At 41.6% G+C, this 215264-nt stretch overlaps 11 protein-coding genes across 37 annotated transcripts; 6 read left to right on the top strand and 5 right to left on the bottom strand.

Moving 5' to 3' along the window:
* Nucleotides 1-2905: 2905 nt before the first annotated feature.
* On the bottom strand, nt 2906-7946 carry tgif1 (TGFB-induced factor homeobox 1). The gene is made up of 3 exons (XM_058631774.1): nt 7589-7946; nt 5475-5704; nt 2906-4702 (listed from the first exon to the last, which is right to left on the bottom strand). The coding sequence occupies exons 1-3, from the start codon at nt 7602-7604 to the stop codon at nt 4034-4036; spliced, it is 915 nt and encodes a 304-aa protein (XP_058487757.1). The 5' UTR covers nt 7605-7946; the 3' UTR covers nt 2906-4033.
* A 3215-nt stretch (nt 7947-11161) lies between these two features.
* Nucleotides 11162-13674, top strand: LOC131460876 (OTU domain-containing protein 1). The gene has a single exon (XM_058631749.1). The coding sequence runs from the start codon at nt 11522-11524 to the stop codon at nt 12872-12874; it is 1353 nt and encodes a 450-aa protein (XP_058487732.1). The 5' UTR covers nt 11162-11521; the 3' UTR covers nt 12875-13674.
* A 2910-nt stretch (nt 13675-16584) lies between these two features.
* On the top strand, nt 16585-121835 carry si:ch211-285f17.1 (sickle tail protein homolog). 16 transcript variants are annotated; one of them, XM_058631652.1, is made up of 23 exons: nt 35840-36597; nt 74785-75071; nt 93368-93448; nt 95163-95358; nt 98252-98450; nt 99342-99435; nt 104348-105135; nt 106482-106586; nt 107116-107165; nt 109194-109333; nt 109451-109626; nt 112336-112466; nt 112749-112896; nt 113516-113969; nt 114256-114454; nt 114535-114824; nt 114939-115094; nt 115346-115468; nt 116637-116717; nt 116829-118466; nt 118991-119122; nt 120171-120489; nt 120613-121835. In XM_058631652.1, exons 1-23 carry the CDS (start codon nt 36255-36257, stop codon nt 120726-120728), a joined length of 6246 nt encoding a protein of 2081 aa, XP_058487635.1. In that variant the 5' UTR covers nt 35840-36254; the 3' UTR covers nt 120729-121835. The 16 variants fall into 16 exon arrangements, with proteins under 16 accessions (XP_058487667.1, XP_058487604.1, XP_058487635.1 ...); XM_058631684.1 differs by lacking the exon at nt 35840-36597 and adding an exon at nt 16585-16793 and having other exon boundaries at nt 120171-121835; XM_058631621.1 differs by having other exon boundaries at nt 35839-36597; nt 114538-114824; nt 120171-121835.
* si:dkey-96n2.3 (uracil nucleotide/cysteinyl leukotriene receptor) lies at nt 120675-123855 on the top strand. The gene is made up of 2 exons (XM_058631762.1): nt 120675-120764; nt 122769-123855. The coding sequence occupies exon 2, from the start codon at nt 122777-122779 to the stop codon at nt 123707-123709; it is 933 nt and encodes a 310-aa protein (XP_058487745.1). The 5' UTR covers nt 120675-120764; nt 122769-122776; the 3' UTR covers nt 123710-123855.
* A 491-nt stretch (nt 123856-124346) lies between these two features.
* nphp3 (nephronophthisis 3) lies at nt 124347-158022 on the top strand. 6 transcript variants are annotated; one of them, XM_058623911.1, is made up of 48 exons: nt 124366-124397; nt 125316-125368; nt 125460-125857; nt 125945-126070; nt 126163-126313; nt 126425-126577; nt 126732-126865; nt 127038-127198; nt 127312-127468; nt 127587-127661; nt 127762-127932; nt 128017-128120; nt 128211-128325; nt 128427-128570; nt 128674-128771; nt 130035-130137; nt 130271-130353; nt 130594-130729; nt 130868-131032; nt 131149-131243; nt 131338-131460; nt 131544-131733; nt 131851-132092; nt 132303-132378; nt 132465-132592; nt 132687-132927; nt 133050-133175; nt 133265-133380; nt 133487-133651; nt 138557-138656; nt 141536-141661; nt 141923-142084; nt 142171-142335; nt 142414-142555; nt 142639-142760; nt 142917-143023; nt 143212-143323; nt 143713-143790; nt 144119-144257; nt 144665-144772; nt 145754-145852; nt 154411-154480; nt 155846-155931; nt 156064-156135; nt 156845-156999; nt 157129-157245; nt 157594-157703; nt 157780-158022. In XM_058623911.1, the coding sequence occupies exons 3-48, from the start codon at nt 125534-125536 to the stop codon at nt 157892-157894; spliced, it is 6087 nt and encodes a 2028-aa protein (XP_058479894.1). In that variant the 5' UTR covers nt 124366-124397; nt 125316-125368; nt 125460-125533; the 3' UTR covers nt 157895-158022. The 6 variants fall into 6 exon arrangements, with proteins under 6 accessions (XP_058479875.1, XP_058479843.1, XP_058479894.1 ...); XM_058623892.1 differs by lacking the exons at nt 138557-138656; nt 141536-141661; nt 141923-142084; ... (14 more) ...; nt 157594-157703; nt 157780-158022 and having other exon boundaries at nt 124347-124397; nt 125314-125368; nt 133487-134630; XM_058623860.1 differs by lacking the exons at nt 138557-138656; nt 141536-141661; nt 141923-142084; ... (14 more) ...; nt 157594-157703; nt 157780-158022 and having other exon boundaries at nt 124347-124397; nt 125314-125368; nt 130591-130729; nt 133487-134630.
* On the bottom strand, nt 134592-137998 carry uba5 (ubiquitin-like modifier activating enzyme 5). The gene is made up of 12 exons (XM_058623922.1): nt 137706-137998; nt 137500-137545; nt 137092-137181; nt 136857-136966; nt 136677-136763; nt 136508-136592; nt 136309-136413; nt 135957-136084; nt 135741-135876; nt 135576-135651; nt 135374-135480; nt 134592-135105 (listed from the first exon to the last, which is right to left on the bottom strand). The coding sequence occupies exons 1-12, from the start codon at nt 137855-137857 to the stop codon at nt 135028-135030; spliced, it is 1200 nt and encodes a 399-aa protein (XP_058479905.1). The 5' UTR covers nt 137858-137998; the 3' UTR covers nt 134592-135027.
* Nucleotides 148920-152348, bottom strand: ackr4b (atypical chemokine receptor 4b). The gene is made up of 2 exons (XM_058623934.1): nt 152243-152348; nt 148920-150590 (listed from the first exon to the last, which is right to left on the bottom strand). Exon 2 carries the CDS (start codon nt 150586-150588, stop codon nt 149473-149475), a length of 1116 nt encoding a protein of 371 aa, XP_058479917.1. The 5' UTR covers nt 150589-150590; nt 152243-152348; the 3' UTR covers nt 148920-149472.
* Nucleotides 158023-172920: 14898 nt separating the features above from the next.
* On the bottom strand, nt 172921-182653 carry u2surp (U2 snRNP-associated SURP domain containing). Of its 6 annotated transcripts, none has more exons than XM_058635694.1 (26): nt 182538-182653; nt 181737-181835; nt 181515-181629; nt 181277-181404; nt 181113-181186; nt 180161-180249; nt 179997-180032; nt 179802-179884; nt 179390-179555; nt 179089-179300; nt 178668-178711; nt 177010-177114; nt 176841-176907; nt 176565-176728; nt 176314-176476; nt 176119-176198; nt 175947-176034; nt 175409-175546; nt 175130-175319; nt 174961-175041; nt 174812-174863; nt 174570-174711; nt 173991-174101; nt 173768-173895; nt 173478-173678; nt 172921-173397 (listed from the first exon to the last, which is right to left on the bottom strand). In XM_058635694.1, the coding sequence occupies exons 1-26, from the start codon at nt 182580-182582 to the stop codon at nt 173241-173243; spliced, it is 2958 nt and encodes a 985-aa protein (XP_058491677.1). In that variant the 5' UTR covers nt 182583-182653; the 3' UTR covers nt 172921-173240. The 6 variants fall into 6 exon arrangements, with proteins under 6 accessions (XP_058491677.1, XP_058491695.1, XP_058491706.1 ...); XM_058635712.1 differs by having other exon boundaries at nt 172921-173379; XM_058635723.1 differs by having other exon boundaries at nt 173478-173654.
* An 890-nt stretch (nt 182654-183543) lies between these two features.
* pcolce2b (procollagen C-endopeptidase enhancer 2b) lies at nt 183544-190998 on the top strand. 2 transcript variants are annotated; one of them, XM_058622717.1, is made up of 9 exons: nt 183544-183805; nt 184028-184136; nt 184498-184753; nt 185768-185892; nt 186771-186907; nt 187019-187182; nt 187760-187843; nt 189524-189691; nt 190064-190998. In XM_058622717.1, the coding sequence occupies exons 1-9, from the start codon at nt 183672-183674 to the stop codon at nt 190192-190194; spliced, it is 1308 nt and encodes a 435-aa protein (XP_058478700.1). In that variant the 5' UTR covers nt 183544-183671; the 3' UTR covers nt 190195-190998. The 2 variants fall into 2 exon arrangements, with proteins under 2 accessions (XP_058478700.1, XP_058478693.1); XM_058622710.1 differs by having other exon boundaries at nt 183545-183805; nt 184025-184136.
* A 236-nt stretch (nt 190999-191234) lies between these two features.
* trpc1 (transient receptor potential cation channel, subfamily C, member 1) lies at nt 191235-207090 on the bottom strand. Its single transcript, XM_058622683.1, has 13 exons — nt 206102-207090; nt 204908-205062; nt 203902-204003; nt 203600-203802; nt 202582-202713; nt 202192-202387; nt 201040-201376; nt 198774-198913; nt 197986-198135; nt 192702-192886; nt 192388-192589; nt 191881-192075; nt 191235-191770 (listed from the first exon to the last, which is right to left on the bottom strand). Exons 1-13 carry the CDS (start codon nt 206265-206267, stop codon nt 191543-191545), a joined length of 2391 nt encoding a protein of 796 aa, XP_058478666.1. The 5' UTR covers nt 206268-207090; the 3' UTR covers nt 191235-191542.
* Nucleotides 207091-209877: 2787 nt separating this feature from the next.
* Nucleotides 209878-212738, top strand: chst2b (carbohydrate (N-acetylglucosamine-6-O) sulfotransferase 2b). The gene has a single exon (XM_058622698.1). The coding sequence runs from the start codon at nt 210446-210448 to the stop codon at nt 211841-211843; it is 1398 nt and encodes a 465-aa protein (XP_058478681.1). The 5' UTR covers nt 209878-210445; the 3' UTR covers nt 211844-212738.
* The last annotated feature ends 2526 nt before the right edge of the window (nt 212739-215264 follow it).

Raw genomic sequence — 215264 nt, 5'->3', positions numbered from 1 at the left:
AGTATTGAGACTAAAAGGACTGAACAGTTCCTCCTCACTGTGTGTGTGTGTGTGTGTGCGCGTGCACTCTGCCTCCACTTAGGCATACAACATCAACAACAACAGCAAATGTCTAATTTCTAATATTTTGTATTCACGTTTAATTTAATTTACGGATTAGGAAAAAACAATGACTGTTTATTGACATTGTGATTTTTATTATGCACTGACGACGAGGCCCTTATACTGTGTTTATGTTCACTTGCGTCGGTTCTTTGGTTCTTCTTTTCCGTTTCAGTGATCAGCCTTAATTTCTTACACGATAGTCGAGCACAACACCAGTCTCAGGGGAAGAAGTGTGTGTGTGTGTGTGTGAGTGAGTGTGAGAGACTGAGGAAGAGAGAATGAATGACTGACTTCATGTGGTCTCCCCCCCCCCCCCCCCCCTTACTGTACATAACCCCCCCCCCCACCCCATGTTCTTAAACGAAAGGAAACAGTTTCCTGCCATTGCTTGACTGATGTTCCTGTAGAACATCTCGGTCGGACCGACTTCTATCAGTGTGACAGGGTATTTTCTGTCCGTTGCTTGAATATGGAGACAATCCTGAGCTGATTAGCCATCACAATATCAACGTTCTATGGTCAGAATAGCAGGACTTTGGGGCGAGTTTGTGCGCCTGATTGATTTGTGCCATTGGATAAATGTAGACTCCTGCAACCCTGAAGATTTAAACCGAGACGTGAGGATTTGTGTGTGGTTGATATCACTTTTAGAAAGAGAGAGAGAGAGAGGGAGGGGGTGCATAAAAGTAACAATAGCTCAAACTTCTTGCCATTTTAGGTAGACGAAAGTTTTTTTTCCATTTCTGTTGATTATATTAACATATCAATATAACACTCCTGGTATAGCAGGGAGTTGGATCGAGGTTGTTAGCCACACTCCAGCGATTTCCTGGCTGCTCTGAAGCTTGTGATGTAGTTATTATATAATATGAGGTAAAAATGGAAAAAAATAAAAATAAAACATTTGTACATAAATGAATGTTTCCACATGTAAATGTAAGCTAAAAACAAAACCCGGGTCGAATAACATATTAAGCAGAATTCCTTTTGTATTTAAATGTTATTACACAATGTTGATGTTATGGCACGTGTATGAGCTCTTATCAGCATTAAAACTATATAAATATGAATATATATATATATATATATATACATATATATATATATATATATATATATATATCATTGCCATAATTCTGTTGTGTTCATTTCTTCATGCCTCCACATGTGTTTTCAATTGGAATATAATTAAACAGATTACAAGGCCTGTATGGTGTGTTCTAAGGGCATTTCCCTTCCGCAGGGGCGGGTCCCCATAATTAGACAGCACTTTTGGCCTCGGCTTAGCCTCAACGCTCCTGTACATGCAGCTTCTGGTGATTTGTCATTCACACATCAGTCATGCTGAGGCGAGGCATACTGACCTCAGTGGCCAGAGTTTAGGGGTGGGTAAAAGAGAGTGGGGAAGCAAAATGTGGGTTGGGTCAGACCCGGGGGGGGTCATGTTCATCCTCCACACGGCTGGTGGGTTACTCAACGAGCCCACCGAGCGCCCACCCGCCCGGAGGTCTGTTGAAGCCGTTTGTTGGACGATCACGTCGCCCTGATTGGACCCCAGCCTCCGCCACATGGGTCGCCCCCCCATCTGACAAAAGGGAAGCAAAACACAACATGCATTCTGAGCATTTGGTCGTGGCCAGCAGGGGCCGCACCTTCAGGGACACAGTAGTGCTGCTCCAGCCACTGAAATCTGATATTGCCTTTTTTTTTTTTTAAGTATAAACCAACTGTCCCCACCAGTGGTGGAAGAAGTATCCAGGACTCTTTCTTTTTTGTAGCGATGATAACAACAGAATGTAAATACGACAAAGTAGAAGCTAAAAAAAAAAAACATTACTGTGCAAAACTTACCCATGTGATTGTGATATGTTTGGTCCAGTGCTTTAATGACAAAGTAGTCTGACTGTATTTATTTAATCTGTACAAAATGTGGCACAGTATTTTATTTTCCTATCATCTGTGAAACAACTAGTATTGGAGAAAGAAAAAACAACAACAATATTTCCCCCTCAAAATGTATCCGCAAACACTTTCAAATTTCAAATACCTCTGTAAATAAACTCTGGTGAACTATTTCATTTCTCCAGTCCCTGATACATTTTTGATTTTTTTATATTGTGTTGCCTTTTACAGTAATTGTATTCCCCTTAACTTAATTTGCCTTAAATATTGTGTTGACTGATCCTGATACTTCATTAATCTCATCTCCATGTTCTGTTGTGTTGTCCTGCACCAAAACACCAAAGCAAATTCCCTGTATGTTCAAAACCTTCTTGGCAATAAACCGGTTTCTGATTCTGAATTTGCATATTAACTGTTGGGTGTCATTTTAATAAAAGAAAATACGTTTTAGTCCTTCCTCATCAAATATGCGACACATACACCGTCCTGTAAATCTAAAACAAACCATATTTAGCCGGAACAGCGAGGCTATACTCGGCTGCAAGGTGCCTTAACATCGATTCCTCCGAGACGCAGACACACATCGAACCCTGTTGGCAAGAAACCGTTGACGTCTGCCGTTTGCCCGTGTTAATTTATGCAGGATTATGTTAATCAGACGGAGCTGTTGTAAACCTCTCACACACAGGAATGTCTCTAATGCCCCAACGGTAGCCTGTAGAAGGAGACAAACGTCAACCTATTTCTGTCCTCCCACACTCCCTCTCCTTTTCCCTGATCCTCGAGGGATACATTTGTAATCCTCGCTTAATTTGGCAGGATTTAAGAGAACACAGCCTGTGTAAATGTGTATTAGGTTTGGACGCTTTAATGAAAACGATCGGTATCAATTCAGAGATGTAGAAAAACAAAACTTTATTTGAATCCCATGTGACCCCTATTTGCCACAAACATTGCACAGTATGAAAAGAAATCACATCATTGGGCATCGTGTCACATTAACTATACACATGGTCCTATAATACATGAAATTTCTTTCTTTTTTTCTTTTTTGGTGATTTCAAAAAAATGCTGTCTTTCGTCAGGATCGGAGGAAAAAAAAACCAGCAAATGCAGAAAAAGACATCTGTAGTGTTTTAAGTTTGTTTTTTTTCCAGTCCACTGGCCGTCGTTTTTCGCTGAGTGGTGGGATGAAGGCTCAGACTAAGAACCTGCTACATTGGTCATCTGAAAAATATCCCAAATGGTGGGAACACAAGTACAAAAAAACAACAACAAACAAACAAACGAACAAAAAAACATTGTGAAGGTTTTTCTTCTCTCGCTCTCTTTTAAAATAGCTAAAAGTAAAAAGTACAAAATCAAAACTATAACTCATGAAAACACTTGACATGTACTACAGTAGTGAATAAGTTTTGTCATAGATGCCAAGAGCAAAGAATGTTTTAAGACACTGAGATGACCTTCCTCTGCCTTTTAGTGTGCAAACAAATGAGGCAGACCAATCATGAACCGATCTCTGAAATGTGAAAACAGTCGGCGTGTGTGGACCTGACCAATGCACCTGATTGGTCATGGTGTGTGTGTGTGTTTGGGGGGAGGGAAGGAGGGAGCGAGGGAGGGGGGGTTGTGTGTTATGACTCCAGCTTTCTCTAAAATGATATACAGTATCATGGACATAAGACAGGCAGCATTTCTCTGCTAACATTTTTGGTCCCTGTGTGCAAATAAGATACACATGTAGAATACATACGCATGTATATGAAATGAATAAACAACTTACAGCCAAGGCACCTCAATACAGTTTTCTTTCTCGATAAAAAAAACATCCTCATCAATTTGATTGGTATACCAAAAATAGAAATGATCAGGCTTTTCGTGTGGATTTTGTTCTGTGTTTGCGTGCAGACAAGTCACTGGACTCGAGAGGAGTTCCATAGTCGAGACACAAAGTCAAGTCTCTATTGCCGCCTCCTCCTCCTCCTCTTCTTCTTCTTCTCCTCCATCTCCTTCTTGTCGTCTCGCTTTAGGAGACCAGCTGTTTGGCTTGCAGCTCCATCTCTGCGGCCCGTTTCAGGGCCACGTCCACCAGGAGCTGGAAGCCGCTGAAGTCTTGTGTGAGGTCTGGTGGGGTGGGGGGCGGGGTGTTGAAGAGCCCGCTGCGGGGGCTCAGGTTGCCCTCCATGCCGGTGCTGCCGAGGATAGTGGTGGTGGTGGCGGTGGGGAGCGGCTGGCCGCCCGGGCCCTCGTCCTGGCACCTGAGCAGCGCCTGCGCCGACTGCAACAGCTCAGCTGCCCTGTCGCAGTTCATTCCGGGCACAGATGGGTGGGAGGCGGTCGGGCTGGCCTGCATCGCTGCAGTGACAGTGGTGTGACAGATGACAGAGGGCCGAGTGGGAAGGAGCCCCGGGGAGGGGGACGAGGAGGTCGGTGGCGGCGTGGAGGGGGAGGCGGCCTTCCTCAAGACGCCGGGCATGGCGGCTTCGAAGCTGGATGGGTGGAGGACGCGTTTGTCGTAGCTTTCGTCCGTACCGGCTGTGAGGCTGCTGTGTTTCGGGGACTGGGAGCTGTCGGAGAAGCTGTCGCCGGCCTTGCTGCCTTTCCTGGATATGGTGAACTGGTTGGGGTCTTTGCCGTCTTTCCTCAGCATCTCCGGGAGAAGTCGCCGCCGTGCGTTAATGAACCAGTTGCACACCTGGAATAGAAGATAAAAAAAAAACATCATTGGTGTGAGACAAAAAAAAAAAAAAAGGAGGGATCACATGGCTCACTTGAACTTTAAAGAAAGAAAAAATCTGCTGGTGCACTTATCCCCAGGTGCAGTTTGCACCTGTGTTTTAAAAGCACCGATCACACGCTGAGATTTTAGCATTAACAAATCCTGTTTATAGTTTCAGCTCCGACTGCAGGAATGAAAACCCAGAGCAGAGAAACTCATCACGACTCACACTGAGCGGAGCCAAACATTCACTTTCAACAGAGAGTCTCGTTTTGACATCGTAATCCTTTATTGAAAATGGCTTTCAATGAAAAATAATCTCTTTTGTCACTGCTGTAATCATGGTCATCTTTCTTCTTCCCCCCCCCCTCAGTCCACCAGGCTAGTCACAACTGGCTCACAGAGGCTTGTAGCTCTAACTATGTAAATGACTCTGCATTGTTCCCAGACAGCTGGGATGGAAAGGGGCTGGAGGGAGGGAAATTCCTGTCCAAGTGCCTCAGCCAAGCCCTCGACACACAGGGAGTGAGTTTACTCACGTTAAGTCTCACAGACTCTTAATGTTGCAACACCAAGCTGCTTTGGATGACCTTCAATGCACTGTGTGTGTCATGTTTTTGTTTGCCATCAACACAGGAAATGATTCAATCAAGCTGACACTTGCTTCCTTTCAGCTTCTACACTGATCCATTTTAAAAAGGCTTTACCGGCCGTGAGCTCACGTGGGGTTTTAAATCTCGGTCCATACCTGCAGTGTGGACAGTTGAGTCTGCTTGGAGAGGAGGGCTTTCTCCTGTTCGGAGGGGTAAGCGTTATATCGGTGCTCGTACAACCAGTCCCTGAGGATCTGCACTGACTCCTTGGGGAGATTCCCTCGCCGTTTCCTCTTCCCGCTTCCGCCCGAGCTGGACGACAGATCCAGAGGGGCGTCCACGCTGTCCTCGTCATCCGTCTCGCTCCCCGACAGCATCACCAAACCTGCACAGGCAGGCACACGAGAGAGAGAGAGAGGGAGGGGGAGAGAAAACAACAAGAGAGTGTGAGAGCGGGACAAAAGACGAAATAGGTTATCACTGTATGTCAGCCCCCACCCCACCCCACCCCCCAGTTGTCAAAGTCTTCAAGCAAATCCGCCGCAGCCATTTACCAAATGCAAGCTGTCTGGGAGGCAGCTGATGTGTCAGAAGCGAGCTGTCAAGTTCAGCCATGTGATTCATATAAGGAGCGAAGGAGGAGGAGGAGGAGGAGGCAAGGGAAGGGAGGGAGGGGGTGAGGGAGGGATGGAGAGCGAGACGTCACAAAGGCTGGTCTGATGCTGTGTCAGTTATAAAACCTGCCTCAACAAATACAATCCAGGTCTGCTGCACAGGCTGCGAGCACACCTTCTGTGTTTGGAGCGAGTGGAGCTGACCAGAGGTTTTTGTTTTGAAGAATGTGTGTGTGTGTGTGTGTGTGTGTAGGCTGTCACTTTATATTTCACATTTCAACACAGGTCCAATTAGCATCCGTCATGACCAGACTGGATTATTTTATCATGAGAGAGGATAAACCTGCTTACGACAACTGTTTTGTTTTGTATTTTTTGCTTTGATGTGATTTTTCTGCCCGTTTTCAGCCAATTATGATCTCAAATGTCACACACAATGGAGTCTAACTGACACCAGACGTGGATATCTGATCTCCCACTGGAGAATGAAACAACACAGATGCTCATATGATGATATTTAGGTCACTTACACCAGCTATGCCCTGCACCACGAGGAAAATACACACACAATACAACTACTGGGCGATTTGTGCATCAAAACCCTGGAGCTGTCTTCCTCTGCTCTGGGGGGGCAAACTCGAGTGGGAAAAGAATAAGAAAGTTCCCAAGTGTGAGCAGCCAACAGGATGAGGTAATTACGTAGGCTGGAGAGGAGAGAAAAGGAGAGGAGGAGGGGGAGGGGAGACCTGTTGCAAATCAGCGTCTCCAGACTAAACAAAAGAAGCCAGTGCTGCGTGCTTCTTTGTATGCGATTCAAAAGTTTCTCCACGCAAACTGCGCCTCCGCCATTAAACTAAGTCCTCCAGAAACACCAGCGCTCAGCAGACTGGCCTCAAAAAGTGTTTTAAGCAGACGGAGACGCTGGTTTTGTAAGTTTACACAACTTGTGACGGGGTTTCTATTGTGTGTGTGTGTGTGTGTGTGTGTGTGCTGCACCACGAGGTCCACGAAATGTAACAAGGCAACTTCCCACAATGAGGTCAGGATGGACATTAGCCCACATTTGGACGTAGACGCCTTCTTAAAAAGCGGTTTAAGGGGTTTCTACCAATGCGTACAAGAGGTGAGGGTTTTTTGTCGAAACGTGTAGTTTTAAAAAACAACAACAGTGGCGACATTTCACGCTCAGCGTCGTCGCTTTAACTTATGTTGCCACTTTTTTCCCTCCTCCTGAAACTTCGACACAACTGTAGCCTCGTTTTTTAAAAAAGATAAAAAACCAAAAACCCCTCTTTCTGTCAAAGGAAGCGGCGTTTAATGAAACTACGACGAGCTTTAAAGTTAACCTAATTACAACCGCGACACAAAAACAACACATGGCGACGCAGCCGTGTGTGTTGTGTTGTCACGGCTTCGAAATAAAGACACAAATGTTGGGACAAAATACATTTTTAAAACGGTTCAAAACGAGACAATGTCGACTTTTGACATCGCGCCAGCACATGGCAGAAAACCCCCCCTGTCACGTCTGGAAGGAAACAATAGACTGCATGGTTTGCATGTGAGGGGAACTCGCTCTGTTCGCCTCTACATAAAAAACACCATGTCTCCTCTCAAACGGGCTGATTTTGACGTTTTCTTTTTCTGCCACTTACCCTTTTTTGTCTTCATTTCCGTGCGTTAATGTGTCCCCTCGTCAAGCGCTGAAGAAAAATTGTCTCCCGTGTTGCTGCAGTGTAGTGTTTTTCTTTCTGTGCTCCACAAAATCCCCCAGCGTGTATCCGAATATTCAAAAGGGGAAAAAAAAAAAATCCTTATTCATCAAAAATTGTTCCCCCTTTCTCGCCTTCTTGTTTCTGTCTCTTCTCGTCCTTGTTTGGGGACTGGATGAGGAGGGAGAGAGAACAGGAGGGCAGGTTCTTTTCTTTCTTTCTTTCTTTTTTTTTTACCTGAGATCTCCGCGTCCTTTCGTCTCAGAGCCGTTCTCTCATTGACTGTGTTTGATCCTGAAACTGGGTGACAGCTATCTTTGACAGCTGCGTGACTCAACGCACAGAGATCCTCCCACTGTGGAGGGCAGAGGGAAAAAGCTCTGACATCAGCATGGCTTGTTCCACTGACATGGATATACAGTCGTGCTAATCTTACCTCTCTGCCGCAGCAGACCCGCGCCACCAACACCTTTTCTATGAACAAAAGACAAAACACCTCAACAGCTGCACGTATGTGATGTATTATTAATTAATTATTATGGCGTGGATTTAGGCGGGAAGACTAGAAAGAATGACGACAACAACAACAACACCACCAGGGCTGGCGGAGAGGCACTGCGGACCTCGTGGTGGTGACATACTCCACAAAATACAGTGCCAAATCACAACAATATTGCAGAATATACCTTTATTTGTGCCGATTAACTCACTGACATTTTAAAAACCCAAATTAATTGAAGTTAATTTGACTTTTTCGGTGTGATATTTTATTTTCTTACATGTGCAGACTACTCTATTCAAAATAAATAAATAATATATATATATATATTTAATGTACTATATGTGTCAATTTGACCCACGATATGCTAATACCTGCTGCATCTGTTCCCCCCCTCCCACACTCATTCACTCGCTCACTGCTGCACATTTATACTATAGCCGAATTTTTCCTTGGGTGTATGTGTGCTCATTTTCGGTCTAATTGTTTTTATTCAAAGCACATTTCCCTCTAATTAATTGCAGGGAAGAAGAAATGCGCGAGATATTGAATGGACGCTGGTGTGACGGGCGGTGGTGGTGGGGGGGGCAGCCTCCAGCCTCCCTCCGTACCAGCTGGAGGTTAGTGCAGCAGCTCAGGTTAGTGAAGACAACAGCACAGCGAAGGAAACGATCAATGTCCTCATTTGTATGCCGTACACAACCTTGCGACAGCTGCTCTAGCAACGTTTTCTCTTTTTTTTTCTTTCGTTTTTTTGAATGCGTTTGCTCCAGCAACTGTTTGTTTCGCCCTCTCTGAGGCGAAATGTCGCCTCCGTGTGTTTACACGTGGTAATGCTCCTGAATGCAACAAAGCACTTTAAAATATAATGGCAGTCTGATTCCCCCTGGTGGTAGTTTTATTTTACTGCAGTGTCACACATTTCACTGACTGAAAATGTCATCTTTAGTCTGGAGCTGAAGTTTAACATTTAGACATAATGTTTTTTGGGTTTTTATTCATCACACACTTATACAATAAATACAATATTTCAGAGTAGGCGAGTGACATCATTAATGTGTATATGTATGTGTATATATATATGTGTGTGTGTATATATATATATATATATATTTATATATATATATAAATATATACGTTTATGTATGTGTATATGTATATATGTATGTGTGTGTATGTATGTATGTATATATATATATATACATGTATACATATATATACTATGCATTTATGAAATTTAAGAACATTTGGATATATCATATTTTTACACATTACTTTTACTTATAAGTGCTGGGAATAACTTTTCATAGTACTAAAACATTTTTGCCGGTTTTGATTTCAGGTTTACAATATCACATTTGACGTATAGACAAAGGATGTGACACATATTTTAGTGGACCAAATATAAAAACACTTTTAGTTATCACATTGATCTTTAAATAAGAGGTGTTTCTTTCAAAGAGAAAAATGAAATAATGTAAAAATAGACATGACAGGGAGCCACTGCAGAGGTGATGAACAGCTACATGTGGCTCCAGAGCCGCAGGTTGCAGACCCTGATCTATACACTAATAAACATAATACATATTATTATTGAAATAATGCTATAATCCCCAGACTAAAATCCATGCAGTATTAACTATAAATTAACACACCAAAAGTAGAGCAACAATAGAATACATTTAAAATAGTTTTCTCAAAAAAGTTACATTGCAGTTATGTATCAGAAGAGGCAAAAATCATTAAAGGAAGAAGTTTAGTAAAGAATGCAACGGGTTTCATGGCATTTTTTGCCCAACATGCATTGAAAGGATTTAGCATTTCTCTTTAGTTTATTAGGTAGGCCTTTCCTTTTGTTGCCTGATTTAAATCCCTCCTAACACACTTCTTTTCCTTGTTTTTTTTTTAACACAGTGTGATATAGTTCTTATTTTACTGGCGTTTGATAACTTTTTATACGTGTTTTACTGTCTTTTATGTGTTATCTTATGTTTCTTTACCTTTTATGGATTTTAGTGTTTATGGTGCAGCACTTTTGCACGCTGTTTTGTTTGTTTCTATAAGTGCTTTATACATAAGATTGGATTGTATTCTTTGACACCTCACTGTGTGTGTGTGTGTGTGTGTGTGTGTGTGTCAGTCAGAGAAATGTCCAAGTTGTCCAAGTTTCCCAGCAGCAAAATTGCATGAAAATAACCCGATCTTACTGACAAGCCTGATCCGTGTTTTTGTAAGCGACTCGTCTGATGTCATGTCTATTTCAAGTGCTCACGTTCATAGCAAACACTAGTCATCTGACCTTTTCACTCTGAACAAGCTGAAACTGTCAGACAAATGTGTTAAAAATAGAGACCGCAGTAAGTTTGGCATCCGTGATTGGCAGAAATTTAACCACCTGGTTCCAGTCTGAGAAAGTACAGTATATCTCATACTATTACTGCCATTAAATAAAAATAATAATAATAAAAATAAGCATAATAATACGCTTGAAAACTTGTCGTCCAAATGCAGTGCACTGATTTAAATCTGTGCTATATTAAAACAGTGTAGTGTTTTATAATTATTAAGAAATGTACAGTTGACAAGAAGGCTTTGTGGAATTACTCATACAATAAATAAAGTAAGTAAGTCCATTTAATTATTTGATTTTAAAAAAGAGGGAAATCCACAATTAAACACACTGAATGATGAGTAAATCAACATTCAATTAAAAAACTTCAACCGTATTCAACAATGCTTTTACTTTGAAAGCCCTTAAACGGAAGCTGCGATACTTCTACTATTGCTACCACTAATAATAATATTACTATTATAATTATAAGTATAGTGTTTAATATGTTATTGAATGATGAGTAAACATGAATAAAAGAAAAAACATACATGAGACTAAAATATTACAAGTCGAGGGAAAGAAAGACATTTATCATAAATTATTTATAGAGTAAGTAGTACATTGCATCATGTTTATCATCTTTGCTATAATCAAAGAGAAAAAAACATCAAATTCAATACATTATTTCAACTTTGAACACGCGTAGCTGTCAAAATGCTTTTATTCTGAAAATAGTGAGCCGGAAGCTGTTGTAGCTTCCATCAGCGTTGACTTGACGGAGTGACGAAGTGAAGACAGGCTGGGTCTTGTTACAGTTTGAAGTCTAAAATTAGGGACGTACCCCAAACTGCTAATGACGCAGGAGGACTAAAGTGGACACGGGTGTCTCCGTCTCTGCGTGTGAATGGTGACAGGACCCCGGGACCATGGGAACGTCCCCTACAACTTTGCTGTTGTCGATGACATGCGGTGTATTTTTAGTTGTTGTTGTCATTCTGTCGTAAGTGCGCGGCTGCGCCGTTCAGTATAAAGGGACTCCTTGAAAATGCAGCTGTACAACAGTGCGCTCACACACTACCCGAGGTCGTCGCGCAAACTTGCGATAACTTTATCCGCCGCTTCCGAGCGACTCACTGGGACAAGCTCGACTGCTCCCTCCGACGCCGACGAACCGGGATTTACTGACCCAGACACAGACGCAACTTCAGCGGCCAACAGGGATCCAGTGAGGGAGACGTCTTCTTCCGCAAACATGCCTGCCTTTTCCTGCTACGAAGCTTCATCCCTGAGGCCGATTTACTTCACGTCCACTGCTGAGATATTGATCCGCAGACCGGATGGATCGGAAAGGTCTGTGCCTGTCCATGTCATGCGGGAGTCAAAGACCAAATCCGCCTCCACTAACTCTCATAATGGAGACAGCATCATGTGTGATGACTGTGACAGTGACGTGATTGTGGACTTGCTAGATCAGCTGAGGAATGGCACAGAGGAGATTTTCCCTGACTGTTCAGAGCTGACAGGAAACCAGTTCTTCACCAGTAACATTCGTGGACCCAGAAGAGAAGAGTTTAACGAAAGGGTGGATGATGATGTGGTTTCAGTGACTAATGTCAGGAGTAATGGATGGGCCTCAGTGCATGAACCAGAGCCTGTCACGTGCTCAGCAGCTCAGCCTGGAGTTCTGGAGGATCTGGAGGATCTTCAGGACATGAGCGAAGCTGCTCCAGCATCGGATGAGAAACGGGACTTTGAGCTCAGCGTCCTGCAGGACTCTCCTTCACAGGGATCCAAAGAGAGGGGGGAGGTCAACGACAAAGTCACCAGGTACCTGGCGGAAGTGGAGAGGCAGAACAAGTACCTGCAGGAGAGGAGCAAGTACAGGTACCACATCATTCCAGACGGCAACTGTCTGTACAGAGCCGTGTGCAAGGCCACGTTTGGGGACCAGGCGAGACACGGCGAGCTAAGAGAGCAGACGGTGCACCACATCGCCGACCACCTGGACGAGTTCAACCCCATCATTGAAGGGGACGTCGGAGAGTTCCTGATCAGTGCGGCGCAGGACGGGGCCTGGGCCGGGTACCCCGAGCTGCTGGCCATGAGTCAGATGTTGAGCGTCAACGTCTACCTGACCACGGGGGGCAGCTTGGAGAGTCCAACCGTCTCCACCATGGTGCACTACCTCGGGGAGGAGGACGCCTCCAAGCCTGCCGTGTGGCTGAGTTGGCTCAGCAACGGTCACTATGACGTGCTCTTGGACAGGTGTCTCGCCAACCCCGAGTACGAGGACTGGTGCAGACACTCGCAGATGCAGCGGAAAAGAGACGAGGAGCTGGCAAAGTCCATGGCTGCCTCCTTGTCCAAAATGTACATTGAGCAGAACGGATGTGTGTGAAAGACACGTTTGATTCTTGCTTGGTTTCTATGTCCATTTTTTGTGTCCGATGCCAATATCACAATCTTGAATTGATACCAATATCAATCTGATGCAGTTTTTATACTTCTTTGAAGCAACTTAGCTGGTTATTAGACATTTGTGCAGATGCATAAGCAGCTTTTCCCGTGTCCTTGTTACATTACGGTGATGGGTGACATCTCTTTTTTACAGCATGTTGCTTTTGCTTAATGAAGTATTTACGTCATACGTAGGGTGCAGGTTCATATCATAGGATTTTTTTTATATATCCAGTCCAGTGATTTTTGGTGATCAGTATCGGTCCAATACCGATACTGAATCCCGTATCGGCTCATCTCTGCCTTATTAAAGAACGTGTATGTTGTGTGAGAAAGGAAGTGCAGTGCACATACTTTGGATTTTGTCTGTGCCAACGTTGACAGAGTGGTGACAGCTCTTATGAAAGTGTGTTTCTTGGTTGTGGGTGAAATTCTGTTACTGTACATGCAAGTGCTATTGAGTCTGGAGTATTTATTTGCCTTTTTTGTGTGGGGGGCAGACCAGTGATTTTTCTATGCATTTTATGTCAACCTTTTCAAATACAGAGTTGTTTTGCATCTTTGTCACTAATAGTTGAATGTCTGTTTACTCTCGTTTGCACAAAGGTCCTATCAGACTAGTCCAGAGAGTTTGATTTTTTTCCAGGTCGAGGGTTGTTTTTGTGTTTTTCTATTGTTACTTTTCTTTCTAGGAATTTGACAAATATGGTGTTTTCAGAATAAAGTTTTGAAGAATCTTGATTTGCAGTGGTTTCACTTAACCCTCTCAAAAAAATGTTGGCTGACGTGCTGGTGTATCTTGTCTGTGATTGTACAGTCGTTCCGTATGCAAAATCACAATAGGGTTAACGCTTAGTGTGAGCACCCTTGGTAAATTGCTGTGGGAATAATACACAACTCCTTATATGGACTTCCTGGGTGTGTGTGTGTTTATAGGTCACATATTCAGGCTTTACAAAAAAATGACTCGTTGAGTCAAAGTTATGATTCATTTTATGTCACCAAATAGACTGTTTTTTTCTATCATTTGGTTCATAAAAACAAACCAAACATAATAATGGAAAAAATCAGGCGAAATGCTAAGGGTTAAATCACTTGTTGCTTGTAGGGTTGAAGAAATTAATCGAATTGTTATCAAAATCGCAATACTGCAATATTTCTTTCAGCCAAAATGTGTGGAAAATAAATTTTTAGATTAAATATTGTCCTGGTCTGTACACGTCACAAGACTGAATAAAACGTCTTTGTTTCTCACAGATAAATGTTGTTCAAATGAAAGTGAGAGTTGTTATGTAAAAAGTGCCACTCCCTCTCATATCACAATCACAATTTCACTCAGAATAACCACAATTAGACAGGATTAACCGCCACCAAAACCAGGAATCAGTGTATTAAACGGCATCAAAGAAGAGCAGGTATGATGTAATGTGTGCGGTCCTCATCCTCCACCGTCCCAACCCCCCCTCTGCTGTCCTAAAGTGATGTTAGGATGTTAGGAATGTATTCCATGTGCATTGCAGTGACCCTGGAGCCTGCAGCCTCCCCTCACGTCAGACTGCAGAGCTGACTGTGGTACTGGGACACAGATAAAAGGGAACCTGTCACTGTGTGGTAGAAAGAGACCTGACCTGTGCACTAGAGCAATACTGCTCTGGAGTTTAGTGCATTTGTTTTGTTTCATTCATTTACTAAGTGGAGATTGAAACAAAACACATGTGATGATGAGGTTTACTCATAAATGTTAGGCAGCTGCATCGAGAGTGACTTTTGTTTGACAAGGACATAGACACACTTTTTATTTATACAGCCTCTCCTCGTGCTGTTATATTTTCAATGACATTTAAACACACATGAAACACTCTTTAAAAACTATAGTGTATAACTTGTACGGCAACATTTCCGCAGTTTTACGACAGGACTAGTGATGGCAAGTCTGGCTCTTTTCAAAGATTTGAGCCTAATTTTGCATGAAATGAATGGTGTATGTGTTTACGTTACAAAAAAAACAACAGTTTTTAAACATTTTAATCAAACCTCTTAAAGAACAACTGAACCCAGAGTCTGCACCTAACCTAAACAACCCACTTCGGTCTGATAGTTGTGCTTGACAGAGTCCATTTTCACCACATATAAAACATGTGACAAACAAAAATCATGTTTAAGTGTGTGTATATCACCAGGATTCAGTCAGAAATCAACTTTGAATACCGTAAATATCTAATTGTGATTGCGATATGATTCACGATATCAGACGGAATGGTCATTTGTTTTTACATCATTAAAAAAATGTGATATTAAACAAAGATGTTCCCTTCAGTCTGTAGAATAAGGTCAAGACAATGATTCATCTAAAATGATATTTTTTGAGAAATATTGTGGCCTCCTGCAATTTGAAAATTGTAGTAGGCTGTGTTGTGATTTTGATGAAATTTCAATTCATTGTTTAGCCCTACATTAAACCATGAAAAGTAACTTTTCTGTTCAGGCATGCAAGTTAATAATTATATATATATATATATATATATATATATATATATATTGTGCAACAGTAAATTTGAAAATTCATGGAAACCAATAATAAAAATGAATAAATGATTTTGAGAATTCAATTTAGGGCAGCTGTGGCATAAACTTTGACACAAACAACAAAACAAAATGGGCCTATAGATAATGTGATATATGCACACACATCAGCGGTATAATTAAAACACAATTGTTTGAATGTTAATATTAGCTGTGCGGCAGTTATGGTGACTTTTATTGATGTAGTCTGTGTTGTTGTTGTTGATGTTGTTAGTAGTAGTATTATAAATGCAGGGTTAGGGTTTGGTTTTCCTGATGCTGCTCAAGATTCCAGAAGGTAACGTTACTCTGCTACTCCATCAGGGGGCGTCACAGACCCCTATATACTTTTTTTGGCAAAGTTACTGAAGAAATGTATACATATACATATTTGTTTTCTGTCCTATAATAGTGCTGATTTATACAACCCACTGCACTGAGTTAAACTGACTGCACAGTCCTCAGGTGAAGAAAGAAAAAGAAAAAAGAAGAAGAAAGAAACAGATGCAGTAAAAACACTTTAAATAAAGTTTTAATTTAATTATTTAGCCACATATTTTAATGCTCCCGGTGTTTGTAGCTGTGTGTTATGAAAGTGGACTAATTTTTTAATATGACACGAGTGTATTTTTCTACTTATTGTTCCATTATTTTTGAACGTATTCTTATTCTGATTATTAGGATTATTAGGATTATTCAGCTCTTCTCCTTGACGCTGCACAGTGGTGACGTCACCCTGCAGTCACGTGGGTGTCGGTTGAGGAAAAAAACAGAAAGTTTGTAGGGGTATTTATTTTTTTATTTTTTTATTTATTTATTTATTTATTGGCTGAGGTGGAGGGAGGGAATTGGCTGCTCCAGTGCGTCTCGTGTGGAGTGGATCAGGATCAGGTGAGAGTGGACTGAGTGGGCTGCTTCGCTGCAGTAGACTCACACTCACTCTCACACACACACACACACACACAGAGTCAGCATTATCAACAGGGACACAGCAGGAGGACAGTGAAAGTCACTGACAGACCTCCTCCTCCTCCGCCTCCTCACACACACCGGTGCGCGCGCGTGTTGTACTGGGACTGGTCCGTGTCTGTGATTTGAGCTGACGATCCACGCGCGCCACTGCCTCGGCGCCTCGGAAGTTACCGGATACTTTGTAACAGAGCCCGGGAGAAGAACGTGGGGGACGCAGCCGGTGGTCGCGCTTTGCCTGAGCTGAGAAGTGTCGGACATGTCGGGACACCGGGTGCAGTTCGCAGATCTTCCTCCGAGTGATCACAAAGGAAGTCCCAAATTTCACAGTAAGAAGAAGTAACACAAATCCCGAACCTTAAAAGTACCTAACTGTTCATGAGACCATGTAGTTGTAGTTGTTGCTTCTCTTTAGCTATGAATAATATCTGTATAGTCTTGTTATAAAGTGGTGAATATTTTTTGTTTGTCATGCAGCCAAAATAGTTTCTTCTAGAAACCTCAGCTGTCATCAGTGTTTCTCTATGATTTACAATTTCTCCAGTATCAGTATAACAAAGGTGCATTTGCAACCACAAATAAGTGGATTCTTTAACTTAACCCCTGTTACTAAAGTTAAAAATTCATTATTTGATATTGTTTTTTAACGCTATAATTATTGATATTGGTCACATGGTGGAACAGTGGCCAGCACTGTTGCCTTACAGCAAAAAGACCCAGGTTTGCAACCGAGAGCACTTTCTGTGTGGAGTTTGTTTTCAGAATTCAGAAAACTTTATTGGTCCCAGAAGGAGGCAATTCACGTGTAGCTTCCCTTACATACACAAGCATCTGTTCTCACATGCACACATTTATCCTTTATTTATTTAGAGATACAAGATCTCTTCTTCCAGAGAGACCTGGTCAAGATAGCAGCATAGGTAGACATCATTTTAGATATAAAACTTACAACAGAATATGAAAGTTAGAAGGAGGTAATTCAAGTAGAGTAAAAAAGAGAGTCTAATAAATAAAGTGCAGAAATATACAGGCCAATGTCAAGGATGTCAAGGATGTCAAGGATGTCAAGGCAGTGGGCGTCAGACAACAGAGACGTAGGAAAGAGAAGTCAAATCAACCCTGACCTGAGTTTTGTTGTCTGATAGTTGAGGCAACAAAACATGTAGACGATGTAAATTGCATGTTCTCTTCTCCTGGACACTCTGGTTTCCTCCCACAGAGGTTAACTGGACACTCAGGTGTGAATGTGAGAGTGAATGATTGTTTGTCTCCGTATGTCCCTGCGATGGACAGGTGACCTGTCCACACCTTTCACCCTATGTCAGCTGGGATTAGCGCCAGTGCCCCTGTGACCTTCATGTGGAGGATAAAGTGGTAAACTGTGACTATGTCTTATTATATGTTGTTATTTACACCTTTTTTTACCCCTCAGAAGCTTTATGTCAACATCATTGTTATTCAACTAAAAGTTCATTTCTTTAGTATTTTGTTGATACATCATTTACAATATGTGAGTGCACTGCAGTGTTGACACAAAATGCAGGTTGTACATTGTGTTCAGGACCCATTTATTTATGCGGTGCACTTTTTGTGTTTAATTTGTAATAAAACTGCTGTTTGTCGTCGCACTTTATATCGACCATAGGCTGCACTGATTTTTAAAGATCTTCCTCATCGTCTGCTCTCTTTAAGAAAACTCTTGTTTACTGTAATGCTGCATGTGTCCTGTATGTTGCTGCATGTTAATCTTCCTCATGCACACACAGTCTGTGCTGAATACGACCCTTTAACCCGAGATCCACGATCCCATTCACTCCCCGCTCAGCTGAGGTGGCAGTCGCCCTTTAGGTGCCCACTTTTCCCCTCGGGTGTCACGTGTAACACTTTCTTTCTCACGTCAGGTGCTGCTCACCTTGAAATGTCAATTTTTCACCGCGTCTCTTACGACAGTGGCTATTAAAACAACGCACCCCGTGAGTGTCTGTGCTTTTCAAGCCTAAGTGGGTTGTTTCTGAAGACGTGGGCCTCTGATCGCCTTTTTCGAAAAGGTGTGACAGTGCCTCTGCTGCGACATGCTGCAGTCTGTGCATCACAGCGTGACACACGGGGGAAGCTGAGTGCGTCTCCATGGCGACGGGAGTTGAGTGACAGCACGTGTGAGCCAGGGGCGCAGATGGAAAATTGCCAGTTTGCGGCAAAGTCCTCCCGGCAGGGGTGGGGGGGTTCGCATCTACAGTACACTGTGGTTTTCTGACAGCACATTCATTTGTACATCTCTGTCTGTGACGGGAGCAGTTCTCTGGTGGGACGTTTGATCACGCTGGATGTGTGCGTTTGTTTTCCGTGGCATGTATACACACGGCAGGGTGACAAGTGCTGACGCGCGCAGGTGAAAAGCTCGGGTTCTGTGGACGCAGCGCATGTCGTGGAAGAGCAGGAAGGCAACTTCAGCAGCAAACCACACATTCTGAGTCAGCCCGTTGGCTTCTCCTGTGGGGTCGAGTTTCAGTCTTATCTCTTTCTTTCTTTCTCTCACAGACAGACACTCGCATGTCCAGCCTCAGTCCCAGCTGTTCCTGCCCGCCCAGCTTCTAGTGCTGCATATCCAAGATGGAATAAACTGTTATTAATAAGAGTAGCTCATCCTTGAATCCTGAATGATCTTGGCATCTGTGAGATGGAACAATATGGCAGATATGGCAGAGTTGTCAGTGTTGATTGTAGGTCAGGAGATTAAAAGGACACGTATTGTTTTCATGTTTATCAGAATGAGTGGTTGTGTCACAAAGTCCACTTGATTATTCTGGCTGTAACACGGACGATATCAAAGTGCTTGGTTTTTGAGACTCAAGTCGGAGACACGTGACTGTGCTCTGGATTATCTGAAGAAAGGTACTCTATGTTTTCCCCCCCTTGTTCCCGATTTTCCATTTTGACCTGATCTGTTAATCCACCTCTCACGACTCTCGCACAGTGGGAGTTTGAGAGTCAAGGAGCCAAGAACTCTCTGTTCAAGTTGTCATCTGTGATGTCCTGGACTCAAACGTGGACATTAGATAAAGACGCTGTAATCAGTCTTTGGTCCTTGAAAACCTGGTCTTTGTTTTGAGTCTGGGAGCAAAGCTGCGCATTGAATGAGTAAAACAGTGATATGAAGTGATTCTCTTCCTGGGCAGCTGCTCTTTTCGGCCACAATGCTCATCATCAGCTCAGGTTCCCGTCGGTATTTGCAGATTATATGTCAACAGTGTCTGGAGAAGCATATGTGGTCTTGATTGGATTGCTGAATGAGCGATATTGCCTCCTCGCTGTTCCCATCAGTCTGGTAACAGTTCTTATGAAGAGAGAGAGCGGGGCGGAGCAATTTAGAATCCAACTTCGGTCACTGACTCTCATCTTCACAAAGAGCAGCTTCAATTTGTTTGACTTTTCTGCCAAGAATCTTTGTTAAGTGGTGTTATTATAGCAGCTTATTCCGCCGATCTTTTCTCTTCGTAAACTCAGCCCGTGTCGTCGTGTGCCTTTGTCTTCCCAGCCAAGTTAATTAAGCGGTTTTGATGTGGATCCAAATTTTCTGCCATTCCGTGGCTGACTCTCTGTCAACAGCCATATGCTTCCAGTTTGTGGAATAAAAGTGGGACGAAACTTCCATACACACGCATTTTTCAGTATATGAGGCTGGTATTACTTAAAGAACATCTAATTCAAAAGCTGCATGGCTTTCTTTTCTTTTTTTTTTTTTTGTTCTTTCATTTAAAACAGTATATTCTTCAGATTTCAATAAGACATTTTCTGAATGGCTTTAGGTTGCTACTACTAGACTCTTGATTGCATTATGGCATTTTATTAGTGGGAAGTAGACAATAACCAAGAGTAGATTAGATTAGGAAGTTTTTATTGTCCTTTGGGGCCAATAAATACAACCATTAATGCCTTTACTTACATACAGCAGTGTCACTCAATGTCTGTCCTCACATCACATATCACATCACATACATATACTATACATATAATGGCCAAAATGGTGCCGTCCAACTTGCATAATCGCCATAATCAAGGCCTCAAAACTCACAGAGTGACATCGCGAGTTTGATTCCACTTGTACATGTACATGTTTTGCCCATTTAGCACAATTAACCATGTACGGAAATAACTTTTTTGTCTCAGTAGCTGAGAAGGTCACAGAATTGAACAGGTAAGAAAACAAACGACAAACCAATCGACAAGTGTGAACACTTCTGTTCCTACTGTTAGCGTGACTGTTAGCAAAGATAGCGGACACTGTTTACATGCTTGTAATGACGCCCCGCCCCCCTACGAGTGGGTCTAAAAAGTGTGGAAATTAGCGTTGAATGAATGTAGAATGTAAACAGTGTCCGCCATCTTTGCTAACAGTTACGCTAACAGGACCAAGTGTCACTGGTGGGCACGTAACAAAGAAAAGAATGAAGATATTTCTCAACTCAGGGGAATCTGAGGTTGGGAAGCACAATTTTTCAAAAATACTACCCCAATTCCAGTAATACAAAGCTTTAATAAGTTCAAGAATTAGATGTTGACATGCAATAGGCAAAGAATGGAAAAACAGATTATATAATGTTTTCATGTGACAAAACAGTAACCCTCACACATAATTGGGCTGTGCACCAAACACAAAGTCGTGTGAGCTGTTGACTGGGCGTGTTGTGTCACACCTGAGCGGTTTCACAAAGCCTTACCTCATCACTGCATTTAAATAAGGTAATTGTGTGTATGTGTGTGTGTGTGTGTTTACCGCATACCGACGGCAACCACATTAAACAGCTTGTTCAGCGAGTGCTCCTGCTCTGCCGTGTCGCCACTGCGAACGTGTGAAAGGTCACAGATGGTCCTGTATTTACATTAAAACAGTCGGGTGTATTTAAATTTCACATCCGTATGCAACACCTTGCCTGGTCTCACTTTTAACGAGACGATATTAAAGCTATAGACGGAAAACAAAGCACACATTTGCGGCCAAGAATTTGCCTTGCGACATATATTAAGTGCCGACCAATAAAAGGTCAGAACAAACTAATCAATGAGCAGTCTGTCACCATAAACCGGAGACAGTGTCGCGCCGCAGACTGACTCCCATTAGCCTATTAGCACTCGACGTGGACCAGTTTCCACTTTGCCCTTGTTTAAAATGACACTGTTGTTGTCACGTAGTTATCAGTGTTTCTCTGCCAGTCTGTCTGAGACAATTGCTGAACATGTGCCGTGTGTGCTATCGCGCTCCCTCTGAGAGTCACACAGTGTTCTTCTGTTAGCAGCTCAGGAATGCAGACGCTGTCGGACTTAAGCAACGAAAAGAGGTGGACGCCGTCAATTGTCACAGGAGGCAAATCGAATCGATGTGAGGGCAAAGGAAAAGGGATTGGCCTTAATTTCCTGAGGCGCGTCTTCTATATATATAACCCACTCGCGACTGTTAATGTTATATCTACTGACGCGCTGTCCTTTTTAGAGAAGGTGTCAAGTGCCATGTCTCGTGGGCCCGCTCTGTCCCACTGAAGATGCTGATCACACTGGAGAGGCACTTGAGATGATCACTCTGGAAATATCCAAGCCCCTGAGATGCTTAACAGCTGTTTTCACAGTGGATTAAAAGCTCTCTCTCCCCCTGAGGGGCTTGTAAGTTTTCCTCAAAGTGTAAAGTACATCAATTCAAGGCCTGAGCGTGAACTGGGCATGTTGCTCTCTGATTAAAAAAAAAAATAACAGTAACCGTGAGCTGATTTTGATTTGTTGCTGCTCAAATCCTGTTGAATCACAGAGCCTTTGTGTGCGTGCCTTAGGTTTAATTACAAATGTATTTTTAGCTTCAATATTTATACTGTTAAATGCATATTAATTGAAGCCGGCACTGACGTGTTTTATTTGATGATGTTCATTTAGCTGAAAAGGGAGATTTATGATGATGAAAATCTTAATCAGAGGCACTTAAGAGTAAGAGGAGCCTTAATATGCGCCGGGACCGTCTATTTAAAATATGAGTGTGCATTTAATCTGCAGCACTTTCACATCTCGTCTACTTTGTGCTGACTTTTTCATATCCTCCCGGTCCGGAGTGTTCAATCTGGCTCTAGAGTTTAAAAAAAACTTAAGAAAGTGAGAGCACTTTGGTCCCAAAAAAGGTTTATTGGTTTAAGCCAACCAGGAAGTCAAATTATTCCAAATAACCATCAGAGGGCGACTCAATGGGTTGCAAATAATGTTTATAGAAAAATCACTTGATTTATAACATCAGTAAACGAAATGGTCTCAATGAGTAGATTCAGGTTTTCAAATTTGTAAATGATCAACATTATAACAGTTTGGCTGCAGTTTATGTTAATTTCCAGTGATTAAACCTCAACAGGCTTCAAAACCAGGGGTCAGATTTGACCGTTTACCACTCGCTCTTTTATGTTTATATCAATAAATATGGAGTATTTTATAACGCTTGACGTTTTTGTCATGTCCTCCAGCGTTTGTGAGAAATGAGAGCGAAACATAAAAGTGGTGCTTGGGAAATGAAGGCAAAGTGAGACCGTATTTTACAACGAGGATGAAATAGTGCAGTTGTGTAAAACTGTGCAACACTCTGTATCATATACTGTAGTAGACGCTATCTCCTCTCATGTGGTTTGAATTTCTCCCCGGTTGAGTCATCGCTTCTGACTCTCGGGTTCCCAAAAAACTTTTTGCACGGTAATGAATTATCCATCCTCTCCTCTCCTGACGTTTCAGCAGTGGGACGTCGGAGGCATCATGTGTAGACAAAAACAGATGTTTTACGTCCTTATTCCCCCCCCCCCCCCGATTCATTCATTCCCCATCGCATGTTTTCTTCCCGAGAGGACGCGACGAAGAGTTTTTCTCAAATATCCCGCGTGATGACGGCGCTCAGATGTCATCACTACTCCGAGATAATGGCGTTCACCTGTTCGGCTGCAACAAGTGACACATGGACCTCTCAGCACCAGGCACTTCTGAGGTGGATTCTTCCTCACGTTCCCCACTGTGTGCTCTGTTTTAGTCGCCTGTGGAATCAGCAGTGGCGTAAACAGACACGTCGGTCTTTCTTTCTTTTTTTCTTCTTTTTATTGTCATGTCAAGTCTGGGAAGATATAATGCTCCGATAACAAACAGATGGGAGCCAAACGCCATTATAATGACGACTCTCGCGGGGTGCCGCAGCTCTCTGCACAGTCGCCACTCTGGAAATTTCTGTGCTTCTTTATTGGTGATTAGAGACAATTACGGCCGCATCCGTACTGTTGGGTGTGATAAAGTTCCCCGCGTGCGTTCCCTCGCGCGCTAATGATGCGCGAAGGCAGCCGTGATGACACTGTAGCAGGAAATAAGATCTATTTGGACACAGAGGAGATGTCAAACAGCCTCTTTGATGTTGCGGCGAGGGTCACTGTCAGAGGAGAAATCAAACAGGTAGAAAGAGACGGTGTTTATGAGAGTACGTTTGCACGCTGAGGCTTGATGTCGTGTGTTGGTACCTGGTAATTAGGCTCATTTTAGACTCGTCTTCAGACTCGGTGCTGACACACAGAATCTGTGTCTTTAACATTAACAATAATAACTGCAGACTAAAAGTAATAGTACAAATATTGAGGAAATACACTGATTCACTTACTTCACTGATAGATTTCGCCGAGCTTAGCAGTAGGCGCACGACAATTAACCGATTAGCAATCAACCACTAAATGAATTGCCATCCATTTTGATAATCGATGAATCAGTTTTAATAGACGTCTAAATATCTTGAATATTTTGAGGTCAATATGTATAGCTGCAACGAACGGTTATATTCATTCATCGAGTAAATTGTCTCGTTTTTGTCCACAAACCAAAATGATTCACTCTTAATGATTTCTTTGTCATATAGAACAAAGAAATGAAGAAATGTTCACTTTTAAGACGCTAAAACAATCAGAAATCTTGTTTTAATCATGGAAAAAAAGCTTCAAAGTAGTTGAGGATTCATTTAGTAATCGATTAATAATCGAGTAATTGTTTCAGCGTTGTTGTTGACAATGTATGGATCGAACAACTGACTAACTGATCTATCTTCAGGTTAGTCCCTAATGAAACTACTGAGTGACTGGAAACTGGAAATGTGACAAACACTTTTAAGGCTCACACGTCTTATTTTCAATCTGTGTATTAAAATAACAGTTTGTGGTCTCACTTCTGTGTTTCGGTGCTGAAGTTTAGGGAGGTGAGACTTCCTGATGTTGTCGCTGTGGTTGCCTGGTAACCCAGTTCTCAGTAGCTCATTTTACTTAAAAGGCATTTTTCACTTTCATTAGTTTTACAATTATGTATTTTTCCTGTTGATTTCCGTCTCGGAGACATTAGTATTTTTAGTCTCCGGCGTTTCCTCGTGTGTCGGCGTCTCCTCGGCTTCTGCTACATTGTTTTGTATGAAAAGTGCCGCTTTGATATCGTCTGATTCATGGAATCATAACCTCACCGTGACCAGCAGACATTCACGGGGATATGTGTGCATTACAACTGCAACAGCTGCCCTGGTTGTGTTTGTGTGTTTGGGCCTTGTCCATATGTTGCTGCATCATTAGGTTAATTCTCCTGTGGGAACCATCTGTTGCTTAGATAGTCGATCTATACAATGGTGTCGACGCCTCGGGCAGACATTTCATACCGAGAGATATTTCACACAAACACATGTCTGAACATATCCTAGCGGCAGTGTTGTGTCGCCGCCGCCGAGCCGCTCGTCGTTACAAAATAACTCGAGTTCACTTCGCTCAAAAACAAGCCTTCTGACACCACTCATTTAAACATGCCAAACATTTTGCTCCGCTGTTTAATTTGATAACCGAGCTTGTGGATGGGGGAAAAAAAAAAAGATTCCACTCCCAGTCAATAACCACAAGCCACTTCTGTCAGGGTGATAAATGGGAGGTTTTAGCACCGGGTGTTTATAAGTGAATGGGACGCCACTGATTGGGTGCGGTCACAGCGAGGGCCAGTGGGAGGAGGCCTTTACTTCCAGAAGTGATGAAAAACACCATCCTGTCGCTCTCATGCTGCACTTATCCCTTTTTTCTACCGATAAGAGAGACAAATGGTGATTTTTTTTTTTTTTTTTTTTTTTAATCAGCAAATGATTTATAGAAGAAAACTGAATCAGCAACGGCCGGTACGTGAGAATGAGGAAATAAATATAGATGCAACTGTGTGTACTTAATTATTTGGCACAGTCTGAGAGTTCCCTTTCAGGCCAAGTTGGGCTAATCCACTTTTCTGGGAGGTCTATAAAAATAAAACGCTGTTTGCCAACAAGTGAAGTGGTGGCATCAGCAATCTGAACTGATCTGAACTGTGATTACACTGAGCCACTGGTGACTTTTAAAGATACAGTATGTGACATTTCTGCACTTAAATAGCTCAGAATAAGGAGACTTTTGCTGTATATTTAGCTGAGAAGTGGACTAACATTAGCGACACTGTGTACAACACTCTTTTAAATTTATATCTGCTTTACTGTCCAAACATCTTTGTTTCATTTTATTTTGTATCATTTTTATTATTCAAATCACAACAAGACAAACATGCTCTTTAGTTCTTGCTTTGATTGAGAGCCCCCTAGTGGCAGTAATTGCACACTGTGCATTTGAGTCACTCTGTCCTTGTCATGGTCCACCTTGTTGATTTTTGTGCTTATAGACACATTAAAGAGTCACTTCTAATTAACCATATTGTTATTGAATAATTGAGTAATTGAAGCCCCTCAGGCTTAAAAAAAAAAAAAAAAAATTATATTAATACTTATATGATGACCGCGTGTGAAGCTAAATGCTACGATGACGCCGTCTTGGCTGTCAGGAACCACTGCAAAGGCCAGCAGTTGTGTAAAAAGAATAAACGGGAGCCTAAAGAGGACCTCAGCAGCGGGTTTCTCCCTTTCAATCACAAATAAAAAATTAATTAGAAGCGATCCGACCTCCAGATGGCGCACTATAAGTTTGTGGTTCATAGAAAAAATGGTGTTATTGATCTTCCGTGTTGATTCATAGTGTAAATGTTATGCTATGTCGCGTGACTGAAAGGACGGGTTTGTCTGCTGGCCTCTGTCTGAACTGTTACCCACTGTATTTCCTTTCACTAAATCACTGGCAAAGTGTGTTTCATTAAGACCTATGGGATTCATAACCGCAGCATATCTGCTTGTAAACACGGATAATGATAAACAGATGCGTCTGTGCATCTTTGTGCGCGGATATCTGTGGTTTCTTGCTTCGACATACAAACTCTTATGGGTGCTTATGGGTAACCCAGTTGAAATGGAAGACGATTTGACAGTGTTCAGTGAATGCCTGTTGTATTTATGACAGAATAAGCCCACCCCCTCCTCTCCTTTCTCCTTCCGCTCAGTCATTCCATGTTGTTGTCACTTGATTCTGCCCAGCTGCACATTCTGGACCACCAGGGTGGAGTGTGTGTTCAACGTTCGGGGAAAAAAAAGGATCCCAGCGGTGTGCTCTTCTCGTCGTTTTCTTACATACACACACACACACACACACGCCTCTCTCTTGAGAAAAGGTTCAGATTCCATTTGTACAAGGTGTCGACAGTCTCGGCTAATCAGCTCCAGAGTGTAACAGCGAGACGACATCTGTGTGGTGTCAGTGCAGAAAACTCAGAGGTGATTATTATAATTACAGGGTGGTTGTTTTTTTTTATACTCTTCTGTTCTGTGTTTTTTTTTTTTTTAAATCAAAAAGATCAAATCGTGTTGTTGGACTTTAACCCTTTAATAACACCTAAGCCAAAATGTCCGTAAGGACTTTTTTGCCAATTTTTCCAGAAAAACTTTCAATATCTGGCAGTTATTAACAATTTACTGCAGGTTAAAATAGGGTATTAACAATTTAGAATAAAGAAAAACAAGTGTATTATTTAAAAAAACACTCTAGCAGACAAAGACGCTAATACGCCGGCTTCCTGCAACAGCGCAAGTGAAATTTTACCGTAATAACCACACGTTGGCTTTGACTTGCAACTTCTCAGAAACCGTTGGAATTTTTCCAATAGCACAAACCGTCGAGTAATTACGGTAATCAGTTTTGAATTGAAGTAAATGAACAAAATTGCTTAGTTAAGTTAAAATAGTTTGCAGTCTACTCCCATCCGTTGGTTACCATTAACCCACAGCTGCTAGTTTTATACCCTCCTTTTTTCCCCCACTTTCAGAAGAAAGCTTATTAAACAGTGGCCAATCAGTTGAGTTGAGGAGTTTGCCCAACTTTTTCCATTGGCCCACATGACCTTAAAGTCCCCCAGCCCCTGAATCACCCCGACCCCTGTCCCTGCCTCAGAACCTGATACTTAAAGGCAGCTGGGAGTTTAATATCACAGGGATTGTGGGTGCTCCTGACTGATAGTGGTTTGGGGATGTTCTTTGAAGTCCTTTGTGCTTCTTAATGAGGATCAGACTTCAGGGTTTTTTGGCCGGCGCTGTCCCCCACCTTCTTCCCACTCAGAGCAGAGGGGCAGCAGAGATTGAAGGACCAGTCTTACCTCAAGAGAGGAGGATTTTCTCTCCCCCTTCCTCCTCCTCCTCCTCCTCCCATTCTCTACTATACATTTCGTGCTCCCTTTCTTTCCACTTCCTCTGTATCTGTCTCTCTAATCAGCCTCTCTGGCACCCAGAGCATGTCTGCGTCTCTGAGTGAGTTAATCAGTTCATTAAGGAGACCTTGGCCCAAATGAATCCGGCCTGTGAAGTCTTTTCATCGGCACCTCAGGGACACTGGAGGTGTGGTGAGGGAGATCGATGGTACAGCAAACGCACAGAAAACACACCCGAGGGGCGGCACAGCTCACTCTGGACTCTCACCATGAACACTGGAACATTTGTGTACACAGACCTGTGACAAGGCAAAGGGGTCAGGGCAGATGTCAGGCGAGGGGTGGGCTTGACTAACCCCTGACCCCAGTCCTGAAATTGAAGGCCAATCAAAACCATGTGTGCTCCAGTTGGCTTGAGTTTGATGGATTAACACGGGACGGGGGGGGGGAGAAACAAAGAACCACTGTAGCATCATTACACTCCATGTTTGCACAGTCTGAGAGAAAGTGACGGGAGTCTTCTCAAGGAGGACATTGTAATCTTGTCACTCAGTGGTTGAGAAACATTTCATTTCTAAGTGACACTTACAGAAAGTCTGTCAGAGGAGGCTGGAGATTGAGAAGATAAATGCCAGATGTTGTCGTCCCACAGTGAACCCTCCGTTTCCCATAGGCCGGACTGTCAACATTCATCCGCAGCTATTTCTCGTTGCAATTTATTACAATCAGCCTCTAGTCATTGCTATTTCCAGATGAGGAACTGGACTGTTAATTCAGATTATTGTCACAGCGGAAAGCCATAAAAATCAGACCTTGTTGTTCCCGTGTAAGCCATAAGATAGTAGAGTTTTTTTTTTGTTTTTTAGACCTTGAAAGAAGTGTCCGCGTCTCACGCGACTGATCCCTCACACGTGTCCTTCATTTATTCAATCCTGCATCGTTTCCTCGGTGATTAATTACACTTTTATTCCTGATTTATTTGTCCACCTTCTCTCTCCCGGGCGTCACGGTGCATTGTGCCCTTCCCTGTGTCTTTGTCGCTTTGCATCAGATGCTTATCTCTGTTCTCTTTTTGTCCAGGACCAGGCCCAGTCCTGTGGGCTCAGCACATCTCTGCTGCTGACTGAAGCCCTGTGTATTTGTGCGGTGGTTGTTCCATGTGTTCATGTGCGCCTGCCCACTTATGTGTATGGGTATGGTCGAAGGACTTCCTGTTGCAGCATGGATGCTGTCTCTGCAGTTGTTGCACTTTGACACTGATGTAATGACTGATATTAAAGCGGCTGTCAGCAGTGGTTCCGTGTGTGCTAACCTCCCAGCCGTCGCTCATCACCCATTGATAATCCGCTCCTTCCTCCCTTTTGTCACTTCATAAACATATTTCTTTTTAAACAAAGATGGTGGCGTGGCTCTTAGACTACGTAATACTACTCTGTTTTTGTTTAAATACAGGAATTATGCTGTGGACATGCCCGTTGTCTATAATATCCTGGTTTTTCAGAGGAAACACACTTTATGTTTAACTTGGTTGCTGAAAAAAGAAATCTTTTGTTCTTCGTAATACAACCGCTGAGGAGAGACTTGACTTCCTGTTTACACTGGTTTGTGCGTGTACCTGGGGTATTAGTTTGGACACAGATTACTTCTGAAATGGAGCTAAAACAAGTTTTCTCAAGCTGAAATGGGCAGGGTCGCTAGAAAGTCTCATCTTAAGTTAAGTAAATATTGTTTTGAGATGGAATCTGTCTGCAGCACAAACATATAAAGCATGTGTGTACATGCTTTATATGTGACAGACGACCTGAAGCAACCTCTCCATCTCTGAATCACTGACTCCCTTTTTAGGTTTCTTTGCAGAGTAGGCAGTTGTTGCTCGGATAGGGACCTTTCTAGTGCAGGACCGCATTTACATGCTGTTATAAATGAATTAAGGGATTATTGCCCAACTATCCTACTTTTCATGTTGTCATATTTTGGTATTCCTCATCTTTCTGGTTTCCATTCTACGTAGCGTTGCCTCCTTGTGGCCCAAATGACAGGCCAGTTGTACTCACTCAACATAATTCCTATCCCGACTGTCATGTTTATGTCAAATTGACTTGAATGAGGATCATTTTTTCACTCGAGTGCATGTCGGTCTTCGCGCTGCACATGACACATGTTTTTGAGAACAGCTCCACTTCTTCTTGAAATGATCTGAGAGCAGAAGAAAAACCGATGTTGCAGCTGTCCCGGCACAGAAAATCCAATCATTGCTCCTCCATAATATATGAGTCACTAAAAAAAATCTCACAGGTCTGTGTGGCGTGGATGTGTGTGTCTGCTTGGTTGTGTGCCTGAATGTGTGAGCGGCAGATTAACAGGTGAGGGATAAAATTACATTATTTTTATTATTTTTTTGCCATGCATGGAAATCAGTGTTTATTTAAATGCATTCACCCTTTTTTCTTTCTTGATTTGATGTTAATGTGTTAGTCATGCATTTTATCAAAAAAGCAGCCTTTTCATGTGACAGCTGAATTAGAAGCACCTCAAGAAACCGCATCTCCTTAATTCCTCCTCTGTAAGGCTAGACGACTCGACCCGTGGCATGTGCATGTGTTGAAACCACATTTTGTTTCAGTGGTTTTTGAGACCAAAACAGAAGATGATGTCTTTTCAAACACACTTTTCAGAATGGATTTTCATGTATTTATATATAAAAGAAAGTGTTTTTTTCTCATGAGCTTTATCGTGTGCCATTTTCACCAAAAAGATGCTGCTGTTTCAGAATTTGGTTGCGACTCCTCTCCATCTTTCTTTCTATCTCTCCTCCTCTGTTTGCAGCCAGCCACTGGACTAAAAATCAATAAGCCATAAAGACAATGGAGAAGTCTTTTATTTATATCGTCCGAATGAGGTGATAGTTTGTCTCTCCTCATATCCTCTTTAAGAACCTTAAGGCAGGGGCATTCAGTTTGCCTCCAATAACACACTTGACAGGCTGTTCAGACAAGAAGCTAAACTCTCCTAAAATGCTGAGGCGTTCAGAGGACGGGACGGGGGCCGGGAGCTTGATGTGCAGCAGCCGCTGGATGAAAACACGAGTACAGACGTATGTGTTTCCAAACCGTGTGTGTGTGTGTGTGTGTGTGTGTGTGTGTGTGTGTGTGTGTCTGTGAATGCTGAAATGCATGTTGAGAGTAAAGCGCGGGAGTGATTCATAACGCCACAGGGGGGCCCCAGAGACAGGACATGAAGAGGAAGAATTCATGATGACGGTAGCACAACTCAATATTGACTCTCTATTCCTCGTGTTCTGTTCTGGTTTTTGTTACCTTTTGATTTTTCTGTTTTAGCATCATTGAACAATAATCTTCTTAAAGACACACGTTCCCAAGGACCTCTGCAGAACCAATCTGTCTGTCTTACATGGAAACAAAATGTATTGATCGATGAAGATCCATATTCAGATTAAACGTGTTTAAACCATTCCTTTAGTTGAGCCGTCACAATTCAGAGAGCCCCGCAGCCTTGGCAGAGACGAGCACTCACTGTGAGCTACTGCTGGAGTTGATTTGTTGTGTAATGCCTCTTGGCAGCTGATTATCAGTTCTTGTGCTTAAGACCGTCATTCAAGTCTTCACACGCAGATTCCCCCCCCCCCCCGTGATATAAAAAGAGTGAACATGGCAGCGTCGACTTTAACTCTCGTGTTTTGATTTGCTGGATTTGTGTGCGGTGAATGTTCAACATCAAGACGTCTATCAGTTCTGTTGCTGTAAAGTTTAAGTGTGACTGATGATATGGAAATGGAACGGGGCCATCTTTCACGTCAGCCGTTCTGACTGCTTTACTGACACTTGATGATAGTGGTGCAGGCAGCGGCTCTCCTGACCTCTGCGATTATTAGTGCTTTTAGTGAGTTTCCACAGGGAGTGGCGCAGTGTTGAGACCCATCGCTCCCGACTGTCATCGCGTCTCATCCTCTCACAGATGTCCTCTCTGCGTTTGAGTCACTTCTCTGCAGCTGTGAGTTCGCCGCAGTCACCAGCTGGAGCTAAAAGAATCCAGAGGGGAAAGAACAAAGGCTGCTTGGTTGCTCGTTGTTGACCAGCATAAGAAAACGTGCGTGTCCCAGATAGAGACACTGATTCGGATCCTCATCTAATCAGCGTGTGAACTACTGAGAATCCTGTGATTAAATATTGATCGTTTGCCAGGGAAGAAAAAAAATTGTTATGCTGAAAAACATTTGAGCTTTACTGTAAGGCCTCCAAGTATGTCAGTCATGTCAGATGTGTTAAAGGCAGGAAACATGGGAGGTTCCTGGATCCTCCCTACTCCCATGTTTCTGTAGCCCACATCTCTGTAGAGCTCGTAGTAACCGATTGAGCAGCTGATACTGAGCAAATGTTACTGTCAGTAATGAGTCATGATTTGGTTGGGAGGGAGCTCTGGGGTGGAATGTAGGAAAAGAAACAACCAGACCCCGAGGGCTTGGAAACACACTCGGCTTTAATCCTCGGCAGAGAGTCTCACACATATCCCCCCCGTCCCACAATCCACCTCCAGTCTAGTCCTGTGTAAACTTGGCCGATATACTCTCGTCACATTTGTTCAAATGTGGTGTTATCACGTTCACTTTCACAGTTGTAACATTCTGATCTGTAACTGTATCGTTTTGATAAAGACGACAGAATATAAATGTGTGTGAGGAACAGTTTTCACAGTAAAGTGTTAATGAACACTGTCCATTGATGGAAAATGAATCAGGCTTAACACATTTAAGCAGATACACAGATGTAATAGCCTGGTTTTATCTACCTGGAAAACTTTTTATATTGTGAAATATTTGGCTTTTTTCCTCATCAGGGATCACCATCGAGCTGCTTTGACACTCAGCACTGAGCAGGTGGGGTGAACTTGAAACGTAGAGCCTAGTGATAATTCTCTGTGAGGGACTCCTTTTGAGAACTTTTTCACCTTTTGAATTTCACGGAGATTCGAAGCTGCAGTGCGTCGCCTTAAAGTAATTCCTGTTGACGTTATTATTCTGCCTCTGTTTGGTCTCCGTTAGCACGTACGATGCAACATTATGCTCTGTAAACTGGCCTCCGTCGATCAAAACGATCAGACCTGACTGAGGGAGCATCATGTATGTATACACCAGCAGCAGTATGTCCACATTAAGTATGAAACTATTGACCAATCTTGGTGTTTTCAGCCGTCTTGCTTCACTGCCTTGTGGGATGAAAGCAGTCGGAGCTTTGCCTTCTCGTCTCCGCTAGGTTGATGTGGGGGTTCATTTGTAACCTTTGCCCCTAGTTTAATAAAAAAAAAACCTCAGCCATAGTCGTCTGCTAATTAGAAAAATACCACAGTGGCAGTCAGTCAGACAGCCCTCGCTAAATGTGTCCGACATCACATTTATGGGCCATAAGCAGCTACACCAGAACTTGTGGGAGGTTTTTCTTCCATCACCACCCGTCCACAACGGCAACATTACAATCCCCAGCCTGCCGTGCACTTGAAAGTGAAAGTGTAGTCGGCTCGTTGGCGTGAGTCTGTGGGCGGCGGGTTTGTCATCCGGGGTCTTTATAGTCGGAGCCAAAACTCAACTCATCGGATAATCATCTTTCACGAGTTTGGCCTTTGAAGTTGCAGTCCTCGCTGTGGGTTGCTCTTGAAATCGCTGCCCGATACACGATACGGAGGAGCGCTTTATGATCTATCGCGTCGCACAAAATCACAGGCCTAATTGGGGAAACTCAAATTATATCCGTCCATAAATGCTATGTTATTTAAAGCCTTTGAACCCGAGTTCCTGCCGTTTGTCTACTGTACAGTCTGAGCTGGCTCAGAGCCTGGGAAGCATCCGATCCACACAGAGGGCTTTCATTTACTCCCAGCCTTTACTCACACACACACACACACATATGCACACACCCACTAAAGTATGAGGGAAAGAACCATTTCGCTCACTCTCTGAAACCTATATGGAGTCTGTGTTTTTCTTTTTTAGGTTTGACGTCATCCTACCTTCTACAATACTCTGCCAAACCGGTCATGTATAATCTGATATATTCTAATATTCTCTCTGATGTGAGAGTGTCTCTATCTTCTTCACGCAGTTGTTCACCGTGAGGTTCATAATCGTCTGATTTTGGTCAACAAACTATTCGTGGGGGGGGGGTGTAGTGTATGTGGGTCAATCTGCTTTGCTCTTTATCTCAAGCCACAGAGATATGTGGCGGTGTGATTAATATTTCAGATCTATACAATCACTGATGGCTGTCCTCATGTTCAATGGATTACCTAAAAGGCAATCATGGGGTGGATTAAGGGGAGGTTCGGTGTTCAGAGTGTTCTTTACAAAGAGTGCACCCCCCCCCAAATCTCCATGTAACATGCCAAAAGCAGCACATGTAAAGCACCAAATATGGATTTTTGAAAGTAATTCAGAAGATGGAGGATGGAGATGTTGTGGCGTCAAACTTAGTCAGGGGTTTCTGCGTCGTCCACGTGGATTGTTGCTCTTTTCTGACACGCTGCCTGATCGCGGCTCATCCTTTCGCTCACTGTAATCCATTTTCTGCCGCGTCGCCGCTAAGCGCGCGGTGACGTTTACTGTGTGTTTGTTGGATCACGTGGCCGCTTCATATGAGGCAAAAAATATTATGCATATTATGTCACAGAGCTCAGTGCTCAAAATAGACGGGGTCACCTGTCTTTGGGAGTTATTGAATTAGAGAAGTTGTGGAAAAGAGATGGATTCACTTGCTTTTAAAAATATTGGCTATGAAATCTTTCTCTTATGGTTTAAGAGTTGTTGTTATTGTGCTGGTCTGTAATGTAGTGGACGTTTCTGTGCGTGAAACAATGGAATGGCATTTTTGAGACTGAAGTTTTCAAGACAGAGGGGAAAACGGGTAGAGAAATGTCAGAAAAGCTCTGATCTTCTTCTCCTCGTTGTTTCTCCCCCAGCAAATGTGTGTTCCCTCTTTTTTTTTTTTTTTACTTGTCACAGCTGATGTCTTCAGAGCAGCAGATCAGGACGGCTCTGTGCGTCTCAGATTCCCGCTCCCCGCCTCTCTGCTCTTTAAGTCTCTGTGAATTCCACCACTGAGTGTGTTGTATTTTGTGTGTGTGTGTGTGTGTGTGTGTGCATTCCTGTCTGTGGTAGCCTGAACATCTCATCACACGGGAGCAGCACAGGCTGTCTGAACTCGAGGAACTAGGGACGGACAGGGGAAAAAGGAAGGAGAGATGATCACAGAGGAGAGTGAAAATAAGAAGGAGGTGAAGCCACTGGATGTAACAGTGTGGCTCTGAGCGGTCGCCGATGACGTGAAGCGCTGCACACACACACATCTGGAACAGCTTGAGCAGCTGCACCTGAAGGAGAAGAGCTCCTCCGCAAAGCCTCTGCCGGCACTTTTTCTCCCTCTCCCTTTTTTTTTTTTTTCCCCCTCCTCTTTATTTTCTGTTGCAGTCTCTAAATCTTTTCCTCTCTGGTCTCTGCCTGCCGGAGTGCTGGAGTAGTTACCCGCTGAGCATCAGCAAAGAAGAGCGAGTGAACCGGAGCGAAAGAGAAACGGGGGAAAGAAAGCGACAAGAAGAGGACAGTTACACAGGAAGGAATTATTAGGAATGAGGCTGGAGGAGAAGTTGACAACCGCTTTATGAGTGTAAGTGGCGGGGGGGTGGGGGGGTGGGCAGACGGAATTTAGAAAAAAAAGAGGGGGAGAGAGAGTGAAAGAGAGGCAGATAGGGGATTAAAAGGCTGGAATGCGCTGACTCTGGGGACCCAAGTTTCTGTTTGCATTTGGCACAGCGAGTCCTGCCACTCCACAGGTTTATCCACATATATACCAGCACACACACACACACTCGTCCACTATTTGCTTTGGAGAATGAGCGCAGGAGGCCACGCCAGGAGGGCAGAACACCTTCCAAGGAGCTGTTGACCCCACCTCCACCCCCTCACAGCTTCCCAAAAGTGCCCTCCCTCCCACTCTCCCACCCTCTGGCCCTCTCAGTCTACCTGCGCCAGTCACAACACGCTGGAGCCGGAGAGTCATCGAGTCACTCTCAGTGAGAGCTCTGAAGCCCTGGATTGCCCAAGGGACGCAGCTGCAGTCACACTGGCTGAGAAAGAGCGAGGAGCCGCACCGATCCGCTGACCCCGCAGGATGTCCAAAGCCTCCAGGCTGGCCCGACCCCCTTCGGCGGGGGCCGGGTCCAAGCTGCCCTCTTCCAGAAAGGAATGCCTTGGCACGGGTTGCGCGGCCAGTCGAGTCCAGGTGCTGAGCGTGGGGGAGAAGCTGATGAGAGCAGGAAGCGATGGCGTCCTGCACAGACAGAAGTCTCTAACAGTTGCCGTGGCGCCGGACAAAGCACAGAGTGAGAACCGGCCTGAGACTCGGAAGTCCAGCCAAAGTCCAGGTGAGAGGGGGGGAAACATGGAGACGGTCCCTCCCAAGAGCAGGATCAGCCCACCTAAAGGCTCGACTCAACACCCAGGCTCTGTCCACAGTAAGTCAAACTTACATCAAATGAACACTGAAGTTTCCTGTTATGTTCATGTGTTCTACAATTTATTTGGTTTGGGAAATGCTGAATTGCTAATCCAATTTTCTCAAAGTGGGAAGTATGATAAAAATCTAACCCACTTCCCGTCACCTTTTCTTATATTTCTTGGAAATTCTTTGTGTTTGTAATCTTTGGCCACTTCAGGATAAATGAGATTAGTGTTGTGTTTTTGTCCTGCGGGTCATGGTTCTCCTCTAACGCTCTAAACCTTTTTGTGTTGTAAGGATCTGGTTCTCCTTCCCTGTGGCAAAGGATGGAATGTATTTGCGAAGCATTTTAGCAGTGGACCAAAAAATAGCTCGATTAGAAAGCAAAACAAAACAACGCAAGGGTCTTTCTTGGTGGGAGGATGTCTGTTACTTCAGGTACGGGAGAGAGACATGAAATATGATGCATATATATGTTTCTCCATTTCAACAATTAAGAGAATGCCTTTTCTGAGAACGCCTGTGATAATTTACACAGCTCATTTGACATGATGCTCTAACAGGAACGGACTTGTAACTCTTTTTGATTAGCTGTCATGTTTAATTCACTGTGGCAAAGTCAAACTTATTTTTTTGTTGCACGCCTCGTGCACCCAAGAACCCGCAGCAAGGTTTCTTTGAGACGAACGAGGGACGCTTGATGTTTCGACACAGTGTTGTTGTCATTCTTTAAAAAAAAACAGCCTTGGTGGAGAAAAATGTACTCATGGGATCTGGCGTTGCTGTCCCACTGCCTCGGTCTCTGTGGGGTGCAGATTAAGAAGTGGGCGCCAGGAGGATGAGGGAGAGTGGCCTTATCATTCCCTTTTGGCCTTCTCACCAGATTCCCAACTCTGCAGGGTGCCGGTTTTCATGGATTTGTCAGGACCCTAGTCCTCTCAAAGGCAGCTTGACCAAGACTGAGGATGAATGTCTGTTCACCGTGACAGTTTTTCTTCTCGTTGCTGTTGAAATGTTTCCTGTCACTCACTCCTGAATCACTCTTGACTCCTCAGCTCGCACTTAAACACAAACATTTAGAGAGTGTATGGCGGTGGGGGTGATGTGGTAGGCAATAAGGGGGGCGAGTCAAGTGAAGGAGTGACAGAAGGAGGTCAGGAATGTGAGCAAGGCATGCTGGGAAATCAGCAAGTTCTTGTGCTGTGTCTGTGCCTGAGTCGCTGCCTGCAGTAAAGACAGGTTATGGGTTATGAGAGGGCAAGTTTGTACTGGAAACCAGATGTTCTTGTCGTTGCAGCTTCCAGTCTCTTGTCTACAAAAATAAATGGTCTTCCTGCAGTGATGATTCACTCCGTAAAAAGGTCGGGGTCAGTTTACTCTTAGGTCATTTAGCCCTTAAAGCAGGTGGAAACAACACGGATAGAGTCAACTAAACACTCCCTCAACAATTTGGTGACCTACTTTTTTGTAGGACCCCTATTTTCTCACAATCGCTTCCCTCATCACGCTCATCATGTTCACTCCTCCCTCGTCCACTTGTGTTTGCTCACTTCCGTCCTTGCGTGCCTTTGTCTTTCTTCACTTTTATAACACCTTTGTTTTCCTCGGCGTCGTCCTCCTCTTCGCGCCTTTCTCTCCCCGTCGCCGTGTTTTGACAGCGGATGAGTCGGCTGAGCAGTTGACAGATGTCACCGTCGCCCACACACACACACACACGCGCACAAACCCACAGAAGACTATCAAAAGGAATAAGTGAACTGTGTAGGTTCCCTGCATTTGGCTCAGTCCTGGTGTGCTTTTTTCCAAGTGTCTTTGTAGACAGCGACATCTCTGTTCATTTCTTCTTATGGACGCCGACTTTGAAGTTTCACGTTGAAAAGGCAGAGCTCCAGCAGTCTAGTCTGTGTAGAAAGTAGCTCTCCAGCGGACTGATTCCACAGCACGTTCATTTTGCATTTAACTTTATATTTACATGCTATGCCAGTTCTTTGCTTTGGCCACTGGCTGTTGCCTTTATGACGCCATATGCTGCTTTAAGTATTTGGGTTTTAAATTGCTCAGCACTATTAAATACCATTTCACTACAGGCTAATGGGCAACTGCTTGTATTCTTTACCCACTTATGGCTCGTGTTTAAACAAGCCTGGTTATTATGGAGGGCTCAGACCAATGCCAGGGCTCCGTCTCCCAAGCCATTGGTTAGTTACAGGGCATGACGGCAGCTAAAGCGCGGGCCCCGCGAGGTCAGACAGAGCCGGTGCCCACAGCACTGGCGGACAATAAGTGGGTGTGACAGGTGACATTTCCACCGTGTGAAAGCTCCAGAGCCGAAATTGGGTCCTGAGAGTGGCAGACTCCACTGAAAGCCAAATCTGTTTGACATTTTCAGTCCAGAGAGGATATAATACGAGTCTCAAGTACAGGTTTCGGGTTCAGCTTTACCTCTGTTACTGTACGACATGGCATCAAACCAACGGTTCAGGAACATTTTGGCCTAAATCTTTCGTGCTTTGCTCATCCTGGTCATTGATATGTGTACATTTTATCATTATGAATTATGGTCAGCTGGAATTGGCTGCAGTTCCCCGAGCTATTTCCAAGAAAATCAAGTTTGAACTTATATTACCTCACGTGCTGTTTCTTTGAAGATATTGAGATACTTCTCTTGCCTGCACATGTATACAAACATGATGACATTCAGTACATTTCCATGCACCATTAATATTCAGTTGGACGACTACACGTGTTCCAGAATGCAAGCACTACGTGTGGAACTGATTTATATCATGAAGTGTGTCTCAGCTTGTTAGTATTCGGCTGTTTGTGATTTGTTAGCATGTTGAGCACCATTTGGAGTCTTCCTACATCTGTGAACTCAAACATATCCAATTCTTTAAGTCATCCATCTTAATCTTCTGTGTAGAGGTGTCTTCTATTACTCTATTATGATGTTAGCCAGGGCAGGGAAATGTGTCCTCAGCTTGAGTCTGACTCCGATTGAAGGTGTGGAGTAGCTGTTTGACTCCCAGTCGCATCATCTGGGTGTGTTTATATGTTTTAGTATGATTTCAGTTTGCACTTACTTTGCCATCTACAGCGTGGAACCCGAAATATTTTCACATGCCGCTTTTCAGATGATTTGCTGCAGTGATCGTCAGCTCAGAGGAGGGTTTAACTTGCTTGTGTCCTTCATTTTCTCAGCAAAATAACATAAGATTGGGCCAAGATGGCATTCAAAGTGAATTTAAGGCCAAGCTGCACTCATGGTAATTACTTCAGATGGTCTGCTGCACTTCTAGGCTTTATATTATGAACTTGGAACAGGATTTTAAGGGTGGAGCTTGAACTTTCCCCCAACTTTGAGAGGATGTGGGAATTTTGGATAAAAAGTGATGTATAGATTATTGTCACGGAATTGCCTAAACGAGGGATAAGACATTCCATTGCAAAATCTGAGAATGCTTTTAATCAGGCTTGGAATGTGAATGTGAATGTATTGAGTATAAGTGAAAGTCAGTGCTAAATTCTTTCTAAAGTTGTTGAATGGAATCCAGGTCAAGGTTTTGCATCAACTCTTTATATATGTGTATATGTATATACATATATATGTATATATATGTATATATATGTGTGTGTGTAGGTAAGAGAAGATCATCATTTGTCAACACTGAATGTGCCATTTCTTCATTTTCTTGTCTTTAAACACCAGCATATTCTATTGTTCCAAAGTAATTGGACAAATCCAACCAGTGGATGAAAACATCTGGAAAGATTAAGGAGTGGAAAGACTTTGGCTGCTAACGACTCGACCTCTCTCGTCTCTCTTATCAGCCGTTGCTATCTGCTATTCTCTCCCAGACTCTTTTCTGTCTTTATGTCTAGATCAGCTTGAACGTGTGTCACCTCTTGTATAACCTCCTTTTGATCCTTTGCTCCATCGAGCAGGGATTTGTTTTCGAGATGCTCTTGAGATAAAGTCAGTGCTCAGATTTTTTTTTTTTTTTTTTTGGAACGACCTCACCTTTTGGTGATTGAGGAGGTGAGTCAATAGAAGCAGCAGAGGACGAGTTGAGTTTGAGGTGGGGGAAGGGTGTTTGTAATGGCGTCTCTAACCCTTTCTTCCTTACTCATCCGGACATGAGCTCTTGTGTTTTTACAACATTTCTGAGCACACACACACACATGCCTCTCTGTAGCTTTAACATGCTCACCATTCAGCACACTTGTCTGTTTCCTCACGCACCCACTGTTAATAATCTATTAGTGGCTTGTTTTACTGACTCCACAGATGTTGCCTTACATTTTTAAAAGAAAAAAAAAACAGTTGTACACGATGGCTGAGTGTAATGGGGGATTGACTTTTTAGGATTGGGACGTGATCACCCGTTCCTTTGACATGGAAGCCAAGAGTGAAGGATTACATTAATTGGAGCCTCTCGTGACTCTCTAAACCCGCCAGCTGTCTCTGTGGGATTTTTTTTTTGTCTTTGACGACTATCAGGAAGGCTGCAAGTGTTATTGAGATTACCAAATCCTCTCCCTCCGCCACATCAGTTGGGCCGCTGTAATGGATATGTAACTCAAATACACCAAAAATAAAAATCCATTTTAATGACTGTGAAAAGTGTCGTCATGAAACTACTTTCTCTTCAGCCTGAGGGAAGTTTGAATGAGAGCTGAGCTGAGAATTTCATTCAAAAGTAGGCGGTTGATGTGAAACTAACCTTGTAACGTTGGCTTTGAATGAAGCAACACATATATTTTTTATCTATGAATGTACTCGAGTCCAAAATGTCTCGCAGTGACCTGTCTCTGTCATAAAAAAGACAAAGCATCTATTATGTCTTTATGTCAGCTTTCCCTCCACCGACTGAAGTGAATTAGAAAGACTTTTAAAACGTTTATCAAGAATCTTTCTGTCAAATTCCTCCGAGGGAGGACGCGACAATGCCTTGGATGTTTTCCTCCGCTGTGGCAGACAACTCACCTTTGTCCTTGGCTTGTCAATAAGTCCTCTGAGTCGCTAAGAGTGTAGGTGAGGTAGCGGAGCGTGTTCGCGGACCTCGCATCGTCTCTGTTGAGGAAATGATTGGATGTGACTCATCCCTCAAACAGAAACAGACAATTATCGGGCCAGTGAGCAAGAAGAATGAGCTTTGGTTATGTGACCACTCATGAGTGTGTGTGTTGTAAATCCCCCTGTTTTGGGTCTGGTGTCTGTTTTGCCTTTTTTTGGGGGGGGGGGTGCTGCTTGGGGCAGTGTTGCCACTTCCTGGTTCTTGGAGCTGAGCAGTTCCTAAAGAGAACACAAATCAGATTAATGATTGATGCCCACCTCAGACGTCAAGTGAGGTTTTTTTCTCATGACTTTTTTTGCATCTTTTTCTGGAGTTGGTGGAGTCTGGTATAGCTTTGGCTCGCTTGCACAGAGAGGTCTTCAAAGCTTATGCTGCAAATGTGCCATGAAATTCCTTTAAACCAGACATCTCTCTACCCGATTGTTTGTTTTCTTTCAATTTAATTTAATGTAATGTGTGTGTGTGTGTGTGTGTTCTGGCCCAAGGCATAAATGTGGTTAATTTACCCAACTCAGGTGTGTAAACGGATACAAGGCTTCCCTCAGGGTTTCCTCTCCATGAGTCGACAGATTAATCAATAAACGGGGGGCTTACACCCTTTTGGCCCTCAGGCAAATGATGTTGTAAGAGCATATGCACGCCTGTGTGTGTGTGTGTGTGTGTGGGTACAAGTTGCTTAATATACAAACTACTAAATATTCCGCCGCTTCTTTTTTTTTGTTTTTTATCTCCACAGTTCAGAGGGATCCTCAAATTTAGGCTCCTGTTGTGGTTATTTCAACATCAACATGTTGTTTCAAGGGACGGGACTTTTCATTAATATCCTTTATTAATAATACATGTATTTAGTGTTGCTGGCGGTACACGTTTAAGATCAGTGTTTGGTCGAGGTCATTAAAATAGTTTGGCGTCCGTGTTGCATACGGATGAGGGGAGTAGTTCAGGTGAAAGTTGAAATGAAGGGGATAGTTTGAGATTTTGAGATACTAAATTATGGAACCAGGAAATGACTCATTTAGGATCGGAAGTGGGAAATTGACCTGCAAGTCGCTCACGAAATCAAACACATCGTGTTCCCTTTAAGTGTTTCTAGAGCAACAAGAAGATGAATGTACTTAATCTTGGAAATGTTTGTCAAAATAGTTACAACACACCTGGCCTTTTTATGACCTTTTATTCTAATTTATCTCTGTGTTATGAATAAAAAAAAAAAAAAAAAAGCTAGATATTTATCACGCTTATCATCAGTCTTTGGATGTTTTTACACAGAAAATGCAGAATAAACAACATCAGTTTTAATGTGAAACAGCTCCCACTCTTACTGTGTGTGTGTTTGAGGCTGATTAATGAATATTCTGTGTGTGACATGTGTTCGGAGTTTCAGGTTAGGAATCACTTACAGATGATGGAGAAATGGACTGATTGTTTTGGATGCTGGAAGCACAAGGACATGCTTTAATGTTGTCAACCAATGCCATTTGTTTTGGTGCTCCTACATTTGATTTAAGACGTTTAACCTGTATTGTCGACGTAATTTTTCTGGAGCTAAACTGTGAAACATCCCTCGCGTAGCATCGTCACTGCTACTCAAGGCCGCCTCCTCCTGGAATTGCGTGTCACGCTAATTGCCAGTGTTGTACATAAAAGGTTGCACGCGGTGGAAAAGAGGTGAGCAACCTCCAGCTCCCTCTCTCTTCACGGCTCACCAGCAGCTGCTGTGTTTTTCGCGTCGTGAAAATGATGAGCTGTCGTGACATGTGGGAAATGTGTTGATTGCAAAGAGTCAAATTCAAACACACTCTTGGCACCCAATAAAAATGTGTGTCTGCACTGTTGAGGACTCTGTAGAGAACATGAGGGTGAAACGACCGTCTGCTGTTAGAAATACAGTGCAAACAAAGTACAGGTTATATTGTAATATTACTCTCAGTGATACCTCGATTCCGGGACCTCAATATGTAGTGAATGTGCTTCTCATGACTGAAATAACCACCGCTTCTGTTGTACCGTTGCTATGTCCATGGCTCTAAAACCCGGAGCCAAACCATTTTGCCATACAATCCCACCAAATTGCCTCCCTTACATTTTTAGAGAGACCGGAGGAGTGTTTTCATTTCTTCAAGCGGTGGCAGTCGTGAAACAGAAGCTCTCAAAATCCAGGGTTAAAAAAGCACACCAGGACCTTCTGACCTTCTGTCCCTCATGTGCCAGTGTCCCTTTTCCCTGTGGTCGGAGAAGCACAATCCCAGAGCATAAAATGTAGCTTTGACGGGGGAAAAAAAAGAAAGCATAGCATAGCTGTGGAAAACATAAAACACTCGTGTCTGTATTTATTGTCGAGGACAGAAAGGGCAGTCGGTGTGTTAAACTCTTGGTTTGACCCCTGAACTACAAAGGGAGATAGACAGGTCAAGTTAAAAGAAGGATAAATCTACACTGGAGCAGAAATTCCTACAGGTTTGCTCATAAAATGCTGTCTGTAGAGTCAAGAGTAGAAGCTTCATGCGCGTCTGAAGCCCCCTGGGTTTACATCTTCACTCTGAAATGCCTGCGACTGCATGAAAACGGTCCCCATTTGTCCCAGTTTGCGGCACCGAGAGTGCGGCGACAGACGGCGAACATACGGCCCGCCGGCTGACAGCTCAGCAAATGACCACTGCAAAGGGAAAGCGTTTATTCTCTTCCAGTGCTGTCTGTTGATTTATACGAGCCAAACATCCTGTGTTTTAATATCACATTTCCACCGGAGAACGGTTCTGCTCCACTCTCTGAGGCTCTTTTAATGTTGTGATGCAATTAGATGCAGAAAATAAAAATTGAAAAGAAGTCCCAAAATGCCCGCGTTGGGAATTTGTCTTTCCAATTGAAAGCAACACATCGCCTGCGTGTGTGTGTGTGTGTGTGTGTGTGTGTGTGTGTGTGTGTGTTCGCCCAGGCAGTGGCTCGTAAAAGGTTATTGATGATGTACACCATGTGATGTGAGCGCTGAGCAGGATGAGGCGGCATTAAATCTCACTGATGTATAGGTCCTTTTTTCACTCTCTCTTGTCCCCCCCCCCCCTCTCTGTCCTGCGAGAGACAGAGACAGAAAGAGGAGGATGAACGACGAAGAGAGAAATTAAAAAGTTGCACAAAGGGGGGAAAAAGTGCAGATAAAGCTGATTCAAACTTGGCCTTTGTTTATCAGATATCGCCTCTCTTTGCCACGCTCCATCTCTGTGGTGTCTCTCTGCTGCAGGTGCAGGTGCATGTATCGGCGTGTATTTGTGGAATGCGATATGAAATAATGTGTTTACCAGCAGCTATTGTCGTTACCTGTCTGGTCGTTGCGAAGGTTTTTCATCAAACCCTCTTTTAACAGAACGTTCTGTCAGCTTTCGCCCAGCAGCGGTTACACGATGTGTTGCAATGCGTAGGTAATAAATAACGGGGGCTGCTTCAGGTGTGCGAGAGAGACGTTATGTCAGTGGAAACAACTGTTGCTGTGTTTCTTCTGTGTTTTCCTCCCCGATATGAAAATGATAACTCTGGCATCGCTCCCTTCTTCTTTTTTTTCTTTTTTTTTGCAGAAATTTGTCTGCACATAAAATCTAGACTGTGTTTATTTGCAAAGGCAAACTGCTCCAATTTCTCCATGGGCTCAGAAGCTTGTGTGTGGTTTTGCTTTTAGTAATGGATACCAGGAATGGAGAGGGTTTTTTGTGTGTGTGTGTGTGTGTGTAGTCTGACAATGAGCTGTGCTGCTTCAGGCTCTCGGCAGTGAGTATAATGAGGAGATTGTTCTTAACTTTCAAGTCAAAAAAAAAAATTGATTGCCAGTGTCGTTAATTATATGGATACTGCTGGATTGTATATAAATAATTTGTTGACTGAAGTCTGAACAAGTCTTCACTGTACTTATCTCAGCCCTCAGCCAGGGCTTAAAGCTGTAGTGTGAAATATTTAAATGTAAACGAATGTCGCTGACATCACAAACCGCTGTCAAACGAGGTCACACAATGCTGATTAAGGCTCAGTAGAGTTTAGACCTCATGTGACCTCGCCCTGCGCACAGGAAGTCATTAGTTTAACCCTTAGTGCTCACGTGGCACGGGTCTGTGCCGCAGGTGCACCCTATAAATCCTTATATGGACATGCTGGGGGGGTGTGTTTATAGGTCACATATTCAGGCTTTAAAAAATGCGGGTTTTCTTATGTGTTGTTGAGTGAAAGTCATGATTCATTTCATATTTTGCATTTTTAGCAGCGATATAAAGTAGCAATAATTCTGCAGACGTCACAAATTAGACCAAAGTGAACTTTGAACGGCGACATATTTCCAAATCCCACAAATTAAATCCAATTTTAAACATTTTCAGTACTTTTTGCTCAGGTGTGTTCATAGAGTTGGTGAAAATACACTTTTTTTTTTCCACCACATTGTCGAGGTTGTGCTTTAAAAAAAAAAAAGCATATAAGACACTCTATATTGCACATTCTTATAGCCTCTGTATATAAAGCCAAGGGTCAACGACGAGAGAAATGGAATACGCCTGAAAACACAGGAATAGCTTAGAACACAATCAACAACAAAGTTACACACTGCAGCTTTAACATCAAAGTAACCGCACTCATTATAATTTAAGACGGGGCTTTACCTTGATGCTCCGAAATGGCGAGTTTGCAGAAGCAAAGTTGGTCTCGAAATCAGCAGCACTAATGTATACTTTTATATTAATTGCATACTTTTATATTAAATGTATACTTTTTGAACAAACCCACCTAAGCACCAGGAGACGATTTGAAATATTCAGCGTGTCTCTTCTTCAGGCCAGTGTGTCTGCATGATATGTGGACGAGCAGAATTCTAAAACGTGCTCAGATGTATTCCCCCGCTGCACATCATCCATTTGTACTTTTTTTTAGCCGCTAGAAATAAAACTGACCTCCCGGCGACGTACGGAACCCTCATCCTCCAGCTTTTGATAGTGAGCAGGTTTTATACACCTCACAACACTTCACATCAGTAAAAATGAGGCAAGCTTCTTTTATTTCCCCCCATCAGAAGCTCCTGGCATGCAGCGCCCCCAGCTGTACAGTTAGTAGAATTTCAGGAGGAGCAAGTAACAACCATTTCACATGAACTTATTTAACCCGTGTTTGTTTTATTCAAGCTAAAAAAGTTTCTTTCCCCTTTAATACGACACGCTGACACGGGGTTCTGACAGCCGCCTCTTGCCTCTGAGCGTCTTTGGTGCATTCCTTCAGTATTAAACTGAATCAGGGATGAGAATGTTCTCCTCTCTTCACCCTCGCTTCAATCGGGGGACTTCTCAGAATACAGTTTGGCGATGCGAGGATGGAGTCTTTGCTAAGACGTGCGCCGCCGCAGCTATCGTGAGAGAGAGGCTGACACAGCATTTTACTCTGAGCTTCAGGGAGAGAATTAGTTGTGTTTTTTTTTTTTTTTTTCTCTCCTTAGCTGAACAGCTGCAGGTTTTATAATAATAAAAAGAAAAAAACACAGTTAAGTGGGATGCGCTCCGGAATTCTGACAGTTGACACTGTTGTTGTATTTTTATCTCCAGTCGTGCCACAATTAGGATAATTAATCTTGAGAATTAAGGTGGGTGTGTCTTGTGTTTTTGAAGCAGTGTGAAGTGCAGGGCGTTTTAAATGTTACTGACAACTCAATAAAGTGACAGAATAAAAAAAGAGAGATTTAATCATTTTTTTTATCACTGATGCTTAAACAGTTTATTTAAAGGATTATTTTTGCCATGAAAACCTCAACTGTTTGCAACCATTACTGGTATTGTTTCCTGGAATTATATCAAGTAGCGCTGCAGCAATTATTAATTGAATGATTACTAAATGAATTGTCATCTTGATAATTGATTTATAGTTTTGAATGTTCATCCAAACAAGTTTTCTGATATTTCAGCTTCTTAAATGTGAATCTTTGCTGGTCTCTTTGCTCCATAACACAGAGAAATCATCACAACTGAATCGTTTTTGGTCTGTGGACAAACATCCTAACCCCTAAACCCATTTGTTCGGTAGTTCACGGAGCAAATAACCGACGGGTTAATCGTTGCAGCACTAATACCAAACCAAACAACCATTCGTCATCATCCTTCCCCGTAGAAGAATGAAGATGCGTTGTGAAAGGCATACGAAGCGCTTACCTAACGTCGCTGGTTATGTAATGTTTGATTTCTTATGGCTAGAGACACTGGAGAAATGACAACGTAAAGCAGAACAGACAGGAGTCTTTCCGCTGTTAAACAAGGATAGAAGTCAGATTTGATTTGGTTATTGTACGTACGTATGTATGAATGTATGGAGTGCTCCAACGTGCTGGTGACGTTCACACTGTGTGAATGTGCCATAAAGCAGATGCAGTGCTGCTGGACTATGGCACTGACCTGTGCAACCTCCTTTTTTCTTTTTCTTTTTCCTTCTCTGCACTCTGACGCCGTAACTGCAGCTCCTTCTGTCTCTGACTCTCTCTCTCTCCCCCTGTTGCCAACTAGAGGCTGACTCAGACTTTATTTATTTCTTTTCCTCGCATACTTTCATGATGAGAAACCACGCGATGATTGATTCCGTGTTTCTGTGCAGAACCTGACAAACACGAGAGTTACAGTTTTTGCTTGTGCGGTGACATTTTTGTCTTCTCGTGCTGCATGGTTAAATAGTTGTGAAGTCATCTTAAAGCTGCAGGGCGTAACTTTTGCTGTTGTTCACTGATTGTTGATTGTATGAGACCTGACTGAGGGAGCGTTTATGCGTATACAACAGCGCTGCAGGGGCGGGCGGGGGCAAGATGTATTTATCCCGTCAAACTGCTGAAAGACTGCATGTTTTTTAAATGTGACACTTTGGTGTTTTAAGTCACACTGTAACTCCAGCCAGGGCCACACGGGTGGTGTAGTGGTTAGCGCTCTTACCTTTGCAGCTGGAAGGCCTGACACATAAAGTTACACGCTATATGTGAGTCAATGTAAATCCACCAGCCATAAAAACACAGCACATGCAGTCAAAACTACATTTTCTTTCAACTCGCTCCTCTCTTGCTCTCCTCTTGATTTGTGAAACAGAATATTAATTTTGAATGTTGCTGCATATTTCATAGCACTCTGGTTTGTTGTGGTGGTTGTTGTTGTTGTTGTTGTTATGTGTTCCCTGGAATCCTTGGACAGGCAGCCAGGGAGCGTCTTTCACACCAATGGGAAGTCAACAAGGGTTTGCTAAGTTGCTAATTGAGGCTCAGAGTTTACAATGCAACAGCTGGTAGTTAATGTGTTGTGTAATCGTTATTTATTCATTGTTGAAAAATGTGTGGTTTTTTTTGATAAGCAACTAAGACATGATCAGCAGCCCGTGTCTGAGCGGAAAGGCAACTTGGCTTCTAACCACAGGATTGCTGGTTCAAGTCCCGGTCAGATTTAGAGCTGAGGTAGACCTGGTCCCTAATGCTTAATGTTAAGTGGACATTCTGAATTGACCCCGGCCTTGTGGGGCCACAAGGGGACTTTTAGACTTAAAGGGGCCAGAAAATGTTCTGTGAGTAAGTGTTTTTGCACCATTTTTCCAGAATTGCAATATCTGGCAGTTATTTACAATTCACTGCATGTTAAAATGAAGAAAAACACTGTAGTTGTAGACGAACACCAGAAGTTTGAACAGTATAAAACAGATAACATTTGTTTGAGTTTTTGTCCAATGTCTAAAAACAGGCCAAAAAATGGAAACTATGTAAAGGCGTGTTTTTCCAACTCTCTCCTTCTCTGGCGACAAAGACGCTGATTCCCCGGCTTCCTGCAACAGCGCAAGTGAAATTACCGTAATAACCACACGTTGGTTTTGACGTGCAACTTCTCAGCTTTCAGAAACCGCTGGCAATTTTCCCTATAGCACAAACCGTCACGTAATTACGCTAATGCAAAGTGGGCTTGCGTAAACGTGTCCGTCTCCGGATAAATCTGAGTGTTAATCTCAAATGTGCCAAATCAAATACGCCAATCTTCCGCTATGAAAAAAACACAAGACATACGGTGAGCTCTAAAGCCCAATGCTTATGTGGAGAGTATGTTTGATAATTTCTCTGTTTACATTCCATAAAACATTAGAAATGTATGTTAGTCCAAATGTTCATGCAATTTTAAACACTAATAATTCTTGTGTTCCCGCTGAAAGCCCTGGAGTGCACTTATGGTCTGGACACAGTCGAGCTAAATGACTTCTATTACTCCCTGAACCGGTTTTCTATGACAACAAAAACATGTATTTGCAGTCAGTATTTGCCGCGCTGCTTTCACTGTCATTTGAAAGCGTTACATAATAATAAAAAAAAGCACTGATAACAACAGTGTCAGAGTTTGACCTGACAGCTTTACCTCGCCCCAGTGTGTATTTAAGTTGCATTTATCCAGTGAGACTTGACCGAGAGTTCACCGCTCTGCATCACAGTTGCTTTGTGTTGCATTCCGTGGACAATAGTTCACACACACACACACAGTCACACACAGTCACAACGCCACAATTGCAAAACAATAGGCTTTGTCGGAGTTACCGGGAGGTCACGCAACTCCTGGTGTTCAAAAACAACCCGACACTTGCAGAAAACATTCCACTGTTTAGGATGATCCCACGGAAAATAAAGGACTGCTTCTTCACTGTGGGGGTTATTGACAGTTGAACATGTCCGACAAAGCGCAGCCTACCTACAGTAGCGACACAGAGCTGTTATTAAGAGCACAAAAACAAGCTTAAACACCAGAGTTCATAGAGGACATGTCTGTGTTCACAACAAGTCGGGAACCAGCTGTTACAGGTAAGAGTCATGCGGATTTCAGTCTTCAGTGATTGCAAAACAAAGACGAATTTACTCCGAAAATTCAGTATTCCTGTTTTTTTTATTATATTTGTGATATATTGTGATACTATAAGTCCAGTATATTGTGATTTTTTTTCCACCCAAAGTAGTCTAATTTAAGAAAATAGAACAAATAACTACAACAATACACAGTTTTGTTTGTCTAAAGAGAGAAGTGCGAAGGAGAGAGAGAGAGTTAAATGTGCTGCCAACTAGTGGTCGGAGGTTTCAATGCGTCACAAAACAACTGTCAGAAAACCGCTGTAAAGAATATGTCCATATTGATGCAGTGCTACAAAGAATAAATACAGTATTCCTCTATGAAATATTCATTTAATATTCCTCATACTCATTATTATTATTTCTGAAGATGACACTCTCTCGGTTGTGTAATGCGGTGAAATTTGAAGGTATTTGACAAAGAAAAGGAGGGATTTCTCCAGATGCTGAAATCCTTGCATGACAAACTCCATTTCCAAACGTTCTCAAGCTGAGACTCACCGTCTCTTCAGTACTGGACCCACTCATCATGTTTGTGTTTTGTTGTCTGACTCTTATCTTACAGTGATACATGTTCCACTTGGACACGATGCTGTCTCATCCCGTCTTCACTGTCGCGTCCACTTGCGTTCATGCGTGTATAAGTGAGTGACTCAAAGACTAATGGGAAGACGGAGACACAGTCACGTGACCCCCGTGACCCTCTGCACCATGTTCTCCAACGGAGTTCTGTCTCGTTGTTCTTTACTGTCACTCTCGCATCGTGCCTGGCCTCATAGTGCCACATTCACTCCTTCACATCCCGAGTCTGATCTCACACCTCTCGTGACTCCGGGCTGTTATTCATTTATTTAATCAATGGCCGTTTACGCTCTCCTCCCTCGCTCACCAAGCTTCCCGTGCGAGTTCAGATGTGCCCCCTGCGAAAGGTTAAATTCAGGTTATGGCGCACGGAGCGGTGCGTTATTTGCATAATTTGAGCATAGTCATCATCTAAAGACAGTTCTGTCAAACCTGTGAGGTCGTTAACGCGAGACTTAAATGAGTTTACTCATATTCATTCGTCCACTGGCTCCATCGTTGCCATCGGGCCAAACTCTTCATCCTCCTCGTGGAAGATTATTGTGAAAGTGGCTTTTAAATAGACGGCAGCGGCTCACTGGGGCTTTGGATGATTTCAGGCTAAATATATGTAAAATGGGAGTTTGGTCCACAGGAGAGAGAGAGAGAGTGTGTGTTTCTGGGCCTTTGGTGCCTCTTTATTTGATTTATTTACTTCACTCGACATCAGTTTATGTAGACATATGGCATGTAAATCAGAACCTAATGTGATGCAGGAGGCACTGAAGTGAAAATGACTCCGTAGAGACGACTTTGACACTCAAACCCATGTGGAACAGTCGTTTTTGGATTAACTCAGACAATACCTGTCTATATCAGTGTAAGCTTAAGTGAAAACGATCCAGTCAAACTGGCGACTTAAGTGTTTACTGATGTAGAACAGCATTTATGGACAGATAATGAATGACGACGTGTCACGACATGTTTCACATTGTGTGTTTTTATCTGTCATTATATCATCACTAGTTTTCTTTTTATTACAACTAAACCAGAGAGACGAAATCCAGTAAGTGAAGATTTTGTAAAATATTGCAATGATAAGAATGCTTTCATACGTTATTTATATGTTTATAGTTAGTTTGAATCCCACCACTGAGTGATTTATACGATACTTTCACATTGAAATGATCATTTTCTTTGTGAAATCATTTATAATTTATAGGATTTCAGTGAGGATATTGCTGTTATCAATTTTAATTTAACCAGCTAAGGCAGTTACAGACGCTTCATAGACGGCTTCATAAACACTTTTTAACGTCCGTACATAGACTGCATCAAAAGCACAGGCCTCGGGTAAAACTGGGAACACAGTTATAAATCTGTTATGTAACGTTATGAGTGTGTCCGGTGATGCGGATGCTGTTGTGGCAGGGTTCATATATGTTAACTGAGGTTGTCACATCTCAACTTATCCCTTTTTTTGTATGATGTAACTCATCTTTATTGAATTTAACCATTGTGTCTACGAACACCAGATTTTGCACGTTAAATGTGAAATTTGAACAATATAAAACATATTGAAAATAACATTTGTTTGAGTCTTTGTCTCAATTTGGCACCGAAAACAGGTACAGGGGTTTTTCCCACCCGATAGCTCAAACCGTCGTCTACGATGCGCTCGGCGCTAAAGGGTTAAAATACCCACTTTGAAACGTGAAGTCCAATTTCCCGAAAGCAAACTCACAAGTCAAGGTCATTTCATGTGAGGTCTGTGAAGTTCCCTCTCTTTCAAGATGAGCAGGTGGCTCATTCATTTGGTGTCTTAGTCACAGATTGGCACAGGCTGAGGAGCCAAAGTGAATAGCTTCAGGTGCTCACCTGAACAGCTCACCTGCTCTCTCTCCCTGTTAAATCCCGACTGTTGTTTTGAGTTATTTTCGCCTCTCCTCCGTGTCTTTTTGGTCTCTTTTCTTGATTTGGCACAGGCGGATCAGTCAGAGTGCACCCTGTATACGACGTTCACGCTGAAGGAAGGTGATGTCAAGGTTATTGGAGCATTTGAACGTAAGAGAGTTTTGTACGGTGAACACACACACACACACACACACACATGGTGAAATGTGATCCCCACCTGCCCTCTGCCGTCGGCTCGGCGTGACTCTTAAATCTGAGTCAACATGTCTTTCTCCGTCTTCATTATGTGATTAAAGCGGCAGCAGAAAGGGACGCTGATGCACAAAGGTTTCATTGTCGCACACCTGAGTCACGCGGGGGAGTGACTCTGCACTTTTACGTTGTTTTTTTGTGCTAACTGTTGCTTTGAAGTTCGGTTGTTTTCGTGCAAACAGCGAAGCACTGCAGTTGTGAATGTCCAGATCACGTCTGTCAGCGTGTGGTTTGTGGGGGGGCTGTGGGGGGGGTTGGTTGTCTACGGAGGAGAACGGCCTCCCTGTTCCAACACATGGTGCCCAGACTAAACAACACAGTGAATGTTTCCTGAATTCGTCCTGGCACAGAGGCGCCCTATTCTGCCCATGTGGCTCGACTGATTAACCGAGTAAAAAGACTTTCATTCAGCACGGAAGAAAAGAGTGCTTAGAGGAGAGGAGAGGAGAGTGGATGAAAGGAAATACAAGAGTGGATTCCACACACTGTCATATTGTCGTCATAATGTCAACGTTAAATATTGATGTGTAATTAGTAATAGAAACTTTCTCTTGGTGCTTCTTTCTTGTGTTTTCAGGCACACTTCAACTCTCTCACTCCTGTGGCACAGTGTGGCTGTTTGCTCCGTCTGTCTTAACATGACATGAATCACTTTGTGTGTTTGGTGCAGGAATGTCGTCAGGGACACGGGATCTAAACACGACGTCTTGTGTCTGCAACAAAAAGCGTCGCAGTATCTTATCTCATAAAGCGTCTTCTTAAAGTTTTGCCTTAAAAGTTTGACACCTGGTTGAAGTTGAAGTTTCGGGGGGGGGGGGGGCGCGAGGTGTTACTGTCGCGATGATGGAAACGTTAACAACACCCAACAAAAGCTTGTGTGTGCTCCTGTCAGACCTCTCTCCACCCACACGTCACCTTTCACCCCGCACCCCTCTCCTCACGTCACATCACACCTCCGCCCTTTTTTATTATTTTTTTTTTAATTTTACCACAAAGCCTGCACAGAGCTGTGCTGCCTGTGTTTGTCTGGCTTAGCAAAACTGAATTAGAGGCTGGGGCTTTGGGAGACGGCGTTGAGGTATCATGGTGAAAACTTTTTGGCAGCTGGAAAGGCGCCTTGTTTTGGAGAGAGAGCGTTCTGGGGCTGTCCGGGGGCTATGATGGGCTGAGCCTCATTGCGGTTTTTAACACCAGGCTGTTGGATTTGGAGAGAAAGTTCCAGACACACCCCCAATCCTTACTTCACTCGGCTACCCCGCTCAACCCCCCACCCCTTTTTTTTCCCCTTAAGCCTTGAAAAGTCCATTTCTCCGCAGACATTCAAGCAGGAAGCCCCCTCCGTTTGTTTTTCTTCACCCCTCCAGCCTTATTCCCATCCTCCCTCCACCGTCGCTCCTTCAGCTTGTACTTTCCTTTGCGCCTCATTCTTCTCCAGACTCAGGAGAGCCAGACACGGGGTAGAGGCAAGAGGTTAAAAAACCGTAGTCAAGAGGGAACATACACACTCACACACACACACACACACACACACAGAGAGAGAGAGAGAGAGACGTCAACATGTGATATGTCTTCGCCAAACAATGGTTTGAAGCCTGAGACAGAGGTGAGGGAACTGAAGGGCAGTAGTTGTTTCTTGGACAGCCTGATTGGAGCAGCCCAGGAAGTGTTGAAGTGAGTGTGAGTGAGAGAGAGAGAGTGGGGGGCAGATCTACCAGGAGACAGCAAAAAAAAAAAACCTTTGGGACTCTGCGACGGTTCGTTGGTTAGTTTGTGTCACTCTTGTTGTGTGTCCCAGACTCTCAGTGTCGTACAGAGCCAGGACAGACGAAAAGGTGAGTGGTTGCATCTTATACAAGGACACACACTTACACACCTTCACACACACACACACTTAACTGAAAACTTTCAAACACACACACACACACTTATTCTCTCCCCTCTGTGCTTTCATGCCGGTGTGTCCTGACACATGACTTTGAGAAGAAGCTCGTCGTTATTACTGCGTATCATTTTAAATTCCTGAGGGTTTTTTTTTTTCTGTGAATGGCTTAACCGTAGTGTCCTTAATGTGTGTGTGTGTGTGTGTGTGTGTGCTGCTTCCTGATGGTTTCCTCTGGCTCTGAAAGCTGCTTGTTTTGCAAAGCTGTGTTTTTCTGTGTGTGTCGGCTTGAACTGCTGCCAGCCATTCAGTGAGTGTGAAAGAGAAAAAAAAGGGGGGTGGCGGGGGGGGTGACCATCGAATGTGTGTGTGTGTGGCTGTGTCTAATTAAGCTGATGGGGGGGGAGAAGAGCGGTGAAGGGGTCAGCCCATGAAAAGGTTGAACTTGGAAAAGAGCATGATCACTTTCTCCAAACACGGTCCTCAGACAGACGTACGCCGAGTGTACATTCGCCGTCTCTCACATTCAGACCCCCGTAACAGAACTTTTCTTCATCTTTTTTTTTTTTTGCTCCTCCTCGGTCGGATCCGTCTCTTTTTTAGATCACACAGAAATGACATTTGCAGATGAAAGCGGCTGCTGGTGAATCAGATTTGCTGCAGATTTGGCCATTTATGGTGCTGTTTGCGCTCCGCATCAAATGGATTACTAAATTGTCCCAATGGGGAGATGCTGCACTCTCCCCCCACCCCACCACCCCCTCCCTCCCCCGCTTTTAAAGTGAACATTAGTGTCACTCCGCAACTTCAAAGACATCACCATGATAGCATATCATAAATACCCTTTAACTAGACTGAGAAGTAAACTGCAGTAAAAGTTTATTCTCTGTAAATGAGCACTAAACCTATTAGTGCCGAGTATTCTGTTGGTATGTCCCCGCACTGCAAATAAAATAGCATTTTAAGCCTTTACTGTCTTTACTAGTATAATTTCCCGCCTGGAGTTTTCCAATGCTGCTGGAATTGCTTAAACTTTCTTTTTTTTTCCACCCACTGTAGATAGCTCTGTCCAAACATTCAAACCCCCAAAGTGAATTTCACAGCTATTTGAGTGAATTAAATATCAGTTAGTGTCAAACTCAATTTAGAATGTATTTGTAGTTCCATAAAAGTGTTAAAAACTCCCATAAATCACAAGCCAATGCTTTAGAAATAAGAGGTTTTCTTGTTCAAGTCGCGTTTTTAAACTGAAGTAAAGTAGGCAGCACACCAAGAGTCATTTTTCTGTAACCTTATTATTTCTGCTGCTCAGATCCTTGTCGTGCAGAACGCAGCAGGTACCGCGTATCCACTTGATTGTGCCCCCAGTGGGAGGGGAAGGTAAACTAGTCATAAAGGAGCAGCTCGTCAGTAAGACAAATGAGCTCGCGCCCTTGCACCCCATCCGGAGCCCCCGAACCTCATCTTTCATCGCTCGTTCCGGCCTCCTGGCGGTGTCGCAGGTTTTTCCCCGCGAGCCGTGCTGATGCCGAGCAAGTTGTCAGTTTTCTCACAACACCCGAGGAAAACGGTCATTATTAAGTGTAAGGCAACTGCCTCAACTGCCAGTTTAACTCAGCCCAGCTATTTGTCTTAAGTGCTAGCACATGGGCGAGCGGTGTTTTTACAAGCGAAAAGGCACACAGTAGCTCCTCGGCGTATGCCTCCATTTGTCTGATAGCATTAGGCGATGCCGCGGCAACGCGCTGACCACTCCATCACCTGACTGGGATACGCTGTTGCATCAGTATCCAGACATAACAGATCAAATCTGGGTCTGCGTGGGAGATCAAGCGCTAAACTGGGCCATATGTATCAGGTGATGCTTATCTGAGGCAGTGGGGTTTGACGGCTGCCACAAGACACAGAAACACACCTGGGATGTTGGCGTGAGGCCCAGCAGTAGTGAGGCCAGTGTGTGTCTGTGTGTGTGTGTGTGTGTGTGACCAGGTGTTTCTGCCTGCACTGTCATCCACCATTGGGCCCCGGGCCAAGTCATGCCACGACTCATCGGGCTTCGGGGTTTGATCAAACCCCATTAGGAAGCTTTCATATCAGGCCCCCGTGGGCGCTTGAGGTGATGATAAACTATTCCTCATAACTCATAAAGCTCCACATGTTTGTGAGCTGGGATACTTTCTTTATTAGTCCCATTGTAACGATTGCAGCAGCGCAAATAGTAAAAAAAAAAAGTTAAGGTAATAGTATAAGCAGTGTTTAACCCAAAAAATATGCCTGATACTGGTGTATTATATACAGCGTTAACAGCGTGAGTTGATAGACATGTTTTATTTTCCTAGTTAATGAGCTGATGTGTTTATGATCCGCAAAGAAATTAAAAAAAACAAAATGCTGCTGACGTGAAAGGGGATTTCACGGCTGCTAATGAAGCATAAGCAGCAACACAATTACAAGAAAAACTGCTGATTTATAAAAATGTTTGTCCTCATGATGTGCCACTTACATTTCCTGTAAAAGGGACCTTGTGTTAATAGTCTTAAATCTTCAGTTTGGGTGAACCAGCCCTTTATAATATTGCTATAAAAGTTGAATTATATGCGTGGGGATTTTTTACCTCTTCGTTTTAAGGTTACCATAAATCCTGACCTCTGCCCCAGGGTCAGGGACAGTTAAGTCCCTACTGCGAGTTTTGCTTTTCGGGGCAAAATCTTCTCCGTCTGCTTAAAAATAGCTGATCTCATCCTCCAGGAAGGTTTTTTTTTATCATCTCAGCAGCTCATTCCAGAAGTCATCCTCGCGAACCAAACAGCTCATCACCAGTCTCATAGAGGTGGAAACGATAACAGATAACACGGGTGTAATCAGGCAAAAATCTACCACACCATTAATTGACTTGTGCGCTGCGTTGTACAGCGACCTCATTTTTAGCCAAATCATTTCCTGAGGAACAGATGGAGATGTCATTGCCGCAGTGGAGCGTCTAACATCTCATCATACGATAGGTGTTTAATAGGAGCTGTTTCTATCACATATGCAGAGTTCTTGCATATGAGTAAAAGATAATTCATTGGCGCCGCTCTCCTCTCGGTTTGTGTAAAAAAACACTGAAGCCGAAATGAGCCACCAGAGTCTGCTTGTTCCGCAGACAGATATGTTTCCCCTAATTGCTGTTGTCGTCTTTTATTGCCGCGCTGGGTTAGACGGTGGATGGCCGAGGCTTATGTGAGACCTCAGAGTTTTTGCTGCAGTCATCGCTGTAGGCTTTGCTTTGACGCGGATTATCCACAGAGGGAAATCACGCTTCCTGTTGTGTTGTTGGCCTGCCGGCGGAGCCAAAGTAAGCTTCTCCCCAAAACACAAAATCACAGTGAGAGTCACGTCAGGTTATTGATTTAGAGGACAGACGGAACAATGGGTCGCTGGTAACACGCTCTTACCTCCGCCCCTATTTAGATGACACAAAAGTCTAAAAAGCCATTATCTCATCCTCTCCGGCAGTCTTTGCTCCCCTTTGACGTGTGCAGCCTCCACATACTCCACCTTTTCAGTGAAGTCATTTGTTTGACTGTCTCCTTCTTTCTTTGGCGATGACGAGAAGGGGGGGGGGGTGTCCGACAAAATGTTCCCCACCCTCAAACTCAGACAGCAGACACTGACACTCCTCAGTCGCTAATCACCCTCCGACATGTTCTTTTTTTTTTTTTACCTTGCATGTAAACAGTGCTTAACTTCTTTCCCTTTCTTTTGACGTTGGGCTGTTTTTGTCCAGTTATGCTTCTACAGATCTGCAGCCATCCCTACGTTAATTGGATGAAAAGTTAGGTTAGATCAGCATCATTTAAAGGCCACTTGTAATTTGGCTCTATAATTATCAACCTACAAATGCCCCCGACGTGTGGGGCTTGTGAAATTGCATTTATCATTCTCTTTCTTACAAAGCACAATGTTAATTAAGAAAAGTATAAAGTATGAAGTATTAAAAGCTGCTTAATCCCACTAAATGTGATGACTCGCTGTCGTCCTGTCTTTCCCCGACAGATGTCGACTTTTTTTTTTTGTGTGTGTGTGTGACTCCCGTCGACTGCGTTGTCCACTTGCTAATGCTGATTTCATAATCTCCCCCGCCTGCCGGCCTTGTATTTATGCTCTCGCTCAACTTGCATTGCTATAAATATTCTGCAGATCCTGGAAGACATGGGATGTTTTCGTTAAGCCGGGCTATTCTGGGAACGGCAGCCACCTGAGCTCTGCATTTGGAAGTTTTGAGGAAACCTGTCTTCTATCTTCTACCTCGTGTGTTTGGAGAACTCCTTCCTGTTCCGACTGATAAATAGACGTGATAAATACACGGGGGCCGTGTAAACATTGGAAAGAGGCCTAGCAGAGCAGTTTAAAAACCAGAGATGAGTGTAGTTGACGGGTACAGAGAGAGTGGAAGAGTTGCTATATTTACTGTGCATGGATAGATGAAGGCAACAGAATCGGGTCTTATACACTTTGAGGAATTTATTTATGTGTTAGTGGGATTATAAGTGTGACGTTCACTCCAAAAATCCACATTGCATGTGAGAAGCAGCTTTGCCACGTGTGATAAACATAGGATGTATTGGTAGTAAAGTTTTGAGGCAGAAATAGTTTGTAAAGAAGTTTTAGTTGGAGAATTTTACTGGATTACAATGAAATTTTGCATGGGCAATTTTTCATAACTATATTTTTAACTATTCTATGCCGTTGTTGGTGACATGTGCTGGTTGTTATTGTCTATTTATGTGCCAAGTTTAGTTGCTACCAGGACTGAACCGACTGAATCTTGTTTTCAAGATTGAATCCAGATTTGGGTGAAGAGTTTTTGGACGAACTGTTATACGGCGATGAATTCTAATGATCTGTGACTGAGTGAGTTTTTTCCGCAGTGGCACCGTGAGACTTAGAATGAACTTTGGGTGGAGTTCCATGCCATTTGGCGGAGACACTTTTGTGAACCCATTTGTTGACTGTCAGGCAATTCCAAGCCACAAAGGTCACTTTGGCCCTACTGAGAATGAAAAGCGTAAAACAGCATGATAGTACTAATTTGTCTCGTCATAGATGTCATGTGCTTGCTTGATGGAACCAGAGAAGTTTATCTAGAACCAACTGCCTAACCAGCAAGATGTTTTAATAAGATAAATTCTTGATCTGATTCTTTGATCTGCCGACCTCTAAAAATAATTTTTATTTCAAGTTTAATAGATAAAAAGAAACATTTTAAACTTAAGATCTCCTGGCCCAGACTTGTTCTATGTTCCAATGAGCTTTTCTACCCCGTGCTCCCGTCAGAGTAATGAAAACCACCTTGTAAACCTGACATTCTCAATGTTGAACTAAGTCTTTTTCGGCTCCACCTCTGCATCCTGAATGAGTTTCCATGGCTTTGCCAGTGTTAATAAAAACCTTAATATGTCTCCAGTGTGAAAATAGCTTAGTGATATTTTAGCAGTCTTTGTGCTTGAAAATCATAATAGGCCTTTGGTATTTTCCATTTTAGCTTGCCCAGTGCTGACAGACTTCTCTTTAGAGTTTTAAGTTAAAAGCTTCTCCACGGGACGCGGGGAGAAACCCTGTATTTTAAAGCTTATCTTTACAGATATTATATATATTATGGAGCAGTCATATGGTTTACCAGTCTGTCATTACATTCCCCATAAAATAGGGGAAAAGATGACGAGTAATTGGTTTGCTTCGGGTTTTTCCGTTCCACCAAGATCCCAATGTTTCTACCTAAAAATTCAAGGCCACAGAACGTTCCAAGTTCTGAACATTTCCATTAGTCTTTGTAATTGCAGGAAGAAAGGAAGCAGCCCCTGAACACACACGCACATTCACCCACATACCAACGCAGAGTTCCGTTCATCCGTCCGTCCGCCGTGCGCTTTATCACCTTTTCTTAGCACTTTGTTTCAAACTTTCCTTCCAATCAGGTTTTCCTTTCACCGGAGTGCATATCCTCCACAGCAGCAGCAGCAGCAGCACAACAATGCCCCACTTCATTTCAGCTCTCTTAAGATTGCTGGAGCCAATGGGCTGCTAGGCACATGCTAAAGCCATTAGATGGTGCATGACAGTGGTCAACCACAGAGGCACTGCAGAGTAACGATCCCGCTGCACACAAAATCAAGCAGAGGGGAGGGAGTGAGGGTTATTGTACTGTATTGACTGTCTGTAAATGTGTGGCCGTGTTGAAATGGGACTTCTTGTCTGTCTAACTATTAGTCTGCCACTCCGAGAGACATTCAGTATTCAGTAACCGGAGTTTTACAACACATGTAAGTATATATACCTTAAGTTTCCCACCCCCAAACCCTGAAATATAGAAGAAACCAGTACACACAAGAATAAATGCCCATTTCTACTCTACACAAAAGACAGAGATGGATGGGGACTTTCGTCTGTACTTTGCGTTCCTGCGTCCGCCATTGTGCGCCAAGCAGGGGAGCTTGCGATGACGGATAAAACGGAACAATACCACCGGAAAAACTTGGGGGCAGTATAGAGTTAATAGTCCGATCAGTCAGGGAAACGACAAAGAAGCAGCCTACACTTGCAGTAAAACAACTATAAAACATGCTGCCAGAGCTCGCTGGTTTATCCCTGCAGCCAGAAAACAGAGAGTGACTGCCAGGCACTCGGCTTCACTTCACTCTCTGGCCCGCTGTGATTTTATTCGAGGCGCTCTGTCGGCAAAGCAAGTTGTCAGAAGTAACGAGTAACATGACCCCATTAATGGGACGATGTAGTCGTTTCGGGTATGTATGTAGGGTAGTGACGGAGATGACGTTCAGGGCGGACGGACGTGAAACGGACAAAATGGAGGATAAATGGGCCTTAAGCTCAAAGTTCAACCGATCACATGTGTTTGACTGACAAAGGGGCCGATTCTATACAGCTTAAAGAATCGAATATTTGAAGGTTCATGCATGATGGTCATGCTGCTTCATGTGCTAACATTAGTAGCTGGCTTAACCGAAAACTGCCTAATTCTTACAAGTTTAAAAGGAGGCATATCGGTACCTAGCAGAGTGAGGGGGACACACTTCTTTTAGTAAATCGATTCCTCACTAGTCCTTGTATCCTGGAACAAGGGCAGTAGTCCAATTAAATCACATCAAGCTCATTGCCTTACTTGTTCTTAAAGGACGGCTTCGTATTAGCCTCGTTTGACCCTTCCTGCTCATTTAGCTAAAGTCTGCTCAGCATCTCCGCAGCAGCGACAGGTGCTAGCTCTGGATGAGGACGCTTTTTCTTCTCGACTCAGGACAGTTTGATGGAGGACTCCCCGCGGAGCCTAATGAATGACTTAATTACAGTCGCTATCTGGATTTGAACTCGCTGGGAGCGCATCCATAATGCATGTCTTCACATCGTACCAACAGCCCCCCAAATTAGACTCCACCGATACTTGTGTGAGAGAACTTTGAGGCTTAGTTTTCTCTGCAGATGTGCAACAGAGCTTTTTAGAATATGAGCTGTTGGTATTACAGCGATCGAAGTGTAACTGATTAGTAATCAACGTCTAAATGAATCATATTTTGCAGTGTTTGTCTGTCTGGAGTTGATGGATTTAGATGGACTTTTCTGGAGATGTAGGTTATGGCACAAGAAGAACCAATTAAACTTTGGTAATGATAGGGGATTAAGGGATTCTTCAGAACAAACCTTGTGTGTTGACGCTGTGGGAAACTGAGAGGCCTTGGCAGAGGTTTGTGCTCTTTGAATGTCTTCTCTGGTTTTTCATAATTGATTAATTGGTTTGAGTGTTTGTTCTTATGAAGAAAAAGTTCTTTAGCATCAATATTTTTTGTTTCTTTTATCCTCTAGGACAGGAAACTGAACATTTTTAAAATGTAGAAAAGACAAAAACGTGACAACATTGTGAGATTTAGGAAAATAATCAACACATTAATTGAGAAAAGTTGTAAGTTAGCCCTGTTATCCATACATGTACTGTATCTACAGTACAGATACTTGATCACATGACCATTAACTGCCTCTCTGCTCTTCGGTGCTGCCTCGTTCTGTTTTAGTGATGTTGTAAACTCTGCACCAGCATGGATCTGTATCACCGGGGCAAAAAAATCTCTCTTTACATCACAAGACGATGACATGTTTTCCCAGAAGTGACTGAAGTATTCTCTCTGGACACTTCGCTGTTCAGTTTCTGTGGAGCAGCTGCGTACTTCACACTGGATAACGTCTCCCTGTGTGATTGTCAGCTCCCTGATTTCCAGCTTTGAGAGTGTTCTCTCTCGACACACTTTCTCCCCACTAAAAACGACATAACTTTTCCCCCTACTCTCTTAAGAGTCTATATTGCACTCCGTTGTCGAGGACTTTGAGGCACGGATGGTATAATTTCTCGGGGGGAGATGTGTTGCACAGTACGCCCCTGTAAGCTGGATTCTGTGCTGCTTTGATCATGGGTAGAGTCCCTTCACTGATCCGCTTGAGCTCTGGTTGTTTGCCCAGGACACGTACATACACACACATACACACACATACACACACAAACTGTGATTAAATACCAGATGTGAAGGCCCGGCCAATCCAGATGAAATGTTTTGAATACGTCAAACTGATGTAATATGCAGATGTTCGACGACACGTTTGAGAGTACTCATGTGTCACTTTTTGATGAATTAGACGTTATATCTGTGGTGAGAGTTATCCCATCGCGCTCTCCGTGTAATACGAGAGAGCGCAGAACAGTGTCGTGCTCCTCACCCAGAGCGTTTTAGCCAGGATTAAATGACGTCGTGCCCACCTGCATTTTCATGTCTTTGTGCGCACACACACACACACACACAAAAAAGAAACCCGGCATGATCTCTGATCCATATTTTAATTACAGCTGCAGGACACACACAGGATTAGCAGAGGCTGTTATTTCTCCGAGTTGGTTCAGGAGCCGTTTAAGAACTTTTAATAGCCCGGTGCTTAGCTGCAAATCTCTGTGTCTGTCCTGCATTTGGAGTGCGACTGAACAGGTGCAAAGGGATTGTTGTCTGGATGTGGCTGATGAGAGCGGAAACGGTAAAATGAAAAGATGGAAAAGCAGAGGGGAATGGGAGCGGGGGGGGGGGGGGGGGGGGGAGTGGGAGGAGAAAAGAGCGAAATGCAGGGTAAGAAAGAAAAGGGTTCCTCTTGAGAGCTTGTCACGGCCCTCCCTGCATTACATCACTGAGATGCTTCAGCACTGATGACATCTTCAGGCTGGGATTGGGGGCGGGGGGGTGCGAGAAATTGCCCATGGGATGATGTCATTAATATCCAATCAGAGAACTCTGGGCCGCCAGGGTTTGGCCAGCTCCTGAGGCAGAAATAGTATAAGATCCTTGAAAATGTCTTTTCCTTGTCTCAAATCATGGAGCCTTTATGTCTTGTCCCGGGGTTATTTTTAGACCGGGGACAAATATATATTTCTGACTTCTTCCTGCCTGTGTCACAGAGCAAAGAGTAAACAGAGTCCGACTCTCCCCCAAGGAACACAGGCCATGTGAATGTCGCCCAAAGCAAATTAACGTTTAACTAACCTAATAGCACATGAAGGCACTGCTGTGTGCATGTCCGTGGGAATAGATCACGGTCCGGTATAGGTCACGCGCTGTGCCTCATAGTTTTAAGGCAAGGTTCGACTTTAAGGATTTTAACAGTGACCTTTTCATATGTTAACATATCTATTATAGATAGTCTTATTCAATCTCTGCTAAACTGCTAAAGTCTCCTTGCTGCTAAATGCTCCCCATTGTTCAATAGTCAATTGAGAGCTTTCTGTTAAAAATGTTCATTATTTAACAGACTACATAGAATATATGCTACAAAATGTTAAATGACCTGTTGGAGAAATTCTAGTTGGACCACAATAGCACACAGGGGCAATGTTAACTGTTGTGAAATTCATTGACACCCTTCGCAGACCTGACCCCTGCCCGTCTGTGCGTTATGTCCTCCCCCGTGTGTGGTGTGGAGGAACTGAAAAAAACTTTTCAGGCACTCACATTTCTCCTCCTCTCCCGTGGGAAAGCTGCAACATTTCCGTTGCTGCAACCGCACTATAATAAACCACTTGGGATTTCTTTTTTTCCTCCTTCCGTTACTTCCCCTCAAAAGTTGGTCACCTGCATTCTTGTGATTCCTCGAAGAAATATTCCTTTTGCAGCAATTATAGTTTGTTTTTTTTAACGATTGCCTTTTTTTTTGTTTTTTACACAAAGCTCTTGGGGAGATAAATACACTTATAGTTTATGCGCACGTTGTGCATTAAGGCATTTCCTTCCTCCTTCCCTCTGGAAAGTCTGGCCAAACTGGTCCATATCCAAAACCCTTCAGTTCCTGCTCTGTCTGCTCCGGAGAGCTTTAAACTTGGATGCAGTCCACCCATTTACTCAGGTACATACAATACAATATACACATGGACATGGACTTACAGTCATAGAAACACAGCAGAAAACACCTTTCTAAAGCAGAATGTTAACCTATGGAGCTGATGTGGAATGCTTTGTATACAGAAACCAAAGTAGACTTGTATTACACAAGTTGATTTACCAATTGGTAATTATCTATATGGTATATTCTGATATAGGGATGAGCTGTTGGGTTGTAATGAGCTTTAGGTTTACACTGGTTACACTGTGCTGAAGTGGAGCACAGTGTTAAAGTGTGGAACTCATGATTGACTGGGTCCTAAGCTGCTTATCAACATGGAGAGAGTTCTTTTTTAATACATTTGAAAGAGTATTTTGACAGTCATATGTAAATTGAAGGTATGTGCGGGGGTTAATGAACAGTTAACTCTCTGAAGTAGACGTTTCTTGAGTTTTCTTCGTCTGCAGTCGTCCTCTCACTCCATCCAATTATCACGAGATAAGTAGAGCAGGTGTTTTTTCGCCGTTGTTTAAGCCCATAAGTGTACCTTATCACATAGGCACTGATGTGTGTGTGTGTGTGTTTTTTTATTTGTTGACATTGCAAGTGGGATATCTGCTGTTTGCACTTTATTCCTGAAAGTGTTGACACAGAAAATTTGCCGTCGCAGATAAGACATCTCATAAACAAACAGGAGTGTCTGAGAGAGGTCTGAGAATTCCCTCTCGCGTCATGCACTTCCTGTTGCAATAGTAACACGTGCTTTGTCTGCAATAAAGCTGCTGTAGGCGGCTCTGATGTCCACGGTAGAAACAACCATCACATGATCAGAGTTCAGCGGAAGATGATGGCTCTCGCTGGCGAGATAAAACCAGAAATATAGGAGTCCCATGCAGCTACAGGGTCACTTCTGCCAAAAAGATAAATGTCAAGTGCTGGTTTATTAGGCACATCCAGGCATAACTATGAAGTCTTTATATAGACAAGAGTTGACGTAGATCCCATTGAGTTATATCGACCAACTCCCAAAAAAAAAAAAGCCAGATCTGAAATTTCTAGGGGGTATTTTTAAGCTTGTGTTCAATGGTACAGTGGAACTGGGTGAAACCGCACAGTCAGTGGTCCGGGAACCAAGAATGTGCTGCTTTAAAGTAGCGGGGTCTGCAACTGTGGAAAATCTGGCAATAGCAGACTACACTGTAAAATAATGCAACCAATACATCCCAACCGCCCACGTGTTGGCCTGTCATCAAAGCTACTCATGTGAAACCCTGGAAGTCATTGTCTGTCGTGGAAACGGGAACGTCGGTTGTACTCTTTCTCGGACACTTTTCCACGACTTGCTTGTCTGTCTGGCTATTGTCTGTGATTCAGTGGCGTTCACCTCTCCAGCGTTGTTGTGAGGACTTCCAACATGGTAGGTACGGACAGTCAGTTGGTGAGAAGAAAAATCATTCCATGATCCAGATGAAATGATGTTTTGTTGTGTTTTGTTGGAATATTGCAAGAAGAACACACACTGGCTTCATTTCATTTTCTTTTTCCCCCTATTTCGTCTTTTCAGACAACGTTCTTTAATGACTGGCTGTCGGAACATGAGTCGAATTTCAAAAGCTTTAAAGATGTGTCCTGGTGACATGATAGTAGTGTTGGACGTCTCTCTTGTCTCATGTTATCTGTGATCATTGAGACATTTATGTCATGTTTTGGGTTTATGGATCCAAGTATTGTATCGTTAGATCCTACTCTCTCTTCACTCTTTGGCTGTGAAGTAGATGAGTCACTCGCTCTGGGGATTCGGTTGAATTAATTGCCGGGAAACATTTTCTAGCCCAGTGAGCGCTCTTGTTATCCTTTATCCAGGGAGGGGGTTCAGACAAAATCTCGTCAGGAGATTTTGGTCCTCAGGAAGTTCTGCAGCGGTCAGAACAGCGTGAGATGGTTTTTCAAAGAAGAATTCCTCCCGGGCGTGGGGGAAAAGTGGCAGATTTCTCCTCTCTGGCTCTTGGGTTCACGTCTTGCTTCCAGCTGCAGCTGTTCTCAGCATCTCGATCCCCCCCCCCCCCCCCCCCCCCTTTACACGCCACCAGCCTCACTGTTGGCACAGAGACGGTTGTCACGGGAGACCAGCAGACATCCCAGCCTGTGGCTAGGTTGACTTACACCTACTCTGACCAGGAGTTAATGAAGTGTGCACACTGCTGAGGTTTACTGGCAAAGCCCCGCGTGTTTGTGTGCACTCACGTAATTGCACTCGCAGACACACTACGAAACACAGCGTTTGGTTCATTAAGCAGCACTTAGCTTCTCGGTTAATAAATGACTAAGGGAATATTCTACAGTCTATTTCCTCGTGAAACACGGAGGAGGCAGTGCCTCTCTCACTCTCACACAGACCCCAGATTTTTATAATTCCCTCTTGATCACTGCACAACATGCCCTGAGCATGTCCAGCAGCACCCCCTGGTGTGGGCAAATTGTAGTGCATCTCAAAAATGGAGACAGTGTGTGTTTAGGAGAGAGACGGTAATAGGCTTTTGGTTGTGTTGGATTGATCCGATGCGGGTGTTTGTCAAGAGAGGGGGTAGCGTGGAGACAAGGTGTCTGTGCCGATGAGTGGAGCCGGCCAATAAATGAAGCTGTTTGTTTGACTTGTCCTCTGGGTGTGGTGGAGAGAATCATCACAACTAACAGGTCTGGTCTGCCAGAGGCCAGCGTTTGACGCCTCTGCACTTGTTTGCTTTGTTAGTCGTGCAGCAGCAGCAGGAGGAGGAAGAAGAAGAAGAAGAAGTTTCAGGTTTTTTTTTTTCTTCAGATTTTATTGTTAACTTTTGTGTTTAAAGGAAAATGTTTTAAGCACATGGATTAGGCCTGAGAAGACAGAGGACTAAATAACTGACCTGCAGACACACGGCTACATTGTCTGTTTGAATAAACTGTATCCATGCTGTTGTCTCTTCAAATGATATGGAACATCATCGCCTTTGCATTTGAGTTAAAGATCCACAAGTCCTCCCCACTCAGGGAGAGAAAACTACCATTTGCAGGTAAAAGCTGCAGTAAAATCAATTGACCATACTTCACTAAGTCGCAGCGCCGGTAAAGAGCTTTGCCTGTTTATGTTTATAAAGTGATTCTTGAGCGTTCCCATTGCTGTTTTGATATCACACCAACTATCTCTTACTACTACTATTTCCAGTGCTCTCTCGCACACACACACACACACACACACACATAGAGATACACACTAGATCACATGTCTGTAACTCATATCTTGGCCAACTGCCTGTCAGGTTGGCAGCCCTTTCTGTTTATAAGGCTTCAACAGAGCAGAAAGTCTGGACAAGCCAATGTATCCAACTACACACACACACACACACACACACACATAGAGATACAGCAGATACAGCACATATTCCCGCACACACAAGTATCTTAATTGAAAGATGCACTGGAGTCATTGTCTCTGTGTCTCATTATAACCAGCTGATGTGGCGAGAAGAGAGACAGAGGGAGACATAAACAACTGTTAGGGGGGGGGGGCGAAAAAAATGCAGTTATTCAAGAAGATGAGGAAAATCCAGCATCGTGCTGAGGAGTTCAAGTGTGAAATCATCTGAATCTATCAGGCTCCAATGGGATTTTCCAGCTGACTGTGAAGTAGATATTATAAGGGAGACACATTTAGTGCCATTGTCCTCACTCGTCACCACAGAGACGGATGGTTTGACAGCGGGTATTGTGGACTTCAGTCGTTAACATAAACACAGAGAGTGTGATAAGAGGTTTGAAGGTGTTTCTGTGAAGGGAAAAAGTCAAAGTGTGGAAAATAGTTTGGAGTCTGAAAACTCAAAGTAGAAGTGAATTATTTGTATTGAGTAGTATTGTATTAGTTTTTCTAATACAATGAAACTCATATCATCAAGCTAGTATATAAAAAAGCCACACTCATTCACAGTCTACTGGAAGGAAGGACGTGGGGTTAAAGTTCACCTCATTCACAAAGGCGCCTCTTGATTGGTGGACTCATAAGTGGACAATTTTCTTTGGCAGAGGGCCTCGGGCTAAAATAGAAGTAGGACTCCTCTATTTATGAGTGGTTTCTATTCTTCCCCTTCTTTTTGTAAGGGAATCACTTTCCCACGTTTTTCCGCATTTTGTGCCCAATACGAGTTGAAAATTGCAGTTTTTATGACCTGAATTGGCAAAGAGAAGGAAACGCACACCCACGGAGGAAGCGACATAATTCCACGCTTCATATCTCGTGTGCAAAAATGTGGCCCGGTCACATTGCTGGGGCATTTTCTTCAGTCTGGTGTCACTTCTCAAGACAGAGCATATCTGTTGTATCAGTCAGAGGTATGTGTTGAAATCAGTTAGTGTGAGCTTTGAGCGGGTGGTCACCACCACCACCACCACCACAGCACTGCACTGCACTGCAGGGTCAAGTGTGCTGCTCTGGTTCTCTGTTTTGTTTTGTCAGTGCAACTACCAGAATCTTAATTTTGACCGTTTGTTTTTAATGTTGCAAGCCAATAATCATGTTGAAATAATAAATAATGAATACATTTTCGCATTCACAATTAAAATTTGATGTCCGGAGGTCTATGCTGTGTATTTCACTACAGGTTGTAAAATGGATAGTTGTGAACGTGCTTGTGGAAATGGCTTTGGAGTATATTTGAAGTTGTCCATACTCTGGCATATGTAAGTGTATGAAACCTGTCTAATATTTGACTAACCTGCATACTAATCACATGTCACTGAACTGGACTAAACCTAGGCCAGATCGAGTCTAACTCTAATCCGACTGAAATCATACACGTTGCAGTAAATTGACTCCCAATCACATTAGCTTGGTGTGTTACTCCAACTATGACAAATTTGAGTTTCAGTCAGACTAACACAGTCCTTTCTAATGTCATAAAAACGTATTGATTGTCGTCCCCAACAGCTGGCAAAGCTACAAATCTTGATGTGGGTCTTTCAGAGTCTTACTGGTCTGAATTCCACGTTAAAATGGATACCGTTGCAGTATTTTGGAAGCTTAATTTATTCTAATCATATTACACCGGACTCAGTTCCACATGAACGGATCATCTGATATCCAGACTACGTTGACTTTTACATCATACTATCAGATCGTCAACAATGGACCAGTGCTGTTATGTTTATCAGTATTCATGGCTGCAGGCTCCCTGCGCACAACGGGCCTTTGTATCTAACTGCATAGTTATGGCACAGTAATAGTAGTGGCGAGTGGGAGAGTGCGCACAAGGATACATTCCTCCATAAATAAGTGACGACCAGACAGTAACAGAGGACAGCAGGGGGACCGGTGGGGGTCCACGTGCAAGCGTTCCGTGTTGTCGTTTAAAAAACGAGTGGACCGTCATTCACTCAACACTGGCAGCTGTGAAAGAGAGAGCGACGTGCTCGGGCTTCTCAAGTGAGACACACTGTAATTCACACGCGAGAATCTCCTGTGACATCCTGAACGAAGGAGGGTCATTCTTCCGGCCTGGAAAGCTGACAGTAAAAGTGCAGCGGAAGGCGGAGCGTTCGAACCGCGGGATGTAATTGCCGGTTTCGGAGGAGTTGCTTTAATTGTGAGTTTGGCTTGGCACGGACTGACCTGTCGGTCGGTTGTGGATGATGTATGTGTCACTGTCAGACCAGAGCATTTTTGACACAGAGACACTTATACTCTTAGGGCTATAAAAGAACGCCTGTGACGGTGTTTGGAAGTAAGCAGCGTTTTTTTCAAATTCCAGAGCTTTGGAGTCATGATGTGCACGACTGGGCTCAAAATCTGCCATTTTTAACTTATTTTCAGTTATTGTCATGGGGAGAAGAAAACAGCAGACGTTTAGCACTGTATGGTCCTATTTCTGGATTCTAATTTACAGGCTTTGAGCAGTAACCCATTACAGAAGAGAAAACATATAGCTGTTGCTCTTACCATCTGCTCTTATAGCTATTACTGTACGCAGCATGTTCAAGCCTGCTTGCTGGCAGTTTTCTGGGAAACAAAGGAAAATTGTAATGCTAGTAGTTAGATTAGTGTTTGGTAAACGTCTATCCCCTTAAAGGAATGCCTGGAATTGAATAAACATTATAGATAAGTGTGTGTGAAGACTCAATTCTGCAGCCTGATTAAATGACGTGATCTCTGTCTGTTTGCCTGCTCATTGTGTGAACATGTGAGTGGGCAGAGGCAGAGAGAAAGCGGCTTGACTCAGTCTTGTCTCCATATGCTAGGCATTATCCCCGTCAGCTGCTCGCATTGTGTTTGTCCATGCGCTCGGCGCACCACTTTCAATTACATGGACCACAAACGGGGCCATTGATCCCCTCACCTTTTCTTGTTAAGGTATGTCCATTTGTGCCGTCTTCCTGCACATGTAGATCGGGTCACTTGCGGCGGTCCGTCCCCCTCTCTTTTTTACCTTAGTGAAAACAAAACACACACGTCAGCTGTAGACACATGCACATGTTTGCCCAATACATGTAGAGGTGGCCAGCATGTTTGCAGACTGTCAGGCAAACAGTGTTATACTCTTAAAGGTAGGGTTGGAGATCCTGGAAAAACAGCGAGGAGCAGGCTACATTTATAAGTCCAACGTCCAAGCCCCTTTTTTTCAGACTACTCTCCGAAGCTAGAGCAGAGGAACGCGCAATGAACACGGATTCACGAGCACCGAGCAGCATCGGTAACTTTCTGGTGACACATAGTGTTTTGGATACTTGTTCAACATGATGATGATGAAAAACAGCAAATACTCCTGACCTTTCTGGGCTTTCAGTTGCCGCCAGCGTTCAAACGCAGCATCGATGTTCACTCCGGTCTTGGATCGGTTTGCATTAGCCTTTTTCTTGGAAGCAGCTTTCTGCCATAACGTTGCTGCAACTGTCTCGTTGGATTTAGCAAGCTGGCGCCGCTCAATAGCTGACTGATGTTTTTCATTTATGTGACAATGCATTCATTAATTGGTTACAATCGGGTTGGGAAGAGGATTTTAAGCAGTACAGTTAAAAAAAATACTCCTGACTGACCCTTGTCCCTGTTCCGTTGCGTTGATCCGATCACGTATTAGCCGGCTGCCATCCTCTGAGAGCAGTTTGGACGTGGCTCAGAAGTAGGTTATGACACATTTGGATGCATGCATGCGTCTGGCATGGGCCCCTCTCAGCAGGGACCGGGGGGGGGGGGGTTTAAACAAGAGACAGCTTGCAGACAAAGTTTTGATAAAGAACAGATTGTGTGCTTGTATACATGTCTCTGTGAGGACCGAAAAAGTGTTTAAACCATAGGAAGCGAGGACATTTTGGGAAGGTGAGGACATTCTGGCTCATCTGCAGATTCTGCGTTAATTGTGTTCATTGGTTAAGGTCAGGCATTTAGTTGTGATGGTTATAAGGAAGCATTTATGTGTATGGGTGTCCTCACTAAGGTAGCTGTGCAAAGGTGTGTGTTAGACAGTTTGCCGAACACCTGTTGGGTCCACTTTCAAGACAAGACAATGTGTTTCTCATCAGTGTCTTCTTTTACAACGCTCTGTGTTTCAAGTGCACACATTTAAATTCATTCTGTGACCAATGGCAGCAGAGGAGCGTTTAGCCTCGGGGCTAGTTGCTCTGTGTCCTGGAATGCAGTTGACTCTCTAAATCCCCACCAGTCTATCCTGGGGCCGTGGGGCAGGGCCTATCTCAAGCCCCCTTTTTCCACGTGAGCTAAGTCTGGAATCTCTAAGCAAGCAGTTAGCTGAGTCTCCCCCAGCCTCCCTCTTTCACTGTCGCTGTTTTGTGTGTGTGTGTGTGTGTGTGTGTGCCTCGATCCCATAGTGCAATGGAAGAAGAGATTGCAGATGAAGACAAAGATTGTTCTCTTGGGGAAGGTAATGAGCTTTGTGACATGCCACCCGTGAGCGGATTCAGATTCTTTTAGCGGTTTTGAGTCTGTTCTTTCTGCTGAGTGTAATTTGGAGTGGGGGGAAACTGTGTTTGGAGTTAAAAATAGGACTGGAAATACGTGCTGTTGCTCTGAACATGATCGGGACAGTGCCAGTGATGTGTCTGTTTATTGTGACGCACGAGCACTAAGTTATTGACAGAAAAGCTTTTGCTGTTTGGAGGTTTGGTGTTTTTCTCAAAAGAAGAAATGGACCTGTGCAAAGGAATCGTTCTTATAGTAGCTGTAGTTCTCTACTAGTTCTCTGCCTCAGTCCCAACACAAAGTTCCTTTTTTTTCATCTCGGTGGCTCATGGTGAGGGCTGTCAAGCTTTCAAAGAAGAAAAAGAAAAGCTATATTAAACCATCCATGAAATCAGAGGGAAAGCACTTAAAATATCCTCCTTCAATTGTGCAGGAGTTGAGCTTCATGAGAGGTCCTTTGTTTTTCACCATTAGCCTCAGAAAGGTGCACATTATAGTTCCACCTGCCTGTCGAGAAAACAAGGCAGCAGATCAGCGTGCTTTATTAAATCATGTGCCCTTGTTTTCATACTCTTCTCTTCTCTTCTCTTCTCTTCTCTTCTCTTCTCTTCTCTTCTCTTCTCTCACACATTGATGGATCATGATTGGATCCCCCTGGTCAAATTGATTCAAGACAAGATAACAAAGTGCAACAAATGTTCATATGCCTGAGGAGGTTGCCTTCACTTCATCTCCATTCCGCTCTGAAATCAAATATTTTGTGATGTCGTATCCTCTTGACCAAGATTGATGTGTTCACCCACATTTCAACTGCCGGATAACTGTACATCTGTGGCACTCCAACACGGATCTGTAGCACATTTCCTGCTTTATGTCAACATTTTGCAAGGCTTTAAATGTATAAACAAGTCAGGATATGGTTTCCTAGTCGCTCCATTTGTGTCAACCTATTGTTTTTTTCTTGAACAGCTGTTTTTCAGGCGGTGCTTTCATCACCAGAATTGTGTCTGTCTCATTCAATTGTGGATTAATGTAGATTTATCAAACAGCACGGAAGCATAATGAACGAGGCGGACAGTGCTTGTCATCTTTTTACACATCGGTCTCCTCTCGTCTCTCTTTAGTGCGTGTTACAGAAAAAGTGAAGCTGTCACAGTCTTAAAAAAGCCAGAGATCTGGCGGAAATTGTTCTTTCATGTCCTCATGACTGACGCAAGCACAACAACATACAGTATATACATACACACACACACACACACACATGTAGTTGGTGTCAAAACATGGCACATGTTCTGACCCTTTGTCCCTTTGTGTCCCCGCAGAACAAAACAAAAGCAACCTGAAGGTAACCTCTCCGGAGGATGCCGAGCACGTAGGCCGCAGACAGGCCTCCCCGAATGGGACGCCCCATTCCAGAGGAGACGCGAAAGGCACGCGGACCGTCCCACGGAGACACACGTTAGGGGGAGCCCGCAGCTCCAGAGAGATCCTGGCAATGCAGCCACCGGAAATGGACAAGAAGAGGGAGGCCTTCCTGGAGCATCTGAAGCAGAAATACCCACATCACGCCTCAGCGATCATGGGCCACCAGGAACGGCTGCGGGAGCAGGTCAGTGGAGTGAGCGAGGCCTTGACATGGAATGTTGTTGTTGTTTGGTTGGGCGCACATTGTTTTGGGGTGAACTGAATTATACCCCTGCAGCTATTGTGCTATTTATTTCAAATAAAATATTACAGTGGGATGACAGTATTACAGCTTTTCCTGGCGCTGTAGTAAAAGCGCCCCGGTTACCTCAGTCCTTTCTCCATATTTTGTTTTAGCTTTTCATTCTGCAGGAAAACAAAACAGACGTGCTGGAATGAAACAAGGCAGACACCCAGATAATGAATAGATGGATTAGATCACTGAAAAGAAATGTATTAATTAATTAACACAGACAACTCAAAGTCTATTTTTAAGTGACTCACCATTACTCATGTGCATAGTGCAAAGACAGAGGTTCCGTTGCAGAGTGTGGATGTAAGGCCCAGTTCTCCTTATTACACGTCAGTAATCCATTTAAAAGTGTTATTTCATGTTGAAGGAAGTTGCATTATGTTGCTGTAAAGCTGCATTAATCCGGCGCATTTAATTAGTGACTAAATTAAAGGAGTTTCTCATCATGAAGACAACCCACAAAGAAGTGTCATCAAATAAGCCCCTAAACACCAAAACAGAGGTGAGATTAAACTGCATAATAATGGATGTGTTTCTCAACTCCAAGTCAACACTAATGTTTATATATGAACCATCCCGGCTTTATAGAACGATTAAGTGTCATTTGTCATGTTTTCAGCTTGGTCTGCTTTTCCCAAGCAGCCAAAAGTCTTTTAATGCAGCTTTAATTGGCATTTTGACAAGCTGTGTTTATCATTTTAATTCAGTCCATGTGATACAACTTTGTTATTGCTGGAAATTTCATCATGAATATTTCTTAATATGAAAACAACGGAACAAAGTGACAACGGTGCAAATTTAGATGAATAACCTCATCTCTGTTTTGCCACAATGTCCCTATGTTCTCAGTGCTGTCGTCCACTCTTGGAGTTACAGGTATTTTTATTTTCCTTCGCAGACTGATGCAGCAGTGCAACCACAAATCTGTTTCCGCCCCCTTTTTTCTTTTGCTGCAGGTTAAATGTGAAATCTGTTCCATAAATCTGCCTGTCACATTTCCCTCCCACAGCTGCTGTGAAACATTGTAGTGGTGCACAAAACACTTTGAAATGTCTCGACGCTTTAAAGCCTGTTTTGATCACAGCACTTCCTTAAAACTTCAGACATGGTTTCCAGACACAGACTGTGGATAAAAATGGATTGTAGTCAAGTTGCAGAAGAAACTCCTCACGTGAAGCCTTGACATTCACTGAATTGGCTCGTGTGCCATTTCGGTTTATGCGACAGTCTTGTGTCACATGTGGCACTTTTCCACCAGCGTGACTCGACTCGCCTCGGCACGGCACAGTTATGTTTGCTTTTCCATTAGCGAGCTTAGCTGATACCATTACAGGGACGAGAGAAAGATGTCCGACACAAGAATCAAGCGAACAGTGCCGATTGTCGATCAGTTAAAAATACTTAACAATCCTGAAAACGTGGGTTAATTCTCCCAACATTTATGTAGGAAATAAATAAATAAGAATCTCATATTTTAACAGTGGAGTCTGGTGTATTTAGCGATAGTACTGCTGAAAGCCGGCGATCGTAACCCCTGCCGCTGTATTCCAGTTCAGTGACTGTGTCAGATGAAGTCTGTGCTCCGGTCAGGGAGGAAGTGCTGAAGAAATCTTTTTAATGAACTGATTCTAATGATTCACTACGTCGAAAACAAATGCTCTACAAGTCACTAGTCACTAGTTTGTGTGTGTCGCATATAAAATGTGCTGTAATGACGCCACCCACGTTGAGGAGGTACTATAGTAATGGAAAACCAACCAAACTGTGTAGAGTCGAGCCGAGGCGAGGCGGTACTCTGTAGTGCAAAAGCACAAATGGTGTCAACTCATCTGTGTCATGCTTTATCGTCTGTTTTCCTCCAAAGAGAGGAACATCTTTATCATGTCCTATTGTAGAAGACCTGAAACGACAACAGAGTTGTGTAACCAGTGGAGTCGCCCTCTGGTGGCTAACTGCTATTTCCTAGGCTTCACTTTTCCATTTTCCATTCAGTCTATGATTCCAGGGTTAGATTTTTGTTGTTGAGATTCTGTGGAGTGTATGGGGGGTTGATGGACCCTAACGTTATGGAGGTGGACTTACCTGGCCATTGTTTGTCTGTTTGCTCCGGGTCAGGGGAGACAAAGGGGGAGGGGCAAGCTGGCTTTTGTAGCCAAAACAATTGAAGTAATGGTGAGACTGGCACCTAGCCACAGGGGAGCTGCAGGCAATAGTGCGAGTCATTGTGCAAGAGGGATTTATTTTGTGTGCTGTTTTCAGGCGCCACATGCAAAGCACTCACATGCTCATTAAGCCGGCAAATTTGCATATAGGGAATGTCATGGATGAAAATATTATGTTCCTCCGAGCTGATAAACAAGTTGTTTTTTGTTTTTGTTTACATATGTGATTGTGTTCCTGTGTTGTTATTTGAAATAGGAATTCATGATTCACATACAAGTTGTCGTGTGTGAACTATCTTGTGCTGCACAGGGACAGGGTGGAATAGTTTGTTTTGAAATGCAGGTAGTCAGACAGGTAAGTTCAGCTCTGGACTGGGGTGGAGTCAGAGTTGCCATGGTGACTCATGATGTCACCGCTGGAGGGGTTCGGTTTTCATGTAGGTGCCTGTTGAGGCTGAACGGAGTGGTGTGTGTGTGTGTGTGTGTGTGTGTGAGTGTGAGAGAAAGAGAGAAGGTGGGTGTGTGTGAGGGAAGGAGCGAGGCTGAGTGTGTGTGTGTGTGTGTGTGTGCAGAAGAGAAGGCGATGGACTTGGCGGCTGTGCGGAGACATGGCTCTCTGTACGTGAAGTCCGAAAAGGAATAACAAAGAAACTCTTTTCACACACACAAGGACAGGAATAAAACACCACAGCAGCGATTTAACGCCGTGTTTGAAGCAAAAAGGTAGGATTCGAGTGGGGAAACGTGGTGTTGTTGTTGGTGCAGTTGGAAAATAACTGGGAGCGCGACTATACTTGTGCATGGCTTTTTTTTGTGAAATGCCTCGACGAGTTTGGAAGTTTGCAGCACTTGACACACTCATGTGTACAAAATGTCAAGACGTACTGTAACTTTGTGTCCGTTTTTTTCCCCGGAGATTACAGAAGTCTCAAAGCCAAACTGAAGTGTGCATTTCTGCGGTGTTTGGGCAGGTGGGCGCTGTCAGGTTGCAATTCATCTATGGTAGCCTACGTGTATGTGTGCAGCTTTTTAACGAGGTTATACTCGTGTTGACATCATTGCAAAGTAAATACGCTGCTTTGAAAGAAAGTTGACACACTTTCAATGCGTGAAACTGATGGTGGACAGTCACCAGTATTACATTGCGCATTATTTACGCAGTAGGGCTGCTTAATGCACGCTTAATGTGTCGTCATCGCGATATGCTAATGCTAGCCAAGATTTAAACAGAAAAGTAGAAAATTGACATTATTTTATCATTCTTAACTTAATTATTTGATATACTGCAACTAACTCATACACGTTTTTGTAAACTGTTTCGTTTATATTTATATTAATATTAAATTTAACTTTTAAGGTAGGTTTTTTTTTTGTCTGTTTTTTTTGAGTAAAGTTCCAGAACTACGGTGGAGTATTAGGGCCAAACAAAATAGGAAAAAAAATCAAATCTTTCGAGAATAAAGTCATAATATTACGAGAACATAGTTGTAACATAACGAGAATAAAGTTGTAATAATACAAGAATACATTTAATTTTTCTTCTCAGTCAGTGCATTTGCATGCATGTTAAAAGTCCGATTTTAGCTGACAATAAGACAGTAATTCGGTTTTCTTAATGTCATGTTAAGAAGTTAGTCCGACTAAAATCGAGCCAGTCTTATTCAGACTAAAATACCTGAATAGTGCGATTCATAGTCCGACTCCTTCATGTATACACCGTTCTGCACATTCACCAAAAGTTTCTCCCCGGTCTTTGACCCAGAAGTAGAAGGAGACGACGTATGAACTGCAGTACTGTTGCTGTAAAACCAAGGCAACCACAAGAGCCACGCTCCATCTAATTTGCATCACGATGAATATGTGCAGAAGTTACGAAACATACAGAACCACAGCACAATCAGTGAACGGTGATATGGATCACCGTTCACTGATTGTTTTTCAGTGACATAAAGGTCAACAGGAAACTGATTCAATACATAGAGAGAAAGTGTCGGACGTACACGGCCAAGAAACCAAGTCTCCTTTGCATGTATACTCAGACTCGGCAAGTTGTCCCATTACCTGTCTTAGTCAGACTACAGCCTGAGCTCGATTAAACTGTGCATGTATATGTACATGTGTTTGCACTGGCTACTCACTGTCAGAAAACCATGAACTCTGAATACTTAATTATTTATCATATTGTCAATAAAATATTTAATCACATTTCTCGTTTTCCTAATGCCACACAGCCCTTTTAGTTTTCACACAAACAATTGTCCAACTAAGTCATTTTGGAGTTGCTTAAATATTTGAAAAAAAATGGAGAATTACTTTTACATTCTATATCTGTTGAACTAAACAATCTATAACTTTGCTTATGCTGATTGGTTGCAGTTTATATTTGTCTTTATTTATTTGCACCACTATGTGTATCTTTGTTGATTTTTCTGGATTTGTTCTGTATCACATGTCTCGTGTGTGTTGTCAAAAGATCGTGTTTTACTTGCTGGTTATACAAATAACGTTTGACGGGGCCAGAAGAAGCTACAAGAGGTGGATTGTTGTTTTTCTGCTGGTGTGTGAACCTGTGCATATAATGTTTTGAGTCATTCCAGGGTCACGGAAGGATGAGTTCAGAACCAACTGTCTTTCTTAGGTGGGAATTATCTTGTAGCTCTTTCTTATAAGGTTTTTGTAGAGTTACTGTAAATAGTTTTATTTCAGATTTTTGTAAATATACTGTTGAGATACTTAAATATGTAGTGAACTGTCAGTGTCGACTGTCAGTTTATAAGACGTGACACTTAAATAGATTTTTGAATAAAACCCCTCATCTGCTATCGAGATGGGTTGCACAAGATTTGATTTGGCGCTGGCTTTTGAATTTATCGTGTCAATAAAGATGGTACAAGTTTCTGTCATAAAACAGACCAGTTTGAGCACGAATATCTTGGCAAACTGTGCAAAGATGATTGAAGGTCATATTTGGCATAATCTTATTCAGGATGTCAAGAGGGATTAAGTCATTCCCTGCTAATATGTGCCGTGGAAAATGAAAACAAAAAACAAGTTAGCTGAAGTGATCCTGCCTTAAGGAAAAAAAAAAAAAAAAGTCATCTTTTTCTCACAACGTGGCACTGACATCGACAACAGATAGTGTGGGAGAGAGGACGACTTGCCAGCGTTCTCACGTAGATGTAAAAGTGCCGACAATACCGGAAAGGCAACATCAGCAGTGCAACAGTGCATGCTTCAGAGGTGAGACATGTCTCTCTGGAGGTTTGAGTTACAAAGGCGTGGAGTTATCAAGGTCAAGCGGAGGTTGGGAAGATGATATCGCCTTAGATTGTTTGAAAAGTGTTTGACGACCCCTCCGCGCAGCTTTGCCCCACACACTCACCGGCCGTTTTATTCCTATATAAGGTAGCCCTTGATTCGCTCTTTCATTCTCTCTGTGATCCTTAAACCCACCACAAAAGTGAGTGGTTTAATTTCCTCCTCTCTGTATCAGGACTGCAAAGACCTGAATCCCACCCAAGGGAGATGAGATAAAAATCCCTTTGGCTGGAGTGCCACCCATCCTCTGGCCCCTCTCTCTCTCTTTGCCCACGGGCTTTGATGAGCACACACTGAACTGCTCGGCCGATCACAAACGCAGGCACACACTCACACCCGATTCCCTCCTTCCGCTTGTGTGTGTGTGTGTCAGTGTCTGTGTGTGATGAGCTGTGACTTGCTAAGGCTAAGGGCTTCTCCACAGGGTTGAGCAGCCATGTTAGGACAGCTGTCTGCATCTGTGGGCACCAGACGGATGGACAGACAAGCCTGTCACCTCGAAGCTGTGATAATTCACTGATAATGGTGATTGTGTAAGTGTCAGAATGAATTTAATTGTTTTCCAGATGAAAAGTTTGGTGCATGTCGCGCAGTTCCTGTACGATATTCGGTTTAGTGCATAATTTCGGACTATTTCTTACTGTCAATTTATGATTTTAACTAAATACACAAAGCACAGCTTATTTTTATGCATGTTTTATACAATTATTCTTCAGTAAAAGGCTGGAAAAATTTCATTTGGGCATCTTCTGCAACTCCCGTGAGAGGAGTGTATTTGCAAGCAAGAGGTTGAGTAACAGCACAGGAAACAGACAAATACTTTAATTAACTATATTAACCAATAGCACAGAGGATCGTGTGAAGTGGAACACATTTATACATTGGTCAAGTCCATGTCACTGCTGCAGTCAGAGTTAAAAGATGAGTCAGATCAACTAAAGCTGACGACAGGCATTTGTGGGTGACTCAGACTCTGTGGTTGTTGTTGTTTCCTGCAGTGAAAAGGATTTTGGAAACACTAAAGGTAGTGACTTCTACCTGGAGTCTACTGGTGTGTTGGACTAATCAGAGTTAAACAATATTAGAATCTGATGACAGTCTGTTCACTTCTGCTGCCAGGAAGATGTCAGTTTGGATTAAAATACAACAATGTGGTCGTGATGAAGATGAGTTTTTTAATTTGTGTTAATTTATTGTGTCTTTCTAAAGACCGTGTGCATATACAGTTAAACAGGTGCATTGTTTTAGCTCTGTGCTGATGTTGTCAAAAACCTAATTCGCTGGTGTGATGGTGGCCTTTATTGCTGGATTCAACAGAGCCAAACCTGCCAAACATGTTTTCGCTTGCCAAGGTGGAGCCGTATTACAGCCGAGTTAAAAAAAAGCCAAAGGGGAAAATACACATATGACGATAAGTTGGTTTTTTTTATGACAAAAACAGACACAGATAGAAGGGGAGGAAAAATGAACTTTTAATGGGAACACAATTCGGAAGAAGACTCTGAAAAGGATGTTTCGGGACTTTGCTCGCATGTCAGAAGCAGATCAGTGATATAAATTGAGTGTGGAAAAGTGCTGCGTCCAGTAACAACATCAACAGGAATAAAATGCTGCAGGATATCCGCACCCTCCCACCAATTCATCCTTAACCAAGCCACATAATTACCTATCATTTGTCATTATAGGCAGTCAATGTACTGTAAACTCTCCCTCTGAGGCTTTTTGGGGTATCAGAACATTTGGCTTTGCCCCCCCCCCACACATTTTTTGTTCTGTGGGCTCCTGGTACACTTCTGCCTCTCACAACCACCAAGGTCTTCTTGATAACAGTGGCAGATGAATAGGAAGGGAGTTAAGGGGGAGTAGTTCCAGTTAGTACCTAAACAGCACAGAGGAAAAAAGAGTCATTAATTGTCCAGCCAGTGCTGTTCACAGTATCCCTGCAATAGTTAGGGTATAACAGAAGCTGAGATGAACCACCAAACACATATTGCACACTAAAATATTGATAACCCAAGAGTGCGTTTTCAACCAAACGCCTGTTTGTTGTTGCGACTGCTGCACCTCGTGTCTCAGCTCAGACTGCGTCTGCAGCAAAACATCTGTTTGTAATCACACCTCCTCTGCTGACCATCAAAAAAACATCCTCTTACACCTCTGCATGAAGTGACACCAAAGCCTCTTTTACATTATAATGAGTGGGTATAACTGCCCACTCCCATTGCCAGTGGTGTTTTGTTTTGTTCACCCTTGCCTCACCTGCAAGTGAATTGTGATGTCACGAAATGGTGCCTCTTTGGCAGAAATAGAGCAGACGAAGAAGAAATGAGCTTATTCACCCAGGTTGTGTGTTCCGTGTGCATTGTTGAGGGAATGAACTGGTGGAAAACCTGTAGAAACCTGGGATTTAGTGGCTCTTTTTTTGACTAATGAGAATAGGTCATCAGAGTTAAGTTCAGAAAAAGGAGGAACAAGGAGCAGAAGTTTCACAACTGACATGCGAGGACTTGCCAGTTTACATGTGGTGTGTTTTTTTTAAATTCTTTTTCAGGTTTTATGGGGTGCAGCACCCCAACCGAGAGGACAAGTGGTCCGTGATGTGGCGCCAAGGCTGTGTCTAATCCCAAGTGTCACTCGGTGGGGGATGGGGGTGGCGGGATTATAAGCTGCTTTGACAGAAGGCCCTGATTGACTAGCTTCTGATCACTGCTGATAATGAGGCGAGCCAGACAGAATTTTACACACTGTCTTAAACGCTGTGCCAGTGTGTTAATCAGAGCAGCTAATCAGGTCTGAGCTCTTCTGTTCTGCTGCAACACAGCACTCTGTAGGCTTAAGTTTCAAAGTTGTTGATTTTGCTGCTCCTCTGGTTTGACCGGCAGGTAGTCGTTATTTTTCAAGGACCCTAAATAAAGTTCAGATTTCCGTGACAGATTTGCAGAGAGTGGAGGTGAAATGTCCGGGACCTTTGTTAACCTTTTGCCCTCACATTCCTCTGAGTACAATTAAGACCATTTGTCAATACTGGAATCGCAGCCTGAGGAGCTTCATCTGACTTCAGTTTGTCTTTAAGCAAAAACCCCAATGATCAACTTCCCGACTTAGCAAATACAGAGAAGGCACGTTAGAGCCGATAATTATAGTTTTCAACAGGGAGACGAATTAAACCGATTATGTTGTCAAGTTCCATAAGATTCACCTTGATATTATTAATTTGCCATTTGCAAACGTTGTCTTGTCAGGTCTTGCCACCCATGTCTTCTGGTTGTGACCAGGAGAAGCACATTTGCTCGGTTCTGTTCTGTTTTTGCTATCACAGAGCTTAACCAACCCACTTTGCATTAGTAGTAGAGGTCAAAATCACATTTATCTTTTGATATTATAGAAATGTATGTATTTATTATTTATATTTGGCCAAATATTGTTTAGTTCTTAATGTGCAATATACCATATTTTGCAGCTCAGTCAGTTATTATGTAGTCTGCAGGTTCTTCACTTTCAGCTTCAACCTTCAGGAACTGTTTTGTGAAGAAACTCAGGGACAAAATCATGTTTTCATGCTTTTATCATGTTTATGCTGTCCACTCTAAAGTCTGGGCTCATGGAATATGAAAGTTGGAAAGTCTTTCATGTTGGTTGATTGGCATTACTGGCACCACTGTTCATATTTTACGTTCTGAGTTTTACGGCCTCCAGAACAAAATGAGGAACAAGCATGAGCGGAATCCCCTTGTTCTTCTTTAGCTATACCTTCTACCTGTGCTCGGTGAACCTTTGCAAGTATCCCGACATCTGGATTCAACTGTGGGCCCAAGGTATGGAACCTAACTTCAAAGGGGAAAATCAAAGACAGAGGCACACACCGGGATGATTTCACCACTTTGGGGATCAACGCCAACAATCTGTCTGGAAACTTATTGGCATCTTCTGTGCTCTTATTTTCAGTCGGAGATTCTCAGTGGAGATACAGGAGTGTGTGTGTGTGTGGTGGAGGAAAGCCCGGCAACAACTTGGCTTTAAGTTTGCAGTATTTCTTCTGTTTCTTCAGAAATTTGTTTTTGTAAGATAGGGAGCAGGTTCTCCTTCGTGTATGAGAGGAAACACCTGGAATATGATCAAGTGTAACAGTGGGAAATGTTTATATTTCAGGCATCAGCTGCTAATAGAGTCGGTAGTAAATTAGATACTTTGACAGAAGGGGAGCACACGCTGCTCTTTATCATAGCGTCTTCTCCTACTCCTGGGTTTGACACCACAATCTACTTCAATTATAACTCTTGTTTCACCTATAAATGTATTCAACAGGGGCGGTTTTAGTGATTTGGAGGCCCTGCTGAAAAGATGCTATAGTATGTGAAACCCAGACTCTTAAGTGGAACTGTAGTGAGTGTGTAAGCATATTATCTGCACGCGTAGCTTAATACACTCAAATGAGGGTTGCGTTCAAGGCACTCGTGGTTTGACACTCACGGTCAGTGTTGTAAATATGGTTGCCTAGGGACCATGGATTGCCAGGGACTTGGGTGACACGGTGTCACGTGGTGATCGGTAACGCCGTCTTTATTTTGGGCACACACTTGGTTTTCATTCATTGAAATAAATGACTCACGCATCTGCGACGTCGATGATACAAATTGTCCGCTGTGTCCGATTGTCCGATGCAATTTCCACACAACTATAAATATGTCATCATGTCATGATACACAAATCACATTTTTAAATTTCAAGCCTCAAATGATTTTAAAACTACTTTTTATTTCAAGTTCTGAGCCAACAAGTGCTGCCAAACTAAATACTGTATACTCGAATCGAACAAGCTCTTGCTTTAATTTTATTTTGTAGAGTATTACGTTGGATTGTTAAAGAAAATTATCATTATTTTTCTTGTTGCAGAACAATTCCCTGCGGTAATGAAAGAATAATAGTTAGAATAATCGATACATTATTGGTTAGATGAAGATTGTTATCCATTTGTTTGTTGTTGCAAGACAAGATGTGAACATTTTCTCTCACATAAATAAATAAATCACGAGGACCCCTGGTGTCCGAGGCCGTGATGAAATTCAGCTCTTGCTGGGGTTTTTTTTTTGTTTAACTTGTTGTTTAACACTGCAGTCGGTGTTAACATGGTGTCTAACAAAACACGCCAGTCATGAGCTTGAAGGGCCGCGCGGGGGGAAAATGTGGTTTGGCACCTTCAGCATCAATGGCTGCTGTTGTTTACTGACAGTGAGAGTTGGAGTTTCTCGACTTATCACATATGGCTGACTGAGTTCTCTCGAGCTGTGAAGTCAGGACTCAGTGTGTGTGTGTGTGTGTGTGTGCAATTTTTCTTTTTCTGTGTTTCTCCCAGGTCAAAAACAGGCCACTTGGGCAAAAGTGGCTAATGAGGAAAACATTCCAGTTGGTGGGAGCAGAAAAAAATAATAGGCAGCAACAAAAATGAGTGTAAGATAAACACAGCAGAAAATAGTCATGTTTAAAATAAACTGTAGCTAATTGTGTTTACGTGACAGCGTCGTGGATCACGTTATGAGGAAATGCAGGAACAGTTTTTATCAAGCTTAATGTAAACTTTGAGTTAATTGCTGATTATCTGACACACACACACACACACAGTCAGTCCTGTGGGAGAGCAGGTATAATAAATCTCAGTCTCAGTGGAAGAGCACATGTGCTCCTCTGTGACTTGTTAATTAGGCATAAATAGCAGAGCTATTATCGGGACAGGTTTCATGGGACTAAAAGAGATTTAAAACCAGGAGATTTCTTAGTCGTTGTCAAAGAAATTATTAGAATTGTGCCCACTGGATTGCATCAGATCATGTTTGGGTGTGTGACGTTGGTCGTGTAATCAATGCAAGGAACTGATTTCTATGAAGAGAAGAGAGAGAAAGGTCTCTTTGTCCCTGAATGTGACCACAGGCTTGGAATGACACACATCCACACATTCTCAGGTGTACACACACACACACACACACACACACACACACACACACAGAGAGAGAGGCCCAAATTAGACCTGGAAGATCCTTTATTTTGCCACCGCACAGACGCCTCTCTGGAGACAGACCAGGTTCAAGTGAGGATATGTCAATTCAACAGGCCAAAATTTCGCCACAGTTTTGTCTGCTGCACAATATATGAATGGGAAACCTCTGTGTGTTCTTGTTATAGGGGTCATCTTCTGTGTGTGTGTGTGTGTGTGTGTGTGTGTGAGCGGTGTAATGAAGCATTTATTGCGTTATTGTCGGAAAGTGTTCAGAGCTGTTAAAAAGTGTCTCGCTTTAAACGATGTGGTATGAAAGAGCAAGTCCTGGCAGATCATAGCTCCACAGACCGGTTTGCATGGATTTGTTTATGTGTGTGTGTGTGTGTGTGTGCAAATTATTGCATGATAATAATAGTAAATGATCCGCTGGTGCTGGTCTCAGTCTGGACCTGTCATCTTAGGTAACACCTTGTGTTGACTGCACAGCTGGAACCACAACACAGTGTGTTGTTGGTTAAAATGTATGGTCCATGTACAAAATGAATCTTCCCGTAATTATTTCAACACTTACCCTATTAATAAATCCGGTAATCTCTTTCTGTCTGTCTCTCTGTCTGTCCCTGGATCTACACTTAACTGTTGAGAAATTGAATATACAGTACTATGTGTCAGTATATTTGTATAAGTGTATCACTTCTTTAAAATCAAGTGTGTGAATTGGAAGCTTAAATGAAGAAGAATGACATCCTCTCTTGACAGTTGCTGGACACTTCCATCAACTGCCTGTCACAGTGTTCAAGTGTGAATTTTCACATGCTTTTTTTGCATAGTTTTAGGAGCCCTTAGGGCAGAGCAGGGGACTCATCGTTTTTTCAAATATCACTCAGTCTTCAGCCACAGCAATGTGTGGATTAGTGCTGAATGAAGATAAAGTTCAGGGAGGGTTTCAACAGTCCTCTACCAGCAAGAGCTCACAGTCAGGAAATGCTGCATTTGAACGTCATGTCTCTCTCTCTCTCTCTCTCTCTCTCCCTCTAACACAACCTGCCTCGCACAATAGGTGTAAAACACAGACACATAAACAATGACTTTCCTCCACTATCCGCCGGGTGTGTGCATTTGTATTGTGCTGCTGGATCGTTAGGGACGTGGGGCGGTGTGTGCACTGGATGTAGGGGCGTCCGCTATGAGGCTGAGCAAAAAAAAAAGAAAAAGGGGAAGGGAAGGGAGCAGGACAGGGCAGCTCCACAGAGCAAGTGCTACAGTGGCTGAAACAACAGTGACAGTGGAGGAAGAGACTGTTGTCCTTAGACCCAGGGAGTTTCCAATCTCACATGGAAGTCACTGCTGCGAGAAGATTACCACAGGTCTAATATGGTAAATATGCTTTTTAGGATCATTCAGATCCCAATTGTTGCTTCACATAACGCTCCGAGCTTTCAAATTTGCTCAAGACAATTTTCCCTGCTTCATAAACTCAAATTGGCAGATTTATCTCATGGCTATGCAAAGTTGATTTCCATAATCAAAGTCAGTTGCCGTAACCTCTCTCTCATTCAGAGGAGGATGTGATGTCTGCCGGTGATAACTGTGACTAACCCGCGTGCGTGAAAGGATGAAATCATTTGGACGGATGGTTTTGGCTCACTCGTTCAAAATATCACAAGTGGCGTAAGCGATAGAGATTTCGGTGCCATTCTGCGTCGGGGTCAATTTGCACCGCGTTGTCTTCCGTGATTATGCACTTCATTTGCACTCTGACTGAGTGCGAGAGATTGTCTTGATTGTATTTTACTTGCCAATGTAATCTTTTATTAATGAGCTGGTAACCGTCCAGGTTATTGTCCCCCCCCCCCCCCCCACCAATTCTAAACTCACGGGTCTCACCTTAAATGTCAGCTCTGATTGTGCGGACGCTACAGTAAAAAAAGTCACGCCAATTAACAGGCGAGGCCATCTCTGAAAGGTCATGCGGGGATTTGGATGAAGGGATCAGAGGAGGAATGCATCAGAGCAGGGAGCGCGGAGAGGCACGTGGTGGCAGTGAATGAGAATGGATGACGAGGGGATTTTAGTATAATGTCATTAAGGCTCGGGGAGACAAAGGGTGGCGGTCTGTCCACAGACGAGCAGAGCACCGACAGGTTGATTGACAACGGCTTTATGCTTTAGGATTGTGTAGAATTGCGGTTTTTTTTAATACTCATCCAGGTGTTTCAATGATCCCCTGTAGTTTTTTGTCCCTGCATTGTTGACTCCTGTCATGTGAGTTAACCCATACCCGAGGTAGCGAGGACTTGAGTGATTTTGGTATTTTGGATCCTCGTGAGTTATTCTGCAATAATGTGTCAGACGTTCAGTAAAGGGTTAACAGTCTGCAAGAGCCCCTGTCCTCTGTTTATGTGTTTGCCATGCACATCAGACCAGGTAATTACAGTTAGCTCCATTTCCGCTCTCCCCCCCTGCCCCCCGAGTCTGGTCCAAATTAGCATCTTAAGTGGAAAGCCGTGCTCACAATGGTGAAGTTTGTTTAAAACCACACAAGCTTCCACCTCCACACTCATGTTGACATTCTTTCTTGCCCCTGTATGTGTGAGAACTCTGTTTGTGCACATGGAAAAAACCAAAACAATGATGCAGTGTTGCAGTCTCACTCTGGTGTTCCCGCTTGTTGTTGATTAATACGTGTACATAAAAAGCTGTCTTTGGCTGCTTGGCTTGACTTGCAGCTATCTTTAGTTACACATCTCCAAAGTGAAGCAGCCAAAATGGTGGAAAAGGGTAAAAATGATTGCAAAGATATCATGTCCTTTATGGTGTAAAAAAAAAAAAAGCCATTATAACCCGAGGTTGATTGTGTAAGAAATTAGGCACCAATCACTGGGCTTTGTGAGCGCTGGCAGCAGGTGCGGTACACGGCACTCTGGTGGCTTTCAAAATGATGTCTCTACTTCTATTTCAAATAAGCTGCACAGCAGGCTCCTGATGGGAGCTGCCATTCACCTCGTTTTACCGCAATGGCTCGGCTCGGCCTGTCAACCTGTCCACCAGTGGCTGCGTGAAACAATACAATCTGCTCTGCTTTGTGAAATCACGTAACATTGAAGGTAGCGATGACAACTGCGCGTACTGTGCAAACATGGTTATGAGTTTATGGGGCACAGTGAGGTGTGAGATGTTGTACGTAAAGTACGATAAAAGGATTTAGAGTTTTTATCATATGCACCTGCACTACAGCTGGAGATATGGTGTAATAAATCTAATTGGGAGATATTGCAATATGAGTCAATATTTATCATTTTCACACAAACAATATATATATTCAAATGAATTGACTTCCTGCAGCTCTGCAGAATTTCATTATAAAGTTGTTTTGAGACACACTTTAATCAGATAAGTCTTCTGGTATGGATATTGAATTGATCTGTAAAATCTGAACGTTACATTGTGTGAGGGCAGATTCAGACACACTCACAAACAAAAACCTGACTTTTCTTTTTAGGTGCGAGCGTCCTGTGTGTTGTTGGACCACTGTTGCATAAATGTTTTCAGGATGTCCTGGGTTCAGGTCAGATTTTCTGGAACAATGGCCTGACTCAGTCATGCATGCACTCCATGTCTCTTTATATCCCTCTCCCTTTCACGCACACACACACACAGCTCACATTTGAGGAACTTTCCTCTATCTGTTTTCTTTGCTAAAGCATCATTGTCCATGTTACATTACATTTGTTAAGTTCACGACAATTAGGAATCTTAAGAGACTAAGTGCTGCGCCTTCGTGGGTGAGCGTGCCGTGGCCTGAGGGTAAGGTTCGCAGTAACATGAGCAATTAGACGAGGCAAATTGAGTCATTTCTTGGCCTCCCTTAAAAGGGTGGAAGTTTTTGGGAGGATTTGGCTGTGGCATTCTACTTCAACGACAACCCGACATCACTGGAGAAAAACTTCTAATTTCTCCTTGACTTTGGAAGTCTATTTTTTTGCTTTGTTTGTTGGTTTGTTTGTTAGTGGCATTCTGCAGGAAGTGCTGAACTGTTTTGCACCATTCGTGGTGGAAGGATGGTGGGTATAGGTTTGGGGGAAACATGGATCTGGTTCATACCATAGACAGCATGTAAAATAAAAATGGCTACAGTCTGCCAGCTGCAACATGAAATACCATTTTGAATCCTCTATATTTGTGATTTGTGATGTGCAATGATAGTTTTTGCACCTTCACCTGGGCATCAATTGTACGATACCAGCTGTCATACAAGTGTCCACTCGTATGTGCCCATTATTTACAAAATTTACTGTTGAAGAAGATGGAAAGTGTTCACTGTCATCGTAAATTGAGTAAGAAAAAAGTATTCTCATTTTCCTATAGACTTTCATTCAAACCAAGTTCCTTTTTTGCGACACAAAGAGTCGCCCCCTGGTGGAACCTTTGTCGCCGACAGGATTTGGCATGCGTATTTCTTATTACCGTAACTCCTAGACCATTTGTGATATTTCGAAAATTCAAAAACTATGGACTGGCGATCTGTCCAAGGTGTGACCCTGCCTTCTTCCCCTATGTCAGCTGAGATTGGTCAGCTTTGCGACCCTCATGTGGAGGATAAAGCGCTAGAAGACGGACGGATGGATACCGGAAAGCGGAGAAATAGAGCTTTGCACCCATATAATTGTCATTACGGTAGCCCTCAGGACTTCCACGGGTGTCGCACGGAAAAATCTTGGGAAAAGGGCCAGAAAGGAGCCGAATCACTCACTCATTGAAAATTTTTTGACAATTCTACAGCCAGGAAATCAATATAAATCCAGGCGGCCTCATTATCTTGATGGTCATAAGAGGGTTAATGGAAGTCTACATCCGTTTTCCAACAGACGTATGTGTTGAAATTCAGATAAATTCATGGTGATGATCTATGAGCATGTGCTGTTATATACTGAGTGTCAGACTAAAGTATTTTTTGCTTACATTTTTCCATTATGAGTTTGACAGATGTATTGGACTGTTTGGCCTTGGATCAGGTATGTGCTCTGCTGAGTGCCACTCTAGTCTAGACACGCTCCTCCCGGTGGGCTCTTTACATGACTTTATAACTCTGTCATATTTGTGTGTATAGATTAATAGACAGTGTCTCAGTTACAGCTTTCAGAGCAAAGTGTGGTGCACAGAGGGAGCTGCTGCAGGATGCATGGTTTTAACCAAAGCAGCAGAAACGATTGGTGTGGAATGTAGTGTAGGTGTGAGCGGGCTGAAGCAGGTTCTGGGCTCCTAATCAGCGGTTGGCCCTCGGTTTCCACATCTTTGCCCCGAAGCAGGAAGTGGTAAGCACAGACGGGAAGTGGCTTTTTTTCAGGGGGATACATTTCGGCTCCCTGAGACTTACATTAGCTGTCGTCAGGTCTCATCCCCGCTCGTGCATCTCAGAGAGGCTGGAGTTTAGAGAGCGAGGAGTTCATCTGAACAAAACTGCTGACCTTTGAAGGGGACATCTCATTTGTCACATGTGGACTGGTGTGGAGTGGTTTAACTTAATTACCCCCTTTCCACTGGGAGGCAGAAGGTCTCATTTGCAATTTGAACTTTTCTTTTCTTCTTATGTCAGTGCTTCTGCCGTAGCTACAGTATCTTCTCCTCCTGTGCAGTTCTTCTCAAGCTGTGATGACTTCAGTTTTCCTGAAATTTGACCAAAATGGAAAGTGAAGGTTTTAATTAAGTGTTCTTCAATCAAAACATTGAGAAGATTGAAATACCAAATTGTACGCAATCATTTAATTTAATTAAAAAAAGAAACTCTATTCACTCAGGTGTTTAAGGAGGTAATTGTTTATATATGTTAGGCTACATTTAGTGTGTTATATCTCATAAGCAGCATTTGCATAGTTTTGCTCTAAATACACTTTTCAGCGTACTTGAACCAGGTGGAACCATAAATGTGTTCTTAAGCAAAGAAAGAGTAAAGAAACAATTTGACTAAATCTATACTGTGGTAAAAAGCAAACACAGGATTTGATCATGAGTTGAAGTTAAAGAAGACCGATAAGATGATTCAACAATCCCAAGGGTGACACAGTAGCATCATGAGAAGATTGAACAGCAGTGCGTGCGAGAGGTGTTTGAACCCACGACCAGTGAATAAGCCCATAAATCATTCAGCGCTCGGATCACATTCCTGAACACATGTCGGGTTTCAGGTGTCATGTCAACTGCGTGTGACCTCTCCATTTTAAGTTGGTCGTCATCATGCGGGCCATAATGATGTGTTTTTAATTCCATAATGCTGGAGCCTAAACTTTATTTTAATGGAATTACGTGAGGTGAACGGTGCCTCGGAGGTTTTACCTGCTGTGTCAGGCTGCTGTTGAGGCACTTACAGCAGGACTGGGGGGAAATATCTCATAGGAATGGTGATTTAAAATATAGTTTCATTAAAAAAGCAGTAGGGTTTCGATGAGTTCCATGTCAGAACTCGTTAACTTCACATAAGCTTCTGTAACTTCTAACTAAACTCTTATATTCTATATTCTATATATTCTTGTGAGATTAATGATACTCTGATGCATCTATAGGTGCTTTCAGCCACTCTCTCGTCCGCTGTTCAAATTGATTTGTTTCCATGGTTCCTCTGTTGTGATGACCATTTCTTTTTCCATCTCACCCTCCCTCTGGCGTTCCTCAGTCATTTACCTTGGTTTTTATCCTTCTCTCCTCTTTTCTCCCATCAGTCTTTGCAGGGCATGCTCTCCTCCCTTCACTCTGAGCTTGACATTCAGAGGTACTTGATGAAAATCCAATCGCCTCACAGAGTTAGTCGGCCTTTTATCTTATCTGCATCGTGTCATTCAGTGTGCCTTTTTGTTTGCATCGTTGCTAACATGTGCCGTGTTAGTGATTTTCCCCCCAACCTCTGTGCCCTGATTAACGTTTAACGTCTGCCCCTGTCTGTCGCCTTTCCATTATACAGTTCTAGCACTGCTCGGATACGGACGGAAAACTGCCGGCCACTGATTGGTCAGAGAGTGTCGTCACTGGAAAAGTCAAGAGCGCGACGTATGACACAAGAGTCAAACCGAACAATGCTGAACTGAAGATCAGTTAAAAAGACTTAAAAATCCAGAAAAACATGCTTTAATCTCCAACATTTAGAAAGGAAATTTCCAAAATTAACTCATCTTTTTAATTAACTCATTCTTCTATTATTTCTGGGTATTTGCCTTGGGTGGCAACTGTGGTGCAGAGCACCCAGGGCAGCTTGAGGCCCACTCTGGTCCAACTGAAGGTTTACATGCAGTACCTGGGTTTGAGTTAGTCCAACTTCAAGGAATACAATTTAGTACAATTTCAGTTGGACTATCACGTTTACACGGATTTAAATAAAAATCTGGTTTTAGTCGGACAAACACAATAGTTATTCATTTTTGTAATGTCGTGTAAAACCTTTCTCGTACGTGTGTGAGAGTGTGGCGACAGCAGTGTGTGCATGCCTCAGGTGTGTTCCCAACAATCTGATGGACCTGGCCTTGCTCATGCCAGGTGATGAAGAGTACCTAACAAAGAGCCCTGTGTTCACTGACCACTCAGCTTCAGTCCCACCTTGTCCCTGTAGGGTGGATCACCTTACAGCGCCACACAAAAGCTCGTCGGTCTCTGTAGTCGTGTCGCACATCAGTTCATTGTAGCTGCGGTCTCTGGATGCAGCATCATTCGGATTTGATTACAGAAAAAGCCGACTCGCCTTCAAAACGCGATGACTCAATTCCCAGTCCTTAATCAGAGGTTGTTCCTTTTTCCTTGACGTAGTTTCGCCATCGTATTGTTATTGAATTAGATTTCAGCTCATGCGGTGACATGCTTTTGCATGGTTGATGACTTTTAAGTGCTGTAATATGTCTGTGGTGCAACAGTACTGACGACGGAGCTGCGTTACATGGGCGAGCATGTATCGGTGAAATAAACATTTAAAACTGTGGTGTGTAACTTCTGTTTAAAAACAAATGTGAGTTCTCACATCAACTCTCGTGTCCCGGGACGGCTGGAAACAGGATGAAACCCCGACTGAACATTTCAAAAGTGAATTCTACAGCTCCAAGAAACAGTTTTTTTCAGTAGGATAAATGGAATAAACACTTCTTACCCCCGTCCGCCCCTGCGCTGCTGCTGTATACACACAAACACTCCCTCAGTCAGGTCTGAAGGATGCAGCAAACAAATCATTTTGTGCATTGTTTCTGTTCACTAACACCAAACAGGCAGAATAATAATATCAACAACAACAAAAATCACCAAATGTTACACACTGCAGCTTTAACACACACTTTGCACAGTTGCATGGCTGAAGAAACTCCGTTTAATTGTTTGTTGTGCTGGGGTCAGGCTCAAGGTTAACCTTAATGGCACTTTGACGTGTGGCTCGCCAGACGAGTATGTTTGTCACACAGTTGAAAAGGCATGAAAGTGTGTCATCTTTGTGCCGCCTGTGTTCGCGGTCTCATCCTTGCTGTGTTGTGCCTCCCACTCCAGAGCAGAAGCCCAAAGCACGGCCCCAACCCCCAGCCCTGCGTTGCCGACCAGGTTGACCACCTCTCGCTGGCCTCCCTGGAGTCACTGGACACCATGTCGGAGACCGATGGACCCTCAGCCTTCACCCGCGGCAGCCGGGTTCGAGCCAGCCTGCCCGTGGTGCGGTCAACCAACCAGACTAAGGACCGCTCTTTAGGTATGACACTCAATTCTCAATTAAAATCTCCAAATCTGAACCCACTGAGAATAAAACACTTATCTTCAAACTTCATCTGACTTTGTGATACTGAGGGGAAACAAATGTGGAATTAATTTTGTACATACATACATTTCAACAGCTGTTTCAGCATAAAGTAAAAGAAAAAAAAAAAAGTCCCATACCATGACTTCCCAGTTTTACCCTGACAGTCCAAATCTTTTCCTCCTCCCCTCTTCCTGTATTTTCTCTACACCTCAGCTCACTGCTCCGTTTTAATTAGAATGCAGTACTGGTTGTGGTAGATTAGGGAATCCATCCACAGTGCGCCATCATGTTATTGACAGGATTAGAAATGGGCCGTCTTATCAACGCACGCGGTGCTTCATTTGCATCCCGATGCAGAAACTTGTGCACAATTTAGGTTGCTGCACCTTCGCGAGGGTGGTGGGGAAAAAAAAAGACTTTGAGAGACTGCAGAGACAAACTTTGGAGTCTGTATTTAATTCTTTTTTTTTCCAGCAGAAAAGTAGTCTTCAAAGGTTGCTCACGGCTCAGCAAGGCATCTGCAAGGCGCGCCGTTTGACCAAACTGAAAAAGAATGAAACTATAGGGAGTCTTTCTCCACATTCTTAAGTGCCAGTAACTCACCGAGAAGCAAACTTGCAACAAAAATAACAAAAGAAAATGCAGAAAAACACTCATAACAAATGCTCTTTACCACAAAGTGCATGTACACACATACTCACATGCTCCCGTCTTTCACTTTCAAAAAACATCAGGACAAAGCATTAGGACAGTGGGGGGTTATGGTGTGATGAAGGGGGAGGAGAAAAAAAAAAAGGGGGCACCACTTAACGACAGTGTTCCTCCCACAGTCCTCACACACACACACACACACACACATGCACGCACACACACAAACACACCGACACACTTCATAGGGTCCCAACGGACATTTGAGGCACTTCTTGGGGTTTAGCGTCTTCGGCTTGTATCGTAGGAGTTGCCGTGTGGTCTTTTCTCGAGCGTCACAAGAGTCAGCAGAAAAGAGGAAATCCTTTAAACCCCCAAATGTAAGTATCAGACTCATTCTCGACTGTGGCATCAAGTGTATTGCATTTCAAGCCATTTTTCTTCTGTGGTTTTTAGATTTTTTCCTGCTCTTTTTGTATCGTTTCACACTATGCGATAATAGCAAAGCGCACCAAATTGTATTTAAGATTTTTTTTTTGTTATTAGAGAGTTGTGGAAAATGGTTTTAAAACCCAGACAGTCTGCTGTGCCCATTTGCTCAGGAAACCCAAAGACCATTTGCTTTCAATCCCGAGTGAAACCAGGCACTTAGGAATGCAACTCGATGCTTTGTTCGAACCGAACTGTGCAACTTTTGTTGCAGGAAATGAAAAAAGGAATGAAAATCCTCAGAATACGCGTTCGATCAATGGTGGCTTTGTCATTAAATGCTCGTTCCCTTTAGTTGCTAACATCTGGATGAAAACCAGCAGACTGTTAACATGGCAGCTCTCAAGGGAAGGATAAAGTTCGACTCCAAATGGGCACTTTGTTAAGTTATTACAACCCAGGAAGCCAGACAGACCAGAGCAATGGATAGACTCAGCAATTTTTATTTCCTGAATTTGCCCTCTCCCTGTCTCACTCTGCCGTGTGGAGCATGTAGGATCTTGTATAATATTTCACCAACATCTGGTAGCTTTTACCGGCTCGGCCCTTTTATGGGGTTACACCAAGTCAAATCATGCTTCTTTTTCTAAGAGCCGGTTATTGTCAATGCAGAAAAAAAAAAACGTCTCTGAAATGAGACAAAATTATGTATTATATTGAGGAAAGAATGACTTTGATTAACCATTTTAAAAGAGCAACGTGCAAGCTGATTTAACTCCTTTTTTCTTTTCATGTACATTATGTCATTGCAAGTCCAAAGCAATGAAGCAGTGATTAGAAATAGAAATGTCTTTTTCTCTTTTTTTCTTTTTTTGCCCTGGCATTGTTTATTCAAGTGCTGTGTGGGCGTGTTCATGAACTTGTGGGAGAGACATCTGTTTTTCTAAAGCACAGCACAGAAGCCACACCCAAGGTTCAGAGGTTCAGGCTTTGGCCCTTTTGATGCACAACTTGTGCTGTGTTCCACCCTGAGCACACAGCCTGACTCCTCTCTGCCTTTTTGTTCTTCCCCCAACTCAAGCTTTTAAACTCAATAAATAAATAGATACTGCATGCATGCATCCTCAAACAGGAGTAATGGAGTCGAAGGTGGTAATATTAGTACAAAAACTCAAAAAATGCACTGGGGAACCAGAAAAACAAGTCAATCACAAGTTTTGTCCTTAGTGCGTCAGACTGTGAGAGTAAGCGTCCATTCTGGTAGCACAGTTCGAGAGTCAAAACCTTCAAAAAAAAGTTCCCATTCACATATTCAGAAACTGGAAATCTGGCTAAATACCCACATCAGCCCAGGCAACCATGACTAAAGGATTTCTACACTCACAACATGTGTTGGAGGTTGTTTAAAGTTCTCTCAGTCTGCCTTCTTGTCTAACCAGTTTTGTTTTGGCATTGTTTTTCCTGCTCTAACATTAATCCTAAAGATCAATAATAGGTCCACGGCAAAGGTTTTTGCACAAATTCTTTGAAAACTCTTGCCAACAGTTGATAAGTCATATAGGTAAAGGAAAACACTCTGCAGTGGTTACATTGAATGTTATTTATTGCCTGAACTTGTGCAGTTGCATTACTACAGTAACACTGGAGGAGATCTGGACTCCTGCAGAAAACCTGAACTGCATGTTCCAGAGATCACATACCTGTCTTAGTCACAGGAAACACACAGTCCCTGTGAATCACCGCGTTGTCCCCGCTCTGTGTTTGTCAGGTGTGCTGTACCTGCAGTACGGGGACGAGACCAAACAGATCCGCATGCCTAATGAGATCACCACCGTCGACACAGTCAGAGCCCTGTTTGTTGCTGCCTTCCCGCAGCAGCTCACCATGAAGATGCTGGAGTCGCCGAGCGTCGCCGTCTACGTCAAGGACGACATGAGGAACATGTACTATGAGCTGTCTGATGTCAGGTAAATCTGTGCTTTTTGAGAACATGTGTTGTGTTTAACAGGACATCCCCGTCTTAATAATGCACTGTAGATTACCTCACCCCAAACGTCCTTGTGCCTTTCCTCTCCTCGAAAACGTCCTGTCTAACAGGAAGTGTCACTGGCCAGGAAAGTGTCTCACTTCCTTTCCCCCTTCCTCTGTGTTCAAACGTGGTAGGAAAGAAAGCTATTTTGAAATGAAGCCCTGCACCAAAATCTCTCCAACATACCCAAACAAACCGAAGACAACTATGTTGCCCTCTCCTCTCTCTGGTGAAAGTTTGTCTCTGGAAAGTTTGAGCAATGCAGCATTTTCCTTTCCGAGCCTCTGATATAATTTCAAAGTGTCTAGTTTTCAAAACAAAATTGTGTACACTATTGTAGGCATCATGTGCAAGCACACCTGTGCCTTTAAATAATACAGCAGATTCTTTATGCAAAGACATTTGTTCTTGTTGTTTATCTAGAAAAAAAACCCCCACAACATTCAAACCTCAAACTTTGCCCCTTTGCTTCCACACCTCCTGCTCTGGTGCGATGTGTACTTTGTGACTAAGACTTTATGAGGGCTGTAAAAAATGGTCTCATGATTCCTTGAGCTCAGTGCAGGTGTCCAGGTTGCGACGCCACCGCTTTAGCTCAGACCTGCTCTCGGTGTGCAGCTGAGCCACAATTCAACTCAGTATTGAGTGTATTTAGACTTTTTTTGGATTTAAAGGAAATGTCGGGTACCCGGAGGATCTCAGAGCCCCTGTCAGGATACGTGCCCATGGCAGGGCTGCTGAAAAGATCCAGGCCGAGGCAGCGTCGGCCATATTCGGATGGTGATATTTGGGTTGCCTTCTTACCGCCGTTCACATCTTCTCCCAACAGGAACATCTCTGACCACTCCTGCCTCAAAGTCTACCACAAAGACCCAGCACAGGCTTTCAGCCATGGCCCGAGACCTACCAACGGCGATGCGAGGGTGAGTACTTCACTGCAAGCAGCGCAAAACACAGCAGTGGAAATTATAACGTTGTTAACGGTAGCAGCTGGAGATGGAGAGACAGAGATAGAAGTGTAGCCCCTGCCACCAGTTCTTCTTGTTCTCACATCCTGTTTGCACTTAATGGAAGGAATGTCCCCCTGCTTCTTGTTAATCTGTTCAGAGGGGGGTCTCATATTGTTCTCCCGGGGGCCCAGAGTGATTCAGACTCACCTCTTATAGGACAATTGCACTCAGATCTCAGGACAATTTCTCCTGTTCTTACTTCCTCTGATATAAACTCTTTCGCTTGGTCTGATTCCAACATGTGAGTCATTCTGGTTTCAAAGATTTCAAACTTTTTCTAGGAATAAATGTGGTTATTTTTCTTTGATACTTTTAGAAATAAGGTCTTATTATTGAATTCAACATTTCCTTAAGTCTGTATTGCAAACAAAAAAAAAACTTTATAAATAATTTAGTTTTTAAAAATGAATACAGCCATACTGTGTATATATAGAAAAAAATGTTTATATATGTATGTTTTCATTTAATTTTCCTGTTTTTTCTCTTAACCACAACACCCTGTTGAAGCTGCAGGTTATTTGTGATATTTTAAGTCATGCTGCAAAAGTCAAATAACAAAACTTTCAACCAACATATTATTTATAGTTAAATTAATTAATAAACCCCTAGATTAGCACATGTAATGTGCTCTGTTCCACATGACCCGGTTTCTGACCTGCTGCTCTTCTCCATCCTGCAGCAAATGTCCAGATAACATGTGTTAACAGTGCTGTTTTGATACTTCAAAATACAGATGAACCTTAGCTATAATCTTCCGTTGCCTATACTGTATGCTAGTGTGACGTGAAAGTGAAGAGGCCTCCATGATGATGGTTTTAGAAGTCATAGTTCAGACGGCGCGGTGGCTTTGAGGTGCTGCAGGTGCTTGTTATTTTCTGCTGCTGACAGGTGAGCTGCTTCAGCTGACTGTTTCTGACGCGTCCTTCGAGGGGAAGTGAACAAAAGACAGTTGACATTAAAAAAAAAAGAAAGCGAACAATTTACAGGCAAGAAAAGTTCTTAAAACTCGCATCTCTCGTAAGAATTTTATGTCTCGAGGAGGTTTTTGTTCAGTTTTGAGAAATATATCGTGTGCTGGATGAACAATGCTGCAAGAGAAGTGAGGAAACCCTCTTAGGGCTCTTATGCAAACAGTATCTTGCAGTAGAAAGAGGCGCCAAAGAAGATTGATGCCAAGATAGGTCTGCCACTGTTTAACCAAAGTCGCAGATGTCATAGATACAAGGAATTGGAACGTTTGTGCAGCATAGGACAGAAAGATTAGATTTTTAACCCTTTTTGTTTTACCTTGAATTACTTTCTTGGCAATCTGGTTTAATAATAAGATGGAAACTGAAGCAAAAGGGCAAATACTGCCAACTAATGAGCTGGACACCTGTTCAAACAACCTGGGATTGAGTGTTGGGGGAGGTAATCTGGGTACGTGTCAGATTGTCTTCTTGTCTTGCAGGAATTCAGAGAATCAGAGCAGATTTAAACGTATCCAGAGTTGCCTGGTTTTCTGGTCAAATGTAGCCGTCTCCGCTAATCTTTAAAAAAACAGCTTTCTTGTCTGGTCGGAGAATGATAACGGTGGTCAGATGTATACAGTAACTGATAAGTAACGTGATAAGTAGCATGGGCTTTAGACTGACAGAGTGAAACGCATTCTCTTGCCTTTGAAGTGTCTCATTTTGTCACATTTTATTTGAAGAAAAAGCAGCAAACCATTTGAAATATTAACCCATACTAAAAAAAAGAAGAGACTGAGCCCAAAGCAGTGTTTTGTATTCATAGTCAGAAGTGATGTTGTGTACACATAGCTACTGGAGATGTTTCGTAAACAGGGAGATTCATTTATGGACTGACGTCCCTGATGCGCTCGCCTTCGAGTGTGGAATCTAAATTTAGTTTGCATTGCATACATTTACGAATAAAATATCATAATTATCCACCGGCTACAATCGTCCTCGTCAGCAGCACAGGTACGCAGCAGTATTCCCGGCCATGCTTCCAGCTCTTTATCTGTTTAGCTTGGCTGACTCTGAGACTCTGCAGTTTGTAAATCAGTCTCTCTGTTGCTGACACGGCAAGTCAGTCAGCAAGTCGAGTTTGAGGCGTCTTTGCTCCTCCCACCAGACAGTGTTTTCTTATTTTTTCCTGACATGGTTGCTCATGTGTTTGTTTTTCACGCCTGTACTCGTATGTTTTGTTTCAAAGCAGCTGATTTCTGAATCAGTTTGTTTTAGGAGTATGTTGACGAAGGCTGCCGTTCCAAAGGTGTAACATCTGCTCGAGACTGACAAGTGATGCCTTTTGGCAGAAAGAAGTTGGTTCCAGTAACGCCAGAAATGTGGCAGTGGTTCAGCTGTGCACAATCAAATACTTAAAGTGTACTTATGGTAAAACTTCAAATCTAGGCAACCGCCTTAAAAGGAAACGTACAAAGGACCATGTGAAGAGTGTTTGACTCCAGTTGGCACAAGCTCTCTCATTTGAGAAACCTAAAACTGATGCATAAGAGCGGTCGTAAACATCAGGGAAAAATAACCCAATTGAATATCATTATACTGTCTCCTAATATTGATGTTTTAATAAAAAAGAAAACAGATCACATCACTTTTAGACAACTCCTCATGAAGCCTTGTTTATATTCATATGAGGAACTGTGGCATGGACCTGCACAGATGGTATGCACTGGCATATCAAACAAACAAAAAAGATCTAGGGATAAGCAGGATGTCTGCAAGATAATGTCTGCTTTGCATAAAGTGTTTACAATAGAACAGATAAAAGCCTTGTATTCCACATTTTGACAGGTACAGTTAAAGGAGATAAAATGTTATAAAAGAGATGTTTGGTAAATGCCGTCAGCCTTCCCTTGGAGGCACCTGTTGCGTTGTCACAAATGTACAGAGGTGCACGAAGCACGAAGTGCTGCAACAAAGTTTAGAACGCCACACTTGCGCACCACACGCCAGCGGAGATGACATCATTTATGGTAGGCGCACCCTTTGCAATGGACGTGCCACGCCGTGTAAAAACCAAGCTTTGGAGTTACGTTATTAGAATGTAACTGCCGGAGGACTTTAGCAGTGGTGAAGAATGCATCTCCTGCATTTTACACTTTTCAGTGCATTTTCTATTCTCAAATTTTATCTGAAGTTATCATCGTCTTGCAATATATCAATGATCCCTGTGTCATTATATAATCGATACTATAGACCATCAAACATCAAATCCCATCATGAACTAACCTGTAGCAGTGACACTATAGAAAAATAAAGGTTTATTTGACTTTTTGAGGCTATCGTTTGCTCCTACACTGCATAACTGCATAACCTGTTTGTGTTGGCACCGTGGGTAGTGGAAGTCGGTAGGTTTTAATGATGGTGGTTGTGTGCTGCTCAAATTTCCTATTATATTTCTTGCTGCTTGGTCCGACTTGTTGTTGGCATATTTATGGGGCTGTGTGTGCTGTCACTGCCAGAAAGTTTCTTTTTTTCCCCCCCTTTGTTATCGCAGCTAAGCCTGAGCCCTTTGTTACTGTACAATTTGAGCAGTTGTTGTTTTCCTTCCCTCACACACACACCTACACACACCCGTACACACCTACTTTCTCACATACACCTACACACTGCCGCACCCTCTTCAGTGTTCTTTTCACTGTATTAATCTGTTTCGGTGCGAGAAAAAAGAAGAAGCACACACCGTGGCAAAAAACTGTGGCAGAAGTCTCTGAGAGAAGTTTGCATTAAGTTTTGACTTGTCTTCTCAAGAAGGTCTGCCTCATGAGTCATACTTTAAAGGAACAATAGTTTGTTTGTTTGACAGGAATAGAGAGTTAGACAGGAAGGAAGATGGATTGGATTTTGGCCTGGCATGCAACACTCCTCAGCACAGCACTATTGTCTCCAGGTCTTTACTGATTACATCTCTTTTTGCTGTTACTTCAACAGGTATAAGTTTACTTCTGTGGAATTTGAACAGGCTAAAATAAGTCTCTTAATGTATTGTAATCATGCTTTCTAATAAACTAATTAAGTTTAAGACCTGGGATATGTTGAAAATTGAGTAGCCACAGGTGCCACTAGTAGAATAAAGGAAAATGTCAAAATAAAAGCATGTGACACAGCAAAACTTTTCATGTTTTGGTCCGACCACACTAACCCAACTTTCACCTCTCTTTTGTAGTTTTTACCGTCTGCAGCCTAAGTGCTCAAATTGTTTCCCTTAACACAGAAAGCCACTCTCTTTGAATTTGTTTTATTAAACGTCGGCCTTCAATGGTCCTAAATGGGTGCTGGGGTTAAAGAGCAGTGGCCCAGATTAGCTGGCTGTTTAATTAGTCTTTGGCAGAAGGATCTTGCTGCAAATTAACCAGCTACCCTTTAGGCCTGAAAGGTGCAAAACTATTTTTTAGAAAGAACGACTTTGCAATGTGAAAAAACACCGGGTAATCACCGGGGAGGAGAAAAAGCTGCTGTTTTTGGCCCCAAGAAAGAATCTTGTGTTCTTGCATTGTAGTATTATTTTATAGAAGCGTATGTGTATAATACCCAGGACTATGAGTGAAACGCTATGTGCCCAAGGATAGTAGCTTGTAAGTGCATTTTCTCCGAAAAAGCAACAGTGCCAACTGAGTTAGATGGATGTTTTTGTTTCCAGCGAAACTGAGGTCCAGAGATTCAGGTTATTGACAAAATAAACAGTAGCTAAAGCTCCCGGTTTTCGGAGTAATCCTTAAAATGAAGGGATTTCTATGCAGTATTTAAACTAGAAATGATTATAGTTTAGCATTATCTCGTGCAATAACGCGTATGGCTTTTGTGTTGCTTGCTTTTAGATGCACAATGATGGACAGCACCCTCTGAGACAACCACCCATGGGTCCCCAACCACACCATCCAATGCAGGGTGGGATCCCCCCATCTCCACACTCCATGCCCCCATCCCCCTCCAGAATTCCATTTGGCTCCCGTCCAGGCTCCTTACCAAGCAGCGCCACAATGCCGAGGGACCGACTGTCCACTGCCAACCCTTCGGTGCGCTCCAACTCACCTTGTCCCAGCGCCATCCTGGAGAGACGGGATGTCAAGCCTGATGAGAACATGGGAGGTAAGAGCCATACTCTCTCCAGAGGAAATGAGGGGCTGTATGCTGATCCATACCTACTCCAGGAGGGACGACTGAGCATGGCATCTGCTCATGGACCGCACCCCAGCCCTGGGTTGGATGGTCCAGAACATGTAATGGGAGGATTTCACCGTGCCTCCATCCGCTCCACAAGCTCGTACGGTGGGCCCAGCCCCACGGACACTGTAGATCACCCGTCGCTGTACAGACAGAAGTCCAGAAACAGTCAGCTGCCTACTTTGGGCTCCAAGACTCCTCCACCATCCCCTCACAGAATGGCTGAAGTACGGATGATTGACATCCACGGAGGGCCTCCTCATCCTCATGGCATTCCACCTCACGGAGTTCCCATGGAGAGAGGCTCACCAGTGCGCCAGTCCTTCAGGAAGGAGGACGTGGCAGGGACCAAGCCCCGTAACAGCATGACATCACCTGTGGTGTCAGACCTCCCGGGTCATCCCCTGGGGCCTGTTCCGCCTGCTGGTGAACATCAGACACGGTAAGCCTCAGAGGAACTGGGCATGATATGAAAGAGGCGTAGATTTTTCAGATTAGGGTTTAGACCCTTGCATGGGAGTATGGACTAACTCTGCATCCCAGTTTCACCCTAACCACGAGCTGCTGGTTTCCTGATTCATTTACACCATCCGTGACGGGAAGACAAAAAAACATAACGTGTCCCCAGACTAATGCACACGATTATGCATCAGTTTGGTTTGTATGTAAACAAACAGCTCAGATATCTGACCGTTGTTTTCACTGTCGCTGTTTAATCTCTGAAAACCAGCAAATGCTGACCCAAACACCGCAACAAGATAATATCTAAAAAACCCGGTCAACCACTGTATATTATTCTGCTACTCTTTCATTTTTGGAATAACAACGTTCCTTCTGTGGCGTTTATACAGTTTTAATTTTCATACCTGGCTTAGGTTTGGCTACTCTCTAACTGAGAGCACATAAACACAGAAAGAGTCGGGCAAGTGAGGGTTCAAAAACATGGACGTGACAGGGTTTATGTGCATATTTGGGAAAAACCAAAGAAAAATATTGTCCAGGTTGGAAAAATTGAAATGGCCCAATCAGACAGTCGGATCAAACTGAACCAGCTTTACAGCACAAACGCACCCAGTAGAGATTTCTTGAGAATGTGAGGGAATTTGAATGAGAAAGTGCTGTCAAAATAAACACTCATGGCTCCATGTGAACTGTGCTGTACGACACCGAGGTTAGGCATTGCTGTGCCCACGTAAACCACATGGGTGTCTGTCTTTTGTCAATAGCACAGCTAAAAAAAACAAACCCTATAAGATAAATGATGGCATTTGGAAACAAAAAAAACAGCCGCAAGGCTCACCAAGCAATCTCAGTGTGAGGTTCATGACTCACCCCGTCTGATGTTTGGCTTTCTTAAGGCAGTGTATTTTTCAAATTGACCTTTCACTCTTCTCTTAGCGGCAGATGGGACACTAAAACAGCAGGACTTAAACATCCCAGTGTCAACATTTGAGATCTTCTGTTTCCTTGAGTTTTCCAGCTTTGTTTGAACTCTTTGATTGTGAAGAGTCCGAGTCGAGTGCTGTTGCAATTCGGGAACCAGATTTGACCGGAAGCAATATTTACTCGGGCCGTAATTGCTGATCAATCGCAAAATGATTCCCTCCTGTGCAGTTCATCCGCGGTATAACAAAAAAGATCCATTGTCAGCTTATTAAAAAACAATTGATTATTCTGTTACAGACCTCCCATTTTAATTCTGAGCGAATGTTTGCTCTGGTGGCAGCTGTGATATTATTATACAGTAGGCTTCCGTGTTGAAAGTAGAATTTTCTGATGTTTCTGCAGACAGCGAATGAAGGCTATGGAGCAACAGATTGCCAGCTTGACTGGTCTTGTTCAGCATGCACTTTGTAAGGGGCCAAAAAGTAGTGGCACCAAGGAGCCTCCAAGGTAAGCAATCACAGAATGAGGCATCAGGGTAAACACAGTCTCAAATGAAAAAAGCCTGGCTCTGCAGCCGGAGTAGGAAAAGATAAAGTATCCCTCCTTTAATGGCCATTCCAAACACTCAGGTGAAATAGCATCTCGTGAAGAGGAAATAGGTTTGACTGTGGATCTGATAGGGAAGTCATTTACTCTCTAGATAAAGGGCCACTATGTATGGGTTATCTTGCTGCATTTCAACTCTTTGCATTTGGATCTTGCGTGTGGAGACTCTGTGTTAATGTTTGCCTGACAGCTAGTCTAAATGCTATGACTGTGACTGCAGTGAGTCTGTCGCTCCCTGTTTAAACACTGATGAGGTCTTGTTAACATCATTAACATCTTAAACCTCTCTGCTTGGTCACTCTTTCCCATCATACTTTGTTGTCATGTTTTTGGTTTTTTTTTACAAATACTAACATGTTAATGCAGAACAGGCAATTTTTTCCTGTCAAAATCCTGCTCTAATGATTTTTTTTCCCTCCTTTGGCTGCAGCGAGAGACCGCCAAAGACATCATCTCCGGCTCACAGTTCACATAGCTCAGGTTAGTATCACTGTTAGTCCATGTAATCCTATGACTGTTTCTTAAAAGACAAATCTTCAAGTGCCATAATATCTTGTGCAGACAAGCCCACACGTCAGTGTCACTCAACGGTCTGCAATGAGGGAGGCAAAACAAAGTTAGGCTTCTTTGCTTGTCATCCCTCACAGTCCTTTCCCTCGTAGATCCACTTTTAATAGGAGTTCAGAGACGAGAGCCGGTCGTCGGGCTAACACAAACCCCCTCAAAGCACTTCTTAAAACGCGATGCTATTACTTCTCCGAGCCTGCCAAGATGATTCAGCGATTCAATCTCTGTTCTGCAGCAGTCTGTTGGCGAGATCCAGATTTGATAAAAAAAAAAATGGCAGAGAGGAAAACACAACACTGGGAGAGTTAATGTCATGACACGACTGCATGTGCAGAGGCATTTACTTGTTATGTTGGGCTTGAGCTAAGCTTCAAAGCATCAGATAATGTGTGTGTGTGTGTGTGTGTGTTTTTATCTCACTAGTGTTTCATTTTCCACCTCTCAATTGCTTCTTTATCGTTGTCACAAAGCCTGGACTACTTTTGATGGACAATGTGTCCCTGAGGCCCAAAACACAAGCAGCAGTTTGCATTGCAACCTGTACTTCAGGTCTGGACAGCTGTTAGGTAGTTTGCAAGGTTGACACAATGACAGTGGAGTTTTGGGATTATGAAGACAAAAAGTTTGTTCTGTTACTGTCCCAGCAGAGGGTTGAGTCTGTGTCAAAGGAACATTTCCTGACCTACTCTGTTGCTCACATTTGAGGACACGTCCTGTGTTAAATGCATCTTAGATTTCAAGGAGTGTCGTTCACAGGTTTTCATGACGTTTCTATGAATAGCTTTTGGCTTAAATCCATCTCAATTTAACAAAGGACCATAATAATCTTTTTATGTCACGTTTCATGCAAATATGCGCACACCAAGGTGCTTTTACGCGGCGAAATAAAATCACACAAGCAATCCAACGGTAATAAAACAATTAAAATCAATTGTCTAATATATTAAATAGCTTATCTGTTGGTTTTTATTAGTCCCGCTATATAAATTGTTGTGGATTTTATTGTCTGTATTCCAAGTCATCTTTAATATTTATGCATCGGACCCATTAAAATGAAGTCCGGCTGGATTTTTATTTGTAGTCGTTACAGTTTTTGGAAAATTACATTTTAAAAATTCAACACTCGTATGTCTTTCACAACCTGGGAACTGCTTTAAACCAGTAAAGTAGTCCTCGGGGGGAAATAGTTAAAACCTGTTCTTGGGGATAAGTGACAAAATGGTCTTCTGTAATTTGTGTGAACGAATATTATGGAAGTGTTTTATTTAAGTCTACTCTGAAGAAATATCATTTTTTGGATTCATTCATTGATATTAAATCATCTCACATGATTGACGTGTTTTTAAACTCCTGCTGAATTAAGTTATTTATCATGGTGGGGCCGTTTAGGGACTCTCACTCAGACCTTGTATATTAATACCCTTGGTTTCCATGGTTTCGACCTCTCCTACGTCTCTGGCGGTAAATAAAATGCCCAAATCGGTTGACAGACATTTCAGGGGCGCAGCCAATATGAGGGTGTGTAAATCTCTACTTTCTGTTCAGAGGAAAAATGATGACACCACACAGAGGTCAGGCAATTATTATTATTATTGAAAGTAAGAAATATTAAGTAAGGTCGGTGTGTTTCCAGGGAAAAATCTACAAACAACCTAACTGATAATTTGTAGTGTCACGTCACACAGGATGATGTAATGAGGATTTTGAAAAGAACAAGGTATTATACTCCCACTTGGAATGAAATTATCTTCCCTCTTTTTGATGTGCTTGCACAATACGTCAGTGTAATTTAGTGACACGATAAGCACTACTGTTAACCGAGATGTCTCCACAGTGTTCCTAAGGTTTCAGCAATAATATTATATTGCTTTATATATTAGTACAGTCGTAATTTTTAGGAAGCAAACTTCAAACTGTGCATGCTTTTTACTCCTGGTCCAGGTGGTTCCCCAGTTATGGCTCCAAAAAGCAGTGCAGCCCCACCAGACAAGGGCTCACTTCCACTGAAACTCAACCTCCTGCAGTTCAGGAAGAACGTTTCTGACCTCAGGGTGCAACTCCATCAGATGAGACAGCTGCAGGCAAGACCTCTTTCTCCTTCTTATTAACTTATGAAAGCTGTAAGTTCACATATTCACCTGTATGTGAGCGATTGTGCGTCTGAAAGACATTGAAAAGCATGTGTTTCCCCCCCTCAGCTCCAGAACCAGGAGGCGCTGCGGGTTCAGCTGAAGCGAACGGAGCAGGAAATCACTGTCAAACTCGCAGAGGCCATGCGGCGTCTAGAGGATCCAGTCCAGAAGCAGAGAGCTTTGGTGGAAGAAGACAGGCACAAGTACTTGGGACTCGAGGAGCGCGTCCTCACACAACTTGGGTAAGCCTGTGGGAAATTTACTGATTTCCTTCCATAATAAACTTAACAGTATGCTTTATAACGGCTGCAGTGGATGTTTTCGTCTGCAGTGTTTCCCAAACCTTTTTATGGGCACCCACTTTTTAGGGATGACAAATCGTTGCTCCGTGGTATAAACTGTTACGAGAGTGAATTTGTGCATATAGCTGATAAATCTTTTTTTTTTATGTGTCATGCACTAAAGTGCCCAACCCTTGTGGGTTTACAAGACATTAAAGAAATAATTGTCCTAGTCTGACAAACAAAATCTGCTAAACCAAAGTTTTTCCACAATCATGCAACAACAAAACAATCAAGAAAACATTTCTGACTACTTAAACTGCCACTTATGTTGCACCTAATATCATTTTGAATATGTAAACCAGCCACTCTTTATACTTGTAGCCTATAGTGGATATAAATCTTGAGTAAAAGGCTGGGAAGAGTTCTGCAAATTTATTTGAAGACATAAAATAAGAGTTTTTTCCTCTATTTCATTTGTGATCCAGCTGAAGAGGGCGCTGCTTTGTATTATGGTTACAGGGGCAGCCAAGGAGAGAGCACAATTGTTGGTTTTAACTCCTTCCATGATTAAAGCCCTGGAAAAAATCATTAGAGTCGCTTCAGTACATGCAGCTCCAGCTCCACTCGAGGTGCTTCCATTTCCAGGAAAATCCCCAAAAGGCTTCATTTTTATCAGCCCACCTGAGCCACTCAACCCTCGACTCTTTGACGAGCCAACGCCCTACAAATTACAGCCCACAGGTTTATACAGGCAGGCAGCGTCTGCCTCCGAGAGACACCAGTCTGCAACAATGATGAACTCAACAGTGGAGTAATTGCCCTGCTCTTATTTTTAATTCACTTACAGCACGGCGCTGACAGGGAGCATTCGTTCTGTTTGGATGTTTACAAGTGAGGTGGAACCGTGTTGTCTTGCTCGGGCCCAGACGGTGCTGAACACATGCTGCTGCAATAACAATAATATTAATAATAATAATAGTAAAAAACACAATGACAACAGATGATGCAGACGGGGAAATCTACAGGTGGATGTAGGTGGATTAAGCTCTTAGTTACCGTGGCTACACGGCTACTGTCACAAGCCTTGACATTTGCTAAGGGGGGATTCTGGAAATTAGGCCAAATGTCCACACTCATGTCATTGTGATACAGGATGAGGGGTATCTTTTCTAATAAAAAAAACTATGATTTTATTTCATGTTACTGCTAGGACTGAAATACGATTATTTTTCATAATCGATTGATCTGTCGATTATTTTCTCCATTAATCAATTAATCGTTTGGTCCATAAAATGTCTGAAAAGGATGTTGTTCTCAAATCAAAATCAGTCTCATCTTGTTTTCTTGTCCAAAAGCCAAACATTATTCAGTTTGAATGATTTCTTTGTTATATGGAGCAAAGGAACCAGAAAATATTCTCATTTAAGAAGCTGAAATATCAGAAATGTGATATTACATTTTTTAAATTATTATTCATTTATTTAATTTGGAAGACCTTGTCGAGATTAATAATATCTTTCATCAAAGGGCCGTGCAGCACATTTAGCTTGGTTTCAGACGGACAAATAAACAAATGACTAACACTTACAGAGGCATACAGTATAATATTCATGAAATATTCATCGGAAACGAGTATAAACTACAGAATGATAAAATATACGCCGTAACATTTGCAGCATTCAGCCATTAATCTGGACAGCGTGCACAACATCCTGCTCCAAACTACAACACTGATAATGCGCCTGGGATTGTAAACAATCTGGACTCATGGGAACACTTTGCAAAGCTTTTAAGTCACATGTTTTGGATCGTATACTTTGACAACAGTAATTAACAGCGTATGGAAAGGAATATTTAAAACACACAGTGTTTCTCCTCAAACAAAGGCTGCCTTAAGTACTTTGATAGAGAATCTGTGAGATGTACAATATGAATCGCATTCTGTATCTGTTTTTTTTTTGTGTTTGGGAGGTTTGGATACAAAAGGGAAATTTGTTTCCTTTATCTTCGGCTGGAATTTCCCATCATCGTTCCAATTACCAACAGGCCTTGACACAGCCGGGCATTTAACAAAAATGGTCCTGTTCTTGCCTTTCCCCGCTCCCTTAAGGGGGACGTCGAAGAAAGGGTTTTTCTCCTGGGTACCTGGTCACACAATGACACGCCATGTTAGTCGGCTCTCATGCAATCCCACTTTTGCACACAATGTTATCGTTCGGCACATTTCCCCCTCAGAGTAACCACTTTTCTCGAGCACGATGATGATGTGTTTTCTCTGTGAGGAAGTGTCCTGTCACAAATGTGCTCTCATTTGATGCATAAACATTTATGGGGTTTGGGAAGAGCTCAAACCAATCTAGTTTAAGCAGTCTGATTTACACGGGGAAGTGCAGTGCACAGTGGGAAAGTTTCTATCCTTGTTAATCCTGGGACATGTTTTACATATTACTCATTCTCTTCTTTTTTTTTATAGTCTGCTTTCACCTTTGCCCAATCAGTTACTCTGTGTGGTCTTTAAATGATTGTGCTCTGCCCCCTGGTGTTTGTAAAGAGTCGTACAGTAAATACTGTGTGTCCCCCATTGCAATAATGTCAGTATATCGTCAACAAATAAGGAATTACAGCGTGATTAGTACAATATATCTCTTTGTATGTTTGTCTCTGCAGCGACCTGGAGCAGTATGTCGGCTCTTTGCAGAAGGACTCAGCCGCAACACACAGAGTTGTGACTCTGAAGGATGTGGAAGAGGGAGCGGTGACTCTGAGGAAGGTGGGAGAATCTCTGGCGGGGCTCAAAGGTAAGACACAAATTAGCTATTAACGCCTAACACGACAAACAAGACGGTCAAATAGGCAAAGTGAGTGTCGAGGCGATGACGTGTGACGTAAATTAAACCAAACAAGAGACCTGTAAAACGCATTATGCAATATTTGTTTGTTCATGTGGCGTAAATTTAGATAATGATTCAAAATGTTGGACTTTATCCAATTGCACAGCACTTCAATGAGCTGGTCGCCCTAAATATGTAGAGAATATGAAATACAGTGTGGCGACAATGAGTGTTTTGTAATTTCTCCAGGAGAGTTCCCAGCCCTCCAGACCAGAATGCGGGCTGTGCTCAGGGTGGAAGTAGAAGCCGTCAAGTTTTTGAAGGAGGAACCTCACAAACTGGACAGCATGCTGAAAAGGGTCAAAGGCCTGACTGACACACTCAGCGGTCTCAGAAGGTAAAGGACCACTATCCATAACTATATATATATATAAATACTATATAAGTAGAGAAAGTAGGGATCGAGAGGAACAGTTTCCACGGTGTGGTGGACGAGGATGACAGAGGGACTTGGCGATTAAAAGAACAGTTATTGTGCTGAGCGACTCGCAGCATGTGGGAGATTGTGCTGTTAGACGATCGCAGAGAGCCAGCCCTCATTCCATTACAGAGGTCAGTCCGCGTGGACAGACTCATATGGCGTCCTGCTTGATTTACTCTCATCCCTTCCACTGAACCGATAAGTGAATTAATTCGGTGGACACTGCAGCACATCATTTCCATTTCGAAATGTCACAGACTCCAAACTCACTCTGGACTTTTTTTTTTCTTCCCTGTTGCTCTCTCTATGACTTCCCTTGTCTTTTATCTAAAACATGCATGGCTGCCAAACCATGAGACACTAAATCATAGTGTTTGGTGGTGTTTTTATCCTTCCTGTCAGAATTAATCAACATTTTCTTCCAACTTTATTACAGGGTTTGGTGTGCTTCTAATCTGTATGAGAAAATCAACAAAACCATAAATTCTAATTGGGATATAAAATTGATTTCTGCCTTTTTCCATCCCTACTGCAGACATGCTACTGAGGGCTCCCAGAAGACTCCTGATCCGTCTGCTAATATCCCAGTGGATTACAGCCTAACGGCAGCTGCTTCAGAGGCTCCTGTTGATGCTCCCTTAGCACCCGTTCAGCCCAGCTCCTCCTCAGCCTCACTGGATCACCAGAGCTCCACCGTCAGGTCAGAGGTGATGCCCTCCTCCCCGGTGGTCATCCATCACGTCCAGAGCTCCCCGGTCCTCATGCAGCAGTCCCAGCAGTCTGCGGCCTTGAGCCCTACCCAGGGGCCCAGTCCCAACCCAATCAAGAGTCAGGGCAGGGAGTCTCCCAAAGACACGACCTTGGAACCAACAAGTCACCTCCGTCAGAAGATGACACCAGTAAATAATGGCAACCAGGATCTTGTCATTGAGGAGCTGCAGATCAATAAGGACAAAAGCAAAAGCAAAACCAGAGTTATGTCCATAGAGGTATGTGGATTTATTTTGTCCGATTCTTCATAGATTTTTCTTATTACAGTTTATCTATAAACAACAAAAGTACAATAAAGTAATTAACTTTTGCATTAAATATATTATCTGTCACTGACTTGGCAGCATTTATCAAATTTCAAAGACCAAATCATGTTAACTTACATAAATAAGTAAGAATCAGCCAATTATTTTGCATTATTTTATCGTGTCATCTTACTTATCTTACTGTATTTAGATTTGTCCTTCTTTTTTTTACCCCTTTGTTCTTCTCTGTGATTTGTAGGCAGCAGAGAAGGAGTGGGAAGAGAGGAGGCAGAACATGGGTCATTACAATGGAAAAGAGTTTGAGAAGATCCTCCAGGAGGCCCAGGCCAACATGATGAAGGGTATTCCCAGTCTCGAGGTTGAAGAGAACTCAGTACTGCCACCTGGTGCCAGCTGTGAACAAACCATGTCCCACAAACTTGTGGAATCACATTCAGGTACAAATATAACACATAAAATGACATATATCTCGTGTGAACACACTGTAAAGTATGTCTTCCTTTAAAATGTGTGACAGAAGAGGCTCGGTCTGAACCTGACTCCCTGACAGCCAAAAAGGGGCCTGAGAAACTTCCAAAGCCTCCAATGGAGAAACCAGCCAAGCCAGTCGTGGAGAGACCTTCCAAGACCTCCAATAAGCCCCCGCCCCTCGACATTTCTACCAAGCAAGTGTCTGAGAAGTCCAACAAGTCTCCACCACCACCGCCTCCTCCGAGGAAGACCTTCTCCAGCTCCAACTCGGGCATGACCACCACACGCTCTGGTGAGGTGGTCTACACCAGCAGGAAGGAATCCATCTCAGCTCAGGTTAGTCTGGCAGGGGAGATGAGAGCACATCCTTGGCTTTTGACTCCTTAATTGCAATAGCTTAACTTTTGCTGTTTGATTTGGAGTTAATAATGACACGATCACTTCTTGCAGGAGGGTGAAGAGGAGGTCCCACCTCCCACTCCCCAATCCAAGCCTGTCAAGGTTCCACCAGAGACAAAGCCAAAGCCGACAACCCCTCCTCCTGTTACTGCCTCTGTTAGTAGAGACGAGGAGGACGAAGGAGACAAGATCATGGCAGAACTGCAGGTAAGATGCACGACACAAAACATGCGAACCAACACCCACAGTTATGGGTCCAATGAAAGGTCCTTGATTTTGCCATGTGGGAATGGGTTGCTTATTGTTTCTTCCTGTGGTGGCAAAGCAGTTTGATTTTGAGTGTAATGTTTTCAGGTTTGGGTTTTTCTAGTTGTGGCAGTTGTGAAGAAACTCAAACTCCTCCCCTCCCCAAAATCCTTGTCCCTGTCCTCCCCCTCTCACTTTTTTTCACTCTTCAGGTCTTCCAGAAGTGCACAGTTAAGGATTTAGGGGTGAAAAATTTGGTAGAACCTCCCTCTCGAATTGAACCACAAATCAGAGAGCTAAGACCGGGGGCCTTGTTGCCCCTCAAAGAGAAAAAGGTAAATTGCAAATCGCCTTGCAGCTCCCCAGCTAACTGCCTGTCTCTGCCAACGATGGCTGCATCTTAACCCTTCTCCAACTTTTGCACCCTTGCTTTGGCTCAAGAGAAACCTGTAACAGCTGCCTCCAAACAACTTCTTTCCTTGCTGCCTCATTTTCCTTCCCTCTTTTTGATTCTGCTGGATATCACAGCTTGAGCTTTCCCGGATTAAGTCTGCATAAAATGAAGCCTCTGAAAAGATGCTGTCTCTTTTGTGTGTCTGGACCAGAGGGTGATGGGGATTTGCTATTGGTTTCAATTATATCTTGTCTTTTTCCTCCAAATCAATAAAGACCTGCGATCTGAAATCTGCAGGCAATTAAATTGTCTTGTGTCTTTCTTTAACTACATGTCTTCATACAAACTCAACAAATATTTCTCGAAAGATTGACAACCGAGAGAAACAACATAGTCAAAACGAACTTTGCAGACATGAGCTGTTTTTGCAGACTTGGTTCACTAGAGGTCAGTGTGGCCACTTTGCATGCTCCTCTCCCATCACTTATACTTTTCTGAGGACTTACCTTTCTGTTTCTCTTTGTCTTCGCACAACTTTACCTCAGTGTGCTTTCCCGGCTTTACACCAATGTAATAATCACAACCCAATCATTCTTTGACATGAAGGACAATCCATATATACACAATACATACGTTGAATTATGTGGGTTTTTTTTACTGTATGTGACCAAGAGGACACGTATGTTCTTTTTAAAACGTGCAAGTATCAACTCTCGCAGAGAACTAATGGGAGGTCGAGTTGAACTGTGAGGCACTAAGCTAGTAGATGGTGTAAATAATAAAACATTAAAGATTGTACTAATGGAATTTTCACAAATGTAAATAGGAAAGTTGAAGAAACAATTACAAAATACAGGGTTTAAACCATGAACTTGGCTGTAAAAGATAGGACTTGGCATATGAATAGTTCAATATATTTATTTGACCTGTATGCTTTTTTTTAAACGCTTCAAGAGTAGCAGTGCATACTGGAAATATCTTATTTTATCCAGTGCGGTTTTAACATTGTGAATTCGAACCACAGTCATATATACAGTACGTAAATTCACAGTTAAACCACTGTGTGCACCAGTTGCACAGTAATATTATTCCCTCGCACACTGTCCTAGCAGAGCTCAGAGCCCAGTCGAGAGGACAAAGATCCAGACACGGATGAAAACGGGAACACGACTGTGCGACAGAGCCAAGGGGTACGTGCACCTTATATTTACTGACACTACATTCATCCATGTATATTTTGCATATATATACCATGTGAAAGTTGAATAAAATGATAACCTTTGTCCATTTCCCGAACACAGGTCATATACTATGTGACTGGCCAAATCTCCAAAGATCATCCACCCCCATCAGGAACGGAGGAGACCCCCGAGCACCAAGAACCCACGCAGCCTCCAACACAGGTGTCAAATGTCAATGTTAATGACAATTCTCCAAGCCAGGAACAGCAGCAGCAGCAGCCGCCACAGTCTCCACCGCCCAAATCTCCCCCACCTATATCGCCTAAGCCTGTGGGACTGAACGGATTCAAACTGGCAAAGAAGCAGTTTAAACGCTCCGAGTCCTTCAAGACCAAGGTAGAAATGGAGAAGGGGAAGATGCTCAACAAAATGAACGCTGAGAAGAAAAGTAAAATCATTCAGGAGCCCGTTTCGTCCAGTAAGAATATAAAACACGAGACGGTGGAAAAAACAGCAATTAGCCCCGTGAAACAGAAACTTAAAATTTCTGTTGCCCCAATTCCAAAAGCTCCTGCCGGCGACAACGGTCCACCAAAAGCTGCTTTTGATGAAGACGATGAGGGAGCTGGTCTAAGTCCTGATCTTCCTGGAGAAGAGCCACCTCCGCCCCCAGACAACATAGCATTTATGATCACTAACACCAAGGTACAGGCCTTGTCTAGTGGCGAGTACCAGGAACTGGTCAATGCCAAGAAGGGAAGTGTCCAGACAGTAACTGTAGGCGGTGCGTCAAACCAAGGGAACATCTCATCGGGTCCCAGTTTTCCACAGGATAATGGATTTAACAAGAAGCCCGTCATTATCATTTTTGACGAGCCCATGGATATCCGCTCCGCTTACAAGCGCCTGTCCACCGTATTCGAATGTGAGGAGGAACTGGACAGGATGCTGTCTGCAGAGCGTATTGACGAGGAGAGCGAGGAGTCGGACACGGAGAGAAGTAGTTGGCTGGAGGTAAAAGCTGGAGGGACCAACATGGATGATGGCAAAAAGGTCAGCTCCTCACACGGCACTGCTGACCATGTCAGCCTATCGTCTTCTTCTTCGTCGTCAATATCTGAACTCACTGACGGTGGAAACGTGGAGGATGCCAAGCAGGACAGTAAAAAGAAGTTCAAGTTTAAGTTCCCTAAGAAACAGCTGGCAGCACTGACGCAGGCCATCCGCACGGGTACCAAATCAGGCAAGAAGACTCTTCAGGTGGTTGTGTATGAAGATGAGGAGGAGTCCGACGGTACCGTCAAGCAGCACAAAGAGGCAAAGAGATTTGAGATTGCACGCTCCAAATCCTTAGCAGAGCCTCCAAAGGTGACAGGTCCGGCTGTGTTGAAGAAGCAGAACTCCGAGTCTCACTACAGAACAGACGAGATCCGGAAGAACACCTACAAGACACTGGACAGTCTGGAGCAGACCATCAAGCAGTTGGAGACCACCATTAATGAGATGGGACCACGCTCCCCTGAGGAGCCAGTCTCTATGGAGGAGGCTTTGGCAGGGAATGGGACAGGCTCAGACGGAGCGGGGCTAAAGAGGTCTTCCTCTCTCCCCACCTCCAGAGGGTTAGGCCCTAAGGTACCCAGCAAAAATTCATTGCAGCAGAAGACTAAACCTCAGCTCCTTCCTCGTCCTGTAGTCGTCCCTACCACTACCACTGCTACCACCGCCACTCTCCCCAGTGTCCCCAGCACCGTACAACAGGTCTCTCTCTAGCTCTTTTTGCTCCTGGAGCCTTTGGGTGCTTCTTTTTTTTTCAATTTTCCAATCTACCCTCACTCCAACCCTAACCACTGAGATTACAGAATCATTAATCCACTCCACAGGTGCTAGGAAATGTTGGAAATGTCCCCCGTGACTTTCTCCCTCTGTGAAATCATGGCTACATGATTGGGGGTGGCATTTTTGTTGGGTTCCTGGTCACCATCTTTCTCCTTTAGGTCATTGCTAAAACTCTGGGGTTTTCAGCAAGTGGCCAACTCATCATCAAAGACAGTCTCATGATGATTATGCTCTGATATCTTACTCATCTTGACTGCATGTACTATGTGTAATGACTTAAAGGTTTATGGTTCCACGGGGTGCATGATCTTTCACTGGTGTTGAATTAATTGGGGTTTTTTTTTTTACCTGTTAGTGTCTTGATTTTCATACTTCCTATATGGTGTGTGTTTTTTCTTTCTTTTATTTTATTTCTTGTTTTGTTTTTCGTTTGGATCCCCTTGCAGAACACCAGTGTCGCTTCCCCTACTAGTCGGATGCCCGTCCCTTTGTCTGCGAAGTCCAGGCAGTCACCGGGTACTACTGACAAAGCAGGAAAACAGCAAAAACTGCAGGACGCTCAGAGGCAGTTCCGACAGGTAGTTTTACTTTAGGGCCTTACCAGAGACGAGAGGAAACAAACATGTAGGGCTCGAAAACATGAGGCATGTATTGTAAGGTGGAAAAAAGACTGTCAAAGCTGTGAGATTAAAAAAAAAATAATAATAATAATAAGTCACCGTGATGGCGACTGTGGAACTGTTAATGTTTCTCTCGAATCTGCTGTGAAAAGAAGGCATGTTTGACTCTTGACTGTTACCCCATAACATCACTGGTACTGTATGCTTCTGCATGTCCACACTGCTCATGGTTTTCACTGTGTTGGTGACTTTAAAAAAAAAAAAAAAGAGAGAAAATGGCAAAGAACAACCAAATCCTGTCATCCGAGTTGTCATCACATCTCCGAATCCCATCACAGCTGAGTTCCGTAACAGTGTTTGCGAACACCCAGGATGCTTATGGCTATGATAAACACAAACCTTATTGACTTTTTCGGCTGTGCTCCTCCCTCCTCACAACGCACCTTGCTGCTGCATAGCTTCTTAACCTCACTGTGATATATTTCCTTCCCCCTGAAGACCTCGGCACATCTCACCATCTTGCACCATTAGCGTTAGTGAAATACTGGCCCACGTCCTCCCTGTCTGCACTCTTCAAACTCCTAACCCTATATTATCTAATTCTCTCCATCCCTCCCCCTTATGCAGCTTTGCCGTCTGAATTCTCCCGTACAGCCCTTTCACCAAACCCTAACAACTCCTCTAACACACAGGCCATCTGTGGAGATGCCGCTCCTGTCCGCCACTGCACTGTCTAACCTTCAAAGTTCCTTTGTTTGTGGTAACGTCTCTCAGTTCACTGTCTCACCTTTCATGTAGCGTAGTGGAAGCAGCTTCCGTAAATGTTGTTTTTTGTTGGTGTCTTTTTAGTCGTGTCTTAGTGATATTAATGTGTCTGTGCAGTCATAGTGTTTTCTATGTGTATAACTTGTAGCTTTAATTTAACATCGTCTTGCCTTATGTGTGTATTACTTGACCAGATTTCTATTTTGACAACCAGTATTTGTTTTGGCATCTCTGTTTGCAGGCTAACGGAAGTGCTAAAAGAGTGGGAGGGGATCATAAAGCTACTTCCCCAACTATTCCCGTCTCTAAAATCCCTGCTTTTTATCCTAGCACTAATAAAGGCAGTCCCCAGTCTGCACAGAACTCAGATGCTACTAATCCCATTAACCCTTCCTCCTCCTCCTCCTCCTCCTCCTCTTCCTCCTCCTCCTCCTCCTCACCTGTGACAAAGTCATCCATCCTGTCCTCTCAAGCTCCTCGCTCCGGTACCCTACCCTCCTCCCACATCCCCTCCCTGTCTAACGGATCCCTCAAACTCCCCGCGCCCTCACCGCACACAGGTAAAGCTCTCTCGTTCTCCTCGCAGACTCAGAATGGTCGAGTGCACTCCTCCTCTTCATTCTCCTCCTCCTCATCCTCCTCCTCCTCCCCCTCCCCTCTGTCGCCCACACCTTTGGGCCCAGGTGGAAAGAGCATCCGCACCATACACACCCCCAGCTTCACCAGCTACAGGTCCCACAACGGCAACAGTGGCAAATCCTGCATCCCGACAACCACGTCAGCTAAGGACACAGCTTAGCCCCATTATCGCCCCTCTGGTTTTACTGCATAGCAGGTAGACTCGGTCATGTTTTTATTATTTTAAATCATTTTGGTTTGTTTTCACTATTCTTATTTTTTTTTTTTGAATGTTTTTGTAAAAATATTAAGTGATGCACTCTCCCGATTCATGTTCTCTTAGACACTGGCATTCTCACAACAATGCTTTTTTTTTGGATCATACTTACTTAGATTCTCTCTTGAAGGTGTACAAGATGTTTGAAAAGATTTTACAACTTGAGCTAAAAAGAAGAAAAAAACAAACTATTTAGTGTCACCACTTTGTAGATAAAGTGGAAGGCTTTCGTGGTGTTGAAAATCTATTTTTCTTGCTGTAGCTATGAATAGGGACTATAAAGTTGATGTACAATCATAAAGTACCGCGTAAAAATTGTGGTTTATTTTTCAAACCAGAGATTGAATAACCATAGTCTATTTAATCTTCTATATTTCTTGTGTTTGTCAGACATTGATCGGTCTTGTAAATGCCTTTTATGAATGTATACGCGATGTATACGGACGTTTTAAACTAGAACTCACAATGGACTTTTTTTTATTTTCCCTGAGAGAATTTTCCTAATTTTCTCTGCCAACTTATTTTACAGATCTATACAAGCGGTATCACGAGTAATACAAGTTTTCATTTTAGTGTGCCTCTTTGCCAAAAATTGTTGTACAATGACTCACTTCAAGCCTAATTCAGTCACAAGATTTAGAGGAATTTACATGCACTCTTTCGGTTGAAGTGTTGATACTGGTCTTGGTTTGTTTTCATTCTCTAAATGTAAACTGTACTTAAACATAGATAATGAAGCCTGTTCTCCCACGTGTACATAGATGCTTCTACTAAGAAAATAGGTAGTTTTGTTAACAAACCAAAGTTTATTTGTATGCATGCCTTTCAGATACTTTAGGAGAGTGGTGTAAAAGAAGAATTACGTTTGCACAGATAGGTTTTGTAAATATTTGGTTTCTTCTCCTTTTCTTTTGTAAAGCTTTAAATCATACTATAAAAGAGCAATGTGGTTGAAAAAAAACGAGTACAATTGTGTTGGAGTAGCAAAAATAAAGAATTGCATGCTTGTAAGGCGCCATGCTTCTGTGATTCCTGTGTGAAATCCTGTGTCTACATACACAGTATATATAAATATACTTGTGTCTATGTGCACGTGTGTCTTCACATAAATATGAAAGAAGAGAAGTAGCATAGATAAGAGCAGCAGCTGTTCTCACTTCCACTTCTGTCTGTTGTCAGACTAATGGTTGAAACTGATCTTTAACTTATTGTATTTTGGAATACGGCTGATCTGCACCTCTACAATAACAGGTGAGACTATGATTATATTTATGATTATTATTATTATTACAACATCAATATTATTAATAATAACAGTGCTGAGGTTTTTTTAATTAATATTATGTATTACACATTTTGTGATGCTAAATATGTCACATCATTTTGTACATTTAAGTGTAAAACACTAATTTATTTTATAGAGAATCAAATTCATCCTGTTTGAAATTTGAAAGACATGATGTGGGGATGTTTGGGTCAGTAATACTTTTATTACGTACATTGATGGTCAATTTAGGAAGTATGTCGGATACTGATTTCCATGAAGAAGGCATAACTTAAACATTTAAATACTAATACATCCCACCTTATTTAAAAACGTGTAGTTTTCATTATGATTTAATTCATTTACATGGGAAATGTATTGTGCATCTCTGAAAATATTTCCTCCACTTTCTAAAAAAACGTGAATATGTTTTTACTCTAAATATCTGACGTTTTCTTTCACATCTCTGGGTGCACTTACTGTTTAATAAACATGTACAAATGATGTTGCATATGTAACCACCAGTCACATTTTGTCACATGTTCACCTTACATTCTTACTTTCATTTTGATACACCAAAAACATGACTTAGTGAATCATCCGAAGACTTTTGGACCATGTGATTTCACTGCTGTCTATTATGTAAAATGGTCATTTGTTTCTGTTCTGTGCTGCACCAGGCTGAGCCATGAACATCTCTGAGGAGGGCCTCTACACCAGCGCCTCTCACCAAGAAAACATTATCTTTGCTGTGTTTTACATCCTAATTTTCATCATTGCTGTTCCTGGGAATGCTTTGGCACTGTGGGCCTTCTTTCGTCAGGACAACACGTCTCCGTCTGTTGTTTTCCTGAGGCACCTTTCCATAGCAGACATCTCCTATGTCCTTATTTTACCCATGCGTATCGTTTACCACCTCTCTGACAGCCACTGGCCCTTCGGACATGTGCTCTGTGAGTTATCAGGCTTCCTCTTTTACCTTAACATGTACTGCAGCCTCTACTTAATGAGCCTGATCAGCCTGGACAGATTAGTTGCTGTGGTTTTCCCTATTAAATCATACAGAATCAGGAAGGCTAAATATGCAAAAGTGGCTGCTGGAGTTCTCTGGGGGATAGTTATTGTGTCCATGAGTCCTATACTTTTATCTGTAGTGAAAGGGACCAGCAGTGCACCTGGCGTCTGCAACAAGCTGTACTTAGAAAAAACCTCTCCCACAGCTCTGATTTCCACAATAGTGGCATTTGTTATTCCCCTCACCACCATAGTGGTTTCCTACATCCTGATTCTGTTGAAACTAAGAACAGTCAAACAAAAAGAAGAACGGCCGGTGAAGGATAAGGCCATCAAAATGATCGTGCTCATCGTGATGAACTTCCTGTTTGCTTTTGTACCCTACCATGTGAGTCGAGTGATATATATCCAATTTCACAGTCGTGGGAGTGTGATTGCAGCAAGCTACGAGTCAGTGGGAAGAGCCAATCACATCACATCGGCCCTCACCTGTGTCAGTGGTATACTGGACCCGGCCATGTACTTCTTCCTAAACCCAGGATACAGGAACAAATTACTCAAGTTGTTCTGTAAAAATAAAGACATTAATCAAGCAATGACTGTTTAGGTCACTGTTTAAAACCAATGCATGGAACTGTTGAACATACTGTATTTATATACCCACTTCTTTATCACCAAGACATCCTTTAAAATGTTATATTCTGAGAAATGTTTGTGTGCAACCTTCAAGTGTTATTAAAAACCTATGACATATTTTTATTGTTTTTTTTTTTTGTTTTTTTTTTACATTGCTTCCTTTTGAATTATTGCACATATCTTACACCAAGGTGGACATCCCTGTATACATATTTATATTCTTAATGTAAGTGTCATTAAATTCAATAACTGACCATCACATCATAAGGATATTTCATTGCCCTGCACAATATCTGTGTTAATCCTTAACAGTTACATCAAATATCACCCCACTGGGACTTGTTAAATTCTTAAGAAACGTTTACATAAGTGTAGGTTTTTGGAGCATGCAGGCTACCATACTTGATGTACATACTTGAGGAATGTCACTAACACGTACACTTTATATTCAGTTTCCCTGTTATGATAACTGCAAAATCCAAAATATAAGAATACAAACCTCCATGTGCTTTACATCCAAAAATATACTATAGAAAGCACAGCGGCGACTAAAATTGACTTTTGCACAGTTTGTCCTACGCAAGCATCCGTATCACTGACTTGTTACCAAGGCAGCCAGGGAGAAGCTGTGAAGGGAGCGGACTCAGCGGAGGGTGAAGGTATGTTCTTTTTAACCACTTCTTAAATGTTTCCGCTACGTCTTTCGAAGCCAGACAACTTTTAGATAATTATTTTTACTTTCATTCCTTTCGTTCGCCAACGCCCTACGACAGTAAACATCTCGTCGTTCGATCAAAAAAAACGCTATTTCTTTACAGTTACGCTAACATAAGCTAACTATGTACAAGTATGTTTAGCTGTAGTCGTAAGAGAGAACTCTACTCACAGCCACTAAAATAAAGAAGCTGTTTTTGTGAAGGATGCTAGGTTGATAGATACACAACGCTATAAAGAAATGCAACAACATTTGAAAATAAAACTAACAAATGAAGAAATAGGATATACAGAATAATCTAATCACAGTGGATGTACACACACACGCCACTTCATTAGGTACACATGTCTTTTTTGACTTTTGTCCAACTGCAAAGGTAATTCAGTCTTTTTTGTAGTGAAATCAACATAATATTTTTCATACTCAAATATTGGACTGACTGGTTGTTTATCTCTATGTGTGGCCCTGTGATGAACTGGCCAACGGTCCAGGGTGTACCCCGCCTATCACCCTATGTTAGCTGAGATTGGCACAGCGGCCCCCCACGACCCTTTGGTGGAGGATAAAGCAGTAGATGATGTAGATAATGGATGGATGGATGTTGCAGCAGATGTGCAAAAATAAATAATCCACAAAATATAGTGCTGTAGGGGCCACTAGCATAGAAGTCAAAGAATTAATCAATGAAGATTGTGGATTCTTGTGCCTTACCTTCTTCGCCAACTTGACTTGTCTTTGACTTTGATGATTGGTGTATTGAAATACAGTTTAATCACAACTTCATTGCCCTGAATGAGACAACAACAATTAGGTGTAATCCAAAAGACAATAATTCACCAAATAATCTTACATTCCTCTAGAGAAGACCATATGTTGGGATATGAAGGCTGATATAGGAGGAGGATAAAGTGGCTGGTAAGTGTATAAAGTTACCAATAATGTGCATAAGAATAATCGTCCACAGCCTAGTTTGCTGAAATTTTTAGTAGTTGTCATTCCTCTCCAGTCTGTCCAATCTCACAGGTGCAGGCATGTGCATCCAAAAAGGCTGAGAGCCTTTTACCACCCTAGGCTGCCACCATGGGCACCGCATCCTCTCTGGTCAGCCCAGGAGAAGTGATTGAGGATGGATATGGGGGTGAAGGTGGGGAAGCCTGTGAGATCCCAGTGGAGGTCAAGCCCAAAGCCCGACTCCTACGCAGCTCCTTTCGCAGAGGACCACGGGTGATCGGGGCCAGTTTCAAGTCCACGGGTTCAGTGGACCTGGAGTACGCTGCGGAGTACGAGAGACTCCGTAAGGAGTATGAAATCTTTCGTGTCAGCAAGAATAACGAAATATCATCCATGCAAAAGAAGGAAGCCAAACTGGATGAGGAGAACAAGAGGTTAAGAGCTGAACTGCAGGTGATTTAAAATAACTAGAAACTATATTATAACTTACAGGGTTTTTACATTTTTTGATGATGTGCAAATCTCAATATGTGACAACAGGCTCTGCAGAAAACTTACCAGAAGATCCTTCGAGAAAAAGAGAGTGCTCTTGAGGCGAAGTACCAAGCTATGGAGAGGGCTGCTACTTTTGAACATGACAGAGACAAAGTGAAACGACAGTTTAAGGTAAACCACATGTGATGTGACTGTATTACTCTCTCTCGCTGGTGATCATGATTGCACTGGAAGCCCTAACTCTTTGGTTAAATGACCACCAGATTTTCCGTGAGACGAAAGAAAAGGAGATTCAGGATCTCCTCCGAGCCAAAAGGGACCTAGAGGCTAAACTGCAGCAGCTGCAGGCTCAGGGAATCCAAGTCTATGACCCGCATGATTCTGACTCAGATGACAACCAGACCACTGTTACCGGTAAGTGGTGCGATTACTTTGTTTTCAATCAATCTGTTCAGCAAACCAATTTCTGTTCAGAAACACTCCTTGTGTGCTTGTATTGCTTTTTTCTACCGTATATCTCTGTAGCTGCCGGAACACAGTGTGACTACTGGACTGGTGGTGCACTGGGAAGTGAGCCCTCTATGGGCAGTATGATGCAGTTGCAGCAGACTTTCCGAGGACCAGAGTTTGCTCACAGTCTGATCGATGTGGAGGGACCGTTTGCAAATGTGAGCAGAGGTAAGAAAAGTTAACTTTTTAAGTTGGGCAGAAGTAACCAAACACATGCCATGGTTATCATCACAGAAAAATACTTGTACTTTTATAGGAATGACCTCTACCTGCAGTGTGCTCATATGTTTCACTTGTACACTTGTGTGTCTTTCTTCGTCAGATGACTGGGATGCTGCAGTAGCCACTTTACTTCAGGTCTCCCCTCACGTGCCCCAGGCCTTATGGAGTAACACAGTACGCTGCTACTTAATCTTTACTCAGGAGACCAAAGCTGAGTTGGATATCTTTATGAAGGTAAGTTAATCTGGCAATGTGATACATAGGAACTGTAAATACTGCATTTTCTTGGGATATAATTGATTTGTTTTTCCTGGACTTTGCATAAAACAACACAGGAAGAGGACTGTCTAAATAGACAGTATTAGTTTTTGATTTAGCAGCCCGTTTTCTACTTTTCTGATTGCAGAAACACTCCTCTGTGTTACGGAAGATGTGTGAGGGTCTGGGTCATTTCTACCTGAACGTCTGCTTCCCAGAGGAAACCGCTGCCTCATATGTTGTGGAGCGCAAGCAGGAGCTTGAACGAAGCTCCGTGTGTGTGCTTCTCCTCAAATCTACTGTCTCCAGGTACACAAAAATGTCCCACACTTTTTCCTTAATGGGATGTCCCCCTTGCAATGTAGCTTACATTAATTCTATTGTTCGATTCTTTGTGTCATGTTTGAAATACATGTGCGTAGCTCTGCGGTGGAGGATTGTGAGGAGGCGTTTGTGAAGAATCCAGATGGTCATCCACTGGTGCTCTACCTCAGAACTGACGAAGATCACAGTTTGACTGGACCCACCAGGCAACTGCTGGAAAGGGTCAATGCTGCGGACAAGGCTGGTAAAATCAAGGTGAGTAGTGTGTAGTGTGTATTAAATAAATGAAGGCAACGCAGAGGAAATTCAGTATTCAAAGTCAGATAAAAGCTGAAATTGCCACAGTTGTTTTGCTGATAACTTTTAAACTTAGGTGGTGGATCACAGTGGATCCGCAGAAGATGGAGCTGACCTAATTCATGCTCAGCTAGAGAGAGTCATCAGACAGGTACAAAAAAAAAAAGTGACCCATTACTTCAGGAGATTTATGTTCACCTGTCATTGCCCCCACAGGCCGTTGAACTTTAAATCTCACCCTCTCCTTCCAGGAGTTGCTGGGTTTTGAAGGAGCAGATGTGGAATCCAAGGACTCTGGGATAGAGGAGGGGCGTGAGGAAGACTCTGGAGATGTCCTCTGGGACCTGCACGATGAACAGGATCAGATTGAGTCCTATCAGCAAGCCTGTGGCAGCACCACCTCCCAGCTGGGTTTCCAGAGGGTAAGGGGAGTATTCTTTTCTTTCAAATTGAATCATTTATGTATTAATTTCTCTGAGTTTGATTGTTGTCTCCTCCACACTCAGTATATAGATCGTTTGAATGACATGATCGCTGCTCCCCCTCCCACCCCTCCTCTGCTGGTGTCTGGTGGTCCAGGCTCAGGAAAATCTCTCCTGCTTTCCAAATGGTGAGCACATAATATTGATTCAGTTTAGCATTGTGTGTCATCTCACTGATGAATCTTCTCAAATATTTACTGTCTACTTATCTCTTTCAGGATTGAGCTGCAGCAGAAGCAGACGCCCAACACTTTGTTTCTGTATCATTTTGTTGGTCATCCTCTTTCCACAAGTTCAGAGCCTGTTCTCATAATCAAACGCCTTACAGTCAAAGTAAGTCTTTGTTATTATTTTTATTATTATTATTATTATTTGACAAACGGGGATTTCGCTCTGCTGTCATTAATGTATGTGTTGTATCTGCGGTCACGTAGCTGCTGCAGCATTTCTGGTCCATTTCCGGCTTGTCTATGGAACCCAGTAAGATCTTGGAGGAGTTTCCCCGCTGGCTTGAAAGACTTTCCGCACGTCACCAAGGAAACATCATCATCATCATCGACTCCATCGACCAAATACAAGTACGACACACGTCTATAACACCACATTTCACACTTACATCAATTTCACTCAGAATAACCCTTGTAAATATAGAGTTGGTCTTTTTTTTTTTTTTTTATCCAGCAAGCGGAAAGGCACATGAAGTGGCTGATCGACCCCCTGCCTGTTAATGTGAGAGTGGTGGTGTCAGTCAATGTTGAGACGTGTCCTCAGGCTTGGAGGTAGGACCTCCTGCTGAAACCTAAATATACAGTGGATGTAAAAAGTGGTGTACACACCCCTGTTAAAATGCAATAAAAAACAAACAAATCCATTAGGGTTACAAAGCATTGTTGAAAGGTATCAGTCAGAAAAACTGTCATCAAAAAGTGGAGGAAAATATGGGACAACAGTGACATCGCCAAGAACAGGACGTCCCTCCAAAATGGATGAAAATGTAAGATGAAAACTGGTCCAGGAAGCTGCCAAGAGACATATAGCAACACTGAAGGAGCTGCAGGAATTTCTGGCAAGTACTGTCAGTGTAGTACATGCGACAATAGTCCTGTACTCTCCATGTCTGTGGGGTATGTTTACAAGGTGGAAGCAAAGAAAAACATCCACACTTGGCTAAAATTTGCCAAAAAATACATCAACTCCCCAAAATGTGTTAAGGTTTGAAACCCAGGTTGAACTTTTTGGTCACAATTCCCTTTGCTTTTCTACACCTGGAACTGGGAATTCTGAACGTCCTAAATACCAGTCACTTTTGGCCCAAAACTTTTAGATGTCTGCTAGAAAACTGAAAATGAAGAGGAATTTCACCTTTTTAACACAATGGTGACCCCAATCATTTATCCAAATCAACAAAATAATGCCTTCACCAGAAGATATTTAAGTTTGGAACGGCCCAGCCAGAGCCCAGACCTAACTGTTACATAGACTGGCACTGTCTATGTACATTGCCTTGAGATAATGTATGTTATGATTTGGCGCCATACAAATAAAATTGAATTGAATTGAATTGAATTAAATCAGGGCCACACAGTGGTGTAGTGGTTAGCACTCTCGTGATGTGATGATGACTGACTGAATTAAATCACTTAGAAAATCTGTGGGGGGACCTGAAGAGGGCTCTGCACAAGAGATTACCTCTCAATCTGACAGATTGCAAGCAAGAGTGGGCAAATATTGGCAAGTCGAGATGTGCCATGATGATAGACTCCGACCCAAGAAGATGGATTGCTGAAACCAGTTTGTTGTCAATTCAATTGTACAGGTCATAGGTCACATTAAGGGTGGGAAAAGTTGTATTTATTTTAGTCATGTTTTTTTACATCACAAAAACCTGGTGTTTTTAACAGGGGGTGCGTACACTTTATGTCTCCACATGTTTTACTCTGATTCCTGTTTGTTTGTTTATTTATTTTGTATGCCCTAATATACATTTTTGATATGCTTATGCAGTATTTTTATTTGTAATCCAGTAAACCCGTCTTTTTCAGGTTGTGGCCCACGCTCCACTTAGACCCACTAAGTCCCAGAGAGGTTAGGAGTGTTGTCAATGCAGAATGTCAGACTGTTGACTTCAAGCTTACCAAGGACCAGGTCAGGAATCTTCCCATTATTCCGAGATTTTTGTCTTCATGTATGTTTCTTAATGCAGAAAAATGTGTAATCTCTGGCAGGTTTTTATTTTTTATTTTCTGAGAATGTGGTACTTTTTTAATTTTTGTTCCAGGAAAAGAAGCTGGAGAGGCACTGTCGCTCTGCGTCCACATGCAATGCACTGTATGTCACACTCTTGGCAAGGATGATCATCAGGTTAGCCGGCACTGGTTTTCCAATTCTAAATACTGTATATTGATTTGTCACTGAAAAATTATCTTTTCTTCCATTCCAGTTAGATATTTTAAGAGTTTCCACATACTTTATTTCCAATACTTCTTCAGGGAGAAGATAACTGTACAAATGCTGAAACGTAGCCCTCGTGATTCTGATTAAGTGTGGCTCTGGATGAGATGTTGACTTGATTGTGTTGCATGTTTTGTCGCCGTTTAGCAGCTGGTCATGTTGGTCACAGGAGAAGAGCATGGAGCAGTTTCTGCAGTGTCCAGACACCATGTCACTCTACCGTCTGGCACTGAAGATGGCGCTGAGCTCCCTTAACAACGACAGAGAGCGACTTGTAATGAGAGAGGTGGCCTGTTTCAATACAAAATACCTATAATAAATGTGTAATTATGTATTTGTTTGAATTAGTTGACACAGAAATAGTCCAAATTAAGTTTGCTTCCCCCCCCAACACTAACTTTTACAGTATGTGCTTTTGTTTCAGATACTGTGCCTTGTATGTGCGAGCCATAATGGAGTGAGTGAATCTGAGGTCCTGGACCTTTTCCCAGAGCTTGAGGTACCTGTCCTGTCCTCTATGCTGTACCACCTGAACAGACTCTGCATTGTAACTCTCCGTTGCGGGCTCGTCAGGTTCCAACACCTGCAGGTAATTTTTATCATCATTAAAGAAAAAGAAAAAATGCATAAAAGAAGAATATTGATTTGATGCTAAACATAAAACAGCTTTTGAGGTTTTTGTGTCTTTCTGTGAATGTCTTTCAGGCTTGGGAAGCTGTGAGGTTGGAGTTCCTTGGTGGAGGAAGCAGCTCTGCTACTTATAGAGAGAAACTTATCCATTATTTCAGCCAACAACTCAGGTGCTGCAGAGTGGCTAAATTGTCCTCCTGCAACAGATTTCCCATGTCACTTAAGCTGACTTGACATTTACTGTGTTTATGTATGCGTGTACAGCCAGGACCGCGTGACGTGGCGTGTTGCAGACGAACTTCCCTGGTTGCTCCAACAGCAGGAGGACAGGACGAATCTTCAGCTCAGCCTTTTGAACCTGTTTGTGTCCCAAAATCTCTACAAGAGGTGCTAAACACACAGACATCACAAGGCTTTGCACATTATTTGTTCAGTCATCGTTTTTACACGTGTTTTTTTTCATTTTCCAGGGGTCATTTCTCTGAGCTGCTGGCCTATTGGCAGTACGTAGGCAAAGACAAAAGCTGCATGGCCAGTGAGTACTTTGACTCTCTGAAACACTATGAGAAAAACTGTGAGAGTGAAGAGAGCATGACCAAGTTGGCAAACCTGTATGAGACCTTGGGACGTTTCCTCAAAGACCTGGGCCTTCCAAGTCAGGTAGATGTTGTACTTTTTTGTAAACACTTTCCTTTTGACTAATTACAGGAACTAATGTTAAGTGAGTTTGCATTTGCTTACACATCCAGTATAAGTGGCTTGTGTCTGCTTGTCCAGGCTGTAGCCCCTTTACAAAGGTCCCTTGAAATCAGGGAGACGGCCCTGGATCCGGACCATCCCAGTGTGGCCCGCTCCCTACATCAGCTGGCCGCGGTTTATGTCCAGTGGAAGAAGTACGGCAACGCTGAGCAGCTGTATAAGCAGGCCATGGAGATAAGTGAGAACGCCTACGGTGCCGAGCACGCCAGTGTGGCACGAGAGCTGGAGTCACTCGCCATGCTCTATCAGAAACAAAATAAGTAAATGAGAAACTCTTGGTTTTGACTTTTTATTGTTGTTCCTATAGTAAAGTTTATTGGTTGTTTTTAGCAGAACATTGTTTTTGCATACAGGCATCCCGCCTGTGTGGAAGATCTTGGCACCTTTTTTTTATTAAAGTAAAAGTCAGACACTCAACATTGCTCAAGATGCATGCTTAATGACTCGCACCTGGTACTTAAAAAAATCAGGTATGAACAAGCAGAGAGACTCCGCAAGAGGTCGGTGAAGATTCGTCAGAAAACTGCTCGCCAGAAAGGGCATATGGTGAGCATATTTCTCTGGTACCCACACGTGAGGTCATCGTCACCTTCTCAGGCTTGTTACATGTGTTTTTTTACTCACCTTTTCAGTATGGCTTCACTTTGTTGCGACGCAAAACTCTGCAGCTGGAAGAGCTGACGCTGGGGAAAGACTCTGCCGACTGTGCCAAGACCCTGAATGAGCTGGGGGTCCTGTACTACCTCCAAAAAAACCTGGAGTAAGGCACACACTCACAGTTCCATACCAAGTCAATTTGCACTTGACCCGTTTGTTAAAAGGCTTGTTTGTGTCCCTGTCTTTGTTCTCACCAGTGCAGCCAAGGTGTTTTTGACCCGCTCCCTGGAGATGCGTCAGCGAGTCCTCGGTCCTGATCACCCAGACTGTGCTCAGTCTCTCAACAACTTGGCCGCACTGCACACTGAGAGGAGGGACTACGAGACTGCCGAGGACATGTATGAGAGGGCGCTGGACATTCGCAAGAAGGCCCTATCTCCAGACCACCCGTCGCTGGCGTACACACTCAAGCACCTGGCCATGCTGTATAAACGCAGAGTGAGACACACGCGCCTGTGCTTGCTGTAGGGCTGCATGACTTGCATTATTGGAATCTAATTTTCTTTGCTTGTTGACAGTGAGATGAGCATGAGTCTGATGTAATGATGTGTTTTGTACAGGGAAGGCTGGAGAAGGCTGTGCCACTGTATGAGCTGTCCCTAGAAATAAGGGAAAAGAGTTTTGGGCCCAAACATCCCAGTGTGGCCACAGCACTGGTCAACTTGGCTGTAATATACTGCCAAATGGTGAGACATGCATTGTTTTTTTTGTAGGATTATGAACCGTGTAGCTGTAATTTAAGTTGTCACTAAATATGAATTTTGGTCTTCTGTAGAAGAAACACAGTGAAGCTTTACCTTTGTATGAACGAGCACTGAAAGTCTATGAGGACAGTTTAGGACGCTCACATCCACGAGTTGGAGAGACCCTTAAAAATCTGGCTGTGCTTAGGTGAGTAGCATTTGGTTTATTAAAAAAAGAAGTAGCACCCTTTTTTAAATTTTACATTGAATAACTTTGAATATTTTTATGTTGTGATTCTCTGACTTTTAAATAGCTATGAAAAGGGTGACTTTGAAAGAGCAGCGGAGCTTTACAAGCGGGCGATGGAGATTAAAGAGGCGGAACCATCGCTTGTATGTGGAAATGCACCGTCCCGCCATTCCTCCAGTGGGGATACGTTTAGTCTCAGGGGACCTGCTCCTCCCCCACATGCCCCAAGGTGACTGCGTTTAGCCACTAATACTCCAGTAAGTGTTTTATTTTTAACAGGAGTCGCATCTATATAAAAACAAATGGCTTCATGAGGAGGGAACCATCCTGGTCATCCAACTCTGTTGTCTGGATGGTGAATTCTCAGTATTAATCTGTGAAACCTGTATTTGAAAACAAGTATTATTTATAAAACAATCATGTGGAAGTGACTTTGGGACTCAGGTTTACACAATTGTAAAATTAGACTCACTTTCTTTCTTACAAATTAATTCATGGCTCAAAATCAATTCAGCCAAGTTCTGCACTTATTTTCTGCTTATTCTGCTGATTGAGTCTTTTTTTTTTTTTTTTTTTTTTTTAAATACTCAAGTTTTTGTTTTGTTTTTACAAAAAATAACATTGGAAATGTGATTCTTGTACTTTTCCTAAGGACGCACCAGATGAACCATCAGTCCTTACCTTAACTCATTATGATCATGACAATATTTTTTAATATTAACTGGTGGGTCTCTAAGGCCTCTAGCACTTTTTTCAAGTCTATATTCTGGACATTCTGATTCACAAACATGAGCTGCTGTTTAAGTCAAACGATGCCATTTTTATGTTACCTTAGTGTTTACCTGATAGTATTAATCGTGTATTTTTAAAGGGAAAATATAGAGCCTCAGACACCAGAGCAACCTTAGCCAACACTAAATGGACATATGTATTCCTATCGCTGCAGGATTTTAAGGGAATTGCCAAAAACACAATGGTGCCGAATAAATGTCCATATTTTTTTAAGTACAATAAAATGAATGTTCATGGAGCCAAAAGGAACACAATGTAACAAAGGTTTCTGTCAATGTTAAATGTAATTTGGGTTATCGTATGTCTTTTTTATTCATATATGCATGCATTAATGTCACCAAATATGTCCAAGAAAACAAATCACAGTATCATGAAGATTGCGTTCCATCCAATAAATACTTTATTGAGAAAAATTACATTAGTACTGTTGTAGTAGCAGATGTTTTCTTAAAGCGGAGTGACAGGGCACGTAACTGTATATCCACTAACCAAAAATGCAGAAAATACAATGATTTTAATGTACTAACAAAGATATAACTCTTGTGACTTTTCTGTACTGCACACCTCTCCAGTACAAAAGCTTGTGACACAATGAAATGCAAAGACATTTTTATGGTTTCTACAACAATGCCATCAGCGTTACTTTCATGCATTCCTCATTTGTAGCCGTTAGAAGGAATTAATTCTGGCTTCTCATTAGCTTTGATTTTTTTTTGGCCCCTAGCAGCCACCATTACAATTATTTTCTAAAGAAAGCAATGAAAATGCATATGAGAAAAAGGCTTTTTTATGTGAATAGTAGAAATTCATCGTCTATAACTTTCTCATCTGAGCCATCAGGTCTTCTAAACTCTGCTCCGTCTCTTCCACCACATCTCCACTTGCTGTGTTCTGGTTCAAACAAGAGAAAGCAATTATTTTCTTTATAGTTAAGTTGTAAAAATTAAACCTCAACATAAAATCAACCGCATACTACTTTTGAGAGCATCAAAATTTCTGCCAACCAAGCAGTGGTTTAATTTTACATTAGCGTGGTATAAAATAAAACTAGAGTACTTCAAGATGTTGTCGAGTTATTGTTATTGTTATTGTTATTAAAACGAATACAAACATTTAAAACCAGATAATCCTAAAAATCCTTGTCTTAAACAATACTGACCTCAGCAGGAATGGTGTAGGCCACAGTGATGCCTTCTGGTAGGTCGGGTACAGTGCCTGTAGCAGCCTTTAACTCTGCATCAGTCACCTCAGATACTAGTTCAATCCCTGCACAGCACATTAAGGGTAAATACACATTGGATGTAATGTAACTGGTTACACAATTAAAAACTGTTTAGAACCTTTAAGTTTTTTTCACTCACCCCACTCATTGTCCTCATGCACAACAACCTCCTCTTCCACTATGACTTCCACCTTCGGTCGCTCCGCTTCTTTCTTCTGAAGAGGAAACATTACACATGTGGCTGCAATTAATTATGTGTTCTAACTGGCTCAGTATCCTTAACTGCAGTACTTGACAAGTGCACCTTGTATTCCTCCTGTTGCCTCCTGCAGTAACGGTCGTTACACTGGGGGTTGGCTTTCATGGCCATGGTGGGAAAGAAGTCCTGCATGGCATTGTAGCCAAGGTAATGACTGACGGTACCGAACTTCAACAGATACCTATGAGCCAAAATATAAACGTTACACCTTTTGAATGCACTTCTTTAAATTGTGTTTGATTATTAATAAAATGTTCTTACTTGAGGACGTTTTGGACCAGGATTCCTGCGACCACACCCATGGTTGTTGGTAAGCTGGCAGCACACACACCCTCTCTCTTTAAGGTCTTCTCATCAATGTTAGCTGCTACCACCAAGGGGGGAGCACACTGACAGAGGATTTGCGTGTTAAAAACTATGATACAACTTTAAGTACTGCCACAATGCCAGTAACAGTTAAAGGTCCAGTGTGTGTTATTTGCATAAGTGCACAAGTATAATCACTTTAAAATGAATATTTGGCTTTATATAAAGCCAAACATTATATATAATTTAACATTTGAAATAGATACTTGCTACACAAACTGTGTTTGTGATGGTTTTGTGGACATACAGCAAAGCAGGCAGTCTCTCCAGGAATGATGAGCTGGATGTGTCCTGATACTGCGTTCTCACTGACCCCAGACTCCATCCAGATCTGACCTAGTTCATTACATGCCTGAGACGAACAGGTTAATGTTATTAAAAAAATATATAAATAAAAAAAGTTTGAGCACAATATAGAAATACAAATTTAACAGTGATGTACATACAGTATTGATGGCCATTCTGGCCTCAAAGTTGTCCACACAGCTCAGGATCAAATCCACTGGCGTCCCTTCTTCCAACCCTCCATGACTGAGAATACACAGAATAATATTATGAAGGCCTGAGGAGGACGTAGTGTTAAGACTATAGTACCACAGGATTATTAAGGCCCACCTGATTCGATCCATAAAATGTGTGAAATTTTCCATGGTGGTGATGTTGTAGTTGTGAGTCTCAAATGACACATCCGGGTTGATGTTTCTGTTTGGAAAATTGAGGGACTTGTAAGTAAAGAAAAATTCAATGTCTCCTCTTCTGTGACAGTGGTAGCATACTATCAACTACAGGATTTACCTGAGCGTGTGTTCTGCTGCTTCTACTTTGCTGAGGCCTGCCTGGTGCGGCTGGAAGAACAGTCTGTTCATATTTGCCAACTCTACCTTATCGTAGTCAAAGAGAAGCAGCTGTGACGGCAGAGGACGACATTAAGTGAAGGTAAGCACACATGGAGACAAACTGGTGAATGAACTTAATGCATATACAGTACGTACTGGTGAAGTGGATGGAATAATTAAACGACTCTTATTACCTTACCAATGCCACATCTAGTGAGCATTTCAGCCGTCACACTGCCAACTCCACCAACACCAACCACAGCTACTGTGAATGTCCGGATTTTCTGTTAAATGTATACATATTTAATTATATTTTTTTTAGTTATAAAGACCAGTATTTTTCCACTCAACAGTTTTGTACAAATGTACTTTATAATGGACTTTATTTGAATACATTTAATATCGTTGGGACTTGGTCCATACCTGTATTACTGTATTTCCTTTTTTAAAGTAATATAGTTCAATAGCATAAAAGAATAAGGCATTACACATATTCACTTGTCGATATTCTATTACTGCTGCAAAAAAAATGGCAAATACGAAAAGGTGGCACATGATTATTGCACTGATGTATGGCAACAGAGAATCATATCCTTGCATACCTCATAATCTTCCACGATGCCCATTCTCTTTAAAGCCATTAGACGACTGCAAAGAAAACATACTGTAGTTGAAATGATGGTTCTGCCTCCATGTGTGTTGCTGAATGACTCACTAAGGCGTAGCCTCTCAGTGCCGTGGGCAGAGCATTGACTAAATCTGGCAAACAGATAATAATAATAATAATAATAATAATGTAAAAAGTCACCTGTATGGGTTGGAATCGACAACTTCCGCGCTCATTTTGTCAATTTTGGGTCTATGAAGAGCATCCTCCATGGCGCACTGCTTCTGCTTACACTTTATCAATTCATTTTCCAGCTCTCTCACACGCAGCTTCAGCTCCTCCACTGTCGTCATCTTTAAAAACAAAACCCGCTAATAAACGGCCTCAAATAAATGTAGAAATGTGAGCGAAAGAGGACAACAGACGCGTTTGAATCGGTACAGAAAGTACACGTCTTCACAACTCAAATCAGCTGTCAAGATGTGTGCTCCCAAAAACAACGTCCGTGCAGAAAACGATTACTAATACCCCAAAAGGTTCCTACACCGTTAGACGATTTTTGTTTTGTTTAAAGTGCTGTCTTTGTGTGTCGTATTATTATTATTATTGTTATTATTATCATTATTATTATTATTATTATTATAATATACGATTTAAAAGAAGTGAATAATAAGTGTAAGGTTCGATTATTCTAATTATTTTAATGACGTTACAGGAGTGTGCAACCGTAAACCGTCCGATGACTAACAGCACTTTGGACGTCGTCAACTCCACACACCACAACAGCGCACCTGTACGCAATAAACTCATCAATCTACCTGAGTTATGGACGAAGGGACAACTCCTGTGCGACCACAACACAAGTTTGATGTCGACAGACTTCAAAGATATTTGTCTGGCTTGACAAACAATAGCGCACTCGCTGTAAGTCAGTACAGGTAAGACAGACACGAAGCGTTGGTTTGTGACTTTAACAAGTGGACTTTGCTATCGTATGACGTGATTCGGAAACTAACTTCGGCGTCGTTGCCAACGTGCTATTGTCTTTCCAGTGCTGGTCAGTCAAACCCAACCTTTCTAATACAGACACCCACCAAAAGTTATGTCCTCAGGAAGAAACCACCCGGCAAGCTGCTGCCAGGGGCTCACAAGGTAAAGTTTGCTTTTTATGAATAAAAGCTACAACAACAGCACCATTGTATGTTGTTGCTGCCCACCTCTCCACCAGTGACGTGAAGCCAAATGTGGGAAGAAGAAGGCATTCACATTAGGGGGTGAAAATCCCAGGGTATCTCACCATAAGATACATGGTCCACAATACCAATAATATCACGATACAACGATTCTGTGTTAATCAATATATTGCAAGACAGTCAAATAGCGACACATCATATCATCTAACTGAAGAAAACCAAACGCCTGTTAAAAGTGCAGGATTTCTCTTTTTATTCAACATATGGAACGTGCATAAAGTCTATGTATTGAAAGTGGATGGGACATCGCTTAACATATCTCACTGTAAACTTCAGCCTCTGGTGTATAGATTATCATATTGCACAGGGAAGGACTATGATATATTGTATTACCAATTTGCTATTTTGACTGGTTTGGCAAACGGTTACAACTGATATAATGAGAATCTTTCATATGGAAACTGTGTACATTTTCTATTATAAACTGATTGGTTGATTACAGAATTGGAATAAGAAGTGGATCACTACATACAGCGGAGAAAATAAGTATTGAACGCGTCAACATTTTTCTCAGTAAATACATTTTCTATGGGGCTATTGGGATGAAATTTTCACCAGATGTCAGTAACAACCCAAGTTATCCACACATACAAAGAAATAAAAACAAATGAGTCCACAAATGAAGTTGTGTGTAATAAAGTGAAATGACACAGGGAGAAAGTATTGAACACATGACGAAAAAAAGGTGTAAGAAGGCACAGGAAGCCAGTATTTAGGAAGCAATCCTGCCCCCTATCAGTGCAAACTAATATTAGCTGGATAAGTCCTAATTGGTGGCCTATAAAGGTTTCTCATTACCAAGGTGAGACTCAAGAAGCATTTCAAGATGGGTAAAAGCAAAGACCTGTCCCAAGACCTTCACAAGCTTATTGTAGACAAACATACGGCTGGCATTGGTTACAGATGTATATCTAAACTTGGAAAGAACATCGTTACCCATTAACCGACCGCGACCAGGTGCTCCTCGCAAGATTACTGACAGAGGAGTCCATAGAATAATTAGAAGAGTTGTCTAAGAACCAAGGACCCCTCGCGGAGATCTTCAGAAAGACCTTGAAGAAGCAGGTACAGTTACAATTAGTAATGCACTCCACCGCCATGGCCTCTATGCACGCTCACCACGCAAGACACCACTGCTCAAGAAAAGGCATGTGGAAACTCGCTTAAAGTTTGCTGCACAACATTTGGACAAGCCAATGTTATACTGGGAACATATAATCTGGTCAGATGAGACCAAAATTGAACTCTTTGGCTGTCATAACATACAATATGTTTGGAGAAGAAAAGGCACTGCACATCACCCTAAAAACACCATACCAACAGTGCAGTTTGGAGGTGGGAGCATCATGATGTGGGGCTGTTTTTCAGCATCTGGCACTGGCAGACTTCATGTAATTGAAGAAAGGATGAATGGAGAAATGTATTGTGATATTCTTGATAAGAATCTGCTGCCATCCACAAGGATGCTGAAGATGGTGGACATTTCAGCAAGACAATGATCAAACACAAAGCCAAGGAAACAATCAATTGGTTTAAGAGAAAGAAAATCGTCACATAAATGTTAGAATGACCCAGTCAATCACCTGACTTGAATCCGAATGAATACCTCTGGAAAGAACTGAAGATCAGAGTTCATAAAAGATGCCCCCGGAACCTTCAAGATTTGAAGACAGTTTGTGTGGAAAAATGGGCAAAAATCACAGCTGATCAATGTGTGCGACTAGTTTCTCCATACAGGAGGCGTATTGAAGATGTAATTACCAACAAAAGCTTTTCTACTAAGTATTAAATAAATTTCAGCAAGTGTATTCAATACTTTCTCCCTGTGTCATTTCACTTTATTACACACAACTTCATTTGTGGACTCATTTGTTTTTATTTCTTTGTATGTGTGGATAACTTGGGTTGTTACTGACATCTGGTGAAAATTTCATCCCAATAGCCCCATCGGAAATATATTTAGTGAGAAAAATGTTGACGCGTTCAATACTTATTTTCTCCGCTGTATATGCATATTTTAGGGTTCCGCTTTAAAACAAATTACTAGAAATAAGTATAATGTAATTTACAAATCTGCAAGTACACGAGTATCATACTACTAATAATAAATCTTTGTTCATAACGCACATTACATCATCAAATCCTCAAAGTGCAAGGTTAAGAGCATAACATTCAATTTTACTAAAGAGGATAAAGCCAAGATGAGATTAGAAACTGAACATATTAAAAACCGCATCTTTAGAAAATTGTTTAAAAATCAAAAATTGGGGGAAAAAAAATCCTTTCTATATGTACTCATGTACAATACATGAGTACTTATAAATATTGGAGGAAAAGGTTGCAAACAAATGCACAAATGTGAGACTTGTGCACTTCATGACCTGAGTTTAAATTTTTCATAAGTAAATGAGATAATAATACTCACAAATCATTGCTTATACTGTATATGAAGTCTCTTGATGCAGACCTCAAGTAGCTTTCGTCTCTCCTCCACCAGGTGGCTCTCTTACCAGGGCTTTACACAGAACTGCCTTAAAAGCCCCTCAATATAAATTGCAGAGCACATTTAACTTTTTCAATTTAGGATCAAATATTGTGAGTAATTAATTAAAAAACATATCCTCCACACACTGTCTGCAGCACATTTAAAGTGAATGTACAGTTTATATACAGCATTCTGTCGAGGAAACTGCATTCAAAACGTACAATTGAACTAATGATTGTTAATGATCTGTGGTATTTAGGCACAGTGGTTCATGCAGTGATTTTTGTTTGCAGATGGACAGAGAGTATCGGGTACAAAAGGCCCTGTTTTCTGTGGGATTCCCTGTGCCTAAGCCTCTGTTACATTGCACTGATGCACAGGTCATTGGAACAGAATTCTACTTGATGGAGCATGTGAAGGTAAATTTGTGAACCCAGCATGAAGTTTTCTTTGACCTCTGCTCTATACTCACAACCAACCAAGCCACTAAATATGTAGTTTGCTATAATTTGCCACTAAAGACCAAACATTTAGTTCCTTGCAAACTCATCTCGTTGCAATATTACAATTTCAATTCAATTTTACAATTAATGAACTGCCAACTAATGCATTTTGAGTGATTTGATTTGGAATTACCGATATTTGAAATAAATTATTATTTATCCCTCTCTCTTGACCAGGGTCGCATATTTAGGGATCTTCGCCTCCCTGGAATGAGTCCTGCAGAGAGAACGACCATGTATGTGGCTGCAGTGGAAGTGTTGGCAAAACTACACTCGCTGGACCTGCGATCACTGAACCTTGAAAGATATGGGAAAGGACCAGGCTACTGCAAGAGACAGGTGAGCATACGCAGTGTGCAAAGTACATCAAATAACTTTATACATCTAATCTGTAAAAAATGTTTTTTTTTTTAAACTGAATTAAGGTGTCCACCTGGATGACGCAATACACTGCTGCAGCCCACAGAGACATTCCAGCCATGAATCAACTGTCTGATTGGTTGATGCAAAATTTGCCAGCCAATGACAATGAGGTCACACTCGTCCATGGAGATTTCCGAGTGGATAATTTAATATTCCATCCAACAGAGGTGCAGTTTCACAGCTACCCTGACCACTTTGTTACATATAACAGTTAAGATTTAACAAATTGTGTTTGCTGTCATTAGGCACGTGTGATAGCAGTGTTGGACTGGGAGCTGTCTACCACTGGGCAGCCCCTCGCAGACTTGGCCTATTACCTAATGCCTCTCTTTTGGCCCAGAAGCCTAAACATTGTCGAAACAATGGGCAGCTTAAAGGATGTAGACGGTAATCAAAATGAAGATCAAAGAAGTCAAGCAGGATTATCATATTTTTTTAAACATGCATATGTCTCTCCATCTACTGAGTAGGGATTCCAACTGTAGATAATCTGATCTCCATTTACTGCCGGTGCCGTGGGATCCCATTTGCTCTGCCACAGTTGAATTTCTACCTGGCCCTGTCTCTCTTTAAAATGGCAGGTATTGCTCAGGTGAGTTGCTGGTGAGGAAAAAGTCATATATTTGCATTTAAGAATAATGCTTTGAAGCTGTAAATATAATTTATAGTTGTTATAATTGAGAGAGCACGAAGGAAACATGACAATTGCTCACGCTTTATATTAACCCTTTCTTTTTTTTGGCATCAGGGAATCTATGCTCGCCACCTTCTGGGTAATGCTAGTGCTCCCAATGCAGCACAGTTTGGCCAGTGTGTGGAGCCCTTGGCGAACATTGCCTTGCAGCTTGCAAAGGGGTTGGTTTCAATTTGAATTTTATTGATATCAAGCATTAAAATAGTCCAAACACAGTGGTAAATTCAGTTGTTGCAGGACAATACAGATTGATTCCACCTGCTGATTTAAATTAATCCATCAGTATCCAGCTGCTGCTTCCAGTAATCCCTATTGGCTTTTTTTACGTGTGGGTTGTTTTTCCTGCCAGACCGCTCACAGGTCCAACAGAGGACAAGCTCTTCCTCCAGACAGCTAAAGGTCATACTGTTCTCCAGCAAGTCAAAGACTTCATGAGACAACATGTCCTTCCGGCTCAAGAGGTCAGTGCCAAATGCTATCAGGAACAGAAGAGATATTCCATTTGCTTTTATATTGGGTAAACAGTGAGTCTGTAGATTATAGTGTTGTTCACGGAATCATTATTATAGTGTTCATAATGAAAAGCAGGGGTATCGTCACAAAGCTTTTATTTGTGACCGATATGCAAACATAAGAAAAACCCCAGTAAGATAGGACTGCAGATTCTGTTTTGTTGAAGTCGCTCAACAAATATCTCATTAAAACTTTGGTCAGGTGAAGATTTATCTTGTGTGGCAGGTTCTTGCTGATTAAAACCATGCCTGGTTAAGCACAGAGTTGATATACAATGGGTTCATAGGTTTACTGTGACCTTTAATGACCAATCCACCAGGTGATTTATCTTTTACAGGAAGTTGCAGAGTACTACTCCAAACACGCTCAGTCTTCACAGAGGTGGCACACACCGCAAATAATACAGGATTTAAAGGTATGTAAGAAATTCTGTTATATTTGGAAACCATACTTTTTTTTTTTTTCGTTTTCTTTTTTTTAACATAAACACAGCATGAATAGCTCAAGGGCACAATGTGTTTTCAACCCTGTCTAAACACTGCACACCCCTTCTGAGTCAGCCACACATGCAACAATCCATCAAACTGGTGTTAATTAAACAAAGACTGTTTTTTAATGAATGTTTACGTTTGTTCCAATTGCTTGAGCTCTGCTTGTCATTAATAGATTGAATGAGGTGATCAGTCTGTGCACACAGATGCTCTCAGTGTGACCGCATGTATCTGTTTCCCGTCTTGTTCCAGGTGAAAGCCAGAGAGGCAGGGCTGTGGAACCTATTCCTGCCTGCAGTCAGTGGCCTCAGTCAGTTGGACTATGCCTACATTGCAGAGGAAACTGGTCACTGTGTCTTTGCCCCTGAAGTCTTCAACTGCCAGGCTCCTGGTAATAACGTCTGCATGGTGTCAGGAGGATAATTTAGAAGCCTTAAGCGTGCTGTATGTAAGAAATATATTGAACATAAAATGACCATGACCCTCTCTCATACACTCCTTATCATGTAATGATTATCCACTGCTGCTCTAAAGCAGAGACACTTTTAATTTCAATCTCTGCCTGTTGCAGAAACACTAAAAATTAACCAAGTAAGTTAAAAATGAAAATAAAACAAAAACTGTATATCACCTTTTGAATACTGTACATGCTATATTCTGTTGTTCTGGACTATGTATACATGTATGCTTTTTGTAGTCTGAATGAAAACCTTTTAGTTATTTGTCAGATGAGCTAAAAGTGTTGACTAACATCCTCGAGAGTATTATTTTCCTTATTTATTTAATTTTACTGTGCAGACACGGGGAATATGGAGGTGCTGCACATGTTTGGCAATGAGGAACAGAAAAGGAAGTGGCTGGATCCCCTTCTCCGAGGCGAGATCCACTCCTGTTTCTGCATGACAGGTATTTCCATAACCGTGTGTGTCTGTATCATATAAAGATGTGAGCTTCGTCTCATGTGGTGACTGTGCTTTTTGCAAGTCTATTGTAGCGTGTAAGGACACAGACCCCAGAGAACTGGTTGTATCCCCTGGGGCCAATTTCAGAAATTGGAATAATCAAAAGCAGCAGAAAAGGTCCAAGTAAATTAAAATGGCATTGTTTCCACCATCAAAGTACAGCAGTAAGTCATTCGTAAACTGTAGCAGAGTGAGTTGTGGGCTGTGGTAAATGCTGAATGAAAATTGGTTGAAAACACTCTGGAAAAGGCCAAAGTAATGAAATAATGAACTTTTTACAAGGACTGATAAATAACTTGTTTGTTCAGAAGTTGTATAATGTTGCTGGATCTCAGTTTGCTCCATACATGAAGGAGCGTGGGACACAACTGTTCAAAAAGTAATTGGAATACAAAAGAAAACCATAGTCACTAGAATCAGTAGATGAGTAATGAAAGCAATGTTAAAAGTCTAATTTAAGACATTACATTTTTACATTTTGCTGACATGACTCTTTTGTCCAGTTACTAGGACGCCTACTGCAAAAGTTCAGCCCTCAGAATTGTTCTGTCAAACATCCTAGCAAAGGTTCTTGTCCCTAAATGGACCAGGTCTTCTACAGAATCTGTCAACGGCTTGTTTCCAAAATTTAAACTGCCAACACGAGCTCACTATGACTAATATTTCCCTGTTTTTCCCAAATTTGCTTTCCACTCTGCCTGGATAACGTAACATGCCAGAGGTGATTATAGTGGGTGTAAACCTCCCCACAGCTTTCTCAAACACAGATGGTGGTGTTTTTTTGTCTGGTTTATTTACTACACTCCAAGGAATATAAATCTCCATCCTGTGCTAATTAATAACCCCTGTGTCTGTGAATTAAGCCAGAATCCAGAGTTCTGATTTGTGGAAAAGTGTTAAAACTGACCTGTAATCCTTCCACCAGAGCCTGATGTGGCCTCCAGTGATGCAACCAACATGGAGTGCACCCTTCAGAGGGATGAAGACAACTATATCATCAATGGAAAGAAATGGTGGAGCAGTGGTATGTGTGTTTCTATTTCTATTTAATACCAATATGAAAAGTGAACCCAAGTCTCAATAAAAAAGCCATTATGTCTGCCTCTCTTGTTTTAAAGCATTTTGTGGGGCGAACTAATGCAGTATTTTAAACTGTAAACTTGGGAAAAGAAGAAACATTAGTGTAAGTTCCTTTTCTCATTTCTCAGAAAGGGACAGGTTTATATGTAATTTAAGATGTTATTGTAACATATCCTTACAGTTGAGAGAAATGCTTACCCAAACCGCTTTTATATGGACAACAAGAAAGTGTAGATGCCTTATGCAGTAAACATTATATAATAAAACAACTTTACTGTGACGGTGTTTGTTCTATGGACATAAGGGTAACCTCTGAGTCATGTCCTCTGATTTAAGGGAAGTTTAGTCTTTGCTGACTGGTCCCATAAAGAAGTTTGTTTTATATTATTTGTAACTTGACAAAGTCACACAATTTTAATGGAGGAGCACTCCATTGTTAAATGAAACCTTAAAATTATTAAGAGTTTGGTTTACAGTTATTGTTTCAATATCCAAAGTTCTTTTTAGTGGTTTTTAACGTATTCTTGGCACACCTATCCGGTCACTTTGAATCAAAAGATGTTCCAGATGTTTTTTCTGACACATGGTTTGAGCTTTTAACTCCCTCTTTAATGGAGAACAGTGGTCTGTTGTTTATGTTGTGTTTTTTTCCACTCAAATCTGCCCAGCATTTTTTCCTGTCATTAAAAACCTACACCACTATGGTTTCCCCAAAAAAACGAACAGAATTTCCCCTTTCAAAGTAATGTCTTCATGACATGCACAGTCACACATACAGACTGTTTTTTTTTCAGTCTAATTTCTGAACAATTTTCTTTCTTTCTTGGAAGTGACTTCTCCGTCATTAGAAAAAAAAAAAACTCTTCTATAGGTTGTGTGAATGCTTTTCTCCACTATGAATACATCTGTAAGGGAGGTGTGTTGATGTGTCGTTGGCTTTTTACTGTGACCTGTGGCTACCATATTCTTCTGCAGTGGAAGATGGTAAGCCTTGTGCAGTGAGTCATGATAATCGAAAACGAAAGGAGTTGTAAAACTAGATGCTGTTATGTTGAAACAATGTCAACAATAATGTTTTACCATGGTAACAAAGTCCTTCCATGTGTTGGATGTGTTGCCCGTTGCTACGTACTTATTGGCGTTTCCCAAAATGCTTTCCAAGTTACTTGGCGTGTCCTCACAATGTGTCCCCCTGAAATGATCATTATTTGTACAATAGAGGAACAGATTAATTACACAGGACTTCTCCCAGTTAGTTGTATTCTTGATGTAACTCAAACTTACTGGAAACAAAAGGTTTAAATACTTGAATGAAAATGTGCCCTGTCACCAACATGTACCAACACAATGTCCTTTCTGCTGTTCTAGTGTTTCTTGTGTTTGTGGCAGCCTCTGTGCAAAAAGGTGGGAGAGACTGTAGCTGTTGCTGGTGCAACTCTGTGGCGTGAGAGCTATAAGACTGCCCCATGGGCATGATAATATGCAAAAATGATTCCCAGACCTGCAGTCTTTCACTTGCAGCCACAAGTTGCATTTCCACATTTAAACACATAAAAGCAGAAGAGAAGTACACATATGTAACTTGTTCTCATAAAATGTTATGAATTAAACTATCACGGAAGATTATTTGCTTGATGTTTAATGTTAAGATGTGTAAAACCTATATGTTTAACAAATTATTTTAAATTAGTGACGTTACGATGAGACTTACTCAGGTTTGTTGGCCTTCACATTCCAAAAAGGATGTAAACACTTTTCTCCCACTCTGATTGCCATTTCATCTTTCTTCTGTGAGGGTTTGTGTATCAAATGTATTTCACAAGGCTGTTTTGTTTGCATAGAAAGCTTACGGTTCAAGACGTGAATGTTTACCCATAAAAAAAGACTTATAAATCCAAAAATCTTTTTATATTAAAACGATTATACACTTACACAAAGATACTGAGTAGTAGTATATTCAAATTCTGCTTATGATACTTTCTTAATATTATACCCATGACCTTTTTAAATGAAAATTATAACAGAAGGTTGAAATGATGTCTAGTTCATAACTAGGTTGGCTCACTAGAGATTTAGAAGTTCCTTGTTAACTGCAACTTAATACTTATTATTACTGAGGAACTGAAAGCTTAGCCCAAACTTTGTTTGTAATTATAGGTTCCCACAAATCTAAGCTGTGAGGCATTACAGTGGAGAGATGGTAACTCACAGTTACAACTTGTTCATTATGTTCATTTGACAGAGGCTTTTGTCCAGAGCTTAAAGCAAATGGAAAGAATGATAAACAAAGAAAACATGCTATGTCCACCGCTTTGTTTTTTTATAAGCTCATCAGGTATTTAGATTAACCCTGTCTTTCTTAGCTCTAGTGTTGTAAACAGTTTTAGACATTGCACTGTTAACTATCCAACACTGTCGACATTAGATTCGTTTGGGGACCATTGTAGTTGTCTGCAGGGACCATTGTAGATCAATGCCTTGGACCTTGTTCAGACCTAGTATGAACATCTGCCCCAAGTGATCTGATCGTGGTTAGACTGCCCTAATAACAGGTCTGAACGGCACCCTGCATCCTAAGGTCCAACCACAGAAACCACATTTGGAGGTGGTTCGCTCCATTGCAAAACCTTGGCACATTCAGATTCATCTTGTTTAAATAGAAAAAAAATTAACAAGATAATTGGATTAAAACCACCTTTCACACATCCTTCCTTTTACGAATCATTCTTTGTACTCTTTGGAGGATTCCCCCCTGCTGTTTTGTGGTTCTGTCTTCATCTGCCAAATGTTTTTCAACTCACTGGGTCACCGATTTAGCAATTGAGCCACCCTTTACTTCAACCCAGAGCCACAGGATGTAATGAAATGAGATGCAGATGGTCTTGTAGACGGCAGCGTAGACTGTAATGCTCAAGTGGATTTGTTGTGACTCGTGAGGAACCTGAGTCGTACTTGCATCTTGAGTTTCAGCTGAGTTTCATTGCAACAGATGCTAATAGATTTACTGTATATCACTGAAAATTTGTTTTATTAATACAAAATACTTAATTTACATGAAATGTTTTGTAGTTAATATATGTAGTGCTTAGTTTATATGCTTAAATGGTGCATATAGATTTACTGTTAAAGGTCTGTTCACATGCAACTCATTGTGGGTCATGCGTCTGCCTTGTCTCTTGTTAATGAACAACAGAAATGTGGGAATTGCTGTTAATGACTAGCCTGACTGAATTAAGAAAACTAATCGAAACAAAGAGGGGCTGCATCCTTTTTTCTTTTTTTTTTTTGATTTAGTTGATTTAGGAGCTTCATGAGGATGATGACGGGTTCGTTTCAGAATCGACAGAGACCAGTTTGACCTACTTCTTTGGCCCGAGTAACAAAATGTTGAAAGTGTCACTGCATTTAAAAAAAAAAAAAGGTTAATGTTTTCATCTCAATGCAACAAGGACATGCCCAGAAAAATAGACACTGCATGTAAACTGCCCCGTGATATGTAAAAATATATACATAGACCTTTGTCATTTTGTCTAGGTGCTTATAGGCAAATAGATGTTTTGAGTCTTAAATGGTAAAGGTGCTTGTTTCTTGGTCATCTGAACCAGATTGTGATTGTGCTTGATTGCGTGTATTAAGTGAAATCTCCACTGCCGGCTCCTCAATGACATGTCGTGGGCGTCCTTTAAGTCTCTGTCCAAGGTGCTTGGCAGCCTTGAGGACATGTCCCCTGAAGGAGGATCCGATGAAGGCGTAGAGGAGAGGGTTAATGCAGGCATGGGTCAGCGCCAGACTCTCTGTTATTTGACTAGCACGGTCCAGGCCCTTGCTTACCTCACAGTCCGTAATGAGCATGTAGATGACGTCCATCGCTCGGCAAAGCTTGACCACGTTGTAGGGCAGCTGGGTAAGCAGGAAGACGGCCACCACAGCCAGCAGGACCCGCAGTGAGCGCCACTTGCGTTCTCGCCGCACCCCAACTGCCTGACTGAGGGCCCGTCCTACCCAGCAGTAGCAAACTACCATGACCAAGAACGGAAGCAGGAATCTAAGGGTCACTTCCAGCAGCTCCAGGGCAGCCTTTGCAGGTCGGGCCATGCTGATTGGGTAAACCGCTTTACAAGCCATTCTGTTATGGGAATGTTTCACAGTGGAGAAGATCAGTTCAGGCAGGCCAAGAATGCTGGCTGCGGCCCACAACACTATGCACACCACAAGCCATTGTCTCCTTAACCGCGTCCCTGTCCCACTCCTGCATGTTGGATTGTAGGCTACAGCGCGGTAGCGGTCTACACTGATACACGCCAGCATCAGCATACCACAGCTGAAGTTTGTGCTGTAGAGGAATGAGATGAACTTGCAGGCTTCTGAACCCAACTTCCAGCCATGCACAGCGTCAGCCGCCCAGAAGGGCAGGGTGAAGAGGAGCAGCAGGTCAGAAATGGCGAGGTTAAGGATGCACACATCCGTCAGGGTTCGCAGCCGTAGCTTTGACGTGTAGACCACCACCACCAGTGTGTTCCCAGCCAGACCGACCACCAGAGCCAGGGTGTAGATGATCGGGAGGAAGACGCTGCCGAAAGAACGCACCGCCTCTTTGTCACAGACGCTGTGTTCGTAGTTGTAATCATAGCTGTCATTAAAGCTGGGGTCGTCTTCATCGTGATATTCAAAGTCTTCCATTGCTGTACAGAAAAGAAGATGAAGAGTTAATTTTCATTTTTGCCCTTTAAAAGCGATTCACATTATTGACCATTTAACAAACCAAACTCCTGCATTATATAACGGTACAAGAACATTTAATAAGCCACAAACAACAAAAGACTTCTGTCTGTATCCTGCATTAAAGGAATCTCTCCTGCATGGTTTCCCTAATGGCCTAATCCCTGTCTGTCTGAACTGTCTGCTGGCTTGAATAACCCCATTCAATACGACTCTTAGGGGAACAAAACGAGAGATTCCGTCCAAACCCCCCAAAACCCTCATATCAGCGAGTGTGTGCGATCTATGCCTACAGCTCCAGTTTCCTCCGCCTTTTTAATGATTAATGACGTTTTGCCTGTAGGAGACAGCCAAAAGTTGAGATCTACGGGAATTATGTGGATGGAGAGATTATGATAACATGCCAGCGTCACCGAGGTCCCCTAACACATGTAAATCCAGGATGTACTTCATCAACAGGACGTCCCATGGAAGTGAGAATGTCGTTCGCTCCAGATGGAGTTGTTATGTCTCCTGAGGACTAGTAAATAAAGATTTGTGTATGGGAGTGAACATGTTGACTCTTGTCTGTGATCAAAAACAGATCATTCTCACTGGGAACAAACCTTTGATAAAATGGGGAAACTGATATATTCATTATCATCTTTTATTTTTTCAATTTGCTCATAAGTGATATTTAAGGAACGTGACATCCAACAGCGAAACACGTCATGTGCTGATCGTTGACTGTAAGGCAAGATAATACGCACTGAACGTTTTCTGTCTCCGAACATTCTGGCAAGTCACATTGAAAGATTACGATGACGACTGTGTTGTGAAGATTTTTTAAGATTGGTTATATAATAACTCATTTACTCCCAAAGGGGAGGAGCTGGACATCTGAAACAGATGTTCATAGGAAAACTGAAAAATGTCAAGTATTTCTCTGCAGTCTACAGCTGAGGTTTGTATTTGTACAGGAGATTGCTACATGTTTATATAATAGCTGCTCTTTGGATTATTTGATTTTCATAAATTCAATTGCCTGGTTTATTCGCCACGGAAATTTAGGTAATTTATAATTTATCAATTAGATAATTTGGAAATACATGGACATTTGAAATAAATGTGTGTGTAAAAAAAAAAATGCAATTAGATTTAGACTTACTTTATCCACCTATTATTTTTGTAACATAATGGCACTTTAGTTTATATTCAGCTAATTCGTTTAAAAAAAAAAAAAAGAAAGAAAAGGAGTTTTATTATTTTGATAAGTGACTAGTAATTAAGGTGAACCTTGGATAGTAATGTGTTATTGATGGGAAAGAAAACACAGCTAGGAAAATGCAATACACCTCAGTTTAGCTTGTTATCATGACCTCACTGTCATTTTAATAATGTCATAAAGTATTCAGGACTTTGACTCTTGGTTTAACATTAAAGTGAAACTTGGACTTGACTTAAAAACAACTCACAAATAGTGAAATACGTGAACTCTACTAACATATAAAACAATGTTAATGCATTTAAAGAACATTTTATATCAGCAAAGATTGTGTTAAAACTTCTCTTCTAGTCGCAGTGCAACTTGTCATGTAGTGAAAATGTTGATAAAGTTGGTGATAGATTGTCTTACCTTATGTCTTCTCCCTGAGTGAGATCAGTAAAGTTGAGGTTATTGATCCTTTTTCATCCGTAGACAGACGGTTGTTATGAATCCTGAGGAGAGAAGCTGAAGGCAGTGCAGGACTGAAGTGACTGACTCTTTTTTTTTCCCCTCTCTCTCCGCCCACCCCTCTCCCTTTACTGCTGACACACTAACTCTCCATGAAGTACGTGTACGTGCGAGTGTGTCTTGTTGCTAAAATTACTATTCAAAAAAAACCAATGTCACTATGGGTGTGTATTATATTTTTACAAAGCACATAAGAAAGAGAAGCAGTTTCTCAATCTTGAGATAAGTTGTGAGCTTTATTTATTTGTCGCTCCTGAGGTGACACAGGGAGTGTCCTGTTGGCTGCCTTTTGTTTGTGTGAGGGCAAGAAAAAAAATAGAAATCACACTTCAGGGACATGTTTGTCCCATTTGTAAAGGGTATGGTTAGTGTGATTTGCTGGAATGTTGTGTACTTTTTTCTTTTTTTCAAATTTTTTTAAACATATCTAAAGTAAAACATTCTGGTTTTGGGTTTTTTTTCCACTTAAAATTCATGAATGACATTACAGTGTTGTGGTTTCCTGAGAAGAATGAAAATAGTATTTCCTTTCCTTCCCTTTTAAAGATTCTTCAGAATTGGTGTTCTGCTTTCATACCTAACATTTATAGCAAAGTAAAATAGTTTTGATCCTGACATAATGTTTTAAAATATATTGTTGTCATGTTCTCAGGAAGATGGATTACAGACGTGGGAAGGTTTGTTTTCATTCCAGGGATGACACATGTAGAGGCATGACTGTCGAGTGACAGGGATCGGGAGGCTCTTCACTTTGAGGTCAAAAAAAAAAAAAAATGTACCTTGCCCTCCAGCCAAACAGGCTCACCTATTTGTGGTTTCTAGGTGGAGTCAATTATAATGTTTTTTTTTTTGTATTTTTATATAGTGGTGGAGTAACGTCTTATGTTTTAATTTATTTAATCAGAGACCGAGTTTGAACACTAAACATCTGTTGGATTGTATTTATTTGTGTGGTCAAGCGTATGCATCCTGTTGCCAGGAATCCGAGACCGTCAATGTGTCATGTGTCTGGTGTCCATATGTCCTGTCCTTTAGGGGACAGTTCCCCCACTTTGACTGAAATAATAAACAGGAAGGCAGACTGTTTGGTCTGAAAATGAATTCCCAGCCAAAATATTGTGCATTTATTCACTGCAGCAGTCTACATCATCACTCGGTCTCCACTGTATTTGCTGTGTGTAATCTGATTACAATGATGTATATCTTGCCCTCTAGTGGTCATTGTTGTGTGTGTGCGCGTTGTTATCTCCACTAAGGAGGTTGTTTTCATCAGTGTGGGTTAGTCTGTACATTTGTCTTTCTGTCAGCAACTTCCTTTCTTCCCATCTTGGGACAGCCCATAGTCAAGAGGAAAGGAATTGGGTTGGTAACCGGAAGGTTGCTGGTTCAATCTCGGGACAGGTCAAGGGCTGGGGCGCAGATAAGTGCTGCCCACTGCTCCTGCACCCAGCTTGTGTGTGTTCACAACTGGAGTGAAATAAGGACGAGTTAAATGCAGAGGACAAATTCACCACCACTCGTTTTTGTGTGTGCAAAAGTTACTCATTCTTAACCAGGTAGATGGTTACCCATAAAATTATAACATTTTTATGAATTTCCCATACTTTATAATGAGCAAAACTGTAAGAGAAGAAAAACAAACTAATATCTCTGTCAAACCTCATTGCATTTGAACGAAATGTGGTATGTGTACGTAGGATCAGACTAAATCTCATCCAGATTATAGGTCTTGTTATATTTTTGCCACCATAAAAGATTTTCTTTCCAGATATTGCGCAACTCAACTTATCTCCAACGAACAAGATTTCTTTAATTACAAAGAAAATTTTCTAGAATCTAAACCGAAAGTCGGCATGTTGCTGCGTCTGCAGGCTGTTGTCACGCCATCAATCTGTTACCAGATCCGTCTGCGTTTGGTACTTTCCTAGTCTTGTTTCCCACCGCACTCTGGTCACGGAAAGGTTAAGGACAGACTCAAGACTGTGAAAGGGTTTTTGTCCCCATTGTTTGTTACAGTGAAGAGAGAGGAATACAAATGAATCACACTGTTGTCTGACTGTTCCCGGCAGGTGCTGGCAATCCTCAGTGCAGAGTGGCCATTGTAATGTGCAGGAGTTCTTCCCAGGATGTTAGCGGCAGGTCAGTAAATTGTCACTGTTTTTTTGTAAGTAATATACAAAATATGTCAGGAAATATCAACGCTACTAAATCTGCCTGCTCAAACACACTTACAAGACACCATTTTTTTAAAGAAACAGACCAGCAAGCCAGAGTAGAAACAAATAATATTAAGCAAATACTTTCTGATTGGTTTTTTTCTGCAGGATTTAGACAGGAAGTCAGCCAACACATGGAAAATTAACATTATGGAATAGTTGTTTAGGTTAAAGGTCTATGGTTATTTTTAAGCACTTTAAAAGTAGAATTCATGCTTTTCCAGCACCTTTTATATGTCATTAAAGATTATGCTATGAACAACCACAATTTTGTTATATAATACTGAAGTCACACATGCTCAAGGAGCAGTTTTTAATTTAGACTTATTTTATTTCTTGTTCCAATGAGCAAACTTTTCAGTTAGTGAGCTATTTGTTACAATCACCATTTCAAGCACTTAATCCAAGATTTTAACACTTTTCAAACCTTGAAAATGCAGCAATAAAATGCAAGCACTTCCAAGGAGTTCCAACACCTGTACGGACCCTAACTGTGAAGTGCACCTGAACATTTCTTGATTTTGAAAAGGCATTTCATTCAGTTTGGGTGTGCTCAATTCATTACAATTAGGAAAATACTGTATAAATTGTGACTCGTTATCAGCTTCACCTAATTCATATATTTTATACAAACTTGACCAATTCTAAATCTGCCAACTTCCAGCTGAGGGGAAGAATTTCTGTTCTTAACTGAACTAAAACTCTGTCTTCTCTAATGAAAGATCCATCAGAGTCATTTAAATCCTTATGATAAATCTACTGTAAATCAACATCCTCAACAATGGCTTCAATCTCTGTTAAATAATGTATGATTTACTCTTTTATCGTTTCCTGATATACTAAGCAAACATTTACACATTATTGCCTCAGGAATCATACCTCTATCACTAAACCCTCAGCGTTTTGGACTTTGTTTGGGACAAGGTGCACTTCCCAGCATGCAGTTCCATCTTCGTATTTTAGTTTCTGCCTGATGTCGCCATTTAAAAACACATCAATTCAATCTTGTTGATGCTTGTCAGGTAATTGTGTAGATGACATGTAATTGAAACTAATCGTTATCCAACACTCATCAGCTACAAGTGTTCAGGATAGTAATGAGAAGAAAAAGGGAAAACAAAACCACACCCGAATTGAATAGACGCTCATTCTTTTGTTGTCACCGCAAAATAAAACGGAATGCAAACCCAGACAATCAGAACATTCATTGTGTAAAAAAAAAAAAAAAAAACCTGTTAGATAATAATCAGAATATAATGTGTCCTATGATTATTAATGTGTTTCTTAGGCACGGCCAACACAGCATGATCCTCGTTCCCATGGACACACCTGGTGTAAAGCTCGTCAGACCGCTCACTGTGTTTGGACAGGACGGTCGGTTTAAACATGTTATTACAACTTCATGTGCTTTTGATATGGTGCTGTCCCCCCCCCACACACACACACACACAAATATGCTTCATGTACTAAACTAAAGAATTTTAACCATTTCCCTTTGTGTGTCAGACGCCATACACGGAGGCCACTTTGAAGTGCACTTTGAAAATGTCCGTGTCCCTGCCTCCAACATTATTCTGGGTAAGTCTTTATTACTGTGTCTGTTGTGTTTCCTTTTGTAAGCAGCAGACCTGGAGCGTTAATGTGACCTCATGACTCCTTATCTTTATTGTGGACATTAAGCGATATTGGCTGAGCGTGAAGTCACATGAGACAGAAATAGAGCAACACACTAGCAGTGCTAGGAACACCCTTGTGTGCATGCACTTTAGCTTTAATGTACAATTGTTGCATTCTTTCTTTTTTTTGAGTGTTATATTTATTGCTAAGGAGGTTGATTACATATATGATCTGTCTGCACCATTCTCATGTTCCTTGTTTGCTGTAAAGATTCAAAAATAAAATCTTACGTTTTGGTAAACAAGGCACAGATTGGTCAATTTGAGCAAAATATAAAATATGACCACTCTACTTACATGACCTTTTATTTAGTGAGTTTCTAGTCATTATGAAATATCGTTATTACACAAAGCAATATGTGATTTGGGAAAGGGAACTTGGCGTGTAACCAGAGGGTTGCTAGTTGGAGTCCCCACCAGGTAAACCGCCGCTGCTCAGTGGCTACCCACTGCTCCTAATTCTAGGAAGGTTTCTAGTACAGGATGGCTTAAATGCAGAGAAGGTATTTCCCATGTGCCATTTCCCTCCAGTGCTTCCAATTTCTAATTGTTGTCCTCTGTGATCACACGTGTATGGAATGGCTCTGGTATCTTCCCTACTGTGTGTTCAGGAGAAGGCAGGGGATTTGAGATTGCTCAGGGTCGTCTGGGTCCGGGCAGACTGCACCACTGCATGAGAGCTGTCGGCATGGCAGAAATGGCGCTGGAGCTGCTCTGCCGGCGCGCTGCTACCAGGCGCACATTTGGGAAAAAGCTGTACCAACATGTACGTGAACAACTGCCCAGAAATGACTCCAGCTTTTATCTTTCCTGCTGTTGACACCTAGTGGACAAATTCTGAGACACAACTTGAGTAAAATGTGTTATTTTGTGTGTGTGTGTGTGTGTGTGCTAGGAAGTTGTCGCTCACTGGATTGCAGAATGCCGTATCTTGATTGAACAGACGCGGCTACTGACTCTCCACGCTGCTCACGCAATAGATACAGCGGGGAGTCGGGCTGCTCGAAAACAGGTAAGGACAAGAGCTGTTCTGAGCTACGATATTTTACAGACATCAACTCAAGGTCTTTTTAGATGTTAGTGCTGCAAACATTTTAATTGAATATTTATTTCATGTGTTTTGGAGACTCTTGATTTGGTACATGCCTGGGTCAATAATGGCAAACTGGCTTTAGAGTTTCATTTCAGTAATGTTGTTTAACTCAATGGGCCTCTGCTGACAGAAGATGAAGTTCACATGTGAGCAGCTCCCCCAGCCTCTTAAAAGAACAAACCGTCCCAAATCAAGAGAAAATGAAAACCATATTCAGTTTATGATAAGCCGGAGAAAAAGCTGTTTTTGTTCAACTGGGTTTTTTAGATTGCCATGATTAAAGTGGCTGCAGCCAGAATGGCCTGTAAGGTGGTGGACTGTGCGATCCAGGTTTACGGAGGTGCAGGTGTGAGTGGGGACTTCCCACTAGCACATATGTGAGTATTTTCTGTCACACAAAATGAGTCTAAATGTCAAGTAAATCCCCTTTATGACACCAGTGTTCTTGTTCAGGTATTCCTATGCACGGACTCTGCGCCTTGCTGATGGACCAGATGAGGTGCACCTTTCCTCCATTGCTCTTCTGGAACTGAGGGATCAACTTAAGAAGACACAGGCCAAACTGTAATCAGCCTCCCTTAAGATTTTGTCTTAACTGACTGCTGATGTCTAATAATATCTAATAATTTAGCAAACAATTTACACAGGTGTGTTTAAATGAATTATTATTTTAATAAACATGTAAAAACACATGTATATGAATGACTTCCTGATTTTTTTTTTTTAAATGTCCCGGACACTGAACCAACATTCAGTGCCAATAATTTAAAGCTCTATGAAATGTTGCACAGATGTCTGAGGAGGTAACTCAGTTGGTGAAAGTGGTTCTATAAAATTCTGAGATAGTGGGTTACATTTTTGAAAGATTGACTAAGATGGGAAACTAAAGAATACCAAGAAATTCAGAGATAAAGCGTAAAATAGCTCAGTCCATCAGAAGATGATTTGCATTTCCATGGTTATAAGTTTGAATCTCACAACTTAAAAACACCAAGAAAATGTGATACAGCTCAGCAAGAATAGCTTCTGCTGTAATAATAAGATTTATATGGAGGATTGAACTCCCAACCTCAGACAAAATGTTTTTTTTTGTTCTAGATTCAATGGAAACAGTCAAAAGCTCCACCATGGATTTGTAAATGAATGTCAAAATCAACGATAGTGAATACATTAAGCTGAAAAGTATAATGATGTCATTACAGGTTAAAATGATCAATTTAATGGTTCATTTAATTGACCGTGACTATTAGTTTATATGTGTTGTTACAGGAATTATGTTGTTTTCTTCCATTCACTGATATACTGTATGCTAATCATCAAAAATGTTGTAAAATACAACATTTTCCTGTCACACAACTCAGGTATTATATATATATAGTACTTTTATGATGATTAATAAAACAAGTACATTGAATAACAAGATAAGATCCTTTATTTGTCAGTTTACAGGTGGTTTACACACTTATGGTTAGAATTACAATTTATGGTAAATATAATCATAAAATACGTACGACGACATACTATAGTATGACTTTTTTGTCTGATTTTGGACAAAATACTATAGTATGATTTTTTTGACTGACTTTGGACGAGATACTATAGTATGACTTTTTTGACTGATTTTGGACGACATACTATAGTTTGACTTTTTTGACAGATTTTGGACGACATACTATAGTATGACTTTTTTGACTGATTTTGGACGAGATACTATACTATGACTTTTTTGACTGATTTTGGACGACATACTATAGTATGACTTTTTTGTCTCATTTTGGACGACATACTATAGTATGACTTTTTTGTCTCATTTTGGATGACATACTAAAGTATGACTTTTTTGATTGATTTTGGATGACATACTATAGTATGACTTTTTTGACCAATTTTTGACGACGTACTATACTATGACTTTTTTGATTGATTTTGGACGACATACTATACTATGACTTTTTGTCTCATTTTGAACGCCATACTATAGTATGACTTTTTTGAAAGATTATTGACGACATACTATACTATGACTTTTTTGACAGATTTTGGACGACATACTATAGTATGACCTTTTCGACTGATTTTGACGACATACTATAGTATGACTTTTTTGTCTCGTTTTGGACGACATACTATAGTATGACTTTTTTGTCTCGTTTTGGACGACATACTATAGTATGACTTTTTTGTCTCATTTTGGACATCATGCTATTGTATGACATTTTTGACAGATTTTGGATGACATACTATATTATGACTTTTTGACTGATTTTGGACGACATACTATAGTATGACTTCTTTGACTGATTTTGGACAACATACTATAGTATGACTTTTTTGACAGATTTTGGACAACAAACTATAGTATGACTTCTTTGACTGATTTTGAGCGACATACTATAGTATGACTTTTTTGTCTCATATTGGACAACAAACTATACTATGACTTCTTTGACTGATTTTGGACGACATACTATACTATGACTTTTTTGATTGATTTTGGACGACATACTATACTATGACGTTTTTGACAGATTTTGGACGACATACTATAGTATGACCTGTTTGACTGATTTTGGACGACATATTTATACTATGACTTTTATGACAGATTTTGGACGACATACTATAGTATGACTTTTTTGATTGATTCTGGACGACATACTATACTATGACTTTTTTGACAGATTTTGGACGACATACTATAGTATGACCTTTTTGACTGATTTTGGACGACATACTATAGTATGACTTTTTTGTCTCATTTTGGATGACATACTATAGTATGACTTTTTTGACAGATTTTGGACCACATACTATAGTATGACTTTTTTGTCTCATATTGGACAACAAACTATACTATGACTTCTTTGACTGATTTTTGACGACATACTATAGTATGACTTTTTTGTTTGATTTTGGACGACATACTATACTATGACTTTTTTGATTGATTTTGGACGACATACTATAGTATGACTTTTTGTCTGATTTTGGACGACATACTATACTATGACGTTTTTGACTCATTTTGGATGACATACTATAGTATGACCTTTTTGACTGATTTTGGACGACATACTATACTATGACTTTTTTGACAGATTTTGGACGACATACTATAGTATGACTTTTTTGATTGATTCTGGACGACATACTATACTATGACTTTTTTGACAGATTTTGGATGACATACTAAAGTATGACTTTTTTGATTGATTTTGGATGACATACTATAGTATGACTTTTTTGACGGATTTTGGACCACATACTATAGTATGACTTTTTTGTCTGATTTTGGACGAAATACTATACTATGACGTTTTTGACTGATTTTGGATGACATACTATAGTATGACTTTTTTGACAGATTTTGGACCACATACTATAGTATGACTTTTTTGTCTCATATTGGACAACAAACTATACTATGACTTTTTTGATTGATTTTGGACGACATACTATAGTATGACTTTTTTGTCTGATTTTGGACGACATACTATACTATGACGTTTTTGACAGATTTTGGATGACATACTATAGTATGACTTTTTTGACAGATTTTGGACAACATACTATAGTATGACTTCTTTGACTGATTTTGGACGACATACTATAGTATGACTTTTTTGTCTCATTTTGGATGACATACTAAAGTATGACTTCTTTGACAGATTTTGGACGACATACTATAGTATGACTTTTTTGTCTGATTTTAGACGCCATACTAGAGTATGACTTTTTTGTCTCATTTTGGATGACATACTAAAGTATGACTTTTTTGACAGATTTTGGACGACATACTATAGTATGACTTTTTTGACTGATTTTGGATGACATACTATATTATGACGTTTTTGACTGATTTTGGACGACATACTTTAGTATGACTTTTTTGACAGATTTTGGACGACATACTATAGTATGACTTTTTTGACAGATTTTGGACAACATACTATAGTATGACTTCTTTGACTGATTTTTGACGACATACTATAGTATGACTTTTTTGTCTCATTTTGGACGACATAATATAGTATGACTTTTTTGTCTCATTTTGGACGACATACTATAGTATGACTTTTTTGTCTGATTTTGGACGCCATACTATAGTATGACCTTTTTGACTCATTTTGGATGACATACTATAGTATGACCTTTTTGACTGATTTTGGACGACATACTATACTATGACTTTTTTGACAGATTTTGGACGACAAACTATAGTATGACTTTTTTGATTGATTCTGGACGACATACTATACTATGACTTTTTTGACAGATTTTGGACGACATACTATAGTATGACCTTTTTGACTGATTTTGGACGACATACTTTAGTATGACTTTTTTGTCTCATTTTGGACGACATACTATAGTATGACTTTTTTGTCTCATTTTGGATGACATACTAAAGTATGACTTTTTTGATTGATTTTGGATGACATACTATAGTATGACTTTTTTGACTGATTTTGGACGACATACTATAGTATGACTTTTTTGTCTGATTTTGGACGAAATACTATACTATGACGTTTTTGACTGATTTTGGATGACATACTACGGTATGACTTTTTTGTCTCATATTGGACAACAAACTATACTATGACTTCTTTGACTGATTTTTGACAACATACTATAGTATGACTTTTTTGTTTGATTTTGGATGACATACTATAGTATGACTTTTTTGTCTGATTTTGGACGACATACTATACTATGACATTTTTGACAGATTTTGGATGACATACTATGGTATGACTTTTTTGACAGATTTTGGACAACATACTATAGTATGACTTTTTTGACAGATTTTGGACAACATACTATAGTATGACTTTTTTGATTGATTTTGGACGACATACTATAGTATGACTTTTTTGTCTGATTTTGGACGCCATACTATAGTATGACTTTTTTGTCTCATTTTGGATGACATACTAAAGTATGACTTTTTTGACAGATTTTGGACGACATACTATAGTATGACTTTTTTGACTGATTTTGGATGACATACTATATTATGACGTTTTTGACTGATTTTGGACGACATACTTTAGTATGACTTTTTTGACAGATTTTGGACGACATACTATAGTATGACTTTTTTGACAGATTTTGGACAACATACTATAGTATGACTTCTTTGACTGATTTTTGACGACATACTATAGTATGACTTTTTTGTCTGATTTTGGACAACATACTATACTATGACTTTTTTGATAGATTTTGGACGACATACTATAGTATGACTTTTTTGACAGATTTTGGACGACATACTATAGTATGACCTTTTTGACTGATTTTGGACGACATACTATAGTATGACTTTTTTGTCTCATTTTGGACGACATACTATAGTATGACTTTTTGACTGAAATTGGACGACATACTATAGTATGACTTTTTTGTCTCAGTTTGGACGACATACTATAGTATGACTTTTTTGTCTCATTTTGGATGACATACTAAAGTATGACTTTTTTGTCTCGTTTTGGACGACATACTATAGTATGACTTTTTTGTCTCATTTTGGATGACATACTAAAGTATGACTTTTTTGTCTCGTTTTGGACGACATACTATAGTATGACTTTTTTGTCTCATTTTGGACAACATGCTATTGTATGACATTTTTGACAGATTTTGGATGACATACTATATTATGACTTTTTGACTGATTTTGGACGACATACTATAGTATGACTTTTGACAGATTTTGGACAACATACTATAGTATGACTTTTTTGACAGATTTTGGACAACAAACTATAGTATGACTTCTTTGACTGATTTTGGACGACATACTATAGTATGACTTTTTTGTCTCATATTGGACAACAAACTATACTATGACTTCTTTGACTGATTTTGGACGACATACTATACTATGACTTTTTTGATTGATTTTGGACGACATACTATACTATGACGTTTTTGACTGATTTTGGACGACATACTTTAGTAAGACTTTTTTGACAGATTTTGGACGACATACTATAGTATGACTTTTTTGACAGATTTTGGACAACATACTATAGTATGACTTTTTTGACCAATTTTTGACGACAAACTATAGTATGACTTTTTTGATTGATTCTGGACGACATACTATACTATGACTTTTTTGACAGATTTTGGACGACATACTATAGTATGACCTTTTTGACAGATTTTGGACGACATACTATAGTATGACTTTTTTGACTGATTTTGGACGAGATACTATACTATGACTTTTTTGACTGATTTTGGACGACATACTATAGTATGACTTTTTTGTCTCATTTTGGACGACATACTATAGTATGACTTTTTTGTCTCATTTTGGATGACATACTAAAGTATGACTTTTTTGATTGATTTTGGATGACATACTATAGTATGACTTTTTTGACCAATTTTTGACGACGTACTATACTATGACTTTTTTGATTGATTTTGGACGACATACTATACTATGACTTTTTGTCTCATTTTGAACGCCATACTATAGTATGACTTTTTTGAAAGATTATTGACGACATACTATACTATGACTTTTTTGACAGATTTTGGACGACATACTATAGTATGACCTTTTCGACTGATTTTGACGACATACTATAGTATGACTTTTTTGTCTCGTTTTGGACGACATACTATAGTATGACTTTTTTGTCTCGTTTTGGACGACATACTATAGTATGACTTTTTTGTCTCATTTTGGACATCATGCTATTGTATGACATTTTTGACAGATTTTGGATGACATACTATATTATGACTTTTTGACTGATTTTGGACGACATACTATAGTATGACTTTTGACAGATTTTGGACAACATACTATAGTATGACTTTTTTGACAGATTTTGGACAACAAACTATAGTATGACTTCTTTGACTGATTTTGAGCGACATACTATAGTATGACTTTTTTGTCTCATATTGGACAACAAACTATACTATGACTTCTTTGACTGATTTTGGACGACATACTATACTATGACTTTTTTGATTGATTTTGGACGACATACTATACTATGACGTTTTTGACAGATTTTGGACGACATACTATAGTATGACCTGTTTGACTGATTTTGGACGACATACTATAGTATGACTTTTTTGTCTCATCTTGGACGACATACTATAGTATGACTTTTTTGTCTCATTTTGGACGACATACTAAAGTATGACTTTTTTGTCTGATTTTGGACGCCATACTATAGTATGACCTTTTTGACTCATTTTGGATGACATACTATAGTATGACCTTTTTGACTGATTTTGGACGACATATTTATACTATGACTTTTTTGACAGATTTTGGACGACATACTATAGTATGACTTTTTTGATTGATTCTGGACGACATACTATACTATGACTTTTTTGACAGATTTTGGACGACATACTATAGTATGACCTTTTTGACTGATTTTGGACGACATACTATAGTATGACTTTTTTGTCTCATTTTGGATGACATACTATAGTATGACTTTTTTGACAGATTTTGGACCACATACTATAGTATGACTTTTTTGTCTCATATTGGACAACAAACTATACTATGACTTCTTTGACTGATTTTTGACGACATACTATAGTATGACTTTTTTGTTTGATTTTGGACGACATACTATACTATGACTTTTTTGATTGATTTTGGACGACATACTATAGTATGACTTTTTGTCTGATTTTGGACGACATACTATACTATGACGTTTTTGACTCATTTTGGATGACATACTATAGTATGACCTTTTTGACTGATTTTGGACGACATACTATACTATGACTTTTTTGACAGATTTTGGACGACATACTATAGTATGACTTTTTTGATTGATTCTGGACGACATACTATACTATGACTTTTTTGACAGATTTTGGATGACATACTAAAGTATGACTTTTTTGATTGATTTTGGATGACATACTATAGTATGACTTTTTTGACGGATTTTGGACCACATACTATAGTATGACTTTTTTGTCTGATTTTGGACGAAATACTATACTATGACGTTTTTGACTGATTTTGGATGACATACTATAGTATGACTTTTTTGACAGATTTTGGACCACATACTATAGTATGACTTTTTTGTCTCATATTGGACAACAAACTATACTATGACTTTTTTGATTGATTTTGGACGACATACTATAGTATGACTTTTTTGTCTGATTTTGGACGACATACTATACTATGACGTTTTTGACAGATTTTGGATGACATACTATAGTATGACTTTTTTGACAGATTTTGGACAACATACTATAGTATGACTTCTTTGACTGATTTTGGACGACATACTATAGTATGACTTTTTTGTCTCATTTTGGATGACATACTAAAGTATGACTTCTTTGACAGATTTTGGACGACATACTATAGTATGACTTTTTTGTCTGATTTTAGACGCCATACTAGAGTATGACTTTTTTGTCTCATTTTGGATGACATACTAAAGTATGACTTTTTTGACAGATTTTGGACGACATACTATAGTATGACTTTTTTGACTGATTTTGGATGACATACTATATTATGACGTTTTTGACTGATTTTGGACGACATACTTTAGTATGACTTTTTTGACAGATTTTGGACGACATACTATAGTATGACTTTTTTGACAGATTTTGGACAACATACTATAGTATGACTTCTTTGACTGATTTTTGACGACATACTATAGTATGACTTTTTTGTCTCATTTTGGACGACATAATATAGTATGACTTTTTTGTCTCATTTTGGACGACATACTATAGTATGACTTTTTTGTCTGATTTTGGACGCCATACTATAGTATGACCTTTTTGACTCATTTTGGATGACATACTATAGTATGACCTTTTTGACTGATTTTGGACGACATACTATACTATGACTTTTTTGACAGATTTTGGACGACAAACTATAGTATGACTTTTTTGATTGATTCTGGACGACATACTATACTATGACTTTTTTGACAGATTTTGGACGACATACTATAGTATGACCTTTTTGACTGATTTTGGACGACATACTTTAGTATGACTTTTTTGTCTCATTTTGGACGACATACTATAGTATGACTTTTTTGTCTCATTTTGGATGACATACTAAAGTATGACTTTTTTGATTGATTTTGGATGACATACTATAGTATGACTTTTTTGACTGATTTTGGACGACATACTATAGTATGACTTTTTTGTCTGATTTTGGACGAAATACTATACTATGACGTTTTTGACTGATTTTGGATGACATACTACGGTATGACTTTTTTGTCTCATATTGGACAACAAACTATACTATGACTTCTTTGACTGATTTTTGACAACATACTATAGTATGACTTTTTTGTTTGATTTTGGATGACATACTATAGTATGACTTTTTTGTCTGATTTTGGACGACATACTATACTATGACATTTTTGACAGATTTTGGATGACATACTATGGTATGACTTTTTTGACAGATTTTGGACAACATACTATAGTATGACTTTTTTGACAGATTTTGGACAACATACTATAGTATGACTTTTTTGATTGATTTTGGACGACATACTATAGTATGACTTTTTTGTCTGATTTTGGACGCCATACTATAGTATGACTTTTTTGTCTCATTTTGGATGACATACTAAAGTATGACTTTTTTGACAGATTTTGGACGACATACTATAGTATGACTTTTTTGACTGATTTTGGATGACATACTATATTATGACGTTTTTGACTGATTTTGGACGACATACTTTAGTATGACTTTTTTGACAGATTTTGGACGACATACTATAGTATGACTTTTTTGACAGATTTTGGACAACATACTATAGTATGACTTCTTTGACTGATTTTTGACGACATACTATAGTATGACTTTTTTGTCTGATTTTGGACAACATACTATACTATGACTTTTTTGATAGATTTTGGACGACATACTATAGTATGACTTTTTTGACAGATTTTGGACGACATACTATAGTATGACCTTTTTGACTGATTTTGGACGACATACTATAGTATGACTTTTTTGTCTCATTTTGGACGACATACTATAGTATGACTTTTTGACTGATTTTGGACGACATACTATAGTATGACTTTTTTGTCTCAGTTTGGACGACATACTATAGTATGACTTTTTTGTCTCATTTTGGATGACATACTAAAGTATGACTTTTTTGTCTCGTTTTGGACGACATACTATAGTATGACTTTTTTGTCTCATTTTGGATGACATACTAAAGTATGACTTTTTTGTCTCGTTTTGGACGACATACTATAGTATGACTTTTTTGTCTCATTTTGGACAACATGCTATTGTATGACATTTTTGACAGATTTTGGATGACATACTATATTATGACTTTTTGACTGATTTTGGACGACATACTATAGTATGACTTTTGACAGATTTTGGACAACATACTATAGTATGACTTTTTTGACAGATTTTGGACAACAAACTATAGTATGACTTCTTTGACTGATTTTGGACGACATACTATAGTATGACTTTTTTGTCTCATATTGGACAACAAACTATACTATGACTTCTTTGACTGATTTTGGACGACATACTATACTATGACTTTTTTGATTGATTTTGGACGACATACTATACTATGACGTTTTTGACTGATTTTGGACGACATACTTTAGTAAGACTTTTTTGACAGATTTTGGACGACATACTATAGTATGACTTTTTTGACAGATTTTGGACAACATACTATAGTATGACTTTTTTGACCAATTTTTGACGACAAACTATAGTATGACTTTTTTGATTGATTCTGGACGACATACTATACTATGACTTTTTTGACAGATTTTGGACGACATACTATAGTATGACCTTTTTGACTGATTTTGGACGACATACTTTAGTATGACTTTTTTGTCTCATTTTGGACGACATACTATAGTATGACTTTTTTGTCTCATTTTGGATGACATACTAAAGTATGACTTTTTTGATTGATTTTGGATGACATACTATAGTATGACTTTTTTGACTGATTTTGGACGACATACTATAGTATGACTTTTTGACTGATTTTGGACGACATACTATAGTATGACTTTTTTGTCTGATTTTGGACGAAATACTATACAATGACATTTTTGACAGATTTTGGATGACATACTATGGTATGACTTTTTTGACAGATTTTGGATGACATACTATGGTATGACTTTTTTGACAGATTTTGGACAACATACTATAGTATGACTTTTTTGACAGATTTTGGACAACATACTATAGTATGACTTTTTTGATTGATTTTGGACGACATACTATAGTATGACTTTTTTGTCTCATTTTGGATGACATACTAAAGTATGACTTTTTTGACAGATTTTGGACAACATACTATAGTATGACTTTTTTGACAGATTTTGGACAACATACTATAGTATGACTTTTTTGTCTGATTTTGGACGCCATACTATAGTATGACTTTTTTGTCTCATTTTGGATGACATACTAAAGTATGACTTTTTTGACAGATTTTGGACGACATACTATAGTATGACTTTTTTGACTGATTTTGGATGACATACTATATTATGACGTTTTTGACAGATTTTGGACGACATACTTTAGTATGACTTTTTTGACAGATTTTGGACGACATACTATAGTATGACTTTTTTGACAGATTTTGGACAACATACTATAGTATGACTTCTTTGACTGATTTTTGACGACATACTATAGTATGACTTTTTCGTCTGATTTTGGACAACATACTATACTATGACTTTTTTGATAGATTTTGGACGACATACTATAGTATGACTTTTTTGACAGATTTTGGACGACATACTATAGTATGACCTTTTTGACTGATTTTGGACGACATACTATAGTATGACTTTTTTGTCTCATTTTGGACGACATACTATAGTATGACTTTTTGACTGATTTTGGACGACATACTATAGTATGACTTTTTTGTCTCAGTTTGGACGACATACTAGAGTATGACTTTTTTGATTGATTTTGGATGACATACTATAGTATGACTTTTTGACTGATTTTGGACGACATACTATAGTATGACTTTTTTGACAGATTTTGGACCACATACTATAGTATGACTTTTTTGTCTCATTTTGGACAACATTCTAGACCATGACTTTTTTGTCTGATTTTGGACGACATGCTATACTATGACGTTTTTGACTGATTTTGGATGACATACTATAGTATGACTTTTTTGACAGATTTTGGACCACATACTATAGTATGACTTTTTTGACAGATTTTGGACAACATACTATAGTATGACTTTTTTGATTGATTTTGGACGACATACTATAGTATGACTTTTTTGTCTGATTTTGGACGCCATACTATAGTATGACTTTTTTGTCTCATTTTGGATGACATACTAAAGTATGACTTTTTTGACAGATTTTGGACGACATACTATAGTATGACTTTTTTGACTGATTTTGGATGACATACTATATTATGACGTTTTTGACTGATTTTGGACGACATACTTTAGTATGACTTTTTTGACAGATTTTGGACGACATACTATAGTATGACTTTTTTGACAGATTTTGGACAACATACTATAGTATGACTTCTTTGACTGATTTTTGACGACATACTATAGTATGACTTTTTTGTCTGATTTTGGACAACATACTATACTATGACTTTTTTGATAGATTTTGGACGACATACTATAGTATGACTTTTTTGACAGATTTTGGACGACATACTATAGTATGACTTTTTTGACTGATTTTGGATGACATACTATATTATGACTTTTTTGACTGATTTTGGACGACATACTATAGTATGACTTTTTTGACAGATTTTGGACCACATACTATAGTATGACTTTTTTGACAGATTTTGGACGACATACCATAGTATGACCTTTTCGACTGATTTTGGACGACATACTATAGTATGACTTTTTTGTCTCATTTTGGATGACATACTAAAGTATGACTTTTTTGATTGATTTTGGACGACATACTATAGTATGACTTTTTTGACAGATTTTGGACGACATACTATAGTATGACTTTTTTGACAGATTTTGGACAACATACTATAGTATGACTTCTTTGACTGATTTTTGACGACATACTATAGTATGACTTTTTTGTCTGATTTTGGACGACATACTATAGTATGACTTTTTTGTCTCATTTTGGACGCTAACTATAGTATGACTTTTTTGAGTGCCATAGTATAATGTCGTCCAAAATCACCTCAAAATGACCCCAAAACGCCATAGTATTGTATGTCGTCCAAAATGAACAAAAAAACACCATAGTATAATACGTCGTCCAAAATCACCTCAAAATGACATAATATAGTACGTTGTCCAAAATGACCAAAAAGTCATACTATAGTATGTGGTCCAAAATCAGCATCAAAACATGCAAACTCCATGCAGAAAGGCCCTTGTTCCAACCGGGGCTCGAACACGGGTCTTCTCGCTGCAAGGCGAGAGTGCTAACCACTACACCATTGTCTGCCCCTCATAGTATGGTATGTCGTCCAAAATCACCAAAAAACGCCATAGTATAGTAAGTCGTCCAAAATGACCAAAAAATGCCATAGCAGAGTAAGTCGTCCAAAATCACATCAAAACACCATAGCATAGTATGTCGTCCAAAATCACATCAAAACACCATAGTATAGTATGTCGTCCAAAATCACATCAAAACACCATTGTATAGTATGTCGTCCAAAATGAGACAAAAAGTCATAGTATAGTATGTTGTCCAAAATGACAAAATACGCCATAGTATAGTATGTCGACCAAAATGACCAAAAAACACCATAGTATAGTATGTCGTCCAAAATCACCTCAAAATGACCAAAAAACGCCATAGCAGAGTATGTCGTCCAAAATGGGGCAAAAAAGTCATAGTATAGTATGTCGTCCGAAATCACCAAAAAACGCCATAGTATAGTATGTCGACCAAAATGACCAAAAAACGCCATAGTATAGTATGTCGTCCAAAATCACCAAAAACACGCCATAGTATAGTATATCGTCCAAAATAAGACAAAAAGTCATAGTACAGTATGTCGTCCAAAATCTGTCAAAAAATTCATAGTATAGTATGTCGTCCAAGATGAGACAAAAAGTCATAGTATAGTATGTTGTCCAAAATGAGACAAAAAGTCATAGTATAGTATGTTGTCTCACATTGTGAGATTTTAACTCCCAACCACACGAGTTAAAGTCACGGCATGAGCTATTCTTGGAGAGCTACATAAGGTCATTTTCTTGGTGTTTTAACTTGTGTTTATGGTGTAAAATTCAGTTGATCGTAAGATTTGAACTCATAACCTTGAAGATACAAGTCATCTTCTTTAGGACTGAGGTAGTTGTCCTGACAAATTTGCTTGTTGTTCCTTGGTATTCTTAAGTTTTGTATTTTGGTCAGAGTTTTTAGAGTTCTCTGAGTCAGGATTCAGAACCTAAGCTACCCCCCTACCTTATATTGGACTTTAAAACTTACCTAGAGTATTTCTTGGGTGTTTTATCAGAATATGACATTTCAAAGCACTGGAATAAATAAGGATTTGATCGTGTGACTTCAGACCTTCAAATCAATGTCTGGTAGACAAGCTATTGTAAACAGTGAGAAACAGTTTGGTCTTAGAGATTTTAAGTGGTTAATAGGGATTAACAGGTCCTAAACATCCATATACTTCTCTGGATTTGAACCCACATCTTCAGATCGAAGACAGTGTTAAACACAAAGAGTTATACAACTTGGGAGAACTGTCTGCTTTTCTTTTTGACATCGTCTTGTGTAACTGAAAATGTGGGTCAATTGAAAGGAGATGTAGTATCTGACTCAGCTGATTTGTCAAGACTGTGTTAGAGAAGTAAGGTTTGGTTCCACCACTATGGTGTCCCAGTCGGGCAGTTGGAATGTCTACAGCTGCAGGTTTGTTCCAGTACACAAGGTAAGAGTGTTGGGATTTACTTATTGAAACCTACCACCTTGTGGACTGCGCAATCTTTTGGTTGTGAACAAATCCACCATGCCATAAATTCCTGGTGCATTTGGGACTTATAGTCTCTTTTCCATTTTCCCCCTTGAAGGTTGAACTTTAAAATATCTTGTTCTTTATGAGAATTGAACCTTTGGCACAAGATGTCCTCAGCAGTGTTCTTATCCACTGAGCTACCTGTGGCTAGAGGTGTTTGGGTTTTCTTGGCACTTTTGACTTTTTCCATTGAATCAAGCTATTCTTACTGAGCTGCATCACATTTTATAAGATTCAAACTTATAACCTTAGAGATAGACGTAATCTGATGGACTGAGCTATTCTAATGGTTTTGCTCTAAATGTCTTGGTGTTCTTTGGTCTTCAACCCACTATCTCAGGTGTCTTTTTCAAAAACTAAGCCACGTCCTCAGACATGTTGGGCTTGTGGAACCAAGTCAACCACCACATGGACTGGGACAACTCCAGGCGCGTGCTAACAAACATCAAGTAATTTAAAGTACTCAAGCTATAATACACTTTGGTATAAATTAAACTTTCTGAACATAATACTTGATTTAAAAATTACACTTTGTTCATTAGGAATTTGTTTTAATGTGAACTACAAAAACAGAAAATGACAGCATTATAAGACTATTGTCATCACACTCTGTATGGGTGTGGTCTACCACATGAATGAATGGGAATTGGGACACAAGCACTTAACTTTTTTTGTACAATATAAAACAACAATGGCCCCATCCATTTGATACACTAGACGGTAACCCATGCAACACTCTCCACTCTTCAGTATCTGTACATTAACATTTGGGGCAGCGATCTTCAGCTGCCGCACTCAATCACTCAATACTTTTTACATGTCGGTGCAGAGAAGGTGGTTACAGTGGGAAGATGGGTCAGTGTTTGCTCTTCTTTGACTTTTTGTGAGACCGATGAGGAGACCTTGATTTGGAGCGGGACTTCTTAGCTGATTTCTTCGGCGTCTTGGACCGCGATCTCCTGGATCGTTTGGGTGTGCGAGGTGATGACGGAGATCTGGGATAAACAATACTTCTATTACACCTTTACACTACTGCCTTCACTGTGATTAGTAAATACATAGTATTATAGTAAATAAATGTATGCAGTCTTACCTCTTTGAGGACTTTTTGTTGCTGGATCGAGGGGAGTCTTTGTGAGATGAGCGGGAAGATGCGTCTTTTGAGAACGATCGGTCCGAACGCTCTGATCTTTCTGACCGGGGCGAGGAAGAGCGGCCTCGTCTGCTAGTACTCCGTGACGGGCTGGGTGACCCACTGTGACGCCGCTTCCTATCAACCGGAGGGGACAAACGTCTGTCAGATGGGAAATTAAACACGGTTTTATGAAGCACAGTCTAAAAAGACTTGAATTTAACCTGGCAATGCATTAATAGTAATAATACCTCTCTTTTCTGGTTGGTGTGTCCTCCTTCTCTTTTTCTTTCTTCAAGTCTTTTAACCGCGCCTCCGCTTTCTCCTTCTCTTTCTTCTCCCTCTCCTTTTCCTTTTCAAGTTTCTCTTTCTCTTTTTCCTTCAGGGAAAAGAACAACAAAGAATCACTCCAACTTTAAACTATGTCACTACTACTAATTTTAAGGTTGTAAAGAGACCAATCCCCTCCAGTACCTTTTGTAGAAGCTTGTCCCTGTAATGCTCCACCTGCTCCTGAATACTCTGGCCTGGCTTCTTCGGCCTTTTTCCTGACTCCAACTCATCCTGGAACTTCATGACCTTAACCTTGGGGGGGGGGGGGGGGGGGGGGGAGGACAATGCAATAAAGGGAAAATAGTTAAAGTAACACAACTGGGAAATGATGTTGTTAAACGACAAAAGAATGATAGTGCTTGCATATTCAACCTGGACAATATAATCTCATTGTATACACATAGAATCACTTGATTTAAGAATTAAGTAACACAGCTAACTTAAACGCTCTAGATATAGATAAGCAAACTATTTACACTACCTAGTTCAACAGTCACAGGACCAGGTCAAGTCAAGGGCACTGTGACATATGGTCTCAAGTTGCATAGATCCAACTCAGATGACAGAGCTGACTTTCACCCTGTTGTAAGTTGATCATCCTTTTACCATCACCTTATTTTGAAGGTTGAAATCCTACATTGCGTTTCTTTAAAACAATCTGCCGTGTCTTTGCAACTGCAGACATTGTGTTGTTCCATATTTGTGGTAGTTGTTTATCACCTCGATTTCTCTGAGTTTAGTGCGTTTCTCCTCATTCATTTCCGACATCTTGGCCTTCGTATCGGGGTCATCTCTGATGGGATTGGAGTAGTTCTGGTCGTCCGAGCGAGGGCTGCGGTCGTCATCATCACTGTAATCATCTCTTCAGAGTTAAAAACAGTTCAGAGGAACTGGTTACGGACGCACAAACGTATACACAGATTGCCTGAAGAGAACAATCTTAAATTTAACTCATGACTCACTTTTTTGTTTCTTCTGGTTGCTCAAATATTTCCCACTTTGAGGTCGTCACAGCTGAATCAAAAATAACCCAATTAACCATAAAAAAAAAAAGCATCTTCACACGGTATATGACTATTATTCTGCACAAATGACTACGTGAAGGTCTCACCTTGTGCTGCCAACTCAGACTCCTCCACTGCTTCCCATTTTGAAGGTGCTACCTTGAATGTTGCTTCCTTTGATTGATCGACTGTAAAACCCGTGAAAATAAGAAACTTGGTCAACACTTAAGGTGAACACACATGTAAAACATTCTCTTAAATGACTGCACCACTCACAGGGTATTCCATCGATGTCTTCTTCCATGTGTTTGATTGGAACACCATCTAGGTCGTCCAGCATGGCTCCATCGATCAGGGCCCCGTCGATATTACCTCCATCGATCGGTACTCCGTCAACATCCTCCATCGGAGTGCCATCAACATACTCGACTATCGGAGCCCCGTCAATGTCTTCTACAGGCTCAGGCTGAGAGAAAGAAGGCAGAAATAAAAAAATATAGCTAGAACTTTATTTAAAACAAATACTGTGATAGTGAGCTTTGTCAAATCACTTGCCTCCACAGGTAAGGGCACAGGTTCCTTCTCTGCAGTGAGGTTAACCAGACCCAGGAAGATGTTCTGCAGCTTAATAAGAAACGGATCTGGATACACAGCCCAGTCCTCCCACGCCCGGAAACACGACATTACTCGTTGCTGCCAGAGAAGAAAACGAGACAAAAATGGCTGAGTGACCTTATTGACCAACAAGGGGAATTATCATGTGTTATGTGTTGAGTTGATTAAACAAAAAGACACTATATACTACTACTATTATACTATATTTACAGGGAAACAAATAATCAGTCGAAACTGCCCCTCTAAGGAGCGGTATGAAGCAGTTTCTGAAGCTTCATAACAGAAAACAAACAGTAATTTCAAATATTAGCGAGGAGTGAAAATGAATTGATGGTGCACAGTGAGAAGACACGCAGAGGAGAAATGTCCAAGGACAAGCAGAAGTAAAGCTCCTTCTACAACCATTAGTTTATTCCATCAGATTACTTATTTCTGTTCTATTTGCACATGTAAACCAAGCTATTGAGACATTTGGTACCTTGAAGTTTTCACTCTGAAGATGGCCCTGTATTGTTTTGTATGTCGAATTGAGGTCTGAGAAGATCTGGCCGAGTTTTGCCTCGAAGCTGTTGAGGAGGAGGAAACAAGTCATGAGGCAAGTGTCCCTATTATTAAAATGAACATACTGCAGTAAAAGTATATAAACTTACTATTTTCTGTAGTATGATGCATTGGTTACTTTGGCAGAAGAGTTATATAACACATCAGAAACGAGATATAACCTTGCAATCTGAAAAGTTGAAGATAAAAATCATTTTTAGGGCAACTGTCTCTGACACACAATTTAACAGTCTTTAAGTTATTGGCTCTTTTAGCGGCAGAGGCTCTGCTTTGTGACGACTTGCCTTCTTGGGAAGAGGGGTCTTAAGGATGGAGAGAGACTCAGTGACACACTCCACAATCTCTTCAGCGGCTTCAGCGTGGCTGAGACAGAACAACATGGCCTCTGCAATGTCTCCCCTCCTGGGAGTCATGCCACGCAGCATCTCCTCTAGTTTGTCCCGCTCTCTGCAGAGAGAGAGGAGGCCCATTAAGAATGATGTGTTTGAATCATGTATGTGTATCAAATGACAACAATAGGGGAAATCAGTATTACTCTTCTTTCAAGCAGCCTTTTTTGCCGCCTTCCTCCTCCTCTTCCTCTTCTTCACCATCATCATAAGGACCGTGAAGATATGGATTAAGAGGAGGTGGACGCCACAGGGAGCCATTTTTAAACATCCTGAAGTCATCCGTACGCCATTTGGCTGGGGCTTCACCCTGAAACAGTAAGATTTACAGTAAATAAAACCAACTGGGACTGTGACACGTTTGTCTTCTATGTAGGCTGGGCGCCATCACATTTTTGCTCAACTTAACATAGAAATCTGACCTGTAGTATTGAGTACAGTTTCCAGCGGTAGTATACATGTGCCGGGCTCTGGTTCTCGAATAGAAACCTGGAAGAAAAAGAAATTAAAAAAACATCACACATCAGAAAAAGTGGCCTTTTACTCAACAGAATAATGATGAATACATTTCCAAAGCACTGAAGTCCTTACCTGTACATGGGATTGTTGATTTCTCTGTTCATGATCATGGCTTCAAACATTGGGCCTTCACGCACCACAAACTCGATCATTCGGTGGATGAGAGAGAGCAAATTCCTACAAGAAAAACACAGTTAAAGCAAACAGATTCAGACTGGCCTGACTTGTGAGCACTAAGAAAGGTTGCTAAATAAAAAGGTTAATTTATGCTTGGTGGATCGACCCTGAGCCATCAGCCTCATGAAAGACATAACGCATGTTGCGCTATGAACGGCTGTAGGATGTAGATACTGTTGTCATCATACATTAGTGCAGTCAAGCTACAGATGTGATCATAGCAACTCAGCCAAAAGATAGACGATCTTTATCTATTACTTATTTGATGTTGCTGATGATACAATGTACAGACAACTGTCAGGGAGTCATCTGACCAAGCATAAATTAAGTGCAACTGTGGCTATGATTCAGGGCCTATGAAGAACATCAACGCTTCTGAAATCATAACCTATGAAGGTAAATCATTCACACTTATTCAGAAATTAACTATCAAATCGGGCAACGATATGATTTTTGGGGATTGTGTATAAATTCAAGTTTGTGTTCTTTGAGTCTATAGTGAAACAGGTTTGTTTACATTGCACTGTCTGGATCCTTGCTTATAAAACACCCCTTGATTCAATGGTTACAAAACTGGGACAATTGAAATTGAAGTTGGGAAAATAGACACTGTATTAGCTCAAACTTTAAACAATACAGTGCCACCCAATTCCCACTTATCTCCTTACTCATGCAAAGGGATTATTAACCAAAGCAGTATAGGACTGTTGGCTTTAACAGGCTGCAGTTGGTCATGACTGAATACAGTGCAAACAGGATCTCTAAGGTTCTTTTGGGACAATTTCAGGGAGAAACCTGGTGCAGGCTGTATACAATTCACCTAGTGAAGTGGCCAACAAGACAAAGGATGTCTTTCATTTGACAACAAAGATCATATTTACTTGTATTGGAGCCGATCATACCAATGGCAGGGTAAAATTCAGTATACTTTCCCAATCCATCCCATGATGCTTTTCAGGTCCCTCGCTGCTGCAGACAGTTCAACTTGTGCTGCTCACCAAGGCCAATGTCAAAGGTCATAGATAAACTAAAGCTGGTAGGTTTGGATTTGTTGGCAGGGACCAGATTTACTGAGTCCCTGATAGGGTGACAGAGGCCAAGGGGATAGACAGTCTGACTGAGCAATGGTCAGAGAGCATTTTCACAACTACAGGTCTAGAATCAGCAGACTATGTATGTGGTAGAATACCAGTTCACGAAAGATCAGCAACACAATTACATGTTGATGTATGGAGAGGGACTGGGATGGGACAAAATCATGTTTTCCTAAACACATTAAATAAGCTCTTAAATGATGTGTAGCTATACATATATTAAAACGGAATTATGAATGATGATGATGGGATGTGAAAGAGCAAGGTACACAAACTGTTGAGTCGGTTTTATACTATGTACTAATGTGAAAGAAAATGTACGACTGCTTTAACCATTGCTCACCCACACTAACCAGCCCCCTGTAGCATGCAGTGATCAACTGATCAAACTTTTAGCTTCATTATGGGATGTTTTTTTTCTAAGCTTGTACACCAATTTAAAAAAAGAAAAACATGTACCTTTCTGTTGGGATAACCACTTTGACTATGGCTTGCGACAGAGTCTGTATATGAAGTCACATCAGATAATAAACATAGAATGTGAGTAATGTTAAAACGGCAACAAGTGAAAAATATAAAAAATGCATTTAAAAGTGCAAAAAGACAACAAATTTCCTTCACTGCTGTCAGGTTTTACTAAAGGCCAAACACCTGTGATACTTCATTAACCATAAACACCCTACTGAGCATTTCCACACACTAACATCTCATTATATGCACACTCTGATATACAGTGCAGCTAACTTATTTGGCCAACAAGGCAAAATCTATCACAAACACAAACTAGGAATAATACCTGGACTGACTAATCTTACCAGCAGAATTAAAGAAAACACTGCTACAACCCATGAGAAAATCCTAAGCTGACATGTTGAGTTACCTTCTCGAACTCCTCCTTGTTTTTCGGTGGAGGAAGCAAGGGAGCACTGGGGTTCTTTAGCCTGTCCCGCGGCTGTGAGTTGAAGGGAAGGCCAGAGGGAGGTGGTGGAAGTGTGTGCTCCATCATGGAAGGAGGGATGTAGATAGGGTGGGGAGGAATGGGCACACCTTTGCCCCATCCTAATTTCATCTCAAAATTCATTATCATCTTTCCTGTAAAGGCAGAGAAAATATGTTACAAAGCCTAGAAAAGACACAGGTTATGTGATAAACTTATTTTTATAAAAGAATGAAGATTTTACCATTCAGGTTCTTGAGTGCCCGCTCAGCATCCCTCCTGTTCATGAAGGCCACAAAGCCACAGTTCCTCTCCCGAGCCCTCTCCTCGTCTGTCCTTGGCCACATGATCTTCACACTGGCCAGTGGGCCATATCTTCCAAACTCTTGACACAGCATCTCTTCGTTCATCTAAAGAATAAGATGATAAAAATTCTTCATTCATTTCCTAATTAAATGCGTAATTGTCAAAAGCTCAAAATAATGACATTCACAAACGTTTTGTTTTGTCTACAAACAAAAATAAAAATAAAATCTAATAATAATAAATTACACAATAAAAAAACCTTTGTCATAAAAGGTCGTAACATACAAACAAAACCAGTTTCTAGTATTATTTGTTTAGTTGTTGAAGTCCCAATTTCACTAGAAATTCACCTGTGGATTGATGTTTCCAAGATACAAGTTTGTAGTGGATGGGTCTCCAACATCATGGGAACCTGGTGCACAGTCATCCAAAACTGCAGAGACAGAGAAGAGAGAAGAATTTCCTATGGCCATCTTACAGGACAACATACAGTATGTGCGTAGCAAGATGGAAGGTATTCACGGCCGCTAAATTAAGTCAATTACCACTGGACGGACGGTTTCTTCTTGAAGAACCATCCGCTAAAAGAAGCAGAGAAGCAGTATAAATTTTGTTTCAGGGAAAAGTGGACATGGGGGTGGGGAAAGTTGAGTAGAGAAGTGCTATTTCAGGCCAACTGGGTGCAGTCATGCAGCTTAAAGACACTTACACGAACGTCTTCCCTCCGTCCCCAAGAGTGGTTCAAAACGACTGACACGGCCCTTCAGTTTGTGTCTTTCATCCCTTTCCTCCTGTATCCTGCAGAAAACACATAGCAGAATTAGGTACAACCCATTTCCGAATTAGAGCAAATTCTGTGTTTATTACAGCATAATTCAACACACAACACACTCTGGGAAAGACGAGTTTCTGACTAGACAAAAAAATAAAAAACTATATCAAAATTCTGCTTAAGAATATAAGCGTTTTGCATCACGTGCATCTGCGCAATATCATAGCACATGATTCCGAAAATATACTATATACTATACTACGTTGATATCAGCGTGACATCAATGTCCTCTCACAGAGACACTGAACATAGGAACATCAGCTTCGCGGCTGAGACACAAGCTGCTGCTGTTGTTGGTGTGTGCGCCTGCATACTAAAACATGAAATATGCCAATTCTGATATGTTCATATACTCAAAACGGACGAAGCAACATAACGCATACAAGTTAGCTTACCGCTTTTATATGATATGCCATGTTTGTAGTTGAGCTGTGATATGCAAACTGTTGCTGGCAAACTTTGCATTAAAATTTTTTATCACCATCTATTTTTGTAAAATGCTGTCACACTGCCGATGTCTTTGACATGGATGTTAGAGGAGGACTGACTGTAGCTCAATTAAATAAAACCACCGGATGTACTCTATCTGCCTCTTACTGAAAACAAGGAGGGTGTTCTCTGAAGACACGCTGTTAGCGGTGGAACAGGGGTGCTCATAAAACACCCCCATTAGCACTTGGTACATTCCTCCAGATGAAATCAAATTAACCAAAAACTGTATGACATTAACTGGGCAACAAGTCGACTTTTCAGAATTTGAGTCGAACCAGAACGTATCGACTCATAAATCGACCAGTTGATTGGGACTTTACAGCCCTAATAAGCTTACTGTTTCAGTTCTTCCTTGAAAAGCTCCAAGTTGCTCTTCTTCTTCTCCTTTTCAGTAGTTTTCTTTGAGGGTTGCTACACAGACAAAAATCATCATCAGCACCATAAATACAGAATCATTAACTACAGCAATAACTAGAGAGGCTACTTGTAGTTTGTACTTACATGTCTTTTGTCTAAGGCTAAAAACTGAGGCGGGGTTTCCAAAGGCAAGAAGCTGCTTTTTGTTTGTGTCTCAAAGCGCGATTTGGGCTTGTACAACTTTCCTTTCTTTTCGTCTGCAGCTGCTTCCTCTGAAGAGAGAAATAATGTTTTCTCTCAATATACTCCTTGATTTGCTTTTCACTGTTTGGAAATGTACTGTATATCATGTGTGAGGGACAACATATTATTGATGAAGTACCTTTAGTAGCATTTGCAATACCACCACGAACGAAAGCTTTGACTTTGCCATCCGTTCCTCCTTCAAAAGCAGCAAGAAACTCCTCATAAATCTCTGCAGCTGCCCGCTCATCCTCCTGAACACAGAACCAAGCATTGAAATGATATGCAGTAAGTCAATGAGAGACATCTCATGAGTAATATTATCACCGATGATATACTAAACAACGCAGTCCATACTTACCTTTTTCTTTATTTCATCTTGTTCCTTCTTACTTAGTGTCCTCTTTGCCACTGCCATCTTACCGATGCTGAAAGACTTCAGTTTACTCTCAAGTAGCGCCTGATGATGTCAACAAAACATGGTTAACTTCCCACAAATATTTCAAATTTTGACATATGTCATATGCAACTATTATTTAACTGATTTGAGAAGCACGTTAATTTAAACGTTACGCGGGGTTTAGTAACACCAACTCATATTACACCGGTATAGACACTTGCCTAATGCTATACTAAATGCTCAAACTGGAAAACGTACAAACAGTGCAATTTCTATCTAAAATGAACACAGAAGTTACCAACGAGCACAAATAACCAAAGGCCCAACAAGTCAACATCTGCTGTAGCGCACTGACTGCCTGCATTTAAGCGGCGAATGACAACACAGTGCTAACGCTGCAGGCCCAGGATGCCATAGATCCACTTTGCTACGTACACTATCAAACACGGATATAGTAAACTTCATTCAGAATCCATGCTATGTCAGAATCAACGTATAAACTGTGATAACCGTTTATCCTTCAAGGCCATTTTGATCCGTCTACGCTTCCCTCTGGCGGCTAAATCGTTAGCTTAGTCGATTAGCCCGTGTGGCCGTGGAGCTAAAGGTTAGCGTCAGGGGTTTGATAGCGTTGCGCATACACGCGAGTTCTATTATACACACAGAGATAAATAGTCAGCTTGTTCAGGCATACTATTGTCTACATTGTTTTCTATACAACAGGCGAGCATTAGCTGATGCAAGCTGTAACGGAAAAATTACCTTAGCGCTAGCTTTTTGAGAGCCACCAGGCGTTCGGTCCGCCATTTTTTTTGTGAAACTAAAATAAAATCGAGCGTCGATTAGAAGATACAATGCTAAATGTGACACTCCAGGCAACACAGTCAACCGCCGATTCAACGATCGCTGAACCTTTGATCCACCACAGCATTGCTTCAAATCATTATACAACGTCTCCTTCTGTTTTATCAACAATGTAAAGCTTTTTGTCAGCAAATGTATACAATCCTATAGTATTTTACAGGTAAATTAACCACACATTACTTTTTCTTGTTTATTAAAATACTAGTATACCATTTGTTCCAAAGTTATGCAACAATGCCATAAGATTCGTAGCTTCGCATTGAACTAACGCTGAAGTGGGTACAACAATATCATGGTTTTGAGCTATATCTTTATAAATATTTCTTTTTTTAACATCTCAAAATGCATTTTTAATATTAATTTTCAGAGAGAAATTCGCCTTAAATTGGTTTTATGTAAGAAATCTATCGCATTTAGTATTACAATGACTATGGTATTTTGTCAGTGATTAAGGAAACATGTTAAACTGAAATCAGTTTTTACCAGCACTTTTTCTTAGATGATTATACCATGTTTCCAGCAGGTGGCGCTTTGGCTCTTCTTTGCTTTCCCTGTGCATCTGTGCATACAGTAGCACACACACACACACACTCTGCCTATGGCGGTTTCAACCAACCACTCCTTTCTAATCATGTGCAGTCAACTGGAATAAAAACCCTAATTATTTAAGAGAGCAGATCACAGTTGTATTCTATTACTGCAATATAACACAATAGAGTTACATCTTAAGTCTCGACCATGTTTAAGTTGATTGGAATGCTTAGGTACAGGTAAGGCCTCTTGAGTCAAGTTAATTCATGCCATCCCCTCCAAACTTCTTTTCAGCCAGGTGTCTTATGAAACGGATTCGAGACCCCACACCCTCGACATCCCCCACAGCCTGTGCTCCCTCCCTCCCTCCCTCCAATTGCACAGAACAAACGCTATATTCATCTGCTGCAGCCTGCAGTCACTGGAAATCCCTGCAGCAAGAAACTCCTGCGTACTTTTCCCCCCTCACACACAGTGTGAGTGTGAGCGGCTGAGAGCACAATGCCACTCGTGCCACGGGGCGAAAACAGGCGCAGCGCCTGCACTGTTGCGCCAACAATGTGGAGAACGTGGAGTGTTTTTTGCGCATGGAGTCTTCTGTTCCTCACAGAGGTCTGTGCGCAGTCTCAGCGGAGGTACATCTTCATTTTACATCTGTCTTTTTTTTTTCTCCCCCGACCATTAATTTTGGAGGAGCCTCTGTGGGGAAGCTGGAGTTGATCAAAAAAAGGAATATTCTGCAGTCTGCCTCTGGATTTAATCTGCATCTGCAAAGTGTCAACTCGGTGTTTATAACTTATTATTGAAATTGTAAATAAGAAACGACTCTTCCTCCCCCCTTCTTCCTCCTCCAGTAGACCAGTCTTCGGATGTGGTGGAAACGTCACAGGAGAGTCTGGAGTAATCGGGAGCCAGGGATACCCAGGAGTTTACCCCCCAAATACCAAGTGTGTGTGGAGAATCACAGTGAGTCCAGATTTCCTAATTCTTCAAGGAATAAACACAATTTTACTATAGGTTTTGAAATGGATTTAAAACAGCTGCACAATCTGATACTCTCTTATGAACCCAAACCCCTTAAATTCCTCCTAAAAATATACTTAACCACAGCCCCAGCCTGCATTTGCTGACTGGCTCCACTATAAGACTGTATTGTGAAATAGTGAAGCTGATGATGTAGTGGAAACAGCTGCATTTATAATCACACAAGTGTAAGGTTGAGTAAAAGCAATGCACCATGGGTGAAGCTTAATTTAAGCGGGGATAGATAAGATTCCTGACAGATGCGGAATGTGATGTGACTGTTGTGCCATATATTTCCACCCAGGTCCCTGAGGGTAAGGTGGTGGTGTTGTCCTTCCGCTTCATTGACCTGGAGAGCGACAACCTGTGCCGCTACGACTATGTGGACGTTTACAGTGGACACGCCAATGGGCAGAGGCTAGGCCGCTTCTGTGGGACGTTCAAACCGGGAGCCCTGGTCTCCACGGGCAACAAGATGCTCCTGCAGATGGTGTCTGATGCCAACACGGCCGGGAGTGGTTTCCTGACCGTCTTCTCCGCTGCCCATCCTCATGAGAGAGGTAGGGAAACACAGAGGAGAGCAGAAGCTGAGTGAGAGCGAAAACCCTTGACACTATCCAAACATCTAACACAGATCCACGTGGGATTCTGTGCCAGTCAAGACGTCACTTTACATTAAAGATTTAATACTGACATAGAAGTGTGTCTGTTTGGGCAGAGGGTCAGTCTTTACTGAGCAAATGAACAAGGCTGTAAACATGATTCGCCTCCGTGTAGGTCATTGCATGGAAGCAGAAGATGCTTAAAGTGGAGCAGAATTCAGTGTCATTTTTTTCTTTCTTTCCCAGTAAAAGCCAGTGACCTTTGTGGATTTCATGTTTAAGTCTTGAGCATGTGCACAAAAACCGAGCTACATTTCGACACTCCTCACAGTGTGATGTGGAATTTCTCATGGATTATTTATTTTCCTGTGTGTGGAGTGCTTCAGTTGAGAGCCCAGGTCAGAAGCATCACTCAGAGTTGATGAGACGTTTCCTCTCTGTGGGGTTGCAAAAGTCGCATCCACTGTTCTTGGTGGAATTTTAATGGCCCGTTCTCTGTGTCCAAGAAGCTGACAGCTGGAAAGAGACAATGCCATTTAACTCAACTGCCTGTCTCTTACAAGTGGATGGTCACAAATAGACTGCACTGGCTCTTGTGATGAGTGTTGTCAAAACTGTGCAGCACATGTCTATTTTTGTTGCGGTGCTAAATTGCGCCGCTTCAGAAATGTTCAAAGGGAACATTAATTCGAGGGTATGTTACAAGGCAAACATGCTCTTTGGGGAGTCACAGTGCGAGCAGCTTTGCGTGGTTATCCGGCTGAAGTTTCGCAAGATGTTTAATAACAATGGAAGCGTTTTACAGTCACGAAGAAGGTGTGAAGGAGGTCGTGTTTTAAAGTGCACTACGATGACAGGACAGCAAATAACATCTGTGCTATTTCCTTCGAGAAAGGAATGGCATTCTTTGCAATCACAGCCTTTGGTGATGATGATCTGACGTGAAATTTAACTCGAGTTATTTCTCCACAGGGGACCAGTACTGTGGAGGCAGACTGGACAAGCCCGGTGGCAGCTTCAAAACACCCAACTGGCCGGAGAAGGACTACCCAGCCGGTGTGACCTGCTCCTGGCACATAGTGGCACCAAAAAACCAGGTCAGACCTTTTTAAAATGACTTACTTTTTTATGTAAAAGTTTCCGAGAGGTGTGGGTTGGATTTTGCAGGAGCATATTTGGACGGATTATAACCTATTACATGCATTTATTTATTTATTTATTTATTTCATTTTGTCAAAGGTCCAGTGTGCACCCATTCACCACTAGTACAAACAGGTTTTTCCACTGTGTTCTAAATTGTATTTACATACATGTTTACAGTAATTCTTGCTTCTTTTTTTTTTTATATTTATTTCTAATTGATCAATTTAGAGGGAGACTTTGTTGTCGTTTCTTTCATCCCGGGACTCGCTTTGTTTTGGGCTCATATGTGATGTCCCAGTTAATGCACACAGGTGATGCAGGGGTGAAAAAATCCCCTGTATATCGCCATATAATGACATTTAATGGTGAGATTGTGAATTGTAGCAAACGAAGAGGACTTCTCCAATCTCCCCTCCCCTTTTCCCAGTGTGCATGGAACTATGTTGCCCTTTGCACACATGTCGTAACTCTTCATTTGTGCAGTAAACTTCTCCTACGAATCAGGAAATGTGCATTTTGGCTGCTGTAGAAACAAGACAGCGCAAGTTGGCAGCCTCCATAAAACAAGGCTCTTACAAAAGGTTTATTCTAATGTTCCTGCAAAAACATATAAATTTTATTTCAAAGCAATTGTTTATTCAATGTTTGTCAATAAAGCCTCCTAAATGTCACACACTGGACCTTCATCATTGCTCAGCGTGGAAAGGGTTGTGTAAAACTCCACCAGTGAGAGAGTAGCCTTTAATCAAATGTCCTCGTCTGATGATAGGGCTCTTTACAAGCCTGTGGTGGTTGCAGGAGGATTTTCTAAATGACGCGTCTCTTGCCGCAGATCATTGAAGTCAAGTTTGAGAAGTTTGACGTGGAACGAGATAACTACTGCCGCTACGACCACGTCTCCATTTTCAACGGGGCCGAGATCAACGACGCGAAGAGGATCGGGAAATACTGCGGCGACAGCCCCCCAGAGTAGGTGATTCTGCCTCAGGAAGATTTCAATTTCCCTCCACCGTGGGATCTCACATCCTTTGACCATCAGCCTGGCTCTGTGTGTGTGTGTGTGTGTGTGTTTCTCTCCAGGCCGGTGTTCTCCGAGGGGAACCAGCTCCTAATCCAGTTCCTGTCAGATCTCAGCCTCACAGCGGACGGCTTCATTGGACACTACAAGTTCCGACCCAAGAAGTTCCCCACCACCACCACGCCACCCACCACTACCACACAGCCAGTCACCACCAGGGCCATACGTAGGTAGCAACGTTTATCCAATAAGAATGTCTAGAAGGCTGCATTTGTGGACATGCTGTAGATGTATGAGACCTTGCTAATATGAGGATCATCATTTAGTGTAAACACAGAGCTCTTTCCACTACCTCACCTAACTGTAAACATTTACGCAACAACTCAAAGAGTGGATCGTTGCAGTACGGTGAGGCTTCATGCTCCTCTGTGTACACACATAGTAAGGCCAAGTATAGACGCAGCCAAAAGCCACACACGTTCAAACACACAGTATACAATGTGGGGTGTGTGTCTGTGCCCACAATCACAGCTCATTTTCATTCCCACACACTGTTGTTTTTTCCCCCTTTAGTCAGGACGGGTTATTTTGGCGTCGAGCTGCCATGATGTCACACTCACCATCCTTTAGAATGAGATTTAGACATATAAAGTCACGGTTCTTCCCTTTTTTATGCGATCTATGAAATGTGGAACTCTAAAAAACAGCAAGTCATGTAGGAGAATATAGGCCACGCTAGCAGCAGATGCAACAGACTAAATTACAGACATTTAATTGTTTTTGTTCTGTTTGTGTTCGTGCAGCTCTGAAGTACTCCGTCGCCCTGTGTCAGCAGAAATGCAAACGGCGGGGAACACTTGAAAGTAATTACTGCTCCAGCAATTTTGGTAAGAACATCGGTGCACTTTTTTTCTTCTTTTTTTTTCAAACCACAAGAAAAGACGCTGGTTGGTGCCAGATCTTGAACTTAACACATATTCTAATCTCACCCAGCCTACACCTTGGCAGCAGAGGCATGTACGTCAGCAGAAGCCGCATTAGCATGGGCAGCAACAGGCGGTCCACAGTCCCGGTCGTGTCACTATCTTTAAGCCTCTGTTTGTCTTTTTCCTCAAAGAGTTCCTTGATAGGCTGTCGGGAAGTTCAGGAGTGTGTACAGTAGGACACAGTTTCCTCCAGTATAAACACACACACACTCTCAGTGGGCAGACTGTTGATAAATGGACGTGTTGATTCAGGCTCACCCTGCGTGTGCTAATCTCCCCACTCTCTGATGTTTCCCTTCGCGGAGATGTTTACCAGCTGGCATTTCAAAAGCGCTCGCCTGGATTTGCATCATGAACTGAACTTGCAGAAAGGCAAACGATGAAGTTACTGCACTTTTTATTCACAGACTGTTTGTCTAATCAACCTCTGAAGTCATCGTTTTGGTAAGTAGAAGGACGTAACTGAAACAGGCAGCTCCGTGTTCAGTCTCATCTCTGTTGGCAGATATATTTTCGACTATTTTCTCTATTTGTGTGGAGATTCCTGTTCACGCTGCATGAGATATGATTCCCTTTGGCTCCACTATCACTCTGCTGTTACTGCTAAATGTCTACTTGAACCTCATCATCATCATCATCAGCAGCAGCAGCAAGTCCAAACAACTTAACTCTAGTTGTTTGTTCATTTGGAGACCTGGCCAGACTGAACAGGAAATAACTCAAAACTGTACCCTGCTCTAGAAAAGACGAGGGAACACTGTAGAAAAACGAACCCGTTGTCTTTGTCCCGCTCGACAAATATAAATCACACGTTTAACTTGGTCCGCGTTCATTTTTAAAAGCCTTAAACTGACGCTGGATGTTTTATTTCCTGCGTGTTTGAGGAGGAGCGATCGGCTCGCGTGTGGATGAAGGAGCCATAAAGAAAGTGATGAATAACTGACAGCAAACGTGGAGAGAGGCTACGCTCTCAATTCACCTTGACATCTTTACACACTGGCTGCACTTCAAAGACGGAGGACGACTTAAGGCGCAGCATCTCAGTCATAAGAGTTATCTTTCAAAAAGCAGACGCTCGTTACTGCACCAATTTTTCACACTCTTTTTCCCCTGATTGTTCATTTGCTTTAAAGCTGCAGTGCGTAACGTCTGCATGAAACGACATGATGTAACCCTTATATGTTTGCTGTGTCCTTCACCTGAAAATGGGCTTGGTCAAGTAATACTGTTAGAGCTGACTGAGGCCACAGGAGTGGCTGGGCGCAAGAAGCATTTAGCTCGTCAAACTGCCGGAAAACTGGGTTTTTTGAGGAGTAGAATTCACTTCTTGTTTTCAGTCATACTCCGACATGTTTGCAGCCGTCTCACGTTACAAGTTGCTGTTGCCTCCGTCTATCTTGACATAAAACGAATCATTATACAACCCACAAATGTCGCCCCCGCAGCACGAACTCTAAATACTTTTTTATTAGCTGGTATTTGTAAATCCGGGGAAAGGACACACGTATTTTATTATGTCATGTGCACGTACGTTTGTATGTTTCATGTATGATCTTTTTTTTGTGTGCCCGTGCGTGACAGTAATTTCCGGGACGGTCATTACGGCGGTGATGAGAGGAGGAAGCACGTACGCCACCGTCTCCATCATCAACGTGTATAAAGAAGGCAGTCTGGCCATCCAGCAGGCAGGAAAGACCATGAGCACCAAGATCATTATCTTGTGCAAGAAGTGCCCATTCATCCGGAGAGGTGAGTGCACATTGTGCATCCTTGAGAACTGTTGCAGAAGACGTGCCATTATCTGAATGAAAATGATGAAAGTGATGAAAATGACTCTGCAGTTTCTTGGTTGACTGTTTTGAATAACCTATGGCTCTGAGTTTGCCTCCTCTGCCATGCCGTCACACTCAGTTGACAGCACTCGCCACAAAGTGTGAGGTGAGCAGAAGAACTCAAACCAAAAGCAAAAGCAGTCAATGAAGCGTTTAAATATGTTTATATGTCCGCATATAAACATATACGACACACGTGCCGTGTGGAGATTCTGACGTCTGGCCTTCCTGAATGTCTCTGCCGTCACTCCGCCACTGCATTCAGGTTTCTTTTGTGTGACCTCACCAGGCTTGAACTACATCTTCATGGGCCATGTGGACGAGGACGGCCGGGGCAAGATCGCACCGCACCACTTCGTCATGGTGTTCAAGTCCAAGAACCAGAAGGGACTCGGCGTTCTGAAAAACAAGCGCTGCTGAGCTCCAGTAGCTGCGAGGATCGCCGCTCAAGTGCCAGGCCTGATGGAAACAATTAGGTAAAAAAAAAAGAAAGAAAGAAAAAGAAATTAAAGAAAACTCCAGCTCAACAACAACAACAACAAACAAACACAGGCCAGAAAAAAAAACTAAAGTGAATATGAACACAGAACTGCCACCTCAGATTTTAAAATCTACATTTCTATGAATTTAAAGGGAAGTTTAAGATTATTTTTTATCGATCAATTTCACTCTGAATTAAAGACAAGAACTAGTCAGTTAATCTCCTTTTACAGCCACAGATTAATAAGCAATGTGATATTCTGCATAGACCAGTCCTGTCCCACAGTTCACAGAATTATGTGTATTAATCAGATTGTTACAAATGTAACAAATTACAAACTTACCTAGTAAGTAAGTGTTGAGTGCAATGTAAATTAAGATTGGGATTTAAAAGGTTGATTTAATGACAATATGTGGCAGAATAATGAATATCTCAACATCTGACATTATTAAATGTGGTGATTAAAGTGCAATATTTAATATATATGCAGTACATGACTTTTTTAAAGAAGATTTTAAGGGTTTTTATGTGAAACAATGATTTTTTTTTAATGCTAAAGCTCTTCCTTAGTTTGTTTACAGATGCGAAGCACCACCGTTAGTGTACGTCATTTTACCCACTGTCATTATTTTATGAGGAAGACGTGTGAAAGGGAAAACAAAAATATTTTCATATGAAAAGGTCTGTGAATATTATTTATACTTTATTGTTCTCACCTGCTCAAATAAAAGTTGTGTAACGTTTTTTTTCCTTGTGTTTGCTCGTCTTTGCTTTCAGCGAGAAAACCAAAATTGGTCAAAAACAAAAAACAAAGTATGAGTATGCTAATCATGAGACTGGATCAAGGTGTGTCATGTGACTCTCACATGGCTTTGGTCGGCCGGACAGCTGACAGGTTTCTGGCTTTCAGAGACAGAAATCAGCGAGACTCAAAATTAGAACTTGACTAAAACGGGTCAACAAGTAAAGCCCCAGAGGGTCAAAACTTCCAATATATCTTTATTTGAATTTCTGTTGAAAACAATGGCTGTCTTTATTTACAAAAAAGGCTGAATAGATAACACAAGGGGAGCTTATTCTGAAGGCTTTGGTGGAGAATACATATTTTCAAGTTTAAATGTCGCCTCTGTGTCTTAAAGGGCAGAGGGTCAGTTGTTTTTTTGTTTTTTGCACATGCTCAGGTCACACAGCAACCCAGACAAAAAAGAAGCAGATATTCTGTAAAGAGGAGGGAGAGAGAGAGAGAGAGAGAGAGAGAGAGAGAGGGAGAGATATCTTGTCTTTGTTTTAGCTCCTTGGGTAGAACATGGCGTATTTGGACGTCCGGAAACCTAGCAGGTCTCGCATCTCGTTGCGGAACTTTGAGAGGTCCTGGCGCAGGTCGTTCAAATTCTCCACCGTGGCCTGGTCGGTGCTCTGCATCTTCTGCCGCGTGGAGGTCAAGTAGCGGTGGACCAGACAGCACATGATCTTCTGGTAGTTTTCATCACGCTTCTGCTTCAGGTTTCTCCATTCCTGATTGGAAAAAGAAAGTAAAATGAAGTGACACGGTTGGTTTAAAGTGAGGAGAAAGGATTGAATTCATCCACAAACTGCACTGCTGGCTGCCATTTCCACTTTCTCACCTTCAGGCTGTTCTGTCTCTTCACCTTGCCTTTTGAGGTATGTGAACAGATCCACTTGCTCATGCTGGTCACCAAGTAGCACACCGTCTTTGGGGAGGGGAGGATATTGAACGGTGGTGGCAGGGTGCACTTGTCGTCGAAGTAGCTGAGCCACAGTTTGGCCCTGGCAAACTTCCACTCCTTGTCCTCGTGATTCTACAGCCCAACAGCCGCAAAGAACAATAACATCACAGGAATGTGAGAGCGGTCACACACACACACACATGCTTTTTTTCTGTGGAAATCCTTGAGGAGATACATTTCTTTCCACAATGTTTTATTGAGCATAATCAAAATCAAACTGTGGTTCAAAGGAGAAAGAAAATGTGCAGCAGGCTTCCAAAAAACTAACAATTTAACATCTGTGCAACATTACAGGGTGAATTAAATCGGAACAGTAAATGAAAAGAGTTTAAACAGTTCCTCAAAAGTGTTGAGAAACCAGAGCAGAACTTGTTTTGAACTCACAGCAATTTGTCTGAAGCTTTTGTGGAGCATCGCCACCAGGAGCTTGGTGAGCACGATCACGACCACGATGTTGTAGGTGCCGATGATCATGGCGCCAACAAAAGAGCGCAGCTCCTCTGTTAAGCTGATGCGGGTGACGAAGAGCGCGACGTGCGCCAGGGAGAAAATGTACCAGAACAAAGCATAGCAGGTGCCCAGAAACCTGTAAAAACAGAAGAAGAAGCGGACAGTTAGTAGGTTTCTGGTCAATACAACTCTACCAAAATCTAACATGTCTGGACGGTTTGAAATGACGGACTGAGGTTGGCCCGTACGTGTGGAATGCATCGTTGCTCTGTTGCTGGCAGAAGATGCCCTCGCAGTCATTGGGTGAATTCTTGTCCTTGTTTTTGTGGTCCTTTCCGTAAAGCTGAGTGAGTCCAATGGTGAAGGAGAATAAGACCAGCAGGAAGAGGCCCAGAAACTTTCCAAACTCCTGCAGCATCTGACCCATGGAGATCTGGAGAGAGATTAACTTTAGAGATTATTTTCTTTTCTGTTAAATGTTTCTGTTTGGGGCTGATCTAATCGCACAGGCTTCAGTTTTCTGGCAGCGATTAAAAGCAATTATCGATGCAGTGGATGCCAAGCGTGATATAAAACAGGAAGTCTTTTAGTGCAACTATTTATTATGATGGTATAGGTTCAGATTAAACCAAGTCCCATTTGAATCATGCATTTGGAAGCATCTAGAGCTCGATTTTTCGTTTTTTGAAACTTATTAAAAACTCTCAGTAGACATTTGGAAGTAAAGTTAGTAAAAATAGTGTCTGTGAAAATAGGTTTTGTTTTCTCCTCTTTTTATTTCACAATTCAACACATTCAATCTCTGCAGACAGGACGTGTTCTGCTGATATCGTGCGTCTTTTCAGGCGGACTTTAATTACTTTTCATTGACAGTAGTTATAACGCCATCAAACACAAGACAATGAATGCCAGCACAAGAGAGAGGAAGGAATATGACATAATCGATTTCCTAAAGTAGCGTATTCGCTGTCTACATTTGGCATTTTCAAAAAATACCGTTTCAGGTCACCTACAACGCCGTTTCCGTGTGGACGGTACTCCTCTCCGACAAAAGAAGTATGCATTTTCATTGTTTCCATGTGGGCGGCCCCATTGTAAAAAGTGCTATCTAACAGCTTGAAGAACCTAAATGGAATAAATAATTAGTTCCACCTGTGCTGTTCTTGCCATCATAAAATATCTGCATTTTTTTAAGGGGAATTGAGGTTGATCCGCTAGAACTTCCCTGTCTCTGCAAAGGTTTGAACAGTCGGCACAACTTTTTGAGTGTGATTTTTTGGTACCTATTCAATACTTGGATAGATGCAAATCTTCTGACTGCTTGCAGCTATTTCTTTTACCCCCATGTTCTTGTTGAGCAGTGATTCCCTGTGGAGTCAGGAAAAAAAAAAAAAAAAAGACATATTCTGGCAGCTGCAGTTTTCTCACTTTTACCTGAGGGAAGGCAAACATGGAGGAAGCCAGAGAGGGAACCGGAGGACAGAGAAGGTCTTCTCAGTCCAATGGAAATCCACTATTCATAGAAACGAGTGGCTTATCCGTTGACTAAGACCTAGTGATTCTCAAACAAGGTCGGGGCACGCTCGACCTTGCAAAGCACATACAGCACACACCAGTGGCCAGTGTGAAGGATGACCACTGTGGGTGCACCTCAAGGTGAACGGCGACTGCAGTGTTTGCACTGAAAGCCAGACTAGTCTAATGGGGTGATTCATTCTCTTGTCATGTCTAAATCCCCCCAGTGTATTTGTCTGCGACTTTGCACACATCTGATTTAGGGAGCCGAGGGTGTTGCCTGACTAACGTAGTTACTGTACAAACAGAGCAGGAATGCGGAAGGTCACTACAGCTCTTGACCTTGACTGGAAATGGCGTCTGATGGTACGTTAAACACATCCGAGGACGCGCGGACACTTTGTACTGGACAACCGAACAAAGCTTAGCTTCTGTTTGATCTATGAGAACAGAAGCGACATCATTTGTACGGTGCATCCGCCCTGACTGAGGAAGCGATTGTGTGTATACACCAGCAGGACAGGGGTGGATGGGGGCAACAAGCATTTATCCTATTGAACAGCTTACAGGTGGGTTTTTTTTGTGCAGTTGAATTGAAATCTACAAGTTTTCAAGGGCACTTCAGAGCTGATAGACTTAACCAGCATTGTGTGAACTCATTTGACAGTGGGTTTAAATGTAACGCACATTTGTTAACATTTAAAAAGTGACACACTACAGTTTTAACAGCCTATTAAAGCACAGTATACTGTTGCGGTTCTTCTCAATATAAAAACAAAAAAGTACTTTAGCATCTTATTCTACCTGATATACCAAGCACTCGTATTTAATTTTATTTCCCTTATTTAAATGCTAATTATTTTTTCCTACCCATAAATACACTGATTTCCAATTAAACAAGATGTTTCGCAGGATTATTTTTTGTCACAGTTCATTGTGGCCTCAGAATATAGCAGTTTCATTTTCATTTTGGTGACATTAACAGTGTGAATTTACCCTGCTGAAGAACCTGGGTAGTATTTCTGCAGTATGTACTTTGGAATGGGTGGAATACAGTAAAAAAAAAGAGAAAAAGACTCATGCTGAACATGTTTCCTGCGTTGCCGTTCGTTATACGAACACATGGGTTAAGTCTGGGCCATGAGTGAGCTCACTGGCCATAGTGGATTTACACAGACACATATTCACAATTCTCAGTCACTGTTTCCAACCTCAGGAGGGGGCACTGACCGGCAGACATGTGAGCTGGCCTCTTTAGGAAAAAACAGAATCAAAGAAACTTACATTACTGCAGCCCACACAGTACTGACTCACTGTCTGTCTCTCCGTGAGTGTGTGTGTGTCTTTGTGCACGAGTGTGTGCATGTGCATTAAAAAGGGAGGCGTGTCTGCCATGTGAGTGTCAGCGCCGGCCACACACACACACACACACACACACACACGTATTTTCAAGGCTAATAATTTTTCCATCCCACCAAGCCAGACGGTGATGTCACAGAGTGAAACAGAGGGGTGAGAATAAAAGGAATGAAGGAGAGATGGAGGAGATTAAAAAAAAAAGGCACCTTAGTGTTTTATAAGTCAACCACAAACAGCTCTTTGACTTAATGACAGGAAGGTATCTCTACAAATAGACCGACCTCACTGCATACCTGGTGTTTTTGTGCGTACTCGAGCAACATATGGGGGGAACGTTAAACGCTACAGACTTTACAATTTGACTGCGCACGATATCATGATGTGATAAAATGAGACACTGAAGGCACTGAATTGTTCGAGGAGCCCGAGCAGAAAAGAAATAAATATGTAAACCAGATTTTTGGCGAAAAGATTTTCTGGGGGAAGTTAGACAAGCAGCGACATAGACGGAGACTTTAAACAAAGACTTATGAGAATCAAGTTATGAAATACAATGCGTTGATGCATATTTGACTGTCTCCCCAAAGATGGTGCAGTAGAAAAGGATAACAGTCTCATGATTACTGGCACCATTTTACACATATTCACTATTTTTATGAGCAGCAGGAGAATATCCCTCTTAAAATATGCAGATTATACTGCATATACATCCTTTTCTACACTGCTTATACTTTTAAGGAGAATTCCAGGAGTTTTTAACCTGTGTTCTTTGTTTAAAAAATGTGTGTGTAATTAAATAGTACCTACAAAAACCTTTTAGACTTGGTCCAGTAGATCGGTTTAACTGGCAGCTGTGAAGCATAATCCAGAATATAATCCTGGCACTTTCTCTGTAATCTTACCAATAACTAGCTCTAAGTGTCTAAGTGTCTGACAGCACTATTGGAGCAAGAGTGTCACTCAACTCTCGCTCTGAATTCCACAGAGACGTGAGAGTTGTTACGGGAAAAATGAAGCAGCAACGCGAGTGAAAACAAGCAGTTTTAGTGCAACGCAACAGAAAATGTCGCAGTTACCCCGTAGGATTACACCGTAACGTTTACCGGCCATGTCGTGGCTGCAGGCTGAGACAATCTACTCCAACATGAAGTTCTTGTCAGTAATATTATTCACTCAACATATACTGTACAGGCCATGGAAAGATATGTAAACACTAAATTAGGTGACCTGAATGGATACACACTAAATGTTTTATTGCATGATCTGTGTTTTCTTTTGTAAAAACATTGTAAAAACATCCTTTATACACAGCCGATCAGTACAAGTGTACTGCTAATCATTTCCATACTCTTATGCAAATAAAGGGAAGAGATTCGGATTCTATTGGCTGCCAGACATTGAGCCAATCCGACACAGACCTTCCAGGATTCACATAAGTTAACACTTTACACTTGGATCGTGCATTTTTTTCATTAGATAAACATCTGCTCTTAATGTGCCACAGCCGTATTGATTACAGTTTAGGTATTTGTTTTTGTTGTCGGAAATATTCGAGAGAAAAGCCAAGTTTGCGGCGCTGCCTGGTCCACAAATAAATCTACTTAGCACGACCAGCGTACTGATGGTAAACCTTTCAACTTCCTACCTTTATTCCCACACAGCCAAATTTGCTGTTCATTTAGCGACAGATCAGACTCGCTGCATGTGCCAGATCGTTATTGACAATGACGGAATGGAAACTGACACGGGAGAACAGCGTTAACTCCCTTTTGTGCCAAAGTTGTTTGAGCAATCCCTTTTGTTTTAAAACTTGTTGATGTTGACGATGGAAACAGTTGTGATGCATATTTTAACAAAGCCGTGACTTAATCTACTGCCTCAGGTCACTGTGCTTATACTCATGATGATGGTTCGATGGTGCCGAGCACAGCTGGGGTGATGTTTGGTGTGGGCTCACACTTCACTGAGAGATGTGTGAGTGTTATGTGATTAAACAGAGTGATAGAAAGGGAAAGTAACTATTTAAATATCAGTGTCAGTGCGTTTACATAAAAGTCAGATTTTAGGTGACAATAATTTGGTTTTTCTTAATGTCATGTAAACAAGTTAGTCAGACTAAAATTGAGCTAGTTTTAGTCGAACTAACATACCTGGATAATTCGATTCATAGTCCGATTACTCCTGCATGTATACGCTTAGTCGGACTTGAGTCGGACTGGATTTGGACTTGGCGTTCTGTGCATGCACCAAAAAAGGAGCTGCTCTGTTGTTCTTTGGACAACACAGCAACCCGAGGAGCCGTGATCGATCTAAATTATATCACGATTAACACGTACAGCAGGTAAAAAACATACAGAACCACAGTACGATCCATCTCACCGTCCATTTCGCCGTTTGTTTTTCTGTGACATAAAGGTCAGCAGGAAACTGATTCAATACGCAGTAGCTTATAGACAGACACAGCGCCACCTACAGAGTTGGAGATACACAGCCAATAAATCCATTTTGTCGGACTCTGCAAGTAGTCTGATTACCCGTCTTAGTCGGACTACGACCTTAGCTCGATTAAATTGTGCATAGCGAGTGATGCACTTTTCTTTCATTAGAAGAGTCTGAATGCCTTGAGTGTAAGCCCCGCCCCCAGCACTGCTCTCCTACCTGCAGCGGCCCCAGTATGGAGCTGGTGGTGTACATGAAGAAGAGTCGCAGGTAGCTGAGAACGTTAGCAAAAGCAAACAGGCCCTCAGCCACCAGCAGGGGATGGATGGCATCCCAGTTCTTCCTCTCCGTTTCCTTCTCATTCTTGAACTGCAAAAACAAACAAAGACTCAGACAAACAAGCACAGTGGACAGGAAATGACCCACAGTGATGCTGAGGACAGATATGCTGCCCTTTTCCTGACCTTATAACAAATCATTTGAATGCAAGCTGCAGTGTTTTTTATCAAAATAAAAGCCACTCTTCTAAATTAGGGCCAGACATTTAGGAAGGTTTACTGGCAGAATCTGAAAATATAGTAACTAAGTATTAAATAGTAAGTACGGATGTTTAAAATTGTAAGTTTATTGTAACCTTAGAATACATACTTGCTTTACGTACTAAACAGACAATTGTTATGAGTTTTAAAGTGGCGAATAAAGGCTCCACCCACATAAAGTGACATGGAGGAGATTGGTGTTTGCATCTTTTCTGATCTTAGTTACAATCTACACACTAGACTTAAGAAGAAAATATAATTTATGGATCTTTTTAACTACATACAGTATTAACCTCTTTTGAAATGATTGAAAATGCTAAGAAATTAATAAATACAACGTGTCGATGAGCTTTAGAAGTTTCTGTTCAAATGTTCACATGTAGTATTCCTTTGACTCTGGTGTCGTTAAAGCTAACTTACATTGCATCAATCACTTGAATCTAAAGAGTAGAAAATGTGTGTGTGTACCTTGCTATGAGCAACGATCTTGAGAGCAAAGGTGGCAAGATAAAGGGAATTCATCACAAAGCTCAACTGGTTCCTCGACTCTTCCAGAAAGTCTTCCAACCCTTCGTACCACAGACGCTTCACGTCCGACCACACCATCCCTGTAGGAGAGCGGGAATACATCATCACCACACACACATGAAACACGGCTTTTTTTGCTGTCAACAATTTAAAAAGTGCTTCAACCCTCAGTGAAGGGGACAGGAATGCATGAGACGCAGCGATCGAAGATTAATGTGCAGAACACGTGTCATCTGCAGGATTTAGAGAGGTGTGAGGAATTTAATTAAGATGTTTTTTTTTGTACTCGACTGAAATTGAGACTGAAAGCTCAGCTAGAGCTAGTTACACGTCCTTTAAGCCTTGAGTCACAAATCATTAGCGTAAACTGAACCTGACTGATCTTTAATTGATTTTTGTGGTTTCATAAACAATCGGGGAGCAGAGGATTTGACAGGCGTCTGGCACAGGAATCCCCCTTTTTCATACATGAGTTGTTTCCGCCTCTCTGAATAATTCCCACGCAGCTGAGTAGAATCTTGAGCGTTATCACTGTGGAAAGAGTGAAATTTCAGACAGCGCCGAGACACAACATGACACATACTGTATATATACGCGGCGCAGAGACACAGTCTCTCAGAGCATCTGATTTCCACATTAATGTGAGGCATCTGTGTCGGGGGAATAGCAGGATGGAGGGGAAAGGAGAAAGATGAGATGCGGGGGGGTGCAAAGTGCGGTGAGAGTTGAAAGCTGCTGATTTGTACTTGTGAGTGCTGTCTGTTGACATGCAGCACATGCGAGGGCTGTAATAACTCCTGTCCACATCCTGATAACATTTGTACATGGTTGTCTGAGCGGGGTAATTGTAAGCTGCCTTCCGTCTTTGATATTGAACTCCTTTTGAGGAGCATGTAAGAGTAAAATCTGCACCACTGCATCGTGTCGTGCACTGAAGGCGCTTTACAATGGGGCAACTTTAGAGGGGGGAAAAAAAACTGCTGAGCTTGTTTAAATTGATCTTTAATGATGTTCTTTTGCAGCACTTATGAATTTTACCCCCTCTTGCGAGTTATCTCATTCCATGGAAAAACCCATTACACTCCCCTCTAGTGACTCAACTACTGATCCCCCTCCCCTCCTACAATTTGTGGAATACTTTGCAAATTACACCACCGCCATCTTCATACTAGTGAACAGATGCTTAAACATCCTTTTATAAGCTGCCAGGTGCAGTTTTGGGGACGATTTATCAAACAGACAAGGGAGTGACAAAAACTAATGGTGCTGTGGTCTGGCAGAGAGTAGCAGGATGATGCAACCATAATACAAATATCACTGCTGAGAAGGAAGAGCCATTAAAGCAACTGAAAGATCACACTAATGGTTTCTTTGCAGAAGAGGAAGGTGGAGTGGCTTTTCCCCCAGAGAAACCCAGAGTGAGTTTCCCCCATGATTGTCTCTGTGTGAGTATAATTCTGCACGTATGTGTGGTTTTCTGTGAGCTGAATGAGGTAATACCATCGCTAAGGTGGGTACACGGGGGAGAAAGATGAAGTAGCAGCTCTTTTCTGTAGAGCACAATTAGAAGCAGAGCTGAAAGATTTAATCTAGTCAAGTCATTTACTATAGAAACATCACTTTGTCATGTTCTGCTCGATAGGATTATAGATACAGTATAGTGGACTTTATCCTGGCTACAATAAGAATGAATAATTTTCGATTTGTCGAATGTCTAATTAAATTGTAGTAAATCCTGGTTTATATATTGTGTTTTTATTTTCAATTCTATATCTCCTATTAGGAGACTGATAACTCATTTCATATTTGACTCAAAATACATAACATGATAGTTACATACTGTAATTAAATAGTGCATGCATATGACTTTTAGGGCTGGGCATGAATACTCAATAATTTGTTTTATGATAAAATTAATAATAAAATATTAATACATTGATTAAAAAAGGTATTTTCTTCAGAAATGTTTAGCTTATGTGTGGTACATGTATTATCACAAGGTGGCAGCAGCAGCAAGCATTTGGTTAGCGCACAGGTAATTGCAAAAGTGATTCCATTTACGAGGTTTCTTGAAAGCATCTTGAAGCCACTCTCCTAAACTCAACACTCTGTGAACCCTGTATTCTTCTCATTAGCTCTTTATGTGCTTGTAGTGAAGAATTGGTGTAGGTTTAGCAGGAGCAGTAATGCTTTTGAAAAAACTGACCTATGATCCAAAGGATGAGCATGCAATCGATCATCTCCAGCGCAGGACCCATGGTGTTTTTCATGTCTTCGTTGTACACCAGAGAGTAGAGGTTGAGCAGCAGCAGGAATGTCATGTAGGAGGCGCTGTGGATGATGAACTTGACAAAGGGCGTGTGGATGATCTGGCCCACACGTGAACGTGGCACCAGAAGGTAGCAGACGGAAAGCAGCGGCCAAAGCATCGCCACGCTCAGCACTGTGGCGATCTTCAGACAGGTGTGCTTGCGCCGGTAGCTGGCCGTCTCTCCGAACCAGACCGTGTTGAGGAACTGCTGACAGTTGGACTGAGCCACAAACTGAAACATGAGAAAGTGGTTTTGATCTTAATTACTCTGAAGGAATATCTTTGGTTCATGTGCTTGACGACTTTTGTGTCAACAAGTTAAAAAAACGGATCCCATGTTTATGGAATAAACTGATTATCAGAGGGAGATTTATTTCAATCCTCACCAAAAATCGAATACGATTAACCAAACGATCAAATATTGTAATCATCAAGTGCCATTTCAACAAAGAGTACACGTAATAGACATGTATATTATTTTCTGGTTTAAGATCTTCTACCTGCACCACAGCAAATACACAGATAATGAATGGGATGTGTTGATTGTACTTAAAGGTTTAAATTGAGTCTCTTAGATACAGTCTATGAATTAGAGTGGCTTTAAATGAGTATTATATAGAGTAATTACTGAGAGCTGATGTAAGTGTCTTCTATACGTCACTGCTCTTTCTGCAACAAGAATCCAATCACAAATATGGGGCATATATAGGGCAAGAAATTAAAAAAGAAAATAAATGAGGAGTTTTCTGAGGTGCTGCTTTAAAGAGAACCTGATCCGTGTTATTGCCCCACCAGTAAAGAGTATTATGCTGTTAGCTGTACTGTGATATACGAGTCCAACTATTTACTCAGCTGTACATTGCCCCACAGCTTCAGACTTCAAGCTCAGGTTTGTCTTTGGACTGCCGTTGCCTGGAGGAAACACTTCATCCTGTCAAAGCCATAATTCCCACAGACATGCGCTGGCGTCCTGTGGATTATATACAGCTGATATGGTGAATATATGGTATATTGACTCTCACACGTTACAGTCTTTGCCGCTCTTACCTCTTTTTGGTTGTACTTGATGGCCAGCTTGAGTCGGCTGAGGTTCATGCGCTCCTCCAGCAAGCCTCTCTTGTCGACGTGATCTTCGTTGGACGTGTGATTCAGAATAACTTCGAGCTCTCGCGAGTTTCGAGCCTGTGCCAGCAGGTCCTTGGCAAACATCTTGCACTGCTTTGCCAGCTCCTCATAATCATTCCTGGAGCGAAGAAAAGGAGATGAAATCAGTCAACATGAACTCCAATTATCCAGATCTGTTCCAAACTATAAAGGATGAGGTTGTACGATATTATCATTTGCACGTGTGTGGACATACAGTATGCCTGTGAGCATTGATGTATATACGTATTATAGTGTTTCAAACACGACTGACTGATGTGCAGCAGTTAATACCTGAACTCCACCTCAACCAGACTGAGCTCCCTGAGGTCTGCACTCAGCTCAAAGGCTCTGAGTATGGGATCTTCCTCGGTCAACATGATCAGCGAGGGGCTGGCAAGGCACCGATAGATGTCCAAGCGGAACCTGAAGAACGACAAGTGATGAGGATGTAGAAGTGATGGCGGATTAGAAATGAGAAAAAGGGATAATGGAGAAGATTTCTTTGCTACTGATGCAGCTGCCTCATTGGTAACTGCCTTGACCTCGATGTTGTATGCCAGCCAAACTGCAGACTGATTCACTTAGTGTACTGTGTGGGAGGTTACACTCCCCTGCAGTGAGAATAAAATGCCTGGCAGAGGAGATCAGCAATATCTGATGGTATCATAAAACCAAGAATTACAACTTCCCAGAGGAAAGCCTGCTATCTCTGCTGCTTTTCTTTATCTGTGTTGGTAGAAATGTATATGTCAGTGTAAAAAGCACCACTTATGTTGTAAAATATACAACCACACTACTGAATAAATTCCTTTAACAAAAAAAAAAAAGAAAAGCTAACGATGACATTTTCCAAATGAATGTATCATCAAAAACAAGGTGCTGCAGTGTTTCACAAGAAGCTTCACTGAACACTTTTCTTTTGACAGATTCATGATTCATGGCTGTTTTCAATCTCCAACATGTCAGAGGAAGAAGCAAAACACTCATTACTTGAAATATCACACCCATCATCTGTAAAAAGAACGTGATACTAACAGCCATTCAACAATATAAATAATATTAGAATTTACAGCTGTTGTGACCATTTGCCTCTGCTGTCTCCCATTTTCTTTCTTTTTTTTGTGGAGTTCTTCCTCATCTGATCTGAGGGTCTAAGGGTAGAAGGTGTCACTTGCTGTACTGACTGTAAAGCCCTTCGAGGCAAACATGTGTTTGTGATGTGGGGGCTATATAAATAAAGGTGACCTGACTTGACCTGGCTGTTTCCAAGAAAAAAAGAAATCAGTTCAACGCGACTCTTGAATTCTACCTGGAGTGCCGTAAGCTGTCCTTCTTGTTTTTGGCATTGCAGAGTGTGCACTCGCAGCCTACAGCGTGAGGCCGCGGGAGCGAGATGTCTTGTTTCAGCAGCATGGTCAGGATCTCGTAATTGTTCCTGTGGGCAGCCAGGATGACTGGAGCCACGTCCATGGTGGTCGAATACTCTGGGTTCTGAATCCGCTGCATCAGTTTCTATAGAAATTCAACAGACACAAATTGTATCAGTTTTTTTTTTCAGTGTTTTTCTTGGCGGAGGAGGAGGATCATTTGAGCAGGGAGAAGGAGACTAACAGCGATGGAGGGTTTGGACGACCGCCTGGGCCTGTGGTTGAGGAGGATGTCCACAGCTCCCACCACTTCAGAGTCTATGGCCACCAACAAGGCATCTGTCGCCTACAGACACACAAAGGCACGATTTAGATATGGAGAGCCATAGCACACATAGACTTCACATCATAATAATCCCATACTGGTCAGAAATCACTGGATCAGATATCAGATAAATGTGGAAATATGACTATTAAACCTTAAAAACATCATGTTAGTGTTAAATAAAGTAGCAACTGGTAATGACGTCGTCACCCATAAGAATTCTCAACTCCTGTTCGAAGCCTTGAGTCACAATTTGGCCGGTGCCATTATTATTGAATGACATCAGCTGTCAGTCACACTCGTATCTGACGTAAATTACCATTTATTTTGCCTCTAACTGGTCACATAAGACAACCCAAAACTAGCGATTGAGACCATTGAGAACATTTTCAGGAAAATGTTTACGATTGACATTATAAAACAAGAGAGAAGTGCAGTTCTTTTTCACCCCCTGGTGGCTTTTAAGTATATTTTTACTTCTGGTTGGCTTAAGCCAGCAAAGCGGAAGACTATGTCTAAATGCAGCAGCCTAAATGTTTAAAAATAAAAAACTATATTGTATTGATGTTGGTTTCATTTCTTGTTGTGATATTGTCTCAATTCTTTGAAGTGCAGTATTGATATGGAAATATTCTTGACGGGGGTTTTCTGACCGTTGTTGTAGTTGATATAACATTTTGATTATTATTTTGAGAGTTGAGAGTTTGTAATAGACAATTTTGAGGAGGGAAAAACATTATCACCTTAGTTATAGTATCCTAATATACAGCATTGTAATCCCTGTAACCCATTGCCACTGATCAGTCCTAATTGGTAGATGCTCAAACTTGTAGCATCAAAGCTATTAACTACTGTTAACTTTTGAACACACATTATTTGCTGCTGAATGTGTGTGTCTGTGTGTGTGTGTGCGTGTGTTTACTACCTGGCAGCCATGATCCAGAAGCAGCTGCAGGATGTCTAAATTCTCGTTCTCGATGGTGATGGTCACGGCGTCTCGGCCCAGCACGTCCACGCAGTTGAGGTTGAGCTCGCCGTGTCTGTTCTCCTCGAGCAGTTTCTTCACCATGTAGTAGTCACCTGAGGAAGAATTCTGGCTTTATAAAAGAAGTGCAAGTATCATCCCGCGGATGTTTTTTTGTGTGTCAAACGGACACAAACATCTTCAGGCATGAGGCCAACAGGCTGAGCAGCAGCAGCAGCAGCAGTCCTCCTCAATAACAATAACATCTCCCTCAAAGGACAAGAGTTCCTGTTTCTGAGCTACGTTTAGACAGACTTTATATGGTTATACTTGCAGTTACAGCCTTGCAGCCTGTACTCTTAAAACAACATTTTGCCTGCACAATGTTCTCAACTTATCGGTGACACAGAGCAGCTGATAACACCAATATTTCTGTGTTTCCTCAAGTTGTTCTTGGTGTTATACATGTTTTCTTCCTCTCTTCTTCCTCTTCTGAATCTCTTTTTTCACGCTCCTCATTCCCCACGTTTTCTTAAATTTTGTGCAGTTTCCCTCACGTTTTGTGTTCACTCTCCTTGTAAGGAGCTGTGGATACGTGCAGATAGTCAAAGAAAAACATATCCTACTCCCGTTTCCACAGCAGCCATCATCTACAGTATAATAGCAACATGCGAAAAAAGCAACATGCTTTCAATTATTACCCATGTAAGCCTGACAATATCGCTTCATATTTGCAAGAAAGGTCTCAGATCAGTCGATATCCGTAATTATCACCATAAAATGTCAGATAATCAAATATTAGGTAAACATTTCTCCAGTCTGAAGCAAAACATTCATAGCATTCAAGTATTATTGTGTGTGTATATATATGAACTATATATCTATATATCTTGAACTGGTTGTCATATTGATGTTGAAGGGAAGTATTAGTGATACACACTGGTATTGAATTGCTGCCCAGCCCTAATGCATCAGCGATATGTTCAATGTTTTTCCTGAGAGCCATTTTCTAAATATTACTCCCACGTTTTTTTTTTGTTCACATTTATATGAAAGAAAATGTTCACAAGAAAACCATCCTTGGAAATGGACCTGTTCAATATTAATGATTCAAATATCACACCACAGAAAGCATAACAGAGATAAATAACCAACCTTTCTCGCATGCCAATAAGAAAAGCTTCTCATCCAGCGTGGTCTCCTCCTTCACCTCCCTCACATCTTTCAAGGCCAGAAATTTATCCGGAGAGGAGGTGTCCGTGCCCTGGTACAGAGCTGCCATTACGACGGAGAGCGAGTACGGACAAACACTGATGTGCATCCCACTAGAAAGCGGCGACCATTACGCATGAAAACCCCCCTCTTACAACGGGAATGACATGCGAGGAATCATTATTTTCTGTCCGTCTGTCGCAGCGACGCAAACCAGAATCATCTAGTGTTGATGTTGTCGTCGCGCCTCCGCTGCGTCCTGGTGCGCGCTCCTGCACTCTCTCTCTCTCCAAAAAAACAATCTATGTCGTTGTAAAATTCAGTTCAAATGAGTGGCCGGATTAAAAAACAAAACAAAACATCCGTGTTTACGCGCACCATCTTCTTGCATCGCAGCATCCCTGGGAGATGGTTTTCGGTCCTGATGCTGCTGACGCGCATCTTACTGCGCATGTGTGCTCCTCCACCTGCTCGTCCAGTCCACGTCGCAGGCGTAAAGCCTTGGTGCTTCATGATTATGTAACAGGGATGTTCCATGATTGCACTGAGGATATCAGTGTCCATAATATGCAGCATAATTATGTAGATCCATGTGGTCTGGCACCAGAAATGATGTGGATTAGATTTTGATGTGCAGTGTGTTTTTGTGGGTTATGATTGATGATAAATTAACATGGAAAAACACACTGATCATGTACTGCAGAGGCGTAAAACTGGCGGCCCAAGGGCCACACGTGGGCCCCCCCAATCGATTACATGTGGCCAGAGGTGGAAAGCATACATCATTCCAGATCAAAACAAGCACTTTTACTTTGAAATTCTATGACATATCATCATCATCTCCATGGAATATTGTGTTATATAAGACGAGACGCTCATTGGCCCCCAGGTCATTTGAGTTTGACACCTCTGCTGTACTGTATCTCAAAGGATTTTTTTATATACTTTTGATACAGTATATTGTGGGGATCAACATTTAAAGCAATATAAAACAATGATTTGGTTTAAAACAAAATAGAACAATAAGCCACTTACAAATGTTGTTCTAAGGAAAAGGATAGGAAAAACGCAAAAGTTTATTATACAAAAGGTCAAAAGGGAGATGTACTGTATTTCTATTATTGGAATGATGGACTAGTGCAAATGTGAATGAAAGAATGTGTACATGCCTTTTGATTTGCAGATAAATGATTTGTAGTCCTATTTTTGAGGGGAATAAGTTCATTAAAAATGTGTGCACGTGTACATACAAATGTGTCAGTGTGTAAATATATGAGCGTATCTTTTTATCGTTTTCTTTTCCTTCTTCAGACGTGTAACCTTTTGGGGAGGTCATATATGACAGGCATGTATAAGCCCTTTGATTTTGTCTGTGCTGTATATCATTTTTTTTTCTGTTTACTAACCTATGGCCTTCTTGTTGTACAACAATGCTAACATCACAGCACATAATATGAAATACTATGTTATATCTCAGTGTCATTTGATCAAGAGACAAAGGAAAGAAATCATCATTTCTTGTGTGCGTGGGTGGACATCTATAATATTGGACTGGCTACTTCCTGCAATGGATATTTCCATGTAGCTGATGGGTTTTGGCATGCATGGGTGAAACCATTACCCATGGATAATGAAGAGAGAGAGAGAGATGTCATCTGTGCTAGGATATTCAAATCGCTGCATATCAGTTCTCAACATGGGTGTAATAAAAAATAATAAAATGATTGATTTGGACTGAAATAAAACTGAGCTGCATCCACTTTGACTTCTTTCACAAACACTCTGTTCTTTAAGTGTCCTTAGAGATGTCAAGACAATGTGAAAATGTACATTACCAGGAGTGTGAAGCAGTTATGTGACGTCCAGTGATGAGACTTGACCATTGACCTCTGAGGTCTGACTACTTGAAGCATGTGTACGACCGACTCCTGTTCACGAGGGAACAAATACATGACAGCATTATCAATTTTCATTAATTATCTACATACCTTGTAGGAAGATGATTGCAATGTAATACATTACACACAACATTGTTTAAATAATCGATCAATCACTCTGTCCTCACTGTTAATGAGGCATCGTCAAGCTGAGTACAGCTTAAAATGGCGCATATGTTAGAGCATATTAGGACCCTGGGGTAATTAAGATTCATATACAGTAGGCGCTGTTAAAATTTAAAATGAGCATTTTAAATTCAGCTCTTCTCCATCCAATCACTCATATTCTACACAATAATAGTTGCACACTGAGAAAATGGTCCTATATGCACCTCATTACCCAACAATGCAGTCCTCAATTAATCTTTTTTAAAAAAAGTTCTTTCTAAAATGCTACTACCAAATGTTGAAAAGTGCAAAAGTCATTAACATTCACTCTAGTTTGCCTGTAAGTCCAAATGCCATTTGAATGATGATTTATCGTTGATAAATTCTAAATATAAATGCATTCAAAGAAGAAAGAGAAGTCAGTTTCTTTGTCCTGATTGGAAACAGCAGCTCCAGCAGAGGGCAGTGTGCACAAAGGATCTGCGATGTGAGCATCCATTGTAAACAAGACCACTAGATATTCTTCATTATTTACTGTGCAGTCTAACAATCCATCTACTTTAATGTAATCTCTGTTCAAAAGCGTGATAACAAACAGCTTTACTTAATGTGCAATCTATCTGCCTGCTTTCAAAAAATAAGCAGGGCTTTAATATATACGTGTTTCAAGAAAAAGAGAGTTTTTGGTGTTACATACACATTTGTATGAATAATTTAGGTGCTACACAGCCTGAATAAAATCCCCAACATCAGCATAATCCCACTCTGGACATGAGAAGTCAGTGGTCAAAGGGCTGAGGCCTTGTGCTGCATCACTTGAACATGCTGTAATCCCAAACTGGCAAGTCACTCTGTAAAGATGACAGTGTCAATCTGAAGGAACATGTGGTTTCCCCCACCGGTTCAAACTCACATGGCCTTACAACTTCCCAGGGTTTTACACTTCCTGTGGAACAGCTGCCAAGTGTCACACACTCAGCCAAATCCACTTAAAAGCGGCGTCAGTCACTGGGATGTTTATCATGTCATAACATATCAGATAAAAGAAGATATTTAAAAAAATAAAAATGTGTTTTTTTTCGCTGCAGAAGTAAAGTAACTCTTTAATTGAGTTGTTTCTATAATTAATCACAAAGATATTACCAAGAGTTACCAACACTTCTAAAGAAAGAGAATCCGTTTCCTTGACCTGGACTTCCCTCTTGAGGCGACTGTGGGAAACACATTTAATGTGAAATAATGAGTATTGATTGTGTGGCCATGTACCATGAAGGGAACATAGATTAGAAAATGAACGACAGAACTTTTTTTTTTCTTTTTTTTTTTTAATTGATGAGAAATTTAAGTTTAAACTAAGAAGCAGTGGTGAAAAACAAACGTGGTTGGATTAAAAGGGAAACCTTATTTTGAAGTCTTTAAGTGGCATTTGATTAGAAGACAGTGAGGCAGACAGACGAGCACTGGGAAACAACAACAGCGGCATCTTGAACGTCTACCATTGCTGTGATCTATAGGAGCCAGTGTCGAGGCTGCAGGGAGACTGACGCGCCGCGCGTCCAATGGCGCGCGCCGCTGACGCACGACGCACAGATGTGGGCCAATGAAATCCACCTGTGGGCGGGACTTTCCCCCCACTGCTCGTATTCTGATTTAATCCAGTGTGTATTACTTGGACGAGCGGAGGAGCAGGAAGAAAGAAGAGACCCTCACAGGCAGATGGTGATAACTGTGCCGACCGCTGCTCCGTTACGGCAGATGCGGAGTGATCCTGCGTGCCGCTCTGCTGCGTCAAAAAACCGCCGACTTTGTCTGAGAAGCCGCGGTCTTACCGGGGGGGTTCATTGTTCTTTTTGAATCTTGGAAGGAAGGATGCCCGAGATGGTAACTGCGCAGGGATGCCTCCGCGGAGTATGGGCTAACAGGGCGTCTGTTCCACTGATGAAAGCCTCTCCGTTTTTGCTTTGAATAACACGGACCACCCACAGAATCCCTGCGCCGTCGTGTACAACTTCGTCGCTGCTCTCTCTTCTCCATCCTGCCCGGGAAGAACATTGCGCACTGCAGTGAAAACTGGGATTTCGCCGTTGTGGAATTTCGAAAAGGTAGTGAATATATAATCAATTCAGCCGGCATTCAAATCCCTCATCTGTTCCCAGTGCATGGTACATTTATACATCCTTCACATTGTGTCGGCCACTGCTTGAGGAACTGTGGTGGTGAGAGCCACTCTCCGCGGTTACAGATGAGAGGCAAACAATATCATCAAGCACTGAAGTTGACAGCGCCTTGGGAGAAGGATGCTGGCTTTGGGAGGAAGCTTAAAACCTACAGGAATCATACCAAGATAATTGCACAGCCCGGGATCGTGATGAAGGTCCTGCGCAGGAAGAGGATTGTGTTATTTATGGCCTATTTCTTACTGCTGGTCCTCACTATGCTTAATTTGGCGAATTATAAATGGACGAAAGAGCCACAGCAGTGCAATCATCAGATGAGGAGCACCACTTATCAGAGCAGATCTGACATCCGCTACCTATACAGGCCCTCTCTGGCCAAAAAGAGACAGCTCATCTATGTTCTGACCACCTGGAGGTCAGGCTCATCGTTTTTCGGGGAGCTTTTTAACCAGAATCCAGACGTGTTCTTCTTGTACGAGCCCATGTGGCACATTTGGCAGAAACTGTACCCTGGTGATGCAGTGTCTTTACAGGGGGCTGCCAGGGACATGCTAAGCTCCCTGTACCGCTGTGATCTGTCTGTTTTCCAACTTTACAACAGCCCCGGGGGCAAGAATTTCACCTCGCTGGGACTATTTGGGGCCACGCTCAATAAAGTTGTGTGCTCCTATCCCCTCTGCTCAGCCTACAGGAAGGAGGTGGTGGGAATGGTAGACGACAAGGTGTGTAAAAAGTGTCCCCCTCAAAGCCTTAGACTGTTGGAGGAGGAGTGCCTCAAATACAACACCATAGTCATTAAAGGGGTACGCATTTTGGATGTGAATGTGTTGGCTCCACTCATGGAGGATCCATCTTTGGATTTGAAGGTGGTACACCTAGTTAGGGACCCACGGGCAGTGGCCAACTCCAGGATTAAGTCCAGACACGGTCTGATAAGGGAGAATTTACAGGTAGTCCGCAGCAGGGACCCAAAACTTCGCCGGATACCCTTTGTGGATCCCGGTCACAAAGCCAATAAAAAGGACGGCTCAGACTACCACTCCATCGGAGCCATGGAGGTGATCTGTGACCGCACCTCCAGGACGTTGAGGACTGCCTTAAACCCACCGAGCTGGCTGAAGGGGAAGTACATGGCCGTGCGCTACGAAGACCTGGTTGAGAACCCGGTCAAGACCTTGCGGAGCGTTTACCGTTTTGCCAACCTTACCAGCAACCATGACATTGAGTCCTTTGCGCTGAACATGACCAGTGGCTCCACCTCCTCCTCTAAGCCATTCATAGTCTCGTCCAGGAACGCCACACAGGCTGCTAGCGCGTGGAGAACAGTGCTCAGCATTCAGCAGATCAAACAAGTAGAAGACTACTGTCACCACGCGATGTCTGTTCTAGGGTATGAGAGGGTCAGAACAGCTGGGGAGGCCAAGGACCTGAGCAAATCACTTCTGGCACACTCCAAACTGTGAATACATCTGCAACCACCAAAGACCTTTTAATTTAATATAATTTTTTTTGCATCGAGTGCCGTTTCCTCTTATTGTGGGATTTAATAAGCTTTACTTTGTTTGAGGAGCTGCGCTGGCCACATATGGAATGTGTCATAATTCTCTGAGCTGAATTGCGGTGGTATTTGAAGGGACCACTTCTTTTCTACTGGAGTGATGGATAGGTTTGACAGTACAGTACAAGGCCCATGAACGTGATTTCAATTGTGAAGCTGCACCTGTGACAAAAAAACAAACAAACAACTGTATCCTGTTCATGTATCTTGTTATGATGATGATGATACTTCAAAGTGGATGTTTTGGGGTTATTTTTGAATGTTCAAAATCTTACAAAACTATTGTTTCTTTTCCAGTCTCCATACTGTCTGTAAAAGTGAAAACAGTGAATGAAAGACCAACAAAAAAACAAAGAACCGATTAAAAGAAAAAAAGGAAAAAAATCTCATTGCTAATATTCATTTGTAAGATCTGGGTGATGTCGGAGACAATCAGAAAATTAGTATGTTGACGTGCCATAGGTAGAGAGGTGTGATACAGAGGCTACATCTGAACAGCATCTGTGCAATGTCTAGATTTAAAAAAAAAAAAGGAAATTGTGTTTTTAATTTTGTCACAGAATCCTTGTAGGAAAAACATTCAATGTGGCCAATGTCCCTCCAGTGTGTAAGCAGTATGTTCTACCATTTTCAAATGTTTACAATTGCTTGCTCTTATGGAAAACACGTGATCTGGGAATATTGCATCGAGTAAAGTTCACAGTAAACAAAAACAGAAATTGCATTTGTTTTGAAAAACCTGCACTGCTCTACATTTTATACATGGGGGAAAAAAGTAAATAAAATCTAATATGGGTGGCGACGAGTGGATTTAATCAATATTGCAATAACAGAAAGGCTCTGTAATAACTGTTCTTCATAATTCTAAAAATACACTCTGCCTTTCCTCCACATTTACAACCCCTATGCTGGAATTTCATAAATATTCCATTTACCTTTCCAATGCAAAAGGTGTCCTGTGGCGTTATCTTCCATCAGTCATTCCTGCGTTTGTTGTCACAGGGATGTGATTTTTATCCCTTTATCTCAAACTGTAGATTAGTAGAACATGGTGAGGCCTTTGGCATTGATGTGTAGCCCATCGTCTGCGCTGTGGACATGTAGTTTGTCGTCAGACAGGGTTTTAATTATCACAAAAGTCTGTATTCATAAGTTTCGTAAAACAGAAACAGTTTGTGAAAATCAACCCATCTCATTCAATTTCTAAACGGTTCCTCTAAAATAGGACAAAACGACGTGGACTCATCACAATCTCCAGTCTGTTGAGCCACATTCAAAGATAAGCTCAAGAAAAATACAGAAATGAGAATGTGGTGTTATTGTTTCGCAGCAATCGAGAGCAGAGACATTCCATAGATGCAGCCATGCATTCGCAGCATAATGTGGGATGCCCTCAGTTCAAAGACAACAGCTTTCTCTAATACGAGGGGGAAACAAGTCTCTCTCTCTCTCTCTCTCTCTCTCTCTCTCTCTCTCTCTCTCTCTCTATATATATATATATATATATATATATATATATATATATATATATATATATATATATATATATATATATATATATATATGTTCACAGAGTCAAAACCTCCACAGACTGGATTTGTACCCAACACCGGTCTTCACCTATGTAGAGAGGGGCGATGCATTCAGGGAGGGGAGCAAAGTGCAATCTATAATTGAAGAAGTCATAGAAAACCCTCACATGCTAATGGCCTCTTTCCAAAATGCTGTTAACACACTAAAGCAATTGGACATGTGTGTGTGTGTGTGTGTGTGGAGGGAGCAATACATTTAGTGGAATACATTTAAATCACTTAAAAGTACTGAAGCAGAAAACAGCGCAATGAAAGTTTAATGAGGAGCTGGGAAAGAGCAGAGCAAAGTTGGCACAAAAATATAATTTCAAGTGATCTGGGGGGGGGGGGGAGAAAGTGGTTCACAATGAAAGTGGACGTTCTTGAACACTTTCCCCCCTGAAAAGTCCAAACCACGGCGTTGCATAACCGAGTATAAACGGAGCTGCTTTGCTCATAATTAATGTGTGACTGACCATGTTGCATATTCACCCGAGCTTTTGCTTTACAATGTGAAAAGTACACGGTGTCACACATTAGTCCCTTAGATCGCACAGACTTTAAGGACCAGTGTGTAAGAATTTGGGACCTCTAATAGTGCAGATTGTATTAAGAAACAAAAAAATTCATCCCCCTCTTTCCCAAAAGTGTCAGGAAACTACAGTGACCTTCGCATACCAGACAGAAGTGACTCCCAACCAGCGGGCCCCCCCAAGAGCTCTTTCTTGATTTTAAGAGTGTAGTTTATATACACTACCAGTCAAAAGTCTGGACACACCTTTACATTTATTTGAATGAGGAAGTGTGACCAAACTTTTGACTGGTAGTGTATGTAAAATAAGATGATGCAGAACTCTTACGGGAAAACAACTACAGTTAAGGTTTTTTTCTGGCTGAATGATCATGTGCTGATTCTTTGGCGCACAGGAAGTTAACCATTAAGTCAGTAAAGTGGAAAAAGATGATCTGAAACACACGCTGGCTCAAAATGATACATTCTCAGACTCTCATTAGACATTAAAAGTAAAGTTCAAGTAAATGTTTGTGCATTTTTGCAACAGGAAACAGAATATACAGCACAGTAGTAGTAGATTCTTTCTTTTTTGGGTGGGTGTGTGGTGGGGTGTACAGTGTCAAAAATGTGGGTCAGTCAAGATTGTGATCCACTGCTTCTTCAATACACAAAACACATTTGGATACTGGAGGAAAATGACGATACATAATAGTAAAAAAAGTTAAAAACAAAGTACATAATGTGATTGTTCTTTAGTTTTTGACCCGCCCCCCGCTGATACATATAGAACCATTATGAGGGCCGCAAATGTGATTCCTGGTCGGCTTCTCTCGTTGTGTCCTGTCCACTTACCCCCCGTCACTGTGGGATTCAGGGTCATGGTCAGAGGTCAGCGATGGATGGTAAGCTTCACACCTCCCCGGTCAGAGCTGGAGCGTTAACAAGGCCCAGATGTTCCTCCACTCGATCCTCTCGTTTCTCACATCCGGAGTTCACCTATTGATGGAAGCAGAATCTCTTTTGTTTTCTCTCTGAGTTGATCTGGTTCAGTCCCAAACAGCTGTTCTTCATCCTGAACAACAATAACTTTAATTGCATCCGCCCTCTGAAGACATTTACAGTATGTAGTAACACAAAGGGAAGTATCACTGTTTAGAGACGCATGGGATCGTAAGAGGAGGAGGAGGAGGAGGAGTCCGGCCAATAATCCAAAGCATTGTGAAAGAAGGCCGTACGTGTTA

The sequence above is a fragment of the Solea solea genome, chromosome 1, assembly GCF_958295425.1.
Source record: "Solea solea chromosome 1, fSolSol10.1, whole genome shotgun sequence".
Lineage (NCBI taxonomy): Eukaryota > Metazoa > Chordata > Actinopteri > Pleuronectiformes > Soleidae > Solea > Solea solea.
This window is presented reverse-complemented; position numbering and strand designations above follow the sequence as displayed.

Coding starts and splice junctions, on each gene's coding strand:
- u2surp (XM_058635694.1), bottom strand. CDS start 182,582: ATGGCGGACCGAACGCCTGGTGGCTCTCAAAAAGCTAGCGCTAAG. Junction 181,405..181,514: donor TATTGCAAATGCTACTAAAG/GTACTTCATCAA, acceptor TTCTCTCTTCAG/AGGAAGCAGCTGCAGACGAA. Junction 173,679..173,767: donor ACACCAACCAGAAAAGAGAG/GTATTATTACTA, acceptor CCCATCTGACAG/ACGTTTGTCCCCTCCGGTTG.
- pcolce2b (XM_058622710.1), top strand. CDS start 183,672: ATGCCACTCGTGCCACGGGGCGAAAACAGGCGCAGCGCCTGCACTGTT. Junction 183,806..184,024: donor TGTGCGCAGTCTCAGCGGAG/GTACATCTTCAT, acceptor TTCCTCCTCCAG/TAGACCAGTCTTCGGATGTG. Junction 189,692..190,063: donor GTGCCCATTCATCCGGAGAG/GTGAGTGCACAT, acceptor TGACCTCACCAG/GCTTGAACTACATCTTCATG.
- chst2b (XM_058622698.1), top strand. CDS start 210,446: ATGAGAGGCAAACAATATCATCAAGCACTGAAGTTGACAGCGCCTTGG.
- tgif1 (XM_058631774.1), bottom strand. Junction 4,703..5,474: donor CTCAACTGTCCACACTGCAG/GTATGGACCGAG, acceptor CTTCTATTCCAG/GTGTGCAACTGGTTCATTAA.
- ackr4b (XM_058623934.1), bottom strand. CDS start 150,588: ATGGAAGACTTTGAATATCACGATGAAGACGACCCCAGCTTTAATGAC.
- nphp3 (XM_058623911.1), top strand. CDS start 125,534: ATGGGCACCGCATCCTCTCTGGTCAGCCCAGGAGAAGTGATTGAGGAT. Junction 127,469..127,586: donor ACAAGGCTGGTAAAATCAAG/GTGAGTAGTGTG, acceptor TTTTAAACTTAG/GTGGTGGATCACAGTGGATC. Junction 157,246..157,593: donor GTCGGGCTGCTCGAAAACAG/GTAAGGACAAGA, acceptor TGGGTTTTTTAG/ATTGCCATGATTAAAGTGGC.
- LOC131460876 (XM_058631749.1), top strand. CDS start 11,522: ATGCAGCTGTACAACAGTGCGCTCACACACTACCCGAGGTCGTCGCGC.
- si:ch211-285f17.1 (XM_058631607.1), top strand. CDS start 36,255: ATGTCCAAAGCCTCCAGGCTGGCCCGACCCCCTTCGGCGGGGGCCGGG. Junction 93,449..95,162: donor AAATCCAATCGCCTCACAGA/GTTAGTCGGCCT, acceptor CTCCCACTCCAG/AGCAGAAGCCCAAAGCACGG. Junction 114,825..114,938: donor AGGAATCCATCTCAGCTCAG/GTTAGTCTGGCA, acceptor CACTTCTTGCAG/GAGGGTGAAGAGGAGGTCCC.
- si:dkey-96n2.3 (XM_058631762.1), top strand. CDS start 122,777: ATGAACATCTCTGAGGAGGGCCTCTACACCAGCGCCTCTCACCAAGAA.
- trpc1 (XM_058622683.1), bottom strand. CDS start 206,267: ATGCACATCAGTGTTTGTCCGTACTCGCTCTCCGTCGTAATGGCAGCT. Junction 192,887..197,985: donor CCATACTGGGGCCGCTGCAG/GTAGGAGAGCAG, acceptor ATCTCTCTCCAG/ATCTCCATGGGTCAGATGCT. Junction 191,771..191,880: donor AGAGACAGAACAGCCTGAAG/GTGAGAAAGTGG, acceptor TTTTCCAATCAG/GAATGGAGAAACCTGAAGCA.
- uba5 (XM_058623922.1), bottom strand. CDS start 137,857: ATGACGACAGTGGAGGAGCTGAAGCTGCGTGTGAGAGAGCTGGAAAAT. Junction 136,414..136,507: donor CCAGAATGGCCATCAATACT/GTATGTACATCA, acceptor TGTTCGTCTCAG/GCATGTAATGAACTAGGTCA. Junction 135,652..135,740: donor GGCAACAGGAGGAATACAAG/GTGCACTTGTCA, acceptor TTTCCTCTTCAG/AAGAAAGAAGCGGAGCGACC.